This window comes from Musca domestica, unplaced genomic scaffold (assembly GCF_030504385.1).
Source record: "Musca domestica strain aabys unplaced genomic scaffold, Musca_domestica.polishedcontigs.V.1.1 21, whole genome shotgun sequence".
NCBI lineage: Eukaryota > Metazoa > Arthropoda > Insecta > Diptera > Muscidae > Musca > Musca domestica.
In genome coordinates this window covers 12,538,719-12,779,482 of record NW_026712258.1, presented here as the reverse complement: position 1 = coordinate 12,779,482, position 240,764 = coordinate 12,538,719, and the positions used below count along the sequence as shown (strand labels likewise).

At 35.5% G+C, this 240,764-nt stretch overlaps 7 protein-coding genes and 1 long non-coding RNA gene across 15 annotated transcripts; 3 read left to right on the top strand and 5 right to left on the bottom strand.

Annotated features, from left to right (window-relative positions):
* The first annotated feature begins 388 nt into the window (after positions 1-388).
* LOC101900041 (opsin Rh6) lies at positions 389-6,844 on the top strand. The gene is made up of 3 exons (XM_005186040.4): positions 389-1,348; positions 6,222-6,499; positions 6,598-6,844. Exons 1-3 carry the CDS (start codon positions 638-640, stop codon positions 6,716-6,718), a joined length of 1,110 nt encoding a protein of 369 aa, XP_005186097.1. The 5' UTR covers positions 389-637; the 3' UTR covers positions 6,719-6,844.
* A 3,464-nt stretch (positions 6,845-10,308) lies between these two features.
* On the bottom strand, positions 10,309-16,446 carry LOC101899872 (serine protease snake). Its single transcript, XM_005186039.4, has 4 exons — positions 16,175-16,446; positions 12,847-13,038; positions 12,584-12,782; positions 10,309-11,198 (listed from the first exon to the last, which is right to left on the bottom strand). The coding sequence occupies exons 1-4, from the start codon at positions 16,239-16,241 to the stop codon at positions 10,619-10,621; spliced, it is 1,038 nt and encodes a 345-aa protein (XP_005186096.1). The 5' UTR covers positions 16,242-16,446; the 3' UTR covers positions 10,309-10,618.
* Positions 16,447-28,371: 11,925 nt separating this feature from the next.
* LOC131802461 (trissin-like) lies at positions 28,372-31,771 on the bottom strand. Its single transcript, XM_059122808.1, has 3 exons — positions 31,568-31,771; positions 28,938-29,031; positions 28,372-28,877 (listed from the first exon to the last, which is right to left on the bottom strand). The coding sequence occupies exons 1-3, from the start codon at positions 31,656-31,658 to the stop codon at positions 28,604-28,606; spliced, it is 459 nt and encodes a 152-aa protein (XP_058978791.1). The 5' UTR covers positions 31,659-31,771; the 3' UTR covers positions 28,372-28,603.
* A 15,040-nt stretch (positions 31,772-46,811) lies between these two features.
* LOC101899698 (trissin) lies at positions 46,812-50,214 on the bottom strand. Its single transcript, XM_020037666.2, has 3 exons — positions 50,011-50,214; positions 47,383-47,476; positions 46,812-47,322 (listed from the first exon to the last, which is right to left on the bottom strand). The coding sequence occupies exons 1-3, from the start codon at positions 50,099-50,101 to the stop codon at positions 47,049-47,051; spliced, it is 459 nt and encodes a 152-aa protein (XP_019893225.2). The 5' UTR covers positions 50,102-50,214; the 3' UTR covers positions 46,812-47,048.
* Positions 50,215-59,125: 8,911 nt separating this feature from the next.
* On the top strand, positions 59,126-63,215 carry LOC101899542 (formylglycine-generating enzyme). 2 transcript variants are annotated; one of them, XM_059122773.1, is made up of 3 exons: positions 59,126-59,414; positions 61,105-61,899; positions 62,800-63,215. In XM_059122773.1, exons 2-3 carry the CDS (start codon positions 61,151-61,153, stop codon positions 63,110-63,112), a joined length of 1,062 nt encoding a protein of 353 aa, XP_058978756.1. In that variant the 5' UTR covers positions 59,126-59,414; positions 61,105-61,150; the 3' UTR covers positions 63,113-63,215. The 2 variants fall into 2 exon arrangements, with proteins under 2 accessions (XP_058978756.1, XP_058978757.1); XM_059122774.1 differs by lacking the exon at positions 59,126-59,414 and adding an exon at positions 61,031-61,048.
* LOC101900213 (leukocyte receptor cluster member 1 homolog) lies at positions 63,122-64,394 on the bottom strand. The gene is made up of 2 exons (XM_005186041.4): positions 64,085-64,394; positions 63,122-64,021 (listed from the first exon to the last, which is right to left on the bottom strand). The coding sequence occupies exons 1-2, from the start codon at positions 64,205-64,207 to the stop codon at positions 63,227-63,229; spliced, it is 918 nt and encodes a 305-aa protein (XP_005186098.1). The 5' UTR covers positions 64,208-64,394; the 3' UTR covers positions 63,122-63,226.
* Positions 64,395-67,089: 2,695 nt separating this feature from the next.
* On the bottom strand, positions 67,090-228,038 carry LOC101899368 (transcription factor E2f1). Of its 7 annotated transcripts, XM_059122770.1 has the most exons (10): positions 227,149-228,038; positions 218,180-218,217; positions 188,978-189,007; positions 163,153-163,194; positions 135,187-135,242; positions 75,488-76,796; positions 74,657-75,418; positions 73,682-73,907; positions 72,732-73,613; positions 67,090-68,686 (listed from the first exon to the last, which is right to left on the bottom strand). In XM_059122770.1, the coding sequence occupies exons 6-10, from the start codon at positions 76,022-76,024 to the stop codon at positions 68,574-68,576; spliced, it is 2,520 nt and encodes an 839-aa protein (XP_058978753.1). In that variant the 5' UTR covers positions 76,025-76,796; positions 135,187-135,242; positions 163,153-163,194; positions 188,978-189,007; positions 218,180-218,217; positions 227,149-228,038; the 3' UTR covers positions 67,090-68,573. The 7 variants fall into 7 exon arrangements, with proteins under 7 accessions (XP_058978753.1, XP_019893227.2, XP_011293585.2 ...); XM_020037668.2 differs by lacking the exons at positions 135,187-135,242; positions 163,153-163,194; positions 188,978-189,007; positions 218,180-218,217; positions 227,149-228,038 and adding an exon at positions 112,375-112,737; XM_011295283.3 differs by lacking the exons at positions 135,187-135,242; positions 163,153-163,194; positions 188,978-189,007; positions 218,180-218,217; positions 227,149-228,038 and adding an exon at positions 98,365-98,549.
* On the top strand, positions 81,302-82,061 carry LOC131802446 (uncharacterized). The gene is made up of 2 exons (XR_009342184.1): positions 81,302-81,740; positions 81,796-82,061. It is a non-coding gene; the product is annotated as an uncharacterized LOC131802446 (long non-coding RNA).
* Positions 228,039-240,764: the final 12,726 nt, after the last annotated feature.

The window sequence follows — 240,764 nt, the reverse complement described above, 5'->3', positions numbered from 1 at the left end:
AACCAGAGAATAGTTAAAAGTACAACAAGTCTATGACAATTTCCATCATCTATGGGTATGAATGAATGTTCTTCGTTCGTATCCTTGACTTTGTCCCGTATGAACACCGTGGTAACCCCAAGAACACGTGCTTATCTCACTAATCCCTCGGTGCAAATTAACAATGAATGGGCCATGTTTTGTCAACAAAAACAACAACAACAACAAATCCAACACAAATACCCAATTGAAATTTAAATTGGTCTTATGTTTAATTTTAAGTGGTCATCGGCAAATTGGATTAGGAGACAATTAAGAAATTCAGCCACTCGGAGTGTTCCTTCTGCGCTTTACCATTTTCTTTTTATTTTTTGGCTATCGGAGGCTATAAAAGCCAACCATCCAGGGACATGAATAGCAGTTGCCGGACTTAGCTCTTCGAAGTGCCAATCAAAAATCTAACGTGAAACGGATACGGAAACCATCACCAAAAACTTCCGAAGGATAACTCAACGCAAGCAATGGAAACAAGGCAACAGTGAACAAAGGATACCACCATTCTCCCATCTACTTGTTCACTTTGTTTGTGTCTAACAACCCAGAGGGGATCCAGGAATATTGTCCTTTTCCAGCCAACAGGATCTAGCTCCAATTCAAAATGATGTCCTTTGTCAACTCTCCCGCTCTGGAACATTTACGCGGTGGCCGCAATGTCAGCTTGGCCGAAACTGTTCCAGCCGATATCCTGCACATGGTGGATCCTTATTGGTATCAATGGCCACCGCTGGAGCCAATGTGGTTTGGCATCATCGGTTTCGTCATCACCGTTCTGGGCATCATGTCGCTGACGGGCAATTTCGTCGTCATCTATATTTTCACTTCGGCCAAATCGCTGCGCACCCCATCGAATATGTTCGTCGTGAATTTGGCCTTTTCCGATTTTATGATGATGTTCACCATGTTTCCACCGGTGGTGTTGAACGGTTTCTATGGCACCTGGATAATGGGCCCGTTCTGGTGTGAGCTATACGGTCTGTGTGGTTCCCTGTTCGGTTGTGTTTCGATCTGGTCAATGACTCTGATAGCCTACGATCGTTATTGTGTCATTGTCAAGGGTATTTCGCGGAAACCACTGACGATCACGGCTGCTGTCTGTCGCCTGGCATTCGTCTGGAGTGTGTGCATGATATGGGCCATATTGCCGATGGTCGGCTGGAATCGTTATGTGCCGGAGGGCAACATGACCGCTTGCGGTACAGATTATTTTGCCAAGGACTGGTACAATCGTTCGTACATCATTGTCTATTCCTTCTGGGTCTATCTGACACCGCTGTCTACGATTATCTTTTCGTATTGGCATATTTTGAAGGTGAGTTGGAAGTAAATTCAAATTGGAGTGTGCCGTTTTACCATCCACTCTAAAGTTCAGGGTATAGTAAATTTGTCTCACAGATTGCAATGCCTCGAAATACTTGACGGAGACCCCGCAGAGTACATACCTTCTTAACTAAAAACCCTGTAGTGGAATTCTCTAATTCATTTTTTGGGTTACCGACAAAAGTCGGCAACATTAAAATGTTTATAATTTCGTTAATTAACGAAAATTGTCGGTAAGTTAGCGACGAAATCAAGGTACTCGCTAAGACCACCCGATAGATACCAGTGTTTTCAACCATAACTTATTTTTCATATCAAAATTTTGGGTTTCAAAGTTACCGATTTTTGTCGGTAACTCAAAAAATGAGTTAGAGAATCTAACTATAGGGAAGACATAGATAGAATAGTCAGTCTCTTCGGAGTTTCTGGGAATATTTCCAACCAAATTAGCTAAAACTTGACTTTTCCGGTTCTCACTACGTATGTGGTTGCTAACAAATGTGTTCAATAGAGGTATGTCTAGATTTCGAATGGAATCTGTTGTAACGCATTAGATATAATTTCTCAACGCCACAATGTTTTTGAATAGGTCCAGTACTTTCTGCACTACCTATATAACGGTAGGTCATTTGTAGGTATTTTTTAAATAATATTCAGATTTCATTTTTTTAATAATTGACTGACCTTGAATCAACGCCCAGACGAAACGACTGAAGCTAAAATCTTGAAATTTTGCACGAGGATCAGCCTTGGTAGGTATGAGTGGGGTCTTGAAAGTTCGCACTAAAAGGATAAGGAAAAGTGCTAAAATGTACTAAATTAAATACTTCGTACTGGGCAAACGGAATGAGCTTGATTTTGGAAATTTGGAATGAGAGTCACTGGTGGAGTGCTAACCTGCAGCCCAAGGGCTTATGGAAATTCGAACATTGAGTTAACGAAAAGTACTAAACTTCTTAAATGGTACTATGTGAAGGATAGAGTTAAACATTGATATTTGGTACGAGAACCAATGTTGAAAAGTAAATTTGATAGGCTTAGCTCTAGTTTAGTAACACCCATTGGATTTTTTTGACATTTCTACCAGAGGTAGGTATTTATACCCTGATTTATCCGAAAGTCCGGGTCCAAAACCCGAATCAACAAAACCGATATCTATAATATCTCTGTATTCAGGAGAGATATTTTGATATTTTGTGAGCTCCAAAAAAATGGAGACTTTTCCAACTTTAGGGGGATTTTTAAAAAAATCCGGCTACGGATTTAACTCCCGAGCCGCTTCAAATAACCCTATCATTTGACCACTTGATGGATAGGTATCTTAACTTTCAAATGTATATGATATATTATAAATGTCGGTTTTGTAGATCCGGGTCGTGGATCCGTACTTTCGGATGGAACACGCGAGTAACCCGGTCCGTCCCCAAAAAAAAAAATACTTTCTCGGAATCAGGGTACAAATACCTACCTCTCGTAAAAATGTCAAAAAATTCGGATGTTTTTACTAAATTAGATTTGTACCCTTTGATATAAGAAAGTAGTTTTGTAAATGTGTACAAAGCATGCGGACTGTACTAAATGGTACTAAATCTGGAACAGTTTTGTTTAGGGTGAACGGACGAAGCTGGAATTTTGAGATTTTGTATTTGGTTCGCTGTTGGTGGATGAATTGTGATAAATGGGTGATTTTGGAAATGTGTACTACAAGTGCACGAAAAGTACTAAACAGTACTATATTTCGTCCAATTTTGTATTAGGTGAACAGATAATGTTTGAAATCCGAAATTTGGTATTAGTGTCGCTTTTCATGTGTAGCCTGGACATATGGAGGTGGTTTCGGAAATGTGTACGAAAAGTACTGAATAGTACTTTATATGGTATTTTGTCAAGGGATAGACAAAAAATTCTGAAATTTGATATTTGATGTTGATTACTGATGATATCTGTGATTGAGGTTTGGTTTGGAAATTCCTCCTATATTTGTACGAAACGTACTAAATGGTACTAAATTTTATATTGGGCGATGGGATAGGGCTGAAATTTTCAAATTTTATTTTGAGGTCTCTGTTGGTATCTATAATTGGAATAGTCCCCATATAACAGTAAATCCCGATATTCGGTATTTTGATTATTTTTGCCACATTTTTTCACTAATTTGTCTAAAAATTGGTATTTGTTGGTCATAATGGGTTCTAGCTCCGGTGGCGAAACATTGCATGTATGGGTTCACGATTTGGTATAGACCCAATATAACGGTACCTCCGGCATTTTAATGGTTTTTGCCACATTTCTTCTAATGTTTCCTTTACCTTAAGGTGGAGGGTATTAAAAGTTTGGCCTGGCCGAACTTAATGTTTTTTACTTGTTCATTATCAAATAGTACCTCCCAATATTCGGTGTATTGACGATTTATGCCACATTTTCAAATAGAATTGTTTAAAATCCGATTCTCGGAGTTTGTAACGGATTTCACCTTCTATAGCAAAACACTGTCTAGGTCTCCCGATATTCGGTATTCTAATGATTTTATCAAAACGATTCAGGTATTTGGTATTTAGTGACTTAAGCCAAATTTTTAACAGAAAAAAATGTAATCTCTATTCTTTTATTTTTAAAAGTTTTCTTTACCTCATGGCGGAGTATTTTGCATTGTTCTGCCCTCTCAAACCTTCTTGTTACAAGTTGTACTATTTTCTGCTTTAAGTAATTTTTAAGGTTAATTTGCCTCTTTATCTTAGTTTTTCCCAAACTAGTATGGGGGCACCAGGCCCATTTAAGGTCGGCTAGTAAGCCAATCTGACAACTGAGTTTGCTGTCAAAATTCATATTTAAATATTAACAAGTAAGCAAAGGCTACAGTCGAGCGGGGCCGACCGTTGAATACCCTACAACACTATAATAAACGATACAGTTTACAAGACATTGTGACAAATGATAAAAGAAAACCATCAGGTTTCGTTCTCTAATTTTCGAATAATAGCAACTTAAACCAATTTGCTCATTTCCAATTTATAGGTAGATGTTGCACATTAATGGTCTTCCTAGATCTGGAACCAATATTTCTCAAAGACCTATAATCACTCAGAAGTGGCAAAAGATTAACATTTATTATTGGTTTTCGACTAAAACGCATCTATATGAGATACAGACATTTGACTATATTCTTCAACGAAATCAGCCTTAACGAAATAGTCAGAAGTGCATCTTTCCTGTATATGTGAATTCTGCAAAAAGACACTGGAATGGATATTTTCGTATTTTGTCTACAAAAGTTGGCAAACTATTTCACATATTGAATATTTTTGGATGGCCATCCAAAACTGCTTGGCTTTTGCAATGTCCGGTAACCCCCATAATTACGACCTGCTGACAATTTTGCAGTTTTTGGTCCATTTCAACCCCTAAATATATGGTGATCATCTCCAAAAAGAATAGGCTCTGACCCTCATCTTATCTCCATGCAAAATTTCGTAAGGATCGGGCCATAAATGCGATCTGTATACGATATCCTGATATCCTAACTACTTAGTTTTGTTAGCTGTAGAAATATTACAAAATATTTAATTCAAAATGAAAATATGCCAAAAATATGACAAAATTGAAAAAAATATGAAAAAATTTTACAAAATCAATATTTTCATCTTTAGAGAGATATTTTTATGCGATTTTTTTAGACGTTTTTTCTTTCCTGCCTAGAGGTCATTCTGAATTAATGAGAACTGTTGAAATCAGTTCAGCCGTTCTCGACATATAAGAGATTTTTCAAGCATATCTTCTTTGATAAACATATATGTCGCACATATTTTGCTATATATCCGTTTTGTTGGATGTTAACATCAATGTAAAGATCAGAAGTAACCTTGTCATGGCTTTGTGATTTCGCCGGGATTTAAAATATTCGCGGTTTAATGAAAAATTTTGAATTTTTTCAACAAAAAAGATATGGTCTATTTTACACGCTAAATATTATCCGATGACCACCCAAATGGGTAGGCTTCTTGCCAGCCCTAAACTCTAGCTACATGCGAAATTCCGCGTCGATTGGTCTATAATTGCGACCTGTAGAGCAAGTGCAAAATCAGGAAATTTTTCAGTTTTTGGTCCATTTCAACCCCTAAATATTATGCGATCATCACCAAAAGAAATAGGGTTCTATTCTGACCCTAGCCCCACCTCCATTTTAAATTTCGTGAAGATCGGACCATAATTGCGACCTGTAGAGTGATTACAAATTAACATGGACAGACGGACGGACGGACATACATAGCTAGATCGACTCAGCTCGGCGAGATAGGAAGATCCATATATACTTTCCTATGTGGGAAATCAATATTTCGTGGTGTTACATAATTTTTGGCCCAATCAAACTTATAATACCCCCAACACATAGTGTTGTAGGGTATAAAAAAAAATTGATTTGAAGAAAGGCAAAACACTATAGTGTAAGAACTTTGAAGTGTATTGACAAATTGATGTCAAAAGCAGTCTTCCCCTCCGACCTCATAGAGGCCTTTGGGAACAAATTTACTACATTTCTTAAAAAAATAATTTTGAAAGCAGAAAACCAAATATTATCAGTGATTTTGGTGACAGCACAACCTGCCTATCTTTCATCTAACATAACTACCATAAATATTTTTTTATAAATCAGAAAGTAATGCAAATTTACGACCTCTCACCTCAACTTGTTGTATCACATTTATATGTATCACATTTCAAAATATGTTTTAATCCCATGTCACGTAAAAGGGATTTTAATTAATTACCCCATATTGGCCAACTTTCAATTATTCCAGCCGGCCCTTTCACATACTGCCTATCACAAACAAAAAAACTAAACCAATATTCTTTTCCCCTCATTTCAGGCTGTGCGAGTTCACGAAAAAGCCATGCGTGAACAGGCCAAAAAAATGAATGTTGCCTCCCTAAGACAAAGCGATGCCGACGCCAAGTCAGTGGAAATTAAATTGGCCAAGGTGGCTCTGGTCACCATATCGCTGTGGTTCCTGGCCTGGACACCGTACACCATCATCAACTATGCCGGCATTTTCGAGTCCATGAATTTGTCGCCGCTGAGCACCATTTGTGGGTCGGTGTTTGCCAAGGCCAATGCGGTGTGTAATCCGATTGTCTACGGCTTAAGGTAAGGCAATTAAGGAGTTCATTAAAACAGGTCTTAACATGACTTGTCTGCCTGCCTTTTGGAAGAATTTTTAATTGTTTTTTTTTTTTCTTCTGCAGTCATCCAAAATACAAACAAGTTTTGAAGGAGAAAATGCCCTGCCTGGCCTGTGGCAAAGATGACACAGCAGCTGAAATCCGGACTCAGGCCACAACTGAAGTCAGTGAATCGGCGGCGTAAGGCAGTGCTGGAGAATAACTCAATTCGTGTCTGCTATTTTATATGTTTCTAGGGACCATATTTTATCTTAGCATATTTGTTGTAATATTTGTAATTCCTGTAGTCAGAATTTCTTCATGAGGAAAACAGAAAAAAAAAACAAAAACAAACTTTTGGAAGTTGACGAAAAAAGCTTTTGTACACGGTTCAATTCCTATGATTTAAAAACAAAACTCTGGATAAACAAAATTAAAAAAAAAATCAAATTATTTTGGAACAAAAAAAAAACAATTACAAGAACATGTCGAAGAAGAACAATTATTGCAAAGAAAAAAAAAACAAAAGAAAAAAATAAATAAAAATAGCAAAAATGAGCAATTGATATAAAATCATAAAAGGAAGGTGTGTTTCTTTAAGAACTGCATGAGGTTTCAAATGCAAAGGATCTCAGCGAAAAAGAACATGTAATGGCGGCCCATTCCGTTAATCAATACCTCTCCAAAAATTTCTTGAAAAAAAATATTGCTCTGTTCCAGAACTGCACGAGTGTAAAAGTTTTTCCTACACTGATCGATTTTCTTTTTATGATATCGGAAAAAAATTGCAAAAATAGATTTTTGCAGTTTCTGGAATAGAGGATAAAATTTTTATACCCTCCACCATAATATGGGGGTATATTAAGTCATTCTGTCATTCCGTTTGTAACACCCCGAAACATCAATTTTAGACCCCACATAGTATATATATATATATATATATATATATATATATATATATATATATGGAAATCACTCCGTCGGTGGTAATCACTCTAGCTTCCGAACGAAATGAAGTAGGTTGATAAAATTTTACTCAAATTTTACTCTGCAGGACATGGGCCATGTAGGTCCACATCTTCGTACAGCTCCCACATAACGGTACATCCCGATATTCGGTTTTTTGATGATTCTAGCGACATTATTCATCGGAATTGTTTCAAATTCACGGTACCCCCCGATATTCGGTATTTTCATGATTTTATCGACTTTATTCACCGGAATTGTTTTAAATTTGGTGTTTGAAGTTCGTAATGGGTACTACAGCCTATGACAGAAAATGGGCCATTTAGGTCCACGTCTTCGTATAGCCTCCATATAACGGTACCTAACGATATTCGGTATTATTCACCGAAATTATTTGAAATTTCACATTTGAAGTTCATAATGGATAATATAGCCTATGCCAGAAAATTGTCTGTGCAGGTTCACGTCTTCGTATAGCCCCCATATAACGGTACCTCCCAATATTCGGTATTTTGATGATTTTAGCGACATTATCCATCGGAATTGTTTCAAATTTGGTATTTGAAGTTCGTAATGGGTACTACAGCCTATGACAGAAAATTATCTGTGCAGGTCCACGTCTTAGTATAGCCCCCATATAACGGTACCCCCGATATTCGGTATTTGGATAATTTTAGCGACATTATTCACCGGAATTTTTTTTTCAAATTTGGTGTTTGAAGTTCGTAATAGATACTACAGCCTATGACAGAAAATTGTCTGTGCGGGTCCACGTCTTCGTATAGCCCCCATATAACGGTACCTCCCGATATTCGGTATTTTGATGATTTTAGCGACATTATTTACCGGAATTGTTTCAAATTTGTTATTCGAAGTTCATAATGAATACTACAGTATAAGTCAGAAAATGGGCTATGTAGGTCCACGTCTTCGTATAGCCCCCATATAACGGTAACTCCCGATATTCCGTATTTTGATGATTTTAGCGACATTATTCACCGGAATTGTTTCAACTTTGGTGTTTGAAGTTCGTAATGGGTACTACAGCCTATGACAGAAAATTGTCTGTGCAGATCCACGTCTTCGTAGAGCCCCCATATAAAAAATCAAATTATTTTGGAACAAAAAAAAACACAATTACAAGAACATGTTGAAGAAGAACAATTAATGCAAAGAAAAAAAAACAAAAGAAAAAAATAAATAAAAATAGCAAAAATGAGCAATTGATATAAAATCATAAAAGGAAGGTGTGTTTCTTTAAGAACTGCATGAGGTTTCAAATGCAAAGGATCTCAGCGAAAAAGAACATGTAATGGCGGCCCATTCCGTTAATCAATACCTCTCCAAAAATTTCTTGAAAAAAAATATTGCTCTGTTCCAGAACTGCACGAGTGTAAAAGTTTTTCCTACACTGATCGATTTTCTTTTTATGATATCGGAAAAAAATTGCAAAAATAGATTTTTGCAGTTTCTGGAATAGAGGATAAAATTTTTATACCCTCCACCATAATATGGGGGTATATTAAGTCATTCTGTCATTCCGTTTGTAACACCCCGAAACATCAATTTTAGACCCCACATAGTATATATATATATATATATATATATATATATATATATATATATATATATATATATATATGGAAATCACTCCGTCGGTGGTAATCACTCTAGCTTCCGAACGAAATGAAGTAGGTTGATAAAATTTTACTCAAATTTTACTCTGCAGGACATGGGCCATGTAGGTCCACATCTTCGTACAGCTCCCACATAACGGTACATCCCGATATTCGGTTTTTTGATGATTCTAGCGACATTATTCATCGGAATTGTTTCAAATTCACGGTACCCCCCGATATTCGGTATTTTCATGATTTTATCGACTTTATTCACCGGAATTGTTTTAAATTTGGTGTTTGAAGTTCGTAATGGGTACTACAGCCTATGACAGAAAATGGGCCATTTAGGTCCACGTCTTCGTATAGCCTCCATATAACGGTACCTAACGATATTCGGTATTATTCACCGAAATTATTTGAAATTTCACATTTGAAGTTCATAATGGATAATATAGCCTATGCCAGAAAATTGTCTGTGCAGGTTCACGTCTTCGTAAAGCCCCCATATAACGGTACCTCCCAATATTCGGTATTTTGATGATTTTAGCGACATTATCCATCGGAATTGTTTCAAATTTGGTATTTGAAGTTCGTAATGGGTACTACAGCCTATGACAGAAAATTATCTGTGCAGGTCCACGTCTTAGTATAGCCCCCATATAACGGTACCCCCGATATTCGGTATTTGGATAATTTTAGCGACATTATTCACCGGAATTTTTTTTTCAAATTTGGTGTTTGAAGTTCGTAATAGATACTACAGCCTATGACAGAAAATTGTCTGTGCGGGTCCACGTCTTCGTATAGCCCCCATATAACGGTAACTCCCGATATTCCGTATTTTGATGATTTTAGCGACATTATTCACCGGAATTGTTTCAAATTTGTTATTCGAAGTTCATAATGAATACTACAGTATAAGTCAGAAAATGGGCTATGTAGGTCCACGTCTTCGTATAGCCCCCATATAACGGTAACTCCCGATATTCCGTATTTTGATGATTTTAGCGACATTATTCACCGGAATTGTTTCAACTTTGGTGTTTGAAGTTCGTAATGGGTACTACAGCCTATGACAGAAAATTGTCTGTGCAGATCCACGTCTTCGTAGAGCCCCCATGTAACAGTACCTCCCGATATTCGGCATTTTGATGATTTTATCTACATTATTACCGATTTTTTTTAAGTTTCGCATTTGAATATTTTATTGGCTTACGACAAAAGTTACCTATGCAGGTCCATGCCGTCGTATAGACTCTAAAATAACAGCTACATTCGGTATTTTTAAGATTTTAGCAGAATTTTTAACAGATTTTATTGTTTTTGAGAATTGCCAAATTCGTTCCAAATGATGGAGGGTACGGCCCGGCCGAACTTACAGCTATTTTACTTGTTTTTTATGATATCCAAAAAAATTGCAAAAATTTTAGATTCTTGCAGGTTCTGGAACAAGGGATATGATTTTTTAATTATTAAACATTTGGACACCACTTCTTTATTTTCGCATTTCATTTTCAATTTCATGGCCAAACAATTTTCTCAATCCACTTAACATACACTTGGATTCGGGTATAGAATGCGGGGAGGCCCTTATTGGCACAACCACCCTCACCATACGATGTTACACCCAAGACCAAAAACAAACAATTATAATCCGGATGATCAACAAACAGAGGACCACCCGAATCACCCGTACACGTATCGCGCTCATAGTAAAACGATCCGGCACACATTTGTATCGTTGTATTAATGGACACAACAGCCTTATCGATTTTCGATTGGCACAGCTCATCACTGAAGTTATCCAGCTTGACTTTTTGCAAATGACTTGCCGAATTGCCGAAATTTTTGACGGCACCAAAGCCGGTAGCCAAAAACTGGGGAAAGGAACGTCCATCAACCAGCGGCAAACAAGCCGGGAGAATATAATCATTATATTGGACTGTTGCATTCAACTTCACAACGGCAATGTCATGGAACCGGGTATCGTCATCATATTCTTCGTGGATATGGTATGAGTCGAGGGAAAAGTCCACCGGGGAAGCATCGTCTTCGGATGTGTTGTAATCTAGTTCCCCCAGACGCACTATATTTGGTTCACTGTAAGAGAAACAAAGAAAATTTTGAAAATTATTTAAAAAATTCAGATTCGTAAGTACAGAACTTACTAGAAAAAATATTTATAAAAAAAAACTATCAAAAAAATATGTTTAAAAAAGCCACAATTATATAGTTTTGGGAAAATATTTAAAAAATACATGCAGGATGAGATGAAAAAACTGCAACCAATTTCAGATTGCTGTCATTTCTAAGCCACTAGTCCGACATCTGTTAAAATTATTCCAGTGACAGCTCATTATGTTGTTTACAAGCGTGCAAAAGCATTTTGGTGAGAATTTTCCAGAAAAAATGTTATTCGTGATGGAATTCAAGCGTGATAGTGTGATTTCTATATATAGTTGACTGGAAGACCACAAGTGGCTATCGTTAGAGCACTCCAGCATTTAAATGTCAATAAATCTTTTGTCTCTCCTACCATCGCACGTTATCGTGATACTGGTAGCGTTGCCCGACGTCAAGGAAGTGGACGGAAGAAAACAGCAACATCAGCAGAAATTGTTCGAAAAGTAAGGAAGCGACTTGATCGAAACCCGCGTCGCAGTGGCCGAAAAATGGCTCGTGAGCTGAACATATCGCAATATTCCATTCGGTAAATATTGAAAAATGAGCTCGGGTTAAAGCCATTTGAATTCCAAAAAGTGCAAGAACTTACACCGCACCAGTCTCAAAAGAGCTAAAGAGTTGCTTAGCTTGGCCGAAAGTGGTGGATGAGGAAACATTCGTTGCCCAGCAGTTCGTGTTTATCGTCTTTACTTGCCAAAGAGGTCAGCTGAAAATGTGCACCTTCGGTTGGCCACCAGAACTCAAGCACCAGCCATGGTATTAATCGGCTGTGGCATCAGAATAAACGCCGAATATTGACGCGAAAATATTCTGGAGGGTGTATTAAAGCCTCGGGCACGCAAGCACGTGTGACGGTTTTCATTGGCTGTTTGACCATAATTCGTGTCAATTTCAATAGCGTTCGTCCTTGGGCCAAATAAATTTTGGGGAGATACTAGAAGGAGTGTACCGATATTGCCCATCTCCAAACTCGATCTAAGTTTGATAAAAATATAAAAAGTTATTCATTCTCACCAGCCAGCCAGATAGATGGACGAAGAGACCTAGGGTCTAAAACTGTTATTTCGATAAGGCACGTTTTGGCAGTACAAAATGAATGAAAAAAGTCGTCTGAATTATCCCCTTAAAATGAATATTAAAGTCAAATTTTACATTTTAATTTCTAAAAATCCGTAGAAATAACTATTTTTAAAAGATCCATCCAGTCCTTAAAATTTATAATCGAAAATCCAGTTTCCCTCTATTTTCCACAAAATAATCTCAGTGTTTACGGTTTGAATTCAGTTCAAAAATATACTCACTTGGGAACATAGAAACAATGTGCAGCTGTCAACACATATCGATTACTGATCAACGATCCGCCACACAGAATTGTTCGCTGAGCTCCATTGACGTACATCAACAACGCCATGAAAGGAAACTCCTTGGGATCGGCATTTTTCCCGCCAACAATCAGAGATTTGTCGCAAGTTTTTCGACTGTTCTGATACGATTTGCATTCTAAACAGGAAAACTTCGAAGTAAAGCATTAAAGCTTTAATAAAAATTACTTCAAAATACATACCACGAACAATACGCTGATCGTCGTCCTTTTTCGGTACATAGGGCCGCGGCGGTACGGGGCAACAGACATAAACTGAGCCTTCACCTACCTTGCAGTAAGGCACATTTCGCAATTGTCGAAATTTCTTTATTATCTCCGGACACTGGCGTAACAACTTGCATTCTGTATTTATAGAACATTCATCTCCGGAAGCTATAAAAAATAAATTATTAAATAATCTTTATTCAAAAAAAAAAATAAAAAAATGTACTTAATGTCTATGTTGTCTCTTTTCAACCATACAGAATTGTTTAAGACACTATTGGTTATAAATATATTATTTATTTTATTGTTAATATCGGATCCAATTAACTGCCTTTGGAGATGAACTCCTTAAGTGTCTAAATGAATTTAAATGTTCTAAAATTTAAAATCTTAATTTAAAATCAGAGACAAATTATGTCGATCGTTAAAATGTCGTCGCTTTTGTCGCAAAAATCGGCATTTCCCATTTTTACAGTGAAAAATCGTCAAAATGTGGATAAATTGGCAAAAATTGCTGCCCTGAGTACTAGGCCGCACAAAGTGCGATAAAGGTGAGGGAACATAGCAGCTTGCCACCATGACCAGCACACAAATATGCAATGCGATGACTTCAAGCTGCTTGTGTAGCCACACCTTAAAGGTGAGAATAAATAAAACTTTTTTTGACTAGCTTATGTCATCAAGCCAGCTGATGACAGAGCAGAACAGAGGAGGATAGGCCCAAAATCGGACTAAGTCAACATAAAACTCTTTTGCTCCTCTACGAAGAAGCTAGCTGATGACTTAAGCCAATCAAAAAGGCGTCAGCGACACCGTAAAACCTCCATATAGTCATTGTACCATAGTATTAGAACCCCCGGTAAAGTAGACAGCCAAAGCGATGCATGTCATAAAAAAATTTGACCAGATATCTCCTTGCGTACAACTCAGTGTCAAATATGTTCTATTTAGGGAAAGACTATAAGCTATCGGAAAACATTTGACTCATGACCTCAGAATGCACTCAGACACCGATCCCTTTGTCATCTATAACTTTGCAAACAACAATATCAGCAGAAATGGTTCGAAAAGTAAAGAAGCGACTTGATCGAAACCCGCGTTGCAGTGGCCGAAAAATGACTCGTGAGCTGAAAATATCACAATATTCCATTCGGCAAATATTGAAAAATTAGCTCGGGGTAAAGCCATTGATATTCCAAAAAGTGCAAGAACTTACACCGCAACAGAAAGAAAACAAACTCCAAAGATTTTTGGCGCCCATATAACCCGAAATCGGTTGAAAATACATGGGCGCTATATCTTAATCTGATCCGATTATCACTAATTTCAAAAGAGTTCATCCTTGGTGCAAACAAATATTGTTTGGAAATAAATGCGACCTGCATTTTGTTCACAAGAATACATGGACGGACGGACGGACTGACATGCATAAATCGACTCAGAAAGTGATTCTATGAAGATCCTCAGAAGTAACTATAGGTCTATCTCGATTTCTTTTCCATGTTACAAACAAATGCACAAAGACATAATACCATTACCACTATGTGGTGTAAGGTATAAAACGTGATTGTCGTAGCACAAACTTAACATTTTTGCAGTTAACAAAAAAGACAAAAAACAACAACTTTAAAACTATTAACACCGATATGTTTACGTTTTTGCACAAATTTTATCAGTATTTTCTTCTAAATTCATCGCTGTATTTGTAATTTGTTTTTGTATTTTTAGACTATTTTGTCTAATATAAAAATTCCGGTAAAATTGGCGGTGCAGTCATTTCTCATAGTGGCCTGCAATTCCGAGTTGATGGATGGCTATTATCTTTTGAAATTACTGTAGGTTCGCATATATCTGTCACTAATGAAATCAATTTTGATGAATTATGTTATTTGAGAACTTCTGATTATACTCTTCCCTTTGAATTTCGAAGATACGAGAGGCCATGGAATCCTCCGCTGTTGATTCGGTAACTCAATGGATAGCTTTTCTTTTTTCAATCAGAATTGTTGGATAACTGGGCAACAGTTTATAGAACAGTCTTGAGTTTTTAAAGCTCCGAATTAATAAGTATTTATATTATGTAAGATTTGTGTCCACAATTTCAACAACATTTACTTCGGATAGACTGATTTCTAGTTGGGAATATGTAACTAGCAATGCAGCAGCAGATTCGTTCACTTCAGCTAATTATTTTTTTTTTTAATTTATTTTTAAGTTCTTTTACGTAGAAGCCAGCCGATGAGTTAAGGTGAGAATACATAAGGGCGGAAATGCCTAAAATGCATATTTGGCTGGCTTCTTCGGAAATGAACAAAGCAGCCTAGGAAAAATCGATCTAAGTCAACCTAAAATTCCTTTGTTCATCTACGAAGGCAGCCAGATAAGCGCTTTATGTATTACCAGCTTAAAACGCTCTTTTGACTGGCTTAAGTCATCGGCTGCCTTCTCCGGAAAGGAACAAAGGAGCGTAGGCCCAAAATCGAACAAAGTTAACCCAAAACTCCTTTGTTCCTCTACGAAGAAACCAGGCGATAACTTAAGCCAGTCAAAAAAGCGATTTATGCATTCTCACCTATATTCCAGAAAATATTATTTTATTTATTCTCACCTCAAAGGTTAGAGAACATACTATGTGATATTATAAGGGGAAACGACAGCAGGATTCTAGTTCGAATCTGCCATCCCTTTATGATATGTTACAAAATATGCCATGCAAAGACTTCGAGCTGCTTATATACCCACACCCTTAAGGTGAGAAAACATAAAACTCTATTTTGACTGGCTTAAGTCGTCGGTTGGCTACTTTGGAAAAGAACAAAGGAGCAAAATCGAACTAAGTCAACCTAAAATGTCTTTGTTCCTCTACGAAGAAGCTAGACAATGACTTAAGCCACTCAAAAAATATAATTTCTAAATATAATTTCTAATCCATTGTAGAATTAAGAAGGTAACCACTTTAAAATAATCAGTAATCAACCTTGTCAAGAAAATCCTTACATAGAAAACAGGTTCCCACCTCTGATTGATGTGTATATACAGAATTATGAATATAAATTTTGACGGTAAAATATATAATTTTGAAAAATTCGTAAGCATGTGATTGCACGGGGTTACCTTCTTAATTGTACTATGTTCTAATCACTGAATCAGCTGGGTTTTTCTTGCGCTGTAATTGCATTGCTTTATCTCTTCGGCAATCTTTACAAATGTCCCACTTTTGCAAACTGCACTTCCATAGAAATGTATTAATGGGCAGTTTATTGTTGTTTGTCAATAATTGCAAATTGAAATCTTCTCGACTTACATTCCACAAAAATCCATGACTGCAAAATATTTGCGCTCAAAATCAATGTCAACAGCAATCTAATCATGTTTTAGTTAGTTCCGCACGAAAAATCCAAACATTCGCTATTTGAGCGTCGTTTTTTTGTTATTTCTTTTTCTAAATTTTATTGATTGAACTTTTTCAGAAGCCTACTGAAACGATCGCCACGGATTCTCTTTCCGTACTAGCGTTTACGCTATTTACAATTCAACAAATAAGCTTAGCTTGGCGCCTGAACAGCAGATTAACCGTATCAATAGATAGCTGAGGTTTATATGAGATAACATTTGAATTGATGGTAGAGTTCTCAGTTCTGCTCAGAATTGTTTTGCTACTCTCTGGCATACAGCTCACAAGACAAGTTTTACCGGCTTGTTGTTTTTTAATTTTTTTTTGCTTTGTCTGTTGCAGACAAGACGGCACCTCGAATGTAAAGAAAATTGTTTAGAACAAGTTACACCATTTCCCATCGTTGAAAATTTAAAATGCATCTTATCGTTAGGCTTATAGATAAACTGTTGCAATCGCTAGGTCTGACCCAACTTTAATATCAGACGCGTACTCCCCATAGTCTGAACTATAGAGGGTTAGTAGGCTACGGAAACCAGCCACAGTTAGACGTCAGCCGGTTAAACAAATTGACAAATAAAGACCACAAACAGAAGAAACGAAAATAAACATAAATAATAAAGAGGAGTAGGGTGGGGTGTCCGGCAACAACATGCTTTATTACAACAGATTTAAAATAGTGCATTTAGTAACATGCAAATGTTCGGTCAATGATATCTTATGATTCATAATTCGATTTTGTCAAGGAATATTTAAGTGGTATCTAATTAGGAGTATTACGAGAAAAAATATTGAAATTTAATTCAGCAGTTAAAAACTAAAAATTTATTTCATCGCACAAAAGTTTTATAATAAATAGAGCTCTTAACATTAAACGTCTCTTTTCCAGTGTCGTAAGGCGAACAAGTTTTAGGCCATTTTCATATGCTGGAAGTGTTTCATATATATCCTATCCTAAGTGCGAATAAAAGGAATTTGGTTTGTACTGATACCAATTTAGTAGAATATATTTTATAACAAGCCGGGCCGGGCCGAACTTTGAATACCCTCCACAATTTGGAACGAATTTGGCAATTCTCCATTACAGTGTTTGGCTTGCTTGTTTGGGATACCATAGTATTTTGTTGTTGCAAAATCGTCAGGCAAAATCCCATTATTGTTGTTTTTATAAAAACAACGTTTGTTTATGAGTGGAGAACGATGGTAATGTTTACCAGGGGGTAAGGCAGGGAATACCTAGGTTTCGGAAAGAGCCACCAATCCTCATCAGTTCCCTTGTTTCTTGTCTGGGATATTCTCCCCAGAAGTTATTTTAAAAATAACTTCTATGACAAAAAACATTTTTTACCCAAGTGACGAGATCGTAAGCTCAATAGAAGAGGAACAAAAGAATTACATAAAACTAAAATTCTTTTGGAAAATCTTCTAAATTTTACAACCGCACTTATAAACATTTACATCTTTCTCCACTTTGTTATGCTTTCGTTTAACCTGAACGAAGTAACATAACCATGTAAGTTTGTTTTGTCTGTTACAACAAAAACCCCTTCGTCGACCGTGCCTGTGTCTATTAATAGACACAAACGTTGTTTTTATAAAAACAACAATAATGGGATTTTGCCTGACGATTTTGCAACAACAAAATACTATGGTATCCCAAACAAGCAAGCCAAACACTGTTCTATTAATAGACACAGGCACGGTCGACGAAGGGGTTTTTGTTGTAACAGACAAAACAAACTTACATGGTTATGTTACTTCGTTCAGGTTAAACGAAAGCATAACAAAGTGGAGAAAGATGTAAATGTTTATAAGTGCGGTTGTAAGATTTAGAAGATTTTCCAAAAGAATTTTAGTTTTATGTAATTCTTTTGTTCCTCTTCTATTGAGCTTACGATCTCGTCACTTGGGTAAAAAATGTTTTTTGTCATAGAAGTTATTTTTAAAATAACTTCTGGGGAGAATATCCCAGACAAGAAACAAGGGAACTGATGAGGATTGGTGGCTCTTTCCGAAACCTAGGTATTCCCTGCCTTACCCCCTGGTAAACATTACCATCGTTCTCCACTCATAAACAAACGTTGTTTTTATAAAAACAACAATAATGGGATTTTGCCTGACGATTTTGCAACAACAATTCTCCATTACAATATTCAAATGCGAAACTTGAGAAGAAAATCGGTGAATAATGCAGCTAAAATCAACAAAACACCGAATACAGGGGGGGGGGGGCTATACGAAGACGTGGAACTGCACGGACAATTTTCTGTCATAGACTGTAATATTAATTACTAACTTCAAATACCAATTTTGAAACATATTCGGTGAATAATGACGCCTAAATCACCAAAATACCGAAAACAAATATATGGGGGCTATACCAAAACGTGGAGCTACACAACCCATTTTCAATACCAGAAATCCTGCAAACATAATGCACATTCGAGTAAAATTTTATCAACCTATCTCATTTCTTCGTTCGGAAGCTAGATTGATTCCACAGACGGACGGACATCGCTAAATCGACTTAAAATATGATGCTGATGAAGAATATATTTACCTTGTGGGGTCTAAAATGAATATTTCGAGGTTTTGTGATAAGTCTGTATTGTCCCACTATTTTAGATTCAATTTTGTGGAATAATCCCCAAATTCCATTCTTGTTTCGCGTGTTTTTCCCAATATAAGAATTTTCTTCCGTCTGTCTGTCTGTCTGTCTGGCTGGTGCGCACGATAACTCTCGAAGGGAATATCCGATTTGGTTCAAACTTGATGCATCGTAATATTATTGTCCAACTTAGATCGAGTTCGTAGATGGGCCATATCGGTCCTCCTCTCCCACACAAAAGGTCGAAATTTTCAAAAAAAATATATTTTTTGCACAGAAAGAGAGATTTTGCTCCAACTTTGCAAATCCTAATATTTGCGTCAGTGTGCTATGCCAGGTGTGAAAATGGACAATATCGGTCCACTCCATCAAGTACCTCCTCCACAAATGATCAAAATTTTGAATAATTACAAATCTCATAAAATGCGATGTAAGAGTCAGATTGTCTTCAAATTGCATACAACCCCAATATTTATATTAACCCAAGGTCTGGTGTTAAGATGGACAATATCGGATAACATCCGATTCAATTTACACTTGGCATATCTGAATATTTCCATTAATCACAGGATCTGTTATAAAAATGGTAGAGATAGGACCTTTTGGTACCTCCCCTACGAAGGGTCAAAATTTTGAATATCCATGGCGCTCATATAACGCGATATTAAAATCCGATTCCATTCAGACTTGGCACATCTCAATATTTCCATTTACACAAGATCTGTTATAAATATGGTAGAGATCTGACCATTTCTTCTGGTACCTCCCCCAAATAGGGTTCAAGATTTTGAGAAACCAAACGAAACCAAATTTCACAGATATAAACATTTTTGCCAACACCAGATCTGTTGTGAGGATGATACATAGCTGCGAACGTCTTCTGGTACCTCGCCCTGCAATTCTTTACAATTTGCTTTATCTAAATATTTCTCTTGGGATGAATATGGGTTGTATGATGAAGCTACCATTATAGACCACACCTGACACATCGCATTATTTATGTCGTATTTATTTAGGTCCGATATGAAATAAACAATATTTACCTATTATTTCAGAACCCACTCCATAGAGGGTCAAGAGTTTTAATAATCATAACAGAATTTTTAAATAATCGAGCAAAGGGGCGTAGTATCGAAATTTAACTAAGTCAACCTAGAACTTAAGCCACTCAATAAAGCTTTTTATATGTTCTTACCTTTAGTCAGATAAGGATCGTCAAATAAATAACGCCAAGACCAAGACATGGATCTACATTGTCCAATTTGTAAGAGCCAATGAAGCAATCACTATTAAAAGTTTGTGTTCTAAATAGAGACAATTTTTTAGGTGTCCTAAGATTTAAAGTCACACTATTAGCACTGAACAGATGTACAAATGAGTAGATATCTTGTTGCAAATTAAGGGACCTGATGAGGGTCCATATTGCAACAAAGTTTGACATCATCAAAAAAAAATTAGGTATAACTGCATAACGTATAACCGTTTAAAATACAGTACAACAGGTTAAAAAGTATCAGTCGACAACCAATATTAGATTATTTGAATATATTTTGAATTATGTAATGATTATTCAAATTGTTGGTGCCGTCTCATAATCCCAACGGACATAATCCGCATTACAATTATGACCGTTTTGTGACCGTCTAAGAAAACATCCGCCATAATCCCCAGAAAGTAGCGGACATAATCCCCTTAATATTGGCTTTGTCCAAAACGAATGTGGACATGGACGGGTGTGCGAAAAAAAAAAAAGATTTTCTACTCTGGGTATGTCCCGCACGGGCTAACGTGAATCCAAGTTTTCCAAATTTTAAACGTTATGTAAGCACCCGGTCTTTCGCCGGGTCTTGGTATTTTCTCCTTTGAGTATTTCCAACAGAGGCTAACGCGAACCAAAGTTTTCTAAATTAGTTTCATTTTGTCCTACTACCCATGGGGAATAGGTCCGTTGTGGAAGCGAACATAATCCCCACTTAATTATGGGGATTATGACCGAAAAAAGGTAATAATCCCCATAATTGCAATGGGGATTATTATATATTGAAAATTGTAGCCCTTTGTGGGTCCGATAAATATCAACTTTACATCATGTTAAAAAAAAATGTTATGTGTATGTGTAGTATTTGAAGAGGTTTGGATGCTTGTTCCGCATTCTTTGAACGTTTTGTTTTTCAAAATCTTGAACCCTATGTGGGGGAGGTACCAGAAGAAATGGTACAATCCCTAGCATCTTTATAAAAGATCTTGTGTTTATGGAAGTATTGAGATGTACCAAGTCTGAATGAAATCGAATCTTCGTCCGATTTGCCTTGTATTGTGCACCAAACGTGTAATATCAGCCCGAATTGTATGGAATTTTGTATATACACCCAAATTAGGTCTGAAAATATGTATGCCAAATTTGATCGAAATCGGTTCAGGTATAGCTATAGCTCCCGCCGCCGTAATATGCACTCTGCAACAACAATATTTGGGGAAATATATCAAATGCAGCTCAGAAATACATTTGCTAAATTTTATCGAGATCGGTTCAGATTTGGATATAGCTCCCATATATAACCTCGTCCGATTTACCTTTTACTGTGCACCAAACGTCTAATATTTGTCCAAATGGGATGGAATTTGGCACTTACGACCGAATTGGATCTAGAAGCTAGTATGTCAAATTTGGTGAAGATCGGTTCAGATATAGCTATAGCTCCCATATATATTGTTCATCCGATTTTTCATATTTGTTACCCACAGCCGTAGTATGCACTCCGTAACAATGATATTCAGGGAAATATATCAAATACAGCTCAGAAATATCTTTGCCAAATTTTATCGAGATCGGTTCCGATTTGCATATAGTTCCCATATATATTTTTATCCGATTTCAAATTATTAATTGGGCACCAAATGGGCAATACAAGTCCGAATTTAAAAGATGCAAATGCTTCGGCATATTTAGTCCTTTGAACTTTAAATTATAATTATAATCATAGCGTGTATGATTGAATTCTCCCATAAAAACTTTTATTGTTATGTCGAGCTCTACTAAATTAGCAAAGTGGTGTAGGGTATCATAAAGTCGGCCCCGCCCGACTTTAAGACTTTCTTTACTGGTTTTATGATCGTTTAGGTTATTCAAAATGTTGATCCTTTGTGGGGTAGGTACCAGAAGGAATGGTCCGATCTCTACCATCTTCACACCAGACCTTAATTTGATAAAGGTATTGTGATGTGTTTAATTTAAAGACAATCGGACTCTTACATCTCATTTTACATGAGTTGAAATTATTCCAAATTTTGACCCTTTGTGGGGGAAGTACTTAATGGAATGGACCAATATCTTTTTGTACAGCTAATTATACCCTACAACACTATGTGTTGGGGGTATTATAAGTTTGATTGGGCCAGAATTTATGTAACACCTCGAAATATTGGTTTCCCATATAGGAAAGCATATATGGATCTTCCTAGCTCGCCGAGCTGAGTCGATCTAGCTATGTATGTCCGTCCGTCCGTCTGTCCGTCTGTCCATGTTAATTTGTAATCACGCTACAGGTCGCAATTATGACCCGATCCTTACGAAATTTTGCACGAAGGTGGGGTTAGGGTCAGAATAGAAGCCTATTTCTTTTGGAGATGATCGCCAAATGTTTAGGGGTTGAAATGGACCAAATACTGAAAAAATGTCGGATTTTGCAGTAGCTATACAGGTCGCAATTATAGACCAATCGACACGGAATTTCGCATGTAGCTAGAGTTTAGGGCGGGGAAGAAGCCTATCAATTTGGGTGGTCACCGGATAATATTTAGCGGGTAAAATAGACCATATCTTTTGTGTTGAAAAAATTCAAAATTTTTCATTAAACCGCGAATATTTTAACTCCCGGCGAAATCACAAAGTCATGACAAGGTTACTTCTGATCTTTACATTGATGTTAACATCCATCAAATGGGATATATAGCAAAATATGTGCGATATAGATGTCTATCAAAGAAGATATGCTTGAAAGATCTCTTATATGTCGAGAACGGCTGAACTGATTTCGACAGTTCTCATTAACTCAAAATTGTCTCTTGGCAGGAAAGAAAAAACATCTAAAAAAATCGCATAAAAACATCTCTCTAAAGATGAAAATATTGATTTTGTAATATTTTCTCATATTTTTTTGTAGACAAAATACGAAAATATCCATTCCAGTGACTTTTTGGAGAATTCACAAATACAGGAAAGACGCACTTCTGACTATTTCGTTAAGGCTGATTTCGTTGAAGAATATAGTCAAATGTCAATAATAAATGTTAATCTTTTGCCATTTCTGAAAGATTATAGGTCTTTGGGAAATATTGGTTCCAGATCTAGGAAGACCATTTACGTGCAACATCTACCAATAAATTGGAAATGAGCAAATTAGTTTAAGTTGCTATTGTTCGAAAATTAGAGAACGAAACCTTTCGAGTATCTCGCCTATATAAACTGTATCATTTATTATAGTGTTGTAGGGTATTCAACGGTCGGCCCCGCTCGACTGTAGTTTTCGCTTACTTGTTTTGTAATACCCTTTTAATTTTCGACGTCACTTATATTATCAGATTTAGGATAAGGAATAATAAAACTTGACCACCATATTTGAGAGAAATAACCAGATCCCAAAGAATCATTGAATATAGTGGTTAGGGTGAGTAAAGTTCATATACACATGAATTTAAAATGCAAACCCCAGCAGCAGCAGTAGGGGAACTACAACTTCTTAACAATACAGTGAAACTAATTTGCGAAAATAATTTAATCTACTAATAATTGTAATTACCGTAATAATCAGATAAAAGCTTAGAACAGAATGAAAAAATCTCTGCAAACAAATTTGCTATATTAGGGTGGTGCCCAGATTTCCAACAGCCAAGTTTCATGCTACTAAGAAATTCGCGAACTTTACGTTCTGAATTTACAAATTTATAAACATTTTTAGGATTCTTCAAAAATGTATTTTTCATTTTTCTTAAATAATTCAAATAAGACTTTAAATATTATCAAGTAGGTATTACATTCTTTGAAATTTTTACGAAAACGCCTAAGATTCGGACTAAACCAAACTGGCCCCGAGTCGGAATAGAGCTTAGATAATGGGACTGATACAGCTAACGCATTATTATATACAATGTAAAAATTTGTTTCAAAAATACAACTCCGAAGCTAGAGTCTTGTGACTTTAAATTTACTAACAACACATGCAACAAAGTTGTTAATTTGACACTTCTCTCGCAATATTGTAATCACGAAATATGAATGAAACGTCAAGCATTTTGCACAATATCAACAAAAAAATTCATCTATGCACTCTTACCTTTAAGCTATGTCTGCTCTCTTTAAAAATATCATTTATATTATATTTTTATTCTTTCCAAAAAAAAACCAGTTAACCACTTCTACACGTGCTCTCCATTTAACGTTTCTAAAAATAATTGATTTTGAAATGATTTTGTTTTTATACATTTGTTTCAAAAAAATAAATACAAACACTGAAGTGGCAGAAGTTGCGAATATTAAACAAAAGTGTTAGCAGAGCCTCAATTCCTGTTCTAAGTAAAGGTGGGAATACATAAAACGGTTTTTTGATTGGCTTAAAGGTGCAGGCACATAAAGAGCTTTTATGGCTGGCTGTGGTCTGTTCCAAAACTGCAAGAAGGAAGAAATTTTTACTACAACCGATTTTTATACCCTCTACCATTCTATGGAGGGTATATTAGCTTTGTCATTCCGTTTGTAACTACTCGAAATATTTGATGATTTCAGCAACATTATTCAACGGAATCGTTTTAAATTTCGTATTGAAAGATCCTGATGGGTACTACAACCTATGGCAACAAATTTCTTATGAAGGCCCACGGCTTCGTATAGCCCCCATATAACAGTACCTCCCGATAGTCGGTATTTTCATGATTTTTTTGGACATTATTCACTGCAATTGTTTCAAGTTTCTTATTGGAAGATCTTAAGGGGTACTACAACATATGGCAAAAATTTTCTTATGCAGGTCCACGTCTTCGTATAGGCCTTATATGACGGCACTTCGGTATTTTCATGATTTTTGCGACATTATTCACTGGAACTCTTTCAAATTTCGTATTTGAAGTTCGTAATGGGTTCTACAGCATATGACAAAAAATTTCATAAGCAGGTTCTCTTCTTCGTATAGTCCTCATATAACGGTTTTCGATTAAGTAGTAGTTTTGGTAGTGGTAGTTTACGGTTTTTTTTTTTTTTTTTTTTTTTTGAAAATCTTCAATTTCCTTCTAAATGGTAGAGGGTATTAAAAGTTCAGCCCGATATCGAAAAAATTGACTGATTTTGATTGGTTGATGACTTAGACTGGCTTCTTCGTAAAAGACAGAGGAGCTTTAGGTTGACCGAGATTAATTTCGGCCCTTAATTTATTCTTGTTCTCCCTACGCTTCTTTCTTCTTTTACGAAGAAGTCAGCCGATAACTTAAACCAATCAAAAACAAAAACGATTTTATATATTCTCATCTTTATATGTGTTCTCACCTTAATTGCTTTGGGATTTGGTGTACAGGAGAAAAAAATGGATGAATTATTCTATTCTCAGCAGAGTTTTTAAATTCTCATTGCGTTCTCTGTTTACCGGCGATCGATTGAATAATGCAAGCGCCAGCATTTTGCTCACTGCCCGTCAGATAAGAACAGCTAGATGACGGTTGGATTTTCCGAATGTTTTGCCACACAAAGACTCATACCACATTTGACCCTTCTCGAATGTTTTGAATCGCTGTGCTTATTTTGATATTGCAAATATGCTCAGTGCATTCATGCTGATACATACTCGTATTGTGTCAAATGTTTGACGTGTGAAAAACCTACTCTATTTATAAATTAGATGTTACGCCCTCTAGAATGACACATTTGACAAATGTTTTAATTTATATACAGAGACAATGAACTGAAAATATGCATTTATAAATGTTTTTATAATTATCACAAACATTAACAGAGTATTGCTGGTGGAATCAGCCGTAGGTCATGGTCTCAAATAATATAACAATGCCACAAAAATTAATAAAAGAAAAACTCATTGAGAACTAAATTTACCGATAAACCAAAGGAGCAGTATAACGACCCAGTCAGCGAATGACTGTCGGTAAGAATACAAACAAGATAAAAAGCTGTAAGTTCGGCCGGGCCGAGCTATGAATACCCTCCACCATTTGGAACGAATTTGGAAATTTTCAAAAAATAAAATCCTTAAAAAATTCTGTTCAAATTTTAAAAATACCGATTATAGCCGTTATATTGGGGTCTATACGACGTTGACCTACATAGGCATTGTTTGTCATAAGCCATTACCATATTCAAATTCGAAACTTGAAATAAACGGTGAATAATGTTGTTAAAGTCATCAAAATATCGTATATGGGGAGGTCCCCTTATATCGGAGCTGTGCGAAGACCTGGACCAGCATAGACAATTTTCTGTCATAGGCTATAGCATCCATTACAAACTTCAAATACGACATCTCAAATAATTTCGATGGGTATTGTACCTAAACTCGTCAAAATACCGAATATAAGAAGGTACTGATACATGGGGCCTACACGAAGAACTGGACTTGCATAGACAATTTTCTGTCACAGACTGTTGTTCCCATTACGAACTCTAAATACGTAATTTGAAACATTTCCGGTGAATAATGACGCTAAAATCATGAAAATGCCGAATATTGGGAGGTACCGTTATATGGGGGCTATACGAAGTAAGTCCACGTCTTCATAGCCCATTTCAAATACCAAAAGTCCTGCAGACATAATATACATTTGAGTAAAAAAAATAAAATTGTAATTCCGTTTGTAACTCCTCGAAATATAATTTTAGACCCCACAATTTATATATTGATCAGCATTAAATTCTATGTAGATTTAGCGATGTCCATCGGCCTGTCCTTCTGTGGAAATCACTCTAGCTTCCTAACGAAATGAAGTAGGTTGATAAAATTTTACTCAAATATATACTATGTCTGCAGGACTTTTGGTATTGAAAATGAGCCATGTAAGTCCACGTTTTGGTATAGCCCCCACTTTAATGGTACCTCCCTATTTTCGGTGTTTTGTTGATTTAAGTGACGTTATTAATCGGAAAGATTTCAAATTTGGTATATGAAGTTCGTAATAAATACTACAGCCTATGACAGAAAATTGTCTGTGCAGTATAGCCCCCATATAACGGTAACTCCCGATAATATACGGGAATTTTCATGATTTTGGATACATTATTCACCAAATTTTAACACCCTCCACCATATATAGTATGTAGGGTATATTAACTCCCTTATTCCGTTTGTAACTGATCGAAATAATCATTTAAGACATACCCTTCATCAGAACAAAGTATATATGGTCTAAGACGATTTAGGCCTTCCCACTCCGTCCGTCTGTTTTAATCACGCTAGAGTCAAAACGAATAAAAACGGGAAGCTAAAATTTTTCACAGATCAGTCTTTTGTCTGTAGGCAGGTCAACTTTGAAAAAGGGGCTATATCGGTCCGTGATATAGTATAGCCCGCATATAACAGTTCCCCCCGATATTCGGTATTTTTATGATTTCAGACAAATTTTTCAATGGAATTGTCTTCAAATCCACACAAGAAGGAGTTCCTTCTGAGTACTTTACCCTTTAGAGTATTATCTAAATAGATCCACGTTTTAGTATAGATCCTTTTTGGTCCTTTGGCACATTTTTGCACAGATTTGTCTAAAAGTTGGAATTTGTAGTTCATAATGGGTTCTAGCTCTGGTGGAAGAACATTGATTATTTAGGTTCACGTTTTCCTATAGCACCCATATAACGATACCCACCGATACTCGGTATTTTGATAATCCTAGTCACATTTACCCACTAAATTGTTTCAAATTTGATATTTAAGAAGATTTGGTAAATGACAATCCTTGAAGTAGAAAATTTTCTATGGAGGTTCTCGTTTAGGTATGGCCTCCATACAACGCCCTCACCCACATCATGGTTTTTGGAAAAATTTAACAGCATTATCCAAACGGTCTTACTGGTATCCGTAGTTTAAAGTGAATTACGATTCAATTCAAATACTCTCTTTATAACCTGTTTTCTTTACCCAAAGCTGGAGGGCATTAAAAGTTTGGCCGGGATGTTTTTTTTTTTCGTTTTTAATCTTTAAGGCTTAAGTCATCGGGTGGCTTCTTCGTAGAGGGACAAAGGAGTTTAAGTTCAACTTAGTTCGATTTCAGCCATAGGCCCCTTCATTCTTTTACGAAGAAGCCAGCCGATGACTTTAGCCAGTCAGAAAAGCATTTAATGTACTCTCACCTTAACTCACACCGACTAAAAATAAGTGGGTAATGTTCGATTCTACCGAATTTAATGCAATTTTTTGTAGTAACCGCTCAAGAAAACAAAACATCCAATTAAATACCAAAAAAATAAATAATCATTTAAAATTGTATTTCTTTTTCAGTTTTTTTTTTTTTTTTTTTGTTTGATGGGAACATTAGCGGCGTGTTGCACCTAAAAATATTTGTACAAAATCGTTTAACATGAGTATGTGTGTGGGTATGGGTATGCAGGAAACATCTCAGCATTAGCATCAACATGGTCGTCATTATCCGGGTGCGTTGTCATCAAAGAGGAATTTTCATCATAATCATTTGCAGCATCGTCGTATGGGGGAATTGATAGGTGGCGTCCTTTCGATATGCATTTAGTCGTAGTAGGCTTGTAAATCTTCAAAGAGTAATGTATTATTGTGGCGTTCGGAATTCAGTGGTACCAGGGTCCTCGAGAAAAATCGATCTTGTTCTCGTTGTTGCTGTTCCATTTCCCGTTGTTGCTGCTGTCGCCTTTCGTGACTCAATTCATTCTGGGTGTACATGGCACGTCCTTGTAACATTATGAAATCGATCAGCCGTTTATTTGTTATCATTTTCATGGCATTCGGATCGGTACGTTTACGTAAGTAGTTAAAGCAACAGGTCCTGCAAGGGAATAAAAATATTGTAAGTGATATATGAATAATGGATGTAAAATAAACTCACCTGAAATGCTTCGTTCCACAAGCACTGGCACACTCATTTCCGCACGAATCACATGGTATTGCCGAGGATGTAAATATCTGCATGAACATCACACCTACATATATAATGATGAAATTGTTAATGAAGTACATAAAAGTTCAAACAAGTAAAAAAGCTGTAAATTTTCAAAAAAAAAAAACAAACAAACAAACAAAATTCTGTTAAAATCTTAAAAATACCGACTGTAGCCATATATACGACGACGTAGAACGGCGTAGGCAACTTTTGTCATAAGCCATTAAAATATTCAAATGCGAAACTTAAAAAAATCGATGAATAATGTAGCTAAAATTATACCAATATAGGGAGGTAGCATTATATGGGGGCTATACCAAAACATGGACCTGCACAGACAATTTTCTGTCATAGGCTGTAGTACCTACTACGAACTTCAAATACCAAAATTGAAACAATTCTGGAGAATAATGTCTCTAAAATCGTCAAAATACCGAATATCGGGAGGTACCATTATATAAGCGCTATACGAAGACGTGGATCTGCACAGATAATTATCCGCTACAAGATTCCTTAATAAGTACCCAAGCTAATCTACAGGATATGCAAAGCTATGGTTGCAAGAGACCGTAATAAGTACTCAAGCTGGATCAACAAGGATATGCAAATTTACGAGGATATCAAGGATCTTAAAGGATTCTAAATACACTACCTGGATTAAATGATTCTTCTGAGGATTCACGACTTAGAGACATGGATAAGGAATGATGATCAAGGTTAGTTTTCAATAAGTCACCTATAGTAGATTGGTGTTCACTGTTTGCCTGTCTTGCACTGCGCAAATATGCAAATAACCATATTATGTAGCGCATTTGCGAGCAGCCTCTTGGTCATTACCAACTGAACAATTGACAAAATATCCAAAAATGTGATATCATTTTATACGATCAAGACTTGCCTAGTCGAAATAACGGTTTTAGAACCTAGGTCTATTTGGAGCAAATCCGTTTCAGGACATTTGGAGTCTATCTAGCGATGACCGGCCATCCGTCTGTCTGGTTGGTGTGCACGATAAGTCTCGAATACTCCCGATTTGATCCAAACTTGGTACATCTTAGTATTATTGTCAAACTTAGATCGAGTACGGATATGTGCACTATCGGTCCACTCCTTCTGGTACCTCCGCCTCAAAAGGTCGAAATTTTCAAAAAATATATTTTTTGCACAGAAAGAGAAACGATAATTCGATTTTGCTCCAACTTTGCAAATCCTAGTATTGGCGTCAGTGCTAGGTCAGGTGCGAAAATGGACAATATCGGTCCACTCCATCAAGTACTTCCTCACAAAGGGTCAAAATTTTGAATAATTATAACTCTTATAAAATATGATGTAAGAGTCCGATTGCCTTTAAATTACACACATCGCAATATTTTTACTAACCCAAGGTCTGGTGTGAAATTGAAATATATCTGTCCACTCTTTCTGGTACCTCTCCCACAAAAGGTCAACATTTTGAATATTCACGAAGCTCATAAAACACGAAATTAACATCCGATTCCATTCAGTTTGCACTCAATATTTCACAATATTTCCATAAACACAAGATGTGTAAAAAAAATGGTTGCGATCGGACCATTCCTTCTAGTACCACTCCCACAAAAGGTCAAAGTTTTTTATAATCAAAACGATGATTCGAAATAAGCATCCGTTTCTCTTCAAATTACGCACATCACAATATTTTTCTTAACCCAAGATTTGGTGTGAAATTGGAATATTTCGGTCAACTCCTTCTGATACCTCCCCCACAAAAGTTCAAAAGCTCATAAAACGCGAAATTAACATCCGATTCCATTCAGACTTGGCACATCTCAATATTTCTATCAACACAAGATCTGTTATGAAGATGGTAGAGATCGGACCATTTCCTCTGGTGCCTCCCCCATATAGGGTTCAAGATTTTTGAAAAACAAAACGTTCAAAGAAAGCGGGATAAGCATCCAACTCTCTTCAAATTTCACACATCACAATATTTTTGCTAACATGATCTGTAATGAAGATGATATATATCTGCGAACCCCTTCTGGCACCTCACCTACAAGGAATAATGATGTTCAATACTATTATCTGTCATAATCTGCGATTCTTTATAACTTGCTATATCTAAATATTTCTCTCAACCAGAAACCTGAGATGAATATGATATTTATGATTTCGTATAAAATTGGATATGAATGTTCGATTTTCTTGTAAATTTTCCCATACCAATATTTTTGTCTCTATTAGATGAAGTATGAAAATGGAATACTTCGGTCCACTATACCTGTTACCTCACGCATACGTCACATTTTCCAAAAATTTGCATATATCTCATATAAAGTATAGGAAGTAGTCGATATAGTTTAAATCTGGCACGTTGTAATATTTTTATCAGTCTTAGGTCAAATACGAATTGGTTAATACTGACCAACTGCTTCCCCCATAAAGGGTCAACATTTTGAATAATCATAACTGGGGACATAAAATAGCAAAACCGACTGACACTATTTTACTTGATTTACAAGAACTTCTAAAATATTTTAAACACATTAATTCACACAAATAAAAACAATACATTTATGTATTTAGTGTATACTTACAAAACAGCAGCACATGGAAATGCACTTTATAATGCATTTTTTCCTTCGATTTACTATCAATCATCTCCGTTCCAAAGTCTAGCAAAGACATTCAAAAATTGAAGAAATCTTTTACTTGTTTTTATTCTTTTATTATTTATTTAATCACACAGACTTAATTCAAACTATGTTTGAACTAAATTTACTGACACAACTGCTCCGAGTCAAAGCTGAGGAGAAAAAGACTCCTAACCTGTAGATTAACGCTTTTATATCCTTGATATCGCTATTATCCTTCAAAGGCAATAGCAGGAATAAAGTCATCCAAGCATGCACAAATTATTTATTTATTCATACAAACGTATCATCACCATCTTCAGGACGGTCATATCAACCCACAACGATTTGGATACTGACCAAGTTGTAACCCTATTCGTTGTTGTTCAAACACTTGCATGGAATTTTAAATATTTTCTTTTATCTCTTCGATCACGGTCACTACAGTACATCATAGTACAGGTGGTATGCAAAGCTTACTACATGTCCAGATTAACAAATGTGTAACTGTAAGGATTAATCTCTTTTTTCAGAGTGGTGATTATGTTAGGCATGAAGCGTTTCTATTGGTATTTTGTGGTATTGCCAAAAAATAAGAATCTATTTTGAATCTCAAAACATCAGCCTTATAATAGAGTACATCCCATTCGACCACACCAACGTTTTTTTTCGCAGACAAGTACACTTGCATTTCTTATCAACATTAACAATATACATAATGGGAATGGTCACTAACTTTATTTGCATCTAAGAAAGGATTTTTATGTCGATGACATTGCTATTCAAATCGACTCACATGTTCGAAGGTATGAAAGGGTTGTTTGAATCAACATTTTAGTCACATGTTACGACAAAAACCACTTTTATTTTAAAGTTTTCCAATGAAAAATGAAACTTTTTAAATCAAAAAAAAAAAATTGTGCAACTGGCATGTAAATGAAGAATAATAAAGGGAATCGAAGAGGTCCTTTTTATATTCTCCACCATACTATGGAGGGTAAATTAATATTGTCATTCCGTATGTAACTCCTCGAAATACTCATGTCAGACCCAACAAAGTATATATATTCTTGATCAGCGTAAAATTCTAAGACTATATAGCCATGTCTGTCTGTCTGTCCGTCCGTCTGTCTGTTGTAATCACGCTATCTTTCGAACGAATTGAGATAGAAGGCTAAAATTTTGCACACATGTATATTTTGACAGTAGGCCATATTCGGTATTCATTATTCACCGAAATGGTTTTAAATTTGGTGTTTAAAGTTCGTAATGAATACTACAGCCTAAGGCAGAACATCGTCTATGCAGTTCCACATCTTCGTATAGCCCCCGTATAACGGTACATCCCGATATTCGGTATTTTTAAGATTTAAGCGACATTATTCACCGGAAATGTTTCGAATTTTCTATTTGAAGTTCGTAATGGATACTACAGCCTAAGAAGGAAAACTGTATGTGCAGGTCAACGTCTTCGTATGGCCCCCATATAAAGGTACCTCCCGATATTCGGTATTTTAATGATTTTAGCGACATTATTCACCGGGATTGAGTCAAATTTGGTATTTGAAGTTCGCAATGAATACTAAATCCTAGGACAGAAAATTATTTGTGCAGGTCCACGCCTTCGTATAGCCCCCATATTATAGTACCTCCCGATAATCGGTATTTTGATGACTGTGGTTACATTATTCACCAATTTTTTTTCTAAGTTTCGCATTTGAATATTGCAATGGCTTATGAAAAAATATTACCTATGCAGGTCAATGTCGTCGTATTGACCCTAATATAACGGCTACATTCGGTATTTCTAAAATTTTAACGGATTTTATTGTTTTTGAGAATTGCCAAATTCGTTCCAAATGTTGGAGGGTATTCCAAGTTCGGCCCGACCGAACTTACAGCTTTTTTACTTGTTATGTTTAACTTTTTTTATCAACCTTCTTGTGGTTCAATTGTAATATCAAAATACAATTCGGCTGGAAATACATAAAGAGCATATTTGGCTGGCTTAAGTCATCGGCTGGCTTCTTCGTAAATGAACAAAGGAGTTTTAGGTTGACCTAGTTCGATTTTGGCCCTAGGCTCCTTTGTTCATTTCCGAAGAAGCCAGCCGATGACTTAAGCCAGCCAAATATGCTCTTTATGTATTTCCAGCCTTCTTGCTTGTGTTCGCATATTCTTCTTCTTCTATATCTATAAAAGAGGAAAGTGTTAGTATGTTTGTTTGTAATTTATGGACTCCAAATCCGCTGCACAGATTTCCCTGAAAATTACCAAGTATACTACAACAACGCCTGACAGTAACATATGTTTTATACAATTTTGAAATTCCTGGCGATATAGCATCATCAGAATCGTAATCAGAATTCGTCGATTACAGATGCAGTCTCCAAAATTGGGATGCATAATGGAATTTGGAACAAGAATAAATTTGCCAAATTATATTTAAATCGGTTCAGATTTGAATTGTCCAGCAACATCTTTCTGAAATATTAAGGTAGGTAGGTAAGGTTTTATTCTCTTTTGTAAGGAAAATGCGAAAAGTAAACAGACGGTATTCCTGCAGAAACTTGCAACTAATCAGCTGATTTGTCAAAACAAACCTATTTGTATCCCATTAAAAGAATTAAAGGAAAGGAAGTAGCACCAATTTACAAGTTTTATAAATAAAAATAAATTAGCAATAACATAAAAATATGAGCATTAAAAGAATGATAAATTTTCCTCGGAATCCTTTAAACGTGTTGCTAATGGCATTTGCCTAAAAATGTTGGAAATAGTCTTTTTTATTTTTTTATTACATATTAATATTTACGTTTTTCACATTTTCTAAAGTTGTTCTCCAAAAACAATTAGTCTTGCTAATTCCAAAAGAGCATATTTTCAAATTTGAAGCACAAAAAGAAATAAACAAACAATAGAAAACATCTGATTGAATGAGAAGAAAAAGAGTTGCAAGTGTTTGCAGGAAGAAATTTGGCCAGCAAGAATTTGCAAACTCTCAAAATGTCTCTCTCCGACCGCTCTCTTCCAGTAACAATTTGTAACAATTGTTACGAATTTGAGGGTAACCAGACATACCTAATGTATATGTTTTTTACAAAATGAGGGCACCAAAAGAAACAAAATAGGAAGTAGCTTTATTCCATGGTAGAAGAATACAGGTAGATGATGCATCGACGCTTGGGAATATTTATGATTTAAAAATGTTTAAATGCTTTTCCAAAAATAAGTCGATTTGTAAATGTTGTCTTATACGACGCCAATCGTAGGTTTAACAGCTAGCATCTGTATCGATGCGACTACCTGTACTCTTCTGCCATGCTTTATTCTACCTCCTGTTATTGTACAATATTCCTACAGACGGTGCAATATTCTTACAGTCCAAAGCAACTGATTTTAAATTTTTTATTTCGAATATCATCCCATTCCATAGAAAAACATGTGTTCATGACAAACTCCTGTATTTACGTTTGTCCCACAAACGCACCACTTGTACGAGTCTTGGGTGAGAATACATAAAACGCTTTTTTGACAGGCTTAAGCCATCGGTTGGCTTCTATAGCGTATGGTAAATAGTATAAATTAGGGTCAGAAATCGAACTAAGTCAACCTAAAACTCCTCTCTTATTTTACGAGAAGCAGAAGAATAGTAGAATACAGGTAGAAGCATTAACTTTCGGAAACATTGATATGTCAAAAATTGTTAAATGTTTCTTTAAAAATAAGTTCCAATACGACGCCAATCGGAGATTGTTATGATATGCATTTTTTAGCAATTTTTACAAACTTGAATAATTTTTCATTCAAAAATTGCAATTCCAAAATGGTTTGATAGTTCAGCAGCAGCAGTCAACGGCTGGCTTCTTCGGAAAAGAACAAAGGAGCGTAGGGTCAGAATCGATCTAAGTCAACCTAAAACTCCTCCAATGAAATCTTGTTTTTATTTTTGACCTGGGCCTCAATTCTTGTTCTAGGAAAATGTAAAATGAAATCTTGTACAGAAAAAAAAGATATGACAAACGTAAAAAAATATAAAGGAAATACTTTTCATTTCAGGTTTTCTTAAAACGAGAATCCAGCGCTGTTGCATAAAAGTTCTTATAACTTTATTTTGGCTTGAGATCAGTTCAAAAATCAGTGTATTATTTGTAATAAAGGGTGATTTTTTTGAGGTTGGGATTTTCATGCATTAGTATTTGACAGATCACGTGGGATTTCAGACATGGTGTCAAAGAGAAAGATGCTCAGTATGCTTTGACATTTCATCATGAATAGACTTACTAACGAGCAACGCTTGCAAATCATTGAATTTTATTACCAAAATCAGTGTTCGGTTCGAAATGTGTTTCGCGCTTTACGTCCGATTTATGGTCTACATAATCGACCAAGTGAGCAAACAATTAATGCGATTGTGACCAGGTTTCGCACTCAGTTTACTTTATTGGACATTAAACCAACCACACGAATGCGTACAGTGCGTACAGAAGAGAATATTGCGTCTGTTTCTGAGAGTGTTGCTGAAGACCGTGAAATGTCGATTCGTCGCCGTTCGCAGCAATTGGGTTTGTGTTATTCGACCACATGGAAGATTTTACGCAAAGATCTTGGTGTAAAACCGTATAAAATACAGCTCGTGCAAGAACTGAAGCCGAACGATCTGCCACAACGTCGAATTTTCAGTGAATGGGCCCTGAAAAGTTGGCAGAAAATCCGCTTTTTTTATACACAAATTTTGTTCAGCAATGAGGCTCATTTCTGGTTGAATGGCTACGTAAATAAGCAAAATTGCCGCATTTGGAGTGAAGAGCAACCAGAAGCCGTTCAATAACTGCCCATGCATCCCGAAAAATGCACTGTTTGGTGTGGTTTGTACGCTGGTGGAATCATTGGACCGTACTTTTTCAAAGATGCTGTTGGATGCAACGTTACGGTGAATGGCGATCGCTATCGTTCGATGCTAACAAACTTTTTGTTGCCAAAAATGGAAGAACTGAACTTGGTTGACATGTGGTTTCAACAAGATGGCGCTACATGCCACACAGCTCGCGATTCTATGGCCATTTTGAGGGAAAACTTCGGAGAACAATTCATCTCAAGAAATGGACCGGTAAGTTGGACACCAAGATCATGCGATTTGACGCCTTTAGACTATTTTTTGTGGGGCTACGTCAAGTCTAAAGTCTACAGAAATAAGCCAGCAACTATTCCAGCTTTGGAAGACAACATTTCCGAAGAAATTCGGGCTATTCCGGCCGAAATGCTCGAAAAAGTTGCCCAAAATTGGACTTTCCGAATGGACCACCTAAGACGCAGCCGCGGTCAACATTTAAATGAAATTATCTTCAAAAAGTAAATGTCATGGACCAATCTAACGTTTCAAATAAAGAACCGATGAGATTTTGCAAATTTTATGCGTTTTTTTTTTTTTTTTTTTAAGTTATCAAGCTCTTAACAAATCACTCTTTATTTTAATTATACCCTACATTTGTGCATTTGTTTGTAACATCGAGAAGGAAGCGAGATAGACCTATAGTTACTTTTGAGGATCTCCATAGAATCACTTTCTGAGTTGATTTATGCATGTCAGTCCGTCTGTCCATGTATGATTGAGTAGGCTTGATCACACACAGTGGAAATACAATCAAACTCAATCAGTCGGTCAGATGCAACATGTTCATTCGAGTTACTCAAGCCAAACGAAAAAGTTGTGATCAAACATGTATTGATCGAAGTTTTGTGATCGTAATCAAACAGCTCACATGAGTTATTTGTTTACGAACTTATGATGAATTGTTCATAACGGGTCGATCATCTATGATGAGTCTGATCAGTTTTATTTATCCTAGTTAAGTGAGTGATTTGATTTGATTAAAACACAAATGTTCGAATTTGAGCGAAATCATGATTGTAATTTTACTAAGGATTTCATAACTAAAAGATGTCCCTATTAAAGAAATTGGTACAAATTATATTTAATAAGCCTACAATTTTTCATTTTATTTGGGTTTTTGGTATGCTAGACTTCAGTAACTTATTTGATAAAAAAACAAGTAAAAAAACATTAAGTTCGGCCGGGCCAAACTTTTAATACCCTCCACCTTAGGGTAAAAGAAACATTAGAAGAAATGTGGCAAAAACCATTAAAATGCCGATTATGGGGAGGTACCGTTATATGGGGGCTATACCAAAACGTGGACCTATAATTACAATGTTTCGCCACCGGAGCTGGAACCCATTATGACCCACAAATACCAATTTTTAGACAAATCAGTGAAAAAATGTGGCAAAAACCATCAAAATACCGAATATCGGGAGGTACCGTTATATGGGGGCTATATCAAATCATGGACCCATACATGCAATGTTTCGCCACCGAAGCTGGAACCAATTATGACCAACAAATACCAATTTTCGAACAAATCCCTGAAAAAATGTGGCAAAAATCATCAAATTACCGAATATCGGGAGGTACCGTTATATGGGGGCTATACCAAAACGTGGACCTATAATTACAATGTTTCGCCACCGGAGCTGGAACCCATTATGACCAACAAATACCGATTTTCAGACAAATCCGTGAAAAAATGTGGTAAAAAAACTAAAATACTAAATATCGGGAGGTACCTTTATATGGGGGCTATACCACAACGTGGACCTATACATGCAATGTTTTGCCACACGCTCAGGGACCCGCTATGACCTACAAATACCAATTTTAAGACAAATCCGTGAAAAAATGTGGCATAAATCATCAAAATACCGAATATCGGGAGGTACCGTTATATGGGGACTATACCAAATTATGGACCCATACATGCAATGTTCCGCCACCGGAGCTGGAAACCATTATGACCCACAAATACCAATTTTTAGACAAATCGGTGAAAAAATGTGGTAAAAAAAACTAAAATACTAAATATCGGGAGGTACCTTTATATGGGGGCTATATCACAACGTGGACCTATACATGCAATGTTTTGCCACACGCTCAGGGACCCGCAATGACCAACAAATACCAATTTTAAGACAAATCCGTGAAAAAATGTGGCATAAATCATCAAAATACCGAATATCGGGAGGTACCGTTATATGGGGACTATACCAGAACGTGGACCGATATATCTGATTTTCAATACCAACCATCCTAGACACAATGCAAATAGCTCTGCTAAATTTTGGAGCTCTACGTCAAATAATGTGGGCTGTATCGTGATTTCAACAGACAGACAGACGGACATCGTTAAATCGACTTAGAATTTTATGCTGATTATGAATATATATACTTTATGGGGTCTAAAACGAATATTTAGGGATGTTACAAACGGAATGACAAAGTTAATATACCCTCCTTTCCAAGGTGGAGGGTATAAAAAAACAAAATTAAATTTTTTAATAATGAAACACATCATTGGTTTTTAGAAAACTAAAAATGTTTAAATATTTTTTTATTTTACAATATTGGTCAAGATTTTTCACAAACTTCGACCATTTCGTTTACCTACCCCTGTGTAGTTTCTACTTGCAACAATTTCGGTCGCACTATCACAATATTCTTCCATTTCAAATATTAAAAAAGTCAAAATAAACTGTCCCAACTTGATTAAATGGTTGAATAAACAATGTCGCTGAGCGAACTCGATTCAAAGAAGACAATCACGGTTGTGATTGCTCATTTACATTCATGTGTTCGATCAACTCATGTTGCTGAACACATCAAACCGTCTCGAACGCTCATGTTTGATTGTGAGTGAAGTGATTCAAACTGAGCGTTCGATTCGATCAGAAGCGAAAACGGTCATTTCATTCAGATCAAACTAAACGACTGCATCAACAAAAATCATGTAAGAAACCGAGTATGCTTGAATTTTTGCATACTCGTTGCAGCCCTCTGATTCTTGTGAACAAAATGCAGGTCGCATTTATTATCCAATTGAGATGCAATTTCGCACAAAGCTTTTGTTTGGTCCAAGGACGAACTCTATTGAAATTGGAGATAATCAGTAAAAATTTAGATATAGCTCCCATATATATCTTCGTTCTATTTGTCTTTTATTGTGCACCAAACGTGTAATAACAGCCCGAATAGTATGGAATTTTGCACATACAACCAATTTAGGCCTGAAAATAAGTATACCAAATTTGATCGAAATCGGTTCAGATATAGCTAGAGCTTCCATATATATGTTTCATTCGATTTGTTATTTTTGTCCTCCGCAGCCGTAATATGCACTCTGTAACAACAATATTTGGGAAAATATATAAAATATAGCTCAGAAATACCCTTGCTAAATTTTATCGAGATCGGTTCAGATTTGGATATAGCTCCCATATATAACTTCGTCCGATTTACCTTTGATTGTGCACCAAACGTCTAATATTTAAAATTTGGCACTTACGAACGAATTGAGTCCAGAAGCTAGTATGTCAAATTTGGTGAAGATCGGTTCTGATATGGCTATAGATCCCATATATATTGTTCATCCGATTTCTAGTATTTGTTACCCACAGCAAAATATATCAAATACAGCTCAGAAATATTTTTGCCAAATTTTATCGAGATCGGTTCAGATTTGGATATAGCTCCCATATATATCTGATTTCAAATTATTTTTGCACCAAATGGGCAATACAAGTCCGAATTTAAAAGATGCAAATGCTTCGGCATATTTAGTCCTTTGAACTTTAAATTATAATTATAATCATAGCGTGTATGATTGAATTCTCCCATAAAAACTTTTATTGTTATGTCGAGCTCTACTAAATTAGCAAAGTGGTGTAGGGTATCATAAAGTCGGCCCCGCCCGACTTTAAGACTTTCTTTACTGGTTTTATGATCGTTTAGGTTATTCAAAATGTTGATCCTTTGTGGGGTAGGTACCAGAAGGAATGGTCCGATCTCTACCATCTTCACACCAGACCTTAATTTGATAAAGGTATTGTGATGTGTTTAATTTAAAGACAATCGGACTCTTACATCTCATTTTACATGAGTTGAAATTATTCCAAATTTTGACCCTTTGTGGGGGAAGTACTTAATGGAATGGACCAATATCTTTTTGTACAGCTAATTATACCCTACAACACTATGTGTTGGGGGTATTATAAGTTTGATTGGGCCAGAATTTATGTAACACCTCGAAATATTGGTTTCCCATATAGGAAAGCATATATGGATCTTCCTAGCTCGCCGAGCTGAGTCGATCTAGCTATGTATGTCCGTCCGTCCGTCTGTCCGTCTGTCCATGTTAATTTGTAATCACGCTACAGGTCGCAATTATGACCCGATCCTTACGAAATTTTGCACGAAGGTGGGGTTAGGGTCAGAATAGAAGCCTATTTCTTTTGGAGATGATCGCCAAATGTTTAGGGGTTGAAATGGACCAAATACTGAAAAAATGTTGGATTTTGCAGTAGCTATACAGGTCGCAATTATAGACCAATCGACACGGAATTTCGCATGTAGCTAGAGTTTAGGGCGGGGAAGAAGCCTATCAATTTGGGTGGTCACCGGATAATATTTAGCGGGTAAAATAGACCATATCTTTTGTGTTGAAAAAATTCAAAATTTTTCATTAAACCGCGAATATTTTAACTCCCGGCGAAATCACAAAGTCATGACAAGGTTACTTCTGATCTTTACATTGATGTTAACATCCATCAAATCGGATATATAGCAAAATATGTGCGATATAGATGTCTATCAAAGAAGATATGCTTGAAAGATCTCTTATATGTCGAGAACGGCTGAACTGATTTCGACAGTTCTCATTAACTCAAAATTGTCTCTTGGCAGGAAAGAAAAAACATCTAAAAAAATCGCATAAAAACATCTCTCTAAAGATGAAAATATTGATTTTGTAATATTTTCTCATATTTTTTTGTAGACAAAATACGAAAATATCCATTCCAGTGACTTTTTGGAGAATTCACAAATACAGGAAAGACGCACTTCTGACTATTTCGTTAAGGCTGATTTCGTTGAAGAATATAGTCAAATGTCAATAATAAATGTTAATCTTTTGCCATTTCTGAAAGATTATAGGTCTTTGGGAAATATTGGTTCCAGATCTAGGAAGACCATTTACGTGCAACATCTACCAATAAATTGGAAATGAGCAAATTAGTTTAAGTTGCTATTGTTCGAAAATTAGAGAACGAAACCTTTCGAGTATCTCGCCTATATAAACTGTATCATTTATTATAGTGTTGTAGGGTATTCAACGGTCGGCCCCGCTCGACTGTAGTTTTCGCTTACTTGTTTTGTAATACCCTTTTAATTTTCGACGTCACTTATATTATCAGATTTAGGATAAGGAATAATAAAACTTGACCACCATATTTGAGAGAAATAACCAGATCCCAAAGAACCATTGAATATAGTGGTTAGGGTGAGTAAAGTTCATATACACATGAATTTAAAATGCAAACCCCAGCAGCAGCAGTAGGGGAACTACAACTTCTTAACAATACAGTGAAACTAATTTGCGAAAATAATTTAATCTACTAATAATTGTAATTACCGTAATAATCAGATAAAAGCTTAGAACAGAATGAAAAAATCTCTGCAAACAAATTTGCTATATTAGGGTGGTGCCCAGATTTCCAACAGCCAAGTTTCATGCTACTAAGAAATTCGCGAACTTTACGTTCTGAATTTACAAATTTATAAACATTTTTAGGATTCTTCAAAAATGTATTTTTCATTTTTCTTAAATAATTCAAATAAGACTTTAAATATTATCAAGTAGGTATTACATTCTTTGAAATTTTTACGAAAACGCCTAAGATTCGGACTAAACCAAACTGGCCCCGAGTCGGAATAGAGCTTAAATCATGGGACTGATACAGCTAACGCATTATTATATACAATGTAAAAATTTGTTTCAAAAATACAACTCCGAAGCTAGAGTCTTGTGACTTTAAATTTACTAACAACACATGCAACAAAGTTGTTAATTTGACACTTCTCTCGCAATATTGTAATCACGAAATATGAATGAAACGTCAAGCATTTTGCACAATATCAACAAAAAAATTCATCTATGCACTCTTACCTTTAAGCTATGTCTGCTCTCTTTAAAAATATCATTTATATTATATTTTTATTCTTTCCAAAAAAAAACCAGTTAACCACTTCTACACGTGCTCTCCATTTAACGTTTCTAAAAATAATTGATTTTGAAATGATTTTGTTTTTATACATTTGTTTCAAAAAAATAAATACAAACACTGAAGTGGCAGAAGTTGCGAATATTAAACAAAAGTGTTAGCAGAGCCTCAATTCCTGTTCTAAGTAAAGGTGGGAATACATAAAACGGTTTTTTGATTGGCTTAAAGGTGCAGGCACATAAAGAGCTTTTATGGCTGGCTGTGGTCTGTTCCAAAACTGCAAGAAGGAAGAAATTTTTACTACAACCGATTTTTATACCCTCTACCATTCTATGGAGGGTATATTAGCTTTGTCATTCCGTTTGTAACTACTCGAAATATTTGATGATTTCAGCAACATTATTCAACGGAATCGTTTTAAATTTCGTATTGAAAGATCCTGATGGGTACTACAACCTATGGCAACAAATTTCTTATGAAGGCCCACGGCTTCGTATAGCCCCCATATAACAGTACCTCCCGATAGTCGGTATTTTCATGATTTTTTTGGACATTATTCACTGCAATTGTTTCAAGTTTCTTATTGGAAGATCTTAAGGGGTACTACAACATATGGCAAAAAATTTCTTATGCAGGTCCACGTCTTCGTATAGGCCTTATATGACGGCACTTCGGTATTTTCATGATTTTTGCGACATTATTCACTGGAACTCTTTCAAATTTCGTATTTGAAGTTCGTAATGGGTTCTACAGCATATGACAAAAAATTTCATAAGCAGGTTCTCTTCTTCGTATAGTCCTCATATAACGGTTTTCGATTAAGTAGTAGTTTTGGTAGTGGTAGTTTACGGTTTTTTTTTTTTTTTTGAAAATCTTCAATTTCCTTCTAAATGGTAGAGGGTATTAAAAGTTCAGCCCGATATCGAAAAAATTGACTGATTTTGATTGGTTGATGACTTAGACTGGCTTCTTCGTAAAAGACAGAGGAGCTTTAGGTTGACCGAGATTAATTTCGGCCCTTAATTTATTCTTGTTCTCCCTACGCTTCTTTCTTCTTTTACGAAGAAGTCAGCCGATAACTTAAACCAATCAAAAACAAAAACGATTTTATATATTCTCATCTTTATATGTGTTCTCACCTTAATTGCTTTGGGATTTGGTGTACAGGAGAAAAAAATGGATGAATTATTCTATTCTCAGCAGAGTTTTTAAATTCTCATTGCGTTCTCTGTTTACCGGCGATCGATTGAATAATGCAAGCGCCAGCATTTTGCTCACTGCCCGTCAGATAAGAACAGCTAGATGACGGTTGGATTTTCCGAATGTTTTGCCACACAAAGACTCATACCACATTTGACCCTTCTCGAATGTTTTGAATCGCTGTGCTTATTTTGATATTGCAAATATGCTCAGTGCATTCATGCTGATACATACTCGTATTGTGTCAAATGTTTGACGTGTGAAAAACCTACTCTATTTATAAATTAGATGTTACGCCCTCTAGAATGACACATTTGACAAATGTTTTAATTTATATACAGAGACAATGAACTGAAAATATGCATTTATAAATGTTTTTATAATTATCACAAACATTAACAGAGTATTGCTGGTGGAATCAGCCGTAGGTCATGGTCTCAAATAATATAACAATACCACAAAAATTAATAAAAGAAAAACTCATTGAGAACTAAATTTACCGATAAACCAAAGCAGCAGTATAACGACCCAGTCAGGGAATGACTGTCGGTAAGAATACAAACAAGATAAAAAGCAGTAAGTTCGGCCGGGCCGAGCTATGAATACCCTCCACCATTTGGAACGAATTTGGAAATTTTCAAAAAATAAAATCCTTAAAAAATTCTGTTCAAATTTTAAAAATACCGATTATAGCCGTTATATTGGGGTCTATACGACGTTGACCTACATAGGCATTGTTTGTCATAAGCCATTACCATATTCAAATTCGAAACTTGAAATAAACGGTGAATAATGTTGTTAAAGTCATCAAAATATCGTATATGGGGAGGTCCCCTTATATCGGAGCTGTGCGAAGACCTGGACCAGCATAGACAATTTTCTGTCATAGGCTATAGCATCCATTACAAACTTCAAATACGACATCTCAAATAATTTCGATGGGTATTGTACCTAAACTCGTCAAAATACCGAATATAAGAAGGTACTGATACATGGGGCCTACACGAAGAACTGGACTTGCATAGACAATTTTCTGTCACAGACTGTTGTTCCCATTACGAACTCTAAATACGTAATTTGAAACATTTCCGGTGAATAATGACGCTAAAATCATGAAAATGCCGAATATTGGGAGGTACCGTTATATGGGGGCTATACGAAGTAAGTCCACGTCTTCATAGCCCATTTCAAATACCAAAAGTCCTGCAGACATAATATACATTTGAGTAAAAAAAATAAAATTGTAATTCCGTTTGTAACTCCTCGAAATATAATTTTAGACCCCACAATTTATATATTGATCAGCATTAAATTCTATGTAGATTTAGCGATGTCCATCGGCCTGTCCTTCTGTGGAAATCACTCTAGCTTCCTAACGAAATGAAGTAGGTTGATAAAATTTTACTCAAATATATACTATGTCTGCAGGACTTTTGGTATTGAAAATGAGCCATGTAAGTCCACGTTTTGGTATAGCCCCCACTTTAATGGTACCTCCCTATTTTCGGTGTTTTGTTGATTTAAGTGACGTTATTAATCGGAAAGATTTCAAATTTGGTATATGAAGTTCGTAATAAATACTACAGCCTATGACAGAAAATTGTCTGTGCAGTATAGCCCCCATATAACGGTAACTCCCGATAATATACGGGAATTTTCATGATTTTGGATACATTATTCACCAAATTTTAACACCCTCCACCATATATAGTATGTAGGGTATATTAACTCCCTTATTCCGTTTGTAACTGATCGAAATAATCATTTAAGACATACCCTTCATCAGAACAAAGTATATATGGTCTAAGACGATTTAGGCCTTCCCACTCCGTCCGTCTGTTTTAATCACGCTAGAGTCAAAACGAATAAAAACGGGAAGCTAAAATTTTTCACAGATCAGTCTTTTGTCTGTAGGCAGGTCAACTTTGAAAAAGGGGCTATATCGGTCCGTGATATAGTATAGCCCGCATATAACAGTTCCCCCCGATATTCGGTATTTTTATGATTTCAGACAAATTTTTCAATGGAATTGTCTTCAAATCCACACAAGAAGGAGTTCCTTCTGAGTACTTTACCCTTTAGAGTATTATCTAAATAGATCCACGTTTTAGTATAGATCCTTTTTGGTCCTTTGGCACATTTTTGCACAGATTTGTCTAAAAGTTGGAATTTGTAGTTCATAATGGGTTCTAGCTCTGGTGGAAGAACATTGATTATTTAGGTTCACGTTTTCCTATAGCACCCATATAACGATACCCACCGATACTCGGTATTTTGATAATCCTAGTCACATTTACCCACTAAATTGTTTCAAATTTGATATTTAAGAAGATTTGGTAAATGACAATCCTTGAAGTAGAAAATTTTCTATGGAGGTTCTCGTTTAGGTATGGCCTCCATACAACGCCCTCACCCACATCATGGTTTTTGGAAAAATTTAACAGCATTATCCAAACGGTCTTACTGGTATCCGTAGTTTAAAGTGAATTACGATTCAATTCAAATACTCTCTTTATAACCTGTTTTCTTTACCCAAAGCTGGAGGGCATTAAAAGTTTGGCCGGGATGTTTTTTTTTTCGTTTTTAATCTTTAAGGCTTAAGTCATCGGGTGGCTTCTTCGTAGAGGGACAAAGGAGTTTAAGTTCAACTTAGTTCGATTTCAGCCATAGGCCCCTTCATTCTTTTACGAAGAAGCCAGCCGATGACTTTAGCCAGTCAGAAAAGCATTTAATGTACTCTCACCTTAACTCACACCGACTAAAAATAAGTGGGTAATGTTCGATTCTACCGAATTTAATGCAATTTTTTGTAGTAACCGCTCAAGAAAACAAAACATCCAATTAAATACCAAAAAAATAAATAATCATTTAAAATTGTATTTCTTTTTCAGTTTTTTTTTTTTTTTTTTGTTTGATGGGAACATTAGCGGCGTGTTGCACCTAAAAATATTTGTACAAAATCGTTTAACATGAGTATGTGTGTGGGTATGGGTATGCAGGAAACATCTCAGCATTAGCATCAACATGGTCGTCATTATCCGGGTGCGTTGTCATCAAAGAGGAATTTTCATCATAATCATTTGCAGCATCGTCGTATGGGGGAATTGATAGGTGGCGTCCTTTCGATATGCATTTAGTCGTAGTAGGCTTGTAAATCTTCAAAGAGTAATGTATTATTGTGGCGTTCGGAATTCAGTGGTACCAGGGTCCTCGAGAAAAATCGATCTTGTTCTCGTTGTTGCTGTTCCATTTCCCGTTGTTGCTGCTGTCGCCTTTCGTGACTCAATTCATTCTGGGTGTACATGGCACGTCCTTGTAACATTATGAAATCGATCAGCCGTTTATTTGTTATCATTTTCATGGCATTCGGATCGGTACGTTTACGTAAGTAGTTAAAGCAACAGGTCCTGCAAGGGAATAAAAATATTGTAAGTGATATATGAATAATGGATGTAAAATAAACTCACCTGAAATGCTTCGTTCCACAAGCACTGGCACACTCATTTCCGCACGAATCACATGGTATTGCCGAGGATGTAAATATCTGCATGAACATCACACCTACATATATAATGATGAAATTGTTAATGAAGTACATAAAAGTTCAAACAAGTAAAAAAGCTGTAAATTTTCAAAAAAAAAACAAACAAACAAACAAAATTCTGTTAAAATCTTAAAAATACCGACTGTAGCCATATATACGACGACGTAGAACGGCGTAGGCAACTTTTGTCATAAGCCATTAAAATATTCAAATGCGAAACTTAAAAAAATCGATGAATAATGTAGCTAAAATTATACCAATATAGGGAGGTAGCATTATATGGGGGCTATACCAAAACATGGACCTGCACAGACAATTTTCTGTCATAGGCTGTAGTACCTACTACGAACTTCAAATACCAAAATTGAAACAATTCTGGAGAATAATGTCTCTAAAATCGTCAAAATACCGAATATCGGGAGGTACCATTATATAAGCGCTATACGAAGACGTGGATCTGCACAGATAATTATCCGCTACAAGATTCCTTAATAAGTACCCAAGCTAATCTACAGGATATGCAAAGCTATGGTTGCAAGAGACCGTAATAAGTACTCAAGCTGGATCAACAAGGATATGCAAATTTACGAGGATATCAAGGATCTTAAAGGATTCTAAATACACTACCTGGATTAAATGATTCTTCTGAGGATTCACGACTTAGAGACATGGATAAGGAATGATGATCAAGGTTAGTTTTCAATAAGTCACCTATAGTAGATTGGTGTTCACTGTTTGCCTGTCTTGCACTGCGCAAATATGCAAATAACCATATTATGTAGCGCATTTGCGAGCAGCCTCTTGGTCATTACCAACTGAACAATTGACAAAATATCCAAAAATGTGATATCATTTTATACGATCAAGACTTGCCTAGTCGAAATAACGGTTTTAGAACCTAGGTCTATTTGGAGCAAATCCGTTTCAGGACATTTGGAGTCTATCTAGCGATGACCGGCCATCCGTCTGTCTGGTTGGTGTGCACGATAAGTCTCGAATACTCCCGATTTGATCCAAACTTGGTACATCTTAGTATTATTGTCAAACTTAGATCGAGTACGGATATGTGCACTATCGGTCCACTCCTTCTGGTACCTCCGCCTCAAAGGGTCGAAATTTTCAAAAAATATATTTTTTGCACAGAAAGAGAAACGATAATTCGATTTTGCTCCAACTTTGCAAATCCTAGTATTGGCGTCAGTGCTAGGTCAGGTGCGAAAATGGACAATATCGGTCCACTCCATCAAGTACTTCCTCACAAAGGGTCAAAATTTTGAATAATTATAACTCTTATAAAATATGATGTAAGAGTCCGATTGCCTTTAAATTACACACATCGCAATATTTTTACTAACCCAAGGTCTGGTGTGAAATTGAAATATATCTGTCCACTCTTTCTGGTACCTCTCCCACAAAAGGTCAACATTTTGAATATTCACGAAGCTCATAAAACACGAAATTAACATCCGATTCCATTCAGTTTGCACTCAATATTTCACAATATTTCCATAAACACAAGATGTGTAAAAAAAATGGTTGCGATCGGACCATTCCTTCTAGTACCACTCCCACAAAAGGTCAAAGTTTTTTATAATCAAAACGATGATTCGAAATAAGCATCCGTTTCTCTTCAAATTACACACATCACATTATTTTTCTTAACCCAAGATTTGGTGTGAAATTGGAATATTTCGGTCAACTCCTTCTGATACCTCCCCCACAAAAGTTCAAAAGCTCATAAAACGCGAAATTAACATCCGATTCCATTCAGACTTGGCACATCTCAATATTTCTATCAACACAAGATCTGTTATGAAGATGGTAGAGATCGGACCATTTCCTCTGGTGCCTCCCCCATATAGGGTTCAAGATTTTTGAAAAACAAAACGTTCAAAGAAAGCGGGATAAGCATCCAACTCTCTTCAAATTTCACACATCACAATATTTTTGCTAACATGATCTGTAATGAAGATGATATATATCTGCGAACCCCTTCTGGCACCTCACCTACAAGGAATAATGATGTTCAATACTATTATCTGTCATAATCTGCGATTCTTTATAACTTGCTATATCTAAATATTTCTCTCAACCAGAAACCTGAGATGAATATGATATTTATGATTTCGTATAAAATTGGATATGAATGTTCGATTTTCTTGTAAATTTTCCCATACCAATATTTTTGTCTCTATTAGATGAAGTATGAAAATGGAATACTTCGGTCCACTATACCTGTTACCTCACGCATACGTCACATTTTCCAAAAATTTGCATATATCTCATATAAAGTATAGGAAGTAGTCGATATAGTTTAAATCTGGCACGTTGTAATATTTTTATCAGTCTTAGGTCAAATACGAATTGGTTAATACTGACCAACTGCTTCCCCCATAAAGGGTCAACATTTTGAATAATCATAACTGGGGACATAAAATAGCAAAACCGACTGACACTATTTTACTTGATTTACAAGAACTTCTAAAATATTTTAAACACATTAATTCACACAAATAAAAACAATACATTTATGTATTTAGTGTATACTTACAAAACAGCAGCACATGGAAATGCACTTTATAATGCATTTTTTCCTTCGATTTACTATCAATCATCTCCGTTCCAAAGTCTAGCAAAGACATTCAAAAATTGAAGAAATCTTTTACTTGTTTTTATTCTTTTATTATTTATTTAATCACACAGACTTAATTCAAACTATGTTTGAACTAAATTTACTGACACAACTGCTCCGAGTCAAAGCTGAGGAGAAAAAGACTCCTAACCTGTAGATTAACGCTTTTATATCCTTGATATCGCTATTATCCTTCAAAGGCAATAGCAGGAATAAAGTCATCCAAGCATGCACAAATTATTTATTTATTCATACAAACGTATCATCACCATCTTCAGGACGGTCATATCAACCCACAACGATTTGGATACTGACCAAGTTGTAACCCTATTCGTTGTTGTTCAAACACTTGCATGGAATTTTAAATATTTTCTTTTATCTCTTCGATCACGGTCACTACAGTACATCATAGTACAGGTGGTATGCAAAGCTTACTACATGTCCAGATTAACAAATGTGTAACTGTAAGGATTAATCTCTTTTTTCAGAGTGGTGATTATGTTAGGCATGAAGCGTTTCTATTGGTATTTTGTGGTATTGCCAAAAAATAAGAATCTATTTTGAATCTCAAAACATCAGCCTTATAATAGAGTACATCCCATTCGACCACACCAACGTTTTTTTCGCAGACAAGTACACTTGCATTTCTTATCAACATTAACAATATACATAATGGGAATGGTCACTAACTTTATTTGCATCTAAGAAAGGATTTTTATGTCGATGACATTGCTATTCAAATCGACTCACATGTTCGAAGGTATGAAAGGGTTGTTTGAATCAACATTTTAGTCACATGTTACGACAAAAACCACTTTTATTTTAAAGTTTTCCAATGAAAAATGAAACTTTTTAAATCAAAAAAGATTTGTGCAACTGGCATGTAAATGAAGAATAATAAAGGGAATCGAAGAGGTCCTTTTTATATTCTCCACCATACTATGGAGGGTAAATTAATATTGTCATTCCGTATGTAACTCCTCGAAATACTCATGTCAGACCCAACAAAGTATATATATTCTTGATCAGCGTAAAATTCTAAGACTATATAGCCATGTCTGTCTGTCTGTCCGTCCGTCTGTCTGTTGTAATCACGCTATCTTTCGAACGAATTGAGATAGAAGGCTAAAATTTTGCACACATGTATATTTTGACAGTAGGCCATATTCGGTATTTTGATGATTTTTGCGACATTATTCACCGGAATTGTTTTAAATTTGGTATTTGAAGTTCGCAATAAATACTAAATCCTAAGACTGAAAATTGTTTGAGCATGTCCACGCCTTCGTATAGCCCCCATATATTGGTGCCTCCCTATATTCGGTATTTTGATAATTTTAGCGACATTATTCACCGAAATGGTTTTAAATTTGGTGTTTAAAGTTCGTAATGAATACTACAGCCTAAGGCAGAACATCGTCTATGCAGTTCCACATCTTCGTATAGCCCCCGTATAACGGTACATCCCGATATTCGGTATTTTTAAGATTTAAGCGACATTATTCACCGGAAATGTTTCGAATTTTCTATTTGAAGTTCGTAATGGATACTACAGCCTAAGAAGGAAAACTGTATGTGCAGGTCAACGTCTTCGTATGGCCCCCATACAAAGGTACCTCCCGATATTCGGTATTTTAATGATTTTAGCGACATTATTCACCGGGATTGAGTCAAATTTGGTATTTGAAGTTCGCAATGAATACTAAATCCTAGGACAGAAAATTATTTGTGCAGGTCCACGCCTTCGTATAGCCCCCATATTATAGTACCTCCCGATAATCGGTATTTTGATGACTGTGGTTACATTATTCACCAATTTTTTTTCTAAGTTTCGCATTTGAATATTGCAATGGCTTATGAAAAAATATTACCTATGCAGGTCAATGTCGTCGTATTGACCCTAATATAACGGCTACATTCGGTATTTCTAAAATTTTAACGGATTTTATTGTTTTTGAGAATTGCCAAATTCGTTCCAAATGTTGGAGGGTATTCCAAGTTCGGCCCGACCGAACTTACAGCTTTTTTACTTGTTATGTTTAACTTTTTTTATCAACCTTCTTGTGGTTCAATTGTAATATCAAAATACAATTCGGCTGGAAATACATAAAGAGCATATTTGGCTGGCTTAAGTCATCGGCTGGCTTCTTCGTAAATGAACAAAGGAGTTTTAGGTTGACCTAGTTCGATTTTGGCCCTAGGCTCCTTTGTTCATTTCCGAAGAAGCCAGCCGATGACTTAAGCCAGCCAAATATGCTCTTTATGTATTTCCAGCCTTCTTGCTTGTGTTCGCATATTCTTCTTCTTCTATATCTATAAAAGAGGAAAGTGTTAGTATGTTTGTTTGTAATTTATGGACTCCAAATCCGCTGCACAGATTTCCCTGAAAATTACCAAGTATACTACAACAACGCCTGACAGTAACATATGTTTTATACAATTTTGAAATTCCTGGCGATATAGCATCATCAGAATCGTAATCAGAATTCGTCGATTACAGATGCAGTCTCCAAAATTGGGATGCATAATGGAATTTGGAACAAGAATAAATTTGCCAAATTATATTTAAATCGGTTCAGATTTGAATTGTCCAGCAACATCTTTCTGAAATATTAAGGTAGGTAGGTAAGGTTTTATTCTCTTTTGTAAGGAAAATGCGAAAAGTAAACAGACGGTATTCCTGCAGAAACTTGCAACTAATCAGCTGATTTGTCAAAACAAACCTATTTGTATCCCATTAAAAGAATTAAAGGAAAGGAAGTAGCACCAATTTACAAGTTTTATAAATAAAAATAAATTAGCAATAACATAAAAATATGAGCATTAAAAGAATGATAAATTTTCCTCGGAATCCTTTAAACGTGTTGCTAATGGCATTTGCCTAAAAATGTTGGAAATAGTCTTTTTTATTTTTTTATTACATATTAATATTTACGTTTTTCACATTTTCTAAAGTTGTTCTCCAAAAACAATTAGTCTTGCTAATTCCAAAAGAGCATATTTTCAAATTTGAAGCACAAAAAGAAATAAACAAACAATAGAAAACATCTGATTGAATGAGAAGAAAAAGAGTTGCAAGTGTTTGCAGGAAGAAATTTGGCCAGCAAGAATTTGCAAACTCTCAAAATGTCTCTCTCCGACCGCTCTCTTCCAGTAACAATTTGTAACAATTGTTACGAATTTGAGGGTAACCAGACATACCTAATGTATATGTTTTTTACAAAATGAGGGCACCAAAAGAAACAAAATAGGAAGTAGCTTTATTCCATGGTAGAAGAATACAGGTAGATGATGCATCGACGCTTGGGAATATTTATGATTTAAAAATGTTTAAATGCTTTTCCAAAAATAAGTCGATTTGTAAATGTTGTCTTATACGACGCCAATCGTAGGTTTAACAGCTAGCATCTGTATCGATGCGACTACCTGTACTCTTCTGCCATGCTTTATTCTACCTCCTGTTATTGTACAATATTCCTACAGACGGTGCAATATTCTTACAGTCCAAAGCAACTGATTTTAAATTTTTTATTTCGAATATCATCCCATTCCATAGAAAAACATGTGTTCATGACAAACTCCTGTATTTACGTTTGTCCCACAAACGCACCACTTGTACGAGTCTTGGGTGAGAATACATAAAACGCTTTTTTGACAGGCTTAAGCCATCGGTTGGCTTCTATAGCGTATGGTAAATAGTATAAATTAGGGTCAGAAATCGAACTAAGTCAACCTAAAACTCCTCTCTTATTTTACGAGAAGCAGAAGAATAGTAGAATACAGGTAGAAGCATTAACTTTCGGAAACATTGATATGTCAAAAATTGTTAAATGTTTCTTTAAAAATAAGTTCCAATACGACGCCAATCGGAGATTGTTATGATATGCATTTTTTAGCAATTTTTACAAACTTGAATAATTTTTCATTCAAAAATTGCAATTCCAAAATGGTTTGATAGTTCAGCAGCTGTGCCGATGCGACAACCCGTATTCTTTTACCATGCTTTTAAATCGCTTTTTTGACTGGCTTAAGTCAACGGCTGGCTTCTTCGGAAAAGAACAAAGGAGCGTAGGGTCAGAATCGATCTAAGTCAACCTAAAACTCCTCCAATGAAATCTTGTTTTTATTTTTGACCTGGGCCTCAATTCTTGTTCTAGGAAAATGTAAAATGAAATCTTGTACAGAAAAAAAGATATGACAAACGTAAAAAAATATAAAGGAAATACTTTTCATTTCAGGTTTTCTTAAAACGAGAATCCAGCGCTGTTGCATAAAAGTTCTTATAACTTTATTTTGGCTTGAGATCAGTTCAAAAATCATTGTATTATTTGTAATAAAGGGTGATTTTTTTGAGGTTAGGATTTTCATGCATTAGTATTTGACAGATCACGTGGGATTTCAGACATGGTGTCAAAGAGAAAGATGCTCAGTATGCTTTGACATTTCATCATGAATAGACTTACTAACGAGCAACGCTTGCAAATCATTGAATTTTATTACCAAAATCAGTGTTCGGTTCGAAATGTGTTTCGCGCTTTACGTCCGATTTATGGTCTACATAATCGACCAAGTGAGCAAACAATTAATGCGATTGTGACCAGGTTTCGCACTCAGTTTGCTTTATAGGACATTAAACCAACCACACGAATGCGTACAGTGCGTACAGAAGAGAATATTGCGTCTGTTTCTGAGAGTGTTGCTGAAGACCGTGAAATGTCGATTCGTCGCCGTTCGCAGCAATTGGGTTTGTGTTATTCGACCACATGGAAGATTTTACGCAAAGATCTTGGTGTAAAACCGTATAAAATACAGCTCGTGCAAGAACTGAAGCCGAACGATCTGCCACAACGTCGAATTTTCAGTGAATGGGCCCTGAAAAGTTGGCAGAAAATCCGCTTTTTTTATCCACAAATTTTGTTCAGCAATGAGGCTCATTTCTGGTTGAATGGCTACGTAAATAAGCAAAATTGCCGCATTTGGAGTGAAGAGCAACCAGAAGCCGTTCAATAACTGCCCATGCATCCCGAAAAATGCACTGTTTGGTGTGGTTTGTACGCTGGTGGAATCATTGGACCGTACTTTTTCAAAGATGCTGTTGGATGCAACGTTACGGTGAATGGCGATCGCTATCGTTCGATGCTAACAAACTTTTTGTTGCCAAAAATGGAAGAACTGAACTTGGTTGACATGTGGTTTCAACAAGATGGCGCTACATGCCACACAGCTCGCGATTCTATGGCCATTTTGAGGGAAAACTTCGGAGAACAATTCATCTCAAGAAATGGACCGGTAAGTTGGACACCAAGATCATGCGATTTGACGCCTTTAGACTATTTTTTGTGGGGCTACGTCAAGTCTAAAGTCTACAGAAATAAGCCAGCAACTATTCCAGCTTTGGAAGACAACATTTCCGAAGAAATTCGGGCTATTCCGGCCGAAATGCTCGAAAAAGTTGCCCAAAATTGGACTTTCCGAATGGACCACCTAAGACGCAGCCGCGGTCAACATTTAAATGAAATTATCTTCAAAAAGTAAATGTCATGGACCAATCTAACGTTTCAAATAAAGAACCGATGAGATTTTGCAAATTTTATGCGTTTTTTTTTTTTTTTTTTAAGTTATCAAGCTCTTAACAAATCACTCTTTATTTTAATTATACCCTACATTTGTGCATTTGTTTGTAACATCGAGAAGGAAGCGAGATAGACCTATAGTTACTTTTGAGGATCTCCATAGAATCACTTTCTGAGTTGATTTATGCATGTCAGTCCGTCTGTCCATGTATGATTGAGTAGGCTTGATCACACACAGTGGAAATACAATCAAACTCAATCAGTCGGTCAGATGCAACATGTTCATTCGAGTTACTCAAGCCAAACGAAAAAGTTGTGATCAAACATGTATTGATCGAAGTTTTGTGATCGTAATCAAACAGCTCACATGAGTTATTTGTTTACGAACTTATGATGAATTGTTCATAACGGGTCGATCATCTATGATGAGTCTGATCAGTTTTATTTATCCTAGTTAAGTGAGTGATTTGATTTGATTAAAACACAAATGTTCGAATTTGAGCGAAATCATGATTGTAATTTTACTAAGGATTTCATAACTAAAAGATGTCCCTATTAAAGAAATTGGTACAAATTATATTTAATAAGCCTACAATTTTTCATTTTATTTGGGTTTTTGGTATGCTAGACTTCAGTAACTTATTTGATAAAAAAACAAGTAAAAAAACATTAAGTTCGGCCGGGCCAAACTTTTAATACCCTCCACCTTAGGGTAAAAGAAACATTAGAAGAAATGTGGCAAAAACCATTAAAATGCCGATTATGGGGAGGTACCGTTATATGGGGGCTATACCAAAACGTGGACCTATAATTACAATGTTTCGCCACCGGAGCTGGAACCCATTATGACCCACAAATACCAATTTTTAGACAAATCAGTGAAAAAATGTGGCAAAAACCATCAAAATACCGAATATCGGGAGGTACCGTTATATGGGGGCTATATCAAATCATGGACCCATACATGCAATGTTTCGCCACCGAAGCTGGAACCAATTATGACAAACAAATACCAATTTTCGAACAAATCCCTGAAAAAATGTGGCAAAAATCATCAAATTACCGAATATCGGGAGGTACCGTTATATGGGGGCTATACCAAAACGTGGACCTATAATTACAATGTTTCGCCACCGGAGCTGGAACCCATTATGACCAACAAATACCGATTTTCAGACAAATCCGTGAAAAAATGTGGTAAAAAAACTAAAATACTAAATATCGGGAGGTACCTTTATATGGGGGCTATACCACAACGTAGACCTATACATGCAATGTTTTGCCACACGCTCAGGGACCCGCTATGACCTACAAATACCAATTTTAAGACAAATCCGTGAAAAAATGTGGCATAAATCATCAAAATACCGAATATCGGGAGGTACCGTTATATGGGGACTATACCAAATTATGGACCCATACATGCAATGTTCCGCCACCGGAGCTGGAAACCATTATGACCCACAAATACCAATTTTTAGACAAATCGGTGAAAAAATGTGGTAAAAAAAACTAAAATACTAAATATCGGGAGGTACCTTTATATGGGGGCTATATCACAACGTGGACCTATACATGCAATGTTTTGCCACACGCTCAGGGACCCGCAATGACCAACAAATACCAATTTTAAGACAAATCCGTGAAAAAATGTGGCATAAATCATCAAAATACCGAATATCGGGAGGTACCGTTATATGGGGACTATACCAGAACGTGGACCGATATATCTGATTTTCAATACCAACCATCCTAGACACAATGCAAATAGCTCTGCTAAATTTTGGAGCTCTACGTCAAATAATGTGGGCTGTATCGTGATTTCAACAGACAGACAGACGGACATCGTTAAATCGACTTAGAATTTTATGCTGATTATGAATATATATACTTTATGGGGTCTAAAACGAATATTTAGGGATGTTACAAACGGAATGACAAAGTTAATATACCCTCCTTTCCAAGGTGGAGGGTATAAAAAAACAAAATTAAATTTTTTAATAATGAAACACATCATTGGTTTTTAGAAAACTAAAAATGTTTAAATATTTTTTTATTTTACAATATTGGTCAAGATTTTTCACAAACTTCGACCATTTCGTTTACCTACCCCTGTGTAGTTTCTACTTGCAACAATTTCGGTCGCACTATCACAATATTCTTCCATTTCAAATATTAAAAAAGTCAAAATAAACTGTCCCAACTTGATTAAATGGTTGAATAAACAATGTCGCTGAGCGAACTCGATTCAAAGAAGACAATCACGGTTGTGATTGCTCATTTACATTCATGTGTTCGATCAACTCATGTTGCTGAACACATCAAACCGTCTCGAACGCTCATGTTTGATTGTGAGTGAAGTGATTCAAACTGAGCGTTCGATTCGATCAGAAGCGAAAACGGTCATTTCATTCAGATCAAACTAAACGACTGCATCAACAAAAATCATGTAAGAAACCGAGTATGCTTGAATTTTTGCATACTCGTTGCAGCCCTCTGATTCTTGTGAACAAAATGCAGGTCGCATTTATTATCCAATTGAGATGCAATTTCGCACAAAGCTTTTGTTTGGTCCAAGGACGAACTCTATTGAAATTGGAGATAATCAGTAAAAATTTAGATATTGCTCCCATATATATCTTCGTTCTATTTGTCTTTTATTGTGCACCAAACGTGTAATAACAGCCCGAATAGTATGGAATTTTGCACATACAATCAATTTAGGCCTGAAAATAAGTATACCAAATTTGATCGAAATCGGTTCAGATATAGCTAGAGCTCCCATATATATGTTTCATTCGATTTGTTATTTTTGTCCTCCGCAGCCGTAATATGCACTCTGTAACAACAATATTTGGGAAAATATATAAAATATAGCTCAGAAACACCCTTGCTAAATTTTATCGAGATCGGTTCAGATTTGGATATAGCTCCCATATATAACTTCGTCCGATTTACCTTTGATTGTGCACCAAACGTCTAATATTTAAAATTTGGCACTTACGAACGAATTGAGTCCAGAAGCTAGTATGTCAAATTTGGTGAAGATCGGTTCTGATATGGCTATAGATCCCATATATATTGTTCATCCGATTTCTAGTATTTGTTACCCAAATATATCAAATACAGCTCAGAAATATTTTTGCCAAATTTTATCGAGATCGGTTCAGATTTGGATATAGCTCCCATATATATCTGATTTCAAATTATTTTTGCACCAAATGGGCAATACAATCATATGGCATCTCTGAGAAGAAACCGACCCGAACTATATCCGATGGTTTTTTCGACAGAATATTTTTTGAACACGTTAAAAAAAGTTAACGGCGTCAAAATGACTACCTAAAGCCGGCCTCGAGTTGAAGGAACTTACTCCCCCGGTTCATTTAATGAATGTGGCCAGCAGTTCGATTTCCTCATGTCTCATTCGTAAACAACAGAGGTCCCTCGGGTTATGCATTCCACTCATTCGTAAACAACAGAGGTCCCTCGGGGATTTTGCTTTCTCGTTCTTTTTTATCGGGCATTTCTTTTTGATTTCTTATTTGTTCCGTTGGGGACGTGTTTCATTTTGGTTTCCCACGCGTTCATTCGATTTGCTCTTCACAACCGAATAAAGCGCGCGCACAAGCAGATTGGTTTGGTTGGTTGGTTTTTGTGAGTTTTGTGAAATTGGAAATTGGAAGGAATTGGACACATTGGACATTGGTTGAACCAACCTATATTGGAAAGCGTAAGCTATAAGACACAGTGAGTATTTTGAGATTTTAGAAGGTATTTGGCATCTAGCTTCTGGTAGAAGCTTCAATGTTAGTAGCGAATCGAACCTACAGTTAATGTATACTTCTAAGGATTTGGCTGGAAAAAAGGATCAGGGATCACGTACGTACAGGTACGTGAACCTATATTGACATTTTTGAAATGTATTTAGTCTTTACGTTAAAGACTTTAAAGACTAAACGACCAGCAAAGCGGAATCTATGCTGCAACAGTTTTTGCTGCAATGACGGTTTTTGCATTGGCAACATTGCCATGGCATCTGTCCTTCAAGCTGACTTGAGTAATTAAGGGTCCTTTCTCATAGAATGCCCGCGCTGTTTCGACATCATCTATTCAGTTTCGCCACCATATAATTCGGTACTTTGTGCTGTAAGTGTGAAGTTAAGGGGTGCTGTCGTTGAGGAAGGTGCTGTCGTGAAGGTGAATACACCGTAAGAAATATTGGAGCACAAATATAATCTTACTACACATTCGGAACAAATATTTCCGAATTTAAATTTTAAGATTTTTCTTTTTTGATTGAATTCTATTTGACAAAATACGAATTCACATGTTAGGAATAGAAAATTAAATTATTTCATATTGTTAGACAAATTTATCAAATTTTATTGTCCTTCCAAATTAGAGACATTTTCATATCCCTTGATTTCTCTGAAATTATATGTAGATTCTTAGTCAATATTAGGGAAAATAACAGGATGTGATGTTTGTAATGACATAATATTTTAGGACCCAACGCAGGATATGCGTTTCTGATCAGCATAAAATTCTATAACTATTTGCGTATGTCAGCCTGTGGTAATCGGTATTAATTTTTAAAGGATCAACTTAGATGGTTAGGGTGTTAAGTCCGAAGTTATTATTTGTGTTTAATAATTTTTTTTTTAATTTTTTTAATAAAAATTATATAAAATTTAAAATTTTTGAAAATGTCAACTTATATATTGTCTGATCAAAATATTAATTTTTAACAACGAAGTTGTTTTTAAAACTATTTTGTTATTTCAAAACACATATAATCACAAAAATTTTTTGAGGCTCTCTGCCTTGCCCTGCATTATACAAAGGATTGACATGCCAGCCATTTTGGATTGTTTCGTCAATAACAACGAAATGTGAAGAACGATTGCGCTTTGCCTATGTGTCTATCTCGTTTCCCTTTGCCTGATACAAACAAATGCACAAAGACATAATACCCTGACCACCTTGTGGTGTAGGGTATATAAAAGTTATTCAACAAATTATTGCAATGCTTGGGAACATTGATATGTCAAAATTATGTCGTTGTTTTCTAATACGACGCAAATTGGAGGTTGTTATGACAAATATCAACAATTTTTTGTTTAACATTTTTAATTTCAAATTCGGTTTGACGGTTCATTGTCCCAGCATCTGCGTCGATGCGTCTACCTGTGTATTTTTCTACCATGTGTTATACATACAAAAAATGACAACAAACATATTCGCCACAAAATTCTTCTGTCAAGGCGAAAATATTTATTTTCGCCTCAAGCATGAATTTTGACATTTCATCTGGTAAAATAACAGCTGTTTTTAGATTAATTCGCTTGAAGGAAGACCTTATAATTGGGCCATGTTTTTAAGTGAGAGGATTTAAGTTAGGGAAAACTTACCAACAACAAGTTAGCAATTTTTGTAGAATTCCAACTCTTCCCTTGTTGATCTGACTGGAGCAGTCGTTTGCAATGTTCCTTAGATTTGCATTTCTAATTTGTTTTCTGGCGGTACCTGTTCGATTGGATTGCGGCTGCAACAAGTTGGAAAGGGGCGATTCAACAGAGAAACCCAAAGCTTCCAGCAAGGATTTCATTGATAGTATCAAAGCGGAGAATGATGTTGGATCGAATGAAGACTCAAAGGTATGCCAACAAAAGGCAAGGAAAAATAATCAACAATATCGAGACTATTATCCGGAACCCAACTACGAGGACATGGCTCTTATACCCGGTGGAAAGTATCTGATTGGTACCGATGAACCGCATTTTCCAGAAGATCATGAATCTCCCGAAAGATTAGTGGAAATCAAGGACTTTTATATGGATAAATACGAAGTGTCCAATCAAAAGTTCAGAGAATTTGTAAAGGCAACCAAGTATGTAACAGAAGCGGAGAAATTTGGTGATAGTTTCCTCTTCAAGAGTTTATTGAGCGACGAGGAGCAAACGGAATGGGAAGACTATCGTGTAGCTGCTGCCACCTGGTGGTATAAAGTAAAAGGTATTACATGGCGACATCCTCTTGGACGAGGTACTAATCTCAAGGAATTAGAAAATCATCCTGTGACACATGTATCATGGAATGATGCAGTTGCCTATTGCAAATGGGCAAACAAAAGATTGCCAACAGAAGCCGAATGGGAGGTGGCATGTCGAGGTGGCAAGAAGAGAAAACTATTCCCCTGGGGAAATAAGCTAATGCCAAAGGGAGAACACTGGTAAGTTTTCGCTTAAGTATGAATATAGGTAGATAATCTGGGGGAACAATCCTTGTTTAAACAAGTTAAAAAGTATCTGTCGGTTTTGCCGACCGATGTATACCCTCAGCCAATGTACGATTATTTAAAAATATTTTGACCTCTGTTATGAATATTCAAATGTTAAACCCCTTATGGAGTAGGTTCGGAAGGAATATATATATATATAGGAGTGGATCGATATTGTTCATTTTCGTACTTGACGTAGCACTAATATTAGGATTCGCAAAGTTGGAGCAAAATCGGATTATCCTTTCTCTTTCTGTGCAAAAAATTATTTTCTTTGAAAATTTTGACATTTTGTGCGGGAGGTACCAGAAGGAGTGGCCCGATATTGCCGATCTCCGACCACGATCTAAGTTTGACAATAAAATTACGATGTACGAACTTTGTATAAAATCGGATACTACCTTCGAAAGTTATCGTGCGCACCAGCCAGACAGACGGACGGACGGACATCGCTAGATCGACTTCAAATGTTCTGAAACGGATTCGGTACGAAGAGACCTAGGGTATAAAACCGTTATTTCCATGAGGCACGTTTTGGCCGTATCAAATGATATATACCCTCTGTAGCCATATGATTGAAGGTATAAAAAGGTGAAATGAAAATTATTTCCAGTTTCGCATTTCTGAAGCGAGGATCATAAGTTCATTTCGTATTGGATTGGCATGACCAAAGGGACCGAAATCATATCTGGTCTACATAAAAATATATGAATATGTTTACATGAAGTGCTCGAAAATATATACCCATATATAAATGATTCAATATAATGACTACTCTCTGCAATATCAAACCTTAACTCTAAGAAATAACAAACAAAACTGACTAATAAAATCCCATATCATCAATTCCAGGCTAAATATTTGGCAAGGTGAATTCCCTGATGGCAATACAAAAGAAGACGGCTATGAAACTACTTGTCCAGTTGATAAATTTCCCCAGAATGTTTATGGGCTACACAACATTGTGGGTAATGTATGGGAATGGACCCAAGATCTGTGGACAGAAGGTGATACCAGTCCAAATCCTGGCCGTGTGAAAAAGGGTGGATCCTATCTTTGTCACAAATCATATTGTTACCGTTATCGCTGTGCAGCACGCTCCCAGAATACTGCAGACAGCTCAGCAGGAAATTTAGGTTTCCGTTGTGCCAAGGACATGGCGTAATATGTAGTATTTACATAAATATAAATATGTGATACATACTTTTATTTTATACAATTAAAAATAACTTTATACAATAAAGCGTTGTTTTAGGAAAATAAAACAATTCGTGTTTGTTTAGTTCATATTTTGTTTTGCCAATTCGGGATTAAATTGACTGTTGTATTTCTGTACCACACGTGGCGTGGTTGGTGGTTCTGTTGTTGCCTTCGCTTCCTTGGGTGCAAGTAAGGCATCTTGTCGAGCCTTTTCAATCATTTCCCTACGCAATCGTTCTTTTCTTAATTGCTCCAATTTTAGACGTTTCTGAATGGCTTCTTCCTCCGGACTTTCTTTGGACTTCTTTCTTTTATGTTTGTGATTTCTGTCATGTTTCTTGTGTTTTTCCTTTTTATGCTTTTTACGTTCTTTTTTATGTTTCTTATGTCGTTTGGAATCACGTTCCTCCTCTTTGTGCGCTGCTGGAATATGTACTGGTGTGGGGCTTCTTGTGCGTTTATTTGCTGTATTTATTTCCGTCTTGGGTTCCGGGGGCAAAACGGCTTTAATAAATGTCAAAGGATCCTGGTTGTGTTTGGTTTTCAAATCTTTTTCAACTGTTTCCCTCTCCTCTCCCACATCAAGTCTTTTGGGTGCAACTTCATACCAACTCTTCAAGCGCAGTGCCTCATTTGTGTCCTGCCCCAGATACGTAAGGTAGCCAATTTTCTTTTCATACTTTTCTTGTTCTTCCTTCTTTTCACGTTCCAAGTCTTTATTGGTGGTTTTGACGTGGGCTTTATAGTCGGCAAAGAGATTGACATGTTGTTCACTTGTTGAGGCTTCTACTTCTTGTGTAGATGGAACTTCTTCGCGGTGCCTTTCGGGGAGCCCTGACTTTGTTCGTAAAAAATTGATACGGGCTTCACTTTCCTGAAAAAGAAGAAAACGATTTCAAATGTCTCTACAAATGCTTTCTGACCAGTTAATACCTACAGCAAATTCTAACTTTTCCTGTTTTTTACGTTCTTCTTCGCGGGCAGCAGCCTCATCTCGCCGCACCCGCGCTATATTGTCTTTCGTCCTGACATGCCATCTCTTTTTTGGTAAAATATTCATTTTTGTAACTGGCTTCCGCGAACTTTTCAAAGTTAGTAGATTCTTGCAGGTTCTGGAACAGACCTATAATGAGTAAAGGGCAATTCGTCCTGGACTTTATTGCAGAACAGAGAGAATGCGCCCGTGGGAAACCAAAATGAAAGACGTCCCCAGCGAAACGAATAAGAAATCAAATAAAAAAGAACGAGAAAGCAAAATCCCCGAGGGACCTCTGTTGTTTACGAATGAGTGGAATGCATAACCCGAGGGACCTCTGTTGTTTACGAATGAGACATGAGGAAATCGAACACATTCACTAAAAGAGCACGGAACTAGCTACAAATTAAATTTGACCCTCGGCAATTTCATGTTGCCAGATTGGTGAACAAAAAAGGGAAATATGCAAATCATGGACGCATCGACACAGCTGCTGAGACAATGAACTGTCAAACCTATGTTAAAATTGAAAATGTTGAATGAAAAATTATTTAAATTTGTAAAAATTATTGAAGAACGCGAATTATAATAACCTACGAATGGCGTAGTATAAGAAACATTTAAAAACTACTTATATTTGAAAAAACATATTTAACATTTTGACATATCAATGTTCCTAAGCTTTTATGTACCTACTTGTATTCTTCTACCATGATACAAATAATGTAAGGTAGTTTACACACCATTGAACCCAGTTCTATTCTTCTAATATATGATGCCATATTTCAATGAGACAATATGTCGACGTTGCCACATTTTCGGGAAGTTTCCCTTTTTGCGGATTTATTCGGGTTTGCAATTATTGGGTCTATTACTATTTAAGAAACCAATAACTCGAGGACTATTTTCTAAGTTGTTAAAATGTTTTTTGTTATTGTAACAAAAATAAATCTAACAAATGAAGTCTTGGAAAAATTAAGTACGAGAATAGTTGTTTAAATAAAGGCGAGAGTACATAAAAAACTTTTTTGAAATTGTATTTCCTACCAAAAACCCTTTTTTATCTAAAAGTGGTGTCAATAAAACACATAAAAACTTTAAGATTCACTTTCTTTAATTTCTTCGTTTTTTATTAAACGTAACATTTTTTATTTATTAAAATTAATTTTAAATGTCTTGTTAAAAAAGAAAAAATACTAATAATAAAAATACACATTTTCAAGATGTTCCTTAAGAGTAACTATCATAATTTGTTTGTTTCTAAGTTATTTACATGTATTACCTGGATATAATTTTTTTTTTTTTTTTGTTAAAATAATGCATTTTTGCAATTTGCAAATCATAAATTGAGATAATTTAATGTTGCATCACAATTTGTTGAATTTACATATATACTTGTATATATATAATTTTTTTTTTTCATTTTTGATAAGAAACAAGCAATATTATATTCAGCTTTTATGTATATATGACAAAAATTCGCAAAGAAACCTATGAACATTATTAAAGTAAATCACACCCAATGCCGCAGTGCCAAAATAAAAACTTTCATGTGAACAGTAATGGTATAAAAATAATAAAAAAAAAATAAAGTACCTTTAGATCATCTTATATATTTTCTCCTGTAGAGGTTTTTTTTTCTGCTTCAAAATTCCATTCAATTTTTTTTTTTTTTGGTTTAATATTTCTTGATTGTAGAATTAATACTTACTTGTACATTCCAAATTGACATTTGGAGATATAATTCGTTTCGAAATCTATATATCATACATTTAAGATTCATGTTTTGACGAAGAAGATTTAAAAAAAGACTTTCAGCATGTCACAAAAATGAATTCGGTACGAAAGTGATTTTAATTTCGTATTTAGCATCTTCAGAAAATGCTCAGCTCACGAGCCATTGACGCGGGTTTCGATCAAGTCGCTTGTTTACTTTTCGAACCATTTCTGCTGATGATGCTGTTTTCTACCGTTCACTTCCTTGACGTCGGGCTACGCTACCAGCTACCACGGTAACGAGCGATGGTACGAGACACAAAAGATTTAATCACATTTAAATGCTGGAGTTCTCTAACGATAGCAACTTGTGGTTTTCCAGCCAAATATAAAGAAATCACACTATCAAGCTTGAATTCCATCACTAATAACTTTTTTTCTGTAAACAATATTAGCAAATGAGCTGTCACTGGAATAATTTTAACAGCGGTCGGAGGAGTGACTTAGAAATGGCAGCCAGCAGTCTGAAGTTGATTGCAGTTTTTTTATCTCACCCTGTATTCTCGCCTTAATTTTCACATAAAAATTACTTCAAACAATTAAGAATATGTAATTTAAAAGAGTAAACCTTTTGAAAATTGTGAAGGAACATGGGTGAAATATGAAAATTACAATAACCATTAGCATCCAGTGGTTTGCAAGACATGCAGCAACATTATGAATGAAATTAAATGCATTGTTAGAGAATGAAAAACAGGATATTAAGCGAAAATTATTATTTCAAATTGGGAGGGAATTTGAATGTTGCAGTAATTTAGAACAAAAAGAAGAAGAAGAAGGCCTAAAAATTGCATTTGCAGTAGTAGAAGAGAAAATAAACAAAAGAGTTTTGTGGATTGTTTGTTTTACTATTTGTTAACAATAACAAAATATATTTTTATATATATTTAATATTTCTGATTTGTTTTATATATTTAATGTATAAAAATATAAGCGTTTAGCATTAAAATAAGTTTTATTTTACTTTTTTTGTTTTTGTTTTGTTTAAATTAATTTTATGTTGTGGTTCGTGGTTGTTTGCTATCTTAGGTTTGTTTGCTTTGCTGCTCTATGTAGTTGTTTTGTTGTAGGGTTTCGAAAACTTGTTGTTATTAAATTTATTTATTATTATAAAATAAAATTATTTTGTAATTATATAAATAATATAATGTGGTGATTAAAATAAACATTAACAAAAAAAGGAAAAGAAATGCGCAAAATATTTTTTATATTTATTTTCTTGTTTCTTTCTTTCTTTTTTTGAATATAATTGTATATATTTTTATAAAATACAGTGTAAAAATAATTGTTGTTTTTCGATAAAGAACCAAACATAACTAAAGTTTTTGTTTTTGTAAAAATGGAAACTAAACTTCAAAAAATTAACAAAAATTTTACAAAATCACCTCGTTTTTTTTAAATACATATGGAAATTTACAACTTCAGCAAAAGAAATAGAGATAACGGTAAAATCAACATTTTCATTAACTGAAAATACGAAATCCAAAGAAAAAAAAAAGAAAATAGTGAATAAAAACAACGGTCGCCTAATAAAATAGATTAATAATAAAAGAACAATTCACAAAATGCAGATTTTTTTGATGAATAATTGCAATAAAAATTTCGGGGCAAAGAGAAAACAGAAAAAAAGAAAACTACAAGTTAATTTTGATTCATTTACAAATGGAGAGGTTATAGTTTTACTCTTCTGTTTAAGTTTACTCTTTCAATTTGTGTAGTATTCAAATTTTCTAGAGTCTGTACTATATAATGCATTGTTTTCTTTTTTTTAAACACTTTATATTTTATAAAACATATGGACTGAAAATATTTGGAATCAAAATACAAACTTGTCTGCCACATACATATTTAAGTTGCACATTCGCTCTTGACAGATATTTTTAAAAATAAACAAAATATTTGATCCGTGACTTTTCAATCCATGTGTTTTCTAAATATTCTGTGTGTTTCTTTTCTAATTTTAATTGAGTTATAAAAAATTATTTTACACTGTAATTTGGATTTTATATATATTTTATGTTTTTTTTTTTTTTGAGTTTTTCTTTATAGGACCTTTTGTGAATTTTTTGATAGGATTACGTTTAATTGTGTTTTTAATAAAATTACAAATATTTCTTGAATTTTTTTGTAAATTTGAAAACCTGATTTTTATATATTATGAGAAATTTACAAATTGTTTTCCTTTACAGAGCCTTTAAAACTTTTTTCTTTTTTTTTGTATTAATATTAAATTTATTTAGATTTGTTTTAACTTTTCAGACTATAGTGATTTCTTACTTTCTGGTTGTTATTTGTTTTGTTTTAACACATTTCAGCTAATTTTTAAGTTTGGATGTATGTAATTAATAATAATTACCATTATAATTATTAAGAGCTAAAACAAAAAATTGTGTAAACATGTTTTTCTTCTTTGTGTGGAAACTTCTTGCTTTTTTGTTTTTATAATTTCAAATTATAAATACCTAAAGAATGCATGAAATGAAATTTAAATAAAAATATAATATGTGTTTGGTTTTTGGTGGTAAAGAAGAACAGGGGAAATTTGTTTGAAACTTTTAAGTGTGGGTGGATGGGGTTTGGTTCCTAAATGGGAATTACACATTATTGTTTCTTTTTTTAAAGAATTGAGTACAAATATTGTATGGGGTTTCTGTTTTGTTTTTACTATGTAAAATTAAACCAAATCAGAAAATAAATCGGTAAGACCTTCAGTTAGACCCAACGAGAAATTGTAATAAGACTCCAATGGTGGATTAATGGGCATCAGTGGTGGCAAGTCTACAAAATCTGTAATAGAAAAAAAAAAAAAGACAAAAACAAATTAATTAAACCATTTATTTTTTATAATTTTAGAAAAGAAAATATGAATTTAGTTTTTTTGGTGTTTTATTTGTGAGTTTATTGTGCTTTGAAATTCACGCCAGAGCTGAATCTCATGGTGCTACAAATTTTCAAATACAAAGTGTTATACACAACAAAAACATGCTATGATAATTTTTGTTTGTGGTATGTGCCATGCAGACCCACGAGAATTCAGTTCCAAAATGAATTTTTTTCTTTTAGTTACAAGTTCACATTGTTGTTATAATTTTCATGAGGTTGTTGTTGTAAATGATGTTAGTTTTTTTGTATATATTCACTCTTGTCTGCATGCTATTTCTTTCATGAATTTCATTTTTTAAACAATCAATTAAAAATATTTTGCTCTTAATGAATGATAGCGGGATATACATTGTCTGCTATGTTTTTGGATATCGAAAGGTGTATAATGATCTCAACTAATCTTTTATCCTGTTGACTTTGAAAACCATGTCTTGGAATATGAACTCAAAAAACCAATCTAAGATCGACAACTTAGAAGAATATTGAGACTCAATACATTTTCCATAACAAATAAATTGAGACTGCAACTTCGTACAGGTAATGCATAGGCACTACCCTGAGAGAAATCAAGGGGATGCAACATCGCCCAAAGAATCTGACCTACACTCTCGGAGAAGAGAAAAAAGTCACTACTGTCCTTGTCGAAACCTGACTTAAAACTTGTGGTGGATATAATCACAGGTCACTGCAAGGTGAGGGCAATGACCTCGAAATACTGTAGAATCTGTAAAGACGAAGAAAAATTTGAGACGATAGAACATATGCTCTGTCACTGTCATTAATGTGAAACAGAGGTTGGTGGGAAGAACAAGTGACACATGATTTGTCTTCGTTCTCTAACACTGACCCCACACTAATTCTTCAATTAGCCAGATTACTTAAATGGCTAAAGACGACACGACAAGATTTCTAGCCGTGAATCACCCTTATAACTATATATCCTTTCTTTCTTTCTTCCAATTTCTTATTAGGATGAACACCATGGACCAACAGTCTCCGAGTGGAGCGGTTACCAAAAGACAACCGCGCGTCCATTAGCCTAAACTAACCTAACCTAAATTGCTTTGAAGTGGAGTTATGGAACATCCAAATTCATATTCCACGCCAACGAAACACACCAAATCCAATAACCTGTTGTTGATCACATATGTGTAAGGTTACACCAAGCTCGCCGGGAGGAATATGCAAATATCCATTACTAAGTCAACGACCACGCTCTTTATCATACTATATTGCCTGCGAAGATGAGAACACAGCTGAATGTGCTGATAAATGGATATTTAATTCCAACCACGAATGACCCCAAGATCCTAGGGGTCACATTCGATAGTGACTAAATGAAAAGTAGGAACAAGGTCTTTAAAGTCGACAACAGTGGAGGTGCGGACAAAGATACCTTGTTGATCTCTTATGGTGGATGAAACTCCTTGATTCAGGAGAATATTGTTGGCATAAATTAGGAGAGTAAGATAACCCAATAATATGTAATAGGTTACATAAATTATTACAAAATATTGCTAAAAAAACAGTACAAGGTCAGATGAAAAAACTGCATTCAACTTCAGACTGCTGTCATTTCTAAGCCACTCGTCCGACAGCAGTTAAAATTATTTTAGTGACAGCTCATTATATTGTTTACAAGCGTACAAAAGCATTTTGGTGAGAATTTTCCAGAAAAAAAGTTATTCGTAATGGAATTCAAGCGTGATAGTGTGATTTCTTTTTATTGGCTGAAAAACCACAAGTGGCTATCGTTAGAGCACTCCAGCATTTGAATCTTAATAAATCTTTTATGTCTCGTACCATCGCTCGTTACCGTGATACTGGTAGCGTAACCCGACGTCAAGGAAGTGGACGGAAGAAAAAAGCAACATCAGCAGAAATGTTTCGAAAAGTAAAGAAGCGACTTGATCGAAACCCGCGTCGCAGTGGCCGAAAAATGGCTCGTGAGCTGAACATATCGCAATATTCCATTTGGCACATATTGCAAAATGAGCACGGGGTACAGTCATTGAAATTCCAAAAAGTGCAAGAACTTACACCTCAGCAGAAAGAAAATAAACGCAAAAGACCTAAAGAGTTGCTTCGCTTGGCCGAAAGTGGTGAACTGCCGAATTTGGTTTTTCCGATGAGAAAACATTCGTTGTCCAGCAGTTTGTAAACAGCAAAATGATCATGTTTACTTGCCAAAGAGGTCAGCTGAAACTCAAGCGCTGGCCATAGAGATGGTGTGGGCCGCAATAACAGCTGATGGTCGCTCTCCGCTCATGTTAATCGACAGTGGCATCAGAATAAATGACGAATATTATCGCGAAAATATTCTGGAGTAAATTGAAGCATTGGGCGCAAACTTTTTGGCCGCAGACTTTGGACATTCCAACAGGACGCAGCACCATCGCACCCAGCACGTGCCACCCAAGAATGGTTACAAAATTAGGTCCCTCGATTCATTTCCAGCGCACAATGGCCACCAAAATCTCCGGATACCAATCCGTTTGACTATTGTGTCTGGAGAATTTTGGAAAGCAAGGTTGGCACTAAAAAATACCAATATGTCGATCACCTCAAACAAGCGCTTCGCCGGGAATGGGCCAAAATACCGCAGAGCTACATTCAGGCAGCGTGTGACGGTTTCATTGGCCGTTTGAAGGTCATAATTCGTGCCAAAGATGACCAATTCGTACAAATCTAAACTTATTCTAAAATTTAATGTTATTTCAAACATTTTTGCTTTTATTCAATAAAATTTAAAAAAAATGTAAAAATTATTGCGTTTGACTTTGTTGCAGTTTTTTGTATTTATTCATCCTGTGTCGGGACTACACAAACGTGTAAACCGAATTTTAATCATCTAAATCGCGTTGTTGTCGCTGACGGAATTTTATGCCGATGAAGAATATAAACCTTAAAATGCCGTATTTGATTGTTTCAATTAGTTAGGAACAATAAATCAAATCAATAAAAAATTTACATACAAAAATACCGGATATTAAAACAAAAACTATCATTTCTTCTTCCATATTCTTCAGCCTCTAGCTGATATGGGGATATATATACATTTTCCAATAATATTAAGAATAATTGATTCCGCTTAAAATATATGTAATTTATTTATTTGAGCAAGCTGTAATATGGCTTTGATCAAATCATATCCCTTTTTAACGCAAACGAGGTTAATATTTTACATAACATTAGTTTAACACTTTAATTAATATTTATGCATTTACACGTTCAAGCACTTCACTCTTAATCCGCCGAATTCACTTTTACTAAACTTAATAACTAAAAGCAAAGTAACGGAAAACAAAAAAATCTTTAAAAAAAAATAAAATTCATTTTTTGGACTGAAATCTCGTTTTGGGGGTTTGGTGGTGTTTTGGAAAAAAATACAAAAACTCCAAAATAGAAAATAAATAAATTTTAAAGTAAAAATAATAGAAAATGATTGATGTAATGATGTTTTAGATAACAAATTATTAACACATTCTTTTTTTTTTTTTTTTTTGCTGTGAATCACTTTTGTCGTTTTTATGATTTGTTTCTGGTCGCTATGGAAATAATATTCGATTCGATGAAGTTTTTGAATGATGCTTTGGAATTTAAAACACGCTTAGCAAGAACTCAGACTGTGATGCGAATATGAAATATGATTAATTGAAGAATTGTTATCGGTGTTGTTGTTGCTGCAGCCATGAAACATAAATGCGTTTAAATACAAGTATACATTTTACATTTCTGGTGCTATCTATCTATAATCATATGTGATGATAAAGTAACGCAAATCACAGAAAGAGCTCCCGCCAAGCATGATTCCTTTTTGGTTTTCAAACATTTTTTTTTTGTTCTTTTTCGAATTGTCCTTGATGATTGTGATCCGCGTAAATTTGTATGAAATTGCACTGATAATATGAACGATTTGTATAAAAGAAGACATTTGGCCAATACTTACAGTCATAGGATGGGGGACTTAGATTTCCAGTATCCGAAATAAAAGCGTTCCGGACGCCAGTTGTGGTCGAGCTGCCACAATTCGAATTTGTTGTAACGATATGAGAAGATAGTTGTGGAGAATGTGTAATGTCAGCTGTCATTAGATGTTTTTGATGCTGCTCTTGGTGGTGGTGTTGCTCTTGTTCTTGCTGTTGTTGTTGGTGCTGTTGCTGCTGCTGCATAGTTTGACCGCCAGCGGACTTTGCTGTTTCTGTAGTTACTACTGTTCCTGATTCATAACTATCATGCTGTGGCGATGACACTGACGAAGAATTGGCCGACGAAGATGAAGTACTACTGCCCGTTATCAATGTCGCATGTTGCGAACTTGCCTGATGTTCAATTGCACAATCCGTAAAATTAACATCGTTACGTAAACCCGATTTCTTTGCCAGAGCATTGGTCGTTGAGATGTGTCCCGTGGGACAACTTGTAAGCGTAATAGTTTGATTGGAATCACTGCTGTCTGAATTGTTATCACCTGTTATGACCCGCTGCTGCTGCTGGACATTTGTTTGACACACCATCATGCCCACCGAAGAAACCATAGCATCCTCTATGCCAGTGTTTATTTTCTGCTGATACTGCAGCTGCTGTTGTTGTTGTTGTGACTGATGCAGCTCCTGAGTTTGCCTTCTTTGCTGGTAGTCCGTGGCCACTTGGGTAATAACCGGCCTTGTTATTGTCGGGAATATATTCAAGTCATCATAAGTCACAATGGCTGTCTGCTGACTTTGGGGATCCTGATCGTTATAGGCATGTAGTGCAGCTTCTTCAATGGATTTACTAAGATTACGTTGCGCAGAACGTAAATTTGTGGGATATGTAGATGAGGGTAAATCTAGAAAGGAGGAACATAAATTTAGTAAACACACAAAGAAATCTTGTCTTTCTCGTTTCTCCACTTACCTAATCTACGCCTTTTGTCCGCTTCCAGCATGGGCGTCAACTGGTCATCAATGATAGGATCATATTGATGCTTAATGGCTCCAAGTGTTTGACGTTGAGCCAATGCCGCTGTTTGACCGAAATTTGGCGAATTTTCCGGTGATGTGTCATGGCAAAGGAAAACGTTGATTTCACCATTGTTTTCAGCTTTAACGTGAATTTCACGTGGATTTAAAGAATCAGGTAACTGCAAAAGGTAAAAAACAAAATTTCCCTAATTAACAAAATGCTGATCGCATAGATGTTCTAGACGTCTTCGTGATAACAAGTTTGTGGTGTGAATGAGCGCTTCGCTTCGATATTGGCTATGTTGTGTACATGTTTCCGATTTGACTAAAACAGCGACAATAGCTAACAATATCAGCTAAATATCGGCACGATTTTTCGAATACTCAATCGTTTGGCCAGCCACTGTGTTCGGCAAAATGTCTGCGGATATATGTAAAGTTTCGTTTTAAAGACATTTTAATGTTTTTTCTATAGGATGTTGTTGCTAGACAAAAGTCATAGGATTTCGCACATTTAAACGGCGAGTTTATTTAAGTATATTCATGTGTACATATGTATGCTTGTCTGGCTCTCTGGCTGTCTGTCGCCGACTGTATAGAATCGACTACGCTATATTGCCATCTAAATATAATTCAAAAATTTATTCTATTTAAATCGAAAAAAGTCAACACTTTCGATGTAGCGTGCGTGTGTGGTGCGTTTGATGAATATTGCAGACAAACGTGTGTCAAGTTTATAAAAATACATTTGGCATGTGAAGAAAATAACAATCATTTATAAATCAAAACGGTTAAAAAAAATGTTCAAGAGACGGTATTGCCAAAATCTTTAGGATTCACAAAATGCAAGGAATTGCTTAGGTTTTTTTTCAACACCGAAGTACTGAAGTGCTTTATTTGTCAACCCTACTCCTCTTTTGTTACTTACCACAAGTTTTGCTTCTGGTGGCGCTTTAATAACTATAATTATTTGATCTTTAAACAGATCAACATTCAATAAATCACTATGCGTCACATATGCCAATTGATCGTTACGCGATATTTCGCCATGCAACTCATTGCGTATCTGATCAATCAACATATTCAACTCATTTTCCTTCTGTTCAAGACGTTCATTCTCCAGCTTTATGTCATTCGAGCGTTCTGAGGTCAACAGTGAATTGCCACATTTCCATTGAATGTTATTCTTCGATTTCTTCTCCAGGATACCGATGCCCTCCAGAACATTGGTAATGTCATAGATACGACGCTTTTGTACAGATAGTTTTTTGGATGCATCGTTCAGGTCCACCACACCATCGGCAGACTCTTGTAGAAGATCAACAAACTTTTTGGTAAGAATACCTAAGGATGTATCGGCACGATTGCCCTCGGGCGTACGTTTTGCCGATGTCGCCGAATTCGTATTGTTTTGAGAATTCGTAGGGGGAGTGCCAAGTTTATAGAAGAAATTTGGTACCGTCAACGCCGACGATGAGGAAGTCGACGAGGCGGACGAGGGTGGTCGGGCAGGTTGGGGCGAGGGTGTGGGGAAATTTAGAGCAATTTGTGGATGTTTGCCCGCACGCACAGTAGTGACATGATGCGTTTGCTGTTGGGGCGGCTGCTGTTGATAGGCGGTTTGGTGTTGCAGACTTTGTTTGGCCTGTTTTTTGGGATGGCTGTCATTCATGGGAATGCGCCGTTTCACCTGCAGGTATAATAGAAAGAATGGGGATGCTTGTAAATATTGAACAGATTCAATTCATGTAAAGCTCACCTTATAGTATTGTTTCATATCTGTCGATTTGTATTTCTGTTGTTGCGAGGCAGGTGATGTTGAATTTGAATTAGTGTTTGTGGTTGCTGGATTTGTGGATGACGTCACAGAGGAGGAAAGAGTCGACGATGACGTGGTAGATGACAAAATTGTTGCTTGCTGTTGGTCAACCACCACGGTATTGGAAACGACGTTAGGTGGCGTCATTGTGACACCATAACCATGATCTAACAAATGTGTAGCCAAAGTGGCGGTGGAACTTGTTGTTAGTTGTTGGTCGCTGGTGCTGGCGTTGCCGGTATTTGCTTGTGTCATAAAGACTCGTGCCACTGGCTTGGCTCTCGAGATTGTCGCTGCAACTTTGCCGACTCCTGTTGCCACATTATCGCCGAATAGTTTGCGTATCGGACCTGATGTTGTGTTTGTTGTTGGACCCACATTGCTGTTATTTGATTGGTAAGTAATGTTGGCATTGTTGGAGTTGGCTGCAGCAGTTGATGCGTTTGTTGTTGTATTACTGATAAAATAATTGGACATTTTATGTGTATATGATTTGTGGTTGAAGTGTTTTTCTTTTCTTTTTTTATGGTTTCCCTTTTTGTCCCAAAACAAGGGAACAACAATGCGTTTCTTCGGAGGGGGTGTTTGCTTTTTGTTGTTGTTTTCTTAAACCTTGTGTGTGGGAGTGTATTTAAGTTTGTGCTTAATGGAATTTTCGCCTACCCTCCCACATAAACGCTTTTGATTTGCTTGTTTTGTATGGTATATTAAAGAGATTTCTTAATATAATCTTATCATTCCGAATTGTTCCTTGCATTTGAAGCGATTTTAGTTTTTGAAACTAAATTCTATGTTTTCCTATACTTATATGGGTTTGTGTGTTTTTCTGCTTACAAAACAATTATTATCTTTATCTAAGATGGTTGGAGTTTTAACGTTGCAGGAGATGTGTAGCCACAGTTTGTTTGATAAGGAGAGCGAATTTCAATGTTACATCAACTTTGATTCTGGAAATGTATTTTACAGCCGCCGCTGATGGCTTTTCTGTTGATGTCTTGGTGATAGTCGAACTCGTTCAGCATTTCAGTTGAAAAAAATTTCGAAATTTTCCCTCAGCTTGGTAGCAACAATTGCGTGTTTGGAGTTACTTCGCTTTTCTTTTCCGCTTTCCAAAAAAAAGGTTTGCTTAAAATCTCTATTGATGTGCTTCAAATGTTGCAACTTGTACTGTGTAGATATTTTTTGGGGTTTGTAGTGTTTTTTTTATTTTCTTAAATTCTAAAGTTAGCACCTAAGGATTCCATTATATCTGTAAAGAGAGAGAGAGAGAAAGGAATATTATTAAAGAAACTTTCCGACATAATGATAATTTTACAAAATTTAAAGGAGTTGTAATGAGAATATGAAGTTTCACGACCGAGCGTTTTTTTTTTCAGAATATTTGTCACCACACTTTTGCTGTATATTTTGGTTGAATTTCCGACTCTTCCCTTCAATAAATTGAGAAGTCTCAATTTATGTAATTTTTTTAATCATGTTATTTAAAATATAAAATAAATTCAACCTTTGGGGTACGTTTGAGGGTTAATTGAAAAATTGGCACGAGGGGAAAAAACAAAATACGAGTCATTTCCGTTTTACAAACATGGGCTTTACAATGAAATATTAAATGTAAAAAGAACAGATGATTTGACAGCAAAACTTCATAAATGACATTTTATTAATGCAGCAATTGGATTGTAGGGGTAGTGGATTAGGTCAGCCATCGTTTTTTGTCTATATTAATGGTAATTGTGGAGCAATGACATAAATACAGAAATGGTTTCCTTTTAAAGGCACCGTTTGGGACCTTTACTTTCTTTTTTCTCATACCTCCCACTTGGGGATAAAGAACACTAAAATAACTCCGGAAATAGAGAATTAATTCGAAATATTGTACATATATAACGGTAGGCTATACATATATAGGAAAGACACATTAAATCCAACCAACCATTCAGATTACGTGATCAAACAAACGGTGTATAGGCTATGTGGTGGTGGTGGCGGCGACGAATAGCGATAAAAAAGAAAACAGTATGATTTGTACATAAACTGTAAAGTTTGGAAATGAAGAAGCAACAAACAACAACAAAGTGATAATAAAGCTAGAAATGCTATAGCTATATTGAAACACCCGCTACCTAATTTGTGTTATAATTAATGCAAACTAAATTGGATAAAAAATGTATTAAAAAAAGTTTTTTTGTTTCAGCTATGCCAAAATGTTTCTGTTGCTTTAGAATAATGTTCTTAAATTAGAACATTGCCCAAGCGAAGAACAGAACAAAACGTCATAGCTCACAGCATACCAGCAGCAGCAGCAGCAAACAGACACCTCTGATGATATGTTGTGTAAAATTTTTATTTGGTTCAAAGTGACATGCGATTTTGTGAGGGTATTTTTTATACGCTTCGTTTTCCTAGTCAATACAAAATGGTAGTTGTAGTCGTTGGATATTGGCGATGGCCTGGGTTAATATTGATAATGCTATAGAATTTTGAAAGGTGTTTTCTGATATTAAATGAGCGGAATTACTCTACTTAAGCCGGCAAGAACGTAGATTTCGTCATGTCTTGAATAGTAACAAAAAAAAATCATAATAATAGTCGTATTACATAGTAGAACCTAGATTCTTTCAGGAGTCAATACTATTGATATACGAATATTTTTCCAACATATTGTGGGAAGGAATGTAATCTATGGATTTGTCTATGGCGTGAGATTTGTGATCATCCATCAGTCCTAGTTGATATTTGCAACCAGTTGCTGTAATGTGTCGCATGTTCATGGTACCTCCTACCTCCTCGAAACAATACACGTTTTTTTTTTTTTTTTTTTTTTTTTTTTTTTTGAGCAAATTATCAGTAGCTAAAAATTTGATATGACATCACATAAAAATTACTCCACAGATATAGATATTATAATACCCACACAACTTGCTACTCTCCATACATAATTAAATAGACCACACTGAATTTACTATATCTCCATTTATTGTTATTAATAATTATTTGCTAAGAACGTCTTGAATTCCCAGGTAAGAAATCAATACTGCGGAAAATTATTTGACGTTCCTTTTATTGTAATTGAGAACGATAAAGAGATCTTGTTGTAGTAATCCTTTGCTCTCTTTAAGTCTATTACCCAATACTAGTATATTTTGTTGGGAGGAAAAAAACTAACAGCAACAACATCCGAAATTCTGTTTTCTTTCTATTTTCCGTTGTTGTGTTTTCTAAAAATCGGAGTTTATTGACACTTTTGCAATAACAAAACATTAAAAATAGATTAACCGATATTTTGTTTTGTTTTTGCTGTTGCTAGAGCATCAACCATATGACATATGCTTTTTAACAGTGATGCCAACTTTGTAAAAAAAATACTTGGCAACCTGGGGGTATCTTTTTTATACCGTCAATGTAAATTCATTTAAAAGGAGTATTGTTCTGTTTGTTGATATCCAGGAATTAAGTTGTAAAGTGGATAGGATATGATTATAAATTTGCCATAAATCACACCCATTTCAAGGTTACATAAATAAAATTACACATTATAAATAAGAACTCCAGCATTTAGCAGAAAGAGTATGAATAATTTAGTTTAGTTTTTTCTGTATGTAATGTTAAAAAATAAGTCGGTCTGTTTATTTTTCTAACAGTATTTACTTCTTATGGTTATTCTGCCAGATTTTGCATGGAAACTTCGTAACTAGTTATAGCGCTGCCACACGGAATGTTTTTTGCATATGAGTTGTCACTTTTAATATCCTTGCGAAGTTCGGTGTTTATGCCAAATTGACATTTTACATACGATTCATAATACACAATTGCATATGTTTTTTTATATCCTTGCACTACATTGTTATTTTTACATTTTATAACAAATTTAAATGTTTTATAAATCGATTTTGAACGCAAAATTTATTTTTTAAACAAAAGTTTTGTCAATTAATGAAATGTACAAAATCTACATCAAATATGTTTTATTAAGAAACAGCTGATTGGCCGGTGGAAACTTGATAACACTTGTTATTATCATGTAAATAGGCAAATAACATGTGTCTGTCACTAATCAAGACACACGCCTTTCCAATCAATAAATCATGGCGTATCAAATTTTAGTGATAAAATTACCAAATATCAAAGCAAGGCCTATTTAATAAGATCACACAGGAAGCGAATTTAGGCCCTCTTGCTGTCAAAAGTATTTTTGCAAGGACCCAATCAAAATAGGAAGCACTAACCGATGTTTCAGAATCTTTTAATTTTCACGTTGTAAAAGTATAAAGTATAAATTATTATTTTTTATTAACCAAAACTTTTGTTTTGACAGCAAGAGAAGAGTGCAGCTGTCCTTAACGTGTCACCTTGTAAATTCACCTTGGTATGAAATTAATAATTATCAGGGTTCTCATTCCGTTTTCACTATTATTTTTGGTGAATTTATGATGTGGCCAGACAGCTTTACAAGAGTGGGACAAAGATTTATTTTCTGTGATGCATTGAAATCATTTGGTAATAAAAATTAGTATTAAATTATAACCTCACACTCTATTCCTTTGAAATTTTAATTGTTTTCATTAAATTCGCCTTCGATTAGAGCACGCACAGTAATTATCACTCTTAAGAGTATTGTGATAAGTTTATCCAATATTAACAATCCTTATCAGGAAATTTCGCTCTACTGATGTTGTTGACTTGCTTGTAAATGAAAGACTAACCAAATTTTGAAAATTGGTCAACTAGCATCAAAATCTCAAACGAAAGCAAACCCCTGTCTAAGGTTTCATTAAATGAGAGAGTAAGAGAATTTTTGAAATATATACGGACCCCCACCAAATAAAACAAAAGAGAACGATGAAAAAATTCCAATTATCATCATGACCAGACACCTCCACAATATCAGTGCAAGAATGCGCTGATCTTACATAAAAAACAGGAGAATGAAACAAGTAAAAGTATACAAGGCTTAAGAAAAAAAAAACGCCGAGGGACAGAGAAAAACACAAGACTACGCAACTCCATAAACAGTAAGAACAACAAACACAATACCAACAATTAGGATGTTGTCCGTAATATCAGTTTTCTTGAAACGTTCGTTATAATGGCGACATAAAAATTAAGACAACGACTGGGCGACTAGTCCAGTCCACTGAAACATCGAAGAACAAGACATATAATTCATTGATGTAATCCGAGTTGATGACTACTTTGTGGAAACTTTAGACGACATTTAAGAGAATTCTATACATAAACTGCTACTGAAGAGGAGCTCCACCCACCCCTTATTTTTTTGCACACAATCATTTTGCTTTGGTTGACCCGAGTATATGGTGTCTCCAAAACGATTTGTATAGGGGTACTATCTTCAACCACATACATACACACATACTTTGTTGTTATTTTGATCTAACCAAACTCCTTCAGGTATGTAGGTGTTCTGTTAATTGACGACCGCTTGACAATGTTAATAAAATTGTTTTATTGCTGCTGTCTCGCTAAAAAAAGTAGCTGTAAAAAGTATAAAATTACATTTTCGTCTAAAATTTCATCAAAAAAAAGAAGAAAAAAAATACAATGTTAAGAAAAAACAGTTCATAAGAATTTTGTACGGATGCCGTAAATAGGTCAACAATATATTTTTAGTTAAGATTTTTTCAAATATTATGCAGTAAAATGTCCTTTTTAATGGCAACAACTTGAACGGTAGAATATCTAGAGAAAATATACAAACTCGTGCCAAGTTGATGTGTGGCCAGGCAGTTTTATAATTAAGAAGAAACATATAGAGCCTGTTCCACGATCTCGAAAGAAAATTTGTGCGAACGAAGGCTACTCACTCACTTTCGTATAAGAATGCGTTCCACTATCTTTCGTTCTTTCTTTCGCATAGCCTTACGTGATTCAGTGTTGCTAAATATTTTTTTGGAAAAATTAATCGCGAAATAAAGCAAAAAAAGCGTCAAATGTCTAATTTAAACGCGAAAAAGCAGCAGTGGCTCTGTCTCAACTGACATTTCAGTTGTAAACAAACAAATTGTAAATAAACAAACGAAATAAAATTTCTAGTGATTGTGTTCAAACTATTTGTGCTCTTAGAAAATAAAAAAAAGAATATTTCCGTAGCCCTATTTTTTATGGAGGAGGTTCGAAATGTGCCACGGAGGAATTTAAGAGATGCTTCGAATTTATTTGAAGTACCTAACAACCAGTAAGTATGATTGTATTTTTACATTTTTGAAATAATAAAAAATGATTTTTTCTAGGTTTGTGGCCAACTTTCGTGTGTCGAAGGAAGTTTTCGGGCTCTTTTGGATATGATGGAAGAGAAGTGGGTGCCCGGTTGCAGAACTACCCAAATCCGCCCCGATTTAAAACTTCTTCTGCTGCTTCCAAAAATTGGCATTCCTCTGGCGAACACAGGATTCTCCTCCATTTACTCAACTAGTGCCCGCAGCTGTGTAGTTGATGATTTTTTCGTGCTGGAATTGAGAAAATAAAAAATATATATATTTGTTGTTCACATATTAAATTGCATTTATTATTTTTACTTACATTTTTGTTTCCATTTTCAATCAAGCAATGTTTATGTTAAAACAATTTTCCTTAATTGTTATTATACGATAGCAAACACACAAGTGACTGATTTTGACATTTGTGTTCGCATGCGTACGAAAGAAAAAAGATAGTGGAACGCAAAATTACACTGAAATGCTTACGTTTTCGTTCGCTTTGATTTTCGTGCAAATTTTCGTTCTGATAGATTTTAGTGGAACGGAAATCAGCTGTTTGTCGTGTAAAAGTTGTGCGAACGTGTTCTTTCGATATCGTGGAACTGGCTGATATTCTTCTACCGGGCGACACTACATGTTTTGCAGTTGTCGGTGGCAATTTCAATTTATAGCACATTTACACATGTGATATCCTAATTGTTATTAAAAACTATATTCTAATTGTTTAAACTGATTTTGATATAAGATTAATATTATGATATTAACAGCAACAACAGCAGAATAGGTTCGAAAAGTAAAGAAGCGACTTGATCGAAACCCATGTCGCAGTGGCCAAAAAATGGCTCGCGAGCTGAACATATCGCAATATTCCATTCGGCAAATATTGAAAAATGAGCTCGGGTTAAAGCCATTGTAATTTCAAAAAGTGCAAGGACTTACATCGCAACAGAAGGAAAATAGACTCAAAAGATCTAAATCTAAAGAGTTGCTTCGCTTGGCCGAAGAGGTCAGCTGAAAATGTGCACCTTCGGTTGGCCACCAGAACTCAAGCGCCGGCCATGGTGATGGTGTGGGCCGCAATAACAGCTGGTGGTCGCTCTTTGCTAGTATTAATCGACTGTGGCATCAGAATAAATGCCGAATATTATCGCAAAAATATTCTGGAGGGTGTATTCAATCCTTGGGTACGCAAACATTTTGGCCACAGACCTTGGACATTTCAACAGGATTCAGCACGCGCCACCGAAGAATGGTTAAAAAATGAGGTTCCTCGCATCATTTCCAGCGCACAACGGCCACAAAAATCTCCGGATACTAATCCATTGGACTATTGTGTCTGGAGTATTTTGGAAAGCAAGGTTGGCACTAAAAAATACCAAAGTGTCGATCACCTCAAGCAAGCGCTTCGCCGGGAATGGACCAAAAGACCCCAGAACAAAATTCGGGCAGCGTGTGACGGTTTCATTGGCCGTTTGACTACCATTATTCGTGCCAAACAAATCTAAACTTATTCTAAAATTTGATGCTACTTCCGACATTTTTTGCTTTCATTCAAAAACATTTAAAAAAAGTAAAAATTGTGGCGTTTGACTTTGTTGCAGTTTTTTTATCTCACCCTGTATCGTAGTAAATCTATAGCATATTTACATATGTGACACTCTAATTGTTAACTGTTTTTGAAATTATAATATAGCCTTATTAACACGGGACATGTATTCTTAAAAAGACTATTTTTCTTCTGCAATAAATATACCTTTTTTCTCCTACAATCCTGCAACCTATTCTAATTTTTTACAATTATTTTGGGATAGTATACATAAAAAGCCCATTGATTTTTCTCAACATATACATATGTAAATATTACTTTAATTTTGTTTTTTAAGGTTTTTGATTTTTTCAGAAGCCATTCTTCGATATGTTTCCTTTCTAAAATTTACATATGTAGAAAAACTTAAGATTCGTTGGTATTAAAACCCCCGTTAAATAATTTATATAAAATAATAACATATTTCGAATATTAAAAAAAAAACATCGGCAAATTGAATTTATTGGTCTGCGTAATCCCACATGTACTATACATGCCAACAATCCTGTTACGCGTATAACGGCCACTTTACGTTACATTTCACTGTGTAGGCATAACATACTCATTTCACCATACTATTACGGTATAACTTGGAGAGAGAGTAACATTTTCACAAGCATTGAGAGAGAGAGAGCGAATAAACACAGAGAGCAAGAGAACTGTTAACATTGTTGTTTTAGGTGTGGGGGGAGGGAGAATAGAATGTTAACGATAACAGCACTGTCAATAGCACAACTACAAAGGCACATGAAAACATATGGCCCGAGATAAGAAAAACAATAACAAAACACATACACTACAGCTGTTTTGTTTTTGCTGACATTCGCTCTGCTGTTTGCTTGTCTTTGCATGAATTTTATTAACTCGGTGGGGTTTTATGGCGCTCTCCTTAATACTACTGAGTATGACATTGAGGTAATAAAATAAATAAATTACACAAAAAAGCAAAGCAAAATGATTCGATTCTTAAAAGATAAGAAGAAGAACAACCTGGAAGTATTTCCCCCCAAAAAGGAAAAACAAATCGAATCATCAGATAAAAGAAAGAAAGAAACGATGCTGCTGCTGGTGCTACTTAGGAAATAAAAACCAAAAAGAAATGAGTACACAAAATTATATACAACTTACTGTGCTGTGTGTTTGTACATAAGTATATGTATGTACGTCGTTATTGTCAATATTAACAAAATAAAATAGAGCACAAAGAAGTAGTTTTTCAAGATATATTAAAGCAAATACTTTTTTGTTTAGTTTGGCGTCACAGACGCAAACAAGACCTAGGGAATGACAGCTAAGAGTATTAACGGTAAAACATATGATTGATTTTGAGTGTTTAGAGCTACAAAATCACAACGTCATCTATTTAACATCTACTAGATACAAAGGCGGTAGGTGGGGGGCACATAAGATGGGTAGGAAGGTGTTGCCAGGAAAATGTGGTTCGGTTTCAATTTAATTGATAATTATTGAGTTTCTTTCTTTCAGTTGAAGAAAAAGAAGAAACAGCAATGAAAGAAGAATCTTGTTAAAACAGTATTTGATAATTGTTTGAACAAGATTTGTGTTTTTTCCCAACTCTGCAAATGACAACATAATGAGCAAAAGATAAATGAAAGGTTACCAATTTTGCTAGGTTGGCAGCTGGGTAAGAGAAGAAGTCAACTTGAAAGATAACAGTAAAATAGTGTTAAAATGCTAATTGTTTGTTGGAATGTGATGACGACAGTATAATATTTCGTATGAATGACGACCGACGTTTGCTTGATTGTCGTGCCGCCGCCGCTGCTGCTGCTGCTGTGTTTCGTCGTATTGCGGCGGTGTGGTGGTTCACGTTTAATTCCCCTTTCTTATCGTTTTTCGGTCCCCCTTAATGATTTGTTGTTAGTTTTTTCATTCTTATTTGTTTAGCGTTAGTGACACATTATTGTTGTATGACCTAAAAGATACAAACAAAAAACAAGAGAGGAAACACGACGTCGAAATACACCACACTACATATTTGACAGCAGAAAAACGTCAAAGTGTTGCCGAGTGCTTTTTTGGGGTATGGCGGTTTGAATTAATTTTGTTGTTACTTTTCATGGTTTCTTGTACATCTGTAGGTAGGTAGGTATGTCGTAAGATGTGATTTGTTACTTTCATTCTGAAAATAAAAAATCGCTGCACATTTCATTTTGTTTTTTAGTGATTTTTGCAAAAATATTTGCTTTCTCTTTTTTTTTAATTTAATTTTAATTTTTTGATATGCAGATTTTTGGTTTTATACTTATACACCTATTCAATGTTTCGTTTTGCTAACCAATTCGTCGTACGAATGAAATTAAAAGCAAAAATAACAATAACGACAAAAAAAAAACAATATTATTAAGTATTTGCAGAATTAGTATAAATAGCAAAAACGAGGTCGTTTCTGCTTTTGCAACGCAATGCTCTTTTGAGAATTTGGTTTTAGTTGATTGTGCAAAGCGTACATTTCTACATAGAAGAAAAAAAGCAACAACAACGAGAAAAGACAGCAAAGAAACTGAAAAGCCACAAAGGAAGAGGAATTAAATGAACATGTCCCAGAATTTTGACACAATATAAGAAAGTGTTCCGCACTTTTTGGGTTGGCCAAGAAGAAGGCAAATTTAAATAAACATAAATAAAAATATATATATTTAACAATAAAGACGAATGTCTAATGTATGGCCAAGCCACTTGAAGTAACGTTATCATGTCCTATGCATGTGAAACTCCCTTGTGAAATTAAAAGGAAAGAATGATCGATTAAGAAAAGGGTTGCCATATTAAGTCAATGTTTTGCCAATACAACTGTGAATATGAGATTCAATAAATACTTGGTCTGCTCTAGAAACTGCAAGAATCTGCGAGTTTTGCAATTTTTCTTGATATCATAAAGGGGAAATCGGATATCGTTGTAAAAATGTGTAAATTCTTCCTGTTCTTGAACAGACCACTATTGGTAATGAGGACTTAATGTCATATGCGCCTAATTGAGAGCTACACATTGTTCAATGCAATAACCATGGCAATTATATAGTTAAAAGTGCAAAAATGACTATTTAATACTAAACTTCCCCCTACCACTACAGCCCCCTTTTTAACATGCAATCTTTAATTCAAAGTCTACAAATATAAACCCCAATAAAAAGTACTCCCCAGAACATTACTTATAAATCACTCTCACGCGCGCACATTACAACTTGCCGATGAGAAAGAAAAAAAAACCAGCAAAAAACAATGTAAATGGCCAGTTATCATAAAAATATAAATAACTGAAAAAAGGCGCAAAAATGTAATGTTGTTGTTTATACTCCACGGAGTGCAACATTGCGCAAACACTCGCGCTCCCCGTATGCTGGTAGAGCGAGAGAGAGTTTTAATCCAAGAATCAACGAAACAAAAAAATATAAAGAGAAACGCTGTCTGTGTGACTGAATGTTATGCCACGAAATACTACAATGAATAAATGGAAGAGTTGAAATGAAATAAAAAGAAAACAGTTTGGTATAAAAACAACAACAACAGAGTTGACGGTATATGGGGGATAAGAAAATATGTGTAAAAAATATACTAGAATTCTGGAAATACGCTGTTCGGTAACGGCAGACACTGCTACAAAATTGTCGGTGGCATGGATGGGCAACTTTAATGTGCCAGTTATCATGAAGCACAGTGGTTTCCTGGGAAAAATTATTTAACTTTTGAATGGATAATTTATTTGATAGGTAACACAGCCTTCCGACGAATCAATAACTATCAACAGAGTAACAGAGGAATTCAAAGATCAAAATACAACTTTTTTAAATTATTTTTTTTTAATTTTAAATTTTCCATATCTTCCATTCCAATATGTTGTGTTTGTTTTATAAAATGACCTAGTTCAGTAAAACTGAAATTTCACTGAGTAACAACAGAGCATAGTAGAAGAATAAAGGTAGATGCATCAAAGCTTGGGAACATTGATATGTCAAAAATGTTTTCAAATATAAATAGATTTTTATATGCTTTCTTATACGACGTCAATTGGAAGTTATGCGTTTTTCAACATTTTTACAAATTTCAAAAATTTTTCATTCAAATTTTTCTATTACAAAATTGGTTTGACAGTTCATTGTCTTATCACCTGTGCTGATGCGTCTACCTGTATTCTTCTACCATGCAATAGAGTAACTTATTTGGAGTAAACGCTACGGCAATTCATTAAAAAGTTTCATAAAGATAACTCTATCAAAAAAATTGTAACCCAATGAAAAATTGTAACAAAATGGGGAAGAAAATAGAGGACTTTAGGGCCACGCCCTCACCTTTCATCTATTTTTTTTTTTTTGAATTTCTATATATTTATTAACAAATCTCGAATAGCGCTTACGCTTACGGCAAATAAGGTGGCGTTGAACCACAGTGTGATGGTCGAAAAAAGAACAAACACAACAACATGATGGTGTGGAATTTAAAATAGTAAGACAGTTAAATGTTTACAATATTTAATTTGATCAATGTCGGCTTCAAATTAAATGTCTGCCTAAAAATGCCAGGCCTAACTAAATGAGATGTTAAGGCCTGCAAATGTACTCAAATTAAGCTGCCTCACTTGGTACATATTTTTGAGGCAAAAGCAGATCAAAGCTAAAATTGTGACTTCGGCGTGCTGCCACTTGTAGCTAACAACAGTGTTGTATTTTCACGTGTTGTGCAGTCAAAAAAAGGAACATTGTTGTATTTTCACGCCGAAGTCACGATTTAAGTTTTTAATTTATTCTTTAATTCTGTTGAGAGATAATAGTATTTTTTTGTACCAAATTTAGATAAAATTTTGAAGGATTAACAAGGATGGGTTTATACGACACAACTGGTCATATAGGGAAGACGATTGTGTCTTGTAAAGGTGTTGGGGCCATTTCCCAATTTTACTAAGGTTGACCACCACGGGTGTACAAGCCCTGGCCAACCCTTTTATCTATGCTCCACGGCCAATTTTCTCCAACATATAAATGACACAAGTAATATTTTACTTCAACAGCATAATCTAGCTCCAATAATTAGTCGCACTTTTTCCACGGATAATAATCCAATTACCTTTACTTAAGTGTGATTCCAAATATGTTATTCGAAAAGAAAGACTATTTTCCTCATTAAAAATTAATTTATTTATTAATGTTTCAATGAACATTTCTCATCGGTGGCGAAAATGGACTGACTAATTTATAATAAAGTTTTTCTATGTAAACAGTATCTTTTTTTCTTGCACTTATGCTTCTTCTAATTACAATACTGGCTTTAATATTAAATTCTATTTCTTTTAAAGTTCACGATGCTCATTCTCTCTGTTATAGGATTGTTGTTACTATTGCTCTAACCATATTTATGCTTGTGACAACGGCGTTCCTATACAATACTAGTTTTTGTACAATTGACAGAACAAGAGAAAGAGAGCAACAAAGGAGAAAGAATAGCAATGAATAGTGTTTATGTGGGGTATGTTCAGTAAAAGCTACAGTGATGTTCCTGTAGCGTTTCTCATATAAACAAAAGGTATTGGGTGAAAGTTCACCAAGTGTTCAATTAAGGAACTGAACTAGTTCATAACACAGATGACCGGTTAAAGTATTTCTGGAACGGCAGTTGAATGAGCACAAAAAACAAAACAATTAGGCCTGCGATTTAAAATTGTTTAGAATTGCTTGAACAATTATAAGACACTGAAATGAGAAGAAGAAGAGTTGAAATTGATTGCAAGAAGAAATATGTACACATTTTAGGATAAGCAGACACTCCTAATTCCCAACAATGAAGAATAGTTGTTTTGGGATTGACGTTTCTCTTTGTATTTTGACTGCAACGTATGAAAATAAAAAGCGTAATGCATTTTATTGGTCATATGTAAAAAATGAATAAGACGTACAGATTTAAAACTGCTTGTCCAAATATGAATTACCGGAAAATGAAGAAGAAGAACAGTTGTAAGTGATTTCAAGAGAAAAAAAATTGTCCAGCGACAAAAGAACTGTCATAATTTCTCTCTCGAAACGCACCTCTTTTGCAGAACTTTCGTGTTAAAAGACGACTTCCAAGCAGATACGCCTAATGTCTAACAATAAGGAAATGGGTTTTGTTTTGTGTTGTCATTTCCTTTTTTCATTTTTATTCTAACGTATGAAAAAAAAAACTAATGCATTTTACTGGCCATATGTAAAAAGTCACAACAAGTACAGCTTCTTCTAACTTTGACAACTGAAATATGTTATCTACATATATGTATTTCCAAGGTAGCGAACATTGAAAGTCAATCATTAGAAAAATGTATTTTAAGTCAAACAAAAAAATATTTTATTTTTCTAATTATCCCCATTCGGGCCATTTAAAATGGGCGTAGTCTTGTCTTGTTTACAGCCTATTTATGAACCTTGTTACATAACAACGTTATGTTTACAAAACATCAATTAAATCTGGTCTAGGTTAAGTCGAGACGTTTTTTTTTTTAATTATTGTTTTTCATTGAAGATTTTGAAAATGGTTGTTAATTTGGGGGGAGTGACCTCCCAACCTTGGGGTTGTTTTGAGGTGGTAGCATTTATTCGTGTTTTACTAAAAACTTTTGCCCAACTCAATAATGAGTATAGAATAAAAAATTATGTTATGACTAGTTCATATAACGGTATGGTCTTCAGTTCATACTGAAATTTCATAGATATTTTCAAATTCAAAACATCAAAAGCTTAGTATTTTGTAAAAGAACGTTTCATATTGAAATCAGTTAAAGAAGAATAATGTTATTTTAGAATATCATCATCTGATGTAATGTGTGGCCGGATAGCTTCGGGTTACGGAAACTGATAATAGCGATGCTCCAAAGTCAAAGGTTTACAATCAAGAACATAAGGCCAAGTCACAAAGGCATAAATTACTTAAACATGACTAATGGGCTGGCACGACCTAATTCAAATGTAGTTGTTATACTAATTTATTTTCATACTCCCAATCATATTTCTACCATAAATTGTACAGCATTGTAAGCCAAAGTTTCTAACAAATGATTTTTTGAGTCTGGTATTTTAACCCTTAACTACAGACGTCAAATTATACGAACGTTATTACAGACCACCGGTAATTTTTATCGGTTATATAAAACACATATTTAGCAAATATCTTAAAAAATATCTATTCCAAGAACAGAATAAAAAAAAATAAAGAACGACAAAACATGGTCGAAAACATTTTTGAAACCGCATTTTGCATACCATATATGCATTTCATTAAATAATAATCAGTTGTTTTTGATAAGGTTTTCGCCCCGCAGTAGAGTTTTTTCACACGCTTTGCACCCATGAAAAATATGTTTTTTGGGGGAACGATAACACTAAATACGCTGCTGACATGCACGTAATTACAATAACAAAATAAATTGTGTTATCATATTTTTGGGGCTTCTTTAAAGTGGTTGACCTTATAAACCAAATAATGTATACACGCTTCATTTTCGTATATTTTTTAAATGTTCTACCCTGACAGTTCTTCAAAATAAATAAATAAATAAATAAATTACTTTTTTAATTTCATTGAGGGAAAAAAGACTAATACCAAAGGATTATATTTCCCATTTTTGTACGGCAAACAAACACTTTAAAATTACGAATCATCCTCCTCCTCCTTTCTCTTACACTACCACAAAATATGACACGTGAATGAAAGCTTTTCTCATTTGATAAAGAAAAATGTGTAACCTTAAAAGTTATCTCTTAACATTAACATACGTCAAATCGATCATTATAAATCAATTATCATGGTAAGTGTTTCCAATGTAAACGTAATCTTACAATTTTATCAAATTTGACACTCGTCATGCGTGTAAAATTAAGGTGTTCACTTCATTTACTTCATCTTAAAACAGAGACGGGCAAATGTCAGCGTAATTCTCTTTACATACTCAATCATAGCCACTGAAAAACAGTGATGCCAAGTTGGCGTTTTTCCGATACTTGTGGTGATTTTTAAGGGGTAGCGATTTTTATGTCAAATTGTTTATTGTCATCACTTTTAAATCAAACGATGTGTAGTTGATCTGTATGTGTTCGAAAAAATAAAAATATTTTAAAAATACAATACCAGAAATCGATTTGGACACTATAAACAACTCTTAAATTCATAACAAGTAAAAAAACTGTAAGTTCGGTCGTTTAGAACGAATTCGGCAATTTTCAAAAACTTAAAAATTCTGTTAGAATTTTAAAAATACCGAATGTAGCCGTTATATAAGCGTCTATACGACGACATGGACCTGCACAGGCATCTTTTGTCATAAGCCTTTCAATATTCAAATGCGAAACTTGAAAAAAATCGGTGTATAATGAAGCTAAAATCGTTAAAACACCGAATATCGGGAGGTACTGTTATATGGGGGCTATACGAAGACGTGGAACTGCATAGACAATTTTCAGCCATAGGCTGTAGTATCCATTACGAACTTCAAATACCAAATTTGATACAATTCCGGTGAATAGTGTCGCTAAAATCATCAAAATACCGAATATCGGGAGGTACTGTTATATGGTGCTATACCAAAACGTGGACCTACGTGGCCTATCTTCAATACGAAAAGTTCTGGAGACAAAATATATATTGCATACAATTTTATCAATCTACTTCATTTCGTTAGGAAGCTAGAGTCATTTCGACATAGAATTTTACGCTGAAGTTATGCCAACAACGGTTTATTCGCAATATTTTTTCTTACAAGAAATTACGTTAAAATTGTCAATAATCGTTTCTGGCTTTGGAAGTAGTTCAATCATTTTTAAATTGAAATTTAATAATAAAAATGCGACATTTTTTATTTTTAATTATTTTGAAGAATTTGTTTTTTTACTTCATTTTTGCCATTTCTCATTGAGAAACAAAAAAAAAACCAGCGACAAAAATAAACGAAGGAACGAAACCAAACAAATAATAACAAAAAATTACAAAATTAAACTTGAAAAGAATGAAATACAAAACAACAACAAAAATCATTTTTGTCACCACATTATTTAAGGTGGAATCAGTGAGCACTGGTTTTATTTTGTGTTTTGATTTCATTACAATTTCTGCTGTTGTTGTTGTTGCTGTTGGTCCGGCTAGAAGAAGAAAATCAGAGCAAAGTGTATTCTATAAATGTCATTGAACGTTGAAGTATCAGTAAGCAGTAGCAGCAGCAGAAGAACGGCCTAGTATTGGTAGCTAGTAGTACAGTAACTGACAACATTCATCCATCGACGTCGCCGCCGTCACCATCAACAACACAATGAAAATCGTTGCCGCCGCCACAACTGCCGTATAAACCGAATTCACTCAAGTGAACATGTGTGCTGTGTGTTATAGTTAAGAGAAGAAATAAATATGAAAAGGCACGAAAACACTTGAAATGTTATTTACTATTGAATAAGAACAAGAAAGCTACAACAATAACAACAACAAAAACACGATACGTGCATCGAGCTGTAAAATAATTTCATTTATTGTCTGCATGAAAATTGTAACCCGCTCATGAAACGCTTGAAAGGGGACATGAAAAATAAACACTGACCACATCTAGCTGTAACCAACCAGACTCTAGTTTAATGACCTTATAAAGCACAGTTGTATTTATTCTAAACTATGCGGGGTGGTTGGTTCTAAAATAGCATAAAAATGCTAATAAGGTCACAATAACCCATCAATAAACCAAAGAAAGGTCAATAAGGTTGACAGCAATACGTAATGTGATACAACTGATATCAGTGTTCTCACTCTCATGTGATAACGTGAAATATAGCTGACATGGCACCACCACCACCACCAACGTCGTAACGTAGGCGTAACGTGCATGTGTCCAAATGCTGCGAGGGGAATAAATAATTATACTGTAAAGGGAAATTTCATGGTTGACAATACGAACTACGGCTGCTGTCAACTACGAAACCTGCCGGATTGAAGATGCACTTGTTTTACAGTTGTAATCACAAATTGCTACCGCTTTCAATTTATCTACTAAAGTGAGGGAAATAGGAAATTATTTTTACAGGAAGCCTATCTCTAGCTTGAGGTCACATAAAACTTATTTAGATAGCTTTGCGTTGTACGTTTAGATTTTCGAAATCTACTCGATCTCAAATATCAATTCCTAGCCTATACTTCAAATAATATCTGACTGGCATTTGAAATCATGTGAATTTAATAGTCTAACCGTGATCCTATCAATAAATGTTTAGCCCTACTTTAGCTCATTGCTGTGGATATATAGATATTTCAAAATCTACAACACCTTCAGAATTCAGAAAAGGAAAAAGTGTAAAATTTAACAAATGTATGTCTGAGATGCATTTGATATATATTTCCCCAAAAATCATTGTTCAGAGTGCACATAACGGCTGTGGAGGATAAAACTAACAAATCGAAAAACTGCAACCAACTTCAGACTGCTGTCATTTCTGGCCACTCGACCGACAGCTGTTAAAATTATTCCAGTGATAGCTTATTATATTGTTTACAAGCGCAGAATAGCATTTTAGTGAGAATTTTCCAGAAAAAAAAGTTATTCGCGATGGAATTCAAGCGTGATAGTGTGATTTCTTTATATTTGGCTGGAAAACCACAAGTGGCTATCGTTAGAGCAATCTAGCATTTAAATGTGAAAAAATCATTGTGTCTCGTACAATCGCTCGTTACTGTGATGCTGGTAGTGTGGTAGCTGAACATATCGCAATATTGCATTCGGCAAATATTGAAAAAAGAGCTCGGGGTAAAGCCATTGCAGCTCCAAAAAGTGCAAGAACTTACACCGCAACAGAAAAAAAATAGACCCAAAAGAGTGCTTCGCTTTGCGAATGTGGTGAACTGCCGAATTTGGTGTTCTCTGATGAGAAAACATTCGTTCGCCCAGCAGTTTGTAAACAATCAAAATAATTGTGTTTACTTGCCAAAGAGGTCAGCTGAAAATGTGCACCTTCGGTTGGCCACCAAAACTCAAGCGCCGGCCATGGTGATGGTGTGGCCGCCGTAACAGCCAATGGTCGATCTCCGCTCGTATTAATCGACCGTGGCATCAGAATAAATGCCGAATATTATCGCGAAAATATTCTGGAGGATGTATTAAAGCCTTGGGCACGCAAATTTTTTGGCCGCAGACCTTGGACATTCCAACAGGACTCAGCACCATCGCACTCAGCACGCGCCACCCAAGAATGGTTACAAAATGAGGTTGAAGGCCATAATTCGTGCCAAAGGTGACCAATTCAAAGAAATCTAAACTTAAATCAGCGCGAGGCAGAGAGCTGTATTTTATTGCATTCACTGAGTGTTGTGTATATTGAGAACAAGCGTACGTTCTCTAACGCCAACCTGCATTGAAGAGAAGATGGCTCCGAAGGTTTACACCACCTCGAACACCAACGCTCGCATGCTTATCAGAAATATGATCTCTTCTAACATTCCACTTTTCATGTTAATGCAAACTAATTTGATGTGTGGCCAAACCACTTAATGGAAACTAGTGGCACCTTTACCACCGAAGTATGGCATAAAGCATTACTAATACTTGCTCTAGAATTGAATGCAATATTCAGAATCTACAGAACACAAAACTATTCGATTTTTTTCTTATCAATTGCCTTCCGACTGCTATTTATGTTTTCTATGATTAATTATTGGTTTTAAGACAACTAATGATTAGAGACGACATAGTAATTATGGCATAACATCACAGAGCATGTATCATCTTTGCCTTTGTCAATAAAGACTTGAAAATTGAATAGGCTTCATGATACCAAATTTCGATATTGATAACGGGAAGATATTTTTTCGAAGCTTTTTATCAGAGTTTAATTTACTTTAATGGGATTTATCTGAATGTAAGACATATGTAATTGTCACACATTGATAAAAAGTGAGGTGAAGTAAACCTGCTATGGCAAAAATAGCTCAACACAAAAATATTACGGACTGCCGAAATCCGATTGAGGTCATGTTAAACGTCATACGCCCAGCACATCATACACATGTGAATGTAAAAAAATTGCCACCTGAAGTTTAAAGATCTACAACAATAATATGGCAACTATAGAATAGCAAACTTATTGCAAAAACCCAAACGGTATATTTTGTTACGGTACGTTACGTTTAATGGGTGACTAATTTCAAAGAGATGGCGATGAAATGCCAATCACTGTTATCCGGAGGCTCTCTTCGCACACATTTGACAACTGCGGCAAATCAAATGTTGTTCGATTTCTAATGGTTAGGATTGATAATTCTCACAGTTTGTGTCACATTAGATGGAACAGCTGATTTATATACAAACTTTTTTTTTGATTGGTGATTTGTAGTAATTAGATTGAGGTTTTGTGGGTTCACTGATATTTTTTTGTTTTGGTTTAAATGGCATTCCCACACATTTGTTTTTTTTTTTTTGTTCTCGCGTACTGGTTTCTTCTTTTGTCCCGTATTTACTTGCAATACCGCCTCATTAAAGCAGAAGAGCAGGGAGAACAAACAGAAATTTAATAAAACAAATATTTTAATTTGTGTTTTCTTCAAGTCAGCTTACTGCTTACTGGTGTGTGCCCGACACGACATACCTATGCATGTCCGTCCGTTCGAGTGTTCGCCCGTCCATCCCGCACATTCAGCCAGCTAGCCAGCCGTATACCACAAAACAGTTTCGACAAACACCACAGCTTTTTCTTATGCTGTTATTTTTTTAATCGATTAGATTTCTTTCTTCTTCATTTGCTTTTTCGTGTTCACGGCAAGAAATCGAATTGAGTGACGACGGCGGTGGAAGAAGAGCAGCAGCCAGTAAATACAAAAATAATAGTTGTTTTACTAAATCGAATGAAGAAATCCAAAGCCAGTGGGGCTTACAAAAAACACTGCGTCGTCCGTCATATGATATCAATCAATTTTTCTTGGGGTTCGGTGGGGTTCTTGGTGCAGCCTTGTTACTTAATTTCCCATTGAATATTCGTTAGTAATTCATGAAAATCGTTTGGCCGCCATTGTTGATTATATTTTACTCCGATGCGATGTGAATGTTGCTTGCGTTTAGATTTGGTTGGTTTTGTAATGTTGCTTGCTGGTCTGATTCAGAAAAAAAGAAGAAGAAGAATTGTCGTGTCAGCCAGTTTTTGGGTTTGTTTGCTTTTTTTATATTTCCAGAATAAAATGCGACGAACGCCGATTGTAGGAACACAGTTGAAAATGTTGCGGCGCACTTGGAGAGCACGTAGTCTCCACCATCTAGCTCTTTGTCACTACTTTCTGTTCGAAGAACTCCGCCTCTGCTTAGTTGTAGTAACAACAACAACAGCAGCAATGAAAACAAAACAACAAATATTTTTTTCTGTTGTTGACGGTGCGTCAGAATGTATCTATGCTGGCTGGCTGGCTGGCAATGTGATGAGCTGTGAGCAGCACTTCGATGGATGTTGATGATGACGTAGACACTGAATTGAGTGTTGTATTGAGAATACCAACAGCGTTTTGTTTTCCTTAAAATTTATAAGTATAGGTATAAAAATTCTTGAAATAATTTTAACCCAAATCATTTGCATAGCCGTGAATATTGGTATTCAAACCTGGCAAACCACCTTCAATTTGTCGGGCGGACTCTACTAGAAAACGGCATCCAAAGAACCTTCATCATTTGTTTCAATAAAACATTTAACAGCTGTCTTATCTTATTGGGAGCAGAGAGTAACTGAGAGATGACACATTGTACTGTTATAGAGTAATAGACGGCTCATACATATCCCACCACCACTGCAGTCCACTTACTCTCCCCCCTTTAATAATAGAAAATAACAGATATAATTGACGCCGCCGCTGCCACCGTTGTCGTCGTCGTCGTCGTTGTTGCCTCGGCCGCCAACATTTGTTGTTGCAGTTGGGAGAAGATTTTCTGGTTAGTTGGTTAAGGGGTTGTGTTAATAGGCATTGGCGTGGCTGAGGTTTGTATTTCTTTTGCTTTTGAGCATTGTTGTTGTTGTGTTTGCACCTTCTAATTTTTTTTCTTCAACTGGCTACCAATTTTTGTTTGTTGTTGTTGCTGTTTTTATTCAACGAAACTTTTTGTTACTATTTTATGTATACAACACACACGCCTCATGGCTAATACCAGATTATGCCAAATATGACGTTTTCATTCACGGTACTGTCTTCTTCATCATTACACTGCAGCGGGCAGCATAACGAGCTTTGGATACGTAATATCTGTGTATGTTGGAACTCACAGAAAGATATTGAAAGGGTCCCCCTCCCTCACACAATTGGGCACAATTTGTTAATTAGAAAATGGAGGGTGAGCCCGTGGTTGATACTTTAAACAGGGGGATCTTCAAGTATTGTTACTGCATTTATTTCAGATTTTTTATGGATTTTATTTTTAACACTGTTTTTCCTACACCGAATAATGAATCAATTTCATTTCATTTAATTTGTTTTCGGAGCAAAAGTATCCGATACACTCACGCACATTCTCCAAACGAAATGAATGAAAAAAATCAAGGAGAAATCAGAAAGCAAAAATGCGGAGACAATATTAAAAGCGATAATGTTTGATGACGATGACGGCGTATTTAGCAAAGACACGACCAACCGCGACCAAGCGACCGACCGGTAGAAGAAAAAATGATTTTTTCTTTGCTTTTTGAAACGAAGGCAACGATGTTTGAGCACTTTGATAGGTTGTTATTGTTGTACCTTTTTTGTTTTATCTAGATACTATTTTAAGGCCGGTTTCTTTTTATAGATTTTTCAACGAAGCATTCCGAATTCTTGGCATTTTTTTTCTTTTTTTTATTCAAAAATTACTTTGGAAATAAGAACCTTTTTCTTGGTTGGGGATATTTTACAATAAATATTATTTCCTTAATGGAATGGTGAAGAAAATTTCACGCGCGTTTCCACATTTTTTCTTTTGCTCATATTATACAACTCCACATTATCAATTAAATTAAACAACAATGCAAATTATACAAATCTTCAATTTGTACGAAACGTACCACATTCATATAAGAAGAAACAAAATCAAAATGAATTAAAAACACAAAAAAGGTTCGATTTGTCGTCGTTCACACAATCCCAAAGTATTATAAAAAAATTGTATATTTGTCGATATTTCTTTTTAGTTTTCTTTCAATTTATTTTTTTTTTTGTTTTCTACTTCAAACAGACATTTACACAGACAACCATTGATGAGTGTAGCAAACGAAGCACTGAATGTTCGAATACCGGGAGAAAAGCCAACAAGTTAAAAAAGAAATCCCCTCGCACAAACAAATCAAGCGGCAACACCATGTGAGAGTTGGTTGGGCAAGGTTCTCTCACACACATGTGGCTGGTCTGCTCTCAGTCAGCCAGTAAGAGAAAGAGAAACAGAGTAAAAATGCCCAGAGCACAGTGATAAACAATCAACAACAACGGCAGTCCCCCCATAACACAACAACACTTTATACACGCACACAATTTCAATGGGAGAACTAAACGCGGGAGAAAATCCCCAATGCAACCCCACACCAAGAGAGTCACTGTAAAACAAAGGAGAGGGTAATGTTAAGAGAAATAATAATGTATTTTTTTTGGAATAATTTTAATTAGATATTTTATAAATTCATTTAGCAAAGAAAATACAATTTATAATTTCCAATAGGGAAAACCCGCAAAGCGGCACGTTATTGAATCGAAAATTAAACGATTAAGCAAATGTAATCAAGTAATCTTGTTAACCCGAATAATTTGGAATTACCCTAAAAAAATTGTTCTTTTTTCTTCTTTCGCCTCACATGTGTTACTAATGTTGGAGTTCGTTTTTGGTTTTCTTTTAGTCCCCCACACACATTTTTTGTTCTTCCTATAAAGTTGATGTGTTTGTTGTTTACTGTGACTCTTGGGACAATCTTAATGAGAATCACCATGGTTTGAACAGTGTGGGCTTAATGCATTATAACGGTGTAGCGGTTGAATCAAAATATACAAACGAGAATCATTAAAATATTCGGACAGAAAAAACACAGCTGTATTGGCAATAAGTGAACTATATCCGAAGGGGAAAGCTGTTGAAAAGCAATTTTCAATTACAAAAATCTATTTTGACAACTCGTCTGATGCAGAACGAGAATGTAGACCTGAGTAAGAGTCAACTTCCGGATTTTTTATCTTCCACAGCAAATCTGATTTGTTGGTTATCAGCCTAAAGTAATGTAATTTATTTTGTTACTCCAAAAGTAGTACTAATCCTACACATTTACGTAAATACATGACGTCTTTCGTGCATGTCAATTTAACTTTGTAGAAGTGAAATTTTTTGGGTTTATATATTTCGTAATATTCTTCCCGACAAAATATTGCATATCAACAGGACCTTCTTCTTAGAGACTTGTAAATACACAGGATAGGAAATTTGAAAAATCTTAGCAGTGTTATGATTCCCAAACGACATAGTTCAAATCAACGATTCATTGAAAAGAGCGTGTGAACCAGCTGCGTCAAAATCATTCATTTTTAACTGATATACGAGTAATCGAAAAATCAACCGACCGGCTGTCGAGTGAGCTTACCGAAACGAAGAGACAACATATTAGAGAGAACAAAAGGAATCGGCTCTTACAATTATACAAGAACCAAAATAAGCAGCTTTGAACGAATTTGAGCTGTGGAAGATAAGCAATGAACTAGTTTATCTTTCGTACTGTTGTTCAACCAGCAGTGATGAATGGAGTTACAATGCAGTTAGTTGTATAACAATGTTACTTTTACGCAGAGCTCTGAAAATCTGGCTCGAATTCGACTGAAGTGGTTTGGAAATTTTCAATAAATAAACGTTCTGTCATAGGCCAATTACAACGTTGCGAAACATCAAAATACCGAATATAAGGAGGTACCATTATAAGGGGTCTATACCTAAACATGGACCTGCACAGACAATTTTCTGTCATAGGCTGTATTATCCATTCCGAACTTCAAATGTCAACTATCCATTACGAACTCTAAATACCAAATTTGAAACAATTCCGCTGAAAAATGTCGCTAAAATCATCAAAATACCGAATATCGGGAGTTACCGTTATATGGGGGTTATACGAAGACGTGAATCTGTACCGACAATTTTCTGTCATGGGCTGTAATATCCATAATTCAAATACCAAATTTGAAACAAAGTACCGAATATCAGGAGGTGCCGTTATATCAGATACAAAATTTGAAAGAATTCCGGTGAATAATGCCGCTAAAATCATCAAAATACCGAATATCAGGAGGTACCGTTATATGGGGGCTATACCAAAACGTGGACCTACATGTCCCATTTTCAATTACAAAAGTCCTGCAGACATAACATACATTTGAGTAAAATTTTATCAATCTACTTCAATTCGTTCGGAAGCCATAGAATTTTATGCTGATCAAGAATATATATACTTGTGGGGTCTAAAATGTATATTTTGAAGTTAATATACCCTCCATACTCAACCATATGATTTGGCTGAAAGCTATTATGAAATTATATTTTCTAAACTATATCATAGTTTAGTAGAATTAAGAAAAAGGACAATGCACATTGATCTCCTTAATAGTTTGGTTTCTAGAATTTTCCTGAATGGTTAACATTCTGAATTTTAAAGGTTACCATCTAACATTGATATCTTTGCTGTCTTTTCCTCCCGGCCCACATTGTTTTTTTTACTACTTTCGCCAAAAAATTCAAGGAGGGAAATTTAAGGTAAGAACAAACAAATTTGATGTGTTGCCATGGGGTTTAATAGATATAATTGTGTTCACACAAGGAATGGAAAATGATAATCTCTCAAAATCTTTTATTTAAAAATGAACTTTTTCACGGCAAAAATATTGTTGTCTCTATTAAAAATCCAACTACGTTCCTACCGATGGTGGAAAAATATGCTAAATTGTATATCTCATTTTACTCCCTAGGGAAAAGGAAAACCACCTTTAAAATTCAAGACCAATTTTATTCAAAGCCTAAACTCAATCAAAATGTTTTTTTTTTTTTTGTACAACTCACAATCCCGTTAAACGACTCTAATACTGAAGCGCATACTGTATTTCATTTGTGAAAGCAAGCAATGTGTTGGTGCACTCAATAATCAAAATGCGAGAATGAGCATAGCTAAACGAGAGAGAGAGAGAGCACAAAACAGCAAAAGCAATAATACCGAAAATACATACATGTGAGAACCATCTATATGCTAAACAGTACACAAGGGTAAAATATTAAAATTTTAAAAGGGAATTTGTTAATAATAAAAACCAATAGTAACTTAACATACTATTCGTGTATATTTTTGATATGGGGGTAGATAAATTCCGGCAATGGGTACAAATTTCGATTGGAAGCTATCGGCTATTGCTCGGTTGTGTGTTTCAAAGTCAAATGAAAACTGAAAAGATCTTTGAGACTCGAGTGCAATTCCAAACATGACGCCCTTATTGAGTTTTTGTTTGCGCTATTTATTAATTTACTGATGTTGATTATAATACACCCGCTCCAGCAACATCCATGCCATTGTCCGCCTCGGCCTCGGCCTCGTCGTCGTCATAGTCGTCACATGCAATTCAATTGTGAATCATTCGTTATTCATTATCATCAATGGAATTGTGTAATTTTGTTTTTAGTCTTTAGGAAAATTACCATGTTTATCAAAAGCAAAGAAACTTTGGAAAACATTTAACTAGAATAGAAAGTGGAATTGGGTAGTAAAGAAATTCAGGTTTGTCGCTTCTTGTTTTACATTGTTCACACTGCCCATGCCACAGAACAATGTCGAATATTTGCTGTTTGCCTCAGTTGATGAATAGTGGTTACGTTAAGTAATTATAGCGGCAAATATGTCAACAACAACAACAATTACAAATAAGTCTTGCTAATTTCATTTAAATAATAAAAACAAAAGCCCTCGCTTGTTTAACACGAAACTAAAACGAAGGTAGCCGCCACAAACGACCGCATTCTACACACAATCTTGTAGTAAACAAGTTTTCTTCTTCCAGAGGAGGAATGACACCGCAACACAGAGCAGTAGTCGCAAACGGAGAAGAAGCTAAGGCACAGCAAAACCCCAAGCAAATTACTTGTAAATTAAAACAAAACACAATTCAGAAAGAAAAAAAACGCTCAAAAGAACACCAACCAAATAATACCCCAAGACGGCTTGTACTAAAAAAAAGCAAACACAGCCAACAAATAATTTTTAAACACTTCACTTCTACTCAAAAGTAAAAGCACCAAGCAAAAACAAAATACCTTTGTGTCTGTGTGTGCGTGTTGCTTCGTTTATTTTTATTTGTTTGGCAAAAAACGGCAATGCCATATGCCGCCGCTGCTGCTGCCGCTTAGTTGATCGGCGAAAAACAAAACAGGAAACCGAATATAAACGAATCGGCATGGAACACCAAAAACAGTATTCACCACACATACACACATTTGCCGCTCACTTCACTCAGCGGAAAAATACAAAAGCAAAACTACAATCAAATATTGTCTCCTTATTATTGTTGTGTTGACACGCAGAGAGTCAGTACGGGAGAGAGAAAGAGAGCTATAGATAATGAGAAGGGGAAACAATTTATGCTTCCACCAAAAAAACAAAAGAAAATACCAAGAGAGTGAGAGCTAAAACATTAACGGAAGTGACGTATTATTTTATTTGCTCTACTTTTCGTTGTTGTTTATTTTTTCTTGTATTTTGCCAAACATATGTTATAATACAATCTCAGGGCATACACATGATGGTGTGAGTGAGTGTGTGTGTAAGTGATTGCGTGCAGCATATTTTTGTGGGGTAGGGAGAGACAATTGCTTTTGGTGGGTGTCAATTTCCAAATGCTGCTGTGTGATAGTTGCAAAACATCAAGCAAAGGTAAACAAATGCCAACATTTTGACAATGTTGTCAAATTGACAGCGGCAAGTGGCAGTGTTGCCATGTGAACATCCTTTTGAATGAATTATTATAACTTGAAGTTTTTAATATTTTTAATTGTTTTTAGATTATTATTAGATTTAAACGTATCTGCATTTTATTTTTTTTAAACATAAACTAATTTTAGGTAACTTGTGACAATGTACCATGGTGCGTATGATGTATGTATGTCACTCATACTCAAGATAGGGCCAGAATATTTTGCATGACACGTTTTTTTAGAGGTAATAGACGACATCATATGATCATGTCACCTGGCCACACATCAAATTCCATTGTTTACATTTTATCAAAAAGGTAAATTTAGATGTTATAATAACTATGTATTTGTTAATGTATAAAAAAGGAAATAATCTGGTAATCTTATTTACTTTAAATGGGTCATACCAGTGAAATTTGGTTTTCAAGGCAATAAAAATTAAATATTGCTAAATTTCAAAATATATCGATTACAAAACATGTTAGGCCCTATGTTTTGAACGTTCAATGAATTTTGGAAAAACCAATGCACACGATTTTAAAGGAGAAAAAAAGGTTATAATTTTCAAAATTCACGAATCATAGCAAAACTTTAACAATACAGGGTGATATGAAAAGTCTGCAACCAACTTCAGCAACATCAGCAGAAATGGTTCGAAAAGTAAAGAAGTGACTTGATCGAAACCCGCGTCGCAGTGACCGAAAAATGGCCAATATGGAAATATTCCATTCGGCATATATTGAAAAAGGAGCACGGAGTAAAGCCATTGAAATTCCAAAAAGTGCTAGAACTTACACCGCAACAGAAAGAAAATAGATTCAAAAGAGTTAAAGAGTTGCTTCGCTTGGCCGAAAGTGGTGAACTGCCGATTTTTTTTCAAATGAAAAGACATTCGTCGTCCAGCAGTTTGTAAACAAACAAAATGATCGTCTTTATTTGCCAAAGAGGTCAGCTAAAAATGTACACCTTCGGTTGGCCACCAGAACTCAAGCGCCGGCCATGGTGAAGGTGTGGCCGCCATAACATTGCTCTGCGCTCGTATCAATCGACCGTGACATCAGGATAAATGCCGTGGCATCAGAATAAAGCCTTGGGCGCGCAAACATTTTGGCCGCAGACCTTGGACTCAGCCCCCACCAGGACTCAGCACCATTGCACTCAGCACGCGCCACCGAAGAATGGTTACAAAATGGTGTTCCTCGCTTCATTTTCAACGCACAATGGCCACCAAAATCTCCGGATACCAATCCGTTAGACAATCGTGTCTGGAGTATTTTGGAAAGCAAGGTTCTCACTAAAAAATACCAAAGTGTCGATCACCTCAAGCAAGCGTTTCGCCGGGAATAGTCTAAAATACCGCAGAGCATCATTAGAGCAGCGTTTGAAGGCTATAATTCGTGCCAAAGGTGAACATTTCGAACAAATCTAAACTTATTTAAAAATTTGATGCTATTTCCCACATCTTTTGCTTCCATTGAAAACGAGTTTTTAACGACATTTTACAAAAAGGTCCAAATAGATCCTTAAGTTGACTCGCTTTAGGGTTAAAAATTTTGACTAAAGTATTCTTAAAATCCATGGATTCCGGGTAGTCTTAATCTGAAAAACTGTGGAAGAGAGGGAAACATACATCTATGTTTGATTACTTTGTGTGTCCTCGTTTTTTAGCTCTACTTTCATAATCTGCTGGATTTTTAGCTGCAGTTACTTCTTGTGCTGCACAGTGTGATTTTTATTTGATAAATGATAAGTTCAAGTTTGTTGGAAAAGGGTTGCCATATTCGATGTAGCAAATGAGTCTACCTCTATTGTTTTAGCATGGCTTTCTATAAATAAAATAAATACCTGCCTTAGGATTTTTGAAACTAAAGCCATTTTCAAGGTCCTATGTGAAACTGGTTCTAGCATGAGTCATCTTTTTAAAGATGAGATGAGAGCGTTTTATATTTGAAAGACCTGTCATCAACATACTATAGAAGAAAGGCATTCCAAAGGTCTTAAATTATTATTATACAATTATTTTGTCTTTGAATATTTTTCCGAAGGATTTCAAATTAAAGATTTTCTCATTTTCAAAAATTTTTTTAAGTTTTTCATTTTCTCGAAATGATCAAAAAAAAAAAAAAAAAAAATACAGAATCGTTAATGAAAAAATTTCACCAAAAAAAGAAAATAAATAAATAAAAAAGCACGCCATCGATTTCATGTTAATATAATTCATAGGAAACTTTTCAATAATCGTTAATATTGAAGAAGAAGAAACGCAACAACAAAAACTCGATTGCTTTAATCTGTGAATTTTTTTTTTGTTTGGTTTGCTATGCTCACTCACTCCCAAGTTTAATAAACTCTTGTTCACACACATCACCCCTTTATTGTAAAGAGTTTAAAAAATACCAAAAAAAAATTGAATATTTCACATGCTTTGGGTTTGAGTGGCTTTTTTGTTTAGCTGTTGTTTTATTTTTTTGTCTAACAGACAGCGTGAGTAACAGATAAATTAACAAAAAAAAAAAAAAAAAAAAGCTCAGGGTGATTTTTTTCTACCCATTTTTTTGTGTGTGCCGCTGACATTATCCTTAAGAGGGTAAAAAAATCCTTAAAGAATATTTGCTTCTGCTTACAAAGGCATAAGAAACTTCTCACGAATCCCAGCCAACAAAAACAATTCATTTGTTATGTGAAAAATCATTAAACAAACAAAAACTCATATATACATATTTTTCTGCTTTTCGCTAATTATTTATTATCTAAATAATGCAGGTTTTATATACGGTTAATAAATTGTGGTTTTTTGATTAAGATCTAATGAATTATTGCATATATATTTTTTCTTGGTATAAACGCTGCAGATTAGATTATGACAGTTTATTTTTTGATTTCTCGTTTGCGAAAATAAGAGAGAGAGAGAGGGGAAAAATGTCTACTCCATCCCGTTATCTCATTATCAATGCTGTCATAGATTTACATGTTATGCATTTGATTTGTTCAATGTTGTAAAGTTATCAGGCCACATATCAATTCCGGAAAATTGTTATCAATCTTTATGTTTTAGAAATTATATTAGCATTTTTATTTTATGTCGGTGAAAGATAGTGCAGAGGGAAGAGGATACATTCAAACTAATATATGTTCAATTCGATTGCATATATATGAAATAAATCTCATAAATCAGGATAATGACGCAAAAACGCTCTAATGTAAACATAATATAAGAAAATTTGTAGTAAACTTGAACTAATCTTTTCTCAGCTTTTAAGAGAGAGCAAGAGAGAATAAACTCCAAACATATTAATGCACGTTTACTTGACTTATTGTAAAGGTATCTGGCCACATGTCATGAATAAAACGTAAACGCTATTTTAATTTTCCAGCAGCATAGGAAATTCTTTAAAAAAAGAAGAAAGAAAAGTACAAGAATAAACTATCTAGAAGGTATTGTAACAAAAGAGACATTTCAAAACTAATATAGGTTAACAAGATTTATTCTAAAGGTATCTGGCCATATGTCTAATCTTAAAACAAATGTTATGTCAATTATCATGACTAAAAAGTAAACGATTAAATTATTTTTTTTAGAAAACACAAGAGATATTTCAAAAGTAATATAGGTTACACGGCATATTGAGCATTCTTAAGGTATCTGGCCATATGTACAACCATTAGGAACCAATGATTTAGAAAGTAAATTTATGGCCGTGCAAGGTAACCGTAAAATGTTTGAGAACTCCACTCAATTTAGTAACTGCGAAAGTTGCAAACAATAAAAGCATTATCTACCACGATGTTGTAAAGAGAGAAAGTTATGTTAATTTTTTTGTAAACTTCCAAGAATTTAAAATATATAAATTTTAGGGTTGGAAAACACACATAAAATATTTAATATTTTCTTTTAACTACCGTTTGTTTTCTCAAACCGTGTAAAAAAGCTTTAACACTTATGTTTATTATTTGTAGGCTCATTTTATTTGGTTCATCTAGGGTGGATGATGATGAATATTTATGGCAGTTTTATTAGTTTTCATTTCCGGGGAGGGAAAGAAAAACACATACTAAAAAGAAAAAAATAAATAAATAATTTAAATTGTTTAATACAATGTTCAAGACTTTCTATTACTTAAGGAAATGAAAGTTTCATTTTCCTAAAAAAGTTGCTCTTCTTCGAGTTTAATGTCTGCCAATTCCATTGGCTGTAAAATTGGTATTTTTTGTCGAGAGGAATTGCTAAAGTTCGGCTTTTGATTAAAAAATATACTTCAGATTATTATTATCCTTTAGAAATAATTCTCTCATTTTAAATTCTAATCATATGTTTAGTGAAAAACAGTTGGTATCTCTAGAGAATAGGGATCTTTAGGTTGATTTATCGCATCGATTATATCGATAACACGACAAGTTTATACGACTAGCCACGTACTAGCCAATCCACGAAAACAAGTAAAAAATCAGTTAGTTCGCCCGGGCCGAACCCTCCACCATTTGGAAGGCATTTACAGATTTTCCACAAAATTGCATTGAAAAATACTGATAAAATAATAACAAGTAAAAAAGCTGTAAGTTCGACCCGACCGAACTTTAAATACCCTAAACCATAAAAAATTATGTTAAAATCTTAAAAATATCTAATGTAGCCTATATATTAGGGTCTAACCGACGACGTGAACCTGCATAGGCAACTTTTGTCATAAGCCATTACAATATTCAAAAGCGAAACTTGAAAAAAGATGGGTGAATAATGTCGCTTAAATCATCAAGTTGTTGCTGCTGTTAAATGGGGGCTTTACGAAGGCGTGGACCTGCACAGACAATTTTCTGTCATAGACTGTAATATCTATTACGAATTTTAAATACCAAATTTGAAACAATTCCGGTGAATAATGTCGCTAAAATCATGAAAATACCGAATATCGGGAGGTGCCGTTATATGGGGGCTATACAAAAATGTTGACCTGCACAGACAAAATCCTGTCATAGGCTGTAGTATCCATTACGAACTTCAAATACCAAATTTGAAACATTTTCGCTGAATAATTTCGCTTAAATCGCCAAAATACCGAATATCGGAAGGTGCTGTTAATTAGGGGCTATTCAAAGGCGTGGACCTGCACGGACAATTTTCTGTCGTTGGCTCTAGTATCCATTACGAACTTCAAATACCACAAAATCAACCTAAGCAAAAATAAGTAGTTCGATTAATAAAAAATCGAACTACTTATCCCTAAATAAGATCACTAGCCATGTGTCGTCGAGAACCAGAAAATAAGTCCAAGGAAGGCTGACAAGGCCGAGATTAAGGGAGTAGATAACTAATCACAACTTAAGGACGAGGGTGATCAAGTCGGAACACCGCCCTTATGGTGATAGGTTAAGTCATCAGTTAATGCTTCTATTAACAACACTGCCGAGGAAGCACATAATTCCAATAATATTCAAAAATCACGTTTGTAAATTCGATGAAGGACTCAAATTTGTCCACTAAGAAGATCATATTCATCGATAGAACAAAGCTTACGTGAAACATGTTTTATTGTTAAAAATATGATTTTGGTGGAAACAATAAGCCAGCTTTTGAACCAAGCTTTACAGAAAGTCAACTGCTCATTTAAGAAAAACTACGACAGTCAAGTCTACGGTCACGGAAACGGAAACGGAGGACGGTTACGATAGACATGATTAAGAACAGATGGGCTACAAAGTTGCCATTTGTTTAAAAATTTCGCTTTTTAAAGCAATATAGAGAACACCTTCAAATAAATATTTATTATTGGTAGAAACTGATAAGCCTTCTTCTTGGTAGAATGTATAAAAGTTCGGCCCGGCGGAAAATAATGCTTTTTTATTATTTTATTTTTATTTTAAATCTGTTTTTCACTGATGAATTTGTATTTCAGTGATTTTCCCACTAATTCCCCTTCATTTAACGATAAAATGTCCCCGTGTGGCAACACTGCCAGGCACATTGACACTGAAAACAAAACAATAAACAAACAACAATAACATCTGAACTGAATGTTAAGCATAAAACAGAAATGAGACCCATTGAAGGCGAACACACCACACCACACGGAGCACGTACGCACACACATGCAGCCTGCCAGCCAGGCAGACAGACATTTGCCGCCGAGCACAAAAACAACCCAAAACAACACACCACGGCTATTAAAAATAAAAACTAAAAAAAAAAATAACCAAAAGGAAAGGAGGAAAATGAAAACAACACGTATTCAATGGAATACAAAATAGAAATGCAGATGGTGATAGAAGGAATAAAATAACAATAACAATAAAATGCCATGAAGAACCACTGAGACTAAAGTGGAAAATAGAGATGAATGCATTTGAAAACGGAACACAAATGCCGGAGAGTGAGTGAGTGCATAGAGCAAGAAGAGAGCGCAAACGACGAATAGAGTAAGAATGAATTTGGTTTATTTTGAAAAACAAACCCAGTCAGCTAGCCAGCCAGCCAGAAGAATGCATTTCCCATTAAAATGAAATAAGAATTACTTAGAAAGGAAGAAAAGTTTGCCTCTGGCAGGCAGACAAACCGACAGACGTGAGCAGCCACAAATAATCTAGTCAGCAGTGTGTTGGGTACAGTAGAACAGAATGGTATTTGGATAACAACAAAGGATGGCAAAGGATATTTGAAATTTAAAATGCAGTTGGTCAAAAACCCGTCTATGGGGTAGCACACCACATTTTAATTCAAAAGGGATGTTTTTCGAGCAATTGCTGTTTAATGGTCAAACTGCTGAAAATTGAAATTTGAATTGGAAAAAAAATTGGTGGGAAAAAGGAAGAATTATCAAATTGGACTGGAAATAAGTCCAATGGCTAGAATCCTGGCGATAATAAAGGGGTTGGTATGTATGTAAACCAATTCTGGTTTAGAATTGTGGATATAAATTTTATAAAAATGTTTTTACATTTTAGAAAGTGTTTACAAAGTCTGTAAATGGCTAACGTCATTAGAGTTTGAAGTTGTACAGTAGTTCACGGTGGAATTAGTTGAATTGAACGATTCATTGAAAGAAACAACTGAACTGTTTCATTTAACTATTCAATGGTGCTGCAAAATAACAAACTACCGACAAATGTCAGATTGATGTCAATAGAAAATAAAATAGAAACTATCTAATATTTATTGTTTTACACATAATTGTCTGACTCACCAAGAAACTAATAGAGTCGTGGGCATCGAAAAATGCAAAACACAAAATATGTTCGAAAGGGCAGCGATTGAAGTATGAAGCGAAGTAATTCACTAAGAAGTTCAATGGAGTTAGTTTAAATCTGCAAGAGCGAAGCAAACTACATCAATGGAAGTATTCCGTAAGACGCAGCATCCGACAGAGGATCATAACTGATATAAGGAATTGTAAACCATTTTAAATATAAAATTTAAAGAGTAAAGTGATTGATTGACTGACTGACTGAAGCTAGAATCTTGTAGTTTTCGGTAAGGGTCACTCTTGGTCCGAAGGTGTCAGATAGGGCTGGATTTTTAGAAAATTATTGCTAGAACGGTACGAAAAGTACTAAAAGGATTAAATATGATACCCTCTATATTTGACGAACCAGTAGATTTAGAACTTTTAAATTTAGAATGAGGGCCATGGAGTGCACGATAGATATTAAAAAGGGTTTTTTTTTTGGAAATTAGAACTATGGGTGTACAAAAAGTACTAAAATGTTCTACATTTGGCACCATTTCGTTTCATTGTTAACGGTTAAAGCTCAAAACTGGAAATGGAAATCAAGGTTGAGGAGTAGGATCGATGTAAGGCGGTAGTTTTTGGTTGTGTCCACTCATTTATACAAAAAGAACTAAACGGTACTAAATTTGGTAGAATTCGAATTTGTAGGCAGGGATGAATCTGGAATTCTGAAATTTGAATTTAACATTACAGGCGGAGTGTAGCAGCAGTGTGTAGAGTGTAGATTTCGAATGTACTTATGTACACTAAAAGTACTAAATGACACTTAATTTGGTACAATTTCGATTTGGGTAAACCGGTAGAGGTGATATTTCGAAATTTGAAATTGGGATAACTGTGGGAGTGTAGGATTCTTGAAATTTGGAATTAAGATTTCTATTGAATTATTGGTACTAAGTTTGGACTTTATAAGAATTTGGTAGAACCAATAGAGCTGGTATCCTAAAATTTGGAAATAAGATTACTGCTGCAGTGTAGGATTAGGGTATGTAGGAAGCTTTGAAATTCGTACTTATGTGTACGAAATGGTATTAAATTTCGTACAATTTGGATTTGGAATTCCTAAATTCGGAAATAAAAGCTGTATGGGATTTTATGATTTAGTTTTGGAAATTTGGTTGTATGATGATGAAGTTTTGGAAATTTGGAGTGTGGAATCGGGTATATAGGAAGTTTTAAAAATTCGTACTTATGTGTACTAAATTTGATATAATTTGGATTTGTTTGAAATTTGTTATTGAGGTCTCTGTTGGTGTCTGAGATATGGATGTGGTTTTGGAAAAGTGTACTTTATCGAAAAGTACTAAAAAAAATTTGATATTGGGTAAAGGGATAGAGTTAAAACCGTGAAAATTTATAGAATTATACGAAAAGTACTAAGTGGTATCAAATTTGGTATTGAGTAAATGTATATCGCTGGAGTTCCGAAATTTGATATTGAGGTCTCTGTTGGTATCTGCAAATGCGTACTATAATTGTTCGAAAAATACAAAACGGTATTTATTTTGGATCATGTTTTAATATGCGTACTAAATGTTACTAAATTTGGTATTGGGATCAATATTGGTTTCTAGGGTTTATATATGGGGATGTTGAAATAGTTTTGGACATAAAAATTGGATGTGCAATGGTTTTACTAATATTCTCCTTGGTAAATTTTGAAATGAAAAATTTTGAGAATTTTTTGGTTTAAACAGCAAATCATTTCCATTTATTCTTTCCGAAAGAAGAAACATTTTAAAATAAGTTTCCAAGAATCTAACATTTTTTTCAACACTGCAAATTAAATATCCTTTGGTGTTCTTTCTCGTCATTTCTCCATTTACACTTCTCACGAAATTTTGTATTTATTTATTTTTTGGTATTTTCTTACTTACTCTCAATTTTAGTTATTTTTTCAAACGAAATTTAGTTCCATAGAAAAAAATGAGACGGTCGGCATTTGTAAATGATGTCTTTAGATGTGGTTGCGAGATTCCAAATTTTGAGTATTATCCGTGGTTTTGTTTTAAATATTTACTTTGTGGTATTATTTCTTTTTAACAACTCGATGTCAATTCATAGAAGTTGTTAACAAACCAAAAAATGTTGAGTAAAAAATAAGCGTAGATTTGGTTTTGGTTTTTGTTGGTGGTATTTTGGTTATTTTAAAATAAAATATTTTTGTTTGCAATAGCAAATAATGTTTTTTTTATTTTTGTAATAAAATAAAACTTGATAGTTAACAAACTTAATTAAAAAAAAAATATGGCAGATAATTTTGAACATAAACGTTTTTTGTACTTTCCAAAACAATAACAATTTTAACAAAGAAAAAAGGATTTTTCAAATAAAACTAAATTTCCATTTAACAAAATAAAACATGGAGAATTTATAATAATTTTTTTATTGTTTTTGTTTTATAAACCAAAACATTTTCTTTTTGTGGTGGGTTGAATTGCTATTTCATAATTTTCATTCAAATTTTATTTCAAACACATTTTACACCATTTTTGTTTTTTCTTTCTTTTCTTTTTTTTTTTTTTTGGATTTAATAATTTAGTTTGGCCATATTTTTTATTTTTATTTTATGTGTTTTTTTTGTAATTCCTTCTTAAAAAGTAATCCTTAATTCGTTGTTTGGTGGGTAATAATCGGCTTCATTATTCCATTTTGTAAATTTTCACTTTATTTTCGGTTGCTCTTTGTTTCAATTAAATTGAAATAATTAAAACATAAATTAATAAAATTCTTATTTCTTTTATTTTTTCAAACACAACAAATTTAATTTGTGTATATTATTTCTGTATTTTGTTTCTGTTTTTATTATTTAAAATTTTGATTGTTTGTCGAAGAAGTGTTTTTCTTTTTGTGTTTTGTTTTGTAGCACTACTTCCTGCAGCGTACGGTTCGTAAATGTTGCGTGTGTTCATCAATGGCAGGCAACAACGCTCGACTATCACTCGAGGAATATCCCTTTTGGAAAGAGTCAGACAGCCAAACAAACCATAAATCCTCACCAACACCCTGGCATGCAACATAGTTGAAAGTACACAAACACACACACACACATGTACACGGTGAACAACAAAACCAACTATGCTTGCCACATCGTTGTTGTTGTTGTTTTGGTTGGTGTTTTATATTTTTGGTGGTGCAACATTAAAGCCGGTCACAGATACAACACCAAAAGCAATTGCATACTGCGTTTTGCTCTCCAACCTCATTTTTATGCTCTTTCTCTTAATTGTTTTTTTATGATTTCAAAATTGTTCTCTTAATTTGATTTATTTTCTATTAGAGAGCAGTGGTTAGCAAAGAGAACAAGTTAAATTATTTAAGAGAATCTGTAAAGTAAGGGTCGCTGGTTTTTTGTTAGATTTTTTTTTTTAATTTAAAATACAAAATAGCGGAAAATCCTTCAACATACAAATGATATCAAAACTCGAACATTATATTTCAACAAAACTCAAAAATATAGCAAGATATATATTGCGGAATATGGTCTGCGTACTCTGTATAAGTGGTTATTATCTTAGAATAAGAGAAAATTGGAAATTGTTAAATGGTTTGTGTCTTTTCGAAAGGATCAGATTTTAAGAATCTTCAAATTTGTTATCTTGCATTTTTCAAGAATATAATTTCAGGACCCTGTAGAGCTGTCTTTGATTTTTAAAATAATATGTGTAAGTCATAGCAAACCTAATTTCTTTATTGTTTTCTAATTATACCCTCCACCACAGTATGGAGGGTATATTAAGTTTGTCATTCCGTTTGTAACACCTCGAAATATACATTTTAGGCCCCACAAAGTATATATATTTCTGATCAGCATAAAATTCTATCTCGATTTAGCGATGTCCGTCCGTCTGTCCGTCTATCGGTTTGTGGAAATCACTCTAGCTTCCGAACAAAATGAAGTAGGTTGATAAAATTTTACTCAAATGTATATTATATCTGCAGGACTTTTGGTATTAAAAAAGGGCCATTTGGGTCCACGTTCATATAACGGTACCTCCCGATAGTCGGTATTTTGATTATTTTAGCGACATTATTCGCCGGAATTGTTTCAAATTTGGTATTAGAAGTTCGTAATGGATATTAAAGCCTACGGCAGAAAATTGTCTGTGCAGGTCCACGTTTTCGTATAGCTCCCATATAACGGTATTCCCGATATCGGTATTTTGATGATTTTAGCGAAATTATTCACCGGAATTGTTTCCAATTTGGCATTTGAAGTTCGTAATGGATACTACAGCCTATGACAGAAAATTGTCTCTGCAGGTCCACGTTTTGGTATAGCCCCATATAATAGTACCTCCATATATTCGGTATTTTGATGATTTTTTTGATGCAGGTCCACGTCGTCGTGTAGACCCTAATATAACGGCCACATTCGGTATTTTTAAGTTTTTAACAGAATTTTAAAGTTTTTTTTTTTGAAAATTGCCAAGTTCGTTCCAAGTGGTTGAAGGTATTCAAAGTTCGGCCTTATACTTATAGCTTTTTTACATGTTTTTTTAATTTTTTTTCGTGACATTCCAATTAGTGAGACTTATTAAGCGTTTTCTGTTATTTTGTAGACATTTAAGGGTCTGATAGAGATTTCTTTAAGATTTACTTTTCTTAAATTTTAATGTGTTGTAAAACTATGGATTTTTAAAAAATAATACCCTCATTTATATTTTAAAAATCCATAGTTTTGCAATAGAAGCAATAATTTCTTACTAATTTTTTGCATAGTTCTGCATTATTGTCGATTTTAAGAATCTGTGTAAATCACAATTTTTTAAAACAATGTTTTCAATTTTAAAACAATATACTCAAGATATAGTAGGGCAATAGGGATCGATTACAAAGGTAAATATACGTTTTGGTCCAAATTTTACACATAGTAAAATATTTGGTAAACTTAAACTCACTTATATTATGACTCCTCCACAATAGATCTAAAATTTTCAAAATAAGAATATCTCGCATTAAAAGGTATGGTAATAATTGTATTAGGTAGGTCATATAATAATGTATAAGATCAGGCGACGTATTTGGATACCTTCCCCAAAAAAATCAAAATTTTAATAATCGTAAATCTGGTAAAATTTTAAAAACAAAATTTAAAATTTTATGATTTAAATCTGAATCAAAAATGTCTTTAAACTTCCTATAGCTCAATATGCCTATGTCTCAAAAAGTCAAAAAATTCCAAATATATCTAAAATAAGTCAAAAATGCCACCCGGTGTTGTTCGAACTCAGACGTCCGAAGAAGTCGCTCGAATTTGAATAAAGAGTGAAACTTGCTCGAGCACTTTAGGAAGTGAAGTAGAAGAAACAAAATAAGCAAAACTCTAGTTTTCGCTTTCGCTCGAATAAAAGCGAGCATGATTCTTTCATTTTAGAGACGGATCTAAATTCATTCAAAAACGAACAGATTTTACTCTTGCCGATCTATCTTTTAGATTTTGCTTTCTCTTTTTGTATTTCTCTCCTCTTCCCATCTTTCTCCCTCTTCTACAGCACACAGAAACATGACAACCCTTTTGCTTTTACACACTCACAAATCTGAAAACAAATAATTTGTCACCTGATTTACCTCTTAGAGGAAACTTTCACTGTTACTCGAGCGATTCGGCTCCCACTTTAATTTTTCAAACAGGACTGGCTCGGATGCTCTTCCACACAAAAAAGAGTGAAGAGCAAACTCCGTATAAAACTCCCACTCTTCGAGCAAGTTTCACTCTCGAGTGAAAATTAAAATTAAGAGTCTCATATAAGGCGAACGGAGTTCAAGAAAAAAGACCACACATTGCACATTGTAGTAATTGCATCAAACTTCAGTCAAGGTCAAAAATACAAAATATCGAGCCATTCTTTTTGATGCAAAATTTAAAATAATCATAAATCGCAATTTTTTTTGTAGAGTAATAACAACATCGAGAGAGGAGATAGTTTTTCTTTAATAATTTACGCAGAATCACTTTCTGAGTTGAGTTTCATGGTCTTTAGTCTTTGTAGAGCTCACGTAACAAGAAAGTTTATATTGGGAATTGATGTGAAGTAGATCGTACCACGAAACGTTGAAATTCGGTTGAATATGAAAAAATCTATACAATTTGGGCTGATATTACATATATGGTGAGTAAAGCTATAGAGCTATAGCTATATCCGGATAATAAATGTGACCTGCACTTTGTTCACAAAAATACATGGACAGACGGACGGACGGACTGACATGCATAAATCGACTCAGAAAGTGATTCTATGAAGATCCTCAAAAATATCTATGGGTCTAGATCGCTTCCTTTCCATGTTCCATGCAAATAAAGACATAATACCCTTACCACTAAGTGGTGTAGGGTATAACAATTATATTCGCTAAAAGATATCAGATTCTCCCTAGATAAACCATTGCTAAATATTATCACTATGGATTCAGATTTGGATTAAGCTCTCACATTTATTTTGCTCTAATCTGATATGCTGCGTTGGTCGTGTTAGTTTGAGTTTTGAAACATAGGATCAAGTTTTGACTAGATGAAGTCGGCCAAGCTTAGACCAAATCGGTTTAGACATAGCTACAACTCCGATATGCATATCGATGATAAAGTACCTTCGCAAAACTTGATGGAAATCGATTGAGGTTAAGATATAGCTTTCAGATGTTAGGTTCATCCGATTTTAAATTTAAACCATTCAAGAGGCGCAATGAGGAGGTGTAATCGTTATTTATTGGTTTTGTTCTTTCTTTGCTGGATAGATAGATTTATGATGAAATTTTTTTAAAATATCGTCCAAGGACTGAAACTTTTGCGCTGGGTTCATAGTTATGGGAAAGAGATATTCCCCTAGTCTACAAGAGATCGTTATCCAGTTTTTAAGATCAATTACAACTCTTGAAACCTGCTCCTTGGCATTCAAATGATAATATCCACTCTCCTAAATCCAAGAAATCTTTCTCACTATTTCCCCATAATGGAGAGAGAAAAAATGCAAATCCCCTGCAAATCATAATTTTCAAATAGTTGCTCTCCCTTGTTGTTGTTGGTTTCCTGTTACATTACCACATACATACAACCATATATTTACCTTTAAAAAATAAAAGAACAATAATTTCAAAACTAGTATACACAGGTAATACAACAAAAATTCAAAATTGTTTCATTACTATCTTCAATTTACAAATGCAATTCTATGCCTCTCTATCTACTTTGACTATCTCTATGCTCTCTGAAAAAGAGGCTCCCTTTGACTATAATGTCATGGATTTGTGCTCTCAATCACACACACACACACTCACTCACACTAAAAACAAAAATCCCAACAAAATCGCAATGGTCTTGCATTCGATTTCAAAAGCCGGCAGATTTATTTCATTTTATTTTTGCACATTGCCGCCATCCATGCCACCCTAATTTCCAACAACAAGTCCGTGTAAGTGTGTGTGTGTGTTGGTAGATGTGCAGATTTTTAAGGGATGCAAGTAGGATGAAAGGAAGAAAAAACAACAACAATGAAACGCAGCGACAAACCAAAGAAACTAATTTTTTACAACTTTCATGCACAGCAGCCGAAAACGATGCCAACAGCAACAACAACAACAACGGCATTGGCATGAATTGGAAACAATACGCACAAGGTTAAACAGCCAAACAGAACTACCACTTCAAAACAATACCGTCTGGGCTGGCTGGCTGGTTGGACCAATGCCGCCGCCAGTTGCATTCGCAATCCAAACCACCAAAAGCTGGAGTAATTCGTTTTTGTTCGGTGTTCAGAAAGCCTGCTGCAGCATAACGAACGACCACCATGACAATGGTGTTGCCTGCCTGCCACCGCTGATTGTGCCGAGGATGATGACGACGATGATGGGAGGCAAAGTTGGTGGAATCAAGGCATTTGCAATCAAATTCATGTCGCGTTTTTTTAACGACGACAATTGATTTTAAGCCAAAATGCAGCAGCAACAACAACAGCAGCAGCAGGGACTCCTTGCTTTTTCTCTCTCTCTCTCTCTCTCTCTCTCTCTCTCTCTCTCTCTCTCTCTCTCTCTCTCTCTCTCTCTCTTTCTCTTGTGCACCCTTTATGCTTTGCAAAATAAATTTGGCAACCCAAAATCAGTCTTGTATTTTTGGTGGGTTTTCTTTGTGCCTTCATCACAGTCCCTTCATTCGTTCATCCATTCATTATAACATTCACCCCCTTCCCTTCCTACCCTTCCCCTTGGGCACACAAAGGATTAAAGTCACACTAATATTTATTGATGAACAAATTGCGTCGTTACGTTTTGCGGAGTACTTATGGAGATCGGGTACGATGATTCTCCACGCTTTTGGTTAGGCGTTTAAGCGTAACTAAATTCTGTTAATAGTGTTTTACGGAATTTGGCATTTCGCCCAACACATGTGTTTCAAAAACACGTACAAGGATAATAGGTAATAGGACGATGAAACCGCTTATTTCCTTGGTAGGCGGAGGTGAAACAGGTGCAAAAGCGATTGTTTGATGTGGCACACAAATGACCACCGACAGCCAACGCACTGGATTTTTTTCCTAATAATGATTGGAATATAACACCTTTTTGGTGAAGTATCAACAATGTCCTTAAAAGCAGAGATTCCAACTACCTGTATTGAGAAGTAAAGGCCTGAGAATTCTAAAATCCATATGTACTTAAGTATACCACTAAAATCATGTATATTTGTCTTAAGTAATCCTCACCAAAAGGATAATTAGGTTTGTAGACATAATAATTACTAGAATGTAAGAACAGCCTAATCGCGGGAATCTCCCGCAGAAAGGTGAGAAGTACATTATTTAAATGGGTAGACTTCTGTGGCGAAGGCACAAGAAAGACGAGCAATTGTAGAAATTGTCGGTAATAACCCCAATAAAATTGAATGACTTCTGGAAAGATACATAAATAATGTACATGACTCTTAAATGCGGACTATAGTATACCACACAATACAATGCTTAGCTCTGTTGCAGAACTACAAGAATGTAAAACTTTCTACTACGACAACCGATTGTGTATAGCCTCAGCCATATAGGGTATAGGGTATTTATCATTTGATATGGCCAAAAAGAGTCGCATGGAAATAACGGTTTTAGACCCATCCGTCCGTCTGCCTGGCTGGCTGGTGCGTACGATAAATCTCGAAGGGAGTATCCGATTTGGCCCAAACTTGGTACACCGTAACATTATTATCAAGCTTAGATCGAGTTCGGTCAAAATTTTCCAAAAAATATTTTACTGCACAGAAAGAGAAAGGATAGTCCAATTTTGCTCCAGGTCAGCACTGTATCAGTGCTAGGTCAGGTGAGAAAATGGACAATATCGGTTCACTTCATCAAGTACCTCTTCCACAAAGGATTAAAATTTTGAATAATTATAACTCTTATAAGATCTGATGTAAGAGTCCGATTGTCTTCAAATTACATAGATCACAATATTTTAATCAACCCACTTCTTCTGGTAGCTATCCCACAAAGGGTCAAAATTTTGAATTTCCATGAAGCTCATAAAGCGCGAAATTAACATCCGATGTCATTCAGGCTTGGCACATCTCAATATTTCTATCAACACAAGATCTGTTATAAAGATGGAAGAGATCGGACTATTCCTTCTGGTACCTCCCCCACAAAGGGTCAGAACTTTGAATAACCAAAACGATCATAAAATCCGAAAAAAAAACATCCGGCTCTCTTCAAATTACACACATCCCATTATTTCTGCTAACACTTCTTCTGGTAAATCCCCCCAAAGGGTCAAAATTTCGAATATCCATAAAGCTCATAAAACGCGAAACTGATATTCGATACCATTCAGACTTGGTACATCTCAAGATCTGCTATGAAGATGGTAGAGATTGAGCTAATTATTCTGGTACCTCCATATATACGGTTCAAGGTTGAAAAACAAAACGCTGAAAGAAAGCGAAATAATCATCCAACTCTCTTCAAATTTCACACATACAAACATGTTAGCTAACACAACATCTGTTGTGACGGACCCATTCTTTACAGCTTACGCAATCTAAATCTTAACCAGAAACCTGAGATGAATACGGAATTTATGATTTTGCATAAAATTCGTTATAAATGTTCCATTTTCTTGTAATATTTGTAAATCAAAACAGAAGTCAAAATATATTTAAATTATCGAGCATACGTTTTTTCAGAATTCCCCGCCATGTATCAACCAAACCGTACAAAAGGTGATCCTAATGCCAAATTATAGTCTTCTAACTCAATCCCTTACTAAAATATCAAATATAGTACTTTTCAGAAGGCATTTCCAAAATCGCCACCTCCAAATCATAACTCTAATACCAAATTACAGATTTAAATCAGTATCGGTTCGCACAATACCAAATTTAGTACCTTTCGTACGCTTGCTGAACGTGTTTCCAATCCCATCTCTTTATCTAACCCCTATCCACCAGTAGAGACCCCTATATCATTATTTTAAGTTTCTGCATAAATCCGTTCAACTAAAACGAAACTGTATCGAATTTAGTACTATTTAGTACAATTTTTACTCTCAGTACACATTTTCAAGAAAATACCTACTTATACCTACACTACTTCTTAAAAACTTAATTTTTATGCCAAATGTCAAGATTTTAGCTGTATCCGTTCACATAATATCAAAAGGTACGAAATTTAGGGCTTTTTAGTACTTTTAGTACGCTTCTAGTCAGAATTTCTAAAAATAGAGTCTAATCTCATCCCTACCCACCAACATCTCATCCTTGACCCACATGCAAAATTTGAAGATTCCACCGTTTCGCCTGGGCGTTGATGTCAATCAGTCACGTTTTCGTATAGCCCCTATATAACGGTGACTCCCGATATTCGGTATTTTTTGTTGGTTTCAACCACATTTTCTACAGAATTGTTCTAGATTTGATAATAAGAGTTTGCAACGGGTTCTACCTCTGGTGGCAGAACATTGTGTATGTAAGTCCACTTTTTCCTATTGCCCCCATATAACGATATCTCCGGATATTTGGTATTTTGTCGATTTAAGCAACATTTTCTAGAACCGGCATTAGAACATATTGGTCGACGGTTTAGATATAAAAGTACCCAAATATATTCGGTATTTTGATGATCCTAGCTACATTTTTCACTGGATTGTTGAAATTTGGAATTGAAAACTTTAACTACTTTCTTTTATCGATTTTACTGGTATTTGTAGTTTTAAATGGGACACCTTTGAATCCAGGTACTTTTATTTGAAAATCTTTTCTTTGCCAAATGGTGGAGGGTGTTTAAAGTTCGGAAATAAATGTTTTTTTATTTATTCTTTAATATATATTGATACCTTATATCAAATTTAGGACCATCTTGATACTTTTCGTAAATGTTCATTTCCAAAACCACTTCATATCTCAACACAACCAAACACCTAACACCAATTCCCACCCCAACACCAAAATTTAGAAACCTTACACTATCCGTACACTCAAAACTAAATTTTGTACCATTGATTACCTTTTGTAGTGGTTATTTCCAAACATAATTCCGAATTTCAGGACTCCAGTTTTGTAGGCTCGTAAGTACAAATTTCCATAAAAACGTGCATCATACCATCCAATAGGAATCTTATTTCCAAAATTCAGAATTCATGCCCTATCGGTTCACTCAAATCCAAATTGTGCCAAATTTAGTATCATTTAGTGCACATAAGTTCTAATTTCCAAAGATTCGTACATACCCCAATCCTACACTACCATAATTATTCAAATTCCAAAATTCAGGATTCCACCCCTATTGGTTCGCCAAAATATAAATTGTATTAAATTTAGTACCATGTAGTACACATAAGTACGAATTTCCAAAACTTCCTACATAACCCCAATCCTAAACTCCAACAGTATTCTTAACTCCAAATTTCAGTTTCCAGCTCTATTGGTTCATCAAAGTCCAAAATGTACTAAATTTAGTACCATTTAGTACACATAAGTACACATTTTCACAACTATGTATTTCATACAATGCATTAATCATATAGGGGTACTATATTTGTACCTTTTAGTACTTTTCGTACCATTCTAGTACGAATTTCCAAACAGCCCAGTTCCCAGTTTCATCTGACACCTTCGGACCAAGAGGGGCCCTCGCCCAAAATTTCAAGATTCTAGCTTCAGCAGTTTCGACTGGTCCTTAAGTCAGTCAGCCAATTACTTTTCTCTTTAATTAATGTCATGAAAATCCGCAACCGTATTTAGATATTTTTCAGCAACAGGATCCATGAAATCAAAGTCCACGATTGAGAGATTTTTCTATAAAATTTACTTAAATAAACAAGAAAAAAGCAGCATGTTCGGCCGGACCGAACTTTGAATACCCTCCACCAGTTAGAACAAATTTGAAAATTTTCGAACAAGATAACATTTGCCAAAAATTCTGGTAACATTTTAAAAATACCGAATATAGCCGTTATATTAGGGCCTGTATGACGTGCACCTTCATAGGCATTGGTTGTCACAAGTCAATACCATATTCAAATTCGAAACTTGAAATACACGGTGAATAATGTAGCCAAAATCATCAAAATACCGTACATAGGGAAGTACCGTTATATAGGAGCTATACGAAGACCTGCACCTGCATAGACAATTTTCTGTCACAGGCTGTAGCTTCCATGACGAACTTCAAATACGACATCTCAAACAATTTCAGTGAGTATTGTACCTAAAATCGTCAACATACCGAATATATGGAGGTACTGATATATGGAGCCTATACGAAGACGTGGACTTGCACAGACAATTTTCTGTCTCAGGCTGTAGTATCCATTTCGAACTTCAAATGCCAAATTTGAAACAATTCCGGTGAATAATGTCGCTAAAATCATCAAAATACCGAATATAGGGAGGAGGAACCTTTATATGGGGGCTACATGGCCCATTTACGAACTTAACCTAGCCTACTGAAAAAATAAACATGTGTTCTGCAAAAAATTTCTTGCAAAAGCGATGTATAATTTTTAAATGATTCTTTTATAAAAGGGTCAATGGTATCATGAATACTGCCGATAGTGCTAATATATGATTGCGTGCTAGGGCAGAAATAGAAATTTCAAGAAAATATAATAAAATAGATGTCCTTATAAGGATATTCAATAAATAGAATACGTTCGGCATGTTACCTTCCCATAGAAGAATTTTCATAGCCAAGATCTGTTGCTTCCAAAATCAATTTTATCCCAAGAAAATTGGTTGGGTTTGCCACTGTCATGTGCTAACATTCCGATGTGACAGATGAAACAATTGACGTTTCTCAAAGAAAAAAAAAAAAATAAATAAGAAGAAAACTAAACTGGAGCATGTGCAGCTGTTGCTCTTCCTTGTGCGTCTCTGCACACTTAAAAGATCGATCGAGATGAAACCACCAAAAGAAAAATGAAAATTGTTTTTTTTTTTTTTTTGGCATTGCAATGAATTCAAGACATCGTCGGAATGGCATTTGATTTGACGAATAAACACGCATTGAAAAATAAATGCTCTTCTGCCAACCGCGAGAGGTAAGATAAGGATATTTTCAGTAGTAGTAGTAGCGTAATTTCATGGGGTTGGTGGTTGGTTGGTGATTTCCAGATCTCCTCTTCACACAATATCTGTGCCATCATTAGCCGTAACAATTTCAGTTGAAATGAAGGAGCGAATGAATCTGCTGTCTGTCTGTCAGGTTTGATACTTTTAAAGCGGATTTTAGCACGTACCACAATTACGATCGAATTTCATACATTTTAGTGTTTCTTTTTTTTTGCTGTTCGAAAGATAAAAACCCTTGCCGCCGCTGGAAACCATTTAGAAAAAATTATTGATTTTGGGTTTATCTTACCTTTGGCAATTTCCAATGATCGATTGAGTAGCTACGATTTTATTTCGTTTTCTCCCGAATAAAAACACGAACATTGGTTGAATGTTGGAAGGCTGCTAAATTTTCATTTTAGTTTTGAAAATTTTGGAATTAAGGTCTATCTGAATTTAAATGTTGCGTCCTCTTCCATGGTATTTAGAAGACATGAAATAAATGTCCTTAGAAAAGTTTCATAGACTCTTTTTATTACAAGTGCGTTATGCAAAAAGTGATCAAAGTATTTTTATATCCTCAGCCATCTGGCTAGAGAGAGAGAGAGAGAGAGATATATCATTTGATACGGCCAAAACGTGCCTCATCGAAATAACGCTTTTAGACCCTAGGTCTCTTTGGACGAAATCCGTTTCAGGATATTTGAAGTCGATCTAGCGATGTCCGTCCATCTGACTGGCTGGTGCGTACGATAACTTTTGAAGGGAGTATCCGATTTTGTCCAAACTTGATACATCGTAATATTATTAGCAAACTTAGAGTTCAGAGATGACAACATCGGTCCATTCCTTCTGTTAGCTCTCCAACAAAATGTAAACATTTTGAAAAAAATAATTTGCTGCACAGAAAGGGAAAGGATAATTCGATTTAGCTCCAACTTTGCAAATCTAAATATTTGCGTCAGTGCTAGGTCAGGTGAACAATATCGGTCCACTCCATCAAGTACCTCCCCAACAAAGGGTCAAAATTTTGAATAATTACAATTTTTATAAAACGTGATGTAAGAGTCCGGTTGTCTATAAATTATACACATCACAATATTTCTGATAATCCAAGGTCTGGTGTGAAGATGGAATATGTCGGTCCACTCCTTTAATTGCCTCCCTCACAAAGGGTCAACATTTTGAATATTCATGAAGCTCATAAAACACGAAATTAACATCCGATTGCATTTAGACTTGGCACATCTCAATATTTCTATTAACACATGATATGTTATAAAGATGGTAGAGATCGAACCATTTCTACTGGTTCGTCACCCGCATAGGGTTCAAAATTTTGAAAACAAAACGCTCATGATTCAAATTCAAATTTCACACATCCAAACATTTTTGCAAACGCAAGATCTGTTGTAAAGATGATATATATCTGCCAACCACTTCTGGTACCTATCTTACAAAGGGTCACAATTTCCAATACTTACAGGGTGAGATAAAAAACTGCAACAATGTCAAACGTCATATTTTTTACATTTTTTTAATCTTATTGAATGAAAGCTAAAAATGTCCGAAATAGCATCAAATTTTAGAATAAGTTTAGATTTGTTCTTGAATTGGTCACATTTGGCACGAATTATGGCCTTCAAATGGCCAATGAAACCGTCACACGCTGCCCGAATGTTGCTCCCGGCGAAGCGCTTGCTTGAGGTGATCGACACCTTGCTATTTTTTAGTGCCAACCTTGCTTTCTAAAATACTCCAGACACAATAGTCCAACGAATTGGCATCCGGAGATTTTAGTGGCAACTGTGCGTTGAAAATGAAGCGAGGAACCTCATTTTGTAACAATTCCAGGGTGGCGTGTGCTGAGTCCTGTTGGAATGTCCCAGGTCTGCGGCCAAAATGTTTGCGTGCCAAAGGCTTCAATCCACACTCTAGAATATTTTCGCGATATTATTCGATATTTATTCTGATGCCACGATCGATTAATACGAGCGGAGAGCGACCATCGGCTGTTACGGGGGCACACATCATCACCATGGCCGGCGCTTGAGTTCTGGTGGCCAACCGAAGGTGCACACTTTCAGCTGACCTCTTTGGCAAGTAAACATCATTTTGTCATCATTTTGTTTGTTAACAAACTTCTGGACAACGAATGTTTCCTCATCGGAGAAAACCAAAATCGGCAGTTCACCAATTTCGGCCAAGCGAAGCAACTCTTTAGCTCTTTTGAGTCTATTTTCTTTCTGTTGCGGTGTAAGTTCCTGCATTTTTTGGAATGCCTTTGCCCTGAACTCATTTTCAAAATTTGCCGAATGGAATATTGCGATATGTTCAGCCATTTTTCGTCCACTGCGACGCGGGTTTCGATCAATTTGCTTTTTTACTTTTCGAACCATTTCGGCTGATGTTGCTGTTTTCTTCCGTCCACTTCCTTGACGTCGGGCTACGCTACCAGTATCACGGTAACGAGCGATGATACGAGACACAAAACATTTATTCACATTTAAATGCTGGAGTGCTCTAACGATAGCCACCTGTGGTTTTCCAGCCAAATATAAAGAAATCACACTATCACGCTTGAATTCCACCACGAATAACTTTTTATTCTGGAAAATTCTCACCAAAATGCTTTTGTACGCTTGTAAACAATGTAATGAGCTGTCACTGGAATAATTTTAACAGCTGTCGGACGAGCGGCTTAGAAATGACAGCAGTCTGAAGTTGGCTGCAGTTTTTTCATCCCACCCTTTACCTTTTAACTTGTTTCATCTGCAATTTTGCCGAGGACACTATATATCTAAAATACACGGATTCCGAAGAATTTCAAAAAGATTTAGTGACTTTTTGAACACTTTTCGATACAAGCTTTCAAAACGACGAAACACGTTACTTCTATTTTATACCCTCCACCATAGTATGGGGTGTATCTTAAGTTTGTCATTCCGTTTGTAACACCTCGAAATATACATTTAGACCCCACCCGTCTGCTTCCGAACGAATTGAAGTAGATGGATAAAATTATACTCAAATGTAGGACTCTTGGCATTGAAAATGTGCCATGTAGGTCCACCTTTTGGTATAGCCCCCATATAACGATTCCTCCCGATATTCGGTATTTTGATGATTTTTGCGACAACATTCATCGGAATTGTTTCAAATTTGGTATTTGAAGTTCGAAATGGATGCTACAGCCTAAGACAGAAAATTGTCTGTGCAGGTCCACGTCTTCGTATAGCCCCCACATAATGGTACCTCCGGATATTCGGTTATTTGTTGATTTTAGCGACATTATTCTCCGGACTTCTTTCAAATTTGGTATTTGATGTTTGTAGTAGATACTGCAGCCTATGACAGAAAATTATCTGTGGAGGTCCACGTCTTCGTATAGCCCACATATAACCTCCTAAAATTCGGTATTTTAATGATTTTAGGTACATTATTCACCGATTTTTTTAAGTTTCGCATTTGAATATTATAATGGCTTATGACAAAAGTTACCTATGCAGGTCCATGTCGTCGTGTAGACCCTAATGTAAAAGCTACATTCGGTATTTCTAAGATTTTAACAGAATTTTTAACGGATTTTATTATTTTTTAGAATTGCCAAGTTCGTTCCAAATGGTGGAGGGTATGCAAAGTTCGGCCCGGCCGAACTTACAGCTATTTAACTTGTTAACTCTACTTTCATAATCTGCTGCAGTTTCTCCGTGATTATTGAAAAAATGGAATTTTGTTGCACAGTGTGATTGGCAAAAATTCATTCCTCTATGCGACCGTTCCGCAGCAATGGTGCATTACAAAACTGTTTTACCGTTGTTTAACTCGTCCCAAGTCCCAATAACACAATATTTCGTACCTTTTTTCTAATTTTCGTACACCTATAGTACAAATTTCCCAATATCAGCTGCATCCAAACATAAATAGTTGATCTAGTAAGAATACGAAATGTCCTTGATGTTGAGTTCGATAGACACTATTTTGTTTAAACTTCCCATCACATTGCCGTTTTGGAACCATGACCCCATGACCACTTTTATTTATAGAACATTAATGTGTTTAAATGGCGATATTTACTTTAGAATAGTTTGTCCGTAGTCATTATCCCCATCCTCGATCCATACACATCATAATCACTGTTGCGAATGGATGGCTGCACTACCCAACTAACCAAAAATGTATGGCGCAGTAGTACAAAAAAAAAATCTCAAAATCAAAATTAAAATGAAGAAAACAAATACAAAAATCAGAAGACGAAAGAAATCAAAGGGTTTGCTCCTTCCGTCTGATTGCAATGGCAAATGGCTGGCATATCCTTGGGCTATTTGTCCAATAAATTTTTAGCCAGACGTAATGCGTTCCCAGTCGAGAGATATTTGTGTGTGAATGGAAATACAGATGCATATGTATGTGTGAGTGAGTGAGGTATATACTTCGATTGTCTGGATGAAGGGCTGACTGACTGGATGGATGGATGGAGTTGAGTGACCATCATTAAGCATTAGGGGCGAATGCAAATTACTACAACACAAATAATGATGCCAAGAAGTACAATAATAATATATGAATGATTTTTGTTGACTGCTTCATTTAAAATACAAATAGAGTTGCCAGATGTTGAGAATAAATACATCAATTAAACAAGTATTGAAATTTATATAAATAAAAAAAAACAGTAAAGAACCGGACAGATTTTCATCAAATTTGACATACTTGTTTCTAGGCTCAATTTGTTTGTAAGTGCTTAATTCCATCCCATTTGGGCTAATATTATACGTTTGGTGCACTAAAAAAGGCAAATCGGAAGCTATATCTAAATTTTGACCGATAATCTCAAACTTCCATAGGGTTCGTCCTTGGGTCAAACGAAGTACTTATGCAAAATGTCTTCTAGATCGGGCAATAAATGCGACCTGTACTTTGTTTACAAAAAATATACAGGCAGACAGACGGACGGACATGCATTGATCGACTCAGAATATGATTTTATACAGATCATCAAAAGGTACTATGGGTCTATCTCGTTTCCTTTTGCCTATTACAAACAAATGCACAAATACATAATACCCTGACCACCTTGTGGTGTAGGGTATAATAAACGAAAACATAGCCAAGTAGAGTAGTAGTTAGTAGTATATCGCGCCCCTTGCTTTTCACGACCCATTCTCCTCCATCGATGGTGAAGAACAGAACAGATATGGGCGCCTTGAAATTTGTAGACGAGGATAATGCAATGAGCCACATTCTATATGAACCTAGCCTTCGCGACATGTAATTTCTGAGGCTCTGAATATTAGACTATTCCCGCCAGCACATAGTGTTCTGAAGAGCAAAATATTACGAATCCCAAAGTCAAAGGGCCCAATATTAAATAGGCATGCCCATTCTAGGGGTTTTTAAAAAGTTTGTATTATATATTAGAATTTACAAATGAGGAATGTGGCTGTAGAACAGTAATTTTATGTCAAAATATCTTAAAAACGTTGCAGAAGGACGATTTTTGCTATGCAGTATCCATTTCAAGTCAAAGTTCAATCTGGACCACCAAAAAAACGGTTGAGGACCTGTTCAATATCAAAATGTGGGTTCAACTAAAGTTTATGGAATGGTCGAATACAAGTCGTGAACTGCGATATACCCTTCGTTTGAAGGCCATAATTCGTGGCAAAGGTGACCAATTCGAACAAATCTAAATTTTTATCTAAGATTTGATTCGAAATTATTTGCAAATTTCAATTTTTTTATTACTCCTAGGTAAGGTCCGAAAATGGACAATATTTGTCTAATTCGTCAGGTACCTCCCCCACAAAATGTGAAATAAGAATGAGATTGTATCCAAAATTGACACATTCCAATATTTCTACTAACAGAATATCTGGTATGAAGACGAAATATATCGGATCAGTCCTTCTGGTACTTCCCCCCCCCCAGAAAGGGTCAACATTTGTCAATAACCATGAAGCTCATAAAAAGCGAAATGAGCAGCCGATTTCTTTCAAACTCGCCACATCCCAATATTTCTAGCAACACAAGATCTGATTTGAAGATGGGATATATCGATCTACTCTTTTTGGTACGGTTCGATCATAAAATGCGAAATATGCATCTGATTCTCTTTAAATTTCAGCAAGGATCTCTAGATCTCTGCCCACTCCTTCTGGTACCTTCCCAACAACGGGGCACAATTATCAATACTTGTGTCTGTCCTAACTTGGAAAACAAGTCTGTCGATTCTTTTCAAACTTGGTATATATATATATTTCTCTCAACCAGAGATCTGACTATGGAATTTATCGGCCCACACTCTGGTACCTCCCACACAAAATGATAAGATTTGATCATAAAATTGGAAATAAATGGTCGATTTTCTTCAAATTTAGCAAATTCCATTATTTTGACCAGTATTAGATTAACTGCGCATTTCAACATTTTCAAAAAAATTATCACATATTTCATATAAAGTGAGTGGTAACTTTTATATTAGACTTATGCCAGATACGAAATTGGCAGTATGGGCCCACTTATTCGTACCATCCCCGCATGTCAAAAAATATTTAAATAAACGAACACTGTCCGAAGGTATACATACATAACCGACTAATACTTTTAATAATTTGTTTTAGCTCTACTTTCCCAATCTGCTGGATTTCCCCCGTAATTATGGAAAAATTGAATTTTGTCGCACTAGCTCTATTACTAGTTTTACCATAAAAACTTCATGGCGACAGAACACATGTTAATGTCACGTGTAAAGTGGTCTTTTCAAATTTTGTGATTAGCATAACGTGATTAGGGTTTTATTACGTTTTTAAGGCGTTTTAAACCATTAGTTGACCAAGGCCCTGCTTGGTTTACACCTACACTAAGACGTCTACGTAATATTAAAAAATAGACTTTTCAAAAATTTCAAAAAATCTAACACTGCCGTAAATTATTCAAAATATTCCATGGCAAGAAATAGATATAATTCGGAAAACTCCAAATGTTATTCTCAGCATTTAGCCCAAATGCGGCAGAATTTATTAAACAATCCTAAGAATTTCTTTAAATTTGTAAACTCCAAAAGGAGAGCTCAGAAATTTCCCTCCAGCATGAAACTTGGTAGTAAAGAGTCTTCAGACAATCTTGAAATTGCAAATTTATTTGCTGACTTTTTTCAGTCATCCTATACCCAGGGCACATCAAGAGGCCCTTGCGAAATTCATACCACTTCATTGAATCACTTTCCCTGCATTATCTTAACCGAAGACGAAGTCTTAAATGGATTAATGACATTACGCTCCTCATTTTCCCCTGGCCCTGACGGTGTTCCAACCTATATTTTAAAATCTTGTGCTAGAGAATTATACTTACCATTGACTAAGATATTTAATTACTCCTTGAAAATAGGTTATTTTCCAAGCTTCTGGAGATCGAGTTTTGTTATTCCACTTCACAAATCAGGCAATAGACGTTTCATAGATAACTATAGATGTATTGCTAAGTTAAGTGCCATTCCTAAACTTTTCGAACTCTTAGTCTCACGTCGGATGTCACATTTTATAAAAAGCATATTATCACCTTTTCAGCATGGTTTTATGAAAGGCAGATCTACTACTTCTAATCTTTTAGAATTTGTGTGCCATGTTCACAACGGATTTATAAATAAACAACAAACTGACGCTATTTATACAGACTTCAGTAAAGCCTTTGATACCGTAGTGCATAAGCTTTTGCTATATAAACTCGATACTATGGGTTTTCCGACAGCTCTGTTAGGCTGGATTTCATCATACTTGGAGGGTCGTACCCAAAAAGTCATTTTCAATGATTCATTTTCAAAAAATATTGTTGATTCTTCTGGCGTACCTCAGGGTAGTCATTTGGGCCCTTTACTTTTTGTTTTGTATCTTAATGATCTCCCGGATCACATTCGATTCTCTAAAATATTAATGTATGCTGATGATGTGAAGCTTTACATGCATACAAATTCCCTTGACGATTCGACTTTCTTACAGTACGATTTACATTCCCTTGTGAACTGGTGCAGTGCCAACGGTATGTCCCTTAATCTTAAGAAATGCAAAAAATTTTCCTTATCACGATCTCAGCCAATACATTCTAACTACTTTATTAGTTCATACAAATTAGAAAATGTTGATTCCTTTACTGACCTCGGTGTTATTCTAGATCCTAAACTACGTTTTCATTTACATATTGACTCATGTGTTAATAAAGCCAAGTCTTTACTAGGTTTCATAAAACGCTGGTCTAAAGAGTTCGATGATCCATATGTCACCAAAAGATTATTTGTAAGTTTAGTTCGCCCAATATTAGAGTACGGATGTATTCTGTGGAGTCCTTTTTATAAATGCTACTCGGATAAAATCGAATCAGTTCAAGTTCAATTCCTGATTTTTGCTCTACGGGGCCTTAACTGGAACCCGACAGAATTACTTCCACCTTATGAAAATCGTTTACTGTTAATTGATCTCCCAACGCTTGAAAGGAGGCGGTTTATGCTAAGAGCGTTATTTATTATCAAATTAACACGCGGTTTGATTGATTCTCATTTTTTAACTGGGGAAGTTACTTATAATATTCCTTCTCGCAGAACTCGTCATTTCGAACCTTTAAAGTTATCTCTCGCAAGAACTAATTTCGCAATCAGTAACCCATTGAGATCCTTATGTGTAATTTACAATAGTCTATGTAATAGTATTTGTTTAAGTAATTCGTTGAACTCTATTAAAAGATCTATTCTCCACATGTGATTGTATATGTTCACTTACCTATTTTTTTTATTTTAAAAAGCTCATTTTTGCGGCACCTGATCTACATCTCCCTTTGCGGAACCAGTAGACCCAGCCTTTGAGCACTAGTTGTCAGAATCTTTAAGTTCATTTTAACGGCACCTAGTCTACAATTCCCTCTGCGGAAACAATAGACACCAGCCTTTGAACAGTAGTCTTTGTTTAACACATTATTTTCACTGTTATTTGTTTATATTTGTTATATTTGTTATAAATGTTATATGTTTTGCTCTAATTCCTTTCTCTTTAGTGTATTTTTACCTATTACTATGCCGGCTGATGTACTAGACTGTAGCTGGCACCACTAACTCACAACTAACCCAAAAAAAAAAAAAAAAGATTTTTGGAAAAAAGGAATCGAAAAGTTCCCTTAAGAAAATCGGTAGAGACTTAATGTTTCCTGACAAAAATCGTCGAATTGTCAGAAACATTGACAAAAACACGTTCACAGATCGATTTGGCGTCTTATATTTTGAAAAATAGTTCCGAAGGGGAAATACTACTCCCATATTTAATACATCTCGCCAATTTGGTTTTTAAAATGACGGTACAAGTGTTTTCCTTGCTTCCTCTTCCATGATAAGTACTTCTTTTTCTGTAAGTCTATTTGGATATATAGTGGTATCTCTACTTCCAATAATAGCTAAGTTCGGTTGAAATAATAAAATTGCCATACTATCTATAAATTGTCTACTTCCTTCCCGCCTTCCGTTGCTATTCATCTTCTCCTGTAACACTTGCAAAAATCTATTGAATGCGAATTATGACAGTGCAAATAAATAGAAACACACACACACACACACACACGTATTCAATTCCCAAATAAAAACCATTAAGCATCGGCATCACCAGGGAATTATGGGAAATGGAATATCAAAAGTACTCAAGATATCCTGTTTGATGATGAGTGGTGTGAAATTCTCATGATTTCTTAAACAGCACAACTTGGCACAAAAATAAAAAACACACACACACACAAAACCGAAAAAGTAGAAGATCCGAAACAAAGACAAATATCTTCTAGGAGGAGGCCAGCATTCCTTTATTCGAAGAGACAGACAAGAAAAGTTGAAAAAAAAAAAAGGAAGAAAAACATGATCACTGTTTACTCTGGCGTTTATTCCCTTTGTCATGCCTCTGAGAGAGAGTAAAAACCTGTCAAATCATTTGAATTCCAGTTGTTGGACAATTTCAAATCCTACTACTTCCATACTCTTCCTCATCATCGTGATCGTTTTTAGCATAATGATGATCATCAACATCCTCATAATTGCCGTTAGTACTCTTTGCCCCATTATCATCGCTCTTGTCCCGTTTTTCAATCGTTTGGCTTTTTAAATGTTCGTGGCGTTTTTTCTTGCGCAAATATCAGCCCATCTTTTGGGCCACATGAGGCAACAGATGATTTTATGGTGCCGACCAACAAAAACAATCCTCCTTTGGCTATGTGAACGAGGCAAGCGAGCTGAACAAAAACTGCTTTTAATACTTAATAACAAACTAACACAACATTTCAGGCAGTCTGCTTGCCTGCCTGTCCGACAGCCAACCAAACGAAGAACCATTCTGCCACTAAAAGAGTCCAAAATGAATGCAACCTTTCAATGATTTCTATTAAATAATATCTTCGTCGTACGTAACATGTTTGTGGTTCTTTAGTAAGAGGCTGTGGCCAAGATCTGGCTTGGGCAACGTTGGGCGCCATAGTGAATTTTTTTGTGGATAGTTAAATGTTGTAGACAAGAGGTGGGTATCTGTAAGCGGGATATTAGAATAATACAACAATTTGAATTGAGTAAGCTTTGACATAAGTAGAGAGGGTGGAAGTTTGGCATGTGACATAAGTAGAGGGGGTTATACAATTCCACATGGAACGGACCGAACTCACACCTTAAGAATTTTAAAATTTGATGTGTGTTCAGAATATAATTGTTTTAGTTCTTAAATGTGTAAGTGATCATTCAGATCAGTGGAATATCACTTTTGTAAGTCAAAAATTATAAAGTTGGTTATATGAAAAATAATATTTTTTTAGATCGAGTGTAGCTTCGACTGTGTGACACATAGAGCCGCCCTGTTAAAATTAAATGTTGTCAATATCCTCCTCTTCAATATTTTTTAACAAAAACTTGTTTAACATGGCCCGATAACGTAACGGCCTCTCCTTGCTCACTTTCAAAAAATGTCCAAATTATGCCTCTGGACCAAAATCTGCATCGGTGCATCGGCTTTTCAATGTGTGCGTGAGGGTTGGTTTTCAGTGCCAAATGCTCTTAACAAAACTGATTGCTAAGTGTTTGATAAGAAAAATCGAAATCTTAACTATTGAACTATTGAGAGCGCAATTTGTATAAAAATGGAAAATTGTTACTTACCTGAAAATAACACAGCGGTACTGCCGACTTTTGCAATATTCCAAGTTTTTAATATTCTGAAAATAAACAAAGAAATGGAAAGTCAATTTTGGTTTTGTATTTAATGCCAATTTATTTCCAACAAAACATTGGGCGCCACTTGAGCCGAATAAACCATTACTAATTTTCAATATAACCTAGCAAAAATATTCATTGCAAATCGGGATCGATCAATTTGTTTTGAGTATTTTTTGGATATATTCGATAGGTTTTTTTTTTAACATAAAACAGGTTAAAAATGACGGGTAATCGATTAAAAATGCAAGGGAAAAGAGTTAAAAAAATATCACTCGGTTTTGAAGACAGATGTATACCTTCAGCCAATGTTCGATTATTTAAATATATTTTGACTTCTGTTATGATGATTCAAATTTTTGACCCTCGATGGAGTAATTTGGGCCAATATTGACCATTTCATATCGGACCTAAATAAATATGGTATAATCATTGCGACGTGCCAGGTTTCGACCATGGTGGTTGCTCATATGAGATATGTGATAATTTTTAGAAAAATCACTGACTTGCTTCGCTCGTTATGACAGATAAAAGTATTAAAATAGGCGATCCTTTGTGAGCGAGGTACGAGAAGGAATGGTCCAATTTTTACCATCTTTATAACAGATTTTGTGTTGATAGAAAAATTGGAATTTGTCAAGTCTGAATGGAAGCAGATATTAATTTCGCGTTTTATGAGCTTCATGGATATTCAAAAATTTTTACCTTTGCGGGGAGGTACCAAAAGGAGTGAACCGATATCTTCCATCTTCACACCAGACTTTGTTGTTTTTTTTTAACATATTTTTTGTTGCGAAAAAAACCTTTTTGGAAGGTCTATTTACTTACTTACTATTTACTTAACTTACTTACTATTATTACTATGTACGTTATCTCTCGAATAAATGCTTCAATGTTCTCTTCCAACGATAAACTCTATATCTCTAGATCAGCTTCTGTGAGTCTATAAAGGGAGTCGGTGCTAGATTTCATTAAAATACAGTCTAAATATACCAAGTCCATAGGCAATTTAAAGCGAGATAATACATGGACTAACTGTCGTCAGGTTCCTACTTCTCCTCCAAATATAGGTGATAGCAAGCAATCGCTAGCAACTCCCCATATTGATGTATAGGAAGGATAAGAAGCTACCCCAAGATTTTATGACCGATTGACACCTTTCAACCCATCAATTCTTCTAGTCCTGATGTGCAACATGCCATGTGTGGGGGATTTTTTGTCTTATGTTGTGCTTTGTACTCAGTCGGTAGAAAAAGGTAACGGTGATATATGTTCCAAAAGTCGGGAAACCCAGTAACACTTTACCCAAAGACTACAGAGAATACCTAAGAGAAGTTACTGCATCTGGAAATTCGTAATGTAGGTCGGTCAGTGGAGACAGTCCTACACAAAGTTGTCCAATACATTGAGAAACATATGGACTTTACATGGCCAGGTCGATCCTAAATGCCCTCTATATCTCTGATATTATCTACATCCTGATTGAATGGCTTGATGGAAAGCTAAAATACAGAATAATCAATTCAAGCTTGGTTGAGTTCTCTCACCCTTCTGGTGATCAACTCTGAGCTTCGACCCACTTCGAATAAAAGCAGTCGCATATGCCGATGACGTAGTGGTGCTTATCGAGAGGGGTACTAAATGAGGCCTCGTTGCACTCTATTCATGCAGAAACCCCATTGGGAAGAGCTGGGGGGCTTAGACAACAAGTCGTACACTGGCAATTGAATCCTGGTCGGCCACGTTCAAATTAATCCACAACACAGATTTAATTGATTGAGAATCACCGCGTGAAGTTAGAATCTTGACATTTTATACGAAGGTCAGCCTTGGTGTGTTGGCGTCTAATAAGTCTGGGTTTTTGGAAATTCGTACTAAAAGTACTAAAAATTTAAAAAAATTGGAATGAGAGCCCCTTGTGGAATGCAGCTACGAAAAGTTCTAAAATGGTTCTAATGTTCTTCAATGGAAATTTTATATGAGAATCAAGGCTAAAAAGTAAGTTTGATATATGAAGGTGGTATTGGAAATATGTACTAAGGGTGCGAACTGTACTAAATGCTTCCAAATTTGGAACTGTTTGGTTTAGGTTGAACGGTCGAAGCCGAAATTTCCATGTTTTGTATTGAAGTCCCTATTGGTGGCACGAAAAATACTAAATGCTACTATATTTGGTACAATGTGGTATTGAATGAAGACATATTGATTGCAGTTGTAAATTTTGTATTAGTATCGCTGATCCTGTGCAGCCTTAAAATATGGAGGTGGTTTCGAAAATGTGTACTATAATTGTACGAAAGTACTAAATGGTATATTTGGTATTGGGTGAAGGAATGTCGCTGAAGTTCTGAAATTTTATATTTAGCTCACTGATACTGGTACCTAGATACCGAGTTTGAGATGTGACAGGTAGTTTGGAAATGTGTCCTATATTTGTACGAAAAGTACTAAATTTGATATTGGGTTAAGGGATGGGGCTGAAATCCTCAAATTTGATATTGTGGTCTCTCTCTGTTGGTATCTGGAATTAAGATATGAAGGTTGTTTTGGTAATGTCAACTATAATAGTACGAAAATTACTAAATAGTACCAAATTTCGTATTGGGTGATGAAATAGAGCTGAAATCCTTAAATTTGATATGGATGTTACTGGTCTTGTCTGAAGAAGAAGCTGGTAGTAAATTGTACTAAATTTGGTAATGGGGGATCTCTAGTTTGAGATATGGAGATTATTTGGGAAATGCGAACTATAATTCTTAGAGAAATACTAAATGGTACTAAATTTGGTATTGGGTGAAGGGATGGAGTTGGTGGTGTTGGTGTCTGTAGTTGAGAGAAAGAGCTGCTTTTCGATATGCCAACTATAATTGTACCAAATGGTACTAAATTAGGTAATGGGGGGAAATTAAAGAGCTGAAATCCTGAAATTTGATATCAATATTATATTAAGAAATTGACCCACTATTGGTATCTGAGGTTGGGAAATGGAGTTATTGGAAAAAACGTTCTATAATTGTTCGAAAAGTACTAAATGGTACTAATTTGTTATCACTGTTCGTATCTAGAATGGAAATACGTACTAAATTTTATTAAAATTGTTATTGGGCGAATAGATTGAGCTGAATTCCTGAAATTTGATACTTAGGCCACGGTTGGTTTCTAGGGTTTACTCGTTGAATTAGATTTGGACAGAAAAATTGGATATGAGTCCATTGTGCTATGGTTTTATTAATAACCTCTTCGATAAACTTAAAAAAATAACGATTTTGAAGACTTTTGACCGTACCCAATTTTGTTTATCAAAAAAAAAAAAAAAAGAACTACATACAAACATTAGATATCGAACATTGGTACAATATTTCGTACTTTTTGGTACGTTTCGTACCGTTATAATTCTTTTTTTTTTTTCAAAAATTCCAGTCTTATAGAACCCCACCGCACCAAAATCTGTTTTCATACAAAATTTCGCCGCTTTAACTTCAGTCGAGTCATCAGAGCAAAACGTTGTTTAAAAAACTTCCATAAAAATTGTCACAGCACTTAATATTTTAAGATTCCATGCTGGGAAACAAATTTGTTGGCCCTCGACTATTTCCCATAGATTGGTCACCTCTGGTATGGGTGTTTTATTTTTTCCATCAGCAATTGTCTGGTGCTTGTCCTTTTGCAAGACCAATAACTTGCTTAAGGTAATTCCTGGAATTTTCAAACAAAAGCCGCCATTCTCTAAAGCAAAACAAAGGAGATAAAAATACAATTTTTGTTTTCTAAAATACGACCAATGCGAGATGTCTCGATGTCTCGGTGAGATCGACAGCGATTCCAGTCTAGAATCTCAGGTTGTTCCGCTGTTTCCTTAAATATCCAAATTCTTTTGTTAAATGATGACATGAAGAGAATCCAATGGAAAACGGAGAGAGAGAGAGAGAGAGAACAAAGAGAGAGCCAGTGAAGAATGCAAAAAATACCAATTTACAAAGGAAGCAGGAGATAAAGAAGACAGGGCAAAGACACGAAAACATGGAAAATAGTTAATCTCTTCTTGCATAAATAGCAAAAGAATCAAGAAGCATGCGATAGATGGGGTAAGCCGTTCCGCGCTGTCTGTCTGTCCGTCTTGTGCCGAATGTTACTTAATCTGTGTTGGGTAATTCCTGGCCTGCCTGTGTGTCCCAAATTTAGAAAACTGGTATTTTGTCACTTTGTTGTTGGCCCGAATACCAGAAAACAACCTCATCATCATCACCATCGTGATTGGCGTTCCATGCAGGTAAATTTCAGGGCATTTCAAATGCAAATTATTTTCAGTTTCTGGTCCTCCATTCTTTCTCGGATGATAATTTTTCATTGGGGATCTTCCTTTTCTTGCAGTCTCTGTCCTCTAATCGTTTGCGTCAGTGTGAGCGTGTGTGAGTGTGTGCAAATGTTTTTTATGCCGTTCATTTGATTTCAGGCCATTATCAATCAGGGCGGCCCGTAAGAAAATAACTAAATGTATAGGTACGACTTGTTGTTACATTTCGGGTTCATTGATACGAAATGCTGTTGTTGTAGCTGCGTTGCTCATATTTCACAAAAGAACTGCCAAGATCTTTTGATTGTTCTGTTCTCTTCGTTGACTGAGGACTGAAGGGGAGGGAATGTTTTTAAGACAGAATTCGAAATTAGGTTAGAATTTTTGTTTTTGATTTTGGGAGAGAAGTCTTTGGAAGACATTTATTTCTAATTTATGAATGAAGAATTTCTGAGGCGTAAAAGAAATCCGAAAAAAGGTTGATATAACAAATTACAGCTGTTGCTGTTATTTTTTTTTTGGGAATAAGATTTCTTGTTTTCTTTGAAATGTTTGGTTGGTTATTGGGAATTGGAGCTGGTATTGTTTGCCAAATAAAACCATCCTAATGCCAGAAATCAGTAGCTACTTTGTGCAATAATTTCAATGGATTCCATTTTTTGGAGAAACATGAAAAATTTTACATGGAAGGTTATTCAGATTTGAAATGTTTTAACCCGATTCAGAACCAACATTGATGAAAAATTCCGCTTCTGAGTAGTAGAGTTTATTTAAACGAGCCATCATGGAAATGGTCCTGTTCTTGAAAATATTAAATGTCAAGATTTTAAATCCGAAAATTCTAAGTCGATTAGCCATGTCCGTCTGTCTGTCTGTTGTAATCACGCTATCTTTCGAACGAATTGAGATAGAAGGCTAAAATTTTGCAAACATATATATTTTGCCAGTAGGCAGGTTAAGTTCGTAAATGGGTCATGTAGGTCCACGCCTTCGTGTAGCCCCCATATAACGGCACCTCCCGATATTCGGTATTTTGATGATTTTAGCGACATTATTTACAGGGATTGTTTTAAATTTCGCATGTGAAATTTGTAATGGATACTTCAGCCCATGTCAGAAAATTGTCTTCGTCTTCGTATAGCCCCCCCCCCCCCCCCCCTATATAAGGGTACCCCCTATATTCGGTATTTTGATGATTTTAGCTACATAATAAACAAATTTTTCTTCAAGTTTCGCATTTAAATATTGTAATAACTTACGACAAAAGTTGCCTATGCAGGTCCACGTCGTCGTATAGGTATTTTTAAGATGTTAACATAATTTTTAACGGATTTTATTTTTTTGAAAATTGCCAAATTTGTACCAAATGGTGGAGGATATTAAAAGTTCGTCCCAGCCGAACTTACGGCTTTTTTACTTGTTAAATATTGTTAGATCTCTTCGAATTGGTCACCTTTGGCACGAATTATGGCCTTCAAACCGTCAATGAAACCGTCACACGATGCCCGAATATTGCTCTGCGGCATTTTGGCCCATTCCCGGCGAAGTGCTTGCTTGAGGTGATCGTCACTTTGGTATTTTTAGTGCCAACCTTGCATTCCAAAATACTCCACACACATTAGTACAACCGATTGGAGATTTTGGTGGCCATTGTACGCTGGAAATGAAGCGAGGAACCTCATTTTGTAACCATTTTTGGGTTGGCGCGTGCTGAGTGCGATGGTGCTGAGTTCTGTTAGAATGCCCAAGGTCTGCGGCCAAAATGTTTGTGTGCCCAAGGCTTCAATACACCCTTCAGAATATTTTCGCGATAATACTCGGTATTTATTCTGATGTCACGGTCGATTAATACGAGCGCAGAGCGACCATCGGCTGTTATGGTGGCCCACACCATCACCATGGCCGGCGCTTGAGTTCTGGTGGCCAACCGAAGGTGCACATTTTAAGCTGACCTCTTTGGCAAGTAAACATGATCATTTTGTTTTTTTTTTACAAACTCCGCACGACGAATGTTTTCTCATCGAAGAAAACCAAATTCGGCAGTTCACCACTTTCGGCCAAGCGAAGCAACTCTTTAGCTATTTTGAGTCTGTTTCTTTTTGTTGCGGTGTAAGTTCTTGCACTTTGTGGAATTCAATGGCTTTACCCCGAGCTCATTTTTCAATATTTGTCGAATGGAATATTGCGATATGTTCAGCTCATTTCGTCATTCATTTCATTTTGTTCAGCGAGTTTCGATCAAGTCGCTTCTTTACTTTTCGAACCACTTTTGCTGTTTTCTTTCGTCCATTTCCTTGACGTCGGGCTACGCTACCAGTATCACGGTAACGAGCGATGGTACGAGACACAAAAGATTTATTCACATTTAAATGCTGGAGTGCTTTGACGATAGCCACTTGTGGTTTTCCAGCCAAATATAAAGAAATCGCACTATAACGCCTGAATTCCATTACGAATTACTTTTTTTTTTGGAAAATTCTCACCAAAATGCTTTTGTACGTTTGTAAACAATATAATGAGCAGTCACTGGAATAATTTTAACATATGTCGGACGAGTGACTTAGAAATGACAGCAATCTGAAGTTGGTTGCAGTTTTTTCATCTCACCCTGTATATGTATAATTTGTCATAGTCCATTCGATATTCAAACAGTAAACTTAAAAGAATTCCGGTAAATAATATCGCTAAAATCATCAAAATACCGAATATAGGGGGGTACCATTATATGGGAGCTATGAGAAGAAATGGACCTTAATATGTAATTTTTCTGTCATATACTATAGTACCCATGAAGAACTTCGAAAACGAAATTTGAAACAATTCCGGTGGATAATGCCGTCAAAATAATTAATATATTGAATATAGGGAGGTACCCTCATATGGGGGCTATAAAAAGACGTGAACCTGTATGAACAATTTTCTGTCATATAATATAGTACCAATTAGGAACTTCAAATTTGAAACATTTCCGATGAAAAGTGTGACACAATCATCAAAATACCGAATATCTGGAGGTACAGGTATATGAGGACTAGAACTAAACTTAGACCTATATTGATAGTTGCAGTATGCAAGGATATTTCCTACATAATGGGAACACATGCAGCGAATTTACAGCAAATTCGGGGTAAAATTGTGACAAAAACACCCACAAAAGCCTTAACTCTGTCGGTACAGTTATATGGGACTATAATAAAATGTGGTCTTATATATCCCATATGTCTGTCAAGTTAAATTTAAATTTAATTAGCAAAGACACAAACCATTGTGATTTTTTTCTCCGGTTCAGAAAGGGTTTATGAAGAGAAAGAGAGAACGAGAGAGAGAGAGAGAGAGAGAGAGAGAGAGTAAACCAGAAAATATAAAAGTATTTTAAATTATTTCATTTTTTTTATCAAATGTCAAAATATTCGGCACAAATTTCAAATTTACAAAGAAATCGCTAAATTAAAACTTTTTAATAAAAATTACGTTGAAGAAGTTTGAAACCTTAACTCTACATTAAAACCCAGAATATACGACATAAACATGAAGCGGTGTAGAGGCTGGGCACGAATGAAAGGTCTCAAGGAGTTCTTTCCGAATATATAGACGTTATAGGCAAAAGAATTTCAGACTTAGGAATTTTTCGAATTTTCTGACAAATGATCGCTCAATTTGAGGGAAATTTCAAATAAAATGGTCTACTGAACAGAAACTAAGAATTAAGCGGTTTTGAGGAAATTTGTAGTTTGAAGGTAGACCAAGTATTAAAAGGCACGTCATTATCATTTAGAAATCCTTGGATTTTCGGAAATAAATATTTCAAGGGAACGAACAATACAAGAAGGCGTAGAGACTTAAAATAAGGTAAGATTTTTCACCGGCAAAAGGTACTATCAACATAAGATATGTTATAAAGATGGTAGAGATCGAACCATGCCATGCTACCTGCAAGATTTTTAAAAACAAAACGTTCAAAGAAATTTCACACACACACAACATTTTTGCTAATGCAAGATCTGTCGTGACGATTATTTATATCTGCGAACTCCTTCTGGCACATATTGTGACATTTAGTACTTTCCCACCTCCTTCTTTCAACTACAGACACCATACCGAATTTAGGTACGCATTTTCAAACCCATCTCCATATCTCAACCTTAGACACACACAGTGAGTGACCTTAATATCAAATTTCAAGATTTCAGCTCTGTAATTTCCCATATTTAGTACTATTTAGTACAATTATAGTAAGCATATTCAAAACAAGCCCACCCCCCCTTCAACAACAGACAACAACAGTGACACCTATATCAAATTTCAGGATTCCAGTTCTATTCCTTTACCCAACACCAAACGTAGTACAATTCTGTACTTTACGTACAATTATAGTACATATTTCAGAAAACAACTTATATTTATCCAGGCTACGAAGCGAACCTAATATCAAATTTCAAGCACTTTATGTTCACCCAATTCCAAATAGTACCAAAAATAGTACTTTTTAGTACATTTCGTGCAATTGTAGTAAACATTTTCAAAACCACCCTTTTATCGCACACTTAGTACACATTTACAGTCACCTTCAAATATCAAACTTACTTTGCAACCTTGATTCTTGCCAAGCAAATGTCAAGCTTTTAGAACTTTTCTTAACCTTAAAGTACGAGTTTCCTAAGACCCTGTGGTACATCTATCTTGTATTCATCCATCAGTGAGTCTCATTCCAAAGTTCAGAATTCAAGCTCATTCCGTTTGCCAATACAAAATATTCAGTTTTTAGTACATTTTAGTACTATTCTTATCCGTTTAGTACGAATTTCTAAAAAATCCAACATTCTCACTGATAGATTATTAAATTTTTTAATTAATATATTCATCCTCATTTAAATTCATATCGAATGGAAATTATTTCGAAATCCCTATCCTACAAAAACAAATACTTTACATGAAATTTAATTGCATTAGAGGTGTAAACCAAGCGGAGAACCTCCTTTTCTGCTCACTCAAAGGCAGCAATAATTTGCATTTCTGGGCATTATCGATGGGCAAACTGAAAAAATGCGCCGCTGCTATGCAAAACAAAACACATTCGAATTACACCCCGAACGACACTCATTAAAATGCAAACGAAAATCCCGATTATAATAAGTAGACAATGGGAAAATTTCCATAATGATTTGTCAACACCACCTCCGACACCCTGCCAAACGACAACCTCTGTGTGTGACACCGTGTGATGGAAAACTGTCGCGTTTGATTGGAAACCCCAGCTAATTAAGGGTTCAATGAATTCCGGACTAAAACTATTCAATTTTGTAATTAGTTGCAAAAACAAAAACGACAAGATATGAGCGGAATTTCCAAACAATTTTCTCTTGATCAAAGAATCCTGCCTAGATCAGGCAATGACACGTGACTTAGGGACAAGTCCCCCTCCTGCAAGTATACTCATGTTTGTGAAAATTTATGAGACACCGACATGCATGCCTCGGCTCAAAACTAATGCTGCACATTTTTTTTTTTCGGAAAGGCTGTATATTTTACCTTTGCATGATGAAAATCCATTTATTGCCATCGACATATTTTCCACATCGATTGTCTATTGTCACCTTTTTTATGAGCGGGATTAGCGATGGCCCAATAAACTGCCCTAAAATAGTTGAGCATTGGTTGTTGCAGCTTTACCTAGGAAAACAATTGTCCGCTGAGGTGAGCGAGTGCACACCGGCTGGCCGTATTTGAACAATAGAACAACAACGACAGCGTTACAATAAAGTCGAACCAATTGAAATTGTTTTATGAGCGAACGAGCAAGCGATCGATTAAGGGTACGAGTGGGCACGGAGAGTGGTGGTATTGGCTTTTGTTTTCCTCAACTATTTGCTTTGGCTTGCATTGAAAGTGACATCTGCTGTTTGCGCAGGCGCACACCAACCAGGGCACTGCCACCACACCTATGTTCGAAAAATAAAACAACAATACTTCGCGCAAGTGATTAACTCTGCCACACATACCCAAGCGCATATTATGTTTAGGAAACACCAAACAACAAAAACAACTGCTGCTGTCAAATTAAAGTGACGAACGATAAGGAAGTTGTGACGCCGTTTTTGCTATTGTTCTTTATTGCCCTGCAAAGTTAATAACCGAGCAGACGAAGGATCCTTTGTTACGAGGTTGGATTAGGCGAATTCGCCACAGGACGACATTGACAAGCAGAGTTCAATGTCACAACAATTAGTGACAATAGATTCGTTACACCTAACCTTCACTCTCTCTTCGTTCTATTGCTCTCTTAGAGTTTCACCTTTTCTCGGAATTTAATTCACCGAGGTTTTAAATCGAAAAAAAAACTACAATTCCATCGATTTATGATTTATTACCATTTAATATTGTCACACAAATTATCCTCAATTAATATTCGACCCTGAGAGTGTTTACCTTCTGCTACTTCGTTGTTGTTTAACATTATGTTGCACACACCTTTCATTTACATAACAATCGTTTCGGAAATGTTCTAGAAATCAAATTCTATTAATAGTTACTTACAGTTGGCATATACAGTCAGCGTGGAAAATAAATTATTATTAACAAACCGAAATCGATATTGCAAAATTACTATGCCCTCCAACATTAGATAAAACAAGTAGAAAAGTAGTAACTTTGGATACCTTCCACCATTTGGAACAAATTAAGAAATTTTCAAAAAAAAAAATCCATTAAAAATTTTGTAAAAATCTTAAAAATACCGAATATCGTAGATAAGGCCGGCATATGGGGGAATATACGATATTGTAGACCAATATAGACAAATCTATGTCTGAGGGTAAAGTACTCACAAAGAACTCCTTGCGTAGAATTTCAGACTATAATCATCGAAATGCCGAATATCGGCGGGCACCGTTATATGGAGGCTATACGACCTATATAGACAATTCTCGATCAGGGGGTAAAGTGCTCACAAAGAACTCCTTGTGTAGAATTTCAAACAATTCCGTTAAAAAAGTGTCTAAAATCATCAAAATACCCAATTACGGGGGGTACCGTTATATGGGGGCTATACGATATTTTTAGGCGGGATAGTACTCACAAGGAACTCTTTGTGTGGAATTTCAGACAATTCCATTGAAAAATGTGGCTAAAATCATCAAAATACCGAATATCGAGGGGTTATATGGGGGCTATAGCCCATCTCCGAACTTGACCTGCCTGCAAACAAAAGACAGATCTGTGCAAAATTTTAGCTTCCAATCTTAATTCGTTTTGAATAGCGTGATTACAACAGACGGAAGGACGGACGGACAGGGCTAAATCGTCTTACAATTTTACGCTGATATGAACTTCGTTGGGTCTAAAATTATTATTTCGAATGACGAACTTAATATACACTCCCATACTATGTATGGTGGAGGGTAAAAAAAATTCAACAAAAATCATTTCAAGGTAGCACAACTGATAAAGAAAAAAATAATTTTCTATGCAAAAATATACCTACAATGTCGGGATAGTAGCCAATGTCCTCCCTGAGTACAGTTCTGATCCAGAAAAGAAGAAAATGTGGACACTTATTTCAGATTTAATGATTTGTTAACAAATTAGGAAGTATCGGTCGGTTTTGCTGACAGGTAATTACCCTTCGCCAATGTCCGTTCTTTTAATTGTGAATTACGTAATGATTCTTAAAATGTTGACCCTTTATTTGGGTGGTACCGAAGTATTGAGCCAACATCTCTATTTCATATCACATATAAATATTATAAAGTGCCAGATTTGGACTATATCGACTACTTCCTTCATTTTTTTTGAGATTTGTAATATTTATTGCAAATGCTAGTTTTAAAAAAAATTGAACTTGAACTCAATTTTATTAAACCTGCATTTGAAATAATTTAAAATAAAGGCCGAATTAAATAACTAAAAATCAGAAAAGACAAGTGATAATTTTTATAAAATGTTGAAATAAAATGGTCAAGATATAGTGAACTGAAGTATTCCTCTTCAGCTTATACTGACAAAAACAAAGGGATGTGGAAAATTCAAAGAAAAAACGAAAATATATTTACATTATTAATCGAAATTAGAATTGACCGATATATCACATCAGCACACCAGATTGGGTTCTAATAAAAATATTGAGACTTGTAATATTATATGAGAATCGAATGCTTATTTCGGATTATTATTCAAAATGTTGACACGTTTTGTGTGAGAGGTACCAGAAAGAGTGAACCGGCATATTCCATCTTTATACCAGATATTATGTTGATAGAAATATTCAGATGTACGGAGTTTGAAAGGATACAGATGCTTATTTCGCATTTTATGAGAGACATAATTATTAAAAATTTTAACCCGTTGTGGGGTCACTCCAGAAGGAGTGGACCGATCTATTCCATCTTTCTACCGGATCCTGCGTTAATAAAAATATTTGGATATGTGAAATTTGAAGAGAATCGTATACTTATTTCGTATTTTATTGTTGTTTTAAATTTTAACCCTATGTGGGGGAGGTACTTGATGAAGTGGGTTTATATTATCCATTTTCGCACCTGACCTCGCACAGATACAAATATTTGGATTTGCAAAGTTTGAACAAAATCGGTTGATCCTACCTTTTTCTATGATGGAGATTATTTTCTGTGAAAAGTTTGGAATTAGATCGATTTCAAATGTCCTAAAGAGACTCAGAGTCTATGACGCACGTTTTGGCCGTACCAAATGATATATACCCTTTGTAGTCATATAGCTGAGGGTATAAAAAACAGTTAAAAAATGGTCAGGGTTGTCCCGATACATAAGCAAAAGGGAAACGTATGGGATAATTTCCTATTGTCGCTAATAGTGAAAAAAATTGGTTATAACTAACAAGCTGCGGATCATAAACATAAATTCCCTTAGCAACATGGTTGACTCCGAAAAAAAGATGGTGGAGTTCGAGTACAAGAATCCTAAAAAATTAGTGTGACCTGGGCTATTTAGAACTATTGGCATTTCGCTTGTAGGTCAGGAAATAAATCAGATATTTTCACAACTTAATGCAAACCCTACATCAATTACAGTCGAAGACCCTACGGGCGGTCAAGTTGTGATTAGCGGTATATCACCCACTAAAAAATCGATATATGCCCTGTCCTACAATAGCACCCGACGGCTCACTGACGAAAAATGCTAGAGACTTAGCATGAAATTGCCTAGAGGCATTATCAGGCTTACTTATTATCCATGTGTATTTCCGAGTGTAAGTAAAAATTGTCATTTTACATATGATTAATAATTATTACTATCTCACATTTGCATATGTTTTTTATTTATATATTATTTTGATGGCATTGTTATTAAATTGTATTTTATATGTATTTTTAAAGCAACTATACTTTCACACAACACTTTTGATTAAATTATATTTTTCCGATGAAGACAGGGGTCCTGTGATCGAAAAAGTAGGTAGGTAGGTAGTTTCAAGTTTTGATTGTATCCCAATTAATGGTGCTCTCCGTATAAAAATTGAACAAGAATTTTTTGTAGAGCAATTCTGAATATTTGCACTGTGATTTAATACAAAAATAGCTATGCAAATATATATGACCATTTTAATGATTAATTTCAAATTTCCCACACAAATTTCAAGATAGCGAAAACAACGTAATATAGGATATATTTCTCAGAGTCACAAAATAAGACTTCCATAATTTTGTAATTATCTTGCAATATTTCGAGAGATTTTATAAATTTGGTGGGCGAAAGGTATAATCTGAGTAAGATTTCCCAGAAAATGATGTATAATAACACCAATATTGCTATGCAAACGATAAATTTGGTCCAATCTCAGACATTGTTCCAGAATTTTCTGGGAGAGAAAAGAGCCTTTATTTAGCTTTGCTGGTCATAGCTCCCCAGCGCAATTTCGTTCGGCCAATTTGAAAAGTCAACGTTTGATAAATGTGAAGGAGCTGAGCTGCAATTCTAAAGTTTGTCATGAGGGGTTATAGCATTTTTGAAAATTCGTACTTAAAGCGTAAAAAGAAAATGGTAGGAGGTTTAATTTAATTTATTGAGTCATAATCATATAATCATCCAGAGTATGATTTAATTCCAATTCTAATTAAAAAGACATTTGAAAAGCAAGTTATAAAGTATCATCCAGCTTATTTAAAATTTTGCCCGATTTGTGGGGGAGGTACCAGAAGGAGTAGTCCGATATATTTCATTTTGACACCAGACTTTTTGTTGATATATGTGAAATATGAGAAAAATCAAATGTTGACCCTTTGTGAGGGAGGTACTGTACATCTTAACAACTGGAACAAAATCCGACAATTCTATGTATTTTTATGAATTAATTATTTTCTTTGAAACATTTGACCTTTTGTGAGGTACCCGAAGGAGTGGACCGACATCTCCTAAATCGATCTTGATAATAATATTAAGAAGTTTCGACGAAATCGGATATTCCCTTCGAGAGATATCATGCACACCACTCAGACAAACAAACGGAAGGACGGTCACCGCTAGATCCACCCAAATATCTTTAAACGTATTTGGTCAAAAGAGACCTAGGTTTCAAAATCTGTAATTTCGATAAGGATAAACGTTTTAGGCGTATCAAAGGACCAACGAGTAGACCAACTGAAGTTGAGCCATTTTGTATAGGATCTCCAAAATCCCAGCATTGTTGCTCTACTAGTAGAATATTTAGTTCCAATTTATACGAATTTCTTAAAATCTCATCCCGACCCATGCTTCGCACCATGAGTTTGCTATATGTGATGTATAAAAAGTTCCTATTTTAAAAGTATGGAAATGGAGCTTGGAAACCTACTTTAAGTAATTTTTGGTACAAATCTGCATTCACCCTGCATTCACCTTGCAATTTCCCATCTCTTCACACAAGAAGTGACCAGCAAACCCAATTTTTGAATTTTGAGTTGACATTTACGCTTTTACTACATATTTGGCATTTGTGATAGATTTTGGGAATCCTATTTTCACCGAAAACGGTTTAGCTTCGCCAAACAAAGCTAAAAATTATGTTTCAAAATGCAAGTTTTAAAAGTACAACGTTTAGTGCCATTTAGTACTATTTTCCAAAAACTTATTGGAAAATAGTACTATGTACTATAAAAGTACAAGATTTTGGCTCCGGAATTACATTTTTAGTATATTTCAGTATTTAATACTAAAACTATATTTGAGGACATATTAATACACATACTAAAGCCTATCACCAATTAATGCCGGAGGAACCTCTAGAAGTTAGGCTTAGTCTTCGCAATTAGTATATTTCTTGTACGATTTTTGAAATTGAACTTAGCAACATAATTTTGATTGGTTGGACAAGACTAAATGTATATTTTCAGAATTCTAGCTCAAGCAAGGCAATATACAGAGTGAGATGAAAAAACTGCAACCAACTTCAGAATGTTGTCATTTCTAAGCCACTCGTCCGACAGCTGTTAAAATTATTCCTGTGACAGCTCATTATATACAGAATGAGGTTCCTCGCTTCATTTCCAGCGCACCGAAATCAATTTCTCCAAAATCACCGGATACCAATCCGTTGGACTATTGTGTCTGGAGTATTTTGGAAAGCAAGGTTGGCACTAAAAAAATACCAAAGTGTCGATCACTTCAAGTAAGCGCTTCGCCGGGAATGGGCCACAATATCGCAACATTCGGGCAGCATGTGACGGTTTCACTGGCCGTTTGAAGGCCATAAACATAAACGTATTATAAAATTTGATGCTACTTCCGAAATTTTTTGCTTTCATTCAATTTGACTTCATTCAGTTTGACTTTGTTGCAGTTTTTCTATCTCACCCAGTATAGTTCTTTTAAGTACCATTTTAGCACAAATTTCCTAAACAAATTCTGAGGTCTGGAACCTTTATTGATCTACGTACAAAATTCTAAACTTTAGAATTTACCGCCAAAAACAAGGTTTTCATACTTTCTTAGTACGAATTTCCAGTAATGACACACATGCTAAATTTAGAGATGCTAACCCCTAAAATTATTGATTATTCGTTTATGAGTTTCTTAAAAAAATCCTGCCTTATTGTCCACCTAAAAAACTCCAGTCTCTAGTTCTTGCTTCTAAGCGTTAATGTCACTTATTGACATCAGTCATTAATTTTTCACAATTTTATGCAGCAGAGTTTCAGTATCGGGGTTTTTGTTTTACCAAGAAATCTGGACTCCGGATAGTAAATAAAATATTCTAACCTCCAAATACCTCTGCAGCGCACTGTGCAAAAGTAATGCAGTAATGACACCCCATTTAAAAGGTAAATTGAACCGAATATTACCTTGGCGTTGTTCTTGGTTTGTTGACGTCAATATCAACGAATGGTGTTGTTTTTGTTTTTGTCGTTGTTGTTGTTAGTGGTGGCGGTGACGTTACCTTCGATTTAGTTCTTGGTGTTGCTTTTGTTTTTTTTTTTCTTCTTTTCAGCAAAACAATGGCAGTTCCTTCCGAATGATCGAAGTTTTTGCTTACATTCAGTTACAACTGCTGCTGCCGAGGATGGTGTTGTTGTCGTTGTAGTATTTCAGCTTAATTATGAGTTTACTGGAAATCTACCTTTCGAAATTTAATAGGTATCGTTTTACCTCCGCCGCCTTCCAATTCGGATAGGTCTTTGCCCGGCAATCGAAACCAACAACGAATGCAGCAGGGAGTGGTGGTGAAGCAGTGCCCTTTGCTACCCCCATTGACGACCAAATAGGTCTCTCCAATCGTAGCAAGATGAAGGAGACAAGAGGAAGAAGGAGTCGCGAACATTGCTCTCCTTAGGTTTGTTTGAAAATGTCTGCAAAAACACCAGTTGTCGGGTTTTGTTGTTTGCAAAAATAAGTACATCATTGTGAGGGAGAGAGGATGAGAGAGGAGTTTTAAACAACACATTCGGAAGAGGAACTTATTTTGCATTGTCTTAAGGGTAACAACATTACTTCTTCTAAGGGTTGTAAAAGAAGTTCGTTACTATTTTTTGTTCTTCTGTTGTCCCTTCAGCTCAAGATCCTGGCTGCAGGAGCAACAATTTTCCCCCTTTTTCTTGAAAAGTTGTGCCTCTTGACATTTGCCACAAACTGTTGCAATCGTTTGCTAAGCGTAAATTCCACCAGTAAATTCATCATAGAAAGGGGTTAATAGTGCGCGCATAGCGGTGTGGTGGTACGTGTGTTGGCCCTGCTTGCGCTCTAGCTTAAATAACTCTACAGATGTCTGAACTTCGTACGGGAGCGCACCAAGGTATGGCACATGTCAATCTACTGCTATGTTGCTTTTTTTTCTTGTCAGCAATTCTTTCTTTTCTTCCTTTGCCAGACAAGTAGGGAACACGAAACGAAACGAAGAAAAAAATGTCAACTTGTAAACATTTTTGTAATTTTGAAAGGAATTCCGAGTGTAATGAATGTGTCAGCTGCGTATTATCGACAAGTTTGAAGTTCGTATGTGTGTTGCTAGACTTTTTCTGTGTGTATGTGATTAGAATACAATGTTTTTATAACTAATTATTTGAGGGAGTCCTGGCAAACGGACAAACAAAGTGTCGTTACTTTTCGAAATTTTTATTTCTTTATTCGATTTCGTATATGACCTAAGACTGATAACGTACCAGTTGTAACGTACCAGATTTGCGCTATATCGACCACTTTCGTCACAGTTTATGGGATAAGTAATAGTTTTTGCAAAATTTTGAAATATGCAGAGGGTACCATATATAGCGGACCGAAGTATTTCACTTCATCTAATACTGATAACAAACTATTTTGGTGTGTGCAAAATCTGAAGGAAATCGAACATTTATTGCCAATTTATTAATGATAATCAAAATATTCAACTTTGGTGGACAAGGTAGCACAAGGAGTGGGCCCTACGATCCCTTATTTACATCAGACACCTGCCTTGTTTCGCAAGTTATGAGACATATATGTGGGGTAGACCGATATCCATCATCTTCACTCCAGATCTTATGTTAGTAGAAATATAGAAATGTGCGTTGCTTAGAAAGCCTCATATGCTAATTCCGCATTTTAGGAGAGATATATTTATTGACAATTTTGACCCGTTTTGGGAGAAGTACCAGAAGCAGTTGGCCGATATATCCCATCTTTACACCAGATATTTTGTTAATAAAAATATTGAGATGTGCAAAACATGAAGACAATTGGACTCTTGTTTCACATTTTCTAGGAGTTATAATTATTCAAAATGTTAAACCGTTGCGGGGGAGGTCCCAGAAGGAACAAGCGGATGTATCCCATCTTCATACTAAATCTTAAGTTGGTGAAAACTGGTAGGATGTGTCACGTTTGAAAAGAATCCGATGCTCATTTCGCCTCTTATGAGCGTCATGGCTATTCCGAATTTTGACCCGTTGTGGGTGAGGTACCAGAAGGAGTGGTCCGCTCGATCTTGTGTTGGTAAAATAATTGGGATGTGTGAAATTTGAAGACCATGGGACTCTTATTTTACATATTGTGAGAGAGACGATTATTCAAAATTTTCACCCTTTGTGGGAGAAGTAGCTGCAACCAATATAGCCCATCTGCATATTACATCTTGTGGTTATAAACATAATGAGATGTGCGAAATTTGAAGACTCTTCACATTTTATAAGAGTTATAATTATTCAAAATTTTGACACTTTGTGGAGGAGGCACTTAATAGAGTGGGCCGATATATTCAATTTTCATACTTGACCTAGCACTGATATTAACAAAGTTTGAACAAAATTGGATGGTCCTTTCTTGTTCTATTAGGTAAAGTATCTTCTATTAAAATTTGAACTTTTGTGGTCCGACTTTTGTAGGTCCGACAGCCATCTGACCTCAAGATGGGATAACAATGTTTCTGACTACAGGGTGAGATAAAAAAAACTGCAACAAAGTCAAACGCCATATTTTTTACATTTTTTATTTTATTGAACGAAAGCAAAAAATGTCGGAAATAGCATCAAATTTTAGAAGAAGTTTAGATTTGTTCGAATTGGTCACCTTTGGCACGAATTATGGCCTTCAAATGGCCAATGAAACCGTCACACGCTGCCCGAATGTTGTTCTGCGATATTTTGGCCCATTCCCGGTGAAGCGCTTGCTTAAGGTGATCGACACTTTGGTATTTTTTAGTGCCAACCTTACTTTCCAAAATACTCCAGAAACAATAGTCCAACGAATTGGTATTCGGAGATTTTGGTGACCGTTGTGCGCTGGAAATGAAGCGAGGAACCTCATTTTGTAACCATTCTTGGGTGGCGCGTGCTGAATGCGATGGTGTTGTTGGAATGTCAAAGGTCTGCGGCCAAAATGTTTGCGTGCCCAAGGCTTTATTACACCCTCCAGATTATTTGCGAGATAATATTCGGCATTTATTCTGATGCCACGAACCGAGAGAGACCATCGGCTGTTATGGCGGCCCACACCATCACCATGGCCAGCGCTTGAGTTCTGGTGGCCAACCAAGTGCACATTTTTAGCTGACCTCTTTGGCAAGTAAACACGATCTCATTTTGTTTGTTTACAAACTGCTGGACAACGAATGTTTTTTCATCGGAGAAAACCAAATTCGGCAGTTCACCACTTTCGGCCAAGCGAAGCAACTCTTTAGCTCTTTTGATTCTATTTTCTTTCTGTTGCGGTGTAAGTTCTTGCACTTTTTTTTGGAATTTCAAAGGCTTTACCCCGAGTTCATTTTTCAATATTTGCCGAATGGAATATTGCGATATGTTCAGCTCACGAGCTATTTTTCGGCCACTGCGACGTGGGTTTCGATCAAGTTGCTTCTTGACTTTCCGAACCATTTCTGCTGATGTGGCTGTTCCTTCCGTCCATTGCCTTGACGTCGGGCTACGCTACCAGTATCACGGTAACAAGCGATGGTACGAGACATAAAAGATTTATTCACATTTAAATGCTGGAGTGCTCTAACGATAGCCACTTGCGGTTTCCAGTCAAATATAGAGAAATCACACTATCACGCTTGAATTTCATTACGAATAACTTTTTTTCTGGAAAATTCTCACCAAAATGCTTTTGTACGCTTGTAAACAAAATAATGAGCTGTTACTGGAATAATTTTAACAGCTGTCGGACGAGTGACTAAGAAATGACAGCAACCTGAAGTTGGTTGCAGTTTTTCATCTCACCCTGAAGACGAATTCCTGTCGCTTAGGTAAGGTATAGAATTTTAACGTTTTCTAGCACCTATAGTAGAATTTTATGGCAAATAATTCTGTAGAATATTTTGATCCGCTGGGATTCAATTTTAGTTTTTTAGCCATATTTTGAAACCAAATATGAGCCATAAAAATCCATTTGTCGACTCGCTTGAGGGTTACAAATAACCCCCCACAATTGTTGAGAGGGGGAACTTGACCCCTCTATAGCTTGGTTACTTTGCGATGTAAACTTTAAAAACGCCTCTACACGTGTATTATATTTAAGCTCCATTTTTATTATCTGCTGGATTTTTTTGTAGACCCAGATAGATGATATCCAGATTGGCAGATACCGTCAGATCCACCATAGGCCTCTGTAGCCATAAGGCTTAAGGTATACAAAATTACTCTATCCAAATAAAGTTTTTTTATTAAAGTTCTTTTCCCTTAAAAATTCCATCAGCTCAACATTGGAGTGTCATTGAGAGGTCATTGACCCTTCTTGTGATTTATTTTTTTGATAAGGGGTTTGCAATTATGTATGTGTCATTTATATTTAACTATTTTTCAAAATGGTTTCAACGAAAATATTAGTCTCAGAGGATTTTGCATCCTCGGAAATTCCAAAACACAATCTAAGTTCAATAACCTATAAGACATGTGTCATTATCATTAGGACTTGTCATAAAACCCAATCACCACGCATGTCTGAACGCCTTGCAATGCCAATAAAATCCCTCAATTGTCCCCAGAGAACAGTTTTGGTGCTCCAATTATCAATTCCATTTCAGATAATTTCAATAAAACACAAAATTGTTGTCAATTGACACGACGACGGACAGACAGACAGCGACATTTGGCAATGAAATCCTTTTCAAATTCATGCTAACCAAAAGTCTTTAGACCGGAGACCGGCCATATGGGTGATGGGTGCTGTTGTTGTTGGATTTTCTTTTGTCACAAAATTTGGTATCCAGCTGGCCTTTCTTTGTTGTCAAAAAAATATTTCTTTTCATAGACTTTGCCCCTCTATCTCCCGGTGGACAACTAAGAAAAAAAAAACAGCCAAGAAATATCAAGGAAAAATCAAAGCAGAGGGAGATAGTATGCGGGGAAAGTAGGGAGCAAGCAACAAATGTCATCCCAAATCTAGTTATGATTGAATGAAGGCCGGCAGGCAGACTGCCAACCAGCCAGGGCGCCCAAGAACGAGCCAAAAACAAAAACGATTTGAACCTTTCAATTCACAACTGGGACATGGGACATCTGTTTCAGTGCCGTGTTTTCGTTGTCAAAAAAAGAAAAACTAGAATTGAAGATTACTCAATGCGCGTTTTGGTGTTGTTGTTGTTGTTGTTATTGTTGCTTACGCAACAGTTTACATAACCTTTGTTCTCTTTGGGGGTAAGATTTCATGTTTGATTATCTAAACATAAGTCTTTAAATTTACGGAAATTTTAAATTAACACTTCCCTGACTAGCTAGGTATGCAGAATCCTCTCGGGACAATGACATAAGGGAGATCTTCGGAGGCAATGTGGTATTTCAAATTACGTTCGAATAGCTAGTCATATTATGAAAAATTGCTAGCTCTTTATTCGTGACGGAAATTATTGCAATCTACCAAAATATCGATCGACAAATACCTATAGTAGGATTCCCTCACATTTTTAGCAACATTTTCGTATAAAATAAGTATAAGTATCAGTCGGTTTTGCCGACAGATGTATACCACCAGCCTTGAGTTATGATTATGTGAGAGGTTCCGAAGCAGTTGACCAATATTGTCTAATTCGTATCTGACCTAAGACTGTACCAGAAGGAGTGTGCCATTTTCGCAGCAGATCTTGTGTCAGTAAAAATAATGGCATGTGTGAAATTTGAAGAGAACCGGATGCTTATATCGGATTTTACGATCGTTTTCGTTATTCAAACTTTTGGTCCTTTGTGGGGGTCAATAACAAATCATCTGTTGATGGAAATATTGAGATGTACCATGTCTAAATGGAATCGGATGTTAGCCTCGCGTTTTATTAGCTTTAAGGACCTTTTGTGGTGGAAGTACTAGAAGGAGTGCGCCGATATATCCCGTTTTCACAGCAGATCTTGTGTTAGCAAAAATAATGGCATGTGTGAAATATGAGGAGAACCTGATGTTTATTTCGGATTTAATGATCCTTTTGGTTATTCAAAATTATGACTCTTTGTTGGGGAGGTACCAAAAGAAATGGTCCGATTTCTACCATCTTAATAATAGATCTTGTGTTGATGGAATTATTGCGATGTACCAAGTCTGAATGAAATCGGATTTTAACTTCGCGCTTTATGAGCTTTATTGATATTCAAAATGTTGACCCTTTGTGGGGGAGGTATCAGAAGGAGTGGACCCATACATTAGATCTTCACAGCAGATCTTTTTTTAGTGGAAATAATGGAAAGTGTGAAATATAAACAGAACCGGATGCTTATTTCGGATTTTATAAATGTTTTCGTTATTCGGAACTTTGACCCTTTGTGGGGAGGTAGCAGAAGGAGTAGTCCGATCTCTACCGTTTTTATAACAGATCCTGTGTTGATAGAAATATTTATATGTGCCAAGTCTAAATGGAATCGGATGTTAATTTCGTTTTATAAGCTTAATTGATATTCAAAATTTCGACCTTTTGTGGGGAAGGTACAAGAGGAGTGGACCGATATATTCCATCTTAACAACAGTTCTTGGCTTTATAAAAATATTGGGATGTATGACATTTTAAAACAATCGGATTCTTACATCACATTTTATAAGAGTTGTAAATATTTAAAATATTTCCTTTGCGGGGGGAGGCACTTGGTGGAGTGGACTGATATTATCCATTTTTGCACCTGAACTAGAACTGACGTAAATATTGGGATTTGCAATATTTGAGCAAGATCAGATTATTGCTCTTTTCGTGCAGAAAATATTGTTTTTATTATTTTTTTTTTGAACATTTTGACCTGTGGGGGAGGTACCAGAAGGAGTGGACCGATATATTCCATCTTAAAATAAATATAAATATTGGGATATATGCAATTTGAAGACAATCGGATTCCTACATCACATTTTGTGAGAGTTGTAATTATTCAAAATTTTGACCAATTGTGGGGGGAGGACCGATATTGTCGATTTTTCACCTGACCTAGCACTGACGCAAATATCAGGAATTGCAAAGTTAGAGCAAAAACGAAATATCTTTTCTCTTTCTGTGCAGAAAATATATTTCTTGAAAATTTCGACATTTTTTGTGGGAGGTACCAGAAGAAGTGGGCCGATATTGCCCATCTCCGAACTATATCTAAGTTTGACAATAATATTACGATGCACCGAGTTTAAACCAAATCGGATACCCTCTTCGAGAGTTATCGTGTGCACTAGTAGCTAGCCAGACAGAAAGACGGGCGAACGGATATCGCTTCTGGGACAAATGTCCTGAGACAGATTTGGTCCAAAGAGACCTGGGGTCTAAAAACGTTATTTCGGTGAGGCACATCTTGGCCATATAAAATGATTTATATCCTATTTAGCCATATGGCTAAGGGCATAAAAAATACTTAAAATCGGAGTTACCCACAAAGTGGAACCATGTGACCCATTTTCTGTACCAAAAATTCAGGAAGCAATCCAAAGATCTCTATCAAATTTCAATGCTGTATCCTTAATAGTAATAAATATATCTCCAACTATAAATGTCCCTTTGTATATGGTCAAAATTATATAAGAACTGAAAACCAGCTGAAAATGTGCACCTTCGTGACCAATTCGAACAAATCTAAACTTTTTCTAAAATTTGATGCTATTTCCGACATTTGTTGCTTTCATTCAATAAAATTAAAAAAATGTAAAAGTTATGGCGATTGATTTGTTGCAGTTTTTGATCTCACCCTGTATTTTGGTAACTTTTCGCTTTTCACTTTCATAATATGCTGAAATTAATTTAAAAAAAAATTGAAATTTGTCGCACAGTGTAATCAGGGAGAACTTATCGTGTCTCAATAACTGAATAATGAGGCTGGGAAACACATATAATTTTTTTTTTTTTTTTTGGGGTTCAGACTACTTTCCTCCTACATTACCACCTTATTAAGCCACAACCACATGTGATACACTAAAAAGTAGCAAGCGATTGGTACAAAAATACCTTGGACTAACTAATATTCGAAATATCCCCTTGCCTTCCGATTTCTAGGGATTCCCTGCGGCAGTGAAATTCTACAATGCTCCATGCTGGAAATTCGTTGAGTGATTACATTCATATAAAAGTTTCCCATTTTTTCCCACAAACAAATAAAGAAAAACCGTATGGAAAAGCATTTTCATCCTTTCAACACCATTACAGGACATAGTTATTGCATCTGACATTTGTTTATGGATTTACAAACTTGTAATGTGAATTAAGTAACATAAGAAATCCAACGAATTTCCCATTTCATCCAATATCCGAAAAAACCGGATATTACATGAAATGGAAAATAAAAATTACCCGAACGCTATTGTTAATTCCGCAATGACAAAACGAAATGGTTTTTATCTAAATCTCACCTAATCCCGAAAATACAAATAAAACAACAACATTAAAACACGAAGCCGACAAAACTATCCCGCGCTTCACCCTAAGTAGGTTAATCAACTGTCAAACTCATTATTATGGGAATGTCATTTGACATAACAACAACAAAAATGGAAAATGGCAACTTTCCCTTTTTTGCTTGATGTTTTCACACACACGCACACACAAGAAAATATCCTTTGGGAAAAACATGCCAGAATGAGTGACGAGTGGCCTGTTGTTGAATCGGCAAGGCCAAATCAACATGCAGTAGCACCTGATTTTAATCTCACGCTTATTTAATTGAAGGTCGGACGACACTGCAAGGACAATGAAGGGTTGAGTAAAGTAAACATAAAATGAATGACCAAGAATTTCTGATGACCTACAACTATTTTTTATGGGATAGAAAATGCTAAGTGACATGGCAATTTCTTGAGTTTCCATTATTATTGCCGAGTACGACAACCACTGGAATGATTTCTGGAAATGTTGGGTAATGCTCATAAATTACGCTGGGCGAAAAACTACACATTTTCCCCATTAATACAGGATTTACCCAATAGATTATGAAAGTAGAGCTAAAAATAAAAAGAAACAGATCAACAGAAGACACATATTGAGATGTACCAAGTCTGAATTGAATCGGATGTTAATTTTGCATTTTATGAGCTTCATATGTATTGAAAATTTTGACTTTCTTTGGGTGACGTGCCAGAAGGAATTGAGGTGCCAGAAGTAGACCGATATATCCCATCTTCACAGCAGATTTTGGTTTTTTTAGAAATAATGGTATGTGTGAAATATGAAGAGAACTTGATGCTTATTTCGCATTTTGTAATCGGTTTGATTACTCAAAACGTTGACCCTCTGTGGGGGAGGTATCAGAAGGAATGGTCCAATCTCTACCATCTTTATAACACATATTGTGTTGATGGAAATATGGAAATGTGCGAAGTCTGAATGGAATCGGATGTTAGTTTTAAGTTTCATGAGCTTCATGGATATTCAAAATGTTGGCCCTTTGTGGGGGAGGTACCGGAAGGAGTGGACCGATAAATTCCATCCTTACACCAGACTTTGGGTTAAAAAAAATATAGTAATGTGTGTAATTTGTAGACAATCGGACTCTTATATCACATTAAAAAGAGTTATAATAATTCAAAATGTTGACCCTTTGTGGGGGAGGTACCAGAAGGAGTAGACTGATACATTCCATCGTCACACCAGACCTTGGACTAGTAAAAATATTGTGATGAATGTAATTTGAAGACAATCTGATTCTTAGATCACATTTTATGAGTTATAATTATTCTAAATTTTGACCGTTTGTGGGGGAGGTACCAGAAGGTGTGGACCGATATTGCCCCAAACTCGATCAAAGTTTAATAATAATATTACGATGTAACAAGTTTGGACCAAATCGGATACTCCCTTCGAGAGCCAGCCAGACAGACGGACGGACACCGCTAGATCGATTCCAAATGTCCTGAAACGGATTTGTTACAAAAAGATCTATGGTCTAAACCGTTACGTTACCGATTACGCACGTTTTGGCCGTATCAAATGATATATAACCCCTGTAGCCATATGGCTGAGGATATAAAAATTATATGGAAAAAGGTATAAAATTCTCGATCTCGAAGTTATCCTTACGTGAGGGCTTTTCCAAAATATGAGCTAATATCACTTATTTTCTGTATCAATGATTCTGGATGTATTCCAAAGATCTCTATAAAATTTCAAAGCTCTGTTCTAAATATTGCGAAATATATCTCAAAGTATAGGAGTCCCTTTGTATATAGTCAGAACAATATAAGGGCCCAAACGTCGTTTGGCTAAGAGATTTCTGGCCTCATCTCGAAAAAATACCAAAGGACAATTTATCAAAAAATTTGGTTTTTTTTTTAATAAAATGAAAACAGAAAATTCTTTATTTAGTGACTTATAGAAATTTGATTCTGAATAATTTTTTCATTGACTTCATCCTTCTAAAATTAAGCTTTTAGACTTTTGACGTCTTCTAGGATCTATAGCAGAATTTTATGACAAATAATTTTGTAGAAGATTTTGACTTGCCAGGATCACTTTTAAGTTGATATTTTAACCCAATTTTCAAACAAAGGACCAAATAAACTCCTTTGCTGACTCGCTTAAAGATTACATTTCGAGCAAAATAATCCTCGTATTTTTATTTGCAATATTATCTAAGACACTTGATACGGATTCCAAGGCATCTTAATCCGAAAATTTCAAAAAATGTGGAGAACTCGCCTCCTCTTTTTAGGTTAATTTGTGATGATGACTTTCAAAACGACGATACAAGTGTCTTCTATTTTTACTCTACTTACACAATCTGCTGGGGTTTTCTGTAATTATGGAAAATATACAATTTTGTCGCATAGTGCTACAGAGACCTTTGGATTTCTTCAAGAAATATTGGTTCTTAAAATGGTTAATTTTCTGGTATAGCTCCTATCTATGACAAACACCGATTTCAAGTATTTTTTATGTTTATGTTTTATCTAGTTTTTTGCATCCGATTTTACGGGGAAAAATGGAATGAATTAGGTCTCCAATATTCAATCCCGATAAATCAAAATTTTGGCCACTATAGTTTTTGTATCTCCCCCACTAATTCAAAATCTCCATTCATACTCACAAAATCCGTAAAATGAAAGATTTCAAAATTAAAGTTTTTTGACCTGTGATAATATTTTCCAATATAAAATATACTCCACCCCCTTCTTCCATCCCTATGTATGTTTGTCTCGGGCAAACCACAATTTAAATAAATCATAAAAATAACTTCAATATGTTTAACATTTGCCATTTTTAAGAGTTTCCTATGCCAATGCTTAGCAAAAATAAATTCTCATGACAGGAGTTTTCCTTTGAAACTTACATTCATGTAAACAACAACAGCAACGTCGAAGACATTCAGAATCTGCAAAGAAATTGTAAACAGGAAAAACACATGAATAAGTGAATGAAGAAATTAATAAGAAAAAATGCAATATGTGGTATTGTATACGTTTTTCATTCTTTTTCATTTTGAATTCTAAATCAGTTGCGAACTATGATTTTTTTAATTGGAATGAAGGCACAGTGATTTCAAACATTAACAAGTGACGTTAAGTTCGACCGGGGCGAGTCTATTTTACCTTTCACCGAGTGAAAACTTGACTTATGGCAAAATCCGGTGTCCTCAAATTTTCTAAAATTTTAAAGTACCTTTATATGAAGGTTATACTTATGTTGAGTATTATCTGCTAGAAATAAACTACTCACTGAGAAACCGTCATAGAAGAGAATTATATCATGCTACAGCTGATTTGGTTGTGAATTGGCAAAGAAACCGCAAAAATATTGAAAAAGGTGCCCCTCGTACTGTTAAATAGGACTAAATTTAAAAGTGGGCCAACATTGAAATCTGCCAAAAAAAAAAAAAAAAAACAAAAAAAAATGCAGTAACATTAAATACCCTCCACCATTCAGAACGAATTAGAAAATTTTCAAAAAAATAAAATCCATTAAAAATCCTGTTAAAATCTTTAAAATACCTAACATCGAAAGGTGCCGGGATATATGATATTGTGGACCTATATAGACAAAACTATGTCTGGGGATAAAGCACTCACACCTTCTGTAGAATTTCAGACAATTCCATTGAAAAATATGGCTAAAATTATCAAAATACCGAATATCGGGGGTACCATCTTCGAACTTAATCTGCCCGCAGACAAAAGAGAGATCTGTGCAAAATTTTAGCTTCCTATCTTAATTCGTTTTGAGTATAGCGTGATTACAACAGACGGACGGACAGGGCTAAATCGTCTTAGAATTGTACGCTGATCAAGAATATATATACTTTGTTGGGTCTAAAATGATTATTTCGATGAGTTACAAACGGAATGACGAACTTAATATACCCTCCATACTATGTATGGTGGAGGGTATAAAAAACTCACGTAGGAGTGTGAAGAGGCTGGGTATGTGGAAATTCGTGCTTAAAGAGTATGAAAAGCACTAAAATGTACTAAAAATTGAATACTTTGTATTAAAAAAAAAACGGAAAAATCTAGAAATCTGACGAAATACGAAAAGTTCTACAGTAGTACTAAACCATGGTAAAATTTGGAATTATGTGAGAGGATATAACTAAAAACTTGGCATTTTATATGAAAATCAAGGTTGGAAGCATGGTACAATGATATCAAGGTAGGGCTATGAAACCATATGATTTTAATTTTTTTAAATATGTCATCTTTATTTGTTTATGTATGTGTTGTCTTTTCAATAACAAAAAAATTGTTCAGAAAACATTCAAATTCGGGTGTTTTCAAAATGTTTGTTTCAACGTATGCATCGACAAAATCTAGAGTTTTTGTAGCGAAATAATCCTTTAGAGATATATAGTACATGATTTTGAAAAGAAGTGTTGACCTTTCATTCAATTATTGGGGATTTCAATTAATTATTCAAAATAAATGCAACAAGTTGTTTGATTTTTTATTGTTTTGATACTAATTCTGACATTACAAGCCAAACAGCTAGGCCTCTATACTTGCAATTTTTTAAAAGTTGGCCTTCCTTCTCTTCATTGTACCATGGTTGGAAAGTAAGTTTGATATATGAAGATGGTTTTGGAAATGTGTACTAAATGTGCGAACTGTACTAAGTGGTACTAAATTTTTAAGATTTTGGTTTAGGGTGAACGGATGAAGCTGGAGTTTTGAAATTTTGTATTGGAGTCCCTGTTGTTGGTAGGTTTGTTATAAAGAAATGGTTTTGGAAAGTTCATGTAAAGTACTAAATGGTACAATATTTGGTACAATTTGCCATTTGGGGGAATAGATAGAGCTTGGAAGTTTAAATTTGGTATTAGGGTTATTGTTCATGTTTAGCCTGAATATATGGAGGTGCTTTCGGAAATGTGTACAACACAACTGTGCGAAAAGTACGAAATGGAACTATATTTGGTATTGGGTGCAGGGATAGAGACAAAATTCTGAAATTCGATATTTAGATTACTGATGGTATCTGTGTTTGAGATTTGGCGGTTGTTTTTGGATATATGTTATATATTTGTACGAAAGGTACTAAATGGTACTAAATTTGGTATTGGGGGAAGGGATAGAGCAAAAACCGTGAACTTTGATATTGCGATTACTGTTGGTGTCTGGGATTGGAATGGGGAACGGTTTTGCAACCGAGTACTAAAATTATACGAAAAGTACTAAATATTGCTAAATTTGGTATAGAGTGAATGTATAGAGCTCGAATCCCGAATTTTGATATTGATTTGAGATCTGTGTAATTGTTCGCAAAGTACTAAATGGTGCTAAGTTTGGAACACTGTTGGTGTCTAAGATGGAAAGATGTAGATAGTTTTGGATATGCGTACTGCATTACTAAATTGTGTATTGGATGAAGGAATAGAGCTGAAATTAGATATTGAGATAAATTCCTTCTGAAAATGCGTACTTTTACTTGAAGGTAAGATACTAAATGGTACTTTGGTACGAAAATAGTGTTTGTATAACGATCACTGTAGGTGTATATCGTTTAAATAAGGAGGTGCATTTCAAAATTTGTATTACAAGTGTTCGAAAAGTACTAAATGTGGAAATTACTACTGCGTACTGTAGGATAAGTACAAAAAGTGCTAGATTTTTTACCATTGGTTTTGAGCGACAAGCAGGAGCTAAAATTGTGCTTGCATGTACTCAGGGTTGGTTACAATGTGCGACAATTTTCGGGTAATTTTCTGGGGGTAAGAAATTCTAAGTGAGCCTATAATCTACATATATAGCTTTAACCATACGCAAAGGACCTCAAATATTACTATATTTCGCAAAATATAAGATTGACCTTTAACATTTGATACAGGCCTTTGGGTTAAATATAGAATCTTTTGTACAGAATATGAGTCATGTCGGTCCATGTTTTGGTTTAACTAACATTTAGAGTATAACCCGATTTCAAGACTTTTTTTTAACTTTTAGCCATTTTAGCCATATCCATATTTAAGCCATATCAAATTTAAAAGCTCTAACTTAAATTTTGCCGACAAATGTCGGCTTATTAAAATAACCTGCGTTATGATTGTTAAAATATTGAACCATTATTAGGATAGTACTGGAGGAATGTGTCAATATATTCGATTTCGTATCTGATCTAAGTCAGATATAAATATTACAACGTGCCAGATTTGGACTATATAATTATGATAATCATAATTTTTGTAAATTTTGTTGAAATATGCGCGAGGTTCCAGATATAATGGGCCGATGTAATAATTTCCTCTAATACTGACAAAAATATTGGGATGTGCAAAAGGTGGCTGATATATTCCATATTCACATCAAATGTCTGGTTGGGAAAAGTATGAGAAATATAAAAATTAAAAATTAATTTTGTAATTGTATTCTAAATATTGGGATATGTAAATTTTGAAGAGAATCGAACTAATTTTTGTGTTGATAGAAATATTGAGATGTATCGAGCGCACCAACCAGACAGACAGACAGACAGACGGACGGACCGACACGTCTAGATCGACTCCATATGTCCTAAAAAGGAGATTTGTTTCAAGCCTCTTTTGCGTCTAAAGCCGTTATTTCCACGGCGCACGTTTTGACCAATATAATCGAATAAGCAGGGTGAGATAAAAAAACTGCAACTGCAAGTCCAACGCCAAAATTTTTTATTTTTTTTTTTTTTTAATTTTATTGAAGGAAAGCAGAAAATCTCGGAAATAGCATCAAATTTTAGAATAAGTTTAAATTTGTTTGAATTGGCCACATTTGGCACAAATTATGTCCTTCAAACGTCCAATGAAACCGTCACGAATGTTCCAATTCCCTTCGAAGCGCTTGCTTGAGATGATGGACACTTTGCCAACCTTGCTTTCCAAAATACTCCAGACACAATAGTCCAACGGATTGGTATCCCGAGATTTTGGTGGCCATTGTGCGCTCACACCATCACCATGGCCGGCACTTGAGTTTTGGTGGCCAACCGAAGGTGCACATTTTCAGTTGACCTCTTTGGCAAGTAAATACGATAATTTTGTTTGTTTACAAACTGCTGGACACGAACGTTTTCTCGTTTTCTCATTCTTTCTGTTGCGGTGTAAGTGCTTGCACTTTTTGGAATTTGAAATTGGAATTACCCCGAGCTCATCAATATTTGCCGAATGGAATATTGCGATATGTTCAGCTCGCGAGCCATTTTTCGGTCGCTTCTTTACTTTTCGAACCATTTCTGCTGATGTTGCTGCTGTTATCCGTCCACTTCCTTGACGTCGGGCTACGCTACCAGTATCACGGTAGCGAGCGATGGTACGAGACACAAAAGATTTATTCACATTTAAATGCTGGAGTGCTCTAAAGATAGCCACTTGTGGTTTTCCAGCCAAATATAAAGAAATCACACTATCACGCTTGAATTCCATCACGAATAACTTTTTTTCTGGAAAATTCTCACCAAAATGCTTTTTTACGCTTGAAAACGACGAGCTGTCGCCGCAATAATTTTAACAGCTGTCGGACGAGTGGCTTAGAAATGACAGCAGTCTGAAATTGGTTGCAGTTTTTTCATATCACCCTGTATATAAGACAGCAAAGTAGATCCTAACACTTAACAATCACATGTATATGCAGATACATCCGTTGCGAAATAGTTCTTCCGAACACTTTCAGATTGCAGTGCCACGCTTACCCACAGTGCAAGGACAAACAGAAAAAAATCCACAAAAAATACCCTTTAACATTCTCATTGCTTTATGCTGTTGTTATTGTTGTTGCTATATGGATACGCATGCATCCAAATAAGACGAATTACCACTTGTGGCAGGCCGTCTATCTGGAAACGATGAAATAAACAAAGAATAAAACAGACAATGACACCACCGCCAATACTAAAAATGCCAAATGATGAGGATGATACTTTGTTCCCATTGTGTGCTGTTCCAACGAACTCCGTGGTATATGCCTGAGAAACTCTATTGGAGGCCGGAGCAGACAAAAATGTTTTGCAGAAATTATCATAAAGTGTTGCAATGTTGATTCGACTAATTTACAAGTTGTCACTATGTGGCGCTTTAACACAACAACAACAACAACAACAACAGCAATAAAAATAAAAATAAAAATAATGAAAGCTACAAAGCCGCCACCACCACCTCCAATGTAAATCCTAAACGGCATGCATATTCATCCATGCAACCATCCATCCAACATGTTTTCAAATGGGGAAAATAGAGGAGCAGAGATCCTCCATTGCTCAGTGGTTGTTTGGTTATGCGTCGTCACCTCTGTCTGCGCCGCCGCCATCATTTGCCTTGTCTGGCTGGATATCTGTCTGCCTTTGAAGAGAAAATATTCCTGCTTTTTTACCGCATATGGGGCTAGTCGGCTAAGGTGGTTCGGTGGTGGTTTCTTCGTCGTTCATTTTTCTGTTCAAAGTTTAAAACTTTGCATTGGTCTCTTTTTGGAGGCTCTGTTATTTTGCTCATCTTTTGAGGTTTGTTGTTATTATTTTTGTTTTTGTTTCGAAGAGTTTTTCTAGTTCCTCTGTGATCGCTAATTAAAATCGTTCTCACCATTTTCATCGAACAGTCAGTCAGTCATCCAGCCAACAAACAAACAAACTGCGGCATTCGAAAACCGCCATAACAAACATATTAACCGATCATTGTACTCGGCTGCCATAGGAACAGGAACATATGAGGGAAATATTTACACTGGTGGACAAAATTGAGATTACGAAAATAATTCCGGTGCAATGTCAAGTTACTCTTACTCTAATATCAAGAATCGGAGACACCTTGTGGTACACGTATGTGGAGCAATGTGGAAACCGCGGTATTTTCGTACTATCAAGTTTTATATATTTGAATAATATTCCTTTTTCGGAACGAAAAGTAGGAAAATTTTTATCCTAAGCACAAAAAAGTCTTCAAAATGTTTCATTCTGGGGTTTACCGAGGAGAATATTCATAAAACCACTGCAAAATGTGGACCCACATAAAATTTTCTGTCCAAAACTATTTCAACGTTTCCATATGTAAACCCTACAACACAACAGTGACCTCAATATGAAATATCTGAATTTCTGCTTTATCCCTTCACCCCACCACAAATTTAGTAACATTTAGTACTAATATCCAAAACAATCTACATATCTCAATTGTGATCCAAAATTAGTACCATTTAGTACTTTTTGTACAAATATAGTACGCATTTGCAAAACCACCACCAGATACCAACAGAGACCTCAAGATTAAATCTCGGGATTTCAGCTCTCTCCTTTCTACCAATTTAGTACCACTCACTACTTTTCGAACTATTAGAGTACATATTTCCGAAACCAACTCCAAATCCTAACCTCAGACAGCAAGTGGCGTCTATATCAAATTACAAATGTTAAGCTCTATCCCTTTACCCAATACGAAATTTAGTAGTATTTTGTACCTTTCGTACAATTATAGTACGCCTTTACAAAACCACCACAAGACATCAAAAGAGAGCTCAGTATCAAATTTCTGGATTAAATTTAGTCCTTTTCATACAATTTTAGTACTCATATGCTAATCCATTCCATATCTCAATCCTAGACATCAACAGTTATGACAACAACATAACCCAACAACAAATTTAGTACCATTTGCGCTTTTCGTACAATTATAGTAGACATTTCCAAACCACCGCCAAATCTTAAACACATATACCATCAGCAATTTAAATATTACATTTCAGAAATTTGTCTCCACCCCCTAAACCGATACCAAATATAGTACCATTTTTTCTTTTCTTACAATTTTAGGACACATTTTCGAAACCACCTCCATATGTTTAGGCAACATATGAACAACGACCCTAAAACCAAATTTTAGATTTCAAGCCCTCTATGTTCGGCCAATATCAAATTGTACCAAATACAGGTGTACTATTTAGTACCAATCGTGCAATTTTTGTACACATTTCCAAAAACACCACTTTATCACAAACCTACCGCCGACAGGGACCTCAATACAAAAATTTCAAAATTCCAGTTTTATCTGTTCACCCTAAACCTAACTGTTCCAAATTTAGTACAATTTTGGACAGTTCGCACACTTAGTACAAGTTTCCAAAACCATCTTCATATATTTAACATTCATTCCAACCTTGATTCTCATACCAAATTCAAAGTTTTTAGGTCTATCCGTTCACATAATATCAAAAATTGTTCTATTTAATAATTTCATTACCAATTTTAGACCTTTCGTAACCTTAAAGTTCGGATTTCCAAAAACCCTTTAGTACATATATCCTGCATTCCATCACTGACTCTCATTCCAAACATCAGAATTTTAGCTCATTCCATTTGTCGATTTTTAGTACACTTTAAACTTATCGTACTCTTTTATCCTCATGCAAAATTTCAAGATTCTAACATTAGCCGTTTCATCGGGGAGTCGATTCTCGGTCAGTTATTTCTATGCTCTTTGTGTACTATACTTGGTAGCAGATTGGTAAGTGCTTAGGGTACTGCATTGTAAGTAGTTACTGGTTCCAAAAGGCACTTAAAATCCTCATTATTTGGGAATTGAATTTCTTTGCTGAGCCATAAAAATGCTCCTTCAAGCTTTATTTCACAAATATTACCCAAGTAATATTTTTAATTCTCAATGACGAAAATGTTGTTCCTTACGACCACAGTAAGCTTTTCACTTTTCAGCGCCACTGTGAACGATATAATGTACGTGGATATTTAGACAAAAAGAAATATTTCTCAATTATATCCATATGTACATATATATTGCACATCAATGCACACTTAGACAGACAGTCAGTCAGCCAGCTAGCGAAGCGATTTTGTGCAATAGTTCAATTTAAAAGAACTGACAATTTTTAATGTATTTTTTACACGTTATTACACATTTTAAACTATTTACAAAAGTTGCCAGATTTTCATAGGAAATCGCTTTAATTAAAGATAAGAGGTTCAGTTAAATTCTACCTATTTAATGTAGCTTTAGCTAAATTTTTTTGTAATTTTATATTTTGCTGTTTTCACCATTTCATATTGCTCACCGAAACATCAACTTATCCACATATCACATCATGACCCAGAAATTGATATTGAAATTTCGGGTTTCAGTTCCACTCTAAAGAAACTCAGTTTATTATCTTCCCTAGCTTTGGACCATCCATATAACAACAATCTATGCACATCGCTATATTGTTGTCAAACTTGGATCGAATTCGGCAGTCCATCCGCCGGCCCACTTCCTCTAGTACCTCCTCCATAAAAATTTTCAAAAATAAAAATAACCGCCCGCTACTTTGTCAGCGAAAAGTTTGCCTTAAAATATTAGATTATTTCCAAAAGTGATCCAAATTTAGTAGTTTTCGTACAATTATAGTACGCTTTTTTCGTATATAAACCTCAGATAATTCAGATACCACCCAATACCAAATCTAGTACAATTTATTACTTTTCGTAGAATTATAGTACACATTTGCAAACCCACCTCCATGTCTGAATTCCACATACCAACAGATACCTCAATATAAAATTTGAGGATCCCTTCATCCGATACCAAATTTAGTACCATTTCGTACTTTTCGTACAAAAATAGGACGCATTTCCAAACGGACTTCATATCTCAATCCCAGATACCAACGCAGACCTCAATATCAAAACTCGGTATTCTAGTTCTATACCTTCACCCAATACCCAAGTAAGTACCACTGAGTACTTTTCGAAAAATTATGTCAAATTACAGGATTTCAACTCTATTCCTCCACCCAATACCAAATTTAGTAATTTTCGTACAATTATAGTACGCATTTGCAAAACTACCACAATATACAAGAAGAGACCTCAATATCAAATTTCGGGAATCCAGCTATATACATTCAATCAATACCAAGTTTAGTAGCATTTAGATCTTTTCGTACAATTTTAGTACTCATTTGCAAATCCCTTCCATATCTCAATCCTAGACACCAACAGTTACGGCAATATTAAATTTCACGGTTTCAGCTATATCCATTTACTTAATACCATTTAGTACTTTTCGTTCAAATGTAGAAAGCATTTCCAAACCACAGCTAAATCTCAAAAGCAGATACCATCAGTAATCTAAATATCAAATTTAAGAATTTATCTCTACCCCCTTCACCCAATAACAAATTAAGTACAATTTTGTACAATTATAGTACGCCATTCCGAAACCACCTCCATATGTCCAGGCAACATATGAACACCGACCCTAATACTAAATCTCAGATTTCAAGCATCTGTTCACTCAATACCAAATAGTACAACATATAGTAATACTTTGCACTATTTGAACAATTTTAGTACACATTCCCAAAACCAACTCCACATCTAAACCAGAGGCATCAAATCTATATCAAATTTCTGGGTTTTAGTTATATTCCCTCGTACAATTATAGAACACATTTCAAAAGCTACCTTCATATCTCAATTCCAGATTCCAACAGATACTTCAGTAGAGAATTTAAGGATTCCACTTCTATACCTTCACCCAATACAAAATTTAGTACCATTTAGTACTTTTCATACCAAATATAGGACGCATTTCCAAACCACCAAGTTACCATCAGCAATCCAAATATTTCGTACAATTACATGGTGAGATGAAAAAACTGCAACCAACTTCAGACTGCTGCCATATTCCAGTGACATATTGTTTCCAAGCGTACAAAAGCATTGTGGTGAGAGTTTTCCAGAAAAAAGTTATTCATCATGGAATTCAAGCGTGGTAGTGTGATATCTTTATATTTGGCTAGAAAAACACAAGTGGCTATCGTTAGAGCTATCCAGCGTTTAAATGTGAAAAAATCTTTTGTGTCTCATACCATCGCTCGTTACCGTGATACTGGTAGCGTAGCCCGACGTCAAGGAAGTGGACGGAAGAAAACAGCAACATCAGCAGAAATGGTTCGAGAAGTAACGAAGTGACAATATTGCATTGGCAAATATTGAAAAATGAGCTCGGGGTAAAACCATTGAAATTCCAAAAAGTGCAAAAACTTGCACCGCAACAAAAAGAAAATAGACTCAAAAGAGCTAAAGAGTTGCTTCGCTTGACCGAAAGTGGTGAACTGCCGAATTTGGTTTTCTCCGATGAAAAAACAATTGTTGTCCAGCAGTTTTTAAACAAACAAAATGATCGTGTTTTCTTGCCAAAGAGGTCAGCTGAAAATGTGCACCTTCGGTTGGTCACCAGAACTCAAGCGCCGGTCATGGTGATGGTATGGGCGCCATAACAGTCGATGATCGCTCTCTGTTCGTATTAATCGACCGTGGCATCAGAATAGATGCCGAATATTATCGCGAAAATATTCTGGAGGGTGTATTAAAGCCTTGGGCACGCAAACGCCACCCAAGAATGGTTACAAAATGAGGTTCATCGCTACAGTTCCAGCGTATAATGGCCATAAAAAGATTTTGTATATTTTGTATAACTTTGATAACGAAGGTGGCTCCATTTCCTATGTTAACTTTTGTTAGATGGTTAGTATATACAAGGAATATAATAAATCTCTCTACCAAAGGGTCATGCATGACCGAATTTTTGGCGTGGCGTCCTAACTTATCTATATTTATAATATAGTAAAGCAATTGACTGACTGAGTGATGGACTGAGTGGCATCAACGCCCAAACGATATGGCTGAAGCTAGAATTTTGAAATTTTGGGTGAGGGTCACTCTTGGTCCGAAGGGATCGGATAAGGTTGGTTTTTAGTAAATTCTTACTAGAATGGTAAAACAGGTTTTAAAAGTTACGGAATATGATACCATTTCTATTCGAGGAAGCAGTAGTTCTAACCATTCTACAACTCTTAAATTTGGAATGACGGTCGTTGATGGAGTTTATAATAGATGTCCTTAAGGGTTTTTGGAAATTCGCACAATAAGTGTACAAAAAGTACTGAAATCTTCTGCATTTAGTACCATTTGAATGGTTATCATGTAAATGGTTAGAACTGAAATTTAGAATGCGAATCAATGTTGAGGAGTACAGTGTAAGAAGGTAGTTTTGGAAGTGTGTACTCATGTATAAACTGTACTAAATTTAGTTCAAATTGAATTTGGAGAAACGAATCGAGCTGGAATCCTGAAATTTGAAATTAACATTACAGGCGTAATGTAGGATTAAGATATGGGGGAGTTTTCGAAATTTGTACTAATGTGTACTTAAAATACTAAATAGAGCTGGACTTCTGAAATTTTTGAAATAACATTACTATTGAATTCTATGACTGAGGAATGGAGGTTGCTTTGGAAATTCGTATTTTTGTGTACTAAATGGTACTAAATTTGGTACATTTTACATTTTTTATGAATCGGCAGAGTTGGAATGCTGAAATCTAAAAATATGATTTCTATTGGACTATATTATGCAGTTATGAAAATGTGTACTAAATGGTACTAAATTTAGTACAATTTGGATTTAAGTGAACCAATAGAGCTGGATATCAGCAAAATTTAAAATGAAATTACTGTCGGATTGTAGAATTGGGATATGTAGGTAGTTTTGGAAATTTGTACTTATGTATATGTACTAAATAAAGTATATTTTGTATTTTGAGTGAACCAACAGCGGTGAAATTGAAAATTTGAAATTTTGATTGCTGTGGGAGTGTAGGATTAGGGTATGTAGGATGCTGTGGAAAATCGTACTTATGTATACTAAATTAGGTATTCGATGATGGGATTGGGCTGGAATCTCGAAATTTGATATTGAGGAGTGTTTACATATGGAGGGAGACGTTGACATAGTTTTGGACAGAAAAATTGGATGTGGGTCCATTGTGCAATATCTTTACTTGACCAATATCCTCCTTGGTCAAATTCAAAATGAAAGATTTTAAAGATTTTTTTAAAAAATTTCCCTTTGCTAGTTTGAAATATTTTGATAGTTTTACGATTTCTTTATGGAAGCAATTGCCTAGACCAGACTCTCTAGCCCCAAATGACCTAATTATTTAAAGAAAGCTAAACTTAGTTTCAATATTTTATAATATAGGACCCTTACAGATAAATATCTGATATAGAGTGCAAGCCGAAATGGAGAACTAGTCTCCTTTAATAAACTCCATTGGCAACTCCCATGAAAATTGTTCGCCAAAACATATGGAATTCAACAAACACAGCTTTTGTAGATACAAGTGCCCTTTATGAGCGCTTTTTTATTCCTTTTCCAACAACTTCACAGATAGATGGAAAGACAGCCAGACCAGACCCCGGAGCAGAGGATCCAAGTTCACTGTTTGTTTGATTCATTCCTTGTCTGCTATGTCCATGTCGTCGCAGATATTGGCACAAAGTTTTTTTATGGATATTTGTCGTCGTTGCACTATTCGAAGTCATCCTTTTTTCCTCCTTCTGCGAACATAGAAATAGATTTTATTCTTTGCTGTCGGTGCTGTTGTTGCTGTCGTTTTTCGTTTGTTTCTCATTGTCATACTTTAAATGTTTTGCACATTTATGGAGTTTCGGATGTTGAAAATGACAGACAACAATTGAAGGAAAAAAAAACAACGAAGAAAATGAGGAGGTGGGGTAGAAACTGCAGGAAGACTGCAAAGAGCTGAAGAAGGGAAAAGGGGAACAGAAAGCGACAATAGGATAATGACCTTTAATTGAAGTTATTGTAATGGACAAACAAACAAAAAACAACAAATACATTACATTGTATGAAATTATTACAAAATATTCTGTAATTTCGAAGGAGAGAGAGAGAGAGGGGAGAACGCAAGGGTGGCAGAGAACAAAAAACTTTATAATGGAATTTTATGGAAGAAATCAGTGGACTACAATGTGTCTAATAGATGACATTCTTGAAGAGAAGAAAAAATAAATAAATCAAAATTGAAATGAATAAAGTGGTTGGGAAGGATACATTTAAAAAGGGGGAACCTATGAGGCAACTAGTGCACATTGCAACTATCCAGATACACGCCCCCTCTTCTACCCTATTGCACCATAGGATTCTCCCTGGTATGCAACACAATTATGCGGTTAAAAAATGGTGTATTTGTTGAACACCATCATTTTATGTGTGATGATAGGTTCCGGCGGCACCATTAACCTCCACCCACCGACTGAACGACCGATAGGCAATTATTCTGCGTTCCATTCGATTTAAAAATAAATCTCAAAAAAGGAGAAAAACCAAAACAATTCATAACAAAATGTTAAAAGGGAATAACACGAATGCTTACAAGTCGCTCGTTGTTATCAGCGTCTGTCTGTCGTTGCGGTTAACAATGATTTCGGATTGCAAGAAAAGTAACAACAAATTCCAGTCACTGTAGAGGAAAAAGCGTCTAAAAGCAGAAACGTTTCTTCGCAGAAAGAAGGAGTTAAACAACAATGTATTGAAAGCCAAAGAGTGATTTTATTAAAAGGGGGCACACACCTCATGACATGAAGCGAATATTATGAAAAGAGGAAGGGAGCAGAAAAAACGAGGGTCACAGAAGACGTGGAAAATCCTCTCTTTTTTTAATGACCGAGGATGATGACTATCAATTCTGATAAAAATCGAAACTTTATTTTTCATATGGAGGAATAGGAGGTTTTATCTGGGCACAAAATAGAAACACCGGAGTCTTTACAGAAGACCAAAAGGTCTTCTTTTAGAGCACATGGAGGTCTTCTCTTAAATGATCTGGAGATATTTTCCCAGAAAATCTACAGGGCAATGATGTCTTCTCATAGTATTCCTGAGGCCTAGTAGGTATTGTGAACCTGACCTGGTGGGTCAGGAGCTTTTTTCCTGGGGAAACAGAAAGTCTTATTTTAGAAGACCTGGTAGCGAAAGTCTTCTTTAAGAAGATATGATGATAGAAGGCCTTCTTCTTATAGAGGACAAGGAGGTCTTATCTTGCACGACTAGAAAATCTTATCCTAAGGAACTAGAATTTCTATTTTTTGTTGGCCAGGACTTCTTTTCTTGGAATACCAAGATCTTTTTTTGATTTTTGATGGAGGACTTGGTGGCCTCCTCATATAATATTTGTGGTAACCTTCTCATAAAAGACTTTAGTAGTCTTAACGTAGAAGACACCTGGTGATCTTCTCATAGAGGACACCTGGTGGTATTCCCACAGAAGACATCTCATGGACGACATATGGTAGTCTTCTCAATGTCGGTAATCTCACAGAAAACTTCCTTAGAAGACCTGATGAGACCTGATTGGTCTTCCGATAGAAAACTTGGAGAAGCCTGGTGGTCTTCTTATAGAGGACACCTGTTAATCTTCTAATAGAGAACGCCTGTTGGAGGTCGGATAAAAACATCTGATTGTCTTCTTATAGAAGACCTGATGACTTCCTCTTAGAAGACCTGATGTGTCTTCGATAGGAAATTTTATAGGTCTTCTTCATAGAAACCCTGGTGCTCTTCATCATAGAAGAGAAGGTGGTATTCTACATAGAAGGCCTGGTGGTTTTCTTCATAGAAGACCAGGTGGTCTTCTTCATAGAAGACCAGGTGGTCTTCTTCATAGAGGACCAGGTGATCTTCTTCATAGAAGACCAGGTGGTCTTCTTCATAGAAGACCAGGTGGTCTTCTTCAAAGAAGACCAGGTGGTCTTCTTCAAAGAAGACCAGGTGGTCTTCTTCATAGAAGACCAGGTGGTCTTTATCCTAGAAGCCCTGGTGGATTTCTTCATAGAAAACCACATGGAAGAACTGATGGCCTTTTTCATAGAAGACGGTCGTCACATAGAAGACACCAAGTGCTCTTCTGAGAGACCTCTGACGGTCTACTCATAGAAGACCTGGTGATGTTCTTCATAGAGGACTTGCTGTTCCTTTTCATAGAAGACCCGGCAGTTCTTTTCACAGAAGAACTGGTATTCATAGAAGACCTAGTGGTCTTCTTCATAGAAGACATGGTGGTCTTCTTCATAGAAGACCTCGTGGTCTCCTTCATAGACGACCTCGTGGTCTCCTTCATAGACGACCTCGTGGTCTTTTCTATAGAAGACCTAGTGGTCTTCTTCATAGAAGACATGGTGGTCCTCTTCAAGGAAGACTGGTGGTCTTCTTCATAGAAGACCTAGTGGTCTTCTTCATAGAAGACCTAGTGGTCTTCTTCATAGAAGGCCTAGTGGTCTTCTTCATAGAAAACCTAGTGGTCTTCTTCATAGAAGACCTCCTGGTGGTCTTTTTCATAGAAGACCTGGAGGACTTTTTTATAGAAGATCTGGTGCTCTTCTTCATAGAAGAAGAAGACCTATTGACCTTTATAAAAGACCGGTTGGTCGTATATTTCTTTGCAGATGACCTAGTGGTCTTCTCAGAGAAGAATCCGGTTGATCTAGAAGACCCTCCGAGAACAAGAATTTTCCCTATGAAATTCGATAAAGGACCCTCGTATATATTTATTTACCTCCTTTAATGTTGACACAATAACAACAAAAAAACATATGAACCAACAACAACAACAAAGAAAATTCAAATAATGATAATGATTGTTAGCAAATATGTGGCATACCATAGGCCAGGCAGGCAGTTAGCCAGCCAACCAGTCTTGTTTTGTGGCAGAGAGGCTCCAAGCCGTTGTTGATGTTATTCGGTATTTTGTTTTCTTTTTTGCAACAACACCAACAACAATGACCATCGGTCATTGGTATTTTAGACTTCTAAAATAAGTGAGGGTTTAGTTAGTTTGGCCAACGCAGGTCGTCTTCGACCCACCGTTCATTGTGGTAAATTATTGTGCCCAGTATTGCCGCTTAGTTGGAACTTCGTCCCTTTCTCTTTGAAATCACTCTTGAATCCTGTAGTGTGCCTACCAAACCTCTTTTTTACTCTCTACATTTCTCTCTCTCTCCCTCTCTCATTTTTGTATTGTTGTATAATCAACAAAAAGTGATCCTCTATCCCCCACGTCCACGGAGTAGCCTCATCGCTTTGTGGTTTTTTATTTATTAACAAAATTTTTCAGAGGGTCTTCTTTCCAAGTTCTTCCAATTGCGGTCAAATTATAGTCGAAACTATGGCATTGTCTAATTAAATGGGTTTTGTACTTCACGCTTAACTTCAGCTCCTTATTATTTTGTCTTTTTTTCGTTTTGAATGAACTAAGACAACATTGTGTCCTACTTTGTTATGATGAAGAAAAAGGAAGGGATAAAAAGTAAAGAAACCTTACCGAGGAATTAGGAAGGGCTACAAGAAACCACAAATATTTAAAATGTGGCCTGAATATTTTAAATATTTGTGGTCGAAGGCTGAATAATTATAAACATGTTATTCGTATTTATTATTATTTGTCATCAGATAAGAGAATAATACGAATATGACTATGCAATGCCTGGAATGATAATACGCCAAGAGTCTGCCTGTCAAGGTTTTTTATGTCTATTGAAGACCTTTAAAACATATTTTGTTTTCAGGAAGAACAACACCGGATTTAAAAGTATTGAGCATTGTCCTGACAAATCATCAACAAAGATCCATGTTTAGGCTTAGCCTCTTAGCATTTCGCTAAGTACAATCTCTTGTAAAAAAGCCTGAGCTGAACATATCGCAATATTCAATTCGGCAAATGTTGAAAAATGAGCTCGGGGTAAAGCCATTAAAATTCCAAAAAGTGCAAGAACTTACATCGCAACACACAGAAAATAGACTCAAAAGAGCTAAAGAGTTACTTCGCGGTGAAATGCCGAATGCGGTTTTCTCCGATGAGAAAACATTCGTTGTCCAGCAGTTTGTAAAAAAACAAAATGAGATAGTGTTTACTTGCCAAAGAGGTCAGCTGAAAATGTGCACCTTCGGTTGGCCACCAGAGCTCGAGCGCCGGTCATGGTGATGGTGTTGGCCGCCATAACAGCCAATGGTCGCTCTCCGCGCGTATTAATCGACCGTGGCATCAGAATAAATGCAGTATATGCTCGCGAAAATATTCTGGAGGGTGATTAAAGCCTTGGGCACGCAAACATTTTGGCCGCAGACCTTGGACATTCCAACAGGACTCAGCACCATCGCACTTAGCACGCGCCACCCAATAATGGTTACAAAATTCCTCGCTTTATTGCCAACGCACAATGGCCACCAAAATCTCCGGACTATTGTTGGACTATTGTGTCTATAGTATTTGGGAAATGCCAAAGTGTCGATCACCTCAAGCAAGCGCTTCGCCGGGAATAGTCTAAAATATTCATTGGCCGTTTGAAGACCATAATTCGTGCCAAAGGTGACCAATTCGAACAAATCTAAATTTATTCTAAAATTTGATGCTACTTCCGACATTCTTTGCTTTCATTCAATAAAATTTAAAAAAAGATGTAAAAATTATGGCGTTTGACTTTGTTGCACTTTTTTCATCTCGCCCTGTAATTTCAGAGAGAGTGCAACGATATTGCCCATAACCACACTCGGCATAAGTTTGATAATAATATTACGATGTACCAAGTTTCGGCCAAATCGGATACTCTCTTCGTGCATACCAGTCAGACTGACGGACGGACACCCCTAGAAGATTCCAAACGACACCCCTAGAAAATTCAAACGAATTTCGTCTAAAGAGTCCTAGGGCCTAAAATCGTTATCTTGATGAGGCACGCTTTGGCCGGACCTACTGGTCTTTCATAAGAAGTTCAATAGGTCGTGTCCAAGACGATATACGTACCTTGTGTTATAAGACCTTTTAGTTTGTTATAAAAATTTCCACTGGAAAATGTATTTGTCTTCTCTCGTAAAACCTAGTGGTGTCCGCTCTGTAGACTTACCGGACGTTTACATGAAAATCTGCTTTCTTTCTTCATGAAACCCAGTTGGCTTTCTAAAAGAAGACCTGCCGGTCTTGTATCGGTTCTGGCACCTGCTGGTTTTCTAGGGGACCTACTATTGTTCTGTTAAAATGCATAGTGTACTTCTTTGGGAAAACCTATTTAGATCAAGACGATCTACGGAACTTGTGTTAGAAAACCTATTTGTTTATTATCTTCTCGTCTTATTATCTTCTCTCGTAAAACATAGTGGACGTCCACATGAAAATCTGATGTCTTTATTCAAGAAACCCATTTTTTTTTTCTAAAAGAAGACCTGCTGGTCTTGTATCCGTTCTGGGGCCTGCTGGTTTTCTAAAAGGGGGCCTACTCTTTTCTATTAAAATGCTTCATGTACTTCTTTGAGAAAACCTAATTTTATTTCAGGCTTATTGGAACACTCAAGAACTCTACGAGTCTGTAAGTTTATAAGGAGACCTGCTTGCCTTCCGAGCGGAAATCATTGAATTTTTGTTATAAAATTATCTGAATTTTTCATGAGGCTCAGTTGAGACCTTTGGTTAGCCTTAGTAATTAAAACCAGACTATACCTGGAAATAATCATTTGCCATTGAATTATATACACTGACTCGCATCGCTCTCATCTTTCCGTATTGTTTTCGGCTAGGTCCCGACCAGCAAAACTAATCACTCACCTCCAGTCATTGTGAACGTCACATTGTTATTGTGTTGTAGCTGGAAAACAAAAATAATATTTGTTGCTGTTGTTGTTCTTGGTATTTTATTTTGCCCATTGCCTTGCATCGCAGGTCCTTTACTCGCTACAAGTGGCCCGATTGAAATCGTGCGCAAACACACCCAATACTCAAGTCATTCTTTTTTTAATGACATTGCTTTGCTGCATCCAGAGCCAACCTCCTTCCATTCGTAGCCGCTACTCCACGGAATTCTGAAGAGAAATATTCTTCGAGACGAGTATTTATTTCTCGACTCTGCTGTTTGTATCTTTCGACGATGAGGAGATAGGAAAATCACATCACGTTTTAGACTGCCATATCGGGTGTGTGTGTTTTTATGGTTGGGGTACGGGGAGCAGAGGGGCAGAGAGGAGAATCATGGCATAGTATTGCATTGAAATGCTGTTTGTTTTGTTATTGTTGTTGCTTTTGAAGTGAGGATAATCGTAAAGTCATTGGTCTGGTCGTGTCTGGATGACTGGCTGGCTGGTGGCCTAGTCCTCGTCCCCTTCGTCTTTCGCCTTTCCCTCTGCCCATGAGTGTAAAATGAAAACAAAATTTACGAAATTCCATTCATGATTTTCTTGTACGTAGTTTTTTTGTTTGTTTTTTTTTTCTTCTTCTTCTTCGTTTCTCCCTTTCGCCCCCCTTTGCCATTTTGAATTATTTTGTTTGTCTGCACTGCACTTGTTGTTATTGTTGCAAAACACCATAAACTTGGCATGGGAGGGGAGGAGGCATTTGCCTTGTACTCCATCATCCTTGCTGCTGCTGCACGGCATTGCCTCTCAGAGAGTGAGAACGAATGAATGAATTTTCTCAGCGCTCCTCGTTGGAGATCTGAGAACTCTTGTGCGCTTATCTTGAAAAAGTGTTGCTGCTGTCGCCGTCATTGTCGACTTGGCTGATGCGTGGGGGGGCCACCAAATGCAATTGCATTGTTGCTGCTGTTGGACATAGACAAAGCTAAACTTTAAAGGATGGATGGGGTTGCTTGAGTCTGCTGCTAATGACGTTGAAGTTGTAAATTTCCTTTCCAGCATTAATTCACTTCTCTGTTCTCTTCTATTTATTCTTTTTATGAATTTCTTCATCTATCCAATTTGGTGGCAAATCAATTCAACCGACGGTGGGGTAATCTGAGCAGAACTTTGAGAACGGAAGTTGTATATCAAACATGTGTGTGTGAGTGTGAGGTCTACACCTCAAGGGTATGAACAGAAAAAGTCTAGCTGACAATGTCGTGCTGTTGAGAAATGCTGCCCACGCATTTTCCAGATTAACACAATCATATTTTGCGATACATTAGATTAAATTGATTATGAAAAGTCTAAATTGGTTTATTTTATTGACCTTGATCTAGGATATTTAGATGAAGATCAAACGTCTTGGATGACGACCATCTCTTCCTTACTCTTTTAGTAGATCACATGTTCTTTCCATATAAAATTTCAATTGTTCTTGGTTGATTAAGTAGGTCCTCTAATTTTCATAATTTTCTTCTCATAGAAAACCAGTGGATCTCCTTATAGAGTACCTCATAGAAGATCACTCGGTGTTCTTATAGAAGACAAGGCCAGTAGGTCTTCTGATAGAATGCAGTAGGTCATCTTATAGAAGACCAGAGGGCCTTCTAATTGAAGGCCAGAGGCTCTTAATTTAGAAGACCAGTAGGTCTTCTTGTAGAATACCAGTATGTCTTCTTGCCAGTAGGTCTTCTTCTTAGAGAAGACCAGTAGGCCATCTTATAGAAGGCCAGTAGGTCTTATTATAGAAGACCAGTTGGTCTTTTTGTAGAAGACCAATAGATCTTTATTATGGAAGACCAAAAAGACTTCTTATAGAAGACCAGTAGGTCTTCTTATACAAGACCAGTAGGTATTCTTATAGAAGACCAGTAGGTCTTCTTATAGAAGATCAGAGGGTCTTCCCATAAAATACCTGTGGGTCTTCCCATAAAAGAAAGAGTGGGTCTTCCTATAGAAGACCAGTCGGTGTTCCTATAAAAAACCAGTGGGCCTTCCTATAGAAGTCCAGTGGGTCTTCCGATAGAAACATATGTATATACGACAGACTTTGTGTTTATAGAAGTATTGGTATGTGTAATATTTGAAGGGAATCGGGTGTACTTATGAGCGTTTTGGTTATTAAAAATTTTGAAGCTTTGTGGAGGATGTACCTGTATGTGCCATCTTCACAACGTATCTATAATGTGTGAAGTTTGGAATGTATCGAATTGTATGAACTTCATGGTTATTCAAAATTCTTACCCTTTGTGGGGGAGGAGGTACCAGAAGGAGTTGACCGATATTGCCTATCTCCGAAATAGATTTAGTTTTGATAATAATATCACGTACCAAGTTTGGATCATATGAGATATTCCCTTCTAGAGCTATCGTGCGCACCAATCAACCAGGCAGACAGACGGACGGACGCGCCTAAATCGACTCCCAATGTCCTGAAACGGATTTGGTCCAAAGAGGCCTAGGGTCTAAATCCGTTATTTCAATGAGGCACGTTTACGGAATAGAATTAAGGTTACATAAATTTCCTCACTGAAATATCAAAATAATATCCACCTCAAGTCAAGGAAACTCACAAGGGAATGGAAGGCAAAGCGATAAACACATTGTGACATAGTTGATGCAAAGCCAAAGTAATTTCATGCCACAGACTGTTGTCACAACAATGAAGCAACCTCCTCGCCGACTTCATCATCTTTCCTCGCAGAAGTCGTAGTTGTTGAAGTTTAAGAAGCTGTTGATGTAAATGCAAGACCAAAAATGTCTACACTTGTCATTTGTCTTTACAGCGAAATAAGCAAGGCATAAAAAGAGAACAAGGAAAAAATGTAGCAAAAAATTAAAGGAAAATTAATATTAAAAAAAAAGAATATTTTGTGAATGGAAAACCATGTGAATGTAACTAACAAAAGGGACTGAAGTATTCCCTATTATTTCGAAATACAAGTCCTTTGGTGTATCGGGTTAGAATTCAGAAACACAGGGATATCTACTCAAATGATATATACATTTTTCCAGAAACTCGCTACGAACGTACAGTCTCTTTTTGGAAAATAAATTATTTATAAAGGTCTAGACTTTTCTGTGACCGAGTAAGGGACAGATGTAATTGAAATCACCGCGTTCCATAATTATATTTCGTAAACTTTTATATTTCCAAAACAAAAGGCATTAGTTGATTTTTCGTAATGTGGAATTACACGTTATCAACTTGTCTCCAATAATACGTTTTCATTTATGTATCGCATATAGCATTTTTATTTGCCCAGTCATTGCGTCTTAAATTAAAAATGGGAGGTAATTTGTGTGCCCATTGCGAAATTAATTTCAAAACAGGGAATATGTTCACAAAATGTCAACACTGTTTCCAATACGTTACACAAAATTTTAAAAATAAAATGACGTAAACGTTAAATGACAGGATAGAAGTCAGACACCACAAACTGGACATTTTACAGGAAAGTAAATTAAAAGGATACTATCTCAACCGAAACAGCTATTTCAGAGACACCTTAATAAGTTATCTTATGAATCTCCTCAGGGTACCTGATAATTTTTAATTTATTGGGCAGATTTGTACCGATCAGTCTTTTGTCTGCAGTCAGGTCAAGTTCGAAGATGGGCGATATCAATTCAATGGAATTGTCTAAAAATTAACACAAAAAATTGCGTATGCAGGTCCACATATTATGGACAAGTTTAGCCATATTCAAATAATAAAAATATATCACTAATATAAATATATCTCTTTCGAAAAGATTTTCTTCGAAATCTCAACGCATCGTAATATTTTTATAATATTTATATTAGTGATATATTTATATTATTTGAATATGGCTAAACTGGTCGAAAATTTGAACAATCAAAAGAGGTTAGTCAAATCAGGTCATCCCAAAATGTTTATCGAAATCAGAAAAAAGGCCATAATGCTATCTCCCTCACAAAAAAAAGTCTCAATATTTCTATCAAATTATGGTAACTTTTTTAGTGACCCAGATAATATTTTTGTCAAACTTTGACCAGATGCTTAAAATGTTGTTTTAAACTTTGTGGGCGAAAAATGTCGATTGTCAAACAATTCCGAGACAATAATCGTGTTTTTTAAATAATTTTAAGAATAAATGGTAGATATTTTATTTTAGGAATATTTTGTTACAAGGTTATTGATATATAAAAAAAGTACTGAAATAACTGACTGAATGAAATTGAAGTGCTGCAAGAGAGATTGAGAGTAAGGCTGGATTTTTTTGAAATTCGATCTAAAAGGACATGAAAAGTTTTAAAATATACTAAAAATTGAATACTTTGAATTGGGCAAACGGTATGAGCTAGAATTCTGAAATTGGGAATGAGTGCAGGATAGATGTACCAAAGAGTTTTTGGATACTTGAACTTTAAGGTTACGAAAAGTTCTAAAATGGTTCAAAACTTCTTAAATGGTACCACTTGATGCTATGTGAACGGATAGAGCTAAAAACTTAACTTGCGAGGTTGGAATATAAATTTGATATAAGAAGGTAGCTTTGGAAATGTGTGCTTAGTGTGCGAACTGTACTAAATGGTATTTTATTTGGAACAGTTTGTTTTAGGGTGAATTTCGAAGTAGAAATGTGTACTACAAGTGCACGAAAAGTACTGAATAGTACTATATTTTGTACAATTTGATATTGGGTGAACAGATAGTGCTTGAAATCTTAAATTCGGTATGAAGGTGGATTTTAATGTGTTGAGGTGGATGTAGTTTCGGAAATGTGTACTATAATTATACGGAAAGTACTAAATATTACTAAATTTTGTAGAATTTAGTGTTGGGAAAGAAATAGTCCTTGCAATTCGATATTTGGTATCAAGTTCGCTATTCTTGTGTAGCCTGGATATGTGGAGATGGTTTCGGAAATGGGTACTATAATTGTAGGAAAAGTACTAAGTGGTAGTAAATTCGGTATTGGTAACGGGATAGGGCCTTAATCCTTAAATTTGATATCGAGGTCTCTGCTGGTAACTGGAATTGAGATATGAAGGTGGTTTTCGAAATGTGTACTAGAATTGTACTAAAAGCAAATATAGTACTATATTTGGTACAATTTGGCACAAGATATATATTTGGTACAAGATAGTGCTTGAAATCAGAAATTTTGGTATTATTGTGTAGCCTGGATATATGGAAGTAGTTTCGGAACTGTGTATTATAATTGTACGAGAAGTACTGAATGGTACTACAGTTGATATTAAGGGAAGGGGTAGAGATAAAATCCTGAAATTTGATATTTAGTTTACTGATTGTATCTGAGGTCGAGATTTGGAGGTGGGTTTGGAAATGCGTACTATAGGTTGAAGGGAAAGTGCTGAAACTGTTAAATTTTATATTGCGACAACTGTTGGTGTCCAAGATTGAGATAGGAAGCGGGCTTTGTAAATTAGTACTAAAAGTATACGAAAAATATTAAATGTTACTAAATTTGGTACTGAGTGAATGTAATGAGCTGGAATCCCGAACTTTGATATTGAGGTGATTGTTGGTTTCTAGGGTTTACATATGAAGACGTTAAAATAGTTTTGGACAGAAAATTGAATGTGGGTCCATTCTGCGATGGTCCTACAAATATCCTCCTTGGTATACCTTTAAAATGAAAGATACTGAAGACTTTTTGGTGTAAAACTTTAACAGTTTCCTATTGTTCTTTCGATTTAGTATATTTTTGTACTTTTAGACATATTTTTCAACTGAATCTCCTGTAAATGGGTAGTTTGTATTACTAGAATACCCTTGCAATAACTGGAAATGCGTCCTATATTACCAAAAGGTACTAAAATCGGTACTGGGCGAAGGAATAACTGCAATACTAAAAATTTGATATTGAGGTATCTGTTGGTATCGGGAATTGAGGTGGTTTTGGAAATGTGTACTATATAATTGTACGAAAAGTACTAAATTTGGTGCAATTTAATATTGGGAGAAGAGATAGTGCTTGAAATTCGAAATTTGGTTCGCTTGTTCGTGTGCAGTATGGATATATGGAGGTGGTTTCGAGAATTTGTACTAGAATTGTACGAAAAGTACTAAGTAGTACTAATTCGGTATTGGGTGAAGTGATAGGTCTGGAATCCTCAGTATCTGGAATCTGTTGATATCTGGAAATGAGATATGAAGGTGATTTTGGATATGTTTACTACAAGTGCACAAAAAGTACAAAATAATGATATATTTGGTACAATTTTGAATTGGGTAAAGGAATAGAGCTTAAATTCTATAAACTTTATGTGGATGTCACTGTTGGAGTGTGTGGTTAAGAGAGAAGCAGTTGGTTTCGGATATACGTACCAAATGGTACTAAATATGGTAATGGGGAAAATTATGGAGCATAAATTCTGAAATTTGATATTAATGCCATTTTTGGTATCAAAGGTTAAGATATGGAGATTGTTTTGAAAAATTGCGTACCTTAACTGTACGAAAAGAATTAAATGCTAGTTAAATTGGATGTGGGTGGTTTTACTGATACTCCTCCTCGAAACTTCAAATTAAAGATTTTTCAAGACTTTTTGTGTAAAAGGTAAACATTTTCCTATTATACTTGCCGAAAAAGGAAAACCTTCAATAATATATAAAACCTGGAAATGTAGAACAATATATAAAGTGTTGATTAAAAAATGTTGTTAAACTGAAAAAACAACAAACTGTTGGAATGAATCTAAACGGTTATGGTGGACTTTTCGCTGCCGAAGTAGTGGGCATTTGCTAAATAAATAAAAAATGTGGGATATGTCTATTCACTGTTCGAAAGATGTCAATATAATTCAAACTAGCACGTCTAAAAACTTATATCAGACTTAGTTGCGTCAGATGTTAAATGGATAATATTGGCCACTCCTACCCCCATAAACGGGACATTACATAAAAGAGGACCTATGGTGACTTGATCGAGAATTGAAATGTTCCAACCAAAAATATATAAACCCAGAATACTGAAACTTTTTTGGTACCGAAAAACATCAAAGGACAACGTGGACAGAGCTTCTAACAAAATTGCAAGAAATTTCTCAGAAAAATGGCAAAAACATGGATCATCTTCGCACATCCGCTGTACATAAGGGACCAAATTTGTATATTTTTTAAAATAATATCCATAAGGCACATTGTCGCATAGATTGCACATTACCGCTTCTTAACCTAATACAATGAAAAATAAAATACCTGTGTTGCGTTAAGGAGTGAAAGAAAAATCTGTAAAGAAAAGAAAGATAGAGTGCGTTTATTAATAATTTATTTAAATAATAATGTTAAATTCTTAATCCAATAAAAAACTGTCAATATGATCGAGTTCATAATAATATTGGAAATTCCTTTGGGAAATGGTGTAATGCAAATGTTTGCAAATCAAAATAACGCTGTCGATGATGACTTTTGCAGAAATTTTATTAAAATGACGACACAGACGAAAACAAAAGCCAACGATGAAGAAATAGAAATTATGGCATGGATAGATGTCGGAGTGACTGTCTGTCTGTATATCCATCAGACTGAGACTGATAGATAGATGGATGGTTGGTTCGGTTCATCGATCTATTCATATGTCTAGTTTTGTGACGCTTCATCACTTGCACACAGCAACTCACTACAAATGACAGCAGCAAATTACTGTCGTTTTCATTACTTCTTTTCAACAAATTACTGCATTTGATTCCCAGGCAAGGAGAAGGTTCTCTGTTTGTAATGGAGGAAGAACTGCACAGTGGAACTTTATGGAAGTTGGAGAGACAAGGAATTTTTTCAGAAACAGAATAAACTCAGCAGACAACTCATTATCATGTGGATAATGGATAATGGATTACCAACCCAATCAATGGGAGTCGTAACTTCTTACTGATTAGAAGGGGGGGGAGGAGGTACGTCACTTTAAGTACATTGGTAACCACTTGCGTAAGTACTTTACGGGGAATGTATTTAAACAAGTTAAAAAGTATCAGTTGGTTTTGCCGATAGATGTATACCCCCTATTGACCCTTTGTGGAAGAGGCCTAAGATTGATATTCATATTACAACGTGCCAGATTAGGACTATATCGTCTACTTCCTATACTTTATATGATATATGTGCAATTTTTTGGAAAATGTGAAAATATGCGAAACGTAACAGATATAACGGACCGAAATATTCCACTTTATCTAATAGAGATAAAAATATTGGTGAGTGCAAAATTTAAAGGAAATCGAACATTTATATGCAATTTTATGCGAAATCATAAATACCCATAAATTACATATTTATATCAGATTTCTGGGTAGGAGAAATATTTAGATATAGAAAGTTGTAAAAAATCGCCGACTTGTTTCGCAAGCTATGACAGATATAAGTATTGGAAATTGGGTGAGGTACCAGAAGGGTTTGGCAGATGTATATCATCATCACAACAGATCTTATTTTAGCCAAATGTTTGTGTGTGGGAAATTTGAGGAGATGGATGGATGGATTTGGATGCTTATTTCGCGCTTTCGTTGAGCTTTTTGTTTTTCAAAATCTTGAATCCTATGTGGGGGAGGTACCAGAAGAAATGGTGCTATCACTACCATCTTTATAACAGATATTGTGTTGTGGAAATATTGAGATGTGCCAAGTCTGAATGGAATCGGACGTTATTTTCGCCTTTTATGTGCTTCATGGATACTTAAAATTGTAACCTTTTGTAGGGGAAGTACCAGAAGGAGTGGACCAATATATCCCATCTTCAAACCAGACCTTGGGCTAATAAATGTATTGAAATGTGTGTAATTTGAAGAGAGCCGGTTGCTTATTACGGATTTTATGATCGTTTTGGTTATTCAAAATGTTAACTCTTTGTGGGAGAGGTACCAGAAGAAATGGTCCGATCTCTACCATCTTTTTAATAGATCTTGTGTTAATGGAAATATTGAGATGTGGCAAGTCTGAATGGAATCGGATGGTGATTTTGTGTTTTATGAGCTTAATAAATTTTCAACATTTGAACCCTTTGTGGGTCCACTGCCAGAAGGAGTGGACCGATGTATTCCATCTTCACATCAGACCTTGCATTAATAAAAATATTGTGATGTGTGTTATTTGAAGACAATCGGACTCTTACATCACATTTTATATGAGTTATAATTATTCCAAATTTTGACCCTTTGTGGGGGAGGTACTTGATGAGCCGATATTGCTAATTTTCGCACCTGACTTAGCACTGATGCAAATATTAGGATATACAAAGTTGGAGCAAATTAGAATTATCTCTCTCTTTTTGTACAGTATATTATTTTCTTTGTAATGTTTTGTGGAGGAGGTACCAGAAGGAGTGGTCCTATGTTGCTCATCTCCGAACTCGATCTAAGTTTGACAATAAAATTACGATGTACCATGTTTAGATCAAATCGGATACTCCTTTCGAAGGACGGCAGAAGGACGGACGGAAACCTCCAGATCGACTCCAAATATCCTAAAAAGGATCTGACCCAAAATCGTTATTTCGATGAGGCACGTTTTGGCCGATATAAATTAGGGTATATTAGCTCATTACGAAGACCCAACATATTAGTAGGTAACAATGAGCTATCATTACTTCGCAAAGCCTGAAAAATAATAGAAGGCGAAATAAAAAATAATACGATTTCTGGTATTTAAAATTAAAATATTGTCCCACTGTGCCTGTCTTGCCATGCCTATTGTCTAGACAAACTCCATTTTTTCGCCAATTTTCTTTTCTGCAATCGTAGAATCGTTTTTTTCACATCTCAACATTGTTGCATATCATTGAAAGAATTCAATAATTCCCATTTTCTTGTATTTTGCTCCGTTCTCTGTAGAATTTAGGTTAACTCAATTTGCTGGATGCTGTTGTTGTCATTCAGGATGCTCACTCCCATTCGATTTTCACAGTTCAATTAGAAAGAATTCCACTTTAATTAGAATAACTTGGCATAGTTTTGCTGGCAGACAGCAATCGGATAGAAGGTTATCTGATCTGAATGAATTCAATCGACATTTCTGGAATGATTGACGCATTCCAGAAAAATAGGGGGGGAGTTATTTATAAAAAAAATGGATCAACTAAAGCATGGCGTTGGAAGGGAATTGATTCTCCATTGACGTACATTAATTACATTATTGTAATCTAAGCAATAAAATTGTGCAGCCAAGGGGATCTCCATGTATGTGGTGAAGAAAAATGTATTTTGGTGATGGAAACCTTTGGTGAATGTTTTAAAATACATAAGAAAATATGTTGCCAAAGATTATGCTATAGCTTTATCGGAACTTATCTGAAATAAGCGGTGAATAATGTAGCTAAAATCATCAAACTACCGCATATAGGGAGGTACCGTTATATGTGGGCTATACGAAGACGTGGACCTGCACAGACAATTTTCTGTCTTAGGCGGTAGTATCCATTTTAAACGACATCTCAAACAAATTCGGTGGGTATTGTACCTAAAATCGTCAAAATACCGAATATAGGGAGGTATTGATATATGGGCCCTATACGAAGACCTAGACCTGCATAGACAATTTTCTGTCACAGACTGTAGTTCCCATTACGAACTCTAAATACGTAATTTGAAACTACTGCGGCGAATAATGACGCTAAAATCATCAAAATACCGAATATTGGGAGGTACCGTTATATGGGGGCTATACGAAGATGTGGACCTGCACAGACAATTTTCTGTCATAGGCTGTAGTATCCATTACGAACTTCAAATTCCAAATTTGAAAGAATTCCGGTTAATAATGTCGCTAAAATCATGAAAATATCGAATATAGGGAGGTGCCGTTGTATAAGGGCTCTATGAAGACGTGGACATGCAAAGACAATTTTCTGTCATAGGCTGTAGTATCCATTTCGAACTTCAAATACCAAATTTGAAAGAATTCCGGTTAATAATGTCGCTAAAATCATCAAAATACCGAATATCGGGAGGTACTGTTTTAGGGGGGCTATATAAAAACGTGGATCTACATTTATAAACTTAACCTGCCTACTGGAAAAATAAACATGTGTGCAAAATTTTAGCCTTCTATTTCAATTCGTTCGAAAGATAGCGTGATTACAACAGACAGACAAACGGACATCGCTAAATCGACTTAGAATTTTACGCTGATCAAGAATATATACACTTTGTTGGGTCTGACAAGTATTTCGAGGAGTTACAAACGGAATGACAAAGTTAATATACCCTAGGTCATTCGTCTTCGTCGGGGAATTGTGTCATTTCCTGTTAATTTAGGAGAGTTGTTTTTACCTTAATTCTTGTGCACCCCTTGTGCACCGACACAAGAGGTCGCAAGAGGTTTGTGTCCTTGCTGTTATAATTTAAAAATTATCTTCGCGGGCATAAAAGAATCCTGAGTTCTTCTTTCCATTCCACCAAATTGATTTACTTTTTGTTGCTTAAAAAATCATGCCGCTGAAGTTTGATCTCTTAGACTTAAATGTTTTATGTCTTAGATCTATAAGAACAGACTTCTTGGAAATAGGAATGCCGACATAATATATCACAGATTCCAATGTTATATTCAAACTCCTCCAAAAAATAATTCAGAAGCAAAAACAAACGGTGGGAAAATAAGTGGGTTGTTTAGAAAATCATTGATGAGCAATGACTTAGTAGATCTACTCTAAGCAATAACCCATGAAAAAATCTTCATTCTCTTAGAATCTGGGAAAACGAAACATCCCTCTTAAAAAAAAAAAACATAAAACAAGCCAAGGTGTACGTTTAGTAAAATCCCAGTTATGTCCTGTGCGAAAATCCTATTAAGATTTAAACAAACAACCCAAATGCAAAGCATTTCCATTTTTCTTAATTGCTTTCCTTTTTTTTTTTTTTGGTGTTGTGTCGTTTTTTCTTTTTGGGTAATGATCTTCCTTCCCTTGCAGTCACACACACACACACACTCAGACGTCATATACGTATGTATATCACTATGTATGGCTGTCGTTTGGTGAACTAACTTGCATGTCTAATAACTTCTACTGAAGTCCTTAAAAGGTTTCCCTAAAGGACATCTGTTGATTTGTTATTGTTTTCATTTCAACAAAGCTACGGGGGTTAGACTCGCATCGAGAAAAAGCAAAAGACAGTAGGGTAGGGCAGGCAGAAAGACACACCGACAGACAGATACTGCTGCTGCTGTTATTTGTCAGGGGTATGATGCGGTAACACAAGACAACTGAGGTATGAACAACACCTGCCTATCTAGGGTATCTCCTTCTTTGCTGACTCCCTGGATTTCTCTTCTATGTGCGGATCTATGATTTAAGGCAGCAGCATTGCCACAATCACCTCCGAGTGAGAACAGTTAAAATAACAACAACTGCTGCCTGCAGTAATTGCTGTTGTTCTGTCGGTTTTCCATGTCTTCAACCCTGTTGCATATATTTGAAGGATAAAAGTACGGCTCCTGCTCCTGCTTTTCTTTCATAGTATTTTTTTCTTCTGTGTTTTGTAATTTTACAACATCTGCTGTTTTGAAGAAAAGCAAGAAATATGAAGAACCCAGCTAGCAACCGAGAACCGTTCATTGATCCTTGTTAATGATTGATCCTTTATGCCAGCTCTTGAGATAACCACTGTGGCCATTGACCACAAAGAGGAAGACAACATTTCAATGGATTTTAATTAATTAGGTTTGGACAGATCTTGTTGTGAGTTGTTTTGAAAATGAAAAATCAAAATTAATGAAAAGTTTCAACAGGTGTTTTGAAAGAGAAAAATAATTTTCAGCGTTTTAAATATATCACAAAAAATCTTGTAATATCCGTAGATTTTCTGCTAGAAAAAGAAACGGGTAAAAACCCGATCAGAACGGTCAAATGGTCAAATCTGCTGGCTTAAAATATTCTAAAATTTATGCTTATTGTTGTAGGAGCTATGCAAGAACTGGGCACGAATTTATAATGTGCTTATTCTCCGCTAAATTTAACTTGTCCTGCTAGTCTTCGGTCCGGAATTGGCAATGGTTCTTCGACTCGAGAGCTAGATAAGTACTCGAGACAAGGGACAGGATTGTTCCTCAGGATTCAGGATTCCGCATAGATTTTATGTGAGAGACATTAATAAGTATTCAAGCAGGACCTACGGGGCAGGTGCATCCAATTAGCATAGAAAGCGATGGCTGCGAAAGACCTTCAATAAGTAAAAATCATTAATTTCGGCAGGGCCGAACTTTTGTACCCTCCACCATTGGGTAATGAAAACATTTTTATATAAAAGTATCTGAATTCAAACGTGTTCTACGTTAAACTACAAATACCAGTAAAACCTGTTGAAGTTTTCAAAAAACCTTAAAGTGGGTGAGGTCGTTATATGGGGGCCATACCAAAACGGAAACCTCTATAGACAATTTTATACTTCTACGATTGTTATCTATCAAATCTTCTAAAATACCAAATTTGAAACGCTTTCACATTTGTGACTAGGATTATCAAAATACAGAATATCAGTGGGTATCGTTATATGTGCTATAGGAAAACGTGGACCTAAATATTCAATGTTCTGCCACCGGATTTAAACCCCATTACGAACTACAAATACCAATTTCTGGACCAATCCGTGGAAAATTGTGGCAAAAATCATAAAAATACTGAATATTTGGAGGTACCATTATGTATGGCTATGCCAAAAAGTGGACCTTTACATACTATGTTCCGCCACAGGTGCTAGAATCCATTATGACCTACAAATTCCAATTTCTGGACAAATCCGTGGAAAAATGTGGCAAAAATCATCAAAACACCGAATATCGGGAGGTACCGTTATTTGGAGGGCTATACCTAAACGTGGACCTATATATAATGCTATGTTCCTCCACCGGAGTTAGAACCTATTACGTCTGCGAGAGACCTTAACAAGTACTCATGTAGGATCTGCAAGGATTCTAAGACCTGGATAAGTGCTTAGAGACCTGGATAAGTGTTCTAAGAAAGGTTACTTTTTAAATTAGTCACTTACCGTTCTGATCCGCCACGTATTCCCGGTGGAATCTGATATTGCTAGGTCAGGTGCGAAAATGGACAGTATCGGTCCACTCCATCAAGTACCTTCCCAACAAAGGTCAAAATTTGGAATAATTTTAAATTTGTTTAAAATATTATGTTAGAGTCCGATTGTCCACACATTAAACACGTCAAAATATTTTAAACACATCAAAATATTTTAAGTAGCCCAAGGTCTGGTTTGAAGGTAGAATATATCGGTTCACTCCTTCTCGTACCTCCCCCACAACGTACCAAAATGTTGAATAACCCTTATAAAATGTGATGTAACATCCCGTTTGTTTTCAAATTACAGACATCACAATCATCAAATTTTTGAATAACCAAAACGATCATAAAATTCCGTTCAAATTACACACATTACTATATTTTTTTCTGAAAATGGAATATATTGGTCCACAACTTATGGTACCTCCCTCACAAAGGGTAACATTTTGAGCTACACAAAGCTCATGAAACCCGAAGTTAACATCCGATTCCATTCAAACTTGGTACATCTCAATATTTCCATCAATAAAAGATCTGTTATAAAGATGGTATATATCACAGCATTTCATCTGGTAAACAAAACGTTCAAGGAAACCGAAATAATCATCCAACTCTCTTTAAATTTCACACATCCAGATAATTTTGCTAGCGCAAGATCTGTTATATATCTGTTATATATATCTGTTATATATCTGTCAACCCCTTCTGGTACCTCACCCACAAAGGGTCATAATTTCCAGGTCTGTTAAGATAAATTCCGAATTTAACTAGCGAAGACACAAAACACGAATTTAACATAGAAAATAACAGCGCTCTGTTAACGTTAACAGAGCCAAATGAATATAGTTTTTTCCTTAAAAATATTAATTTATATTAATTTTTTATATAAAAAGGCAAAATAATAACCATATCTACACATCATAAATTATTGTTACAAAGACTGCAAGGTTACAACCATCCATTAACTTGTAACACAATCATATGTGGCAGGACATACTTTCAACCCACAACGCCTTCCAGGATCTTTCTTCCGGGTCAACATACATATCAATGGAAAGCTTATGAAGAGCACTATCCATTGACATCATAAAAAGTTTAGAATTTTCGGATAGTTTCCGAGGTATTTGACCATTTCTGGTGAAATCCTTTGGACAGGATAATTCCATTGGCCAATACGCTTCCAGGATCTTTCTTCCAATCCAACATGCACATCAATGGAAAGCTTACGAAGAGTACAATCCATTGGCATAATAAAAATTGTGGGTCAATCCGACAGATTCCGAGGTATTTGGCTATTTCTGGAAAAATCCTTTTAACAGGACAATTCCATTGGCCAATATGCCTTCCAGGACAATTCTTCCAATCCGATATGCACATCAATGGAAAGCTTACGAAGAGTACTATCCATTGGCATAATAAAAATTGTGGGTCAATCCGACAGATTCCGAGGTATTTGGCAATTTCTGGAAAAATCCTTTGGACAGGATAATTCCATTGGCCAATATGCCTTCCAGGACAATTCTTCCAATCCGATATGCACATCAATGGAAAGCTTATGAAGAGCACAATCCATTGGCATAATAAAAATTGTGGGTCAATCCGACAGATTCCGAGGTATTTGGCTATTTCTGGAAAAATCCTTTGGACAGGATAATTCCATTGGCCAGTATGCCTTCCAGGACAATTCTTCCAATCCAATATGCACATCAATGGAAAGCTTACGAAGAGTACTATCCATTGGCATAATAAAAACTTCCTCTGCCAAATTTACGTTTAGTCAATTGATGTGCATATCGGATTGGAAGAATTGTCCTGGAAGGCATATTGGCCAATGGAATTATCCTGTCCAAAGGATTTTTCCAGAAATAGCCAAATACCTCGGAATCTGTCGGATTGACCCACAATTTTTATTATGCCAATGGATTGTACTCTTCATAAGCTTTCCATTGATGTGCATATCGGATTGGAAGAATTGTCCTGGAAGGCATATTGGCCAATGGAATTATCCTGTCCAAAGGATTTTTCCAGAAATAGGGCAAATACCTCAGAATCTGTCCGATTGACCCACAATTTTTATTATGCAAATGGATAGTACTCTTCGTAAGCTTTTCACTGATGTGCATGTTGGATTGGAAGAATTGTTTTAAAACGTAGTTTATCTAATGCCAATGTCCTGTCACATATTGGGCAACTACAAGTTAGTGGGTACCCGTAGCAAGACAGCTTTTCATAAATTTTTTAATTAAAGCTATAGTTGTTGTTTATCATAAAAAAAATAAATTATTTGATGACTAAACATTAGAAAATGGAATTTTTAAAAAAATAACAATTTTCTTTATGCTCTGTTAAGTTTAACATTGCTCTGTTAATGGCTCTGTTAACAGAGTGGTTTATGTCTCCGCTAGATAAATACGGTATTTATCTTAATGGACCTATAATTTCCAATACTTTTATCTGTCATAACTTGCGAAGCAAGTCAGCGATTCTTTACAACTTGCTATATCTAAATATTTCTCTTAACCTGAAATCTGATATGAATATGGCTTTTATCGAAATTTATGATTTCGCATAAAAGTGGATATAAATATTCGATTTCCTTCAAATGTTACATATACCAATCTGTTTTAGATGAAGTATGAAAATGGAATATCCGTTACCTCACGCATATTTCTACATCTTCCAAAAATTTGCACATATCTCATATAGAGTGTAGAAAGTAGTCGATATAGTCCAAATATGGAACGTTGTAATATTTTTATCAAATTTAAGTTAGATACGAATTTGAAAATATTAGCCAACTGCTTCGGAGCCTCCCCCATAAAGGGTCAACAGTTTGAATAGTCATAACTCAATGCTGTGGGTATAAATCTGGCGATAAAACAGACTGATCCTATTTTCCTTTTTTTCTGGTGCGGAGTAAGCAGTCTTAGCTTTTGCAGTTGCTTGGTAGACTAAAAGTAAGTCTTGCAAGTTTTGATGGGAATAACTCGTAATATTTTTGCCTACTCATAATTCAGAGGGAATGCCTTACACACTGATAAACATCACCATCTTTCTCCAGCAGTAAATAAACGTTGTTTTTGTAAAAACAACAATAATGAGATTAGGCCTGACTATTTTGCAACAACAAAATACTAAGGTATCCCGACCAAACATGCCAACACTGTTGTATATATACAGAAGCTAAATGCAAATTTGTAGCGATTACGATCAATTTCAATAGGATATATTTTTGGGCCAATGCCTCAATGTCTCATGTTAAGGAAACATTTAAATGCTTTTGGACAAGTTCGACCTATATACAAGGATGAGACTTAAGTTAATTTTTTTTGTATATATTTTGCATATATATTTTGTATGTAGATATTATCATCTGTTAGGACTATGTACAGGAAGTTTAAAATAGTCAAGTTAAAAAATTTTTAAAAATTAAATCAAAATTTGCCAAAGGCCTCTAAATTTATATTAAAAAAATAATAATAATAAAATGATAAATTGACAACATAACCCAGATATTTGTTTTATGAGTCATTGACATTTTTATAATCCATAATATTATTGTTATTGTAGTAGTTGTTTTGTTGTGCCCTCCATCTCCGCTCTTGTAAAGGAAGTCATAAATCAGAATAACTTGACATGCGTCATTTCTGTTGACTTCAATTTAATTAATATTTTGTAGCTGAAAACGAGCAAAAATGCCGACGAAACGAAATTCGCATTCGCAATCCTAAAGCAAAAAAAAAAAGAACAACAACAAATAGTCTAATTTCATAGTATTCGACGATGATCGTAAAAATCAGCGACAATAATGCGATAATTATGTTTTGGATTTGCATGTCATTTCTAGTCCGCAATGACTAGGTTTTCATATCTCTCGCTCTTCATTTGCTATTTTTAATTGCAAGTCAGAAAACCAGAAAACCAGAAAACCGTTCAGTTGGTGGTATATTTTTAAAAACACATGTGTCAACACCAAAGAAAAAGATAATGAAGCTCATTTGGAGTTCAAAAAATTCTGAAATTTAAAAAATTCCAGCTGATGTGGTTAAGTTTTGAAGGTGATGACAACTATATACAGGGTGAGAGGAAAAAGCTGCAACCAACTTCAAACTGCTGTCATTTCCGACAGCTGTTAAAATTATTCCAGTGACAGCTCATTATATTGATTACAAGCGTACAAAAATATTTTGGTGAGCATTTTCGAGAAAAAAGTTTCTTTCTTTTCTTTGGCTGGAAAACCACAAGTGGCTACCGTTAGAGCACTCCAGCATTTAGATGTGAATAAATCTTTTGTGTCTCGTGCCATCGCTCGTTACCGTGATACTGATAGCGTAGCCCGACGTCAAGGAAGTGGACGGAAGAAAACAGCAAAATCAGCAGAAATGGTTCGAAATGTAAAAAAGCGACTTGATCGAAACCCGCGCCGCAGTGGCCGAAAAATGACTTGTGAGCTGAACATATCGCAATATTTCATTCGGGAAATATTGAAAAAGGAGCTCGGGGTAAAGCCATTGAAGTTCCAAAAAGTGCAAGAACTTGCACCGCAACAGAAAGAAAATAGACTCAAAAGAGCTAAAGAGTTGCTTCGCTTGGCCGAAAGGGGTGAACTGCCGAATTTGATTTTCTCCGATGAGCAGTTTGTAAAAAAAACAGAATGATGGTGGTTACTTGCCAAAGAGGTCAGCTTAAAATGTGCACCTTCGGTTGGCCACCAGAACTCAAGCGCCGGCCATGGTGATGGTGTGGGCCGCCATAACAGCCGATGGTCGCTATCCGCTCGTATTAATTGACCGTGGCATCAGAATAAATGCCGAATATTATCGCGAAAATATTCTGGAGGATGTATTAAAGCCTTGGGCACCTAAACATTTTGGGGCAGACCTTCCAACAGTACTCAGCACCATTGCACTCAGCACGCGCCACCCAAGAATGGTTACAAAATGAGGCTCCTCTCTTCATTTCCAGCGCACAATGGCCACCAAAATCAAAATCTCCGGATACCAATCCGTTGGACTATTATGTCTGGAGTATTTTGGAAAGCACGGTTGGCACCAAAAAAATACCCAAGTGTCGATCACCTGAAGCAAGCGCTTCGCCGGGAATGGGCAGAGCAACATTTGGGTAGCGTGTAACGGTTCCATTGGCCGTTTAAAGTCCATAATTCGAGCCAGATGTGACCAATTTGGAAAAATCTAAACTTTTTCTAAAATTTGATGCTATTTCCGACATTTTTTGCTTTCATTCAACAACATTTAAAAACAAAAAATTTAGAAATTATGGCGTTTGACTTTGTTGTAGTTTTTTATCTCACCCTGTATAAATATAAATAGGAAATAGTTGTATTCAAATGAGATTGAAAACTGCTGGAAAATGCATGCAGACACCGTTTATTTTTAATTGGTCGAAATCCCGTTCGGTTGTTCAAAGTTTTAACTAAGTTAAAAATGAATAATTTTTCACTTCAATATCGAATTTAGAATAAAGATTCAAAGACTCTTACCCTTTATTGTAAGTGGATTACACAATACATTTTACGGAATTTTGAGACAGCTTAAATTGGCTAACATTCAATTTCCATTTAACTCGACGTTTATGTAATTATTCTTAATCAAATTATTGTTGTTTATTTCAGTTTATTTTTATTTATTTATTTTTTTTTTCAAAATTAAATACATAGTTGCTGACTAAAATAAGCCTCAATCGTCAAGTCATTAAAACCCAAAATGAATGAATATTCAAAAAAATGTATCTGCCCGTAAAAACTGTCATATCTCACAGTTCATTGCCATTGAATGAATACCAAACAAAAATGCTGACCAATAACAAAAATAAATATGAAATATAAAATTGCAAAAAAAAAAACGGCGGGTTGAACAAAGAATACGGAAACAGTTTTTACGAAAAAGAAAACTTACAAGCTCAACAACATTATTATACTGAATTCCGAAACATTACAACTAAATTCAGATCCAATCACTTTTAAAACATTTCTATTGAAATGCACAATTTTTATTAGAAAAAAATTGTATTTTAACTTTCAAAAAAATCAATTGAAATTATCACAAAATGAAGTTGAAGGTCTTAGAGGAGGAATGGTTCTTTTAATAAAAGGGTTTTAAGATAACAAATCTTCTGCCAAATTGAATAGGGATTTTTTTGTGGAAAATGATGTCCTTCTACCTCAAATATCTCTACGCCCTTCATTTTCGTGTAAATTTAAAAAAATACCGCAGTAGCCTAAAAATGGGATGGAAGTTAACGTGTTGGATTTGATTCGACTGAAGAAATGTCATCTCAACAACAAGTTAGAAAGTATCATAAATTCCATATCCATCTTAGGTCTACTTAGATATAGCAAGTTGTAAAGAATCGCTGACTTCTTTCGCAAGTTATGACAGATAAAAGTATTGGAAATTGTGACCATTTGTGGGTGATGTACCCGAAGGGGTTGGCAGATGTGTATCATCTTCACAACAGATCTTGCGCTACCAAAATTATTGTGTGAAATTTGAAGAGAGTTGGGTGCTTATTTTGCTTTCTTTGAGCGTTTTGTTTTTAAAAAATTTGAACCCTATGTGGGGGAGGTACCAGACGAAGTGGTGCGATCTCTACCATCTTTATAACAGATCTTGTGTTGATGAAAATATTGAGATGTGTCAAGTCTGAATGGAATCGGATGTTAATTTCACTTTTTATGAGCTCCATGAATATTCAAAATTTTGACCCTTTAGAGGTACCAGAGGAGTGGACAGAAATATCCCATCTTCACACCAGACCTTGGGTTAATAAAAATATTGTGGTTTGTGTAACTTGAAGAGGACCGGATTCTTATTCCGCATATTATTATCGTTTTGATTATTCAAAAATTTGACCCTTTGTGGGGGAAGTACCAGAAGGAATGGTCTTATCTCTACCATTTTTATAACAGATGTTGATGGAAATATTGAAATGTTTCAAGTCTGATGGAATCGGATGTTAATTTCACGTTTTATGAGCCAGAAGGAGTGAACCGAAATATTCCATCTTCACACCAGACCTTGGGTCAATAAAAACATCATGATGTGTGTAATTTGAAGAGAACCGGATGCTTATTTCTAATTTTATAATACTTTTGGTTATTCAAGACTTTGACCCTTTGTGGGGGAGGTACTAGAAGGAATGGTCCGATCTCTACCATCTTTATAACAGATCTTGTGTTGATGGAAATATTGAGATGTGTCAAGTCTAAATGGAATCGGATGTTAATTTCGTGTTTTATGAGCTTCAAGGTCAAAATGTTGACCCTTTGTGGTGAAGGCACTTAATAGAATGGACCGATATTGTCCATTTTCACAGCTGACATAGCACTGATGCAAATATTAGGATTGACAAAGTTGGAGCAAAATCGGATTATCCTTTCTCTTTCTGTGCAGTAAAATATTTTTTTGAAAATTGCGACCTTTTGTGGGGAGTACTTATAACTGCCGATATTGTCCATCTTGGTTAATAAAACTATTGTGATGTGTGTAATTTGAAGACAATCCAACTCTTACATCACATTTTATAAATGTTATCATTATTCAAAATTTTGACTTTTGTGGGGGAGGTACTGATCTAGCACTGATGAAATATTAGGAATTGCAAAGTTGGAGCAAAATCGGATTATCCTTTCTCTTTCTGTGCAGTAAAGATATTTAAGGAATTTTCATGGTGTCCTTCTGGGCGAAAGCAAAAAACTTCGACTCAAAGCTAATCTATCTTTCGGGATTCTTAATATCACAATACAGATTTGCCCGTTTTCACCCGGGAGGGAAACTTGCACGAGAGCGGAAATTTCAATTTGACTGAAGTTTACTCTTTTTTTTTGCTGCTGTGAAAATACACATACATAAAACTGCAACAACGGTATGGCAAAATTTAAAAAAATATCGGTTAGAGTAGAATCTGCTCGTTTTTGAACGAATTTTGCTCCCACTCTGAAACGAGCACTTATTGGAGCAAAATCAAAAAAAGAAGTTTTACTCGTTTGGTTTTTTCTACTCCGAAGAGTGCTCCCGCTCGAATACGGGAGAGTTTTACTCTTCGCTGCAATTCGAGGGAGTTTTTGAGGAGGTCCGCTTAAAAGCTTTTCATCATCAAAATAAATTTCCCACGCCTTCAATTTTCACAATTGAAGCTTCCTTAAGAAATGGTTCAAATGGTTGAAAACAAGGGAACAGCTCTAATTTAGTAAAAACTCTCGACTTTGTTGAAATTATTTCCAGATGTAGGTATTTGAACCCCGATTCCGGGAAGGTATTTTTTCCTTCGATGCCGGACCTCCCAATATTTTATCCAAAAGTCTGGATCCGGATTGAAAGCTAATGAAAATACCTATTCAACTAGTGGTTACAATTATTCGTGAGTTATATCTAAATTATCGATTTTTTGAACCCGAATATTTTATAAAATCCCCAAAAGTCGAAAAAGGCCCCATTTTTGAAGTCCACAAAATATGTACTAAGCTATATTTGACACTATAACCTTTCTAAATGCTACAATATGTGATATTATCTTTCCAAGATGAGAGGTTATGGGTCTTTTTTCGTGCATCCGGATATTATGATGTGCCAATTTTTGACCAAATCGGACACTTATTTCCAGAGTCATCGTACGGCCCAGCCAGGCAGACAGACGAACAGACACCCCTAAATTGACTCCAGTTGTAATTGGACCTAGGGTCCAAAATCGTTGTTTCGATAAAGCACGTTTTGTCCTCTTTTGCCATATGGGTGAGGGTATAATATCTACATCGGGGTCCTGTTTTTAAGCTTTTTTCAACAACCCAAAGAAACATTTTTGTATCTGCCCACGGACCGGGTCTTCTGTTTTCTCTCCCGATTTCCTTATTTTATCCTATATCCTATTTGTCTTTTCATTGGAGGCTCTATTAATTTTTTTTATCAAAAAATTCGTTTTACGATTGGGTCGTTGTCCGACGACATAATTACGTCCGTTGCAATTTATTCCAAACACATTGTTGTTATTGTTTTGTTGGCGAGAATAACAACATACATAAAGAAATAAATTTAATGAAGAAAACAAAAAAAAAAAACAAAAATACAAAATTATAATCTGATGGACATTAAATTTAGCACAATTCACTTTACATGGGGGGCTTTAAAAATAAAATTTCGTCATTGGATTTTATTTTTATTGCGTAGTTGCATTCGTTTGGTATGTTTTTGTTTTTTTTCTGTGCGCAAAATATGGACAAAATAAAATAATTCACAATTGTTCGCTTTCATTGCATGCGACACATGTTGCAATGGCGATGGTGTTGGTGTTGGCAACAATGTATTAATTGGGCGATGTTAAAAAGGAAATATTGCATTGTTGATCGATGGAAGTAGGTTACTGCTGAGGACTTAAAGGGGAGGAAGATATAAAATGCCCTTTATAGCTAAGAGAAACTTCCATATTTTTATATAACATAAGTGATGTTAATCGTTGTTATTAGATTTGGAAAAACGAACATTCAAGACAGATATAGAAAAAATATAGCAGTACGTAAAAGTCAAAAGTCGGGAGGGGCCGACTATATGATACCCTACACTGTTATGATTATTTAATAGTACCAAAAAAATTATTTGAAGTAGATCATACCATAACATCAGAATTTGACTTTAGATCACTTATAATTTGGTTTCAGAGGGGACTATCTCTAAATTTCACCGAGACATTTTTATCATTTATTTTTTAACAATGCTATAAGGTGCATGATATAACTTCGAGAAGGACTGTATTAAAAAAAATATATCGGAGTCGAGTTCCACCAAATGGAAACGTACTTCCCGAAATTCACTCCAAATTCACTGATTTCAGGTTTATTGTGAAAATAATGCTTAATTATTTTCACAATAAACCTGAAATCGAATTAAGGATATATATGGGAGCTATATTCAAATCTTAGCCTATCATAATAAAGATATCTAGTAACAAATATCATTCTTGTGGAGTGCATATTACGAATGTAAGGGACTTAAACCCCCAAATCGGATGAAATGTATATATGGAAGCTAAAGCTATATCTGAACGGATTTTCACCAAAATTGATGTACTTGCTTCTAGACTGAATTCGGTTGGATGTGCCAAAATTCAGGTCACTTGGATTGATATTTTCCAGTTGGTGCACAATTAACCCGAAATCGGTTTAAAATATACATAGGGGGGCAATTCGTCCTTGGGCCAAACAAATATTGTTTGGAAAATTGTCTCTACTCGTAGTAGTAGTATGTGGCAAAATTTGCCTGAATTGAAAATCAGCAATTTATCCTAAAGTATTTTTAACAACCCTATCTATCTGTCTCGGATTTTCATCTAAATTATCTCTCCGGACCAAACATTTGCTGATTTCGAGATCGCAGCTTAGGATTTGTTCCAGATTCTCGAATCCAGAACCTTCCTACCAATGACAGTTTATCCATGTCCGTCCGTATGAAATGAAGTAGGATGAAGAAGGGAAAAGAAAGGAATTAGGACGACAACATTTTATTCATGTGTGTATTACAACAGTTTCACCCGTCTAAAGTTTTGTTTTTGGGATTTTATGTCATTTGAGTTTTCTGTAAATCGGCAGTATGTCTCCCAAGCGGCCATAAAACATCGTAGCAAAGAACTGTCCATAAGATTTAGCCACATTGTCAACAATATTTTTTATATATACCCTCAGTCATATTGCTTCAGGTGTTATACAGGGTGAGATGCAGCCAACTCCAGACTGCTGTCATTTATAAGCCACTCGTTCGACATCTCCTAAAATTATTCCAGTGACAATATACAAGCGTACAAAAACATTTTGGTGAGAGTTCTCCAGAAAAAAAATTATTCGTGATGGAATTCAAGCGTGATAGTGTGATTTCTTTATATTTGGCTGGAAAACCACAAGTGGCTATCGTTAGAGCACTCCAGCATTTAAATGTGAATACATTTTTTGTGTCTCGTACCATCGCTCGTTACAGTGATACTGGTAGCGTAGCCCGACGTCAAGGAATTGGGCGGAAGAAAAGAGCAACATCAACAGAAATGGTTCGAAAAGTAAAGAAGCGACTTGATCGAAACCTGCGTAGCAGTGGCGAAAAATAGCTCGTGAGCTGAACATATCGCAATATTCCATTCGGCAAATATTGAAAAATGAGCTCGGGGTAAAGCCATTGAAATTCCAAAAAGTGCAAGAACTTACACCGCAACAGAAAGAAAATAGACTCAAAAGAGCTAAAGAGTTGCTTCGTTTGGCCGAACTGCGGAACTTGGTGAACTGCCGAATTTGGTTTTCTCCAATAAGAAAACATTCGCTGTCCAGCATTTTGTAAACAAACAAAATTATCGTGTTTACTTGCCAAAGAGGTCAGCTGAAAATGTGCACCTTCGGTTGGCCACCAGAACTCAAGCGCTGGCCATGGAGATGGTGTGGGCCGCCATAACAGCCGATGGTCGCTCTCCGCTCGTATTAATCGACCATGGCATCAGAATAAATGTCGAAAATATTCTGGAGGGTGTATTAAAGCCTTGGGCACGAAATCATTTTGGCCGCAGACCTTGAACATTCCAACAGGACTCAGCACTATCGCACTCAGCACGCGCCACCCAAGAATGGTTACAAAATGATGTTCCTCGCTTCATTCCCAGCGCCCAATGGACTCCAAAATCTCCGGATACAAATCCGGTGGACTATTGTGTCTGGAGTATTTTGGAAAGCAAGGTTGGCATTAAAAAAATACCAAAGTGTCGGCAATGGGCCAAAATACGGCAGAGCAACATTGACCAATTCGAACAAATCTAAACTTATTCTAAAATTTGATGTTAATTCCGACATTTTTTTTTCATTCAATAAAATTTAAAAAAAAATAAAAAATTATGGCGTTTCACTTTGTTGCAGTTTTATTATCTCACCCTGTATAATGATAACTTCCAATATTTAGTTGACTTAAGCCACATTTTTCAACGAAGCCGTATTAAATTTAATATCTGAAGATCGTGATGGTAAAAATCTCCTTCGGTAACAAATTTGTAACCTAGGTCCAGGCTTTTATATGGCCCTCGTAATAAGTAACCCCGATAGGTCTCTTTGAACCAAATCCGTTTCAGGTCATTTGGAATCGATCCAGAGATGTCCGTCCGTCTGTCCGTCTGGCTATTGCGCACGATAACTCTTGAACGTAGTATCCGATTAGGTCCAAACTTGGTACATGATAATATTATTGTCCAACTTTGACCGGGTTCGGGGATAGGCAATATTGGCTCACTCCTTCTGGTATCTCCTCCACAAAAGGTAAAAATTTTCTAAGAAAATAATTAACAGAACAGTGTTGGCTTGTTTGTTCGGGATACCGTAGTATTTTGTTGTTGCAAAATGTTTTTTGTCATAAAAGTTATTTTTTAAAATAACTTCTGGGGAGAATATCCCAGACAAAATACAATGGAACCGAAACCTAGGTATTCCCTGCCTTACCGCCTGGTAAACATTACCATCGTTCTCCACTAATAAACAAACGTTGTTTTTATAAAAACAACAATAATGGGATAAAGCCTGACCATTTTGCAAAAAGAAAATAATTAACCTTATAGAAAGAGAAAGGATCATTTGATTTTGTGCAAACTTTGCATATTCCAAAATTTTATGTCAGTGCTAACCTGGTGTGAAAATGGACAATATCGGCCCACGCCGTGAAGTACCTCCTCCATAGAGGGTCGACATTTGGAATAATTATAAAATGTGATGTAAGAGTCCGATTGTCTTCAATATTTACACATCCCAATATTTTTGTTAACACAAGATGTGGCGCGAAGATAGGATATATAGGTCCACTTCTTCCGGTACCTCCCTTACAACGGATCAAAATTTTGTATAACCGTAAAGTTCATAAAACGCGAATTGAGCATCCAAACTCGGCACATCTAAATGTCTTTATCAACACAAGATCTGCTGCGAAGATGGTAGATGTCGTCAAATTCCTTTTGGTACCTTCCCCACAAAGGGTCAAAATTCGCATAAGATATAAAAAAGAGTCCGATTGTTTTCAGATGTCTTACGATGTGCGTACTTTATATTTCTACCATCGCAGGGTCTGGTGCAAAGAATGGGTGTATCGGTTCACTCCTTCTGGTACCCACAACGGGTCAAAATTTTGAATAGGTATGAAGCTCGTAAAATACGAAATGAGCCTTCGATTTCTTTCAAACTTGGCACATCTTCATATTTTTATCAACAAAAGATCTGGTGTGCAGATGGTAGTTATCGGTCCTCTTCTTCTGGCACCTCCCCCCACAAAGGATAAAATTTTTGAATAACCTAAACGATAATAAAATGCGAATTAAGCATACAATTGAATTAAAATTTCACACATCCCAATATTTTTATTGGCACAATATTTGGTGTAAAGAAGGGGTTTATCGGTACATCCCCCACAATGGGTCAAAATTTTGAATAGGTATTAAGCTCGTAAATCGCGAAAATGCGAAATAAAACAAGATCTGCACACATTTTAACATTTTCCAGATATTATTACATATCTAAAATTACGCACAATAAATAGCCGATATAGGCCAAGTCTGGCACCTTGTAAAATTTATATCAGACTTGGGTCTAACCCCCTCCCCCCTCCTTTCGTACATCTATTACCAATATTCCAAGGTGTTGCAAACTTTTTGGTGCAATCAAACTTTTACTACCTCCACCAACACACAGTATTGTAGGGTCAAGTTAATATTAATACACCCCCTTACACCAACAACAACAGCAAGCCAAACTCCAATAATTCTGCTTTACTGAAATAATTTTGTTTTAATGAAAAATTTACTGAAATTTTTGAAGTGTAATACAGGGAATGCTTAATAAGTGTGGAAATAAATCTATCCCCTCCATAGTTATAAACGCTTGCACAGTAAAAGCTATTTTGAAACACTGTACAGCGTTTAAGCACCGATAACGGTCGACTAATGAGCTTGACTTAGGTAAGATCTCCATACCATTAATTATACCTAAACCCATTCCCATTCACAAAATAACTCAATTCTTGTTTTTTTTTTTTTTTTTTTGTATTCGAAAGTATTCCCCTATTTTATTCCATGTAACATCTCTGTCGAAAGCACTTAGCACCCACATGCAGAAACATAATTTCATTCTCAAAGGAAGCCTCTTTAGGAAACATTATCTACAGAGAATCATGCAAATATTTATTCGAATCTTTGATATTATAATTCAAAATCTGGCCTTAAGTGAAACCTAATGTGAAAGTAATTAATAACTAACTTTCTTAGCAGCCAACCAAAGAAAGCAGTCATTAGAATGCGGATACGACAACAAAGAAGAGACCCCCACAAAGAATACAAAGACAAGAACTATTGAGAAATTAAAGAAGAAGAAGAAATGATGACGTAGTAGCAAACAGCATCGAAGACTACAAAATTTCCGAGTCTGAGGAGACAGAAATTTGGTTCGGGTTCGAAATTTGTGTTCTTTGCTGCTCAATGTTTTTACTATTTTTCGCTAGAAAAGCATTAAACGGCTGGTGTGAGCCGCAGCACTTAACAGTTGAATGGTTCAATGAATGCTGAGAATGACGAAGTGTATGAAGATGGTCGGTCTCGGAGTCAGTTGATTAGTTTGTGTGTGTGGGGGGTTTTGTTCGACTAGATTCGAAATGGTAAATATGGTTTTATGGTTGGTAACGTCTTATGACGCTGGGGTCATCACACTGTGGTAATAAATGACAACGTCATTGTTTGGAAGTGAAGAGAAAAGAACAAGACGAGAAAGAAAATAAACAACAAGAACATACAAAGAATTAATCTACTTCCACTACTGACACATCTTTTTTCGCTCGATACGAGGTAGGGGGTTACAAGTTTCAAACTAGGATAAAATGTTCAGAATTCCTGGTAAGCTAAGAAATAATGACAACTACATACCCTTGCCAATACCAGTAAGCTAAAAAATGAGTTATTCCTATAAAATTTACAAAGCAACACAACTTAAAAAATGTTTTTGTCATAGAAGTTATTTTTAAAATAACTTCTGGGGAGAATATCCCAGACAAAAAAAAAACAAGGGAACTGATGAGGATTGGTGGCTCTTTCCGAAACCTATGTATTCCCTGCCTTACCCCCTGCTAAACATTACCATCGTTCACCACTAATAAACAAACGTTGTTTTTATAAAAACAACAATAAAGGGATTAAGCCTGATCATTTTGCAACAACATGGTACTAAATCTTTAAAAGGGTGCCATTTATTATGTGAACGGATGGAGATAACATTTTAGAATTTTAAAATTTAGTATGAGAATCAAGTTTGCAAAGTAGGTTTGATATATGAAGGTGATTTTGGAAATCTGTACTAAGTACGCGAACTACGCTAAATGACACTAAATATGGAACAGTTTGGTTTGGTTTAGGGTGAACGGATGAAGCTGAAATTTTGTATTGGGCTCCCTGTTAATATTAGAATCTGAAATTTGTTTAGCCTGTATATGTAGAGATTTTCTTTTAGAAATGTGTGAAAAATACTGAATGGTACAATATTTTGTATTGGGTGAAGTGATAGGATAAAATTCTGAAATTTGGTATTTAGATTACTGATGGTATATGTGTTTAAGATTTGGTTGTGGTTTGGACATGTGTCCTATATTTGTACGAAAAGTACTCAATGGTACTGGTTTTGGCACTGGGTGAAGGCTGGAGCTGAAATCACGAAATTTGATATTGAGGTCTCGGTTAGTATCTATTGGTGGTTTGGCAATAAGTACTGAATGGTACAATGTTTGGTATTAAAGATAGGAATAGAGATAAAATTCTAAAATTTGATATTTAGATTACTGATGGTATCTGTGTTCGAGATTTTGCGGTGGTTTGGAAATGTACGAAAAGTAAGGGATAGGGCTGAAATCCTCAAATTTGGTATTGAGGTCTCTGTTGGTACCTGGAATTGAGATATGGAGGATGTTTATGAAATGCGTACTAGAATTGCACGACAAGTACTAAATGGTACTAAATTTTGTATTGGGTGAATAGATAAGCTGGAATCCTCAAATTTAAGATCGATGTCACTATGGTTAATACATGGAGGTGGTTTTGGAAACGTTTACCATAATTGTTCTATATGTACTAAATTTGGTATACTATATAATAAATAATCCTTCAAATTAATATGGATGTCACTGTTGGTGTTTGTGACTTAGAAAAGGATCTGGTGTTCGATATGCGTACAATAATTGTACTAAATTTGGTAATGGGGGAAATTAAAGAACATAAATCCTAAAATTTGATATTAACGTCACTATCGGTATCTGAGGTTGAGATATGGAGATTATTTCGTAATTATGTACCATACTTGTTCGAAAAGTACCAAATGGTACTAATTTTGGATCACTGTTGGTAGTAAACATGGATAGATGTAGATTGTTTCGGATAGCGTACTAAATCCTACTAAATTTGATATTAGATAAAGGGATAGAGTTGGAATTCTGAAATTTGGTACCGAGGTCACTGTTGGTGTCTAAGGTGGAGGTGGTTTTGGACATGCGTTGTATAAATGTGACATCCACGGGCGAACTTAAAGTAGGTAGTGAGGAAATCGTTATCCTCATTTATAGATGGATGATTGATGAGATCATACGGAGCGGTTCCACCCTAACGGACCTCCCCGGCGACATAATGAACAATCTTACCCTCACCGACGACGACTTGAATGAGGCTATCATTCCAGGCAAGTCAAGTTGAAAAGCAATGTTTGGCCAATCAAGTTGGAACGGTCCCGGATTAAGCGGATCCTCTTTGTCAGTAGCCGATATATCGAAGCTTTCGAGCCAAAATGCTGTTAACGTCGTGGATAATGAAAAATCTAAAGATGAATCATCATCCAACGCAATCAACGGCTCTGACGGAATTTGTAGATGCAAAATTTTATAAGAATGCAATGTTATATCTCCGCAAATTCCTTGATATGAATCCGTATGCAAATTTGAGAAAAAAACTCGTATATCAAGTCTAAGCTTATGTTCGCGAGGAAGTTCGAAAGAACTTACCCAAACGAGAACTCTTGGTGTACAGAATTCTTCTTTCGGAAAATAGGGCTGCTCGCTCTAGTTGTAGAGCACGATTTCAAATCCTTAAGCAAAGGCAAAGCCGGAAACTCACCAGAGTAAACCGGCTGTGTCTACGTCTAAGAGGTTGCCAAATAGTAGTAAGGCGGAATCTAATTCTGCATAAATTGAGAAGCCTGAGGGCAAGCAATCGGTAGCTGAACAGAGCAGCAATTTGGCTAAATATTTGCCGCATAGTTGGCAAAATGAAGAAAAAGGCTCGAAGACGGTCCCCCTTTCTTACACACCCTCTGTCTGTAAAGGAAGGTCGCTCGACGGAGGAGGAGCACAAAGACAATGGTAACCTACACCTTCAGTCAACCTGTCTCATTTCATCTCTTGGACAAAGTAAAAACGAACACTGTAAAAGTCAAAAAAGGAAAACGGTACGTGAGGACGTGAACATACATAGCGCATTTTCGATACCAAAAGTTCTGCAGACCAAAAGCACATCAGAGTAAAATTTTAGAGTGATTTCCACAGACGGACGGAATCGACATAGATCAAGAATACATATACTTTATGGGGTTTAAACTGAATATTTCAAGGCTTTAGAAGCGGAAACATAGTATACCATCTAGGTGTAGGGTAAAAAAAAAACACATTTTAGGATTATAGCCGAACCTAATGTGAACTTATGCAAAACAATGCATAATTTAAGAAGGATAACGTCGAAGACAAAAATATTCCTTATCAAATTTCACTATAAGTTACAGTTAAATATTTTTTTCCATTGAATATCAAAAAGTAGTAGCATAAATTGTCCCAAAAATCCTTTTTTATCAATTTTTCCTCCGCCCTTCTTCAAATTAATTTTTTTTTCTAAATTGAAGTTAAACAAATGAAATAAAACTCCTGAGAAAAAAAAATGTGACGAAATTTTCTTCAAAGAGTTTTATTTCCTCCCCCTTTTTATATTACCCTCGTACATAAATTTAAATAAACTATATTCGATGATGAAAACGACAAAACATTATGATTTAATTTGAAACAGAAAACATGAAATAGCGGCTAAACTGCTCAATTATCCCCCCGAAAAACAGCTGAGTCCGCCTCATGATAAATGACAAATAGACCAAGTGCCACAACGGCAACGGACCGTTTCAGCGGACAATAGGCAGGCAATTACAGATGAATGAGTAGGAAGAACAACAAACGCAAAATCGCAAAAAAATCTTTCTAATTTACGAAAAAGCAAAACATAAAAGCCAAAGATGGAACAATGAACTTTGTAGGAAAACATAAATAAAGCTGGGCTTTTTTCTTTTATTTACCAACCACCAAAGGGAGGGTCATTCTCATTGGCCTGAGCACATAGTCTCGGTCATTAAATGTTGATAATTTGCTATTATTTTCATAATTAATTTTTATATTTCAAAAAATTACGAAAACTACTACTCATTTGAGAAATAAGAGCAGATGTGGAGAGAGGAGCGAGCGAACCAGCTTAACAACATACCATTGAAAATGTTGCTGCTCCCCAATACCAGTGATGGCCATGGCAATGACCGTGGCAGCCGTAGCCGTAGCAGTAGCAATAACAGTAACAGTAACTATGGGGAATTTGATGGTATTTCTTAAAAGGGGGCCAACACCACCAACTAACCAACCGGGCGGGTAGAACATTGTTGCTTGTTTTCATTAAAAGCTAATTTGAAGAGTGGGGTTGTATATTTGGTCGTGCCTTGCGGTTGAATTGAAATCGAAACTTGCTTGACATGATTGCCGGCCCAACAACACCACCATCACCAGAGTTAGCAGCCAACCAACCAACCATCCAGTCAAGTCACAACCACATTCCGTCAAATACGAATTCTACATCTTCATGGTCTCGCTATATGAAATATATCTGCAGGGGGAGACTCGAAGGTTAATAACCTCCCCACTTGGTTCAGGGCTATTTCAAATGCATTTGGGGAAATTAGCTGTGCCGTTAAAATGGACATGCGTTCCATCTATAACGATATTTTCTTTTGCCGGACCGTTGGCTACCCACAACTCCATTGGGAAATAGCACTTTCAAATCACCCCATATGGAAATGACTTTCAAAATACTTTTATTGGACGACTATATGTCATTCGAGAATTTGATTTTCGATTTTTTGAATTCAAATTTTGTTCATTTTGATAATCGATAATCAATAATTACCTAAAGAAATAATTCCATTCCAAAAAGCAAATGCAACCAGTAAGGAAAAATCAAAAGTCGGGCGGGGCCGACTATATGATACCCTACACCACTATGCATATTTAGTAGAGCTCCTGTAACAAAATAATTCATTTGGAGTACATAGATCATACCACCTGTCAAGATTTGGCTTTAGAGCAGTTATAATTGGCTTTCAGAGGGAAATATATGGGAGGCATATCCAATTCTGAATCGATTTTCACTAAATTTAACGGAGACATTTTAATCTTTTATACCAAATAACATTGCTATAGAGTGCATAATATCACTTCGAGAAGTATTATATTAAAAAATATATATCGGAGCCGAGTTCCACGAAATAGAAACGTACGCCTTGGAATTCACTCCATTTGGGCTGATATGAGCCATTATTTGCACAATAAACCTCAAATCAAATTAAGGATAAGGAAGCTAATTCCAAAGCTTAGCCGATTTCGATAACATTTGCAAAGGTATTTCCGAGGTCTATAAGATATCTGGTACCGAATATTATTGTCGTCGAATACATATTACAAATGTGAGGGACTTAAATACCAAATCGGAACATATATGTAGAAGCTAAAGCTATATCGGAACCGATTTTAACCAAATTTGATGTACTTGCTTCTAGACTGAATTCGGTCGGATGTACCAAAATTCAGGTCATTTAGAATGATATTGGCCGTTTGGCGCACAATAAACCCGAAATCGATTGAAGATATATATGGGAGCTATATCTAAATTTGAAACGATTTTAACCAATTTCAAAAGGGATCGTCCTTGGACCAAGCAAATACTGTTTGGAAAATTATATCTCAATCGGATAATAAATGCACTTGCATTCTGTTCACAAAAATACATGGGCAGATGGACTGACATGTATAAATCGACTCAGAATGTGATTCTATGAAGATCCTCAAGAGTAACTATGGGCCTATCTCACTTCCTTCTCCATGTCAAAAACAAATGTACCAAGACATAATACCCTTACCACTATGTGTTATATAATAACAAAAAAATAGATGGTCCGTTTTAGTTTTGAGATTAATTATTTTCTGTGAAAATGTTGACCTTTCATGGAGCAGGCACCAGAGGATGTGGACCGATATTGCACATCTCTGAACTCGATCTAAGTTTCATAATAATATTACGTTGTACCAAGTTTGAACCAAATCGAATGGCCAATGTTCTGAAACGGATTTTGTTCAAAGAGATCTAGGGTCTGAACCCTATATGGCTGAGGGTGTAAAAATTTCATATTAAATGGACGAAATCTGTTGTGGAACAAAAAATATCGCAAATCATTTTGCCGGTATATAATAGATTTTGATTTTTAAATTGTCTCAAACCACATTTAATACAACCGTTGAACATATTTGTTCGAATACTGGACATTTTGTTTACACAAATATGTTTATTCTTAAAACCCCTAATATTATTCTTCTTCAAAGTCTTTTTTGCATTCACTAAATCGGTTCAAAGGTTGTGGGGGAGATCGGATAATTCCAGATTATTAAAGTATAAGTGCTCTTTAGAAAGGCTAAAGATTGAGACCATCTCCGGAACATTCATGTCGTATCAGAACTAACGTGTGACAAACTCTATGTACCGAATTTCAAATAATTCTCTTAGAAAATGTGATATAAATGGTCAATACGCCGAATGTCGGGAGTTACAGTTATAAGTGGGTTATACGAAAACGTGGGCCAACATGTCCCTTTTATGAACTTCACCTGTCTACTAACAAAAGATATGCGTGTGCCAAATTTTTGCCTTCGATCTCAAATTGTCCGAAAGATAGCGTAATTACAGATTGACACACAGGCAGATTGAATGGATTCAGAAAATGGAAATAGTACGAACAAAGCTGTATGAGCTGCTACAACAACAGACAGAGTGACATAGCTAAATAGACTTAGAATTTAACGCTGATCAAGAATATATATACTTTGTAGGGTCTCTCATGAGTATTAGGAGGAGTTACTATGGTGGGTAGAAGATACACTACTCGCAGTCCCTGGGTAAAGTATTCGCATTAATTTAATTTCATTTCATTTATTTATTTACATGTTGCGATAAAAAAGCCATTAGGCCGGATATACCGCCTAGAAGGACAAATATGAATATGAATAAAACTGCAACTGATGACAACATTCGCTCAAAGCAACTAAATGGAAACATTGTTAACTTATTTTGCGCGCATACGAATAATTATACAGACTGTCATTTGTTATTTAAGATAGAACTCACTATTATCTATTACATCACTAAAGAGCTATGGAGCCAATGCCTGTGTACCCTCTTTACTATCATTTGTTTCTTAATAATATGCGCAATATATATGTTATTCATATCGGTACTCTCAGAATGATTAGAGTCAGTCAAAATTAACAAGTAAAAAAGCTGTAATTTCGGCCGGGCCGATCTTTCAATAATCTCCACCATTTGGAACGAATTTGGCAATTCTCAAAAACAAACGACGACGATTCTCAAACTATACGACGACATGAACCTGCGTAGGTAACATTTGTCATGAGCCATTACAATATTCAAATGCGAAACTTAAAAAAATCGGTTATAATGTCGAGGTACCCTTATATGGGGGCTATACGAAGACGTGGACTCATTTTCAATACCAATCATTCTGGACAAAATAAAAATTGTTTTTCCAAATTTTGAAGCTCTACGTCAAATAATGTGGGCTGTATCGTGATTTCATAAGACAGACGGACAGACATCGTTAAATCGACTTAGAATTTTATGCTGATTATACTTTATGGGGTCTACGACGAATATTTAGGGATATTACAAACGGAATGACAAAATTAATATACCCTCCTTTTCAAGGTGGGGGTATAAAAACGATTGGGTTTGTTTGTACTCGAACATTATAATCATCAGGAATTAAATTAAATATTTCTTGTTAACACGACAAATTCTTTCCACAATCATTGGATTGAAATTTCTCACTATCTTAAAATTGCACTGACCTCAAGGCGAATCAACCAAAAATAATGATAATAATAATAATGACCAAAGATCAACTGTCATTTTTAAAGTTTTTAATCAGCTATGTATCATCAGATTGTATTTATATACTTGTGTCCGTGTGTAAAGCAAGCAGTTCTTACCCAATATGAAATGCTTTCCAATTAAATCTGGAAATAACCTGAAAAAAATACAAAAATATATTAGAAATGGAAAAAATATTGGTTAATAATATTTTTAGAGGGTCTGGTGTTGTTGTTTCAAATATCCCGAGTCAGTCGCAGTGTTGTTCTTTTAATATTTTAATCAATACGACATCAACTCCAAGTTGCCTTTCAACTTTTTTGACCTAACCAATTTATTTTAATTCTGGAAAGATTATCCTGTGTTGCAAAGAAAAAGGTTGATATTTAACAAATTTGATCAAAATAATGTTCTATTAATTCATTTTGTAATAATAAAGCTATCTGTAATGCTACAAACACATTTGGAACACATCATCCCCACAACAAGTCCATGGGGCGAGGCTATGAAAACTAATGTCGCAATTCAAAAATTTAACTTTCGCTCTTTGTATCATTTTCACGCTACAGCAAAGAGCATCTTGAGGTGATATAATCAAATGGCCTTTCTCTTTCAATAGAGGCGACAACAAAGAAAGTTAAAATTCTACACCAACAATAATTGAACATTTGGAACATTTCGGGCAGCATCACTTTCACCGGACTTTAATTACAACAACAACAACTACTACTGCAACAACATGAAGTACATACATCATGGCAAAATACTCCATTCCAAATGTCAATCATTACAATTAGTGTTAAATTAACTTATTGTGCCGCCGCCGATAATTTCAAAATTGTTTCATTTTGTGCTGTTTTCTTTGTCCAACAGCAACAAATTTCGGAGCGTAACAAAAACAAAGATTTATTTTTGTCTAATAACCAGGTCGTTTGTTACACAAAACAAGCCGAAAATTTTATAACTACCACTACCCCAACGAGATAGAAGAAGCAAATACAAAACACAATGAAAAAAAATCCAAAAAAATCTAAATCTACAAAGATTAGATGTAGAAAATTAAAAAAAAGAATAAGAGCAAAATAAATTTGGCGATGAAAGCAAAATACAAAAAAAAAACAAAACGAACTTCGTACTTTCTTCTACAAAAAGCGGCATCAACAAATACCTATCTTAATGCAAAATGTATTTTTGGAAATTTGATTTAATAAAAATAAGTCTGAATCTGGAAGAAAAACATAAAGACATTCCCAATAATACAAACTATGTCAAATCTGCTGATCTATCATCTTTTCATAATTACAAAAATATGACATTTGAAATATTTTATAAAACTAAAAGGCCAAATTTAAGATGCTTTACTGCTACTTGAGCGTAAAGCCACTTCACTCGGTAACCATTGGTCCATCATTGTATTTGTTCTAAAAATAGACTTGGAGTGAAATGGGATAGGGGGAGAAATAGAGATAATCAAAAGTAGGTCGAGGGGAACTTGAAATACCCCAAATATGAAAATTGTAAATGATAATTTGATTGATGAACGTGTAGAGAGTGCAAAGTTTAATAAATACACTGAGCTTTCAAAAATGTAGGTTGAATCAGTAATTCTATGACCAGGCACAAAAATTGTCCTCCACCCCAGGCAAATCTTGCAATAAAGTTTCGTAATAACGAGTAAAAAACTGTAAGTTCGGCCGGGCGAAACTTCTAATACCCTCCACCATATGGAACGAATTCCACCATATGGAACGAATTTTCAAAAAAAATAAAATCCGTTGAAAATTCTGTTAAAATCTTAAAAATGCCCAATGTATCGGTTATAATAGGGTCTATACGACGACGTGGACCTTCATAGGCAACTTTTGTCATAAGCCATTACAATATTCAAATGGAACTTGAAAAAAAATCGGTGAAAAATGTAGCTAAAATCATCAAAATACCGAATATAGGGAAGTACCAATATATGGGGGCTATACCAAGACGTGGACCTGCACAGACAATTTTCTGTCGTAGGCTGTAGTATCCATTACGAACTTAAAATATCAAATTTGAAACAATTTCGGTGAATAATGTAGCTAAAATCATCAAAATACCGAATATAGGGAGGTACCAATATATGGGGGCTATACCAAGACGTGTACCTGCACCACCAATTTTCTGTCTTAGGCTGTTGTATCCATTACGAACTTCAAATACCAAATTTGAAAAAGTTCCGGCGAGTAATGTCGCTTAAATCGTCAAAGCACTGAAAATAGGGAGGTGCCATTATATGGGGGCTATATCAAAATGTGGACCTACATGGCCCATTTTCAATATCAAAAGTCCTGCAGACAAGATATACATTTGAGTAAAATTTTATCAACCTACTTCAGTTCGTTTGGAAGCTAGAGTGATTTCCACAGATAGACGAACATCGCTAAATCGACACAGAATTTTATGCTGATAAAGGATATATATACATTGTGGGGTCTATAATGTATATTTCGAGGTGTTACAAAAGGACAAACTTTATATGCCACCCATATTATGGTGGAGGGCATAAAAAAGGAATACACAAATCTGAGATATGGCCCACATTATTTCCAATTGAATCTACAATTACCAATTTCTTCTGAACCTGACCCGCACAATTTTCAGCTAGCTGTGACTAGATGTTTTCACTTACAGTCAGGTTAAATGCCACAAATATTTTAATTTTATGCAGAGACGAATGGAACGAAATCAATTTCGCTGAAAGCGATGGGTATGTAAATGCCGGAATTTTCATCACCAATGATAGACGGAGTCACGTTAATCCTTTTCTCAGATGTTCTCGACCACCATCTAAACTGGAAGAGGAAAACTGAGGTGCGTGCGATGCTTAATCGTATCTTAAGCCACATAGATATATGCGTCAATTGTCAGTGCGGTTCTAACCTATGGGGCTCTAGTTTGGTAGCACTCTTCACGTAAGTCATCCTACAAGCGAGGCACTGATCAAGTTCGTATAAATCACAAATGCATTTAGGAGCACACCTCAGGCCGCACTAAATACCCTACTTCGCTTAAATCCTTTATTTCGAGGAACAGGCAATCAGGTGTGACCTGAGGCTCAAAGAACTTAAACATCCAATCCTCTGGCTCTGCAATCTTAGGTAGGGAAGTCAAAACTAGTGACTACATATCGCCACATTGAACTTAGAACCACTCGACATTAGCATACTGGATAGGGACGTCAGAACGGAATGTGAAATGAGTGCTGGGGTCTTCTACGATAGCCTAAACATACCTGATAGGGACGTCAGGACCCGTTACAACCCACCGTTATGCAGCATAACTGTCTATACTGGAGGTTCTAATATGGAATGTGGAATAGGTGCTGGGTACTTCTGCGATAGACTAAACATTAGCAAATCCCACAAACTTTGCACCAGCTATGGGGTATTCCAGGCAGAAATCTTTGCGATCAACAAAACCATAGATCTATTGACAAATACAAATTGTGAAGTCAACAGTCCGCCGACTAAATATACATCGATTGGCACCAAAGGCGCAAAATTCCTTTACAATTAAATCTATGGCAGTTTTGGAGTCTAGGAAAGCTTTGGAAAAAGTTAAGTCATGCATCCAGCTCTGTTGGGTTCCAGGCCATTGCAACATTCCAGGTATTGAGCGAAGCAGATGAATTGGCAAGATATGGATCCTAGGTAATTTGCATTGAAGTCGAGGACCCGGTTAGAACACCTTATGCCACTTCTTTCGTGGGATGCATGATCATTACTCTGGGAGATTTCAACAAAACTGGCTAAATGGAAGGGGATGTAATGTCTTGAAAAAAACTTTGACCTATACCCTTCGGGAAGAGATCAAGGTCATTTATCTTCATGGCGAAAATTGACTTAAAACTTGTGGTGATGGTCATCATAGGTCACTGTAGGGCCATGACTTCTAAGTGGAGTGACGATGATACCGTTTACTGTAGGACGAGGAGAAAACTGATGTGGTAGAAAATTTACTCTGCCACTGCCCAACTCTCATCGATGTGAGACACAGGCTTATGGGATAGCAGATAATGCACGATCTGTCTTCATTCTCCAACACAGAAACAGAAGTAATTCTTCAGGAAAATTAAAAATTGCTAACGATAATTTTTTTATTTGAGGATTAAAATTTATTATTATTTTCCAAATTGTTTCTTTCATTTCTCTATCTTCTTTTCTCAGATTTAGGGTTGACACAATGGACCAGCAGGTCTCCAAGAATGCAACTGTGCGTCCTTTCACCTATCCTAACCTAACCTAAAACAATTTAATTGCTTTACTCCCAGTTGTTTTGTATCACCTGCAAGTTATCGAGGCAGAGTTGGCTTTTAAGGTCATTGAGCCTTCTGACGAACTAATTGGAAAATTGCATACATTTGTATTGAATTCTGACCAAACACCTCAGTTTCCCAACCATGTGATCCTTGCCTCAATAAGTGAAATCATGGAATCATTCTTCAAGACGAAACAAAATTCTGCCGGTAATATTCCCCAGAAGTGAGGAATCAGAGTAAGTACGAGACGATCAACGTTGAAGACGATGGTACTGTGTTTCTTCTACTCTCTTTGCAGCACAATCATAGGATGATAACAATGGCCTGGACAGTTGAAAAAAGACAGTAAACAAATACTGCCTACAGATAATAGCGGCAGCGAAGGATTCCATCCAGCTGATTTAATATAAAAGCCCTCCTTCAACTTTGGTCTGGGTGAATCACAATCTCCATTACAATAATCAAGAGTAAATGAGAGGAGTGTTTCCACCCACACAGTGTAACTATTATCTTGCTTAGTACTGCTCAATGATTTGCCTCCTGTGAATCTTTGGATAAACCAGCAGAAGTGGCCAAGTTTCTAAAAAATAATATAAATTATTTTATCGAAATTCAAAGCAACTGCATATTAGTTACGCAAAATTGTATAATCAAATTCTAACACAATACTTCATCCCATAACATCCCGCTCACACTCACATAACATTGCCACAAGGACAACAATAGTCTCATATCCAAAAAGTAAACCGATTTTGGCTAAGTCCTTGAAATACCGAACGACACAATCCATGGAGATAATTCAGATCCCTTATTTTTCAGATTTTTTTTTTTACATTCCACTTAAACCTTTGTTTGAAATATTATTCCGAATGAAATTGTTTTGAAATAAATTGCTAAACTCGTTCGTAGGCGTAACAGTAGGTTTATCAATACAATTCTGATCGCGATTTGGCCAAACAAGAGGACAGCGAAAAAAAAATTATAAATTGAAAGTGCAGGCCCAATTTATATGTCGATAGTTTGGGGACCTCTAAAGCACTCAAGTCATATGACATATGTATACCATGAGATAAATTCTCGATTTTAATGTAGCCCTTTCAAAGATACTCAACTTAATTAATCTTGTTCCAGGACATAGCAATATTATGGGGAACAAAATGACTGATGAGCAAGTTGGCTCCCAATCAACTGATCTAACAAGACGACCTTCACCGATATAATTAGCATTTGAAGAAACTAGGAAATAATGGCTTTGTATCTATCCGGCCAGAATTCACCAAAAGAAGAGCATGTTCCTTTTTATCACTTAGTAAACTATAGCTATGAATTACCGTTGGCATATAAACTAACCAGATCTCTGATATAGAAATGGGTTGAAGTGGTCCTTACCACTGTAGACTATGCGAAAACAAAAAAGAGGTACAGGCAAATATATGGTTACAACACTTAATTAAAATGCTCTCTCAGAGTTGCCATTTTTACAAACATCCTTCTACTTTCAAATCTTTTCCCTTTCCCATTTCCATATTATCTAGGAAGAACACAATGAACCAGAAGTCTCCGAAAGAAGCAGATGACCTTTTAGGATCCTTGAAACAAATCTCATCTCCTGGTTTAGTTGGCTCAAAGAACAAAAGAGTAAAAAAACTGTAAGTTAAAATCGTTAAAATAGCGAATGTAGCCGTGATATTAAGGTCTAACCGGTCGACGTGGACCTGCATAGGCAACTTTTGTCATAAGCCATTACAATATTCAAATGCGAAACTTGAAAAATGCGGTGAATAATGTAGCTAAAATCATCAAAATACCGAATATAAGGAGGTACCACTATATGTAGGCTATACCTAGACGTGGACCTGCACAGACAATTTTCTGGCATAGGCTGTAGTATTCATTACGAATTTTAAGTACCAAATTTGAAACAATTCTGGTGAATAATGTCGCTAAAATTATCAAAGTACCGAATATCGAAAGGGACTATACGAAGACGTGGACCTGCACGGACAATGTTTGGTCATAGGCTGTAGTATCCATTACGAACTTCAAATACCAAATTTGAAACAATTTCGGCGAATAATGCCACTAAAATCATCAACATACCGAATATCGGGTGGTACGATTATATGGGGGCTATACAAAAACGTGGACCTACACAGACAATTTTCTGCCATAGGCTGTAGTATCCATTACGTACTTCAAATACCAAATTTGAATGATTTTCGGTGAATAATGTGGCTTAAATCACCAAAATACCGAAAATAGGGAGGTACGATTATATGGTGGCTGTAGCAAAACGTAGACCTACATGGCCTATTTTCAATACCAAAAGTCCTGCAGACATAATAAACATTTGAGTAAATGTTAATCACCTAAAATCGATTAAATGTTGTGACTCATTCCGAAACGGAAACAAGTAGGGTTTGAGGCACCTCTCCAATTGAAAATTTTACCACGGGTTCCCCACGAGGCCATGGGTACGAAGATAAATTTTTATCTCAGGGAAACCGAGTTATGGGCTCACACTTTTTTAAGAGTAAAGTTTGTAGCCGCACTTTGTAATCAGGGGCGTCAGAGCTTAACATTGATATCCATATTGAGCCATGTTGTACCGAGGATTAAACCTTTATACTGAAATCTCAAAATATCAAACATTTTCAAAATTGGGACCAAAACCTTGAAAATACGGAGAATCCGAAACATACAAGGAGTATAGGTAATACGTACTTCATATATCCTATCTTCAATGTCAAATATCATAGGAATAACAAAAATTGCACAATTCGATCCTTAGTAGACGGATATGACTTAATCGTCATGGACTTTTTATCACTGGCTATAGCCTATCAGGATCTTCGATGCATATTTCGAGTTGTAAAATTTAATACATCTTCTGTTTAATGGTGGGGTTATACAAATGGGTTGTTACATCCCCAATGGCTTTCAAAACGGTCAAAGACCAGGTTATAAACCTGACTTGCCTGGTGTCCAATTAACTAGCCTATGACGAATTCATTTTCTTTTGCATACAAATCCGAAATACTTATGGAGGTATTTTATAGCAGTAAATTTGTCACTCTTATGTATTTTGTACAATTTCCGGTGGGGGGTTAGATAGGTGACCACCATAAACTGTAACTTATCTAAAGCTTATGTGCTCAAAGCAAAGCAAAACAACAAAATCCAGTTATGATAACGGCCAATGTTCGGAAATATTTCATAATAATGCATTTTGAACATTGACAATGACGACAATCCAGAAGAGAATAAAGTGCACACCGCTCGCTCTAGCCTTTTTTTTTTTTTTTTGCAACAACATCGCGATATTCCCCCACTAGGTCCGTTTTGTTGTTCCCGCATTATTCTTTAATGATGTTGTTGTTGGTGTCACAGGCTTTCGCTGGTCGATTGTGGGATAGCCGGAATGGGGGGGGGGGGAAGCAATGCAGTGGGATAATGACGAAAGGAAGGAAATCTAAAAAGCGAGGACTCAACAACAAACAAAACACACACGGAAAACTAACACTGCCTTTACACGGTGACATTTTTTAACCATGCCATTTTTTTTTTTTTTTTTTTTGTTGGTAAAAGGTGTAGAGAGACAAGGATAGAAGAAAAAATGGCACGGTAAGCCACCGCACAGGGTTACATGCCATTTTCTTTGCATTTCTCTTTTTGCTTCTTCCGAATTTTTTATGATTTTGACATTTCATATCGTTTCTTTATTGCAATTTTTGATGTGATTGAATTGTAAAGTGAAGTATACGAAAATAAATTGGAAGTATTAAAAAGTAAAAAAGAAAGTTAAAATAAAAGTTAATAATGCAATATTTAACACCTCAATAACTTTTTCCATAATTTCTTCTTTAGATTCACACATTTAATTTTAAATCACTTCTTTATAAATATCTGTTACAAACAATTAGCTCTATACGAAATACTGAATAAAATAAAATGTCAGAAAAAATGCCAAGCACTATTATCGTAAAATGCCACCGTGTAAAGACGCGAAGATTTACGCAGAAATTTTAAAAGAGAATTGATAAAAATGCCAGCTAAAAATTGCACCGTGTAAAGGCAGAGTAACACTGCCTTTACACGGTGACATTTTTTAACCATGCCATTTTTTATTGTTGGTAAAAGGTGTAGAAAGACAAGGATAGAAGAAAAAATGGCACGATAAGCCACCGCACAGGGTTACATGCCATTTTCTTTGCATTTCTCTTTTTGCTTCTTCCGAATTTTTTATGATTTTGACATTTCATATCGTTTCTTTATTGTAATTTTTGATGCGTTTCTTTTATTGTGATGTGATGTTTTTAGTGATTGAATTATATGAAAATTAATTGGAAGTATTAAAAAGTAAAAAAAGAAAGTTAAAATAAAAGTTAATAATGCAATATTTAACACCTCAATAACTTTTTCCATCATTTCTTCTTTAGATTCACACATTTAATTTTAAATCACTTCTTTATAAATATCTGTTACAAACAATTAGCTCTATACGAAATAATGAATAAAATAAAATGTCAGAAAAAATGCCAAGCACTATTATCGTAAAATGCCACCGTGTAAAGGCGCGAAGGTTTACGCAGAAATTTTAAAAGAGAATTGATAAAAATACCAGCTAAAAATTGCACCGTGTAAAGGCAGTGTAAGACGAAGAAAAAAAGAAAATGGCATGGCTTTTTTCGGTACTAGTAACACAGAACATAAGGGGGGTAGTAACAAAAATCAGAAGAAGGGAACAAGAATATTTAATAAAAGGCGGTGTGGTGTTAGAGGCGATAAACTTACTTTTTCCCTGTTTTTTGAAGGCTTTTTTGGAGGATTTTAGTGAAATTTTAGTTTTGCTGTATTTTTTTTCTAAAATTTATATTGAGAGTTTTTCTTTTAATTGACAATTAATTCTCAACTTCATAATACACTCCACCAAGTCGACCCGACCGACACTCAATCGTTCAGCATGCGGTGTCCGTCCTCGATATGAACAAATTTTTATTTTCTAGACTTTTTCTTCGAGCAGAAGCAACAAAATATAAAGTACAAAATAATAAAACGATATGAGAATCGCAGAATCGTGTATTTGTGGTTGAGTGACTGGGTTGTTTTGCTCTTTTTTCGCCCCAGCAGGTTATGAAAAAAATTCTTTCAATTTCTGTAAAGCGCACTTGAGTATTTCTTCACATTTACTGGATTAATCGGTTTGAATTTTCTTGATTTTCTGCTGAATTTTCTGGGATTGCAACATTCGGACAGGGTTCTTGGCTTACGATTGCCTCACGAATGAATTTCTTCTATGGATTTTAACCAATTTTTCTTTTTTTTTGCACTTCACTTGACACTCTGTCGGTGGTTCGGTACATGTGTTGGCGTTTTTTCAACAAAATACTAATTCTGTGACAGTAGAGGCAGCAAGCAACAATACCCTACACATGGATTGGTCGTATCGTCGTTCGCTCGTTGCCTGCTCGTCGTGTAGCGAAGTAGGTATTTTGTTGTAATATTGGATATGTTGTTCTTTTTCGGAGTAATTTGACACCGTTGGCCAATGTAGGCGGTTGGTAAAGGCAAAACTGATTGATGTTCAAGCCAAGAGGGAGTAGGGTAAGCTTTTTCACATCAAAATTACTTTCCGATTGGAACCGGCAAGGCAGACCTAAATCTATTACAAAATCTACAGTTTTTGCCGACCATACTTATGTCGCAGCCAATAAACTCGTTTAAGTTAAAGCACTCGTAAATATTCTTTATTTCTTCCTCAAATTCTTCTTCGTAAATAAACTTTATTTTATTTTAATTCCAAACAATTCCGTCTTTGCTTTGGTTTGTTTACATTTCTGCTACAGCTGATGTGACATAAACTTTACACACAAACCCACATGCAGGCAAACAGGCACAATTTGACAATTGCTGGCTACGAGCACTCATATTTTTTGTAAACAAACCCCAACTGCAACAATAACAACAACAATACCTGTGAAAAATGAAATGAGAACATCTGTGATTCCCCCATTAGTAGGTCATGTGTTAGACAAAGACAAAAAATGACCGGCATTTTTGCGTCATAACGAAAGAGAACAACAAAAACGCTGCTCAGCTGTTTCTCCGCTCTCATGTAACATCAAGAAATTGTAATAGATTTGAGAAATCGTTACTTTTGAACAAATTCATTTCCGGCAAATATTACCCAGCAAGGTAAAACAAGAGTCTTGATAGCAAAAGGAGAAAAACAAAATAAAAAACAAAACAGTATTTTTAACACATTCTTTCCAAGGAACATTTGCTATGAAGTGTTGTCGTGTCAGCTGTCTTTGAACAATGTAACTCACAGAATAAAAAACCTAAATGAAAATGTTAATTAAAGGGGTGCTTCGTAAAATAAAGGATTTCCCTGTTGAGTGTAATTCAAATTAGCCCTTTCATGCAATTCTGTTGCCTTTGAAAGTTACAGATTTTTTCCTATGACTATTGAAAGAGTTACAAAATTACACTACTGATACTCTTATGCCGTAAATCCTCTAAAAGGATGTTTATATATATGTGATTTTAAATCAGGGCAAGGCAGAGAGCCTCAAAAATTTTTTGTGATTGTATGTGTTTTAAAATAACAAAATATTGCAAGAAGATAGGACAAGACAGAGTAAAATATGGCAACCCTATGAAAAATACCTCTGTTGTTATGATATCGTAACAACATAGTTACCAATGTTAAGCAATTTAAACCGCTAAGGCAGTATGCAATTATTTGGAAAGGTATATGGAATAGAATTTTGAAACCAATATTTTGGATTATTCAAACTTTTATCTGTCATTATTTCCTATAATTGTGTTTTTTTATATTAACATGCCTCCGTCATGAGCTGTTATTCAAGGTAGCATAGCCACAAACCATTTGCTCAGAATGCATTTTGTCTAGTCTTTACCATTTTAGGTCTTTGGTGTTAATTTGACTCTCTTTACAGAGTGAGAAATAATAAATTAATGTTTTGACAGAAAATTCGGAGATATATTTGTAGAACTATTTCAATTATGATTCATTTTAAAATTATAAAATATATAAGTTGACATTTTCAGAAATTTTATATAATTTTGATGTTATTTTTGTTTAATAATTTCGGACATAACATGCTAACCATCTATGTTGACCCTTTAAAAATCCGATTCCGATTTCCACAGGCTGGCAGACGCAAATAGTCGTAGAATTTTATGCTGATCAGAAACTCATATCCTGCGTTGGGTTCTAAAAGATTATTTCTATGTATTACAAATAGAATGATAAACATCGCATCTTGCTATTTTTCCTAAAATTGACTAAGAACGTACATATAATTTCAGAGAAATCAAAGGATATGAAAATGTCCACTAATTTGGAAGGACAATAAATTTATCAATGTGAAATGAATTTCTCTTCCTAACATGTGAATTCGTATGCAAATTTTGTCAAATAGAATTCAATCAGAAAAGATAAATGTCAAAAGTTGTAATTTTTACAAATTCGGAAATATTTGTTCCGAATATGTAGTAAGATATATTTGTGCTCCAATATTTCTTACGGTGTATTCATAAAAATATCCGACAGCACCTTCCTCAACGACTGCTCGAACAAAACTAAATATTTTCCCAAAACCAAAACAGATATCCCAAGGGATACTCTTTGCCTAGCCTTGTTTTAAATACACTTGATTTGTGAAATCCTGAACTGCACCTTATGCCATGTTTACGTTAGACCTTTTTTTAAGGTTAACCTACTTTGAGAGGATTTATTTGAAGTAAAAGTAATGGATATGACAATTTAAATCAAAATCCAGTGGGTTAACCCTCATATATATAAACGTACTTTTAGTCTACAACATATACACTGGTGGCCAAAACTAAAGCAACTGAAATTACAAAGAGAATTAATGCCCTGTAACTTTTTTAAAAATTAAGAAAATGAGAAAGTTTTTGTTGTTTTAAATTAGGCACTTTATTCAGTTTTTTAAAACAGAAAACCAAAATTGTATGGTAAATTCAATTAACCCGATTTTGGCTTGGACAAAACAAAAGCAACTCTGTTGTACATTCATATGATCGCTGCAATTTCAGTTGTTTTTACTGTTATATTTATCGCTTTTTGCTTCCTTCTACAATTTCACTTGTCATAGATCATTTTTGAGAAATTTTTTACAACAGCATTTGTTTTTCTTTTCGTTTTTTAAGTACTGACCAAAAAAGTTTAAAAATGGCTAGAAGCAAATACAGTACATGAATAAAAGAGCAAACTATCAGCGACTATGAAAACAACATATCACGGAAAATGATTTCCGAGAAATATTTCATATATATTTCTGTGATTTCATAAATATTTCTGTATACTAAGTCGGTTTTATGAAACTGGATCAGTAGTAACAGTCTATAACGGATGAAGGCCGTGAAAAACTTCAGTCGTACTGATCAACAAATTGTGAGAGAAATAAAAAACAACCATTTAAGAGTTCAACTGGATTGGTGAGAGAGCTATCATTGGATATAAGCAGCGGTGCTCAAAACCGTGTTCTAGAACATGAACAGAAAAAAGAGATAATTTAAGAGAAAATTAAAAATCTGTTTTTCTTTATATTTTACGATTCAATTTAATTATTTTTAACATGAATGTTTGCCTAAATAATTTATAAAGCAAATGGATAAAAAATATTTGTATAAATACTGACTTAACACTGTTTTGATCTTGATTTAAATAAGCAAAGAGAAATTTGACTGAAAAGAGATATTTCTTTTTGAGCACCCCTGATATAAGCTCGAGATCAGTGCGTAGACTAGTAATGGTAGCTTGTCTGCATGCCCGCCATGCCATTTATATCTGAAAAAATCGGAAAGGATTTCGGAAACCATAATATTAAGTGGAATAATGCTCAATTGAAAAACATTATTTCTGGGATGAGTCTACGTTTAATGCTAAAGGCTCAGGCATGAAAAATTTTACGGTGAGGCGACCGAAAAAAGAAGGACTCAAGCCGCAGTTTTGCAAAGCATGAGGGAGGGTCAAAAATGGCGTGGCGTTGTTTTTCTTTCTATGGACTCGGGCCCATCCAGGAAATAAAGGAAGTTATGGATCGGTTTGTTTACAAAGATGTGTTAGACATCACGTTGTTCCCTTACGCTGAGTAAAATATTCGGCTCATTTGGGTGCTTCAGCATGACAATGATCCCAAACTAAGACTGGAAATACATAAAGAGCATATTTGGCTGGCTTAAGTCATCGGCTGGCTTCTTCGGAAATGAACAAAGGAGCCTACGGCCAAAATCGAACTAAGTCAACCTACAACTCCTTTGTTCCAAAGCCAGCCAAATATGCTCTTTATGTATTTCCAGCCTAATTGAGCGTGTTATAGATTCAATGCATCGTAGGTGTGCAGCCGCTACCAAAAATAATGGATGCTATCGACTACTAGCCAAAATTTAATTATTTTAAAATAAAAAACCAAAAAGTTGCTTTAGTTTTGACCAAGGAAAAATTGGGTCATTTTAGTTTTCCATATATTATTTTTCGTTCAAAATTATTTTTGTATTTTTATTTTTAGTTTCTTAAAAGTGAATTATAGACCTCATTTAAAACTGGAAAAATATTTACTATTTGTTTATTTTTGTAAAAGTTACAGGACATTTATTGTCTTTGCGATTTTAGTTGCTTTAGTTTTGGCCACCAGTGTATACACTAATCAGAGCCTGTTGTTAACGAAATGGAAAACAGGCTCCCATCTCTGATTTGTGAATATGCAATAGATTGCCAAAGGCATGGTACAATAAAAAGGTAAGATAGAGCTACCAGCTGATAGCAATTTTTTTCTAAGTGTGCCCGACTTCTGCCAATTTTGTGTATATTGCTCCGAAAAATAAAAACAGAATATTTTCAAAGTCAATGATTGGAAGACGTTCGTATTTTGTCTACAAAAGTTGGCAAACTATTTCACACATTGAATATTTTTGGATGGCTATCCAAAACTGCTTGGCTTTTGCAATGTGCGGTAACCCCCATTCAAATGTGCGTGAGAATCGGGCGATAATTACGACCTGCTGACAATTTTGCAGATTTTTGGTCCATTTCAACCCCTAAATATATAACGATCATCTCCAAAAAGAGTAGGCATCTATTCTGACCCTCATCTTATCCCCATGCAAAATTTCGTAAGGATCGGGCCATAAATGCGATCTGTATATGATATCCTGATATCCTAACTACTTAGTTTTGTTAGCTGTAGAAATATTACCAAATGTTTAATTCAAAATGAAAATATGCCAAAAATATGACAAAATTGAAAAAAATATGAGAAAATTTTACAAAATCAATATTTTCATCTTTAGAGAGATATTTTTATGCGATTTTTTTAGACGTTTTTTCTTTCCTGCCAAGAGGCCATTCTGAATTAATGAGAACTGTCGAAATCAGTTCAGCCGTTCTCGAAATATATGAGATCTTTCAAGCATATCTTCTTTGATAGACATATATATAGCACATATTTTGCTATATATTCGATTTGTTGGATCTTAACATCAATGTAAAGATCAGAAGTAACCTTGTCATGGTTTTGTGATTTCGCCGGGATTTAAAATATTCGCGGTTTAATGAAAAATTTTGAATTTTTTCAACTAAAAAGATATGGCCTATTTTACCCGCTAAATATTATCCGATGACCACCCAAATTGGTAGGCTTCTTCCCCGCCCTAAACTCTAGCTACATGCGAAATTCCGCGTCGATTGGTCTATAATTGCGACCTGTATAGCTACTGCAAAATCCGACATTTTTTCAGTATTTGGTCCATTTCAACCCCTAAACATATGGCGATCATCTCCAAAAGAAATAGGGTTCTATTCTGACCTTAACCCCACCTCCATTTTAAATTTCGTGAAGATCGAGCCATAATTGCCACCTGTAGAGTGATTACAAATTAACATGGACAGACGGACGGACGGACAGACGGACGGACGGACAGACGGACGGACGGACGGACAGACGGACGGACGGACGGACGGACATACATAGCTAGATCGACTCAGCTCGGCGAGATAGGAAGATCCATATATACTTTCCTATATGAGAAACCAATATTTCGAGGTGTTACATAATTTTTGGCCCAATCAAACTTATAATACCCCCAACACATAGTGTTGTAGGGTATAATGAGGAAATATATTGAATAAATGAAAACAACTTGTTGCTTGGAAATTTGACAGGAAGCGAGCATAGCCTCAGGGCTGTACTTCTGTAGTTTTACGAAGCAGTTCTACCTCCTTATTGTACCATGGCCAAAGGTATAATTAAAAAAATGTAAATATGTCATTGCACAAGGTTTTTTATAATACTAACATAATTTTTCATATTTTCTCTTCAAGTCCACTTCAAGTCAAGTCTTCAAGTCCACAGTAACCGATACCAAAAGTAGGAATACACTTTTGAAAATGGTAACTGCAAACGTTGGCCAACAAATGTGAATATTTTACAAGATTCACTAAAAAAATTAAAATGAAAAAAACATTTTTCTAAATAAACCTTAAGGTGCGTATACATAGAAGGTTTTTTGTTTTTGGCATAAGTCACAGACTGGGTTTTTTGAAAGAAAACAAAGGAATTTAGTTTGATTTTATGAAAAATTACCGAAATTGAATTTGGTAAATCTAAAATTGTTTTGTTCTTTTACGAAAATATCAGCAGTTGAAAATAGCTAAAAATTATGTATCGAAGAAAACCAAAGGAAATTGTTTAGTTTTATTGAAATTACCGAAATTGAACTTGGTGAACCTAAAATTTCTTTGTTCTTTTACGAAAATGTCAGCCGTTGAAAATAACCAAAAATGATGTATTGAAAAAACCATTTGATGGCGAAAAATATGTGTTTGGATCATTGGTGATCTTTCGAAGGAAAATAAGACATCTTCCAATGTATTATCTTTTTTCTTTTTTTACCCTCCACCTTGAAAAGAAGGGTAGACCCCATAATGTATATATAATGCGTATATAAATATATTTATAATCAGCATAAAATTCTAAGCCGATTTAACGATGTCCGTCTGTCTGTCTGTTGAAATCACGATACAGGCCACATTATTTGACGTAGAGCATCAAAATTTAGCAGAGTTATTTGTATTGTGTCTAGGAGGGTTGGTATTGAAAATGATATATCGGTCCACGTTTTGGTATAATCCCCATATAACGGTACCTCCCTATATTCGGTATTTTGATTATTTTTGCCACATTTTTTCACGAATTTGTCTGAAAATTAGTATTTGCTTTGGTATAGCCCCCATATAACGGTACTTCCCGAGATTCGGTATTTTGATGATTTTTGCCACATTTTTCACCGATTTGTCTGAAATTTGATATTTGTAGTCATAGTGGGTCCTAGTTCGTGTGGCGAAACATTGCATGTATAGGTCCACGTTTTGGTATAGTCCCCATATAACGGTACCTCCTGAATTCGGTATTTTGATGATTTTTGTCACATTTTCCTACGAATATGTCTAAAATATGGTATTAGTGGGTCATAATTGGTTCTAATGTTTCCATTACCCTAAGGTGGAGGGTATTAAAAGCTAATGTTTTTTTACTTGTTTTTTTGTAATTGTTTCGATGTTAAATGTAAAGAACGTCTTTGCGGAAACATTTGCGACTTTGTAGTGTACCGCAGAAGTTATGCCGTACGGATGCTATATCCAGTGATGATTTCCGTTAGTATATAAATTCCGCACCGGATATAAAATAAATCCGGCAGTGAAAAGATCTATATTTGTATGGATTATAAATAGAAAAGTAAAAAAAAAAACAGTTTAGAAAATTGCATGAAATCTTATTTGAATTGATGTACACTCCATATGATTTAATTCTTAAGCTGGGAATACATAAAGCGCTTATTTGGCTGGCTTAAGTCATCGGCTGGCTTCTTCGGAAATGAACAAAGGAGCCTAGAGCCAAAATCGAACTAGGTCAACCTAAAACTCCTTTGTTCATCTACGAAGAAGCCAGCCGATGACTTAAGCCAGCCAAATATGCGCTTTATGTATTTCTAGCCTTAGAGATTATTTCATGCAAATGCTAGCAATGAAAGGTGAGAATAAAAAAATCGCTTTTTTCACTGGCTTTAAGTCATCGGCCGAGCTCTTTGTAAAAGAACAGAGGAGCGTAAAGTGCACAAGTAGAAGTTATGGGCCGAAATTTAACTAAGACAGCTTAAGGCTGGAAATACATAAAGAGCATATTTGGCTGGCTTAAGTCATCGGCTGGCTTCTTCGTAGATGAACAAAGGAGCCCAGGGCCAAAATCGAACTAAGTCAACCTAAAACTCCTTTGTTCATCTACGAAGAAGCCAGCCGATGACTTAAGCCAGCCAAATATGCTCTTTATGTATTTCCAGCTTAAAGGTGAGAATACATAAAACGCTATTTTGACTTAAGTCATCGACTGGCTTCTTCGTAGAGGAACAAAGGAGTTTTAGGTTGTTTTAATTAGATTTTTGCCCTAGGCTCCTTTGTTCTTTTCCGAAGAATCCAGTCGATGACTTAAGCCAGTCAAAAAAGCGTTTTATGTATTCTCACCTTTATTTTACTGCAGCTAGCGCCTTGTTTTGCTTTATTGGCTATTTTTATTCGAGTTGGTATTTGTTTTCATTAGAGGAAATTGTAAGCGTAAGTGTTCGTTTTAGTCCCGAATACATTTTTCAGCTGGTTATCCTAGGTTTTTTAGATTCAAAGGCTAATATAAAATTAAACGCCATTCGAGTACACCACAACAATTAACAACACCGGGAAAGTTTCCTTAAGGTAAAGGGTTTAGTAGATTTTTGCAGGTTCTGGAGCAGAGCACTGCTTTGCCTCTTTTTAGTACTATAGTTTGTATGTCGTAGTAAAATACAACTCTAACTCAATTTATACTAGTTTTTATACCCTGCACCATTCTATGGAGCGTATTTTAGCTTTGTCTTTCCGTTTGTAACTCCTCGAAATATTCATGATAGAACCTAGAAAGTATATGTATTCTTGATCAGCGTAAAATTCTAAGACGATGTAGCGATGTTCGTCTGTCCGTCTGAAATAGAAGGCAAAACTTATGCACACATGTGCATTTTGCCAATAGGCATGTTAAGTTGGTAAAAGGGCCATGTCGGTCCACGTTTTCGTATAGCCGCCATATAAGGGTACCTCGGGATACTCGGTATTTTGATGATTTTAGCGACATTATTCACCGGAATAGTTTCAAATTTCGTATTCAAAGTTTCGTATGCAGTTCCACGTCTTTGTATAGCCCCCATAAAAGGGACCTCCCTTTATTCGGGATTTTGATGATTTTAGTGACTTTGTTTCAAATTCCGTGTTTGAAGATATTGATGGCTACCTCAGTCTATGACAAATAATTAATTATGCAGGTCCACGTCAAGAAATAATATCCTGATCACCTTGTAGTGTAGGGTATAACGAGTAAAAAAACATTAAGTTCGGCCGGGGCAAACTCTTAATACCCTCCACCTTAGGGTAAAGGAAACATTAGAGCCCATTATGACCCACATATACCAATTTTTAGACATATTCATGCGAAAATGTGCCAAAAATCATCAAAATACCGAATATCGGGAAATACGGCTGTATAGGGCTATACAAAAACGTGGACATATACATACAGTGTTTCGCCAAAAGAGCTAGAACCCATTATGACCTACAAATACCAATTTTCAGCAAAATCCGTGAAAAAATTTGTCAAAATACCGAATATCGGGAGGTACCGTTATATGGGACTATACCAAAACGTGGACCTATAATTACAATGACTCGCCACTCGAACTGGGACCCATTATGACCTACAACTACCAATTTTCAGACAAGTCAGTGAACAAATGTGGCAAAAACCATCTAAATACCGAATATCGGGAGGTATCTTTATATGGGGGATATACCAAATCGTGAACCCATACATGCAATGTTTCGCCACGGGAGCTAGAACCCATTATGACCAACAAATACTAATTTTTAGACAAATCCGTGAAAAAAATGTGGCAAAAATAATCAATATACCGAATATCGGGAGGTACCTTTTTATGGGGTCTGTACCAAAACGTGGACCGATATATCTCATTTTCAATACCAACCATCCTAGACACAATACAAATTGCTCTGCTAAATTTTGGCATTCTACGTCAAATAATAGGTGTGTCTGGTTACCCTAAAATTTGTAACAATTGTGACAAATTGTTACTGGAAGTCGTCTGTTAACCCGAAAGTTCTGCAAAAGAGAGCGGTTGGAGAGAGAAATTTTGACAGTTCTTTCAGTGAGAGTTTTCAATTGCAATCACTTGCAACTCTTTTTCTTCTCATTTATCGACATTCAATCAGATGTTTTCCATCGTTTGTTTATTTATTTTTGTGGTTTTAATTTGAAAATATTTTTTTGGAATTTGAAAGACTAATTGTTTTTGGAGAACAACTTTAAAAATGTGGAAAACGTAAATATTAATATGTAATAAGGAAATAAAAGACAATTTCCCACATTTTTAGACAATCGCCATTCTTTTAATGGGGGACAAATTGGTTTGTTTTGACAAAACAGCTGATTAGTTGTAAGCTTCTACAGGAATACCGCATTTTCCTTGCAAAAGAGAATAAAACTACCTAACTCTCTCAGAAAGATGTTGCTGGACAATTCCTGCAGGAAAAGTAACCAGACGTGATTTCAACAGACAGACGGACATCATTAAATCGACTTAGAATTTTATGCTGATTATGAATATATATATACTTTATGTAGTCTACGACGAATATTTAAGGATGTTACAAACGGAATGACAAAGTTAATGTACCCTCCTTTCCAAGGGGGAGGGTATAAAAATACGATATGTGTTACTCACTTCGGTCAATATGAGATTTTTTCCAAAATGTTCAACTTTTGTAGGTGAGCTACTAGAAGGAGTGGACTGATATTATCCATCTCTTAAACAGATTAAAAGAAACCCCTGAATTATTCTAGTCAACACTTACCGAAAATTCGCTACGAAACATGAAATGCTTTCCTCTCTCTCTTCACACATTCAGTCTAAACATGTATCACATCAACGGCATCAACAAGTAACACCTTTTGTTTCTGTGTGACGATGCACATGCACCATTGTTTCTAAAAAAGAATGCAAACGATACCATTCATTATGTGAAATCGTATCTGGCCATTTATCAGCGAACCAATCTTAAAATGCAAAAATTTTTCCAAAATCATAATTTGAGTTGTGTTATTTTTGATTATTCTTGTCTGACATTTTTTCGCTCCTTTCAATTATTTTTTGGGCATTCCTTTGGTGGGAAATGCACAGGATGTGAGATCTCAAACTGATTTGAGTTTATTCTTGCATTCATCGAAATATGTGATATGTGTGTGTTTGTGTTTGATAAAGATTATGTTTAAACTCTTTGTATTAAAAGGACACATACTTACACATCAGGGTATCCTTGTTTGTGCAGTTCATTAACTTCCTTTGGCCACCACAACCAGCAGCAACAACACCATTAAATGTTGTTGTATTTGCAATAAGTATTTAAAGGAATTGAAGTCTTGAATGGAATGCCTTCAAAATTTTGAGTAGCAGCAAACAATCCCACCACCCTTTTTACCACCTTTTGCATTTTTTGCCGATACAGGATTTCGTACATTGTTGTGTTGAATGCAAATTTTTGTGGTTCCTTTTTCTTAATTTTTGGCAATTTGACAGAAATGATGTTTGCAGTAAAAGCTTTCAATGAAACGATTCCATGGGAATTTTCGTAGACAATTGTTTGAGCTACAATGGATCCGCTGACAGTTTTGACGGCTGAAACATGCACCCTATATTAATGTGCAATTACTTGTCTGGTTGTGTTGTGGTATCAAATGAGACGTTGTATGTGTCGACAATGCAGGCAGACAGGCACACCACCACTGAGAGAAATATTCTGGGATTTGATTTCAAAAAGTGTGACGAAAATTTAGTTCAAGTATTCCACATTTTGCAAAAAGGTTCAGACAACAGGTGGACTCAGAAAATCAAGTCTCAGAAATATCATAGTAAATCCTCTTGAAGTTTAACCCTCCAAAAAAGTTGTAATATAATTTAAACCTAAAAAGTGGGCTACCAAAGCTATAATCCCCCATTTTTAAATTATTTATAAAATCGCCACATCTATAGTAGTGGACTTCTACCAGACTTATACAGACAATAGACCTAAAAAAACGTGGATTTTGCAGATTTTTACAATCGAATGTAAAATCAATAATCGCGGATCTTGAAGGGACCATAAAAACCATAATCGTACCTCTAGGTCTATAAAATCGTGAATTATTTAAAAGACCTTTAGACCTACAAAATCTTCGATTATTTAAAACATCTTTAAAATCTTGGATTATTTAAAGGGTCCCTTGAATTATGAAATCGTGGATTACATAAAAGTCCTCTAGATCTATGAAATCACCAGTTATTTAAAGGGTCTCTGCATCCTAGAAGTCCTGGAAATTTTCTGAGATACAAGATCAATATATCGGACCACTCTTTATATTACGTCCCACACAAGATGCCAACACTTTTTAAAAGTCAAGTGTCATAAAATGACTTTGCACAATGCAGTAGCTTCATCTACATTGGTTCTAGTGTGAATATGGAACTCATCGGCTATTCTTCTAGGTACCTCCCCACAAAGGGTAAAATAATACTATTTTTATAAGACATAAATGTTATTATACCCTCCACCATAGTATGGAGGGTATATTAAGTTTGCCATTCCATTTGTAACACCTCGAAATATACTTTTTAGACCCCACAAAGTATATATATATATTCTTGATAAGCTTAAAATTCCAAGCCGATTTAGCGTCCGTCCGCCTGTCCGTCTGTGAAAATCACTCTAGCTTCCGAACGAAATGAAGTAGGTTGATAAAATTTTACTCAAATGTATATTATGTCTGCAGGACTTTTGGTATTGAAAATGGGCCATGCAGGTCCACGTTTTGGTATAGCCCTTATATAACGGTACCTCCCGATATTCGGTATTTTCATGATTTTAGCGACATTATTCACCGTAAATGTTTCAAATTTGGTATTTTAAATACCTGATAGATTCTTCAACCTAAGGCAGAAGATTGTCTGTGCAGGTCCATGTCTTCTTATAACTCCCATATAACGCTACCTCCCCATATTCGGTATTTTGATGATTTTAGCGACACTATTCACCGGAATTGTTTCAAATTTGGTATTTGAAGTTCGTAATGGATACTACAGCCTAAGACAGAAAATAGTCTGTGCAGGTACACGCCTTCGTATAGCCCCCATATAACGGTACCTCCCGATATTCGGTATTTTGATGATTTTAGCGACATTATTCACTGGAATGGTTTCAAAATTGATAATTGATGTTCGTAATGGATACTACA

Bases quoted from the DNA above. Each gene is read 5' to 3' on its own strand.
- LOC101899542 (XM_059122773.1), top strand. From the start codon at position 61,151: ATGTTCCTTAGATTTGCATTTCTAATTTGTTTTCTGGCGGTACCTGTT. The intron at 61,900-62,799 runs GTAAGTTTTCGC...CATCAATTCCAG, and splicing joins ATGCCAAAGGGAGAACACTG to GCTAAATATTTGGCAAGGTG.
- LOC101899872 (XM_005186039.4), bottom strand. From the start codon at position 16,241: ATGATTAGATTGCTGTTGACATTGATTTTGAGCGCAAATATTTTGCAG. The intron at 12,783-12,846 runs GTATGTATTTTG...TTTCCTGTTTAG, and splicing joins CGATCAGCGTATTGTTCGTG to AATGCAAATCGTATCAGAAC. The intron at 11,199-12,583 runs GTGAGTATATTT...TTTCTCTTACAG, and splicing joins CATTGTTTCTATGTTCCCAA to TGAACCAAATATAGTGCGTC.
- LOC101900041 (XM_005186040.4), top strand. From the start codon at position 638: ATGATGTCCTTTGTCAACTCTCCCGCTCTGGAACATTTACGCGGTGGC. The intron at 1,349-6,221 runs GTGAGTTGGAAG...CCCTCATTTCAG, and splicing joins CGTATTGGCATATTTTGAAG to GCTGTGCGAGTTCACGAAAA. The intron at 6,500-6,597 runs GTAAGGCAATTA...TTTCTTCTGCAG, and splicing joins CCGATTGTCTACGGCTTAAG to TCATCCAAAATACAAACAAG.
- LOC101899698 (XM_020037666.2), bottom strand. From the start codon at position 50,101: ATGTCTTTGCTAGACTTTGGAACGGAGATGATTGATAGTAAATCGAAG. The intron at 47,477-50,010 runs GTAAGTATACAC...TTATATATGTAG, and splicing joins TTTCCATGTGCTGCTGTTTT to GTGTGATGTTCATGCAGATA. The intron at 47,323-47,382 runs GTGAGTTTATTT...ATTCCCTTGCAG, and splicing joins TGTGGAACGAAGCATTTCAG to GACCTGTTGCTTTAACTACT.
- LOC101900213 (XM_005186041.4), bottom strand. From the start codon at position 64,207: ATGAATATTTTACCAAAAAAGAGATGGCATGTCAGGACGAAAGACAAT. The intron at 64,022-64,084 runs GTAGGTATTAAC...CTTCTTTTTCAG, and splicing joins AGGAAAAGTTAGAATTTGCT to GAAAGTGAAGCCCGTATCAA.
- LOC131802461 (XM_059122808.1), bottom strand. From the start codon at position 31,658: ATGTCTTTGCTAGACTTTGGAACGGAGATGATTGATAGTAAATCGAAG. The intron at 29,032-31,567 runs GTAAGTATACAC...TTATATATGTAG, and splicing joins TTTCCATGTGCTGCTGTTTT to GTGTGATGTTCATGCAGATA. The intron at 28,878-28,937 runs GTGAGTTTATTT...ATTCCCTTGCAG, and splicing joins TGTGGAACGAAGCATTTCAG to GACCTGTTGCTTTAACTACT.
- LOC101899368 (XM_059122770.1), bottom strand. From the start codon at position 76,024: ATGTCCAATTATTTTATCAGTAATACAACAACAAACGCATCAACTGCT. The intron at 75,419-75,487 runs GTGAGCTTTACA...TTATACCTGCAG, and splicing joins ATATGAAACAATACTATAAG to GTGAAACGGCGCATTCCCAT. The intron at 73,908-74,656 runs GTAAGTAACAAA...TACCTTTTGCAG, and splicing joins CACCAGAAGCAAAACTTGTG to TTACCTGATTCTTTAAATCC.